We start from the raw sequence: 288,358 nt of genomic DNA on the forward strand, positions 1-288,358 counted from the left end.
TCTGCATCTCATTATGTTTCCTGTTTTATTTTGAAGAGTTCCTGTGTTCCTGTGTTCTGTGTTTAGTTTTAGTTTAGTTTTCAGTCATTCCTTGTCAGGTCGTCTGCTCGTCATGTCGCATCTTCAGGTATCCATGTCAGTTCACCATGTTTCAGGTTTTTTCATGTCTTAGTTTTAGTTCACCCAGTTTAGGTTATTATTTAGTTTCACCCATGCCCTTCGTTTGTATTTGTTTTGCCAGCCTTAATAAACTGCTTGTTTTCTGTTAATCCACGTCACGTTTCATAGTTTTGGTCTGCACTTGAGTCCTTTTTCGCAACACAGCCAGACTGTGACAATCTACTATAGAAATTTCTGTCTTTTTACAATATGCTCATGCTAAAATAATTAATAAAATAGGACCTTATTGTGAATTAACAATAACTTTGCCTTCTTTTTAGTTACAGTACAGTCTGTGGTGTGAGCTACTAAAACCTTTTCTGTAATTTGACAGGTATACCTTTAACAATTAAGCCCCAAAGAGTCATGCGGACAGATTTCCTTCATGAAATAGAGCCTCACGTCTTTATCATGAAGTAAAACGTGAGATGTGCTGTTGAAGTTCCTCCTTTTTCTTATATTGAGATTTTTGCAGGAAGTCAGTGTGGAGTTAAACCTCTGAAAAATGAGTTTGACATCCCTGTTTTACACAGCTAACTCAACTGAGTTTGTACTCTGTGTGTATGTGTGTGTGTGTGTGTGTGTGTTATTAGTACGAGATCCCAACGCACAATAAATCATTGTGACACATAGATGTATGTTGGTACCAAACTATCAGCTGCGAGGCGATATTTCCATTGGCTGCTTTTGGCCTTTGGACACATTTTGAAAGTCACACTCTGTTAAACGACCTCTTGGGGAAATCGTTACTGGAGTCTAATTTCCTGACTTCTCAGCTATTGTGACTGGAAGAAGATACCAAACCACAGGGGCTTTTCTTATTAACTGTCACAGCTGCATTAATGCAGCCATTAATTATCAACAATTCTATAATTGCTCGTTTGCAACTCGTGGAGAGGCCAGTACAATCTTGTGATTTCATTTGTTTATGAAACTGGTTTATGGTGCACCATATTTTCTAACTAAAGTTAAAGACAGGAAGGTCTACTGACCCAAATTCTATAAATGACTGAAAGCCTGCTGTTCTCAGCCGGTACCCAGTTGAATTACTGCTACAAGGTTGTTAAGAGTCAGCGGTGGAAAATCAAATGATGGCACATCTTTGCACAGCTGCACCACTGTCTTCCTTTATGCTAATAACACTTGTCCCTCGGAGGCCCTTCAGAAGGTCTCTCACTGCATCTGCTGTGTGAGTCTGGCAGCAGAATTAGTTTATAACACCGGACAGATTACGCCTCAAGCGCGGTGTGGTGTATGCGGTTATGTTACGGCTGACAAGGAAGCCCAATTTGCTGGGGCTTCAGATTAACTATAAATAACCTCTCAGTCCCTCAGCAGTGCATAAAGATACAGATGGTGCACCTCGAGTTCATCGTGGCAGACTGATTTCAGCGGCGAAACAGAGAAAGCTGCTAGAAATACAAGACTTCAAACATAGTTTTTGAAGGTCTCAACCCTGAAGATGGATTTTCAGAAAAGCTACAGTTAGTGTGCAACGGGGACTAACTCTCCCTGAACCTTTAGTTCCAGTGTCAAAATGACATTTATTCAATCACACGGGACAGCAGTCATAGCCCTGAACACACCAACACATAAACTGTCAGTACCAAAATAACACAAAGCATTGCCTACTGTATGCTATATCACATACAACACGACATACTTACAATACAACAGTGCTGTGCATTAGTGGACATCCAGTCCCTCTAGTTTGATCACAGATTCTCTTCAGTGCTATTCTTTGCTTTCCTTAGGGAGGAAGAGCTGGAGAGTGCATCACAACTATCTTCTGTGCCTTCTTGTGTTCTGTTGTCTTTCACATCCTCACTCCTCTTCTACAGGCAGGAAGAGGACAAGGCGTGCCCCCTAAACTGTTTATGAAAACTGTTACTTGTGTACGTGGAATAAAAAGAATCTTTCACTTCTCTCATTTTAGGACATTGTGATGGCCAAACCCGCGGCCACACTCTAAAGTCGGTAACTTTTGTATTTTCATTCTTCATTTGAACATAGTAATACATTTTAGTTACCAATAACTTTATTGATTGGTTTGGATACATTTGTTCTATTTGTAAGCGCGCACATTTAGTTTACTTATGTATTCATACTACTTCATTACTTTGATTTTTGACTAACCTTTGTCTTTTTATTTCTTACCTGCCATCATCCCTGGGAGTTGCTGGACAAAAGATGGCAGCCAGGGTTTGAAACCATTAAATGCAAAGGAAGATAATTGGACCACACCACCACTTCCTGCTGAAGGGGAGAATGTGTGTTTTCTTTACTTTAAAAACAAAGTATTTGTATTTAATTAAATATTTGAGTTTAGGGTTTAATGGGGTTTTTGATTTTCTTCTTTGGTGTTTAGTTTATTAACAAACTAGATTGTGCTGCATCGTTTGTGATTTATGATTGTGTTTTGTTTGTTACCCCTCATGTGTCACAATGGTCTGATCAGCCATTATATATACCCTTGTATGTCATTTCATGTTTTAGGTCAGTTATGGTTGTTTGTAGCAGTCATTTGGTTTGTTAAGGTTGCAGTCTTTGCCTGAGTTCAGTTGTTTCTTTGACCTCTTTTATGAGCTCAACATTTATTACTTTCGTAAATATAATTTTTGGGGGTTAAATAAATAAAAATTATATTTTTCTAATAATTCCTGGGGCTCCTCCTGTTTTTCAACTCGGTCCATCACAGACATTCTGGCACAAACTAAGTCTGGAAGGAATAAGTGGGTAATATTTCAATCTGCTGAATAGTTCTCCTCTCCAAAATATGTTGGCATTGTTCATTATTTAAGTGTGAGTGCAGAGTGGAGTCCATCTAGTCTTCAAAGTCTGTGAGTCACTTATGCGAGTCTCGTAAAACATATTCATACAGCGTTACTGCAACGGCACCTCAACAGCTGGTTTACAGCGAAACATTGCGAGGTCTGCTCAGGTGAACAGCAGCTACCCATCCAGGAGGAAGCCCAATTAGGTACACCTGTTGAACTCATTATTAATGATGCATTTATGCATGGAGACATGTCTGGTGAAGTTTAAATTGAGCATTAGAAAGGAGAAGAAAGGTCATTAAAGTGACTTTGAATGTATTATTGTTGCTGTTGCCAGATGAGCTGGTCTGAGGATTTCAGAAGCTGCTGATCTACTGGGATTTTCCCACACACCCATCTCGAGGGTTTATAGAGAATGGCCTTAAAAAGAGAAAAGCAGTTCTCTGAGTGAAAATGCCAGAGTTCAGAAGAGAATGGTCAGATGGGGAATACTCTCTTGACACACTTTAGGCCTCTTTGTACCAACTGAGCCTCATTTAAACATCGCAGCCTCTCTGAGTGTTGATGCTGACCATCTTTGGATGGCTGCTTCCAAATAATCATCTCAAACTGGTTTCCTGAACACAACAGTGAGTGCGCTGTACTCAAACAGCCTCCACAGTAGAGCATCTTTGGGTTGGGCTGGAGTGGAGGACTCAGATTGTGGATGTGCAGCTGTAAAATCTGCATTAAAACATGAAAAGGGGGTCCAGCCTAGTATTTGCAAGGTATACCTAATAAATTGGTCACTTAGTCAGTTTAGTAAGGAGAAGGAAAGAGAATAGAAGATACAGAAGAGGATGGATGTGTGTGTTGTGGGTGGAGGGGGCTGTTTATTATCATTTATTGAACTGTGACCGTTGGATGAAAGATCTTTTTCCTCGGGTGTCAGTTTGGCTCACTGGTCGAGGAGCTAACCTGCTGCCAGCTGCCGATGAGGCCGTCTGCTGTATGCCTCCGCCTGCCCTCCCTTTCTATCTGCTCATCACTGCTCAACTGTCAGTTAAAAGCAAAATTCGAACATAAATATTTAAAAAAGGCAAATATTTGTCCTCTCAGTTTATGCAAACATAAGTGCTCTTTTTTCTAAATATAGCAACATGCTGTGGAAATCAGCATCTTAAGAGCATTCCCTCTGATCCACGACAGAGGTTGGTTTTATTTAGAAATGTCCTCGTTTAAAGACAGCACACTCGGTGTCAGTGAAGGAGCACTCTTCCAGATTCCTCCTCAAACATTTTGATCACCCCGGGTTATATGTTGTCAAAATGTGCTGTCATTTTGGAGGAAACGGTTTATTCAGTGACTCAAAAACGTCACTTTGACACCATGGAGGAAAGATTCTGGGCGAGTTACAGCCTTTCCCAGGTTAATGCTGGTGTTTTGTTGAATCTCTTGCGTGCTGCTATTGTATTTTATACCACTGGCCCCTGCAGATTTCGACAGTTATACAGAGAAATGTCAGCACATATTGGAACGCTGTCTGTTTTCTTCAGATGTGCGACCGATATTGGTCCATCCAAATTGTAGACAACTCAGTAACCTGTCTACATTTCCTAAAACATTTGCACGCGCTAACAAAGCATTCTCCTTATGATGTGACAAAACACTAACTTTTGCACAGAAATGGCCACAAAAGGAGCTTCTCGCACATGCACGCTTTAATCTATCAGTGTGCAGAGTGTGCACGTGTGTGTGTCTTGCACAGTAATAGTCAACTGAAAGAAAGCTTTTGTTAGAGACATGACAGTCCAGTTAACCTCTCAGCCTTTTTCCATTTAGCAGCCATGATGCACTGACACACCTTCTGTTTCTGTGGCTGTGCCAGTCTCACCCACCCTCTTGTCTTTCTCTCCTTCCACGTAACTGTTACGGAGGAGCAGGAGACGGCCAATGAGAGGACACCGTTCTGCTGTTAGCTGGCCCTGACTGCAGCAGATCTGGGGAGCCCGGGTTCTGACGCAGAGGTTCGGTGGCACAGTTCAATAGGCGTGACGTAGAGGAAAGTCGGGGATGTGCGAACAAAAGGTGGGGGGGACAGACAGAGGGACGGAGACAGAGCCCCATCACTTCCCGCTTCCTTTCATTTCATTTCAGAGGTTGTCTCAGAGCACAGGAGTAATTACTGCTGCTGCTGACATTTCAGAGGGATATATTGCTATTTGGCAGGGGTTACTGTGGGAATGAAACAACCTGAAGGAAGGAGTCAGCCGTTCGGTGGGTCCGAGTTATTAAAAGGAGATCACCACCACAGAGCCGCGTTCTCATCTGTATAGTTTCCTCCCACCTCTTCACATCGTGTTTTATTAATGCCGAATGAAATGTGGCATATCGACCTGGTTTATGTCATTCAGAGCAGCGTCGGGTATTTGAAGTCCTCATCTGTGCGAGGCCGGATGCACAGCTTCAGCTGATGATGAGGGGTTTTCTTGCAGAAGCGTTGTACAGACTGATAACTCACCTGAGCAGCAAATGACTCATGAAATGCTAATTAGAAACGATACAGGCATCAGTTTAAATTCTAATCCGAACTGATTTAAAGTACTAACGAAATCAACTTTGGACTCACAATTAAAGGCCTTGAAAAGTGTTTTTCTCATTCAGTATCAATCCAAAAGCAGTTTGGTTCACGCTGAAAACAGGATTTTAGTGACAGTTGTAACCTTTAACTGACTGGTCACATATCTCTCCAGGCATAATGTCTTTATTGGTGTAGTTTCTTGTTCAAAGAAGAGACAAAAAGGTTATATGAGAAGAATTTTGCAAGAGATTTCAAGCTCTTTTTAAAAAATAAAAAATAAAATCATTAATAACAACCGCTTAATTTAAAAGCAAGTACCTCCTCTCTCAGTTAAGTTTGAAAGTTTTAGTCTCTCCCATTGTTGTGGAGGAATTTTGGCCTACTCTTCTTTACAGTGTTGCTTCACTTCAATGAGGTTTGCAAGCATTTGTTTATCCACAGCTCTCTAAAAGGTCCTGTTACATTAATGGGGTTAAAGTCTGGACTTTGACTGTGCCATTGCAACACCTTGATTCTTGTCTTTTCCAGCCATGCTGCTGTAGAACAGCTTCTCAGCCAAGTGTTAGCTTTAAGAGAGATGGCCTCACACATTTGACTCTAGAATACTTTGGTATACAAAGTGTCTGTGAAGGTTCTCAGTCATCCAGGTCATCATAGTCCAAGAAGCTTGGAAAGAAAAGCATCTGGACTTTAAGTTTCTTCCTTTCATCTGAGAACTTGAAGAAACTTAAAGAAGTCCAGACGCTTTTCTTTCCAATCTCCTTGGACTTTGGTATACAGAGGACATCATGGCCGACTCAGTGACGGCACAGTGTCCAGGTCCCGTGGCTGTGTTTGTGCTGATATGGCATGTTTGTTTCTTTGCAAAGACGACTCGCCAAGCATTGAGAAGATTCAGAAGTCTTAGGGTTTGTTCGGATGCAACTTTGCAAACCTAAGCTGCGCTGCCATGTTCTTTTTAGAGAAAAGAGGCTTTTTCCTGGAAACCTTTCAAATCAAACCATACATGTTCAGTCTTTTTCTAACTGTACTGTCATGAAATCTAACATTTAACATAACTGAGGCCTGTAGAGTCTTGGGTTTTTTGTAGTTTCTCTGAGCACTGGCTGGTCTGACCTTGGGGTGAATTCACCGAGACATCCACTGCTGGGAAGGTTGGCAACAAGCTTTAATGTTTACCACTCCTGAATAATCTCTTTCTGTTCAGAATGTTTGGAAAAGGTCTTCTGTAGATGAGCCAGACAGCTTCCTTAAGGTCATTGCTGATATTTTTCCACCTTGATCAGTTTATCAAATGCAGTTGATTAGCAGCACTTGGATGCCACTCACCCTCATTTTAAGGCCCGCTAAGAACCACATGATGTTTATTATATCCTGATATGTAAAACCTTACATACCCATGTGGAAGAAGACCAGTCAGTCACTAGTGTCAGCCTGCCCCCTTCTGGATGTTTCACAAGCAACACATGAGCACCTGCATAAGAAGGCAAAGTAGGTAATAAATGAGCTTCACTTGCTGATTTAAAATGCCAACATACTTTATTTAAATCAGCTGTTGGTGAGCGAAGAAGATCATTTATTTCTTATGATATCAGCACAGAGGTCTGTGGTCTTTGTCTTACTGGGTTTACAGGTAAGAGGCTGGGAATGACATCAGCTGTAGTGGATGCACATTAAGCCACTGACACTCGTCATCTGCTTTAAAGCACAGGTGTCAACCTAATTTCACTTTGATCTTAAGTGGGCTAGAGCCAATGATGTCATCAATGTCTGTACTAGATTGTGGAAAAACAGAAACTCCCTGTTAGTTAATTGTTTATGTATGTGATAGACCGAGCAGTGAAGGAAACTTAGGCACAGGTTAAAGTCCAAAAAAATGATTTTTTATTTAACCCAAAAATCATAATTGGTTAAATCATGCAAAAAGAATCAAAATCTTGGGCCCATAAAAGAGGTCAAAATAACAGAACTCTACTCAAAGTTGACAACATTACTGATAACTCAAACTGACCTAACTTAACGAGACAAAGGGGAAACTTAAATAGTGGCTGATCAGCCCACAAAAGCAGGAGAAGAGGTAAAACACACAAAACCTAACTAAACCAAACATAATGAACTCCAATTCCCCCCCATGGTCCCGAGTTATGGCATGAACCAATTTACAGTCTTCCTTTAAAGCTCGCTCTGCCCCTTTTCCACCTCTTGGCTCCTTAATCAAGGGACTGGAACAGCTGCAACTAAGGTAACTCAGAAAGCAAAAGATTAATCATACATAATAGTGTAAACTAAAATGTGCGCACTTATTTTAGAATACAGTGTTATGTGGATATGTGAATTAACTCTAAACCAAAACCAGTTATTTATTGTCCTGTAAATTAATTCCTATATTTAAAGAAAGACAAATGTGAATGTTACTTATAAGCGTCTACACTAACATGCTGGGTATTACCACTGTGTGGCTGTAAGTGCAGCCATCACAATGTATTACTTATTACCACTGGTGAAGTGTGAGTACCCGTGGAGGAAGTCTTTATCATTAATAAAAGCTTTAAAACCTAGAAAAATACAATCTCAAATGTCTGCCCTCCTGCATGTTTTCCCAAGTCGTCCAGCGGACCAGATTGGAGTCTCTGGTGGGCTATTTCTGTGACCCCAACACCTGATGTTTGACACACCTGTTTTAAAGTGAGACAAGGAACAAGAATAGTTCTCATTTCAGAGGGATTTATTTTTTTGACTTTTTGTTAATGAATGAATGGGCAGAAAAAAGAAACCCTGTCCAAAGTTGAATTCAACACGTAAAAGGCCGTAAACTGAGCACATGCATCATAGTTTGTTTTTGTTTTGTTTTTTTCTCAGTTTGCAAACACAGGTAAAAATGCATCTTTACTTGTAGATCTGCATTTGAAATCATGTTGTTAACAGCTGCTTCAGAGGAAAGACTGCAGAGCATCTCCAGTGCAGCGAATACATTACAGCTAAAGGTCACTTTCGTGCTGAACTCCAGTCAGTAGTACATTATAATGTCATCCCACTGATAAATCAATTTTTCTGTGGGACACTACACCTCCTCAGATGTCAATATAACTGTTTTCACTCGCTCAATTATTTGTTAGCATGCTGCGTATATGGGTGTAGGAGGTAAGTGTCTGTTTGTGTATTACTTTCACAGGTTACACAGAAATGTTCATGTTATAGAAAACAAACTGATCCTCCTTGTGTAAGCAAGCATAAAAACACAATAACAAAACTTCCTTGAGACAGGAAGAACCAGCCTCTGGGTCGACAGACGTCTGACTTAACCGGTTAGAGTGAAAGTAAAGAGATGAGCTTAGAAACCATACAAACAATGAACACCTAGGTTAGTGTGAGTCACAGGAGCCACACCCAGCTGCTGTTCAAGGCTTTGGCCTGTGAGAGGCCAATCAGAAGAAAGCGAGCTCAAAGGAAGGGCAAAGGGAGCAAAACCAGTCTACTTTAAACTGAAACAGCAGCTGTGTGATGCTGGAAGACCTCTGCTTGATGAGCTCACGCTATGTTCTCGGTCCCTGCTGTCCCTCGCAGAGTCAAGTGATGGCTATTAACTGGCTCAGTCTTATAAGACCTTACGTCATCCATTTGTTCATCTGCATGTATCTGAATGTTTTTACATTACTTCATCGATCTTCATTTCACAAAAATGCACATGAATTCTGCCTTTACTCCAGCTCAAATCTTCACTTGACACCAGTGCCCCTCACCACAGTTACAGCTCAGCTTTCATAGCTTCCTGCTATTTTGTTGCTTGTCATCAAAAAACAATGAGCCGTGACTCTTATTCACAAATATAGTGCAGACATGATTAAGTTATCCCTCCACATGACCCACTGTGGGATTATTAGAAAAACATGGATTTCTCCCAGCCAATCAGCAAAGATCCGGTTGTGCGACAGATAGTGACATATTTGCATCTGACCAATCAATAATGGCCTGGAGCATTTCAAACTTCAGTGTTTTTACGGAATTTGGGAAATTTGAGTTTTTTGCTCCTAACCTACTCCCACACTTGTGGTCGTCACATGAAAACTACCAGTGGTACGCTGATGAAAACCACGCATTACATAGTTTAAACGTTATTCTATGGGTGAGCCATACTTGTGTTATTTCTAAAAAACAAACAAACAACTTATTATAAACATAGAACAGCAGCAAGTGGTATGTTGGATGTGTCTTGGTTGTTTTATTTGTTTTATGAGCTTACTTAATAATTTAGTAATTCTATGTTTGTAATTAATTTTGTTTTGATTGAATTTCATATAAGAAAAATATTGAATACCATCAGTTATAATGCTACTTTTTAGTTCTTGTTATGTATTTATAATTTATCTGTCACTGTACATTGTTTTCTGCAGCTCTATACTTCACTGTTGTTGTTTTCCATCAAATTTGGCTGGATATTGACTCAAAAATGCACTTTTTTTCTTTTGCAGCTGTCTACTTTGCTCTTTTATGGAGGACAGCCCATCAAGTACCATCCGATAGAAAAGCACAACCTGTATTAGGACATATGCACATGCTCATTTCAGTGAATTAACTTAAATCTTTGAAGAAAAGTATAAATGTTGAGACACATTCTTAACATATTACAGCAGCTTTGCCACATACTGTGAAGCAGCTGCCTGTGACTAGACAGGGCTGAACTTTGATGTGTTTTATTGTCATGAAAACTGCCAGTGTAAATTTAAGAAAGATTATTATAAATGAATGTTCCTTTAAATCAATGTGGGTTTTTTTGTATAGGTTTTACATACATGTAAAATGTACACACTCAAGAACCAATATATGGTAACTTTACTGACTTTAATTTGCACTGTTAAAAATTGTAAATTTGGAATGTCGATGTATTTCAGTGGGCTTCTTTTGTGGAACCCCACCCAAAAATTTCTATTTTAGACAGAGAAAAAAAAAAGCACTTTTCTGTCACGTATGTGTTACTTTGGTGTAGTATGAAAGACTGGAGGAAGTGTTTATCAGTAAGACAAGCTGTAAAATTTATTAAAATATAGTCTAGCAGGCCAAGTGGGAGTCTTTTGAGGGGCCGATTCTGGCCCCGGGGTCTTATGTTTGACACCCCTGCTGTAGACGTTATAGTGGGGGGTAAATGTCTTGCTTTGTAAACATATCACTGATACAGCAGCACTTCCAGGATTGGCCGGCAGATGGCGTGAGTAGTCCAGGTCACAATCAGCGCTCCGGGAAAATATCACGAGATGGCCTGGATCAAAACAGAGGACCTTTCATGTATGGCTGTATCCGGGAGGTTATCTTATCTCTGCTCTTTGCTTTCAGTAGGCTAACGTAACGTTTATACGCTTTTTATGGTTGAGTCGCTGAAACAATCAGGAGTACTTGAACCATGTGGAACGGTTGTATTTTTTCTCCTTAAAAGTTGGTGCTTTCCCCGAAAGTGTGGGTTAGACAGCTTTTAAACGGGTCCTTTTTACGTATTACCACGACCGTCGGACTTTATTTTCTTTTCAGTGTTTGTGTGTCGGCTTTTTGTGACCTATATTTCGCCGTAAGTTGGTCGCACACGCGTTAACAGTGACCGCCGTCGTTCGTCGATGACCCAGCCTCTCATTTCCGAAAGCTTACGGAGATTCACCGAGCAGCGACCCAGCCCCTCCCGTCCCCCCCTCTCGTCACCGCTCCAGCGACTCTCCCCTCGGCTCCACTCCGAGGAGGAACCCGGTGCCCCCGGCTGATCGTTTCCAATTACGTTACCCCAAGATGGAGGTCTGCAGATGGCACTGCTAGCGTCAACGACTCCCCGCAATCGTCCGTGTGGCTTTAATGACGCTTTTGTCAGGACAGGAGTGATTGTGTGCCATCTTTTTGTCGATATTTTGGGGGGCTCTACTTGGGAGATACCGAGCTCCAGATTCGGGTTGTGGCAGCCATGAGCTCCGGGGAAGGAGCGGAGGAGACCACGAAGGACGCCAGCGACATAGAGGCGTTCTTCAAAACCGGTAAGCCCAGGAAAAGAGTGGGAGAGGTCGGACTGAGCTCCGCGGAGAGCTCTCCTCTGGTCCAGCTCTGTGAGGGACATTTTTCCTGTCCATGTTGAAAGGTTTGGGGCTCGCACAGTGAAGAATATGGGAGGTTTTAGCCATTGAATTTCATAACTGTCGACATAAATGAAACTCACAATAAATGCCAGTGACCCACACAGCTGCGGGCATCTCCGAAATATGTTCATTGACTTCCTTTTCTGAGCAGCTGCATCCTATAGCTCAACCAGACTATGGAAAGACAACGCTTGCCGGGTTGCTAATGACCAGAGTTCCATCTCCGGACACCTCGCCTAGATATTGCAGTATTTTAGGAAGTGCAGCACTCAGTGTTACCAACCTCCCGATTCAATAACTTAAAACCACTCGCATCGATGTAAACTGACAGCAAAAATAAGTGAAATGGCACAGGCTGGCGTTAGGAGAAATAAAAGAAGGGGTAAAACAGCAATTGTAAATATGCGTTTTCTATTCAAACGCAGCCTGACTGGTTTGGATTCTGCCGACTTTTGGTTATTGGGGTTAATTAAGCGTTAAAGTGGGACAACTGTAATGTATATTTAGGTTTAAGCTAGCGGAGTAGTTTTAGAGTTTATTAGAAAGAGACATGGAGCCGTACACAGCTGTCCGATAATAGACCCAGGAGCTTACTTATTCCAACAGCAGCTACCAGTGCTGCTAACCTCAGAGCTAGTGAATCCCGATCAGATTTGGTGAATCCTGTTCGCTAGCTGGTTTAGCTTAGTTAGCCTGGCAGTTAAAGCTGGTTTGTTGGTGGGTGGTTTTTTGTGTATTGGGAGGAAACGTATATGAGGAGTGTCCGCTTAGCTTTGGTATTCCGTCAAGTCGGTTTTGTTTGTAGTTTTCCATGCTGTCAAAAAAATAGCACAACGGCGCAAGCTATGTAAACAATACCCGGCGTGGCACGTATAGCCTGGGTGTGCACTGTGCAGGATAAGCTAGTTTTGTAACATGGCTAGCAGAAGCGAAAGCGTCTATTTTTCCTCGGTCAAACCTCAGAATGCCAGTGACACACATTTCTCCATGTAACACACACTTTATTATCTCAATATAAAGATGTTACCCCGTCGCATGTGCATAATCGCTAGCATTAGCTAAGCAGGCTAATTTGTCAGCGAGGACTGTGTTGAAGTCTTAACACGGGCCTACAGTCATTGCATCGGCTCCAACAATAGCTCATAAAACATGTTAATTCCTGGGGACACTACCGGACGTCTGAGCACAGTGGAACAGTACAGGCCGTACGATTTGATATCACTTTCACGATTTGACACTGTGAAAACACGACTTAAGGATGGCGTTTGTTATGCATTTGCATGGCTGTCAGTAAACGTGCAGCATGAAACACACAGTTTGTACAGATAATCACAATATAATCGAATGAAATGCTGATTCCTGGAAAAAGGTCTGCCTGCAGTGTTTGTGGGTCTTTCATGTGAAAATCCTGTTGAGCCTGTGGACTCTTGCATGTGCTGGATAACCCTTAGCTCATCTCAGAGGGGCTGCTGATTGAGATCCAGTGCTTGATGTCATGTCTGCAAGTGTCATCATCTAACTCCACTTAAATACACCCCAGTGGTTACTGTTGCACGCTGCAAGTTTGTAAGAGTAACCTGCTGAGAAGCGCTAAAACCATTTCTTAGTGAATCGGTTGTTGGTTGTGTATCATGTGTAATGGTATTTGCAGTTTGTTTGTTTGTTTTCAGGTGCTATGCATTTTAGTACCTGACACAGAAATATACAACAGTGAAGTGTATGAGGAATAAAATGCAGAGGGTGCTAATGTACTCTGCCAAAAATCACTGCATGTTCTACTACAGTATCACGTGTGGTAGATTTTGAAGTACACTTTAGAGGGGCTGTAAACAAGGATGCGAATGCAGCGTATTGACATTCAGCCTCCTCTGGCTCCTGTGGTTTTGTGTCTAGTGAGATAATAAGCCACAGAGGGAAGTTTGGTATCCGCATTGAGCTGATCTGATGGCTTCCTCTTAAGGAAAGAGAGGCAAGAAGAGGCATCCTGTAACTCGCTAACGACCGCAGTTTGTGTGTTTTTGTCGATGTTGCACAGCTGCAGCCATTCTGCCTCACTGTTAATCGGATCTGTCCCTAATTTATTTATTGTATAATTAAAATTTCTAGATATGGCCCCCCACTCCACCCCCTGTTCTTATTACCACAAACCCATCTGCTCCAGTTTTAATTTGTAGTTTAGAAATAGCTCTTTAGTTACCAAAAGAGCTCTTCAGCCTTATATTAACTTTTGTTTGTCTGCGAGAAGCAGTGAGAGCGATAATTAGCTTGTGTTGTGTGTGTGAGCTTAGGGGTTGAACGTAGCATGGTTTGAGCTGCCTCTGTCGAATTATTAGAACTGAAATTGTTGATACAGTGAGAAGAAATCACACACTCGACGGATCGCGAATGAACATTTCGTGCCATTATCTGCAGCTGGCTTTGTTTAATCGTATGAATATTTTAACACCAGTGTCATTTATATTTCAGGCCAGTCTGTACTTGATGCATTCAATCAACCTGTCAATGGGCAGAGATTCAAATCGTGACTGTGTTCAAGCACTAACCTTAAACTTTAGGCGACTATTGCTGATTTTTAACACTATGTGAAGCTAAGAGTGACAAGAGTGTGTATCTGTTTGTGTTAAGGGAAAGTATATCCCTGTTTTTCCTTAGAAATGAGCTGATGTGTCGGCCGATACTAGGCCTGCTGATATTTGTTTATGTCAGTTCAGTTTTCAGAGTTTACTGTAGTTAAGAGCTGAAAGACTTCATGCCCAACAACTGGTCTGTTGTTGGGCATGAAGTTGTTGGGCATGAATAATTAAGTTCCCAATTATTGGGAACTTAATTATTACACAGAAAAATTAAGCAGGTATAAAAACAATATCAAACATCTGTATCCATCCAGATTTTCTTAGTCGGTACATTCTCAGTTTTCCTTACTAAAGCCCACTTTGATCAGGAGTCGGCCGCACCAGAAGTTTAGCTACACTTTTAATCCCTCAAGTATATTTATTTTCGTGAAATGAAGGGCAATTTCAACAATACATCTCGTATATGAATATGAGTGGAAGATCCTAAAAACTAAGGTGAGCCAAGTCGAGTAGGTACTAGTGGAAAGGTTTCAGTGCCCGTGTGTCCGGCACTTACAGGGTTGCTTTCAGCAGGACTGTGATTGACAAGACCACCTACTTTATGAGATAATTCTAGTTATGGATGGAGATTTAATGTAAATGTAACTGGACTGGGTAACAACCTGCGAGCCACGTCCAGTGTGGCTCTTTAGGGTATAAGGAAATGCTTATTTGTCTGATATGCTGGTTCACACTGTGCAGTCTCCACTTCCTTGAGCTTTCTCCGTTCTGTCTGATAATAAATGAGCTTTTTCTTATTGTTTCAAACCATTTTTAAATGGAGCATCCCTGTGTTGTTGTGAGTCAGCCATGTCTGTAGTGAAACCAGTATTGAAACTAATACAGGCCTCAGCCTACCACTGTCTTTATACAGCCAGCTCGGTGGGAGCTTAAGTGTCACGTTCGGGCTCTCCACCTTTTTGTTTTTCAGCTGAACTTGTGGGAATCTTGTTCTGACAGGTTTGAGTGTCTCGCCACAGGGCAGGCTATGCTTTTTTTTTTTTTTTCTTTCCGTCCCCAGCTCCATCCTCGTCTCTTTTTTTCCCATCCTTTAGCGTTTGGTTTCTTTGTCTTTCCCATGTCTTCTCTCTTTCCTTTCTTGCCTTCCATCCGTCCGTCTGTGTCTCTGCCTGCTGGCTGAGCGTTCATTTGCCGATGTCTGTTTCATGTTTTCCCTCCCTGTTCGTTCATGCTGCGTCGTGTTGGTCCTCTCCGTCCTGATGCAAAATGACAACTAATATTAAAAAAGAAAAATGTTTCCCTGCGTCTCTGTCTCTCTTTCCTCTCTGTCTCCCAGACTGGAATTAATACCAAGGCCTCAGAGCTGTGATACAGGGAGCTTTGTTGTGGCATGTTGTCAATCCTCAAATTATTCCACTCCGAATGTATCTTTAGCTACACCGACGATGACTCAGAGATTGATTTGGTGTCAGTTTCATACATTTATTACTTGTTGGTAGTGCTGGGGCACCATTCGCAGCGGGAAAATTTACAGTCCTCACTACTGGCCCCTCGTGAATGAACATTTAGAGGCTACAAAGTACCGTTCATAACATCGGCCTGTGTTTGAATGGACACCAGTGTGTACGTGTGTTTGTGTGCATCTGTGTGTGCAAGAAATTGAGTGAAACAGACAAGCAGGGAAAGAGGGAGGGAGAAATGTGATCCAGAGTTTGCATTTATGACTCAGGCCCATTCACCCAGGTTGAGGTCTGTGCACACGCTCAATGCGAACACACACACACATGCACTCTCTCTGAGACTAATGGATATTGATCCAGGAGATGGAGACTGATTGAGGTCCCTCAGTGAAGGTTTCCTCCAGGCTTAAAGCTGCCAAGTCAGACGCAGAGCAGAGGCTAAAGCCTAATGCTGCACAAAGCAGATTTCTTTTATCATCCCGTGTTTGTTGGATGGAGGCAAACGAAGGGATTGGTGCATCGCAGATCAATGCAGACTAAGTCAAGGCTACGGTTGTTGTCACTTTGTTTTGCTCTTTTAGCCTAGAAGGGCCAAAATCCTAAATAAATGACTAAATGAATTAAACAAAGAAGTGGTATTAATTCTGTTCTTTAATTGATCAAGTTATTAAAATTTAAGTTGTATCAGTTTTATTTACTGCATTCATTTGCACAAACCGGTTTATTTTTCTACATTTCTATTTGCAATTTGAATTTTTATCAATGCAAATCAGCAAATCAATAGTTTGATTTGTAATTGAGGCATCTATTTACTTTCTCTGAGAAATGTTGGAGAATTAAATAAAAATGTTGAACTAGCTACAAAAATCTCCTCTGCATAAATCAACCTAGCATGTAGACTCATTGGCCACTTTATTAGGCGCATCATTTGCCTTTTGAAAAGCCCTCATTCTTTGAGACAGAGTCAACAAGGTGCTGTAGATATTCCTCAGAATTTGGTTTATGTTGACATTACAGCGTCACACAGTTGCTGCACGTCCATGTTGGGAATCTCTCATTCCATCAGATCTCTATGATTGAGATCTGGTGGCTGTGGAGCCCATTTGAGTACAGTGAACTCCCTTTCATTTTCATGAAACCAGTGTGAGGTGATTTGAGCTTTGTGACTGTGGGTACACAGTGGGCATAAAGGGATGGACATGTTCAGCAAGGTGTGACGTTAGAATGATGCACAACTGGTATCAAAGTGTGCCTAGAAAATATCTCATCATCACCACGCCGAACCACTAATACAGGATGGTCCATGGGTTCACATTGTTCTGACCCTACCATCCAAATGTTCCAGCAGAAATTTTAGCTCTTGAAACCAGACAACATTTTTCCAGTCTGTTGGGGAACTTGTGCCGGCTAGAGCTTCCTGCTCTTAGATGACAGGAGAACGGGCCAGTGTGGTCTTCTGCTGCTGTAAATGGTAAATGGTCTGTATTTATATAGCGCTTTACTAGTCCCTAAGGACCCCAAAGCACTTTACACATCCAGTCATCCACCCATTCACACACTGGCGATGGCAGCTACATTGTAACCCTGGGGCGCACTGACAGAGGCGAGGCTGCCGGACACTGGCGCCACCGGGCCCTCTGACCACCACCAGTAGGCAACGGGTGGAGTGTCTTGCCCAAGGACACAACGACTGAGACTATCCATGCCGGGGCTTGAACCAGCAACCTTCCGATTACAAGGCAAACTCCCAACTCTTGAGCCACGATCGCCCATGGGCTGTAGCCCATCTGCTTCAAGGTTCATGTTGTTGGTGCATAGAAGCTCTTCTGCACACCTTGCTTGTAACAAGTTGCTATTTGACTTACTGTTCGCTTCCTATCATCTCCAAGGAGTCCTCCATTCGCCTCTGACCTCTGGCATCGACAAGGCATTTTCATTCAGAACTGCTGCTCACTGGATATTTTCTCTTTTCCGGAACATTCTCTGTAAACCCTAGAGATGGTTGTGTGGGAAAATCCCAGCAGATCAGCAGTTCCTGAAATACTCAGACCAACCCATCTGGCACCAACAACCGTGCCACGTTCAAAGTCACTTAAAAGTCACTGCTGAAGTCCCTCATTCTGGTTTGAACTACAGCAGGTCCTCCTGACTTTGTCTACAAGCCAACGCATAGAGTTGCTACCACATGATTGGCTGATGAGATATTTGCATTAACGAGCAGTTAAACAGGCATATACTTTAACCTGGTTTTTTTTCTTATTCTTTGTTTTAATAATAAGTGTTTGCATTAAACAGCTATAACCTGCCAAATATCAGGTAATAGGACAGTAAGGGGCAAATGCAGAAATGACAAGCTTGCATCCTGAAGATGGCAAAGGTGTGTTGTGTATGGCTGTACTGTTTAATTCAGTCAGAATTCATTAAATGTTTCAGAATATAGAAATCAGTGCGTTTGAAACCCAAATGTTGAGATGCTCCGTCTGAGTAATCAAGTGGAACTCGTCTCTGCACTCGGGCATCACGTGGTTCGCAGTACTCTTTGTGAAACCAGTAGTCACTGTTCTCTGTCAATGGCGTTTCACGCTCACTCACACGAGCACTTTCTCCCAATTTGTTGTTCCCACTGACCCCCGTCATTTGTGTCGGTATTGTCACAGCGTGCTACATTCTGCCTTGCTTCACTACACAGGGTGGCTGTTTTTTGTTTTACTCAGGCACACATGAAAATCAGGTCGTCGACACATCTCAGAGTAACCACGCAGAAGAGAGTAAAAAGGGCAGAGTAAATGGGAGCCAGCTGGAGGGAAAGATGATGGTTATGAGAGTTAAAGCTTTTATTTGCCGAAGCAGCTTCAATCAAAAGCAAATGGATGGTTGAGTAAAAAGCCTTTTTTTTTAAAAAAGGGCCGGAGATTAGGCTAAAATACAAGGATAAAAAAAAAAAGCCTCTTTCTGCTTGAACTGTTCTCTTTATTGTGGCATTAAAAATGTAATGTTTCACTTAGAAAGACATTCATCCCTTAAAATGAAGCACTAATATAACGCGGAGCACATGGCAACAAGACCAGCAGCTCAGGCACTTGGAAACCATTAGTGCTGCAGAGAGGGGCGCAAACGTCTTTACACGTGGATAAGGAGGGAAATTTCAAGGGATTTCATCAACATATAAATTTTTTATATCTGGTGCTAAAACTATACAAATAATATCACTGAGAGCCATATGTGATCGCTTTTGTGCCAGCATTTGCTTCATGTCCCAAATAAGAAATAACCCCTGTGATATACTCGTGTTTTTGCTCAGAAAATGCTGAGAATCAGCCAGCTAGCAAAATTTGGCTTAAATAATTTAAAGTGCTTACATTTCCCATGAGTAGCTAAGTAAACACATAATCTTTTTCACCCCTTGTAACAGGTGCAGGCGCATTAAATTTTAAAGGCATTTTGCAGAACAAGCCAGACCCCCTAAATCTGCTCTGAGGTCAGTTTGAGAGGAAGGCTTTTTTTGTTCGTTTGTTTTTTGTGGGAGGGTTTTGTTTTGTTTAAACTGTAATCTGTTGAAAGCTGAGGTTAGGGCTGCACGATTATCGCGATCTCGATTCATACTTATGTGCGATCTCATTTCCAAATGACAACGATTTAAAAAAAAAAAAAGAAAAAAAAAGACGACGATTGTACCGCATTTTGATCCGGGACGTAATCTGCATGAAAACAAGCGCTCACTCTTCCTGCCAACAAATGACAAGGGCGGAGCCTTATACCACGTGATACAGAAGCTGTGCCGTGTGATGCTAAAGTTAGCAGGGAAAAAACAACGGAGAACACGTCAGGGATGACGAGAAAGTGACAGGAGAAAATCCGTCCCGGTCAACCACCCAAACATCAATAACGGGAACCTTATACAGCGCTTCCCTATACCCGAAGAACTTCCGCAGGCACAAAGAAATTATGGAGGCTGTTACTTATCACCTAACCAAAGATATGGCTCCATCAACACTGTGCAAAACGAGGGATTTAGGAAAATGATCAACACCCTAGACAAACGCTACACAGTGCCGTCCCGCAACTATTTTTCTATTGTTGCACTACCTGCTCTATACACTAGTGATGGGTCGTTCGCGAACGAAATGGCTCTTAGAGCCGACTCTTTGAAGTGAACGATGCGAGCCGGCTCCTTATTGGGAGCCGTGAGGTTTTTTTTTTTTTTTTTCTCTCACCCTCTCTCTCGCCCTTTTTCCCGCTAAACTCCGCATGCGCGGCCTGTACTTTGCGCTGGGCAGAGGGGGGAGGGGCGTTAGTTACACTGGCAGTAGCACAGGAACAGAGCCAGAGAGAAAGAGAGCGAGGGACAACAATGTCACATTAGAAAGGTATAGTAACCATCCACTATTTTCAGTTGCAGATGATAAAGGATTCAGAAATCATGCAGGCCCATATGACAGAGAATGTGCATCTTCTTTTTGTTTTAATATTTTAATTTATATTTAATTGTGTTGTGGTTTGCAGTGTTTTGTGTTGTTTCACGTTAAATTTGTTTAAAAGGAAAAAGCTGAAAATTTAAATAGTTAAAAGTTTAAAATGTAAATTGTTGTTTTTTGTATTATATGATTTATTTATTAAATTTTATGTGGAGTGAATAAATAAAGTATATTTATGGTGGACCTTAGAGATAAAGCACGTACAAACTCCAAAACACGTACAAACTCCTAAGCGTGTACAAACTCCAAAATGCGTAAAAACTCCAAAATGCGTAAAAACTCCAAAACACGTAAAAACTCAGAAGCACGTACAAACTCAGAAGCACGTACAAACTCCAAAACACGTACAAAAGACATCAGAAGTGCTCCAGGTTTCTAGGGCGCAGTGTTGAGCTTTTGTTACCTAGTGGCTACACAAGCCAGGAAGTATCAACAACCGGATTTGGTGTGTGGTAGTAACAGGTAAATGAACTTTTTTTAAAAATTATTTGAATAAATATGAGTGCTTGTCTATAAATACACAAACAATACACACATGCTTTCAATTGTGTAATTTAAGTGATCTGGGTAGCTCTGTTTTGGAAGTTCAGTAAACGCTAGAAATGTGTTTTGGAGTTTGTACGTGCTTTTTGGAGTTTTTATATGCTTTAGAGTTTGTACGTGCTTTGTCTCTAGGGGCCATATATAAACACATATAAATAAAACCACTTTTTTTACATTAGTAATTCCTTTAATGCATAATTTTATATTATTGTTAATGATTAAATAATTAAAGCAACAAACAACCTGAAGAGCCGGTTCGGAGCCGAAAGAGCCGGGTCTTTTTAGTGAGTCGAGCCGAAAGAGCCGGATCTCTAAAAAGAGCCGGAAATCCCATCACTACTATACACGCAGTGTCGAGCAACGGTGGAGACGGAATTTCAAGCAGTACAACATTTTGCGGCAACGACAAAATGTGAGACATTTGTTGTTTTATGTTTATTTATTTTTTTATGTTCAGTCTCAACTGTTACGAAGTTTATGTGCAGTTAATAAGCGCAATAAATATTTATATTGGAAAATAAAATCGTGAGAGAATCGTGATCTCAATTCTAAGCCAAAAAATCGTGATTCTCATTTTATGCAAAATAGTGCAGCCCTAGCTGAGGCGTTATCGTCAAACTTTTGGTAAATGATTAACAGGTTGCGAAAGCCATCCTAACATCAAACAGTCGTCTTAACAATCACAACGCAGACACATAAAAGAAGCTAATCTCACACCAGCAAGGATGGCAAAGAGAAAGTAAATTAACGCTGAGAAGAAGAAGAAGAAAGTGCACTTTAGGGTTGGATTGTTAAGTATTTTCAACCAGCCTTCATCAGTCCAGCAATCCACCCCTAAAAATTGGCTGGATTAGTTGCTTTTAGCCATCTGGAAGAAGCAGAAGAAGAATCTAGCTGCGAATCAAGAGCGTGAACAGAGCCTGTGAGCTCTAAGAGTTGTTTAAATGGACACTTTGGGAGGCGCTTTATTTCCAAAATATAAAAAAATCAAATCGTTTTGGCCAACTGGTCACTATAGGTTCATGCCTCTGGTTTTAGCATGAGGTTGCTAAACACACAGCTGTGGTTGTCAGCTTGGCTCTTAACATCTGTGGGTAAACTTTCTGCCCAACTGGCACATTGCATCATCTCGCTCAAGGCATTTGCCGCTCATCTGTGTATCGTATCACAGGCTCGTAAAGACCGGTCATCTGGTTCAGTGTCGGACTGACGCGTTCTAGTGTGCCAACTCAAGATTTGCTCCCCCCACCATCTTTTTAGCATTTTTTATTCTGGTCGAATTTGAATTAATGTCATGAGATGAACCAAGAGGCGACTTTCTAATGGTCGTCTTGTCTTAACTGTACCTAGTTTATCAATTACGAGCAATTAGATTGAAGGGGAAAAAAAGGGAGAACTTTATGAGATCATAACCAACTGATCAGCAATTCTAAAATGCAGTCCAGAAAGGAGATTAGACGCACAATTCTCCTGTGCCAAATGGATAAATGGATATTGGGAAATATCATAGTAGCAGACAAAGAGGGAAAGATTATTGTTTGACCTGAAAGACTTGGGGTCCACTGCAGAAACGATCGGAAAACCCGACTCACAGATGACTGGCTGGACTATAAAGGCTGTAATTTTTCAATCAGAAGGCAGTGAGTGAAGCCATCAACAGCCACGAAGTAGAACAAACAGCGTCACTTGATTTGTTTGTAGCCTAAAGGAGAAATGATGTCAGTGTGAACTTTTAGTTGTACACAGTAATATAATACCTAAACTCGAACAAAAAGCCTTAGATTTCTTTTCAGAGGGAACAACGCTCACTTCCTCGACAGTCAAATGCCAATAAACTAGTTTTGTATGTCTTCAGATGTGCCATACATGCCAATGCAAAATGGTCTGCAGGAGCTTACCAATCAGGGAGGACTAGTTCTGGGGGTGTTTCTGTATATGTGCAGTGAAGTCTGTTTTTGAAAAATGTTCCAGATGTGTGCAGTGCTTTATGCTGAACGATTAAACTGTACAGATGTATTTCTATGTGATGTGTCAGGCAGCCAAGCAGTGCGACAGTGTGATGATGTGAGCTCTAACAGCATTAGGCATTTTAGAGGTGAGAGTTCATTGGATTACACACGCTGACCTAATCCAATCTGGCGTTTTATTCTCTGGGATTACTCTTTGTGTGTGTGTGTGTGGGTGTGGGTGTGGGTGTGGCGCACATAGAGGTGGAGCAAAGGGTGGATTTGGTGTGTGTCTGTGTGTGTGGGGGGGTTTGGTGCACATAGGGGTGGAGCAAATTGGTGTGAGTCACCACCCACAGTTGCACACGCACAGAGGGGGTGTGTGGAGTTAAACACACATAATGTGGTGATTTGTAAATGTTAGCAGTGCCAAGCTAGCTGTAGCCCTTTGCTTCCAGGTGCTTGTTTGTGGGTTTTCAGTGGTATGAGAGTAGTTATCATCATCTGCTTAAGAAAATGAATAAAGGTTTGCACATATATACATAAAAATTGGCAAAACTTTAAAGCGGTCCTACCAAGCTCATTTTCAGCTTTTTTTTCTCTTGAAGTGTTAGAGTAGCTTTGCATGATTCACAGTTCAAAATAACCTCTATTTATTTTATACTGGGGCCTGGTTTATCCTGGACTGGAGGTTGCTTGTTCTCACTAGGTAAAATTGGTTGCAAAGAGGTGCACAACCCTTGACTGAAAGCCTGCTTGCAATTGCTTTGGTCAGTAGCGGATTGTTGCAGTTGTTGGTACGGATCTATTTATCTGCAAACTCTCGCCACCTGCTCCCCAAGTGGTAGTGAAACTGAGAACAGTTTGATAAAAACCAAGAACAGAGACGGTTGCCTTAAAAGTAAAAGTTGCACAACTTTTACTTCTAAGAAAAATGTCTCCGTTTCTGGATGAATGAATGCTGATTGGTCAGCTGGTTATGGATTTACAGCAGGATATACTCCACACTGATGGCACCGTTTTCTAACTATACTGTAGAAACACTGTTGCATCACAACATTTTTTATATGTGTAAAACAAGCAGCTGCTTGTTTTGCTCAGAGGTGCCCGCTATCAGGTGGCTACTAGTGGAGATCATGTCCGGGTACTGGCTTTGTGCAGAAAATCAAAAGAGCAGATGTCATAAAGCGGCTTGTAGTGCTGTGATGTTGTTAATCATTTACAGTCAAAGCTGTAAAAAGTCTAAAAATTAAAATACATCCATTGTCTCCGCCCCATCTATTGATAACATACGGATATTTGTTCAAAAGTGTTTCCTGCAGCTGCATAGCCCTGTCATTCTGGGCTGTCTTTTGAGTAAACTCTGTGAAACAAGAAGTTCAGTGAGTCCGTGTTCACGAGTATTTAGAAGTTCTTTGATTAAAAATCGTGTGGTTGAATAACTTCTTTATTTACAGCCAGACAAAAAAACAAAAACAAAAAAAAGAGTCTTAAAAGGAGCATTTAGAGTTTAAAGCCTGAGATTTTGGCTCACAGGGATTAATTACACAGATGCTGACTTCATTATTTGGAACTGTTTTGGGGTTTTTGTTTTTTCCATATAATGAGTATCCAGAATTGTCACAGTGTCTTTATAAAACAGAGAATCCTAAATGGTATGCTTTACACAGATTATTTTATGCGAATTAATCTGTTCATGAGTGAAAAATACTTTGTGCACACAGCAGCTACAGTTGAAACTACACTGAGTGTGCCAGAGATACTTTGTTTTCATATTTAAATCAGCATTGAGGTTTTATGCATCGCTGTATCCAGGTATGAACGTTTAACACTTATGTGCTATAGGGGCATATTTTATCTTCCCTTTTTTTTTAATGTCCAGACTGAGTTTTCAGTCTGTCACCATGGCAACAGCAGCTATCCATGTCACCCTGTCTGACCACGTGTTATTTTTTTTTACAAACAGGTCTATGTAAACCAGGTCGGCAAACGCCTGCACTCTCACTGAGCCTTTACTGCTCGCACAGGCGCGTAAGTCACCGCCCAGATCAGAGCAAAGGCCAGCTGATAAGAGCTAATAACCACAGTGAGCTTCTGCAATCTGCAGTTCAAGGGCGGATCACGCTCTGCACTCGGTTGCATTACAAACAGATTTTGCTGTGTGGCGTGAACATGAGGCAGAGCTGCTCGTGAAGCAGCGTGGCTGTCCACGAGAATCCGTGTTAATCACAACCTGCAAAACGAGGTATTTTCGTCTTTAAAACTTTTACAACGCGGGCGGGAGCGAGGAGGGGTGTCGAGCAGCAGTTGGCCTTTACAAGCACCGTTTTCCCCCTGTTGAATTAAAGTTGCTTAAAATTAAATATAATAATGCCAAATATAGGCCATTAGTGTGGTAAAGTGTTTGTCAGATGTGCAAATGGAAATAATTTGGGCTTTTTAAAAATCCCCCTCAGGAGCAAGTGAACTGCACACGCACGCACCTCCACACACGCACACATATATGCAAACCTCTCGCCGCTCGCTCCGTGTTTATAAAAAGGAGCTTGTCCCACTTTTTCCCTCTCATCTACCGCGCTCTCGTTCTGTAATTTCTCCGGCGCGATATCTAATTGGCGCAAGCTCGGGAAAGATTTGCCGCCCCGCCGCCGTCTTCCTTAAAAAAACAACAACCCCAAAACCCAAACTGGAACAAGAGAGGCGAGCGAGTCGAGGGAGCAAAGAGAAAAATGGAGAGAGGATGGAGAAGAAGGAGACAGGAGGTACGTTTTGAGGGGAGAGGAGTCGGGGGGGGCGGGCGCAGGTTGCGAGTTGCTGTGAAATCTTGTTTGCTGATAGCTGCTGTCTTCATGCAACCTCCTAAGAGGAGCATAAACAGCCAGCTTTTGGAGCGAGGGAGTGATTATTGGGTCGTGCTTGAGCGAGATAAGTGAGTCTGCTCAGTGCAGGTGAAAGAGAAAGAAGAAAGAGCTGGAAAATTCAAAGAGAGCGAGAGAGGCAGACGTTGGAAAAACAACGACGAGAGAAGCGCACCTTTGAGTGGCAAACTGTTAATGAAAGCGGTCACTAAAAAGACTGAATTACCTCACAATTGATTTGGATCGGTTTGAAATATTTGCCAGGATCTGTGGGCTTTTTCTGAGAGCAGAAAGACTGAGAGTGAACCGAACTAGGACAGGTCCTGAAAGACCATTGTACTCCTTTTTCTTTGGGTCTCCAGTGCATTCAAAACTGCTATCTCACTGTTGCCCTCCCCATCTCGCTCACTTTTATCGCTTCCTTTGACTACTTTTCACCTCCTTTTTTTCTCTCCTAGCATCGAGTAATAAAAAGAAAGAAAGAAAAGAAACCAATTCACTGCAAACATCACAATTTGTAGCTTTTTAGGTCTTAAAGCAAAAGGCTGTTGACTGCTGAGCTCCTTGAGATGGTCCCAGAGGTACCAGCCGAAATGAAGAATAGTTTAAAGCGGTGGCCTTTAGCTCTGATCTTCGGGGGCAGAGCCAGGCTTTTTTCATTGTTTTGGCATTCAGCATGGATACACCTGGGATCCATTCTGAGAGCAGATACCAGTGTGGCTAGAAACACGTCTGTAAACGTATAAATGAATATAAAGTACATTCCCAACATTTAGTTTCCTTTTTTCTGCCACAGTTGAGGTTTTGAGTAAAGATTGAGTCAGCTTTCTCTGGCGTGTTTCCTGGTGAGCAGCGTTGGAGTGTGGTTGATGTTTGAGTTATGGTGAATGATGTTTGGGGTTAGATAAGAGCTCGGTTTTACCTGAGTGTTTGCTGTGCGTGAACGCCAAGCTCTCCGGACTGTTGGTCATGTATATTTCACTGCTTTCTCTCAGTAGTGTGCAAGTAAGCACGTGTATAGTGAGGTTCGTATGCCAAGAACAAACGTGGGAATGTCACATTCCTTGAACCTCAGATCAGTCGGAGTGATGAAAGTCATGTATATTTATGTTTCTTATAGAGAATGAATCATTCTGAAAGAAGAAATTGTGGCGTTTCTGTCCTGATCACTACTCAATCCTGCAAGCACACCGGCGGTGCAGGCAAATATGTTTTATTATCTCAGACATATGACATATTTTTACTGATTCTAATCTCCATATTTGGGTGTAAAATAAAGTTATTAACAGTTATTCGTTGCTTTTGACAAATTAGCAAGCGTACATGTGATGTTTTTCATCTCAGCTTCATAAAGCTGGTATGAAGGTGTTATCCTGAGATCTGAGGGCTACTGCTAAAAATATCAGGAGCCATGAGCAACACAAAATTACTTGACTGTAGTTGTCAGGACAGGCAGTGTTTCCCACGCTTAGACTTTACTTGGGTGGAATGCCAAAGTTCAGCGTAAGCATTTGGCAACTTAGCAAAACAGTTGGCTTTGGCAAAAAAGGTCTTTATGTATTGTCATCCGCAGTTAGTACACTGGTGCATGTTTTGCTCCCTTTTATTTTGAAAGTCCAGTCACTGTTGTCGTGGACTTTAGATTATTTGGTTAAGTCTCTCATCTCCCAGTTAGAGACCGCACAGCTGCTGATGGTAGTCCTCGTTCCTCTTTGGAGAAGTTGGCGACAAACTGCAGCTCTAACCTGAATCTGCAGGGAGTATTCGACTGCTTCCTGCACCGCCGTGCACAGAACAATTACTCTATCTGTGGGACTAGAGGATTATTGCTCTGTTCTTTTTATATTTTCTTTTAACAGTCAAAGTTTTCTAAAAACACAGCAATATTGTTAAGCTTGCCTCTTCCTCCTTTAAAGTGTTCAGCACTCCCAACACTGCTTTTGCCAGTAGTGGAGTCCAAATCTGTTGGAAGGATTTAACACTTATACTTCAGCAATGAATTTAAGGCTACGTTCACACTGCAGGCAAAAGCGCATCAAATCTGATTCTTTTTTGACCCTCTGCGACCCATATCCGATCATGGTATGACAGTGTGAACGGAACAAATCCGATATTTTCAAATCCGATCTGGTTCACTTTCGTATGTGGTACTGAATCCGATACATATCCGATGTTTTAGAAAGCGACTGCTGTTTGATGGTCACGTCGTATTAAATCCGTCTTTTACGTCACTGACACAAGACAGACGCCAATTATCAGCGCCGGAGAAGACATCGCGAACGCTTCCTGGCCATCCGGTGAAACTGTTGGGAAGACAACGTTGGAGAAACGTGAACATTTTATTTGTACTGTATAATCTGCAGATTCTGACAGAAATCTGCAACTATCCTTTGAAGCAGCGCTCCTCTAAAACAGCAATAAGGATCATTATTAGGTTATTTACATTATTATGTAAATAACAAAATGACTTAAAGCAAAAATTGGCAAACGTAAAGTCCGAAGTCTTTATATTAAGGGCCATCAGTCAAACAATACTGTTTGCTCTGGGTCTAAACAGAGCGCGTTGTGTGTGACATCTTCTTTTGCGCATGCGGGCCGCTTTGAGCGTTCACACTAGAGCACGTTTGCTGTCACATTTTATTTGTAGTGTGAACGAGCAGACAAAAAAATCGGATATGATCAAAAAATCGGAATTGAGCATTAAGACCTGCAGAGTGAACGTAGCCCAAGTTGTAGCCCTTCTGAAAGCCTACAGTGTAACTTGTAACTTGATGTGCACCTCCCTAGAAATGTAGCTACAGTTTGCATTAACATACCCCGCGACCACTGTGATTGGTGTGTTGTCCTGCTCATTTCCTGGTACTTATTCTGCCGCCATTATTTTGAGTCCACAGGAAGGGAACGGATAAATTTGAAGAGAGTAACTATCAGTTAGCGTTTAGGCAGTGCAGCTGCAGTGGAAGTAACACCAGGATAAATGCTGTCAGTGGGATGGGTACGTCACAGGACCTATAAAGATGTGGGAACAGACACCCCTTTTTATTCTTTCCCCCAACTGCAAATAATGTCCTTAAAGTTAAAGTTGGTCAATACCTGAGTCAGTCTGATATCAGTCTGTGGCTGAATGGGGTCAAGTTAGCAACTATATCCAGTCTGATTCTGATAAAACTGATATTAACTGTAACAAAAACATCGCATCTGTTTGATCCTTCGTTCTGTGGGAATATAAGCAGAATACAATCAGCTGGAGTTGAGTCCCCTTGTGTTGTGCTTATTGACACACTCATTCAAAGTGATGGCAACATGTTGATAATTTGTCTGCATTTGTAAATTAAACCGGAATTATTTTCAAAGCTTTGACAATTTCTCTGAGAGCGACTGCAGTCCGTCCAAGTCAGGCTGCGACTGTTTACAGAAAGGTGGCCTTCTATCATGACACTTGAGCCCTCTTGTAGTATTTGGTATTCCTCTATGGATGCAAAATCACCACGCAAAACACTGTTATACTATACTGCATCAAGTTTCCACCCCTTCAGTCAGTCAGTAGTGTTACTCTCTGTTTCCCAAATATCTGTGTATTGTGTAATGATTCATGGCAAGCAACAAAAACCCCTCTCACACAGATGATCCCTTAGGTAATATGTTGTTAAGTGCTCTCTCTGTGGCCTCTGACATTTAAACAATTTCTCCACCCTGCAGCTATATCTGCCTCTAAACTCTCCAAGTCAGCCTTGACAGCTGGGTATTGCTCATTGTTTTTAAGACACTCACCTCAGTTCAGTCAGTGTGAGCCAGACAGTCGGTATTTTTAAATGAAAGGGACTCTTTCCTATTTGTGTGTGAGTCAAACGATGAGTGTGCCTGCCGAGAAGGGGAAGGCAGGGGCCCACAGAAAGGGTGGTCCCGTGTTAATGCGGGCTAAGAGTCAGAAACGGTGTGTGTCGGGACAAGAGAGAGCTGTCTGTTTTTTAAGGGGCTCCATAAGGATACAGTGCAGCCAGTGTTCAGCAGGGCTCGGTGAGTTCGCTCTATCTCCGTTTTTGGGAGAGGAAAGTTTGGATTTGTTCAATGGGAATCGGGCCGTTGGAGTTTTCGCCGTGTCATTTCCTCAAAAGCCGTTCGGTGTGTATGTGTGCGAGCTCTGTTTAAGTTCATCCAAAGAGCTTGGCTGACGGTTCAGCAGTGGGCTTATCCTACTATGGTCTTAACAAAGTTGGCTCAGAGCGTATGCGTGTCTGTTTGTGTGCGGTTGGATTAACCCACTGCTGTAACGGCCACATCGCAGAGCAAAAGCCTGTTTTCGTGCACACGTGTTGTGTTTTTACCCCCCCTTCATGCATGTTTGACTACTGGCTCAGCTACAAGTGTTGTTGTTTAGATTGGGATAAGCTGTGGGCTGCCACTACTGTAAGTCTGGTATTACATTGTTGCACACTGTGGCTTAAGCGGACATCTTTGGCATGGCAAATATGTGAAGTATGTAGGTGTTTGGTCTTTCTCTTGCCTTTTCCCTTCATCTCTTTCAGTCTTTGTGAAGATTTTGTTTTTCCAGGTACACGGCTTTAGAGAACATTTCCTTGATATCTTTGGCCTTCTCTCGACAGCTCGGCTCTACTTTCCCATGCACTGTTTTGTGCGTGAGGCTGCTGTTGCCTGCAAGTTAGGTCTTGTGTAGTTTTATGTGTACTCTGCTGCTAAATGTTCATTACTGAGAACTGCCACCAGCAAAATGTTGCTTACCTACTACCTAAGCTCACAGCAGAAGATGTTTGATTTTTGCATGAATGGAGCCAGGCTGGACCTCCTTAAAGAAGACTTTTGCAAAACAAAGCAGGGACACTAGTTTCAATCTTGGCTAAAAGTTTGAAACTAGTGCAGCTTTTGCTTTTTACTGTTCAGTCACACACCTGCAGGTGCAGATTCCCGATGGATCATGTTTAATGAAAAATAATTGCAATCCTGTCAAAGAGTGCTATAAATCTTTGTCCAGAGCATTATTCTGCTGTTGGACTTCCTGGTTTGGATTTCATTTTCTTACCTTAAACCACCTGATTATGAACGTGGTATATGTTGGATAGATGTCTCATAAGTTTGCAAGTTCAGTGAAGAGCAGGTTTTGCTGCTGCTTTAATTAAAAGCTGACTCTTCTGGGTGTGATTTAAGGAATTTATTTAATGTGGCTTAAACTATTACTTCAGAAAAATCTTTTTTCAGCTGTAAGGGAGGAACTGTAATGCAGTGTAGAAATTTACAGGGATGCCTTAGTGCCATCCGGGCTGAAAGGGTTTCCTGGTAAACAAAAGTCTGTCGCAACACAAATGATTTGCATGCTTTCCTCAGAGGGATCCAGGTAGCCTCTTATGTCTCAAACGAGCGTCTACACTGAGGGTGTTTTCACACCTGTTTGTTTACTCTGGTCCGAATCATTTGATGAGTTTGTAAACGTGTAGCTTTTCCCTGTGATTTGGTTTCTTTTTACACAGAGAAAAATCCAAGTGAACGCTGAGCAAACCACAACGTGTCATTACAGACCACGTGAGGATGTCCTGTCCGCTTATTGGCCAGATGTGTCTGGGAGCAACAAATGTAAATACAGGAACAAGGTGCTGCGTTCTGGACAACTGGAAAATACTGAGTTTACGTTCATTTCACATCTAGTAGCCGACTCATACTGACATTTGAACATCTACAGCTCCTCAACACATCCCAGTACAGAAGTATTTTTACCCAAACTTGTAATGTCACACAGTACTCAGACTAACTGCACCAAGTGAGGAAATGAACTGCAGTTTGCTTTAAAAGGACTAAACAGGCAGGTGTGGAAACGCCCTAAGATAGACCTGCCATGCTGATTTCCAGCTCCATATTTTTAGTGATGGACTCTGCAGGATCGACAGCTCGAAGCATGTTTCCACAACACTGCTTTGCATGTAAATTTGTTATGAAGTTCTTTAAACTCAGATACGCACAGAATCAACTGTAGGCGTTGGTCACAGCACATCATGCGTGAGTACTCCTCACCAATGAGCTTATGCTGCGCTTTGCTCAGTAATAGGATAGATAGGTTTCAGAGTGTAGTAGGTGCTGCTTCCTATGTGAAAAGGCCTTTATGCACTCAGTCTAACTTGTTTGAAGCTAGCTGTTTTAGCTCCCTTGCCCTTCCTTTAAAGATACTTTCTTTTGATTGGTTGTAGGGCTGCCACAAACGATTATTTTGATAGTCGACTAGTCACCGATTATTTTTGCGATTAGTCGACTAATCAGATCATCATCCATTGGACAGAAAACGCACAGCTTATTGCACCAGCAGCATCTGCTCTTATATAACTATCATTAGCTTACAGCTTTAAGTGTTTAAGGTATGTGCTAACTAAAAATAAAGACAAGATGGTTGTTTATTAATTTTCATGACATTTGCAGATTGTTTCTGTGAAGTTTAATAAACTCCTTGCTGTCTAAAATATAACAGGACACCGGAGTATATTCTCGAGCATCTCACACTTCTGATAATCAGCTGTCTGCTTGACGTTTATTCAGCTGTGTAAAAACTATAACTTTAATCTCAGCCAAACCGATTTACTCAGGAACAAATAAAATACTAAAAAAAAGCCAAACAATAACATTTTAAGTTATCTAAGTGACTTATATATATTTAACCTGAGTAGCGAAAGACGGCGGTGGGTTTGAAAACGATTTGCCGGGAGTCCGGTGTTCTCATGGCTCTAGTTAGCCTAGCCCCCGGCTAGCTATCGAGCTAGTGGCTAACAGACGTCTCTGAAAACGTTGGAGCGCTTTTGAAAATATGTGGTGTCTTGATAAACTGAGCAGATATTTGAGGTTTACACAGCTACATTCTCGCCTGAAAATATGTTAAACGTTTATTTTGTGACCCAGAAAGAATAATAAGAGTAATATTAAAACTAACTAGCTGCCGCCATTGCTGGAAACTGAGCTGGGCTGCGCTATGAATTCTGGGACAGAGCTACTTCTTCTTCTTCGGGGTTTAACGGCAGCTGGCATCCTTCTACATGCAGTGCTGCCATCTTCTGTTTCAGTCCGTTATTACACTCTTAAATCCTACTACTTATTCCTGCGTCTTTTGTGATCTTACAAAGCTTCAAACGACGCGTCGACTATTAAATCAGTCGTCGACGATTTTAATAGTCAACGTAATCGTGACTAGTCGACTAATCGTGGCAGCCCTAATTGGTTGTCTCTTGCAAAGAGAGGGTCAGTAGGTAGAGATTGTGCTCACAGCTGGAGATCTATGCCTCGGATGGCCATATTAGGGATATCCGCTGTCTGTGATATCATAAAGGGGGGAAAAACGTTCTTCTGCTCATTTATACACCGACCCTATTATTTGAAACGTTGGCCATGTTTCATACGAGCACCTACCTTAACAGTGGAAATCAAACTGCACGTACCTCAGTGCATATTGTTAGATACTTGGTATAGATCATGTACTCAGTACCGCAGTCAGCTTCTCTCTGCCTCAGAGCAGCGGTCTGTACCATTAAACAGGAAGCAGCAATCCTGAGTCAGTATAGATCGAGCATGTGTCAGTGAGTCAGCCAGTCGAGCGTCCACCCTGTTTACATGTTGACAGCACATGACGCTGACGGTATCTTCCCCTCCGTCACAGCAGCGGCCTCACTCACTCACAGGCTATAGGCTGCATCAATGGACTGATTGTTGAATTTGCAGAGAAACCACCGGGCTTCGGTCATGAGTTATAGGCTGATGAGAAGATGACTCCGGCATGCTCGGGTCCGGTGTACGCAGTACATGGTGTTTAGGGGTCGTGGGAATCATCACATTCCTGGTACCTTGCTATAATGTTTTACTAGTTAAGGGAGGAGAGCATGATGAAGGGAGTTTCTTCCCCCCATAGTAAGGTGTTTCCTGCGACTAAGGCAATATCACTTCTCTTATTAATGTTGGGGATTTTTCCATCCTAAGTAATGCGGAAGACCTTTGAAGACAGCCAGTTCTTGTTTATCTTATTTATCTGAGGCTTCGCTGGTAATAAACAATATTCTTAATTATTGAGATTTTTTTCTGGCAGTTGATTAGTCTTCTGTTTTTAGCCACATTGATGGCATGTTAACCTGACAAGTTTGTGTTTGTTGTGCTTTGGAGATTTAAAGCCTCAACAAATATGCGATGGATTTTCATGGAATTGATCGCTAACATTCTGATCCTGCTCAGATCAACTTTAATCACTTTGTAGCATAGAGCGTAATTGTTATTATTCCAGTACTTTACCAGAAACTGTTAAAACAAACTTTCCTTCAGCCGTACTTACCATTTATTCTATTTAATAGCAAATGTAGGAGCATTTTAATCGGAAGTGTTTATGATACACTGATATTGATAGTAACTCTGATATTGAAAAAACATTCATGATGTTTATCATTAATGCTGTTAATAAAAGATACAATGTTCTTTTAATATGTTTTCATGAAGTCATGCTTACAGGACTTCTTTCCACTTCGTTTTGAGTGAATTAATTTGCCAAATTTGTTTTGGCTGCGATGTGTATTTTTATTTCTGTGTCATGCATTTTAATTGGGGATAAAAACAGTTGCTCTTTTTTTTATCTGTGTTTCTACAGATGGATCCCTCCCTAAAGAGCCAAAAGGAGATGTATCGAGCCAGATAGCAGGTAAAACATAAGTTTTTTTTTTCTTGCAAAGCCCGTTTATATCCATGTGTGTGCTGGTGGTGCAAGAGGGGAGTGTATTTTACTGAGGGTGGAGGGTCGGGGAGGTCGGTATATTTCAAAAGAAATATGGTGTGTATGGTTTATTTTTACATGCACACGAGCAGACCTAAGCCCCTTTACAGATGTAATGTAGACCTTTTTTAAATTGAAAAAGTATTATCCTGCTAAGGGTTTTAGTATACATTAAGTGGGTAAAGAGATGTTCAGTCCGATTCAAGTCTGGCTGGGTCACTCGAGGACATTTACAGAGTAGTTCTGAAGCATCTGCTTTGGTATCATGGCTCTTTGCTTAGGGTTGTTGTCCCGTTGATGAACCTTTGCCTCAGTCTGAGGACCAGCGCGTTTTGGACCAGGTCGTCATCAAGGGTGTCTCTGAACATTGCTGCATTCACCTTCCCTACTAGTGTCCCACTGCTGAAAACCATCCCCCAGCTTGATGCTGCCACCACCATGCTTCAGTTTAGGGATGGTATTGGCCAGGTGGTGAGCGGTGTCTGGTTTCCTCCAGATGTGATACTTTGTTCAGACCAAAGTGCTCAAGCTGGGTTTTATCAGACCAGAAAATTATATCTCATCCTCTGAGAGTCCTTCAGGTGTCTTTTAGCAAACTCCAGGTCATGTCATGAGCCTTTTATTGAGGAATGGCTTCAGCTTGGCCACTCTACTATACACCCCTGATTGTTGGAGAGGTGCAGAAGTGGTTGTCCTGCTGGGAGGTTTTCTTCTCTCCACAGTAGAGCTGGGCGATATAGGATGTTTTCATATCACGATATGTTTTTTTCATTTCAGGCGATAACGATATCACGATATAAGCCAAATAACTATATTTGTAAGATTTAAATGGGCTGTTGCTCACAAGTAAAATGTGAAATAATCAGCAGCTTGTTTTGATTTAAATATTTATTTCCCATAATAAGTTCAACAGGGTAGAAACATGAGACTTTTTCAGATAAATAAAGGCAAATATTGCAAACTACACAAAAGGCAGCCGCTAAAGCATTTAAGTTTCAAAACAGAACAAACAAAACAGACTAAATTGTCAATTCCACTTAGAAACAAAATATTAATTCTAAAAATAAATCTTAGTTTGTTTTACAGAAGAACAGACAAAATTGACTAACTTTTGTCAATATCAAAGAAACTGAGAACTAAAGGGAAATTCTCAATCTCTCCTTGTTGTATAGCTGAGCTTTTCAAACAGTTTAACAGTTACTTTAGTCTGACAAAAGCCGAATGACGAATTAGCGCTTCCAGTCAGAGACTGAGCATGCACCGCTTTATTGTATTTCCAGACTTGCTTTCGGCACAATTTACAGTGCGCGCTACTCTGTTTTTGTCAGACTTGAAATAGCTGAAATACCTTCACACTACGGAACTTCTGTGGCTCTTCCGTTCAACAATCTCTCCGGCATTGGAACCATCATCTGTTTTCTCTTCGGTAACCTTCGGTCACGCTCTCGGTTGATTTTTCTAGTCGGCACACTCATTTCCTCCATTACCCGGGCGGCACGGTGGCTGGCTGCTTTCCAAACAAATACACATGTGCGGCTTGGCACTTGTGCTGCGGCTGTGATTGGTTCGGCTCTGCGCTACTTAATTTGGATTGGCTGTTCTTCTGTTAGGACAAGAGAGATGAGGCCTATCGCAATAGTTTAACTTTTCTATCGAGAAAAAGTTATTTCGCAATACATATGTTATCGTTTATCGCCCAGCTCTACTCCACAGTAATGCTGGAGCTCTGTCAGAGTAAGCATCAGGTTATTGGTCACCTGCCTGACCGAGGCCCTTTTACTTCGATTGCCCAGACTGGCCAGCCAGCTGTGGGAAGAGTTCTGGCGGCTCCACAGTTCTTCCGTTTTCAGATGATGGAGGCCACTGTGCTCATTACTATCCTCAATGATAAAGACAGGTGTGTGTGTTTCCAAATCATAGCCAGTCGACTGAATTTACCACAGGTGGGCCCCAATCAAGTGCAGAAACATCTGAAAGATGATCACTGGAAACAGGAGGTAGCTGAGCTCGATTTGTATGTGTCATGGAAAAGGCTGTGAATACATGCACTGTTGTTTTTACCATGTTGTTTTTCATTTTTGATAAATTTGCAAGAATTTTAAGCAGAGTTTATTCACTTTGTCATTATGGGGTGAATACTTTTTGGATGCTCTGTTAAATTTCACCCCTGTTCCTGTCCATTCTCTTGTCCGCTGGTGTTGGACATTGTAAGGTTCTCGTCTAATAGCACTGATGAAGGGCGGTTCAATGCTCCGCCCCTCCCATCTATTCCCAAAACATACAGGATGTGGACAGCTACCCATGTCTGGCACCTCTCCCCATAGCTATAACAGGCTATTAGCAATGAGTTGAGATGGACACTTACGCTGCCTGCTCCATGATTTATTCACACAAACTGCCCTTCACTCAGAATCACTCACCCTAAATGACCTTTTCCTTGTGTCCTTTCTCCAATCAGTTGTACTAAATCTTCCTTTTTATTATCCTCATGGTGCAGCTGACACTTAAAAAGTAGGCTATGTTCCTCGTGTGAGGGTTAATATGTGCTGCTGAAACGACACATTTAATGACCAATTTGACGTATAAAGTTATTTCTGCTCTGTTCTTCAGTGAGAAATTTTACTATTTCATAGGAAATTAGAATAGAGCCATTTGTGCAAACCTCTTAATTAGAAACTCTAAGACTATCAGCAGTATTGGCTTTGTAAAGAGAAACAAAAACAGCCCTCAAATTCTACACACAAAGGAGGACAGTGAGTTGGCAGGTTGCTCCAAAGCCTCAGGGTCTTTATAGAGAAAGTGCCCGTAGGAAAAAGGCGATGAAAGCAACACAAACGCGGTTATATCTGAGAAACACTTGGTTTAGTGTGACTGTTTAGCCTTTCTGATCGGTGCTTTTCTTAAGCATCCTGCTGCTTAACAGTTATCACTTCGTGGTTTAGAAGAGAGGGGGGGGGGGATTATGTCTGTCCATCTGTTGGGCCTCCTCATCCACTGGTCTGACTGGGTGACTGGAAAGTGGGTTGCGAGGGATGGGAGGGTGAGGCGAGTGCACTTATGTAATGACGTTAAAGCTTTCGAACCCTGACAGATGTGCTTTCTATCACCATCTCTCTCTCTCTCTCTCAACCCTTTTCGTCTGTGTCTGTCCAGAAGTACCCGGTGTAATCTGCCTCAGTGCTTGTTGAAATGATTTGGCATAAATCTTCAGCAATCAGCTGCAATCTGCAATCTGAAAGCATCGCCTCAAGATGGCGTGTTCGAGCAGATTGGAAGAGCTGAAGCACAAAAATGCTGCAGGAGTGTCTGATCTGCAGCAGTCGTCTGTAGAAGAGCCACTCCTCTGTCACTTACTGTGTAATCTCAGTAAGTGACAGGAGCAACGTGTGGAAGGAAAATGAGTTTTTATTCTCACTATTACAGCAGTAGAAGAGTTTTTTGGGGTGGAGGGTTAAAAAAAACAAACAAAAAACCAAAACTTGTTGTTGTAACGGTCGTTTTCTCTCTGTCTCGTCACGGTTAGTCAGAATAGGATCAGGTGGCATTAAAAGACCCGGCCGACTGAACTCTTGGCACCAATAACAAGCTGCCTTTTCTTTCTCTCCGTCTCTCTCGCTGTCTTTCTTTTATTCCTGCTTCCTCTACTCTCCCTTTTCCCTTCTCCCCTGCTGTGTTTGGGTCGCTGGGGTAACCCTGGCCTGTTTCTCGCTCGGTTAGCCTACCCTGCTATTAGAGGTCTGGATGGATGGGGAGAACAGGAAGAGGCGGGGGTAAGGGAAAGATGGTGTGCGCTCTGTCTCGGTCTCCCAAGCCAAAACTCCGATTTGGGGACAGAAAGGGGAAAATTGGGAAGGACACAGAGAATCTGAACGGACTGGAAACAAACACCCAGGCTGTGCTGTTCAGTCTTGAATGCTGTCAATTCGGTGTTTTAGATCGCCGCTCGTTTTCATCAACGGCAAATGATTTTCACTGCAATGAAAGTGCTACACAGATACCTTATCAGTGTAAGGGTGGTAAAGGGAAAGTAGTGACACTGAAAGAGTGCATTTCATAGACTGATGCAGAATTTACTTAGATGGCACCTAAACGTGACTAATTGACCAGATGAACACGTTCTTACTTGTAAACTGGTTTCTAACTTTGTGTGTATGTACAGTCAGTGCCAATTGTGGCCACAGTGAGGTCATTGTTATATTGGCACAGCAGCCAGTCAAAGGTGAGCTGTGCAACAGCTAATCAGAGCTGCTTCAGTAGGACTGATAGATGGGACACGAGCCATTTGTCCAGAATTCAAACCACATATAGACAAAAGAAGATTGTTCTTTTCATCTGCACTGATCTGGTGTTGTGGCTGTTCTGAGATCTCACAGAACAGGAGTCTGTGACAACAGATATGACTGTGATCAAATCATAAACGGCACTAAAGGCAGAGCTAGGGCACAGGTGAGCTATTAAGCTGCTTGCAGGTTGTGCAAAAGTAGCAGCTCGAGTAGTCCATTAGGCCCTGGTCACGCAGACGCAGAGACCTGTAGGCGACTGCATGGCAACCACCAGTTGGTAGGGAAAAATTAGCATTAACTGACTGGTTTTGAGTGATTGCTGGAGGTTGCTGGCAGTCTTGAAGAGGAAACCTCACTGGGAATGCTTAGCATGCTAGCAGATTGCCACAGTCACTTTTACTTTGTAGGGAAGACTTTTGTGCAAACACTCACTGACCAATCACCAAGCGGTTGTGAAACTGTCTTTGTCATTCTTTAAAGCAGAAGCTGCACATTTTTTTTTTTTTTTTTTAATTTGTTTTAAATGGGTTGATTTCAGGTTAAAAATCAGCTTTTACTTTAAAGATGGACCTTCTCCATTTCCAAATGGGGTTGCACCCTTTAGTGGTTAGTGAGCATTTGCAGACGGCTTGCAACTAAGGCAATCACAAGGAGGTTTTTGGTACAGCACTCTCTTTGTGGCAGTTTTCCTCCTAGCAACCAGAAGTTCACCAACCAGTCTCTAGGTGTGGCGGAGGCATCTTATTTGATGTGTATCTGCTGATGCGCCCGCCTAAAACTAAGCAAAATGGCATCATTGCATTATAAAAACATTGCAGAAGAACATTAAAAGTAACAGAGGAGTTTAACCAACTGCTGACAAAAAGACAAATACAGTCTGTTCAGTAGAGCTGGAACTGCAGTCACACCTGCGAACACTTGTGTGTCATGTTTGTTATTAAGTGCGATACAGCCAGGTTAGCTGTAATAGAGTTGCAAAGGGGGAGGAGAGCTGCTGTTGTTCCCCATTGCGTCTCCCTTTCTGTTTGTTCTTAAAACAATATACTTAATGTGTTTTAACACAGAAAAGCAGCACTCTGTGGAACAATGCTAGGGGCACTGTAAACTTCATATGCAAATTGATGGTGGGGAGGGGAGCTTGAGAAGCTTAATATTTACTAAGGAGGTAAGGCTTAGCAGTTTAGGATTTATCTGAGATGAATCTGTCTGGAAGATTATAGTCTTAAATATATTTCATTTAGATTTTTTTAGTACAGCCTTTTCTTCATAGGAAAGGAAATGCCTTCAAATTAACATTTAGACCACAGGAAACATAAAATAGCTTAATGCACGCTTCGCTTAAATCAATTTAAAGTGTAGAAATTAAATTAAATCCATTGAGCGTGTAGTATCTATGAGTAAAATGGGCATGCAATCAAATAAAATTGCTCTGTCTGGTATCTTTTTTTTGTCATGGAGACACTGCTGTCCACTCCTTTATCCCAGAGGAATTCCTGCCAGTCCCACACATCCCTCAGCAGGGAATTTATGGCATGCTGTGAATGTGGGAAGTCCACAGCTATGCACTGATTCACACTCTTGCGCGCGAATCTGGTTTCTGTTGACCCGTAACAGCTGGTTTAGGAGCGATGGCTCCCAGTCAGCTGCTGGATAGCCATTATGAGATACAACTGCTCTTTAATCTCACAGGAAGATGCTGCGAGTGTTTCCTCCTCCTCTCAGCTGACTGTACCACCCGTCCCATCTGTTGGTGTGCACACAGCTGTCGCATTCTGTCTTCATATTGAACTCAGAAACGCACACACACACCGACCCCTGAGGTATTTGTTGCAGTGCCTCTGGGGAAGACTTGTTGTTGTTGTTTTGGTGTTTAGCAAACTGAGTAATGCCCACTCAGAGGCCACTACAAATCTCAGGCCTCTGAGGTGTGTGCCAAGTATGTACATATTGTAACACAAGCACAGCCCAGTTCCAGTCGTGGCCTGCAACGAAGACGAACTGGCCGTGATCCGGGAGTTTCAGCAAAGGATGATGGACATTCCTGGCATCACCCCCATGGGTGTAGTCATATCAGTGATAACTTTGTCTCGCCCACTTCATACAGCACAGGCGACACGGGAAATGTTGGGACTTTCTGTTGCCTTGGAAAAATTCACCCAGGTGTGCTTTTTTTTGTCTTATGGGATACAGTTTTCCTCTGTCTCGACTTCTCAGATAATTCTTCATTTAGTGATTGGCATTGGACGCCAGTTTCCCTGAATTCCTGAATGTAGACATCATCAGCAAGGTAATGACCTCCTCATTGGTACCTAATGGCTTATTGATCATAAAGAAAAGAGGAGTGTAATTTGTTTTTCACAGTTTGTCATTGAATTGGAAAGGTTCAAATGAACACTGGCTGTACTTCATTGCGCTGTGAATGGATCGTAAATTTTCTTGGTAGGCTGTTTGATGACTCTCGTAGCAAGCACTTCCTCGAATCCAGCATTCCTACGTGACTCAGTTAAATCATTGGTTGTAACATAAACCCTGTGACATCATACGTCCTTATAGAGTCATGGTTGTATTTAATACACTATCCTCTTTAAGTTTTAAGAATTCTTAGACTTGGTGAACTAAAAACCAATTTGCATGAATTTCTCTGCACTTACTGAACATTTTATGTAGTGCTGAAATGTAGTTACTATACTAATACTTAGTTTTGTAGGTCCCTAGAATTATATCACATCTGTTTAATGTATTAAAGATGTAGCAATAACGTGCCATTAAGCACCAAATTGCAAAAGTTACCTCAAAGTGCTTTAGATTGTTAGCTAAAGAGTGAAGACAGTGGGAAGGAAAACCTCTTCTAACAGGAAGAAACCTCCAGCAGAAGCAGGCTCAGGGAGGGGGCAGCTTCTGCTGTGACCAGTGAGGGGTGAGGGGACGAAGGAAAAGATGCACAGTGAAAGCGAGGTGAGATTAGATTAATAATAACTAATGTTTAATGCAGTACTTCGTGCTGTTTTTGATTCTTCACTTTAGCCCAACAGAGAAGACAGAAATCCTGATATATAAAGAACTTCTTTGCAGTAAAGAGATGAACATAACAACGGTCCATCATCGCGTCATACTTCGTTCCTTTTCGTTTTTCTGCTTCTTTCTTGTCGAGTGAACACAGCTATGATCGCTCTTTTTGGTGTGCAAGTCCCACTTTCAACCAGTCATCTATCTTGGCATACCATCACCATCGACTTAGGTGCTGTTGGCTCTTGGGAGGAGGTGCCGTAAAGTCGATACAGTCAACGTTTACATATACAATCCCAGCCTCTACTAGCATAGGTTAATATTGAGCGGCTGCAGAGCAACAACATGGGCGATTTGAGCCGATTGAAGCAAGTACGAGTGAAGGAAAAGCACTCGGATGACATATGGCAATCTGCTAAGTACGTTAGAGGTTTAGCTACAGTAGCTGCAAAGCAGTGAACTATGAGAAGATCACGTACGTGGGCGGAGCTGAAGCGTTTTGCCTACAACCTCACGACTCACTTCCTGTGCTAAGCGGCTTCTCCTCGTTCATAAATGCAGCGCAGGCATATTATAATTGCTGCCCCTCCTGCACGCTGAGGATTACCTCCATTTACCTGTCTCTCCAAAAGACAGACAGATTAGCAGCTCACCTAATGCCACACGAGGTTCTCAGTGATACTGTTTGTCCACAGAGCCCAAGTGTCTGCACCGGTAACCCAATTTCTCCTTGGAAATGTTTGCTCCAGCTTTCCATATGGATGTGTAGACATCACCAAAAATGGGTGGTTTTGGTTGTCTGCAGGGTTGGAATATCTCCCCTCAGGAATCTCAGGATTAGCTTCAGCTGCGGCAGCTCTGCCCGCAGCGGACTGGGATCCCGTCGGCACATCGGCCAGTCACTCTATGATTAGATGATGCTGCGAGCAGGCTGCATTTCTTCAGCAGCAGCCGAAGCCAAATCCACAGCAATTTATGGAGGTTTTACAATTTAGGGAAGAATTTTCAAGCATGGCTTGCTGGACAGCCAATCACAAGTGGCAGTATGCTTATACTGGTTCCTCCCTCGTCCCGCTGACAGGTACAGTGTTGCCTGTCTGGTGATGCACAGGAGAGGGGGACGTAGAATCTACCACGCAGTCAGCACCATCCTTTCCTTTGTGCTCTTCCTCGTCATCCCTCAATCAACCCAATGGAAACTGAACTTAGTCGTCCCTCCATCGTTCCCTGACGTCTACTTTATTCCTCCTTCGCTGTCATACACCGCTTCTCTTTTCCCCCCCTCTCTTTCCTCAGCCTAGTTATGACACAATGATGTTTCATTAGCTTACTAATTTTCCTGGTTCCTCCTAGTCGGTTTTGTTCATCATTTACCCAGAAACCCTTGTTCTCCAGTCTGCTTCTGTGCGGGTGTGGGTGTGACCTGGCCACTCTATATTTAGCTGCTGTGCCACTTTCTCTGTTCCCAGAGCACTGCAGAGTGCTGGGAGGTGATGGAGGGTGGAGTGGCTGTGTCTTTAAACTTACCTTTTACTTTTGATGATTAAAGAAGAAATCCACCCAAAATACTGCTCAGATAAACTCTGGAAATAAGGATGGGGTGTGTATGTGTGTTTTGGTCAGTCTGCGTGAAACCTTAATCTGACAAAAGTCGCCGTACAGTAGCAAATTCAAACAACTACAAGGCCTCACTGTGCGCTCTTTTTACACACTCTCTTCCAAACACAGCGGTTTTCTGCTCGTCTCTTGTCAACATTAGGTTTTTCATTGACCTTTGATTATCCTCCTGCTCAGTGGCAGCTGGCCAATCAGACAGCAGGTCTGCAAGCAACATCAAAGATTGTCTTTGCTTCAGAAGATGAATCACTCTGTGGTGAAAACATGCCGACTTATCCGTTTGTGCGCATATGCTGCAGTTCACCTCGATAAGCGCGATTCTTGAGCGTTTAGCTTGGCACCGCTGCTGTAAATAAGCGGCGCCGATAAACATCACGCTCGAGCTAAGCTGCGAGGTAATGTTCAGGCAGCAGCGTGTAGGCAGCTGCTACAAAAGCAGCTTTCTTGTAATTTAATGGCCGTATTGTCACATGATGACCACAGCATTAGACGATCTGTTCCAAAGCAGTTGTATGTGTCGCGTAAGGTTGTAATTCATAGAAAGTATGATCATTTTCATAGCTGGTCTAGATCAGTGATGTCAAACTCATCTTCAATCAAAGGGGACGTACGGCTCATATAGATCATAGGATAGACTCTGCCTTCTGCCAATATAAAGACAATTAGACACTTTTAGTTCCTGAGTTATCCTTATATAAGAAAAAAAAATAGATTTTTTTTTTTTTTAACAGCACAGCTCAGTTTTTCTGAAGTCTCTACTGGGCCAATTCTGGCTCCCAGGTCACATGTTTTACACCTCTTTGTCTAGAAAATGAAAAGCATTTATCCCAGTTTTCTAAAATCCAACCAAGCCTTGTCATGTAAGTCAAAACAAGTAAATTCTCACGGTGTTTACAATAAATAAACCTTGAATAGGTGTTTCATTTCTTGCTAATGTATTAATCACTCAATGTAACATTAAAAACACCTAAAAGAAGTATAAACATTTTTAAGTGACTTTTTTCAGTTCTAACTCCACTACACTCTCTTTACATGAGTTAACAAACAAAACAATCCCTGTTTATCTTTTACTTGGGCCCTCTGCAGCTTCTCAGTTCCTCTGCCTGAAACAAGCTGCCTTAGCTCCCTTCCCCATGGCTTTAAGACATCTTTCTTCTGATTGGCTGTTCGTTGTAAACAGAAGCTGTGATCAGCAGGTCGGTAGGCCAAAGCTTTGTGCCTGAGAGGACCATGTTGGAGTGAGCCACTCTCACTCACATTACAGAGAGTTAAAGGTAGAAAACATCACTGTTTGTTATGACGGTCTGTTGTTAGAGCTAGGGCTGCCACAATTAGTCGACTAGTCACGATTACGTCGACTATCAAAATCGTTGACGACTGATTAAATAGTCGACGCGTCGTTTGAAGCTTTGTAAGATCACAAAAGACGCAGGAATAAGTAGTAGGATTTAAGAGTGTAATGACGGACTGAAACAGAAGATGGCAGCACTGCATGTAGAAGGATGCCAGCTGCCGTTAAACCCCGAAGAAGAAGAAGCTGTGTCCCAGAATTCATAGCGCGGCCCAGCTCAGTTTCCAACAATGGCAGCAGCTAGTTAGTTTTAATATTACTCTTATTATTCTTTCTGTGTCACAAAATAAACGTTTAACATAGTTTCAGGCGAGAATGTAGCTGTGTAAACCTCAAATATCTGCTCAGTTTATCAAGACACCACATATTTTCAAAAGCGCTCTGACGTTTGCGGAGACGTCTGTTAGCCACTAGCTCGATAGCTAGCCGGGGGCTAGGCTCACTAGAGCCCGTGAGAATCGTTTTCAAACCCACCGCCGTCTTTTACTACTCAGGTTAAATATATATAAGTCACGTAGATAACTTAATGTTATTGTTTGGCTTTTTTGTAGTATTTATTTTGTTCCTGAGTAAATAGGTTTGGCTGAAATTAAAGTTATAGTTTTTACACAGCTGAATAAACGTCAAGCAGACAGCTGATTATCAGAAGTGTGAGATGCTCGAGAATATACTCCGGTGTCCTGTTATATTTTAGATAGCAAGGAGTTTATTAAACTTCACCGAAACAATCTGCAAATTTCATTAAAATTTAATAAACTATCATCTTGTCTTTATTTTTAGTTAGCACATACCTTAAACACTTAAAGCTGTAAGCTAATGATCGTTATATAAGAGCAGATGCTGCTGGTGCAATAATCTATATGTTTTACGTCCAATGGATGATGATCTGATTAGTCGACTAATCGCAAAAATAATCGGTGACTAGTCGACTATCAAAATAATCGTTTGTGGCAGCCCTAGTTGGAACATACCGTCTGTGACAGATGAGAAAAATAAGCTAACTTTTACCCATATTGATAGCACATTTCGCGATTCCTAATACCTTGTGTCCTAATTTTTCATAAAGAGACTTAAAGGTAAACATGGTCTCCAGTCTGCCACAGAATAACTGTGAATGTCTCACTGGCTGCAGCTTCTCAAACGTGACAGATGAATGCCTCTTTCACATTTTGGAATCATCCCTTTTTGGCTTTAAGTGTTGCTCGGACAACCCAAGCTTATGTCTTTTTAAGTTTGATGAAGTCGAATTTGAAACGCAGCGATCAATAAATAATCCTGAGATTCAACCCAGTTTGACTCCCCCAGCGCTCTCCGTCTCCTCAGAGAGCCGATCTGGACCATGTGCAGCTCCCAGAAATAGAGCCAGAGCAGAGCTCTCTGTCTGCACTCCCCTCCTCTCATGCTTCATCTATAAAGAGCTACAAGCTCATTCTCTACAGGAGCGCAGTGGGAAATGTAGTTGATCATGCTAATTTGTTTTTTGTGGCACCCTGAGGGAGGGAAGGAGACAAATGAGAAGAGAGAAGAATAGTAAAAATAGAGACAAGTCCTGATTCTCATCCATCTCCTCCGGTGGCAGGAATGAATTAGCATCTCATTAGCATACAGTTGTAAATACGACGCCATGCAGAGACCAGAGACTGGAGTGCAATTTCAAAAACACTTCAGTGCCCGAGAGGGGTGTGTTTCTGAGCGTTTGTTTATTATTTAATTGTATTAGTCCTTTATTTATCCAGGTAAAAATCTCATTTTCAACAGAGACCTGGCAATTGTATGATAATAATATTAAAGGGATGACAGAGACGGTACTCCTCCCCTTTACAGTACTTCTTATGTAATATGCGGTAACAAATTGTGCGTAAATGTGCGCCTGTGTGTGTCTTACCAGTTTACCACTACACCATAAGACTAAAATGGAGTCAGATGAATTACATTGTTTTCTCTCTCTCTCTGCTGATCTCTTAACAGCTTTAATTGCATGTTAGACAGCGTGTCACATATACTGCAGGATTGCACCTCAGGTGAAGAGCACGTATTGAAGGTGCTTGAGAGGACGCAGCGTAGGGCTCTTGAGTTTAATTTGTAGTACTGCAGCAGGTAGTGTTATTATTTACATTAGCTCTGTCGTCACGAAGCTGAGCTGGATTTGGAGCTGATACATCTTGGAAAATGATTAATGTAACTGAACTCTCAGAAGGAGAGAAGACTTAAAATTGCCAGAACTATGAAAATAATACCAATGGTGTGTGTCTACACACTTACTGCACAATAATGAGCTAAATGCAGTAATCGCTTGTTACATTTTCTGTCATGGAGGTAGTGTACGTGAAAAAATCCATTATTTCTTTATATTTTCCTTCCAAGAAGCCAGTCTTTGTTTTGCTTTATTTAAAGTGGGTTTGAACAAGGCTGCTTTCTCACTTTAGTCTGTCGATATCTGGAGTTCGTATCTTTAGGCAGTTTTTTATTAGCAGCCTATTTTTTTTGTTTTTGTTTTTAACTGAATCTATGATAAATAATTAAATCACATTTTTGCACCAACGTTGTGATTCCCAAAGAGTTCCTAAAACTTGGCAAATCTCGGCATGGTTTGGAATGTGTCCTGCAGGGCCTGGAAAAATGGAGGGTAAAGGAAGTGGGAATATCCAGGTCCTGGGAAAACCATGTGGCCCTTCAGTTGACCCATCTTTTATTCACTGAAACTTCATCAGAAATGATCACAGCGGAAGGGTGGCTGTCAATTCAGATCAGTTTTATTTATACAGCATCAAATCACAACAACGGTCGCCTCAAGGTTCTTTATATTGTAAGGTAGACCCTTCAATAATACATGCAGAGCAAAACCCAACAATCACATGACCCCCTATGTGCAAGCAGTTTGGCAACAGTGGGAAGGAAAAACTCCCTTTTAACAGGAAGAAACCTCTGGCAGAACCAGGCTATGGGAGGGGCGGCTGGTTAGACAGGATAAAAGACACGCTGTGGAAGAGAGCCAGTGATTGATAAGAAGTAAAGATTCAATGCAGAGGTCTGTTAACACAGAGTGAGTGAGAAATGTGACTGAAAAAGAAATGCTCAATACAATAGGTATAGGCCCAGCAGCCTATACCTATTGCAGCATAACTAAGGGAGGATTCAAGGTCACCTGATCTAAACCTAACTATATACTTTAGCAAAAAGGAAAGTTTTAAGCCTGATTTTAAAAGTAGAGATAGTGTCTGTCTCCCAAACCCAAGCTGGAAGCTGGTTCCACAGAAGAGGCTGAAGGCTCTGCCTCCAGCTTTCTTCTTTTAAATGCTCTAGGAACAACGAGTAAGCCCGCAGTCCGAGACTGAAGTAGTGTAATGGGGTGATACGGTATTATAAGGTCATTAAGATAAGATGGGGGCTGATTGTTCAAGACCTTGTATGCGAGGAGGAGTATGTTGAATACAATTCTGGATTAGGAAGCTATTCAAGAAGCTTTAATTAAGGAAGGGAAACAGGGCGAAGGTATACAGAATTGGAAAAGAACTTGGCTGAACAGTGGTTTTCAGCCAGTGGTGTTGGAGATCTTGTCAAAATTGATGGAATTATGGATGCAGAAAAGTACCATCAGATTTTAATCCACCTTGCGATAATATCTGGTTGCATCTGATTGGCAGCAGCTTCATTCTTTACCCTGATAATGATCCCAAACACACTGCCAGGGCAGTAGAAGCTTACCTGACAGATAACACGCAAAGGAGCATCAGTCATGTTACAATAACTCTGTGTGCCTATTTCCCATTTTCCTAGCAAAATGTAAGAGTGGAGAGTGGCTCAAGATTTTTGCACAGCACTGTATTATCTTTGTGCTAATCTATACACTGTGTTTACACTGCATATTACTGCCAAACACCTACCTGCTGTCATGCTGTGGAGTTATATTTCTGGAATCGCCCATAAGGGGATAGATGTACACCATTACACACACTGAAGGTTTAACTCGGTAAAATAAATCAGGCATTACTCTAACACCCAGGTTGACAATAAAAAGCAGGCAAACGTCAGTGGGACACAGAATGTCAAGGAGAGAAGAAGAGAAAAAGATTCACATGGGAAATATAACTCGTCCGGGCCATCAGTCATATAAACTAGACCGCTGCTCTGTCTGAAGGACAAAATTGGGGCTTATTCTGCCTGTGTGTGTGTGTGTGTGTGTGTGTGAGTGTGTTTGTGTGTGTGAGTGTGTTTTAAGGCCGTGGGTTTAATCACTTCAGGGATCTCTGTGTTTACAGGAGTTGCTTGAAAAGGTTTGCTCTTATTGACTATCCCCGTCCAGCTGTTCACCCTCTTCCGGCAAAGTCTCTCTTGTTTGACACCGTCACACCCATGAGGTTCAGCTTGACATTTCCATGGCGACAGTTTACAGCCCACATTATCACTGTGGGGTTTTTCTCCAGTTTATTCTCATTATCTATTCTAGACAAACCAGTATGTAGAACACATCAGTCGTTATGGTCTACACCAGAGGAGTTTTTCCGGCAGTATCGGAGAAGCCGCGATGAAGAGAAAGTTTATGCTTTCATGAGGAAACCAAAGGGTCAGCCACCATTGTGTGATTCATCAGTGAATACAAGCAAGTACTATTTATAGGAAAATGTCACTCATTGGGAGACTGAGAGAGGAAGCGGGCAAGGTAACTTTATTTATATTCATGTTTTGTGGCTGACAGCTCGACGGCCTTCAATAACCGTGCCATTTAGAAAATCATCATGGTTTCCTCAGATAGAGGAAGGGGAATTAGGAAAGTCGAGATGCTTTCTACATTCGTTGCTGACAGTCAGTTGGAGTTGCCCGGGATTTATGGGTTGCAGTCGCAGAGACAGAAGTGCTTGTGGTATTAAAACACACAGCTGTGTTGGGCTAATAAGGAGGCAGGCTTTGTTACTTATGTAGCAGAATCATTTGCTTTGTGGCTTTATGGTTAACAGTGTTTGTCTCTTGCCTGCTGTTTCAACATGTAGTCAGCCACCTTTTCTAGAAGGTCAGTCGTAATGATATGGCATCCCTGACGACCCCTAAAACCACAATGAGGTTGACATTTATAGATATTTGATAGACTGCTGAGCACTTTGGTGCCGACTTTTATAGTCCTGCAAGGTGAATAAAATGCAGTCAATTTGGCAATCCGTAGACTTCATGTGTTATAGTCATCTGTTGATATATATAGTACAGTGTAGACTGTGACGACTATGATTGGTCCGCTTGGTGCCATTATGACTGTCCAATAAAAACACAGCACACTACTTTATAATTCTTAAGTTAGACAGGAATCTTGAGCTATAACTAGGGATGGGTATCGTTTAGCTTTTATCCGATACCGGTGCCTAACCGGTACTTTTGAAACTGTGCTCAAACCGGTGCTTAAAGAATGGAGAACACAAACTTTGTCCAAAACCTCTCATGTTCCGCTGTTTTTTTGTAAAAAGATAACAATGTTAGCCTTTTCTGCAGCTATGGGGCATATATGGCATCACTCTTGGCTGGAAGCAGCTTAAACAATGGAAAAAACACAAACTTTGTCCAAAAACCTCTCATGTTTAACTGTTTTCCACTTTTTCTTTGGTCATTTTAGCCTTTTTGGCCAGGGTGAAGGGAGTATCTGCCATCAAACAAGAAGACAGCCGCATGTAACTATGACGGTGTTTGCTAGTTCACCTTACATGCATTAATGTAAGAACGTGGTTAGCTTACTCAGCGTAAATTACACACGAACAACATTAAGCTACTCACGCAGAGAAGAACGGCTGCTGCTGCCATCGTCATCCGTCATCCTTTCTGCTACACTGGCAGGGCTAGGGGCCAGGACTCTCCTCTTCGGGTTTTTGGGGGATGTTGCTAACTCCGGGTCCGATAACAGGCACCACACCCGCAGTAGATGTGCTCGGTGTGAGGTTTCGCAGCAAGCTATCAAATACGGCGCATTTCTCAGCTTTTAAAAAAAACGCTATGCGTCGCCAGGTGTTTCATCGGATTTGAGGTGTTACCTCTGACAGTATCACAGTATCAGCTTAAAGCACTTGTTGCAGGCTGCTGAGTTTGCATCTTTTGCTGTGAAGTACAGCCAGACTTTTGACCGCTTCGCCTTGGGCATTTTTAATCTGTAGCTCTGCTCTAAAAGAACGTACGTACCTGGATCCGCCTACTATCCTCGGAAACGTAAAATGATTGGCTAGAATCTAAAGTCATCACAGCTCAGGGAAAAAAAAAGCACCGAAATGTGCGCTGCTTTTCGGTCTGGTTACTACCGTTCATGTCAGAACCGATACCGGTACCCATCCCTAGCTATAACAGCTTTAAACAGTTGCAACATCACCCTCTGTATAGCTGTGTGTCTGAGCTTCTGTGCTGGACTATCTTACCTGTACATTAACAAAGGACAAAGAAAGCAAAACGAATATGTAAAAATTCCAACACTAATCCCTTAAAAGTAAATGCTGCCCAGCTGCCTCGCGCTTTCAGAGTGCCGCTTGTTCATTTTCGTTACCTCCAACACAATCTGCTTGCAATCAAAGTTGCAGTGATTACAGAGTGACGTGGATGTCGAAGATATTTTTATTGAATTGAATAATTAGAGTTGTTATAAAAGAACAAAAATAGGATCAAAGTCCGTGTCACCACGTGGTAACCATCATAGTAATAGCTCTGCCCTGGTATGTGAGCCGTTATTTGCAAAGCCTGTATATAAATGAGTAAAACATTCAAAACATTTATGCGAACCGTATTCGCCACTCTCATTGGTCGTTGCATCAGTCACTCACCTGGAAGTTGAGAAAAGTTTGTCTCTGGTCGCCTGTGGATACTCCGCTGTGGTCGCCACGTTGCTTTCACTGTGAACACAGTACATATGCTTTCAGTGACTCTCTGACGCAGGGGTGGGACGAACTGTGTATGTGTGTCTGCTGTGCTCTCTAACTGGGAAGCTCTTAGTTTTACATGTCAGGTGAAAATGTTAATTGCTGCACTGCAGAGCAAAGTTTAGTTAAAGGTTCCTTTATGCTTAATCTTCATAGTCCAAGCGTTTCCACCACTCAATGTTTGGTAGATGTGAAAATTCACCAGCTACTCAGAGTCTTTTTCAATAAATGCGGCATTTTATTATTACTCTAGCTGATGGGAGCTAAAGTGGCCTGTGACATTTAATGTTTCTTTACCCCGTTTCACCTCTGTTACACTAAGAGCTTTAGCAGCTCTGCGTCTGGCCTCACAGTCTCACCATTACTGTTTCTGACCGCTGTCTCATTGTGTGTATGTGTGAGCGTGAGAGCGGGAATCTTACAGACTTTTTCCTCTTGATGCAAGCAATCCAAAATTGGGACTGAACTGAATACGCCGCGTTTTAAAAGCCGCAGATCACCAGATTACAACTAGAGAAAATCTGCTCTGTCCCAAATAATCTGGGCTCTTCAGCTGCACAAGAAGAGGGAAAAAGGGAAAAGCTTTTTTTTTTTTTTTTAATTTCGTTCTTGTATTAAAACCGCATGTTTTCTTTCCTCATCTCTTCACAGGTTTCAGGAGAAATGAGGAGATGAGAGCGATGGAGGTGCTTCCCATCCTCAAAGAGAAGGTTGCCTTTCTGTCAGGTAAGGTTATGTGTGTTTGTCTGGTCTCAAAAATGCACCATCCCCTGCTGTCTGATCATGGCAAATAAAGCTAATAGAGCCTGATGTATACTTTGTACTAGAGATGGCACGATACCACTTTTTTATGTCCGATACCGATACCGATATCATAAATTTGGATATCTGCCGATACCGATATGAATCCGATATAGTGTGCTTTTTAATCAATAAAACTGTTTTTTTAATATCTTGCTGCTTTTTGTATAAGTTCATACTCAAGTTAAAAAACAACAACAACACTAAAGCTATTCTGTTATACATGTATGTAAAAAAAAAAACCACACTGCACCCAAAATATTTCATAGTTCAGCAACACTGATCAATCTAATAAAGTTAAACCTACTCCATCCTCCCTATTCTGGTATTTTAAAGAGCACTTAGCAGAAATATTAAGCAACCTAACTAATAGGGTTGCAAACTCCCAGCAAAAGAAAATAGGGAACCACCCTCTTCCTCATGATGCTTAATCAATGTAATCAACTTTAATTTGATGCAGGGTGAAAAAAATTCACAGAAATAAATTATTTTTCAGGAATAATTAAATAGATTCAACATCTTTCTTCAACAGAATTGCAGACTGCACAGATGGTTCCCAAAGGAAAAAGTACTACAGCTTACTAGGGTATATTAGACTTACAGTTACTATATACAGTAATGGACTTCTATACATTTTACATCAGATTAAAACTTTGGGTGTAAGATTCAGATAATTATTAAATAATTAAAAGCTAGATATTTTAAATGAGAATAAGAAAGAAAAGTATGTCTTTGTGCCCCCTTTTCCCTGTTCATGCCCTATCGGCCCCCCTGGCTAAACTTTGCTAGATCCGCCCCTGCACAGTTACCAGTCGTCAGCTACGTAGAAAAAGATCCTGGTGTAGAAAGTAATATTAAATAAATTCTAACAACAGCTTATCAAGCTTAATAGTGCTGCTGTTGTTCAGCCGCTGGTTTCCTCTTTCTGGTGTAAAGTGGGCCAAAAACTAAGACGAGAGACGGACTCGCAACGGAAAAGCCGATCAGCTGATCATTGATCAGTTTCACGATTGAAGTAGCAGCAGGAGAAAGAGGGAGAGAGAGAAGAGGCAGTCGCTCCATATATTGGTTGTTAAGCTTAACGTGGGAATGCTTTACAAACATTCAGAGATGAACTTACACACTTGCTTTACTTCTCTCTGAGATAACTTCCTCGGAGATGAAATGTTTGCTAGCAGGCTACAAATACACACAGCCGCTCTATCACGTGACCACACTGCTCCGACGTGCTACGGTTATGAGCCGAGTTACGCCGTGTCGCAAGTTTTGTGAGGTGCTTTTTTGATATTTAATGGATCGGATTACATTTTTTATTTCTCTCCGATATCCGATCCAGTAATTTGGGTCAGTATCGGACCGATACCGATACGTAATATCGGATCGGTCCATCTCTACTTTGTACTGCTTAGTTTGTATACACACACACAGACAGTTGCTAGGTATTAAGCTGTACTTGCGCACAGTCACGCACACAGTAACAAGCTGTGCAGGGGTCAGACTGAGGCGCAGACACTTGGCTCTTGACCTGTCTTTAAGCACACGCATATACACCCAGTTGACACACAGCACACACGCTGACATGCACACAGATATCTGTTGTTTGACCGTCATCAGCAGGACAGTTGGCGTAGAGAGCTACATCAGCCTCCCCCCCCCCTCAAAGAACACAACCACGTCCGACACACACTCGCACTCACACACTCGAGTGGTGCCAGAGAAAACTCACAGGAGGCTGAGCTGGAGATGCCGATTGCCACGAACATCCAGCAGGATTATTTGCACAACACACAAAAGCATTTTTTTTCAAGTGCGTGTGTATTACTGTCACGTTTTTGCGTATTCGTGCAAATGCAAGCACTCAGATCTCCAAAGAGCCAAATGGAATAACAAAGTGAAATCGGTGTGTGCGTCGTGCGCTGGCAGAGAAGGTCACAGTTAGAAACACAATGACGAGGAAAAGGACTCAGACAAACAGCGAAATTGAGAGAAGGAGAGTCAGGGCAGCGTTGCCATGGAGATGACTTACTGCCAGCTTCCCATAGTGGACACTGGTGGAATAATTGGCTTTGAAATGAAGGTAGAGGAGGGGCCGCTAGTGAAAAGGAGGGTAAATAAGCTAAGCCTATTATCCCCAATTTGGCCCCTTAATAAATCGGCCATGTTCGCCCTCTCTCATGTTTGCCTGTTGCCACGTGAGCGTTTGATTTTCTCCTCTGAGCGGCAGGGTCAAGCCTACAGGCGCACAGCAACCCGACTGAACTCACTAATTTGCGGGCTGAGCAGAGAGGGCCTGTGTTTATGAGTTCCCACGTGAGCGAAGCAGCCTTCTTCTTCTGCAAGTGGCCAGAAACTAGGAGCAAAAATATTATTACAGCACAAAATATGACTGCAGAGAAGATAAAAGGTCTGAAAAATCCTTTAAAAGATCACAAACAAACACTGCAGAATTCAAACACCATGTACAAAAAACAGTGCACAGTTTCTGCATAACAAAATGTATGCATTTGGCTTGCTTGCTGTTTGGAGAGAGCCAATCATATATACATGTTTGATTTATTTATTTATCTTTTCTGTTCTTTTAAAGGAACAGACTCTGCTTCTCCTTATTGTGTCATATTCTGTTATAGTGCAGTGTTAATATTAGATATGGCTTTAATAATATTCAGAAAATGCTCAGTCTAAACAAAACCCTTTCAGACTGCTCTACATGCTTCAATTCAGACAGTAGTTGTTTTGTTTTTTTAACATCGGGCTCTGTGACATCAGGTGAGGTCAGGCACGTAGCTATGGCTATGCGAATAGACTGTACATAGAAGATGGATGTAGCCACCAGCGTTACCATCTTGATGTTTAGAAGATGTGACTCAGAAGGGGCGACTAACAGAGAACCTGAACACTGCACATTTAAATGCTACCATGTAGCCATTTACAAGCAATGTTGGGCCGTGCACAAAAACAGTGTGTCACAAATGACTCGCTACTTTGTTTCTAAAGCAGTGCCTTACTTAAACGTTGCCAGGAAAAAGTCATTTGATATAATAGACATTACATTGTTTTCACATTACTCTGCAGCATGGCCTGAAATGCTTTGTCACATAATTACCAAGCTTAGGCTACAGTCTCACACCCTAAAATAAATCATTATACTAACACGTGCGCACACAAGATCTTTCTTCTAGCGATTAATTACGAACACAAAGCCAATAAAACAAAGCAGCGTTGAGAACCAGCCCAGAGAGGCTTTAGAGCAGTTGTCACGGTGATCGCGCTGTAGAAAAAGGTGCAGGTAGAAATGTAAGCTACAAGCCCGACTGCTCATCGCTGCCTCTGTGTTGAGCTGGGCTCATCTTTAACTTCACTGAGTTCTTCTCGGCTCTGCACAGATGTTGTGTTAGCAGTGTAAATCAGTCGTTTCTGCCCTGGATGGTGTTTGCACTTGGCCATCGCACTCTCATCCTTTCTGTTTCCTGAAAATCAAAGGAATCTTCATATTTGAAGAAACAGTTTCCTCCTGCCTGCACAGGACTGAAATCAGTCTGTTCAGCCATCGTGCAGATAATTGAAGAAACTTTGTAGTTACGCAGTGTCATGATTCACTTAACACAAAGTAAAGCTTTCTCCTCCTTTCTGGCCCTAATGGTGACATCATAGCTCATCAGGAGTAATGGAGGTCATAGAGCAGGGCGTCAGGGGCTATTTCTGTATGTTTTGTTTCAGACAGTGGATGAACTGAGGGTCTGCACAGGACTTCTCGTCTGTGACCTTCATCCTGTTAAGATAGTTTTTCCCTTTTTTGCTCATAAATGAAAGCTTAACTTCATTATCATCACCAGCTGTGTTTTGTGTTTATTCTTAATTAGTGAATGTAAGCACACCACGACTACAGTGAAGAACTGCTGCACGCGCTGCTCATCAGCTAACGTGAGCAATGCCGTGCCGCGGTGCAGTCACAAACAGCCTGTGGCGTGGCCACGAGCCCATTGCAAGCAGGTCCACTTCATTTTTCACAGCTCGACTGCACAGAGAGACAACAATAAAACACTTTCAGTCTAAATTATCTCCTGTCCTTTTAAAAAAAACAAAAACTTTTCGCTCATTTTTGGGTTAGCTAACTGCCTACGATCATGTGTGTTATGCTCCAGTGGTGCAAATGATACCACTAAACCTGCAAAACTCTGTGCCACATACACACTTGTCCTTACTCCACTTTTTATCTGTGTGTGTGTGTCTGCGTGTGCATCACCTCAGGTGGCAGAGACAGACGTGGTGGTCCTGTGTTAACGTTCCCATCACGCAGCAACCACGACAGAATACGAACAGACGACCTGAGGAGACTGATTGCTTACCTCGCCGGCATCCCCAGGTTACTTATTTCATTGCATGTGATTTTGTGTGGGTGGGTGTGTGTGGCAGTGCCTCAGAATGACATGAACTCCCACAGCGAGTGCTCAAAGCTCTATAAGCGAACACGTGAGAGGGCTGAGATGAGCATGTGATAGGAACGGAGAGCGTAATAATTCAGGAGCAGTTATCTTGCTGCAGCTTCTCGGCTGCCAGAAATCGCTTCTAGAGATGGTGAGATGCCGAGACAGAGAAGAGAAGCCTGGAGCTAACAGAGGCGACATGCAACAGAAAAAGGAGAGGGGAAAACAGGAAAGGTTTAAACAGAGAGAGAGGAGGATGCTGAGATGGGCAGAGGGTGGAAGGATTAAAACTGACAGAGATGGAGAGCGCATGTGTGAGGAGGTGTGTGTGTGAGGGAGGGAGCGAGCGAGCGAGCAAGCGTGTGTATGAAAGCAAAACAAAGTGTCGCAGTAGCCGAGGCAGTGCAGCAGCAGTTCCTGTAGGCGAGCAGCTCCTCACCTCCCAGGTAAAGCGTCGCTCATCCGCCTCCTTCTCCTTCCTTTTTTGACCCGGCATGCTTCTTCTTCTCCTCCTTGCATATCTCTCAAAAGCATCCACCCTCTTCACCTCCATCACATTATGCATGTTTGCTTTTTTTTTTTTTGTTGCTTTTTTTAAATTAGACTCCAAGTTGAATTATGGGCTTTGAAAACCTCATGTCATCGTGTCACATCTTGCACATCTTTCTTAACTTTGGGGTTTTTGGCATCTGTGTGTTTGTGAAAGGGAACATCTGCACATCGCTGCACACTGTGTGTGTAGTGACAAGCTGTTCCACCGAGAGAGGGAGGGAGAGAGGTTTGGGAAAGGATGGAGGTATTTAGGGATGCAGTGATGGAAAGATTTTAAAGTGATGTATTTTTTATTATTATTATTTTAAACAACACGATGACATACTAGAAGGGAACGCAGCGATCTGAGTTTGTGGATTGAATAAAGTAGTTGTGGTTGGAATGACATGGAAACGGACAGATGGCAGATGAGCTGCAAAATATTCTGAATCCTAAAGACATTCTGTTTGTTGTGGCATGTCAGATAACTGACAGGTTTCAGCTTCAGTGTGCGTATGCAAGCTTGTGCAGCGAGAATAAAGATGATGATGGTCAGAGCAGAGCACCACAGGGGGAAGAGGCTGCTGATGCACAAACGGGCTCAACTGTATTTTTATATATATACATATATACGTATGCATATATGCGTTTGTGACTCATTCGTCGCAGGTTTCTGCGTACGTGTGGGTGTGTGTGTGTGGCTGTGTGTGCATAGGGGTGCGTGGGTGTGTGTGTGTGTGTGGGATTTGCTGCGTAGGCTTCTCACAGTATAGAAAATGCGTCATCTCACTGTTTGTTTTGGTTCTCTTTCCTCTTCTTCTCTATTCTTCCTTCTTCCATCTGTCCTTTCCTCTCCATCATCCCTCTTTCATCCTTTCCCACGACTGTCATCTCTTTCTCTCTCTCTCTCTCCGGATTAAACTCTCACCAATCTCTCTTGGCCCCCTTCCCCCCACCCACCCCATGCCCACTCTCCATCTCTTCTCTTTAATTCCTCCCACTCCCGCCGACCTCCATCCTCTGTCCATCCCAGCGAGGAGGTGTGTAAACATGGCTTCACGGTCATTGTTGACATGCGTGGCTCCAAGTGGGACAGCATCAAGCCGCTGCTGAAGATCCTGCAGGAGTCGTTCCCGTCCTGCATCCACGTCGCGCTCATCATCAAACCGGACAACTTCTGGCAGAAGCAGAGGACCAACTTCGGCAGCTCCAAGTTTGAATTCGAGGTAGGATGTTGAGCCAGTGTTCGAGGCAGTGATAGAATATTTCGATGTCTTACTCAAAAATAGCTTTTGAAGCTGTTGAGTGAATAGAAGCAACAGACGGTGATTTTCATTGAAATAACAGGTTCTGGTTTGTTTCGCACTGCCAGATTAATCAGTCATCTTAACACTGTTATATTTAAAGACTTGGACGCTGTTTGTGGAGGGGTTGTACTATTCACACTGGTGATGCGGCGCTTTATCATCCAAATATGCACATATATTCAGCCATGTTGACTGAAATCACCAAATAAGATGGTAGTTATCAAGTGTGTTGCATCAGTTGTGCTCTAGTTTATCAATCAAGAGCTTAAAGACTTTAAAACAGGTTAGTTTGTTTTTTCTTTTTGTTTTTTAAATGAAGATTTATTTTATTTCCCTGGTGCAAAGGGGAATGATAAATAACAAGCGGAAACAATATTGCCGTGAACTAAATTCTTACTCAGAATTTGTCCAGAATTTCATTACATTTTTTTCCTCCCTCTAATAAACGTTATGCGATAAGCAATAACATTCGGAATAATCAGCTGCCTCTCCAGGGAGTCTCGCCTTCTTGGACTGCAGCTGCTAATGCTCGTTCTGCTGTGCAGCCTCGGTCGGTGAGCTTGGCGTAGCGCCGCACGGAGCAGAGCTCCACCTGCTGCAGGTTCTGGTTAAAGTGGCCCCAAAAGAACAAGGACTGGCGTCACCAGCTGCAGTCCAAGCTGGTGGAGTTTGAGTCTGTTTGACTGTCGGCAGGTGTTGGATGTTTAGCAGAGACTGAGCTTTCAAAATAAGAGCGAGAGGGTTTAGTAGGTGACAGGGCTGGATGACCAAAATCTCATACCCTGATTATGCTAAAAGTAACAGTAAAGTATATTTTCTGTCAAATAATATGATGACTACATACAAAGGACTTGTTCTACATTTAAATATTTGCATTTTAAAGCGGAAAAAAATCCATCCAAATGATGAAATAAAAACAGTTTTGCAACACCGTGAAATAAACAATAATAAAGATGTTTCTATGTCGTCATCGACATCGTCGTGTCCACAGCGTAGTGGTTAAACGTTTACCTTACATCCAAAAGATCCACGGTTGGAGACACAGACCTTGCCCGTTGAACTCTTACTGCCGATTCCGAGCTCGGATAAATGAAAGTATCCATCTACATGCCGAAAGTGCCTTTTTCATCCAGTGTACATCACCTTAATCCTCAGAAGGATTAAAAATTATTATCTAACGATTTATATCGGTCTTTAAAGTAGAGGTGGGAATCACCATACATCCCACGATACGATATTATCACAATACTTAACGCACGATACGATATTATTGCAATTTTTAAAAATATTTTGCGATATTCAGATTCTGTACATAAAGGTAAACTTTATCAATATTCATTTTATCTAATATCAAAGTCTCACACTCAGTCTTTCTCTCATTTCAGTTTTATTGTTGACAAACTGAACGGTTTGTATTACAGTCTAGTCCAACTTAACTGAATCAACCATCTGGTACAATTATAGCTATTCTGAACTATGCAGTTTATGAAAACTATGCAGCCCCTTCAGCAACTGAAGAATTTGAAAGTAAATTAAAACAAAATATAATTTTACATTAAATAAAAGTTTTAAACTTAATTAAAATAAAACATGTCTTAAATTAAAATAAGTAAACTGTCACATTTGGACAGTGAAGGAATGTCAGGATTCTTGCTCAGAAAAAGGATCAACATGCTCTGAAGTCAGAGCACAAAAAGCTTTTTTGTAACAAAATATCCATTTCTGCTGTCCCTGTATCGATACATTATTAGCAAACAAAATATCACCATACTACACAGTATCGATTTTTTCCCCCCACCCATACTTTAAAGCAAGGAAGATTTAGGACGAGGGCGTTAAACATAAAGCTCAGGGGAGCGGGACCAGCATCGGACCGCCAAAGACTCCAGTCCGGCTCACTGGTTGACTTTGGGAAGTGTGAAGGAGGGCATCAATTTTGGACTTTTAACTGTATTTTCTTGCCACCATTCATACTAGACCAAAGTTAATAAGTTGTAAACAATTAAAAGTAAGAAAGTTCCTGTTTTCTGCCATAGAGATGTGTTATTGCACTTCTTTTTATGTTAAAATAACTTCTTTACAGCAGCCCGGCCCACTGAAGCTCAGAGCGGGCGGTACGTTTCCCACAATGTAAAATGAGTTTGACATCCCTGATTTAGGGGAACTGTTGCAGTTGATTTGTGAGCACATATATCTCACAGCTGCCTGTTTTCAAGCGGATCAGTTTTACATTTGGCATTTTAAAGGAACTCGTCACAAAAGCCTTTTAAAAAGCCCCCCCCACCCTCACCTCCCTCCAATTTGCTGTCAGCTGAGCTGTGATAACAACCGCTCTGCCGCCTCCCCTCCCTCCACACCCCCGAGCTGCTCATTGTCAGCACATTTCATTATTTTCCTCTCCCCGCTGCTTTGGGTGCGTACACCACCAGCCAGCTGTCTGCCATAGGGAAAAAAATTTCATCACATCCAACCCAAAAACGGCTCGCTGCAGATCACGAGGACGAGTATTCGTTATGCTGTCAGTCAAGCGATAGAAGGCATTTTCACAGCTAATTAAGTGATGCGTTCACACGAACAGGCTTATTTTTTTACCCTCTGACCATTTCGTCGTCATAAACTCGACTCTGAAATGTGCACCAGCGGAGCGCTCTGTGTAGTAAATGTCTTCCGATGAGAGCGGAATAATAATTCCCCTCCCCCTGTTTGATCTGTCATTAGCCAGCCTTGCTTACTACGACGATCATCAGCATTTGTTGTGGTGAAACTTGGGTTGGCATAAGCTGCTGTGTTGTCTTTATTGTTTTTTTATGCAGTGCGTTTTTCTGATACGGAGTGGAAATTTTCCCCTCTAGCTTCTGATTATAGCTACGTAGGAGAACGCACGAGTGTGGAAATTTACTGTGATTGCTCACATGTGTATGAACACGACCTCACTGTAGTCTCATTATGTCATATTGATCTTTTGATAGGAAGAATAGCCACAGGGAGCGTTATAGTTATCCATGCACCGCTCTGTCATGCCGCACAGGCATTGATTGGATAGCGTGCATGTGCGTTCATGTGCAGGCTTCATCGCCCCCTGTCCATGCTTTATGTTTTATTAAGATTTCAGAAGTTTTCATCTTGCACTCTTCATGCAAAATTGATACAGGGCTGTTGCTAGGACTACAGTTGCGTGTGTGTGTGTGAGCGTCCAGCATTCAGTGTGTGCATCAAGGATTTTTCTCTCGCTTCGTGTAATAGAAACCAGAAGTAGGACATGTTTCTCCCTTTTTGTCATCAGTTCATACACAAAGAAAGCAAAGCTCAGAGAGCCGGTCGCAATCTCTCTCTTTTTTCGTTCGATTGTTGATAAATGGCACAGTTCAGCACAAGCATAAAATGCTACCCGAACGTCCCTGGCCGACTATCGCTCCATTCAGCGGAGTACAAATCGGTACAATAGCGAACGCGGCAGCATCAGTATTTTTTCCCTGGCAAGAGCCGCTGTGCTTTTTTACCCAAGGACAACAGTGCATCTCTGCATTGTTTGGCCTACACAAAGCCTATCCGAGCGATCGCTCCGACTCCATCCATCTCTGGCCATGTGTGTGGGGGTGTTTTGTGTGGAGGTGGAAACGCAGGCAACACAGGGAGACTTTTCCTCGGCGTATCACTGAAATTGATATCATGCTGGGGATTTGAAATTCACTTAAGTCTAACATCAAGGAGGCGAAGAAAAGTTGCGGCGGGCTGTTAAAGGTTTAGTTCTGAGTTTTGAAGTCTCGAAGACAACATTTTGGGTTGTGGAGGATCTCTTTGGTAGACGGGAGGAGTGTGCTTAAATTAGCAGCATCTCAAGGCATGTTATTAATCACGGAGCTTCTGCTGAAGGTCACATCTCTACAACTCTGCTGTAATTGGGGGGTAAAAAAGAGGACTAGACGTTAGTGATGTCTTTTCTGTGAGTAAATAAAAATCGTACTTTTCAGCAACGAAACACGGCAGAAGGTGAAAGATTAGAAGCATTTACCACTCAAGTGTCCACCTGAACTCCCTCCTTTAACCCCTCGTTCTTTGCTTCTCGCTCCACTAGACCACCATGGTGTCACTCGAAGGCTTGACGAAAGTGGTGGACCCCTCTCAGCTGACAGCAGACTTTGACGGCAGCCTGGACTACAACCACGAAGAGTGGATAGAGGTACGATCAGCTCAGCCGTCCTGTCACTTCAGACCGTCTGTGCCAAGATCCCCCAAATCCCCAGTGATGTCCAAATCGGATGATTAAGACACAAGCGGACACAGGATTATTCTTCTTTCTGATCTGATTGTTTCCTTCTTAAGACAGCCAACCAAACCGCCCATAAGTGGGTCACCATAACTCAGTGTTTTTTTTGTTTGCTGGTGTTTCTGTCCAGGTGCGTGTAGCGTTTGAGGATTTCTCCGGCCATGCCACCCAGATGCTAGCTCGACTAGAAGAGATGCAGGAAACCGTGTCAAGGAAAGACTTTCCCCAAGACCTGGAAGGAGCCAGACGGATGATAGAAGAGCACGCCACACTGAAGAAGAAAGTCATTAAAGCTCCTATAGAGGAACTGGACACTGAAGGGCAAAGGTAAAAAAACAAAACAGTGGTTCTGCATCTTTCTATATATCATATATAATGTATCAGAAATGCCTGTTTTTAAGTCTTTGTTCTGGTTGTGTGTGTGAATCCAGGTCATTTGTATGAAAGATGGACAGGGCAACAGGTTGGAGTGTGATCAAGAGTTTGGGCAGTGCTCTCTTCCCCCTTTTTTTCTCCTTTTTGGGGTTATCAGTTAACAACAGAGGCTAGCTTGACTGAAACAGTAGCAAAAACCTTAAGTCTTTGATGTTAATGCAAACATCAAATCTCTTTCCAGATTGCTGCAGCGCATTCAGAGCAGCGAGTCTTTCTCCAACCGCAATGGCAGCAGCGGCGGCAGCAGCAGTAGCGGCAGCGGAGTGTGCAACGCGGACACCCAAGGCCTGGTGCCGCGCATCACCCAGCTGCTGGACAAGCTGCACTCCACCCGGCAGCACCTCCACCAGGCGTGGCACGTCCGCAAGCTCCAACTGGATCAGTGTTTCCAGCTGCGCCTGTTCGAGCAGGATGCAGAGAAGGTCTGTGGCTGGTTCTCTGTGATGTAGTGATAATCTATAACCAGAGCTGGTGATCACTGCAGGGCACACAAATGCCAATATACATATTTAAAAAAATGCAATTACACACACTGAGAAGCATCGACTGATGCTGTTTGCGAAGATCTCGTGTACTGTAATCGAGCCCTCGGGATCTTAAGCACTAAACAGGTTTGCCCTCCTCCACCGTGAGAGGCGGGAAGATGGAGGCTAGCTCACGCAGGTGCACCGCCACCTACTCTGGCTGCCACCCAGACGGCTCGGGCGATGACAGCTGCGTCACAAAATAAGAAGAGACAGGGAGAGAAATGCACAGATCCGTGTTGGAGTGAGTAGAATAAAATAGCAGGTTGCAGCAACACAGAGCGAGCTGCAGTCTTGGATACACTGCAGTAGTAGGAGCTTGTTGCTAGGACACCATAGGCCACAAGTTGTTCTCTAAGAGAGCCAGAGAGGATGCTCTTAATAGAGGCAGTCCATTTCTCTGTATGCTGGCCTGGATAGATGTTCGAACACTGCAGCAGTGAGCAAACACGCTCAGGTTTGCCCACACGGCTCAGTCCCAGCTGTTTGTGCCTGTTCTTGCAACAATCTGCAGGAGTTAGTAATGAACGCAGCCCTTGTGTGTCTGTGCTTTTATTTTTTTATTGATATTTTTTCTCTTTATGTGTATTTGTTGTCATGCCTCAGATGTTCGACTGGATCATGCACAACAAGGGTTTGTTCCTGGCAGGCTACACAGAGATCGGCAACAACCACCCCCATGCTGTGGAGCTGCAAACCCAGCACAGCCACTTCGCCATGAACTGCATGGTGAGACACACACTGATTCGCAGCAGGAGATAATGCTTTTCTTCCCACTTGGACTCAAGTCGGTGCCCTACACTGTTTAATAATATAGTTATTGCACTTAGTGTCAAGCTCTACTGCTGGGTTTGAGCGTTTGTTTAGAGCAGCCTGCGCTTCCGTGCACTTGCACATTTTCTCCATGTTAGGAGCAACACAACCAGGTATTAAGTAATCCTATTCTCTATCCACAGTCCGCCTTACATAACCATTATGAAACTGCTGAGACGAGGAATCAATCCAGCCGCTGAGGGTTTCTGCTCACAGATGAGAAAAAAACAGTAGCAGACCAATAGTGTCCTTTACTTTGGCCTATTCACTTATTAAACGATGGTGTATTAACCGTGTATCCAGGTCTAAGTCACTTTTTTTTGTCTTTTTTTGCATATGGAAAAAATACTTTTTTTAAACAAAAAAACAATATTTATTGGTATTTCAGAAATAAAAACACAACAATATGTGCATTATTTTCTGGGTAATGTGCAGCCGTGTGACCTAATACTGATGTTATGATGTAAATTGAGTAATCGTGGAAGCTTTACCTTAAAAATATACCTGAGTACCTGAAGTAAACGTGCTCAATGTGCAACATGACCCATTCTCACAATAATATACCGCTTTAAACCTTCTTTTGGTTCCTCCTCTCAGTTCCTCTCTCGTCTGCACGCACCTGTGGCCTCGGATGTTAGACCAAGTCTTTGCTTCTTTATGAATTAGTGATTGAAAATATTCATTTCACGCCTTTCTTCCTCATCGTCCTGTACAGAACGTGTACGTCAACATCAACCGGATCATGTCCGTGGGGAACCGGCTGCTGGAGTCGGGTCACTACGCTTCCCAACAGATCAAGCAGATCTCAAGTCAGTTGGAGCAGGAGTGGAAGGCATTCGCCGCCGCATTGGACGAACGTAGCACGCTGTTAGAGATGTCGGCCGGTTTCCATCAGAAATGTGACCAGGTGAGTGTGACGGTTTGGTAAATGGCAAGAAATGTTCAGGGACTGAATCTGTTAGAATTGATTGTTTGAGCCTTTAATGTTGTGATATGAAAAATGCTGGACTCATGCTTTAATTGTTTTCTTTATAAATGAATGGAAATGTCAAAAAAGAATAGATCCTGTACCCTCACTTTAGTAATTAAGCTCAACCCTATCAATTTTTAGCTCTTATGATAAGTAGCTTGTTTCTCAAAAGTCTTAACTAGTCCTTGAACACTGGTTCAGTGGGAACCAATCGGTAAACCTCGTGCTGATGTGCTGTTTGGGTAGCTGAGGTGTTGACCTTTTGTAATGAATGCAAATGAATACACACGTGCACACTTTTTGGATTGTAAAGTAACCATTTGGCTTAATTGAATAAACTCTAGCACATACATTTCATTTACATTTATTTGCATGAATAAATTCTGTGTGTGTGTGTGTGTGTGTGTGTGTGTGTGTGTGTGTGTGTGTGTGTGTGTGTTATCTGCTGGTATTTTTGCCCGTGCTCATTAGTCAGGCCACTATGGAATGATTCATGGCCTTAAAAAGTACACAAGCAGCATAACAGCCAGGGAACATGGGCGAACTTTTCCGACCTGGAATGCTGCCGTCATCAGACCAGCCTTTCATGTTTGTAAGATGAAAAAGAAACGGGCATTTTGTTCCCAGAGGTTTTTCCACTCCACACATACATGAAGAGAACAAAGACTTAAAACAAGCTTCTCTTCTGTATGTGATTCCAATTATGATGTGAGAGGTGTTTAAAAGGCAAATCATTAAGATGGAGAAATTTCTCAGAGGTCAATCTTAATGATTGTTATGTTTTCCCCCATCACTCCTACAGGGGGGTGCAGGAAGCTTCTAGGAAGTCACCACAGGCCAATGAACAGCAGGTTCAGCTATAGATAATTCTTCTAATAGATCTCATGGGCAAAAGAGGATTTCTGCAGGTTTACACCCAGGCGATGTCTTTCTATGCTCTGCTGTTTCTGACCCCTGGGAAGAGCGCACAGATGTATAAACCACCAGTGTGTCATGTGAACTATGCTTCTCCTCTCGCTGCAGTACATGAGTAATGTGGACTCCTGGTGTAAGGCATGTGGCGAGGTGGACTTGCCTTCTGAGTTACAAGACCTCGAGGATGCCATCCACCATCACCAAGGCCTGTATGAGCACATCACAGCTGCTTACTCGGAGGCAAGTTCACACACACGGTGGAGTTAGTCTGCTGTCCAGAGGGCAGGATTAGCTTTAGTGGCATTTATCTTTCCAATTCACGTTGAGCTTTCAAAACATTTTCTAACCTCAGGTGAGTCAAGATGGCAAAGCTCTGCTGGACAAGCTGCAGCGACCTTTGACCCCAGGCAGTGCCGATTCACTGACGGCAACGGCAAACTACTCTAAGGCGGTGCACCACGTCCTGGACATCATCCACGAGGTGCTGCATCACCAGAGACAGCTGGAAAACATCTGGCAGCACCGTAAAGTGCGTCTGCATCAGCGCCTGCAGCTCTGCGTGTTTCAGCAGGACGTCCAGCAGGTACGCACACGTTTCCAGTTTACTGCGTGTATTTTTGTTTATATCTTCATGCATGCGCGCATTTGTTCGAGCACACTGCAATTCTAAGGACCGAGCTTAATTGCCAGGGTTACACATTAATTTGAAAATAGCAGGCTAGGCTTATGGCTAGATGAATACTACACTTAATAGAGGGTTTGATTGCAACCGCATGCATGTTTCCTATCGACATGTCCTTGAGTTATTTGCTGGAACGATGCACGTTCAGTCCTCACATGTCGCTGTGGATAGGAGCACTGGATGAAGGCCTGAAATAAAAAGGCTTTCTGCAGAATAAAAGCTTGCATACTGTAATCAAATGGTCCCAACATGACAATACCGCTGCACACTGTCCAGAAATCATAGGCATTCCTCAGTGTGTTGACATGGCAACTATTGCTATGGCAACTGAATTGGGTCATATGGCCATGCAGATGCTGTTCATCCTACGGAGGACAAAGTGCACAGAGGGGAGTGTGCAAAGCAAGACTCCGTGGCTCCTGTTAACCGCGCTCATGGTTATTTCTGCCATTCCTTTGCTCTCATGTACAGTTTTCATCATTAACACTTGTGGCAGTAATACCGCGTCAGAGCGCCCCCTTGTGGTGTTATACGTTTCACAGTGGGTAATGTGGTCTTTGCACAGGTTTTGGACTGGATAGAAAACCATGGCGAGGCCTTCCTCAGCAAACACACAGGGGTGGGAAAGTCTCTCCACCGAGCCAGAGCTCTCCAGAAACGCCATGAAGACTTTGAGGAAGTGGCACAGGTAGCTTGATTCCTGCCCTTTTGTCAGGTTTAAACCAGTGCACCAGTCACTGCATTGTTGGTGTTTGTATTGTTTCTGTGTACTGTAATGTCTTCTTTTGCTACTGTAATGTCTTCTACTGTGTTGTGTCTCCATGTTATTATATTAATTTACAGTCTTTGGGCATTTCACTATTAGTGAAAGACACTCTGACTCATTATTGGGGGGAAAAGATGAAAAAAAGGTGCGGTGAGGGTTAGCAAATCTCGGCTATGCTAATGCTTATTAGCTTTAATTTGTTAATGTAAAATATTAGCTATTCAAGCTAGCAGAGATACTTTAGGTTTTGTTTATAAAGACTTAGTTTCTAGGTTTTATTGTTTGACATTGTTGGTTTTATTAGCTTAACTCTATTTTTTAAATAGTTTTTTATGAACAATATTTGTCCGAGTAAAAGTTAACGCATTCTCAGCATTTTGTGAACGTATTTGGCCGAGGTCAGGTTCTTGCCTTGATTTTAGCTGATTAAAATAATTTTACAAACTAGATAAGCTCTCAGTAGTTTTTTAACAATTTCACCCAAAGTAATGTGTAGACCCCTGCTGCACACACAGACCTGCATCTGCATGTGCAGCTGTTTGCAGTAAAAATGTCTTTTAATGCCAGCTCACCCCGTGACTCTTCAGTTTGGGTTATACTGCCATATATGGTTGAGATGTTGTATTAACTGTACTGTTTTTTTTATTTTTATTTTTTTATCTGTTCATATAAACACTAAGAAGTGGCGTGCACCTGCTACATCTGTGTGTTCCTACTCTTTGCTTGCATATATTTATCTAACACCATCAGTTACTGCATACTATGTTTATACAGCAAGCATGTAAAATATTACTTGCATATACTTAAAAATACTATGTTTTGCATTTGTTACAGCTGTAATCATTTTATATTTCCACACTAGTGTAGAATACTCCGACAACCTCGTTAACTTTAACCAAAAAATATCAACAACTTGTTGACGTCCCACCGTAACACAGCCATTTGTTTCCGTTTGTTTCTGCGCCTTTCTTTGTATGTCCCCTTCACCCGCTGCTTGTATCTGTTTCCTTTCATTACCTATTTCTGTGAAGCTCTGCTGTCACTGATTTAATCAGTATACACGTCTTCATATCCTGTTTTTCATTTTTGTCTCTGCCTGTACGATTTCTCTCTCTCTCTCTCTGCTCATCTTCGAACTGCATTGCGCTCGTTTTACACTGCCTTCTTCAGCTAATCCGTCTCCCCCTTTACCTCCGGCCTCGGTGTAGAATACGTACACCAATGCAGACAAGCTGCTGGAGGCGGCCGAGCAGCTGGCCCAGACAGGAGAGTGTGACCCAGAGGAGATCTACCAGGCCGCCCACCAGCTCGAAGACAGGATCCAAGACTTTGTTCGCCGCGTGGAGCAGCGCAAAGTCCTGCTGGACATGTCTGTCGCCTTCCACACGCACGTCAAAGAGGTGGGCAGGAGGGATGACATAATGTTGAAGTGGATGGTGGGCTGCGTGTGTGTGTGTGGTTGAGAGCTTTCACAGGGCTCTCTGAGCAAGAGGGAAATAATTACCAGGTGAAATGTTTATATTTTGTGTTTAATGGACTTAGAGAGCAATTAACGTTGTTCAAACTGGTGAGAGGACTTGGTCAGTAACTATACTGTCCTCCCTTTAGGTTCTGATAATCGCCGTTTGTAATACAGAAAAAGGTGATAAATGTATGCCGGATCCTGTCCTGTGGTCAGGGTGAGAACATGAGTTAACCAAAAATAGGTGTCACACAGGCTCGTGTATATGCAGTGAGACTTACCAGAAACTCAGTGGATAAACCATCAGACTAGTTTACCTGCAATCAAACTGAATAAGATTTCTAAAAAATCTGACATCCCTTCTTCTAGTTGTGGACATGGCTGGAGGAGCTCCAGAAGGAGCTGCTGGACGACGTTTACGCCGAGTCTGTGGAGGCCGTCCAGGATCTGATCAAGCGTTTCGGCCAGCAGCAGCAGACCACGCTGCAGGTCACCGTCAACGTCATCAAGGAGGGAGAGGACCTCATCCAGCAGCTCAGGTAGCGCAAATGAGATTGTATTTCGAGTATGGACTCTCTCAAAACAAAGATGTTCTGATGCAAAAGTAATGCAATCCAACCGATCCTTCAGATCCGTTCAGCTACTAGTAACAGATAATGGTGCACATGTTCTGCCCACGTATATGCACGGATATTAAAACGTGTCAAGACAAGGAGGGAAGAAAAAACTCATGTCTCCTTATGTAATAGTACTCTTCCCGTGTTTCTCTCAGTTGTAGTTTTGGCAGGTTAATTTAACCGGGGATGAGTTTGGAATTCAAATTTGTGGCGAAAGCGCAAAATATTCAATATGTGTCATTTTGAAGACGTTAATGGCGGTGCGTGAAAAAGAAAGCTGAGAGGCAAGGAGGAGGTGTTGGAGAAGAGGATTCAGTTGACCCTCATTATCCAGCTTTATTTTTATGCAGAGGACGTTCCAGTCCCCCCCCCCCCCCAGTTTTTTCCTCTGTCTTTCTCTCATTGCTCGCTCTCCACGGTGTATTGGCTCCACGGTGAAGTCTTACATAACACTGCTTTTAAAAATGCGTGTCCAATGGTGTGACACTCTCCCCAAGAGGCAACTGTAACTCCACACAGCTTCTGCTAACGAGTGTGCGCAGGACTAGGAGTGCGCCCGCTGCACAGATTAACCAATGCGATCGGCCAATCAGAACACACCTGACCTCCGATTCTTTGCTTGCTCATATTTAGCCTCCCCAAAACTGTCGTTTGCATGTTTGTGCATCATACGTGTATCTGTGAGACTGATGAGTCAGAATCTGTATGAGCTGCTTCATTTCCTCTCTCTTCTTAAACAAAAATATATGCATCTTTGCAGACCCCGTTGCCCACGCGACATGTGAGCTTCGGAGCGATTTAGGCCGTTTTAATTTTTTTATAAATTTGAATAATTGGCATCTGGTTGAGAGTGAGAGCTGTGAAAGGCTGGGACTGGGTCCACAGTTGCCACTAATTTGTATTTATTAATTCATTCATTCACCTCTTGTAATAAATACTTATTCATTATTATTTTTTTCTAGCTCTAAAATCCCTGAAAATATGCAATAGTCCTTCTCTTTAAAAAGAGATTAGGAGGTTCTGTAATTTTGTGGAACCAGCTCCCAGTTTGGGATCGGGACACAGATGCTGTCTGTGCTTGATGTGTGACACTGACACCCCCCCCCCCCCCCCCCCCCCCCCCAAGTTACAGTGTAATAGTTCTAGGCTGCTGGGGGCTTCCCATGATCCAGTTTCACTCTCAATGTGTTCAGACACCTCTCATCTCTCTTTTGTCCCGTCTCCCTCCCTCCCCTCACCCTCAACCAGTCTCGGCTCTGATTGTGGTCATGGTTCTGCCGGATTTTTCTTCCTGTTAAACGGGAGTTTTTCCTTTCCACTGTTGCCAAGTGCTTGCTCACAGAGGGTCGTCTGATTTGTTTATTCAATTTAACATTCACATTAATTAACACTTCTGTGCAGGTTTAATGGTTTGTCTTACTTTATGAAGATCCCGGCTTGATGGCTTAAATGCACGACTTCAGTTTTCCTTTGTGGTGAAACAGTAAAATCTATGTTGCTATTTTGGCTCCAGTGCTGTGTTATGGACTAGAAATCTTTCTCATTAAGTAATGAAATCCATTTAAGACTGCTGACAGGCTGCAGGATTTCAAACACTCAATATATTGTCACAAAAATGAAGGACAGAGGGAGTCTGTCACGATGCTGAGTGCTCCTATTAAACATGCCCACAGTTTTAATGTGTGCATTAGGGCTGCACGATTAATCGTTAGAAAATCGCGATCTCGATTCATACTTATGTGCGATCTCATTTCCAAAGGACAACGATTTAAAAAAAAAAAAAAAAAAAAAAAGACGATTGTACCGCATTTTGATCTGGGACATGATCTGCATGAAAACAAGCGCTCACTCTTCCTGCTCAACAAATGACAAGGGCGGAGCCTTATACCACGTGATACAGAAACCATCTGGCAGGGAAAAAAACAACGGAGAGCACGTGAAACTGCCCGAGGGGAGAAAACACAACGAGCGCAGAGGAAAAGCTCGCTGGTGGCGGTGAGAATGACAACCCCACTGTAAAATTACTTCCAAGAAAAGGTTCTCATTCCTCCGTGTGGAAGTTTTTTGGCTTCAAAGAAGACGATGAGAGTCAAAAAAATATAATTTGCAAGCTGTGTTTTGCCAGAGTAGCAGCACCGTAACACTACAAATCTGTATAACCACCTCAAACGTCACCATAAAGTGCAATATGACGAAGCTGTGACTGGAGAAAATCCGTCCCGGTCAACCACCCAAACATCAATAACGGGAACCTTATACAGCGCTTCCCTATACCCAAAGAACTTCCGCAGGCACAAAGAAATTACGGAGGCTGTTACTTATCACCTGACCAAAGATATGGCTCCATCAACACTGTGCAAAACGAGGGATTTAGGAAAATGATCAACACCCTAGACAAACGCTACACAGTGCCGTCCTGCAACTAGTTTTCTATTGTTGCACTACCTGCTCTATACACGCAGCGTCGAGCAGCGGTGGAGACGGAATTACAAGCAGTACAACATTTTGCGGCAACAACAGACTTATGGTCCTGCCATGGTCAGCTATCATATTGTCATGTCAAGCGTTATATTTTGTTAATATTTGTGGTTTACATTTTAAGAAACATACCTATTACTTACCTCTGTCATCACCTTACACACGCAAAGCATACTGTACGTAAGAGTAGACAAGTGACAAGTAGACATTGTTTTTATGTTCAGTCTCAACTGTTGCGAAGTTGATGTGCAGTTAATAAGTGCAATAAATATTTATATTGGGAAAAAATCATGAGAGAATCGTGATCTCAATTCTAAGCCAAAAAATCGTGATTCTCATTTTATGCGAAATCGTGCAGCCCTAATGTGCATTGAATATGTAATTCCTCAAATACAGCGTCTCAGTTTCTTCTGCTCTGTGTGGTGTAAGTGAGCGGACATCCCAAATATTGTCCCCTTACAAACAGAACTGGCACAGAAGTCTCACTCGGGAGTCATTCAACCCTCCTGTTTAAGAGGGACAGCCAATCAGAAGAAGGCAAACATAACGGGGCAGCTGCTTGTGATTTGGCTGAACCAAATCTTGATATGAGACAGTAAATCGGCACAGTGGCTCTCCCTGTTGTGCTGCGGTGTCCCTTTAAAGCTGCTCTGCGTCCCTTGTTTTTATGGTCAGCACTTCATCACATGGTTTAATAGCCGTTTGTGCATTTGTGTTGCAGGGACTCCGCCATCTCCAGCAACAAGACGCCCCACAACAGCTCCATCAACCACATCGAGAGCGTCCTCCAGCAGCTGGATGAAGCCCAGGCACAGATGGAGGAGCTCTTCCAGGAGAGGAAGATCAAACTGGAGCTCTTCCTGCAGCTCCGCATCTTTGAGAGGGATGCCATCGATGTGAGTCCTCATAGGTGGATTTGTTTCCACAGGAAGCTGTTTATACGAAAGAAACTCTCAGTTCAGCCTCACTCACTGCACTTTTAGCTGTAAATGGTTCAGCTACAACTGATCAGCGTCACTTCTCTCTCATCAGACATTTGAATACCTCCCCTGTACCCTTAATTACGAATTATTGACTATTCTAATTAGAGGTGGGAATCACCATACATCCCACGATACGATATTATCACGATATTTAACGCACGATACGATATTATTGCAATTTTTTAAAATATTTTGCGATATTCAGATTCTGTACATAAAGGTAAACTTTATCAATATTCATTTTATCTAATATCAAAGTCTCACACTCAGTCTTTCTCTCATTTCAGTTTTATTGTTGACAAACTGAACGGTCTGTATTACAGTCTAGTCCAACTTAACTGAATCAACCATCTGGTACAATTATAGCTATTCTGAACTATGCAGTTTATGAAAACTATGCAGCCCCTTCAGCAACTGAAGAATTTGAAAGTAAATTAAAACAAAATATAATTTTACATTAAATAAAAAAGTTTTAAATTCAATTAAAATAAAACATGTCTTAAATTAAAATAAGTAAACTGTCATGTTTATTGCTGCCATAAAAAAAGTTCTTTCTTTCAAAGGTCTTTTTATTAGACAAAGGTTCCAGGGGTGGCTGTAGCTCAGGAGGTAGAGCAGGTCACCTACTGATCGGAAGGTTGGTGGTTCGATCCTTGGCTCCTCCAGTCTGCATGTCAAGTATCCTTGGGCAAGATACTAACCCCAAGTTGCTCTCCGATGCGTCCATCGGAGTATGAATGTGTGTGAATGTAATTAGACAGCACTAAGTATAGATAAAGTGCTTGTGAGAATGTGTGTGATTGGGTGAATGTGGCATGTTGTATAGAGCGCTTTGAGTGCTCCGAGAGAGTAGAAAAGCGCTATATAAGAATCAGTCCATTTACCATTTACCATTTACCAATACAATAACACAAAATGCTTCAGAATATTCCAAAATTTCAATCTTGTTCCCACCCTAACCCTTAAAACAACAAATAATTGGCAGCCTGCTGCCCAAATAAACCAAAAAACAAACAGAAAAAAACCAAACAAAAGCAAAAAACAACAACCGAACAAAAAAAAAAAACAAGACAACTACTCAGTAACAGTAGTTGTGGGCCTTTCAAAGAAGTCCAGAAAGGGGGACCACAGTTTATATAAAAAAAGTTAAACACATTTGGACAGTGAAGGAATGTCAGGATTCTTGCTCAGAAAAAGGATCAACATGCTCTGAAGTCAGAGCACAAAAACCTTTTTTGTAACAAAATATCGATTTCTGCTGTCCCTGTATCGATACATTATTAGCAAACAAAATATCACGATACTACACAGTATCGATTTTTTCCCCCACCCCTAATTCTAATGATCGTTAGAATAGTTTGTGTATTTTTTCCAAGGTTAGACTACCTTTGCTAACTGCCGATGCAAACCCAGTCATTTTATTTGATGAGCAAGGTCTGAAATGTGACACAAACTGCTCCGTTCATAAAAGAGCTTCAGTGCTTACTCCTAGTAGGCTTTCAAGAGGTAAACATTCAAAGAAAGGGGAGGAAATTAGGACATCAAACACTGTCAAGACGGGTGGAGGAGAATTGAACTGTTCTCAGTGACAGCCCAGTTATCTGCCATTATAAGAATGTTTAAACGGTCTTAAGCAAACTGTAGAGACCTGATGTCCACAAAGAAGGAATGCAGAAGCGCTAGAAACCGTTTTTTTGTAGCTAAGCAACAATAATCCCTCGATAGCTCTGAAAATGAGGTCACGGGTGCTTCAAGTACAAAGACGGTTGCGTGTGGACACAGAATTGAACAGCCTGTGCTTCTGTATAATGTATAAGTGAAAATGTGCTGTTCACACGTTTAAATGCAAAAGTATTATAGTAAAAGTATTTCATTTAGAATTAATGATATTGGAAGAATAATGCGTGTAATTTGTATGAAAAACATCTTCCCACGCAGCATTGTGCCTCTCAGACTCGTGACTCACTAAAGCTACTCTATACTACGCTTCCTTTAAATTCAATCTCGTCCCTCCTCAGATCATCTCTGACCTGGAGTCGTGGAACGAGGAGCTGACGGGTCAGATGAATGACTTTGACACGGAGGACCTGACGCTGGCCGAGCAGAGGCTCCAGCACCACGCTGACAAGGCCTTGACCATGAACAACCTCACCTTCGATGTGATCCACCAGGGCCAGGAGCTGCTGCAGTATGTCAACGAAGTCCAGGCCTCCGGTGAGTCCGCTCCTCAGACTCCATTATTTTTTAGACATTTTCTTATTACCAGTTCTTCATCTGCCCTTAAGTGCTGTAAAGTAAAACTGTGGAGGTGTTTGACTGTCGCCTGGTGGCCTCCCTCAGACCTCGGTCATCTTCCATCTGAGGGTGTAGTCAGGATGCAGCTCATGTTGGCTGCCGCACAGATTTCTGTGTTGGCTACGTTAGTTTTAATATTGATGCTGTGTAGGTGTCGCGGGTCAGATTCAGTCAGCGTTTGTGATGAGAGGCACCCACTCGCTAACCATAATAACTCACCTGTGATCTCACATGCTAATAGGTGCTCTGTAAAACGGCACAAGGAACGGTTGCGCCATGCCACGTGTATTAAACATGAGTTTGAATTGATGCACACATGACTGATAATTAAGACTGTCGGGGAAGTTATTCGACTTGCTCCTCCACACCACGTCTTATACGGTTACGCGTCTTCCATCCAGGTGTGGAGCTGCTGTGCGATCGGGATGTGGACATGGCCACGCGGGTTCAGGACTTGCTGGAGTTTCTTCACGAAAAGCAGCAAGAGCTCGATTTAGCAGCTGAGCAGCACCGCAGACACCTGGAGCAGTGTGTCCAGCTGAGACACCTGCAGGCAGAAGTCAAGCAGGTAAAATGCCTGGTCACATACCTGCAGCAAGGCACCATCTGCAGGTTAAACAGGTTCAAACGGCAGAGTTCTGTGAGGAAAAAGCTCTCTCTGTCTCTCTTACAGGTTCTGGGTTGGATTCGTAATGGCGAGTCGATGCTAAACGCTGGTCTGATAACAGCCAGCTCCCTGCAGGAAGCTGAGCAGCTGCAGAGGGAACACGAACAATTTCAGCATGCTATTGAGGTAACAGAGTTTGTGTTATCCCATCAGCCCATTTGAAGCTGGATTTCTCCTCTTCTTTGACTAACTGTAATCCTGATCTTTCCCCTTTCTGCAGAAAACACACCAGAGTGCCCTGCAGGTACAGCAGAAAGCCGAGGCTCTGCTTCAGGCCAACCACTACGACATGGACCTGATCAGAGACTGTGCCGAGAGCGTGGCTTCACACTGGCAACAGCTCATGCTGAAGATGGAGGACCGACTCAAGCTCGTCAATGCCTCCGTCGCCTTCTACAAGACCTCTGAACAGGTATGAGAGAAGAGTTAGCTTTACCGTCTCCTCGACAGTCCACGCAAACACAACTGACTGCACGTTTCTCTCAACAGGTGTGCAGCGTGTTGGAGAGCTTGGAGCAAGAGTACAAGAGAGAGGAGGACTGGTGTGGAGGAGCTGACAAACTGGGACCCAACTGTGAAACAGACCACGTCACCCCCATGATCAGCAAGCACCTGGAGCAGAAGGAGGCCTTCCTAAAAGTAACACACACACTCTCCCACACACACAGAGAATGAGTCAGAGCGGAGCAAAGCTTTAACTCACACTTCTGATCTTACTGTGCGTGTTTTACGTTTTAATTAGGCGTGCACGCTGGCGAGGAGAAATGCGGATGTCTTCCTCAAGTACATGCACAGGAACAGTGTTAACATGCCCGGGATGCTGAGCCACGTCAAAGCACCAGAACAGCAGGTCAAAAGTGAGTATAAGAAGACGCATTAAACATCATCCAGACTTTCTCGTTAGCCCTCATTTTGATCAAGTCCAGCAAAAGTTTGTTTTGCCTTTCATTTGAATCCACATTGACACATTTAATAGCGCTGCGTAAGACATGAGATGCACACTTGACACTAAAAGAAAATGAATGTTTGTTTTTTTTCCCCTGCAGTTGAAGTGGAGGCACTAAAACACCATAAACAGACAAATTTGAACTAACCGAGATTTATACTGTGTGCTCGTTTGAGCCGTTGATGCATCGTGGGAGGTTGCTGCAGAGTCGTTGTACTTATTTGATTTGATTCCAGAGGCTGAACCTCACCTCTGCTTCTACACTGAGCACTGAGATCACTGGAGCCAGTTCACAGTTGAGCAGCTGTACTAGATTCACTTTAGGGGTAAAAGTACTAAATAAAAGCAACTAAATACAAGAACAAGTGATGTTGTAGTGGGATGGCACTGTTGCAACAAGTCACAGAGCGATGTCGCCGAGCGCATAATTGTCACGAGCTCTCTGCTGACAAAAACAGTGCTGCGCAGCTCGTGTAGATGTGACGCTGTAACAGGATGGCACCGTGGTGGAAGATTCTACAGTTTATGTTTAATGTTCGGTCCTGAAAGAGATCGACCGACGGTGCTGCCTGCACCTTTGTTGATATTGTTACATGTGAATTATTTAATGTTACAGTAACTGTAAATTAATTCAATTCAATTCAATTTTATTTATATAGCGCCAAATCACAACAAATGTCGCCTCAAGGCGCTTAATGTCGCCTCAAGGCGCTTAAATTAGTCAGTCATCTGTCTGACGACGGACCTCCTTCAGATTTTTCCACCATTGTTTAAAATAATTCTGTCAGTGGCAGAAAATAATCTGTTACATGGCTGCTGGTTCAGTCTGTGTTTGTTCCTCCATATTAGAATTAAGAAAAATTCAGGATTAAGAACATTAACCTCCTAGGACCTGGCTTCCTCATATGTGGACGTCACACTTTGGGTTATTTAGACCAAAATACTCAATTTTGCTCTACAAGGGCCTGTTATCCACTTACAAGGACATTATACTGCTACTGTTCTATCAAAACTTTAAACGAATATCCTCATATGTGGCTCTGAGTTTTCTTAAAAACAAATTAAAAATGCATGTCGTGGAAGAGTCCGGGTCTTAGGAGGTTAAACAAACAGAAACAGTTTAATTCACTCTAGAAACGAACTGAAACTAAACCGAATTGAAAAAAAAAATTAAAAAGTATTCAAATGAAAAAATATCTAAGAAAATATAGGAACTCAAACATGATGGAGTCCAAACACTCTGAACGATAAATGATCAAAACCTCTGGCTCCTAACGTTTGAAGTAGGAGCACAGTGTAAGTAAAAAGCTTACTTCCAAACATGTTTGGAACACCGCCGGTGGTGCTGGGAAAACCTGACCCAGCCAACTCAGAGCAGTGAAATGTTGCCCTGCAGCAGAGCTGTGGTGACGAACACTGAGCCAAATCATAGCGAGGGGAGTTTGAGCAAAACGGTTCTTACTACATCAAGTGAACACTTTGCACTGTGGCTGCAGGAAGCTTCTTACCTTTTGGCTTAAATCTCTTTCTCCCTGTTTTGCGTGCAGACATCCTTAATGAGCTCCTGCAAAGAGAGAACCGCGTCCTCCACTTCTGGACGATGAAGAAACGCAGGCTGGATCAGTGCCAGCAGTACGTGGTGTTTGAACGGAGCGCCAAACAGGTACGCAAAGCGCACGCTGCAATTTTACAGCGACACATCTACACACTCTACTTATGACAAACATCCTCTGTGTGTTTTTAAGGCTCTGGAGTGGATTCACGACACCGGGGAGTTTTACCTGTCCACACACACATCCACAGGCTCGAGTATCCACCACACGCAGGAGCTGCTGAAAGAACATGAGGAATTCCACATCACAGCCAAGGTTGGGCTCGCGAACGTGCGCGCAGAAACCTCGTGTTGATCTTTGCATGCGTGTGCGTCAGGACCACATTGGCTCTGTTTCTCTCCTTCTTAGCAAACTAAGGAGCGTGTTAAGCTGCTGATCCAGCTGGCCGACGGTTTCTGCGAGAAAGGCCACAGTCATGCAGGGGAGATCAAAAAATGGGTGACAGCTGTGGACAAGCGCTATCGAGACTTTTCGCTGCGCATGGACAAGTACCGCTGCAGTCTTGAGAAAGCTCTGGGCATCTCCTCCGACTCCAACAAGGCGGTGAGTGCTCAGGTTTTTTGCTAGGCAGCTGCTCGCTCTGTACCCTGAAACTTAAACTTTCACTTTGCTTCTCTCCGTGTCAGAGCAAGGATCTCCAGTTGGACATCATCCCAGCCACGGCTCCAGGGTCAGAGGTCAAGCTGAGGGATGCTGCCGCACATGAGCTGAATGAGGAGAAACGTAAATCTGCACGCAGAAAGGAGTACGTTACCACCTCCTGCTTTATAGTATCAGAAAAACAGAAAAATTAATAGATGAAGAATAATTCTTGTTTAGCAAATTGGCAAATGCTCCAGGTTATGCCTGAAGAATTGTTTAGCTAGTAGTTAAAAGCTCCTCGTGTGAACCGTCTTTGTTGTACGTCAGCAACATTTTTTCCCACTTGTTGAAAAATGTTTTATTACCGCAAAGCACTCAGAGTTAACAGACTATGAGCAGGTTACCCGCCAGTGTCCCTGTCCACAGCAGTGTCAGCACTGAACCTGGTCAATAGCTGGAAGAGGAGCTCAGTGTAAATGTATATACATAATGAACCTGCTTGATTTACACTCCTCCGTCCGGCCTCTTCTCTGCTGTGCCAGCACAAAAACTGCAGACTGAACCATCGAGCTGTGGCTCAGAACAAATGAGTGGACGGACACAGTCCAGGAAAAAGCGCCTGCATCATTTTTATATGAGCGGCACAAATCACAAGCATGATTTCCGTCATTCATGGCTTGCTTTATGACCACGTCTTATGGCCCATAAGTCATCGTTCATTAATGTAAATGGTTGAAGTCGACAGGCTGAAAGGGAGCTGCCGATTTATCGCCGCGTGAACAAGGATGATATGAAAATTGCTCATTTGTGTCGCTGTGTGTTTTGTGTGTGTTCAGGTTCATCATGGCAGAGCTGATTCAGACAGAGAAAGCCTACGTGCGAGACCTGCGGGAGTGCATGGATGTAAGTTCAACTTGTCAACCCACCACTGTTAACCTGCTTAGTGCAGAGTTGTGCAACAACTTTTCAACTAAATTTAAAAGTCTTTCAGAATCCTACTATGAAAAATCAAACCATTATTATTCTCATAGTTATGATCTCCTCTTTCCTCCATTGCAGACCTACCTGTGGGAGATGACCAGTGGAGTGGAGGAGATTCCTCCAGGGATCCTCAACAAGGAGCACATCATCTTTGGAAACATGCAAGACCTTTATGAATTCCACCATAAGTAAGAAACGTGTCCTCCTTCCACTATTTTTCATTTTTAGAGAAAGCTCTAATCTTTTCTTCTGGTATCTCATGCTTCTGTCTCTTTTTTTTTTTTCAATCAGCATCTTCCTCAAAGAGTTGGAGAAATATGAGCAGCTACCAGAGGATGTTGGGCATTGCTTCGTCACATGGGTATGTATTATTGTGTCCTACAGAGAAATGTATTTTGATTTTGTACTGTGTACGTGTGCATTTAGATTTCTAAGTAATGCACATGAGCTTTTTTCTACTCCTGGCTCAGTAGGATGTCATGTCAGGAACATAGCTCTGGCTGTTAGCACAGAAGCCCCACCCACCTGCTCTTCTAACCTTCTGTTTACAAGGAGTAGCCAATCAAAAGAAGGCTGGCTTAAAGCAAAAAGCAAAAGGCTTGTTTCAGAAAGAGAAACATAAATTAACCCTTTAAGACCTACCATAGAACCCAGTCCGCCAGAGCTTATATTATATTTTTACATGCTGTGGAGCCATTTTTGGGAGCATTTCAAGTTGCTATACATCAATACAACCATTATAGCCTAGATTTTAATAATATGTATGCATTAAGTGCATAGTAATTACATTAATTGCAAAAAAGTGCAATAAACTACAAAAAAATAGAAAATCATTTTTGTTTTTTTAACATATATTTCTAGTTGGAGAAATTTAAGAGGCTTATCCCTCAAAACTGTAAATACAAAAAAGTTGCACAAAATAGTTTCCCACCACAGGAAATTTATTTTGAGTGTTTTCATAGTTTTATTTTTGAAATACACCAATTTTTATATACTGCAGGAAAAACGAAAATAAATATTATAATGCAAATTTGCAAAAAAAAGCAGCATATGCATCAAAATAAACTATTTCCAGCAGTGCAATTTGAGTCCTAAGCATCCCAGAAACGACACAGAAAGTCATAAAGTCAAACATAACTTTTAAAAACACCAGTATAGGCTCATAAGTCCCTGATAGTAAAAAACCACATTTCCGCGAAAACGTCACTTCCGGTTTCGGGCAGGTCATGGCGGACATGCGATAGTTCACGCTGACGTCTATTCCAACGTAGGAAGTGTTACAAACAGCTGATCGGATCGGCAAAGCATGTTTCTGGAATATTATGTTTTTGTTGCTGCAAGCGCTTTTTATGCAGTTTTTGCAAAGCTATATGTGGAAGGAAACTGTGACCGAGGACAAGCTGATGGCATAAGATGTAAGTACAACTCCTCAGGTTTCATGTGCAAAAAAAAAATATTGCGCTAGCTTACGTGGTTGCAGAGCTACCGGGATTTAAAAGTAGTTGCGCAAAACGGAGCGTGCCCGCTCCGACCGGTTTTAAAGGGTTAAGGTTATTTTAAACAGTGGTTCTGCAGACATATTCCCAGCAGTGTCCACAAATTTAAAAAATGGAGCTGGAAATGAGCATCAATGGTCCCTTTAATATTTCTGAAAGTAAGAAAAATGGTTCATAAGCTGAGATCTGATGGGTATTAATTTTTCATTGTCATCTGTTCCTTTCTTGTTCAAGGCTGATAAGTTCCAGATGTACGTGAACTACTGTAAGAACAAGCCGGACTCCACCCAGCTCATACTGGAGCATGCTGGCAACTACTTTGATGTGAGTACCACCTTTGATCACTGAGATGAGACTGAATGTCAGTCACGTACAGTCACCTCACTGTTCTCCTCTGTTAATGGCAGGAAATTCAACAGAGGCACCGACTGGCCAACTCCATCTCATCCTATCTGATCAAGCCAGTGCAGAGAATCACCAAGTATCAGCTCCTGCTGAAGGTAAGCCACCACAGCAAAAAAAACAACAAGATGCTTGTTTTGAGCATCTCCATGGTTCCTGTTGTCATGGTTTCTGTGCCCGCGTCCTGTTTAGGAGTTGTTGACGTGCTGCGAAGAAGGAAAAGGAGAGATCAAGGACGGCCTGGAGGTGATGCTCAGTGTTCCCAAGAAAGCCAACGATGCCATGCACCTCTCAATGCTGGAAGGTCAGACATTGATTATGTATTTGTACGATTAGCTTTAATTTCACAGCAAACCTCTGTGTGTTTATTCTTTAATGTTGATTTTTCATCAAGTCATCCTCTGGCCTTTTTCTCCAGGTTTTGATGAAAACATCGAGTCGCAGGGCGAGCTCATTCTCCAGGATTCATTCCAGGTCTGGGATCCAAAGACTCTGATCCGAAAGGGACGAGAGCGCCACCTCTTCCTCTTTGAGATGTCTCTCGTTTTCAGCAAGGAGGTCAAAGACTCAAATGGCCGGAGCAAATACATCTATAAGAGCAAACTCTTTGTAAGTACACGATGATAAAATCAGGAGCATTTTTGTGATTATGGAAACCTCAGAACTTTACACAGTTACAAAAATAAAATCATTTGACAGTTGACGTCTTCTCATATTACTTTTCCTCGCAGACATCAGAGTTGGGGGTGACTGAACACGTTGAAGGAGACCCCTGTAAGTTTGCTCTATGGGTGGGACGCACCCCGACCTCTGACAACAAGATTGTACTCAAGGTAAAACACTCCTCCTCCTCCTTGCTTCGCAGACTCCTCCTCCTTTTGGGTTGGACCAATATAGCTTCCTGAAGCAAATCTGATGAGTAATTTGGTCCAAATACTAGCATTGAAAATACGTGAATCTTCCATGTGAGTGTGCTGAAAGCATAAATATTGGTCTAACCCAGTTTCCTCTCCACATTCAGGCCTTTTCTATTCTTCTTCTTATCTCTACTGTCCTCTCTTCTGTCCCGTTTAAATGCATGAGCAGCTTCAGGGTGGCTGAGAAGCTTTCTGTAGTCACTCTTCTGTCTCCTTCCTTCTCGTCTTCCAGCCTGGTTAGATTTCTGCTTTTGTTCCATCTGTTAACAAAACACGGCACACATGTGTATATCTGGGGCTGTGTTTTCTGTGGATGTTTGTATCTCTAATTCTCTATGTGGGCCGACATGCTTCCACCAACGCTGGTGATGCTGATTCAGCCCCTGAACGCCCACAATCGCCCAGCCTGGCTCGCTGCTGCTTCATCAAAGCAGCGACTTAGCGATCCTTCTCTACCACAAAATATAGATTTTAATAATGACTTACAGCCACTGTTGAAGTTTTTAATTAATTTTTCTAAGTATCGTGTCACTCATGTTAAGACTTCTTCCTGCTGAGTAGTGTCACAGATGGATTAAAACTTGTCAGCTGTTGGACCAGCATGAAGCCAGAGCACGTTCAGTACTGAGCATTTCAACATAAATACACACCGACTACCAGACTAACCACTGAGAAGCAGTCATGTGTTATGTGTATTGTAAATTAGGTGTGTCTTGTTACTAACCACACACACACACACACACACACACACACACACACACACACACACACACACACACACACACACTATCCATTACTATTCACTAGGCATTTTACTGGCCTTCATTATACTGTCAAACCAAAATGTCAGTGTTGTGCACTTCTATCATTTCAAATCATTCTGTCAGCTTGTAAAATGTCCTGTACACCTTCTAAAAGCAAACCAGTGAAATTCCCTTTTTTATATTTTAAATTCAAAGCTAAGTCAGGGATCCAAACATGGAGCCATGGTGAGTACAAACAATCCCACAACACAGCCCTCAACCATTTTTCAACAGTCTTAAAGTTAGCTTAGTGTCATGGGTAAAAGCAGCATATTTGAGCTTTAGCATCGAGCCGCTGTAACCTTAGCAATATGACATCTTCAGACCTGAAAGGTACAAAATAATCAATAACGGTGATTCCCAAATGAGGGTATAAACACTGACTGTTCACTGTTCATGTTTGTATGACTAATACATTAAGTAACATCCACTTTAACTCAGATTATTCAGATGGTGGGTGGTGTTGAGGAAGTGGTTCTTCATCTCTGAGAGCTGTTGCAGAGGCTGTACAAAATAAATGCAGGGAAGCCGCTGTGTTAGGCATTTACAGGCAGAGAGAACCTGAGTGAAATGTATATGTGAAATAAAGGCTTTGTAACGTATTAAGAGATCAGATGTGTGTGAATCAAGAATTCAAATTGAGGATTTTTTGACAAGCTTTGCCTTCTTGACAATGATTGACTGCTGATAACAGGCATCCAGCATTGAGAACAAGCAAGACTGGATCAAACACATCAGAGAGGTGATCCAAGAGCGCACCATTCACCTGAGAGGAGCACTTAAAGAACCCATTCATATTCCCAAAACAGCCACCACCAAGCACCACAAGGGACGAAGGTAAACAGCTCTAAATGGGGATTAATCTATGAACAGGAAGTTTATCTTACCGTTTTTATACAGGAAGGGAAGAAAAATTGCACCTTTTATTGATCGTGTGTGCTCCCGTTAGGGATGGAGAGGACCTGGACAGTCAGGGTGAAGGCAGCAGCCAACCAGACACCATCTCTCTGGCGTCACGCACCTCTCAGAACACACTGGACAGCGACAAGGTGAGAACACACACACAGAGCTCAGAAATGATGGCCAGTCTTCAGACCTTCTGCATTTATGAGCTTTAAAAACAATATGGAGCAAAGGTCTCAGTGATGGTCTCGTCTTCCACAGCTCTCCGGCGGCTGTGAGCTGACTGTGGTCATACACGACTTTATGGCCAGCAACAGCAACGAGCTGACGGTGCGGCGGGGTCAGACTGTGGAGGTTCTGGAGCGCTGTCACGACAAACCAGACTGGTGCCTGGTCCGGACCACAGACCGCTCTCCTGCTCAGGAGGGCCTGGTGCCCTGCTCTATGCTCTGCATCGCCCATTCCAGGTCCTCCATGGAGATGGAAGGCATCTTCAATCACAAAGGTACAAAAATGTAACCTAATTCGCTTCACTGGCAAAAAGTCACTGATATGATGAAGTGTAGAAAATGCAAGCTTGCATCCATGTTGCCATGGAAACACTCATATTTCTGAAGGCACCGTTAATGCTGAATAACTATATACTGTTTAGGGGACAGATGCTGCTATCTAGCTTGTGCTGATGATTATGATGATGATTTCAGAGAAGAACTTTCTTATTAACCATGCACTGCACATATTACACACATTGGCTCTGCAGTAAAGTAATGCAGGCTGGTTAGCAGCTGAGATCCTGGGCTTTTCTAAGCATTTCACTTAGAAAGCTGCAACATTTGGTCTCCTCAGTGTCCAGATGTTTTTTGGAACATATTGCTGGCATCGTATTCAAAATCAGATGATGTTCTTCCACTAAAATGAATTTTCTCGGCCTTCACATTCTGATTTGCCATCTACAAAAATTAATAATATTTTAAAAATATTAAATATTTACAGATAACTGTATTGTTTCTTGTCTTTTTTGAGTACAGCTGTTGTTTTTGGTCTCATTTCTGGAATTGGCATCACAGGGCTTGTTTTCACTTACAGCTCTGTATTTCACAGACACACTGTCAGTGTGCAGCAATGACTCCATCATGCCAGGTTCCTCTGCTACGCTGCAGCCCGGTCACGGCATCGGCTCCCACACCTCCCCGGGTCCTAAACGACCAGGTGAGATCGCCAACCTTTATTTGAAAGGCTTTGAAAAAAACTCTGTTTAAAAAAAAGAGTTAAATTTCAAACTGAGGAAGCTGTCAATTGTAGTTGTAGATAAAATCCAGAGTTTTTAACTGTTCGCTGCAGTTTCGGTGAATTCACTTTAACCTGTGCTTTGTGCGTGTGTTTTGGTTTCTTAGGTAACACGCTACGGAAGTGGCTGACCAGCCCGGTGCGACGGCTAAGCAGCGGTAAGGCAGATGGCCACGTGAAGAAGCTGGCCCACAAGCACAAGAAGAGCCGTGAGGTGAGGAAGAGCGGAGAGATGACGATAGGCTCTCAGAAAGACTCGGACGACAGTGCTGCTACGCCTCAGGATGAAACTTTGGAGGAGGTGGGTGGATGCAGAACGCTTGACACTCTGTGCCATCCTCAAACCTGTTACAAGAGAGTTAAATGGTGCTCTGTCGTCCTCGTGCTTTGCAGAGGGTTCGTAACGAGGGCCTATCGAGCGGTACGCTGTCCAAGTCCAGTTCTTCGGGAATGCAGAGCTGCGGAGAGGAGGAGGGCGAGGAGGGTGCAGACTCAGTACCTCTGCCTCCACCTATGGCCATCCAGCAGCATAGCTTGCTGCAGCCAGACTCACAGGATGACAAGGTGAGGAGAGTTAGGGCGTTACAGCGGGGGACCGGGGACCAGATGTAATCAGCTCACATCATTCTTTAAGATTGTAGGTCAAGAAAGGGCATAAAGAATCGTGTTGTGAGGCTTTTTAGGATTGTGTTGATCTGGAAATTGCCAGCGTGCTTTGTGTTCTGAACTTCTGGTAGACAAACTGAGTCACACAGATTTTGTCTTCAGTATTTATGATTGTTAGAAAGTGTTAAATTTACTATCCACAAAAATCTACCCCATTCAAAATTGGCTTATTTTGCTCAAAATGATGAGATGCATATCTGAAATCATCTCTAGCTGCCTGCAGTTTTTTTCAATAGAAGTGTGTCCTAAAGGTTTTTTTAATACATTTATTTTTGATCTAGTAAGTATTCATTTTAAATCTGCAACCGAATCAAACCCATATTTGGTCGCTTGCCGAGGCCGGGGGTTGGTGTAAGAGGTGGTGTAACATCTGCAGTCATTGGTTTCTGGGAAACACTTTCACTCATTTAAGTTTCTCCCACCTTTTCCCAAATAGGACCATTTCCTGACACGGTTTAAGTGACCCTTAGTTTCAGTTGTGCGTAGCATTTTATCTTGGCGTGTTGCATCATATTCTCCCCTCTCTTCTAAAACAGAAAGCAATGCAAAGTCTCACGCAGCCCACGTTTCCTCCTCGACTCAAGTGGAGACTCCTCTGACACTAATTTCTGTTTCTCTTTTTTTGTTTTGTTTCCTGGTTGTATTGTTTGCTGTTTTCCATGCTGTAGCATTACCTTGATTTATGTCCTGTCTTTGCTTTGTCTCAGTTTCCATACCTCTCCATCTGAAGTGTCCCGCGCTTCCCCTTCTGTCTCTTCCCTCGGTCACTTCTTCAGTTCTCTATCGTTTTCCCCCTTACTCTTCAACTCAAAATTGTATTTTCTAAAACCTGAAACATGAAGATAGAAGCTTTTTTCTTTTTCCTTCTTTTTTTGAAATCCACCTTTCTCTGTCCCTCTGCCTAACTTTTGTATTTTTTGCAAACTCTTAAACATTCCTGGATTTCTCTACTTAAGATTTCCCCCTTTTTCTTCTTCTTCGTCTATGTTTTTTAAGCTTTACATGTTTTGACTTCTGCCTCGTTTCTTTGATCACACCTCTGGAGCAGAGAGGTGTCTGGCGGATGAGTAAGGGCTTTAAAGCAAAATGTACATAAGGAGAGGATGCATGTAGCTCCTAACTCTTTTTTTGTTAGTCTGTAAGCATAGCGCAAGACTGCAGCTTTTTTCTGCATGTTTGTCAGTTATAGGCTGGGATTGACCATAAAATTAGTGGATCTAAATCTGAAAATAAAGCGGTAAGATCCCCCAGCAGCCCCGCTGGATATTCGAACTAAGAGGCCACAATGAGGTGAAAATTCATAAGCACCCCTTCTTCCTCTCCCCCAACTCCTCACCACCCACTCCGTCCCCCGCCTGCTCGTCCTCATCTCCTTTTACCCTCTGTGCGTTAACCTCATTAACCATGCGAGTAATTGGCATCTCTAAATGCTGGCGAGGCCAGAAGGGCACACAGCATCACCCAGAAAACCTAATTGGGGAATGTCTTGAAGCACAGCACAGCAAGGGTGAGAGTCTCCTGAACTATATATATATATATATATCTCTATATATGCATACTTACATATTACCTCTTTCATTCTAGCTCTGTTAGCATTCTTTTTTTATTCCAAAGGCCGCTCATCACCATCTGAGAAAGCAACACAAACATCTTTCACTCACACATCACCATTTTTTTGACCTTCTGCCCATCACTATTTCAAAGATTTCTATTTTTCTTCTCTTATCTTCATTTCAGTCACCCTACTTTCAGCCTCATGTTTTGTTTTTTTTACCTACCTATCATTGGCCGCTTTATGAAGTTCATATACGTTTTGACTTTCTTTAACCTTGAGTTATAAAAACTCCGCCCCCTGTCCTGGGGGTTTCACTAATGGGAGCATATCGTGGATGAATCTCTTCAGATTACAACATTTAACAAACATTTTCACTAAGTCATTGGTCGCATCAACAACTAAAATCCACTTAAATGCCACCACCAAAAGATAATTGAATCTTGTCTTCAAGTTATTCTCAATGAAAACTCCAGCATGGCTTTTAACTGTAAGCTCTTACAACTTACTTTAGGATTACGTTAGAAACAGACTTATTTCTGTTTCAGAAAGGATGGAAATTACTCCTAAAGTGTGATGAGGCTTGATTCAGTTCTGAAAAGTTTAGTGGTTCCTTTTTTCCCTAAAGAGAGCTATTACTTCAAAATTTAGACTGTCGACTTGCATGGCTTTTCTCACGCTTGTTGGTTTTCCTTCCTCTCATCTCTCTGCTTTTTGCCTAGACCTCTTCTCGTCTGTCGGTCCGCCCGTCCAGTTCAGAAACGCCCAGTGCCGCTGAGCTGGTGAGCGCCATCGAGGAGCTAGTCAAAAGCAAGATGGTAGGAAATACCAAATACTCACGCCAACCAGGCCCAGTTTATCAGAAGATACCACAGACTGTATATAAAAGATGGACGTAGCAACCATGCTGTTGCCAAATCCTTATTTTGACTGCCATCATGTGAATTTTTGGAGCCTGGAGTGAACATATTTAGATGAGAGGGTGGAGTGCTAAGTTATTGCTAAGCTAATGCTAGCAAGCTTAAATTGGCAAGTTGCTGAGTTTCACTCAGTGAAGCTGAAGTATAAACTTCTCGAACAGAGGTTGCATTGTTTGTCCAAAATTTGATTAAAATGTTAAAAGAAACACCAACATTAAGAAAACAAAAGAAAGGAAACACGGTTTTGAGGTCCAGTTGAGTGACTTTGAGTAAAAGTGTAGCTAGCAGCTATAGCTAAAGCCCACGTTAGCATAGCTGTCACTGAAAGTGTCCTCATGCCCTGAACTTTAAAGAAGAACAAAATCTAATTAGGTGAGTTTAAAACAACAGTCCAGTGTTTACGAAGAGCGGAAGTAGCTTTAGAAACCATTTAGCAATCAAGTAAGTATGATGAAAATGAGTCTGCCTCAAGTGGCCATCAGAGGAACTGCAGGTTTTGGCATTAGACTTTTCCTTTGTTTTCCAGCTCCAGAAGTTTCTGCTTGATTCAATCGCATTAACTGTTTGTTACCTTCATATCAGCCAATTTAAGTATATTTTTCTGCATTTTCTGTTTATTAAGCTTAGTTGTGTCCAGAGTCATTAGGATTAAGAGACTTTATATAAAGGAAAGAAGGATTTCTTCTTGTGAACAAACTGCTTTTGTTGTGCAGGCTCTGGAGGACAGACCCAGCTCTCTGTCTGTAGAACAAGGAGACAGCAGCTCTCCCTCTTTCAACCCCTCTGACAACTCCCTCCTCTCCTCTTCCTCCCCCATTGAAGAAATGGACGAACGCAGGGCCAGCATCCTCAAAAAAAGACAGTACGTCTACTGCGATCTCACGCAACAGTAGACTAATGTTTAGGGAGCTCTAACGCTGCTTTTATAGCTCTCATTTTAAGTCTGCCATCTGTGTTTCTCTCTTGCTCTAGTTTCATTCTGCTGGAGTTGGTGGAGACGGAGAGAGATTACGTCAGAGACCTCGGCCTGGTGGTGGAGGTAAGTTTACTGAAACATGATGGATCTTAAAATGAGTTCTGGCGACTTCCTGTTGTGAATTCTTCGTGTGTTTCCATCACAAGGGCTACATGAGCAGAATGAAGGAGGAGGGTGTCCCTGATGATATGAAGGGAAAAGACAAAATTGTGTTTGGCAACATCCATCAGATCTACGACTGGCACAAAGAGTATGTAGGGGAATGCACACACAGACGTGTGGAGACTGTAGAGTTTTCCCTGTCCAGAATCGGCGCTTCAGTAACTTCTGTTTCTGTGTCGCTCAGTTTCTTCCTCAGGGAGTTGGAGAAGTGTTTGGAGGACCCTGACAGACTGGGACCACTCTTTCTCAAACAGGTTGGTCTGCAGGGAATTTCCAGCTCCTGCCTTCTTTGTAATTGCTTCCACACATCTGATCAGAGTGTAATTGTGTGTGTGCTTTATCTATCCAGGAACGGAGACTAAACATGTACGTAGTGTACTGTCAGAACAAGCCCAAGTCAGAGCACATCGTGTCCGAGTATATCGACACCTACTTTGAGGTTAGACTCTGGTATTTTGGCAGCTTTAGGTTCAAGTGTAACTCATTATGCAGCTGTTAAAGAGACACATTTGATTTTGTAGGACCTGAAGCAGCGGCTGGGACACAGACTGCAGATCACAGACCTGCTCATCAAGCCAGTCCAGAGGATCATGAAGTACCAGCTGCTGCTCAAGGTTAGGCTGTTTCTATGCAGTAGAGGGCGCCAGAGCCCCAGCTGCTGCTTACTTACCCTTTATATTTGCACTGTATCCAAATGTCGCTGTTACACGTAATGTACAAAGCTATTATTTTACTTGTGTTTGTTTGTGCATTTTAGGATTTCCTGAAACACTCTAAAAAGGCTGGGCTCGAGTCTCCGGATTTGGAAGTGAGATCCTAAAAACCCCCCACAAAGAAAACACAAAACATAAATTTGAAAAAGAAATTATGCAAAACAGTTTGAGCGATTATACCAATCTTGTTTATTTCTGACTCTTCCAGAAAGCAGTGGAGGTCATGTGCATTGTTCCAAAAAGGTGTAACGATATGATGAATGTCGGCCGGCTTCAAGGGTTTGATGTAAGAAGCCATTTTTCTCAGTGATCGGTCAAGCAATACAACATCTTCCTTAAAGCGTGCGTTAACATTTCTCTGTCTTTGCCTCCAGGGGAAGATTGTGGCTCAGGGCCGCCTTTTGCTGCAGGACACATTCATGGTGTCCGACCCCGACGGCGGTCTGCTCGGCCGGATGAAGGAGAGGAGGGTTTTCCTGTTTGAGCAGCTGGTCATCTTCAGTGAGCCTCTGGACAAAAAGAAAGGGTTCTCTCTGCCAGGCTTCCTCTATAAGAACAGCATCAAGGTAATGATTTAAGGAGGGAGGCTGTACACTTGTTACTTTCCCCACTTGAAGAATGTCTGTTAATATGCTAACGATGAGGAACATTTCTCCTTGTTGTTTGCAGGTTAACTTGATTTAATTATTCCTAGTTGTGTAATCTTGTTTTAGTGAGAATATCTTTCTCAGAAAAATAAACCATGTTTTCTATAAAAATAGTCCGCAGGCTTAGTTTGGCTCAGCTTCAAAAGCAAAAGACATTTCCCTGAAGCAGAGCTTAGTTTGTCAGTCTGTCTGGCTCCTCATCGAGTTCATGTAACAAAAGCTCAGACGGTGCTCTTTTCAAGTTACTGCATTGCACTGATTTTAGCAATGGACTCTTGACACACAATAGTAGTGCAGTCCCAAGCTGCCTTTGTTAAACATCTCTTATTATGAGTAGTTTAAATCTGTAAGGCAGGTGAGAGGACGGCGTGTCCGCGCTCTCAATAACAGTGCTGGTTAAGCCTCAAAATGCATCCTGAACTTCGCTGTACTCTGCAAGAGCACTTTTCACATGTGTGAGAGAGGGAGGGGTCGAGATGTTGGGACAAAATACTGTATACCATTCTTGATGGAGCATGTAGTTGCATTAATGTAAAAGCCCTGTGCTCAGTTGGCGTTAACCCTTCATTCAGGGCTGCTTTTAATAACATTTGATTTTATTTCTCAAACATTTCCTTCTGCCTGTAGTGAACCTTTAAGCCAGGGGTCTCGAACTCCAGTCCTCGAGGGCCGCTGTCCTGAAGCTTTTCCATGTGTCCCTGTTGCAACACGGCTGAGTAAAATTAGCAAGAGTATAGAACTTGACTGCATGCTGAAGTGGCAACCCCTAACCCTACTCAAGTAAATTTAAGTTAATGTAAGTGTTTGGGGAAAATATACTTTTATTGCACCATGTTCATTCACTCGTGAGCTGCTGTAACATGAGTCCAAAGGCTGAATCACCACCACAGCATGCAGTTAAGGTCTATAGAGTCTTGCTAATGACCTACTGATTGTATTCAGGCGTGTTGCAACAGGGACACATGGAAAAGCTTCAGGACAGCGGCTCTCGAGGACTGGAGTTCGAGACCCCTGCTTTAAACCTTTGCGTATAACAGAGGAAAGTAAGGAAATTGAGCCCATGGGAAATAAAAAAAATACAAATTTAGGAAAGGTCGACATGATTAAATCTCAGTATTTCTGTGCCGCTGACTCTGTTTGATGTGTTTTCCCTGTTTTCTTTTTTTTTACACCAGATAAGCTGTTTGGGTTTGGAGGAGAATGTGGAAGGTGATCCCTGTAAGTTCATTCTCACTTCTCGGTCAGCCAACGGCGCCGTGGAGTCCTTCGTGCTTCACTCCTCCCATCCAGGGGTGCGTGAGGTCTGGACCCTTCAGATCAGCCAAATACTCGAGAGCCAACGCAACTTCCTCAATGGTAGGCTGCTACACACACACAGACACAGACACACACTTATAGGTGATGTAAAAGAACTGCTGTGTACATGGCCACCCTTGTCTCTTGCACCTTATCACAGCTCTGACCTCACCAATAGAGTATCAGAGGAACCATGTAGGGGCAAGCAGTGCGCCCAGCATCGGAGCTCCAGGTGGGGGCAACAGTGGTTCTAGTGCAGCCCCCGGAGGTGGAGGTGGAAGCTCCCAGAGTTGCTCCATCCCTTCGGGACCCCAGGGTGGCTCTCGTCGGCCGTCCAGGATCCCACAACCCTCCCGCCTGCCCCAACCCCTACGTCACCACCCCGGGGCCGACCCGGATGGCTCCAATAAGATGTCAGGTATGAAACGTCTGTCTGTCCTTGTGAAATTTGACTTGTTTGACCCGATGAAAGATGTGACTGAAGTCTGAGTTTTACTCGCTTGTGATCCAGGTTTGTCCCCTCGTCCTGTCCCTCCTCCTCTGCTCCCCGTGGGGGGCAGCCCGCAGGGCAAGCGCCCTATCCACACCACAGAGGACCAAGCTTATACCCCCATCCCACGTGCTACCGTTGGGCCTCTGCCCTCCACACCCACTTCTAAACCGCGGCCAGGAGCCGTGTCTCCCATGGCCTCCCCCATGGCCACTCCCGCCTTTGGCAAGGACACTCTCCCCCCTCCCCCTCCCAGCCCAGGCCAAAACCAAAAGTCTGGATCTGGATTCTGGAGCTCAATGCCGGGCTCTCCAGCCAGCCGGCCTGGCTCATTTACCTTTCCGGGAGAAGCGGGAGAGACTCCGGTGCGACAAAGCTCAAATCAGAGCCAAACCCACAGACACTCCACGCACAGCAAGGAGGCCGACCGTATGAGTACGTGCTCATCGGCCAGCGAGCAGTCCATCCAGTCCACCCAGAGTAACGGGGTAAGACCACTACCTGCTGCCCAGTGCTGATCCGACTAACCCAGAGGCAGAGGGGGGGCCGGTCTGTCCTGTCTGCCTTGTTGTCTCCTGTCCTGCTGCCAGCGCTACTAATCTGTCCCTTACTGCGCATCTCTGACAACCTCCACTGCTCTTCAGCATCATCCTCTGTAGCTTTAGACACTTTCTGAGGACAATCTCTAGACAAGGCTTCAACTGTCAACATGTTTTCAGGCTCAAAATCTTTCTAGCGGACCTCGCTCACCTCTTCACTGATTATCTTTTAAGGCTGTCTCTAGATTCTTAACTCTAACAAAGCTTATACTAACACTTGACTTCTTCTGGGCCGTCTTCATGGTGTGTTACTTAAATGTACTTTTCCTGCAACTAACTTCTGACGTTTGCGGTTCACCTGCAAACGTACTCAGAGATCCTTTCATTCAGCCTAACGTTTCTCCTCTCGTCTTTGCGTCGAGCTGCAGAGCAAAGACGAGTGAAATGGAAAACTTCATCTTATTCCTGCCTTTCTTCATCCAGTTAGCCTTTTCCGAGAAGAAATTAATAAATCCCCGTTTTGTCTTTCTTCCACTCGAATGTCTTTTTACAAAGCCTCCACTTCTTTTTCCCTTTATGTCATCAAAAGTGGCACTCGCTAGAGACGTCACCCCACGTGTTTAGATTTGAAAAAGTTACCGTGTTTAATGCATAATCGCTGCGTGTCCGTCTGAGTTTGCCCTTACCGTTTTCCATCCCTGTGGTGCAGAGTGAAAGTAGCAGCAGCAGTAGCGTATCCACCATGTTGGTGACCCAGGACTACACAGCTGTGAAGGAGGATGAGATCAGCGTCATTCAGGGCGAGGTGGTCCAGATCTTGGCCAGCAACCAGCAAAACATGTTTCTGGTGTTCAGAGCATCCACCGAGCAAGGCCCCGCCGCCGAGGGCTGGATCCCCGGATTTGTGCTGGGACACACGTCGACCATTGTCCCCGACTGTCCCGAGGGATCCATCAAGTAAGAGCAAGATGATTTTGGGGGGGGATTATTTTCAAATTCATAATACGTGCACTTGAGATTCTCATCTGCCGTTTTTATCAAGACACTGAGCTCACTGCCGTCATTTTCGTTCTCCTAGCAGGAAGTCTTCATCCTGGCACACGTCCCTGCGTATTCGCAAGAAGTCTGAGAAAAAGGAGAAGGAGGCAAAGAAGGAGACAAAGCTGGAAAATGGTTACAGGAAGTCCAGAGATGGCCTGGCCAATAAAGTTTCTGTAAAGGTGAGTTTCACTTCACCTCAAAACTACAGCGATGCCTCGAAGTTACAGACGGTTGACATTTGTTTGTCTTTCTTTCCAGCTTCTAAACCCAAACTACATCTATGATGGTGAGTTTGAGCTCCAGACCCGATCCCTCAACATTGTTCCAGGTGTCTCTTTGTCACTGCAGCTCACTGCAGGAGCTTGTCTGTATCAGATGCATTCTCACTGCTCTGCAAATATCAGTTGGCTCCTGACGGCGGGACATGTGATGCTCACTTGCTCCCTGCAAATTTTCCATAACCTGCATTCTCATTGGCTCAGTGAGGCATTACACAGATTTGGAGCCTGTCTGTCAAACAATGACAACAACAAATCTCTTTCCTTTCAGTTCCCCCAGAGTTCCTTGTACCTCTGAGTGATGTGACATGTGACAACGGAGAGAGCGTCACCCTAAGGTGTAAGGTTTGTGGGCGACCCCGGGCTACAGTCAGCTGGAAAGGGCCCAACCAGAGCAACCTCACTAACAACGGACACTTCAGCATCGCCTACAGGTAAACAGCCGAGCAGGTTTTACTCCTCGGCTGTAAAAGGCTGATTGAGTGTCACCACACCAGGCGGCAGGCATCAGCTTTGTTGAACACATTAACTCGAGAGTGAACCTGCCGCCCCGCTAAGCTACACTCACCCTGTTATGATGGAATAGATGAATAAAGGCGTGTGTTTGTTTCAGCGATACGGGTGAAGCGACTCTGCGGATAATCGGCGTAGCCTCTGAGGATGATGGCGTTTACACGTGTGTTGCCACCAACGAGCTGGGCAGTGTGACATCATCAGCTAGCCTCAGAGTGTTGGGTGAGCATAGAGACAGACGTGAAACGTATGCGATGAGTGTCACTACAGATTGTATTGAACCGCCCTCCTGCTTTCATGTGTCTCAGCCGTGTCCACCGACGGGGTCCGAGTGAGCTGGAAGGAGAACTTTGAGTCTCACTACACTGAGGTGGTTGAACTGGGAAGGTAACAGACACGCTGTGAGAATTCAGGATATAAAAGCTACGGCAACAAAAAACGATAACGTAAACGACTGTGTCGTCTTCTCGTCAGGGGTCGTTTCTCTGTCGTCAAGCGCTGCGACCACCGGGGCACCAAACGCACGGTGGCTGTGAAACACGTCAACAAGAAGCTGATGAGGAGAGACAGAGTGACCCAGGAGCTCAATCTGCTCCAGAGACTCCAGCACCCGCACATAGTCACCCTGATTGACACCTACGAAACTCCCAGCAGCTACGCGTTAGTCCTGGAGATGTGAGTAAACAGCAAAAGCGTACAGACGGAGTTAAACCCTACATATATACACACAGCTCTGTCACGCCATACCTGATGTTTTGCTTTGGGTTTCAGGGCCGACCAAGGCCGTCTGCTGGACTACATCGTGAGCTGGGGGAATCTGACTGAGGAGAAGGTGGCCTGCTACTTGAGGAACGTTTTAGAAGCTTTACACTACTTACACAACTGCAGAATAGCACACTTGGACATAAAAGTGAGTCCTCACATTTTCATTTTCCTCCAAACATTGAAGCCATAAAAAGGTTGACTGATGTGTGGATGCAGTGCGGTCGTGTACAAACCGTGATGATGAATGAATGAGAATCCATGAGGCTAATCTTTGCTCTCGTTGCAGCCTGAGAACCTGCTGGTGTCCCACACTGCCAGCGGCCAGCCAATAGTCAAGCTCACAGACTTCGGTGATGCCGTGCAGCTCAACAGCGCCCACTATGTTCACCCTCTGCTGGGCAGCCCTGAGTTCGCCTCCCCAGAGCTGGTCCTCGGAGAGCCCGTGTCGCTGACCTCTGACCTGTGGAGTCTGGGCGTGGTCACTTACGTGCTGCTGAGCGGCGCCTCCCCCTTTCTCGACGAGAGCGCAGAGGAGACCTGCCTGAACATCTGCAGGCTGGACTTCAGCTTCCCCAGGGATTACTTCCAGGGCGTCAGCCAGGCGGCCCGGGACTTCGTCTGCCTGCTTCTGAAGACCGACCCGGGCAGAAGGCCCCCGGCCGGCCTCTGCCTCCAGGAGCCGTGGCTGCAGGCTGGCCAAGGCGACGGCCGGGCAGAGGGCTGCTTGGACACCTCCCGCCTCATTTCTTTCATTGACAGGAGAAAACATCAGACCGATGCCCGGCCCATCGGAGGGGTCAGGAGCTTCATTCACGGTCGCCTTCAGCCTCGGGTTTGAGCAGCTCTCAGCCTCAGCGCTCCGACCACAGCAGGAGACGCTGCTCAGTTTGGGGTCCAGCACTGAGGTGGAAGAGACTCTTTATGGTCTCGATGTAAAAAGGAGGAGAAAAATGAAAGCTGATCTCATCCTCTTTCACAGATTTTTCACTAAATAAAATCCTTAGGTTGTTTATTTGAAACCTGCTGAGGTCTTCAGCCAATCAGAGCCCAAGAGAACGGAGTTCTCACCAATCATAAATGAATGGATGCCCTCGTCTACTGCTGCTTGCTGGTTTCGTCTTTTTGTAGTTAAGTGAACAAAAACAGTTTTAAAAAAACTATTATGAAGTAAGTTATTTTCATCTGCGCGAGTTGAAGCTGATCAGAAGAGCCAATCGATCGAGCCTCAACGCCACCGCACGGGCGCAGCTCCTTCAGGAGAAACCGATGCCAACGGAGCTCGCCACAGAGAGCAAATCGCCCTCCAGGAACAGACGGTGTGTTTTTGTCTTTTACCCTTAAACAGTAACTTGGATACTTTTGAGAAGCAACCCTTTCTTATAGAAACAGTGTATAGAAAGGCACAGTAGTGTCTCTGCGATTCCAAGGAGGAAAAAAACAAACACATCATTGTAGAAAACGCTCATAAGTTGAAGATTCGTGTGCTACTCTGGACTCTGCAGACACGCGGAAACCGCGACAGAGCTCATCAGCTGAGACATTTATACATCAGAGCTTCTCGATGGCTGCGCTTACATTAACGTACCCTAATCTAATCTAAGAACACCATGATGACCATGTCGTGAGTAACAAATGCTGCACTGTCCAACCCGAGAAGAACCGATAGACGTTCGTCTTTTTTTTCTTTTTTCTTTTCCTGTGTTGCGCAGATATGACATGTTTAAGCCTTACCTTGTATAGAGACTTCGGCCTTCTTCCCCCTCACGTTCGCAGTGGACTCGAGACTGTTGGAGCCCTTGGTGGCAGCGCTGAATGTGGAGGCGGCGGAAGATGAATTTACTGTAAATGCACTCATTGTATGTTATGTTTGATTATCATGTGCAATGTTGCGGCTTTAACATTTTATGCAACTATTTATGAAAACATCTGTTGTATCTGTAATAAATCTAGAGAAAAGCATGTACTTGGTACTGCAAGCACTGCTGGTAGTTTGTGTTCATTCGATCGCCGAGTGTTAACGACCGCTCCGGGGCCAGGCCGCGTCAGAGGTCACGACCTACAATCATCACGTTTTGATCAAAACTAATTTAACACTTTTTTTTTTGTACTGTATGCCTCTGTAGTATTGGTACACCAAAGTTGCTCTAGCTTTATAGTACTTAATAAAGAAATGGTTTTATTGTGATTACGTTTCACTTGCGTTAGGCCATCCATGACCATGTTAAAAGATTGTTTACACGGTAAATGTCAGAGGAACCCTTTTAGTTTACTCTCTTTATACCTTTATTAAAAAGGTGGGAGATTAAAGGACTGAAATGTACTCTTGGATGGGAGCTGAATGCAAGATTTTACTTACAAAGTGTTGTTTTCACTTTATGTACAGATTCATGTTGCCAAAATATTTCTTCCATTTAAAAAAAACAACAACAAAAACCACCTTTAAACGGTAACTAACCAGTAACCACACACGATTACTATGGTAACAATAGCACAGATAAGTCCAGTAAGGGGTTATGATTAAATCAGCCCCCTCTTAACCTTTTTTAATTTATTTCAAAAGGTGTACACACAGGCCATTTAAAAACCAGAAGACTGGACTGGATACCTCAGTTTGGGGTTTTTTTGTTGATTTTTCTGTTTTTGTCACTTTGTTGTGTTTTTGTTTTCCCGTTTTTGTTTCATAAATAGTTTTTTTTTTTATTATTATTATTTTTGCATGTATATTTCTTTGTACAAATCATACATATTCTCTCCTGTAAATAGTGTCATTTTGCCATCACTTATTTGAAAATTAAACTTCATGAACACACAGGCCCCGTCTGACATTAACGTTCTTTTGTTTGTTTTTTATTGTTTGTTTGTTTAGTTATTTATTTTCTTGTGGGGGGAGTGGGGCGGAGGTTCTTTAAACGCTGAAATAAACATTAAAGCAAGTTTTGTTTGATCAGGTAGCAACATTTTCAAGACTTTGTTCATTTTTCCATCATCTGCTCACCACTTTCTCTTTTTTTTTCTTTGTACAGGTCAGATGGTTTGATTTTGTACAATTCCGTGTTCGAGTTTAGTGACGTAGGCTTACAGGACTGGTAACAAACTGACGCTCACACTCGCCTAAAATACCTACAAATACTTAACACTTTCAAAACTCTTCATTGTGACTTTTTCTTGATTTGTTCTGCATTGGAAAATCAGACCGTTTGAGCTCTTTATGAAAGATAAACAGAACTTTCAGGATTTCAAAGCCAAGTGCACGTGTGCTTTAAAGTGGCATTAATCCTAGTGACCAGCAGGGGGAGACTGATGCATTTGCAAAGAAAATTAAAAGGGAACGCAATTAAAAATGCACATGATACAATTATGGTCTCAGTCCATGGTTTCATATTTTAACTGTTCCTACACGGTGTTATTATGAAATGCCTACGCTTAAACCCAAAGTTTCCTCCACAGGGCGTCTGGGCTTAGCTTTAGCGAGAGGGTGAGGAGCTCAGTGTAGAGCTGTTACTCCTCCACATCGATGGGAGGCAGTTGAAGTGTTTCAGGCATCCCAGACTAGGAGAAAGAAGATGTCCCTCAGCTGGCTTGGGAATGCCTCACGCTTCATTCACAGCAGGACAGTGATGTTCGTTTGTGCATGTATTTGCCTGCAGAAGACAGGTTTTCAACCAGTGCAATCCTCAGAAACCCCTGCTGCACGCTGCTCGACGTGGACGACGCTGTGTGTCGCTCACATGCTGAGTTGTTGACGAGTGAGGTGAAACAGAGTTCACCAGCAATGGGAGAAAAGCAAGAACAAATTAAAATAAATATTAAAAACTACAGCATGAAAGGTAAAGACAGTGGTTTCAGTGAACATTCTTATTTTGCACTTCAGCTCGTTGTCTGTTAAACTGTACGTACTTCATCAATATTTTATAAATAAATATATATGAATAATATATATTAGATGAAAAACACGGGGAAAGCAAAGGTTTTTCTGTGTGTCCATTGTTTATATATCTGGCCACAAGATGAAGAAACCAACGGGCAATGGTACAGACACTATCTGCACACTGCATATCTGGTGTTTCTTCACCATAACACTCATAATTTGTCAGCTGTTATGTCTCCTAATACTTGAATAACAATTTTAAAGACTCCCACAACTAGTAGTGCTGTGGAGCCACTGGTTGTTGCTTACAGGTGGGGACATGTATCTGAACGGCATGTTATGGTAAGTAAACTGAATGAAGAAAACTCCACAGGATTCTTTTAATATTGTCCGATACGCCGACATGCGTAATCAGTCGATTACATCATTTTACATCAACATTTTATATTGTGTGTGTTTAGTTAGATCAGCAGCTATTTAGCGTCTGAGTTACCACGAAACATTTACAAAGCTCAGTGTCGGCCTGGCTGTGATCTCTGCCACAGGTAGTAAAGCAAGCTAAGCTTGTTTGACTATCCGCTACAAAGTAGTGAAGTTTCTTTAAAGAACAACTGAAAAATGTTACCTTTTAACAGCTATGGAAGCGGCCTTTGCAGAGTTCTAGTCAAATATCTGGTCTGTACCGCCCCCAAGTGGCTCTTCTCTTATATTGACGAGCGGCTGCTTTACTGACGACTTAAAAGTTGTTTTGGGTGGGAAGAAGATATTCTGTGTACACATATCTACATTTCACCTTATGAACAGAGCAATAGGTCAAATATCCTATAACATTTGCCCAAATTTATTCATTTAAACCATCCAGAATGTCCAAAAAACTTCTGTAGAAAATGTCTTCTAAAGATAATTTTTTAGGTGTAGCAGAGCACGTTATTATCTTTTTTTTAAATATTTTATTGTATTTATTTATTTAATCTTTTTGTCAAATGTGGCTTTCTGGTGTTGTGGTTAAAACATCTGTATTATACGTGAAAGATTCCTGGTTTGATACTGTGAGGATACACAAAACCCACCCGCAGAGGGTCATTAGCTAGTTCACAAGCCCTGATAGTTGGGAAGTCTGTCTCATGAAGAGTATCCGGTGTAAAATCTGTGCCAAATCAGACATTTGGATCATTTTGCTGTGGTGACCTCTTGGGAAATAAGGGAGCAGCTGAATGTAGCTCTGGTTAATTAGTATATAATAAAACCTGTTACTGCAGGGTTGAAGCGAGTAGCATTTATAATTTTCTAATCCTGGGTTAGTGAATATTTTTTGCTGCTGTAATACCGTGAAATTATCATTTCTTCTCCAGATGTGCACAAATGTGGGTTTAAAAACCCGATACGGTGTTTCCGTTTCGTGCTCACAGTTTCCACTCTTTATAAGACATTAAAGACCAGTTAGAAACACTTATGTGTGAACAGATCTTTGCACCATCTGGTGCCTTATTTGAACTTGTATGACTCAAAGTCAGCAGGTTTCTGACACTGGGGGCGTTCACGTGCAGTGGGATGTTCCAGTACTTTTTAACTGAAATAAAACTGACCTCAGCATGGGCACACCTCTCCACATGCCTTGAACTGGCTTTGACAGCTTTTGCACAGGACAGGCAAGATTAAAGATTAAAGTGTGCAAACAGGAATATAACATGTTACACAAGCAAGATCAAATTGCATCGATTTACTTTACTCGTGCTTTTGTCTGTAGGTAAGTCAAACTAATAAAAGAAATTATTTGATTCAGGTAAACAAAAGTAATTCCAGTAACATACAACATGTTGCTCCAATGATGCAGTGGTGCAGGTTGAGGTGTTATCCTTTTCTGCTTCAGTAACATTTGATAACACTGATAATAGCAACTTGTGAGGTGATAGATGCACCACTGTGTTGCCCAGCTAGTTGTATTATTACACATTTATTAGCCTAACTACATGTGAGGTTAGTTAGTGTTCTACCCTGTCCTAGTTTAGTGGTAATTGGTCTAAAAAAAAAAAGCATTGGACTGGCTTTTTGCACTGCAAGCTGCATCTACACACCTAGATGGGCAGATCGGGGGGTAGTGAGGGTTCACTGTTTTACCTGAAGACCTTATGAGTGTTGGACAATGTGCTCTAAATCTCGAGCCACCATAAAAAACAGAATATTTGGGGACCTTAGTGGAGAGCCAGGTAACCAGTGAAGTGGTCCATCTGGGAGATGTGACTAAAAACAAAAAGTATCATTTGTACTACACTCCACACAAATTATTAGTTCAATTGAAATCAGTTGTAATTATATAGCGCTAACTAACAACAACAGTCACCTCAAGGATCTTTATATTGTGAGGTGAAGACCCTACAGCAACACAGAAAACAACCCAACAATCAGATAACTCTGTATGAGTGAGTGGGAAGGAAAAACTCCCTTTTAACAGGAAGAAATCTCCAGTAGAACCAGGCTCAGGTAGGGGAAGCCATCTGCCGTGACTGGTTGGGGGTCTAAGGCTCATCTATTTTTACTCAAATGGCTAGTGGGTTTTATCAAATAAGTAAATAAAAGAATAAAATAAATAAACAAAAGCAATTTCCTTTTAATGTTACTTTATCTTCTGCACAAGAAGGGAAATGCAGAGGTATGCAAAGTATGCAAGACCTGGATTGAAAACCAGTAGGGAACAGGTCTGATGAATCCAAATTTGAAGGTTCTGGTGCAACAAAAACTTGCAGAAACTCTACAGTGACTTGCAGTATCTACAGTCACGTGTAAAACACGGTGGAGGCTCCATCACGGTTTGTGCTAGAAACCGGCAAAAGGTGTCAGGTGTTTTTTTTCCCCCCAGAAATCTCTGCAGCTGTTTCCCATTTCCTGGAAAAATATAAAGAAATAAGGGGTGGCACAATACTCAAAAGTAACAGTTTTTTGGATGTAATGGACAATCTTGGAAGCTAACTAGCTATCTCTGTAGCCTTTAAATTACATTATTCATTACAGTTAAATACATTTGCTTCAAATTTCAAATGAAAGATTAATTGATGATAAAAAGGCAAAATTAGAAAGACTGCTTCCTGTACCTTATTAGACTGGAATACTCTAAGGAGTATCTGAATCCTGAAAATCTTCCATGAATGATGAAAATGTCCAAAATTGGAATCTGGTTACAAGAATAAAAGCAGTTAGGAAGACCTTTTGTAAATGTTCCAGCATACGAGTGAGAGTACATAGCGTATCTAATCCAAACTTCAAACAGCAGAGAACAGAGCAGGAGTCAGGCATGTTTGGTTTATAGCAATGTTGTCTTTTATTCTAATTTCCAATAAACAGAGAATATATCAGTCCCTTATTTGTACAAAAAATACCTGAAAAGGATACAATGTAGATCCAGGAGCCGCACAGACAGAATGAAGCAAAGCACAGTGGAGGAGCGTACGTGAGAAAAAATGATTACAGTTCATTTGATCCTTTGTTTTTGTTTTTTCCTCCCTGAAATTTTATATTTGACTTCAACTTATGATGACTTTGACCCAGCAATAAAAACACTGAGTTAGCTTCACTTGCACCTATAGTGTAAGTCACCGAAGTTCAGTGGGACTGACGTGTGACGTCCACATTAGCATTTAGTTCCGGTAAGGCTGCATTTCACAGTCACAGCTAATTTGAAACGCAGTGTGAGAGTGGACGGACGGCAACTAGGGAGCTGTGACCATTTCAGAAAGAGGCACGTGCTGCGAGACAATACAAAAAAATGTTACGCACCTTTATGAAAAATAATCAGACAACATAGACATTATAATGAGATGCACAATCCTCTGGAGCTACAGCTTATAATTGCACTACTTGTGATGAAAAGCTTAAGAATTAGCATGTGCGCTCTCCATCAAAAAACAATGCTGTGTGTGTGTGTGTGTGTGTGGGCTTAATATCCAAACATGGAGTATAAATGACAGAGAGGGAATACTGAAAGAGTTGAAACCTGGCAGAGATGAAGACTCCGACAGCCTGTCAGCTTATAAACACAACTGAAGTTCAGAAATTTGACACGTGCCAAAAATCCAGTTTGATTTCTTAAAATAAAAAAAAAATATGTTTAATTTAATTAATACTGTATATGCTGTGGTATACGTCATTTTGTGGCAAACCAAAGACAATACACAATAAAGTCATACACACAATCATATAATAAAAAAAAGGAAAAAACAAATCATTCTTCATTTTACATGGAGTTATGAGCAAAAGCATAACAGCCCATACATAGTGATCTGTGACCTAGGTACAGTGTTAGATCTACATCTTCTCCATAGCTTCACATACTTTGAAAACAAGACTTTATACTGGTATATATTCATATGATTGGACTTCTGTGAACGATTGCATTGTAGCACAGTGACTTAAAAAAAAATGGAGGGAGGACGGTGATTTTGTCCCCGCTGACCCATAGTGACGTGGCTTTCATCCTCTGTCAGACAGGGAAGAACCTGTATTGATGACTGGGAATGCTGGGAAACTTCCAGTCAAACTCCCGTCTCCTCTAAATCTGCAGCTTACCCCCCGACTTTACCAGACTGTCTTTTTACCGCCTCTAAAAGGGCAAGCGCGTTAGCCAGCAGACTTCCTGAAGAGTGAATATAACAGTCTGGTCATCCGCACACCAACACATACATTTACCACAGGGTCATATAGCTTACAGGCTGGACACAGGTGGGAGAGGGGGGCGGGGAATTCAAGCATTATCCAATCCCTGGAGAGAGTCTGACCTGACTGACCAAAAAGGCCTGATTGGTGGAGTGCAGAGCTGGTGAGTCGTTTAAGTCACGCGATTAGTTGGCTGGTGGTGGCAGTGGATTGTGTGTGTGTCTGCGTGTGTGTCAGTGTCGGTGCTTAGAGTCTGTCGATCTCATTCTAACCCTGTGAATCTGGGGTAGGATGGATGGAAACTGCAGGTGAGGGCGGGACAGGTGCTGCACAAAAGCAGGTGTTATGTCACACGGGTTCAGTTGGTCATGTGACAGTCGGAATGACAAAAGGGTTCCTCGTCTCCTTTCTTGGGCATCTTTTTCCTGTTACTATAAATAAGGTTAAAAATAAACTAACTCGTGATCTGTTTAAGCTACTTCAAGAGGAATTTCTATGTGAATCTAATTCTTTGGAACTGATCTCTATGCTGACTATTACAGATTCATTTTTAGAGACCTGGCAACAGCATCAACAATTGGCATTTTCTCCTACATGTCATGAATTGGTTGATGACAGCTCGTTTTTTTTCAGTAGACCAACTTTTTCTGCTTTACCTGCTATGTGTAGTTTTCAGTTCATTTTCCAGACTGCTTAAGGAGCGCCTGTGGGATGATCGTATGTAGGTGAATCCAAAAGTTAGCGTTACCCTGGTTCCCTCAACAAAAAGCCAGTAATGGGACCAAATGACAAAAAAAAATGGAGGGAAGGGTAGAGGGGGAAAAAAGCTTATGATACCGACTGATTCACAAACTGATGCCACTTTAATGAGTTTTGAACCATGAATGCTAAGATTGGGCATAAGGTTAAGGTTCTGTATTTAGCATTTAGCCACCGATTAGCAAACTCGTTCTCTGTAACGTACATGTGGTATGTTCTAGTATAAAGCTAGCGTTCAACCAAAAATTCAAGGAAACCGAAACAGTAAAATGGTAACACATTTTGGACACATTCACGTGACAAATGTTTTCCATGAGATCTACTATCACAGCAGCTAGACTTACAGACTAACCATCGCTAATATCCAATTTAGTCAATTTAGAAGATTTTGGTCAAATTTTGGTGTACTGAGATTTCTCACGTGGCATCATGTTAGAAACGATACAACCACTGGTTGTCAGGGAAACGTATTTACGGACTGGTTGGTAGTACTTCCAGGAGGTTGGTGGCTCTCGCTGGGTGAAATCAGTTGCAAAGTAGGTGCTATAATGGAAACCTCCCAATGACTCCTTTGGTTGCTAGCATATTTGCATCGCTGCGTGTCATGTATGTCTGAAAGATCTTTGTAATTACTCTCTGAGCAGTAGTAAATCTCTATCTCACAAACCAGAGATGGAGAGGATTCCTTTTTCAAAGTAAAAGTTGTGCTTGAGATTTACAACCAGCATGTTTCAAAAAAGGACAACTTTTACATAAAAGCAAATACTCCTTGTTTCCTTTTGTTGCTGCACTTTTTACAGTTTCCAAAATGTTTTCCATACTGACAGGTGGGTCATTGGGGAAAAATAGGGGTCACTGACCACTCGGAAGGCATGTGTGACTGAGACTTTATTTTTCGAGTGAAAACCATCAACCTCCATTAACTACTTGCAAGCATTCAAGTAATACTTATTTCCCCATCATGACCAGTGGTTTCCAGCTGGTTGCAGACCAGTCTGTAGGCTTGTGTGATTGGGGCCTTGTTCACTTTATCCTACATTGTCACATGTCCAAAATGGCCGACAAGTTAATGTCACATGGTTAGGGGTCACGTGTCTACAAAAAATAAAGAATGAAAAAAAATCTCAAGAACCAAAGGTGACAGCTAGTACAACAATCTGAAACTGGAGGTTCAGTTCACTAAACCTGTTATTTGAGAAGCTTGAATAATTGAATACTTTTACTTTTTCAAAATGAAAGAACAAAAACAAATACTTGCTGGCCCTTAATTTACTCAAACAATGACCTGGTACTACTAAACTAAGTGAAACCCCTCTGTAATGTTAGCTTCCTATGTCTCTGTAGCGGTGGATTTGTTGTTTGATGGATTGGTTGTGAAATCAAGAAAGAAGCCATTTCTGCTTGATTGTAATTTAGCGACCCTGTTGATGTTTAGCAATGGTGCTCACTTTATGCAGCTAATGGAAATATCTAAATATAGAGCTGACTGACATTTTATCCAGATCTGAGATTGCATCACCAGCACATGTTTTCAAAGTTTTGTTCCAATGGATTTTTACTTTACAGGAATCTTTTAGACCTTTTGGAAAATATATTTTTTGCTTTCCTGTTAGAAAAGAAGGCAGAGATGAGAAGCTAGCTAGTTACGTGTGATGCTAGCTAGCAGTCTACAGCCAGCTAGCCAAGCTCAGTAAAAACATCAGATAACTTTCACAAACTGTTGTTTCCAGGATGATAAAACATGTTGATTACTGAGCTTTAGAGGTGGCTTTAGGCAGATTTTCTAACTGCACAGAGTCAAGACTGCTAGTCACGCTAGCATTAGCCTCATATTTAACGTACAGATCCTGTAAGTGTGTTACATTTCTTGACAAGAAAGCAAAAAAGGACTGTTTCCCAAATCTCCCACCATTTCTCCCCACTCATGATGTTCTTCCACCACCCCTGAAAAAAAAAAATCCCAAACGTGTTACTCTATGTGCATTACTTTTTAAAACATAGCTTCAATTTTATACACAAGGCTCACAATTTTCACTTAAGGCGAGTGAAGCTCATTTGACTGCTTGTTGACACACAGACAACTGAGTTCACATTTCAAGTAATTTGTTCAAATTTCATATTTAAAATGTTTTTAATAAAAGTTTCGAGAGTGCTTTTGTTGCTTTCAACGAGGGAACAGTGGTCAGAATCCGAACACGACAGCTCCAACCCATCGACAACAAATCAGGCTGATTTTTAAAAAATGTGCAAGCAGAGAGCTCAGAAATTATTTAGTAAAAGGAAAACATTCAAAGACAATTCACCAACAGATAAAATAACCATTTTGATTGGAAAAAAAAGACCGAAATAGTAGAAAGCTTGGGCTCGACACACTTTTAAGTGAGTCTATTTGAAAATCTTCCTCTTCTTCCTTAAAGTCTTGAGACACCTACAGCTGGTTCAAGAGCACATTCATGTTTTTTAATTGTTGTGGTCTTGTTGGTACGACACTATGGAACGCCAGGACTGCCATAATGAATTAATTAAATACACCATTAAATAATTAATTAAATGTGGCAATAATTAATTAAAATGGGAAATAATTAATTAATTAAATAGTTATGACACATGTAATTAATTAATTATTGGCACATTTAATTAATTATTTATGTATTTCACATTTTAATTAATTATTGACACATTTAATTAATTATTGACACATTTAATTAATTATTTATTGACACATTTAATTAATTATTTATGTATTTCACATTTTAATTAATTATTGACACATTTAATTAATTATTTAATGATATATTTATTTATTTCATTTTGGCAGTCCTGGCGCCTGGCTCTCATCATGAAATAATTTTATCTGTCAACCTCACCCATCAAACTCAGGGGGCGGGGTTAACGCTGCCCATGCTGCTTCTCTAACATTTGATTGGTTGCCGTGCAAAGTAAGTCAAAACAGGTCGATCCTAGATAATCGATTGCTTGTGTAGACTTGGGGCAGCCAGGTATCCCAGAATACATTTCAAATCACAGGCAGCAATGTTGGTGGTGTAGTTTTAAAATACCCCGTTTTTCTGTCATCAACTACACTTTTAACAGTGTTTTAGCCACGAATGTCGCGCTGTAATCTTCACGTCTGGTCAGGTTGTCAACATAGAACATGTTTGCAAAGGTGCTCAGATGTTTTCAGAGATTTCAGTAGCTCTGCTAACAGTCAGCATGCAGAGTGCACCGAGGGGGTTACGTTAACCGGTTTGTTTACATATTCCACTCTCCGTGTTCCACGTGTTGCATTCGCAAATTCTCATTTTCACCGAACGATCGTCTCTTTCCACCTGGTCTTGTGTCTCTGTGCTTCTGTAACATAAAGAACGAGCTGACAATTTTCTCACGAAACCAGCGATCAGCTCAACAGGCCCTCAGTTTACCTGCATGCATCCTCCTCCTCACCTGTCAGCTGTTTAACACCTGCTGCTAATTCAAGAAACACGCCCGCGTTACTTGGTGATAGTCACAGTTTAACTGGGCAGCCGGTGCTCGATATTACGCAACGTCAGCACATTTTTCTGCACAAGATAAGTAAATATAGTTTTTCCCGAGCGCAGAGCTGCTGGAGCTTGTTTCCCAACAGAGCACTTTATCAGCGGCTGATGTCCAATCACCGGCACACAGCTTTGAAACCTCACCTGAGTTTTAGCTCTCAGTGGTTAAACGCTGGACTTAATTCACTCAGGTTTTGTCTGTCGGGTCACGTTTACTTCGCTGTTTATTTACAACTGAGCAAATCTAAAAAATAAATTCTTTATCTGGTGTGTTTTGGATTTAACAGTAAATTTTGAGATTAAACTGACTTTTAAAATGTTTTTATACAAAGAGGAAGGAGAAGGCGCATTTCCACCGAGAGGAGCAGAGTTTCCAACTACATGTTCATAATGCAGACTGCAACCTGGACAGAAATATTATATCATCTGTTTTTTAATAGGTTTTCTAAGCACAGGTTCACCTGTTCAACCAATCGCTTTCATTCCGCTTTGACAAACTGATGGTTCATCTCTGTTACAGTGTTGCGTTAGACTGCTATATTTTTGTGTTCTTTATGCTGTAGATTTTCACGTCTCTGGAATAGTCAGTATTAAGGATGCTTTTCTGTAAAATCATATTGATATGACCCGTGAATTATTCGTAGATGACAGTTAGATTAGTCAGCTGGGAAACGCTGTGTTACCTCAGAGAGCTGAAGATATCGTGGACATGCTGATCTTGCTCCGTGGTGTGCAGGTCCGTTTACCCTCATGATTAATATTCACAATAAAAATATTAGCCGAACATCATGACGTCTGTATGTGTGTCATAGTTTCGAACAACCTTTGTACAGTTAAAGCCAGCAGTTACTACATGACGGAAACACCAATCTCTTTTATCTCTTTTATGCGTTTATACACAGGTCACGCTGATGACTGAACAAAAACCCAAAGATCAGCTGTTAATCAAGTTTATTTGCTCTCTCTCCTCCTTAAACATGTTTTTAATGTTAGTTATAATTCAGAATTGGCGACTGAAACACGTAGGACACATAAGAACATCAGGAAATAAAACCCTGATAAATATAACCTCAGTAAAAGAAGTCCGTGTCAGCGGGGATTATTAGCTGTGTACCGGGGCCTGCACTTTGTCGGTGGTAATAACAGCTCGATTGCTTGCGAGGCGAGCGGGTCTATCCACGCTTTGCCGTGAGACTGGGCAGACATCTCCGAAATCATCGAAGCACTTTTGCAAAGAGGCTGTATCTTGAGAAACCGACCAGACACATGAAGATTAAACCACTACATTCTCGGCTAAAAAAATATTAAAACTGTATTTGGTGACACACACAAACAGGGTTTTTCAAAGTTCAGTTCTGTTAGTTTCCACATGCTGGTTGTTGTGTGCTAAAAACAATGGCCACCAGGCCAAAGCAATGGTTTTGAGTCGATCAGCGTTAACCCCGCCCCCTGAGTTTGATGGGTGAGGTTGACAGATAAAATTATTTCATGATGAGAGCCAGGCGCCAGGACTGCCAAAATGAAATAAATAAATATATCATTAAATAATTAATTAAATGTGTCAATAATTAATTAAAATGTGAAATACATAAATAATTAATTAAATGTGTCAATAAATAATTAATTAAATGTGTCAATAATTAATTAAATGTGTCAATAATTAATTAAATGTGTCAATAATTAATTAAAATGTGAAATACATAAATAATTAATTAAATGTGTCAATAATTAATTAATTACATGTGTCATAACTATTTATTTAATTAATTATTTCCCATTTTAATTAATTATTGCCACATTTAATTAATTATTTAATGGTGTATTTAATTAATTCATTATGGCAGTCCTGGCGTTCCATACGACACACGGCTGGGGAGGTTAGTTAGATGTTCTTAAACCTTACTGGAAAGCACTGCATGATGTGACTGTGCTCCCACACCACCGTAATCCAGTCAGAGCTGATGGAAATTCACATGCGTGCTTTTCAGAAGGGGAGTGAAGGAGGAAGAGGAGGCAGCTTCTCTTAGCTAAAGAGCTGTCGTCTGTCCGCTCGGGAGTGCAAAACAAGTTCTTCATTGAATCAACAGTAATAAAACAGCATTAAAATGACATCAAGTAATCAACTCTACAAGAGAGGCTTGTACAGCCTTCCTGATAAACATTCCTCTGTCCTTTCAGCAAACCCTCGCCCCTGCTCTGCTCGTCTTGCCTTTCAGCGACTTCTCGTTTCTCTCCCGACTTTTTTCTGAGCTCATGTGGAGGCGGGATTGGGGTTGCATCAGGGGTCTGTGGGTCGGGACACGGCAGCGATGCCACGTCATGCCCCGCTAAGGTGTTTCCGGGGGGTGGAGGGCAGGGTGTCAGCTTATCCAGACTGGACTGCACAGGTTGAGAAAACTCCTGGATCAAGTTTGATGGGACCCAGGGAGGTTCCCGTCCATCCCTGATGATCATTGAGGAAGTCAGAAGGTGGCGCTCCCCGCCCACCTCGGTATCGAGGACAGGGCGGGCACCACAGCTTATCAGGCCTGGAATGGGGAAGGTGGGTGGGTTTGAAAGGTTTGGGACTCTAAAGGAAGGGATCCATCCAAGAGACCCACTGGAAACATACTGTAGCCATCTTGAGGTTTCACATCACGCTGGTCTTTTTCTGGGGTCTGAACACCAATAACAAAACAACCGCAGGAGTCCACAGTCTTCGACACTTGGCCTGTCCCAACAGCTCTCATTCAAACAACCAAGCAGCAGTAAGGTGGAGACGAACGTTACCCACTGGGGGACATCGACTTCCAGTCCCGGCTCCTACAGAGTTGTTCACATCCGCAAAACAGGACGTAACTTTTCTCCATCTCCTCAACCCCCACTGCGTTGGTAAGGGAAGGGGTAAAGGGGACAGAAGGGGAGGGAGGGGTATCTCAGGGAGAGAGGTGTGCAAAGAAAGGTTTGGGGGGAGGAGTGTCACAAGGCCACAGCGGTGCATGGGTGTTTGAGCTTGCAGGGCAGCACTCCTCTGTTAAGCTGGTAAAACTCCACCAGGTGAATCAGATCGGTGAACTTGGTGGCGCCGTCGTCGAGGCTGAAGAATACCTGACCGTCCTCCTCACACTTCAGAGCAGAATCGGACGGAGGAGAGGAGATAGTTTAGACACCACATGACAGAGACTGATCTTTATGAGGTAACGATAAAACATGGAACATCTGACAGGAGTGCAAACCGATGATAACATCCAGGTGTACATCGCCAGGCCACTGTATTGCATTTATAAGATAAACAAATGATTTCATATCAAACACACTAATGAAGCCAGTTAGGTTTAGGACATTATCCCTTCTCAGACCTGGAGATGACATTAATATTTTCAGTACAGTCTGTGGAGTGATCCGACTGGCTACTTTTTGCATTTCTTTGACGATATAAACTACAAACCAACACATTTTATACTCCTACAGATTAGTTTGTCTATCAGTCACTAGAATATCAGGGATGGATGAACATGAATGATTTTTATCAACTGGGCATTTTTAACATTTACACTTTTGACTGAACGGACAGAAACTCCATTGGAGGAGAATGGCCATCTATTATCAGTAATCAGTCTAAAATACATATATACCTTTTTCCAAATAAAGTTAAAACACTTTCTCCATGCAACTGCATCTTTGTCAATAACTGATTGATCTGTTCCCTCTGAGCTGTTTCGAGCTGATTTCTGTCCTGCAACAAAATAAATCTAAGTGCACGGCTGCCTGGGAGGAAGCAAAAAACACATTTTAAAATCTTAAAAAAGCACAGCGTACTTTGGAAACGGGTTGGTGGTGATGCTAAATGAGTGTAGCAGGCTCGCTGGGCAGAGTCTGCCGTAGGGTTTTTTTACACTATAGAATTAAACTGCATCGCAGACTATTTTTAAAGATGGACCTGCTTCTGGGGACAAATATACTCCTTTGCCGGTGATGCCAACAAGCCACAGCAGCTGGTTTTTGAGACTGTGACTGCAGTTTAGCAGTCAGACTATATCACGAAGTCAAATTTGTGTCATTTTCACACCGTTTCTCATTTCAGTGCATCTTAACAGAGGCGCTGAGATTTTTCTTTGTAATCACACTGACCGGTAGGATCTGGAAGTGCTTGATCTTCTGGTGGTGGCACAAGGTGAGCACGAATGCCTTGGGATTACTCTGACTGTCCCGCAACAAGAATAACCTGAAAGAAAAAGATTACATCATGAGAACTAGTTCAACCACCTTATAAAAAGGACTGACATATCTACCATGAATTTCCATATGCTTGATACACACCGTGAATATACTGCTCAGAAAAATTAATGGACCACTTTGAAAAATCACGTTGGATATTACTCCACTGGGTAATGTGTTAGGATGAAAAGATGCCACATCGTTTGATGAAAACTAAATGATCAACCTACAGAAAGCTGAATTCAAAGACATCCTGAAAATTTAAAATGATGCAGCAGATTATGGATGGTGTACCGGGGCATCTTCTCCCAGATCTGGACCAGGGCATGACTGAGCTCCTGGGCTGTGTGAGGTGCAACCTGGTTGCTCAGATGGACTGAAACATAGAACATAATGTGGGGTGTTCTGTTGCATTTAGGTCAGGCCAGCAGGGCCAGTCAATGGTATCGATTTCTTCATCCTCCAGGAATTGAGTGGATACTCTCACCACATGAGATCAGAGATTCCCATTCAACAGGAGGAAACCAGGATCCACCCAGCACCAGAGTAGGGTCTGAGAATGGCTCCAAAGACTCCATCCTGATACCTAATGGGAGTCAGAGTGCTGTCACCTAACCTGTAGAGGTCTGTGTGTTTTCCCAGACCATCATTGACCCACCACTCAATCGGTCATGCTATGTTACAGGCAGCATAATGTTCTCCACGGCTTCTCCACATCCTTTAATGTCTCTAATACATGCTCAGGGTGAACCTAAACTCATCTGTGAAAAGTACAGAGCTGGTATTCTATGGCAAAAGCAAATCTGGCTCCAATGTCCTGGGCAGTGAGCACAGGGTCCACTAGGGGATGTCGGGCCCTCAGGCATCATGAAGTCAGTTTCTGATTGTTTGGTCAGAGACATTCGCACCAGTGTCCTATTCGAGGTCATTTTGTATCTCTGGCAGCGCTCACCCTTTCCTCCTTGCACAATGGAGCAGATACTGATCCTGCTGATGGGTTAAAGACCTTCTACAGCCCTGTCCAGCTCTCCCAGATTAACTGCCTGTCTTCTGGAATCTCCTCCATGCTCTTGAGACTGTGCTGGGAGACACAGCAAATCTTCTAGTAATGGCTCACATTGATCTTGACTGGTTTGTACTGTCCAAGCTGTCCAGCCTTGGTAGGGTCCAGGTATCGCCTCATGCTACCAGTAGTGACACAGACCCAAGCTAAGTGCAAAACTAGTGAAAGAAACAGCCAGAAAAGATGAGGAGGGGAAAATGTCAGTGGCCTCCACCTGTTTGGGGTTGTCTCATCGTCGCCCCTCTAGTTCACCTGTTGTTTATTTCATCAACACCAAAGCAGCTGAAGCTGATTAAAACCTCCTCTGCTACTAACCTGACCACATCAATCCCCAGACGTTTAACTGACTTGATGCAATATTCTGATTAAAAAGTGCTCCAGTGATTTTTTGAGCAGTGTTCTTTTGCAGTTTCTGGAAAGCATTCAAACTTGCTGTGTGTGTGTTGCTGCTTTGACGAACCAAAGCACAATCATCCTGACAGCACTTGGACTACTTTGACAAAATTATCTTCCTCCCGGAGCCTTCACGTGAGGAGCGCTCTCCGTTCGACAATGTCGTAACTCACCCATCGACTTGGCCTTGTTGTATCATCATTTTGTGGGCTTCCTCTCTCATGATACGACCATGAAACCACACCTGTGTCCTGTGAATCACTGAAAAACACGGGAAGTTTTTCACACACACACAGACACAACCATATTATATATATTTGTAAATGTATTTATACTGCTCATGGTGTTATTGCTAGGCTCAGTACCTGTGCTCAGAGAAGATGGATGCAGGGGACTGGGACTGCCCAAGACATTCATACGCTGGCTCCTTTTCTATAAACACCACATTTATCGTTAGATATCATCATGTAAAACTAAACTCCCTGCATTAGTCAAAGTCCCTAAGCCATGCCCATCACGTGTGTAACCCTCATGGCAAACTAAACTATGTTTAAACATCACTTTGGACCAAAACAAACACAGGAATGTTTTACTGTGAATCACTCTCTTCAATTCTTTTTAGTCCAATAACAAACACTCTACTGAAGGATGCACAGCTTTGGTAAAGTGCAACTACTACACACTTTAATTCACAAAGAAAACGCAGCCTTGTAGGGTACGAAAGGCTTCAGTGCATACCATCCATAAAAGCAGTCAATTTTTAAATGTACTGGGAAACTCCTGCATATTCTGTGGTAATCGCACAAAGCAGCTGCGGCTTGAATACGTTTGCACTTCTACTCAGATATCCTCTATTTCCTATCTAACCCCACCCTGCAGAACAGAATCCTTGCTCCCTCTGCTTACCCTCCAGGTATGCCCTTCTTCCAGGGCGGCGCTCTGGGCCTCGATGGGGTTGTCGATGACGCGACCGGTCCGCCCGGAGAAGTCCATGGCAACCAGGGAATTCTCAGATACGCTTCGCTGTTTGGAGAGCGGCAGGGTGGGTGGAGGGTGATGGTGGTTGGGTAGGGGTTAGAGGGAGGGGGCATACAAGAAAAAGGGTGGAGGGGTGGTAGACAAGGGTCAAGGGTTAAACAAGCCAGACACACTCACTGGAGCATGACAAATCCTGTCTGCACACAGACCCACTTTAGTCAATCCACAAATGCCCCTTTTGAGGAAAAGCACAAGCCTCTGCTGGCTGTGGGACTCAAATTAGTCAAGACTTTCTTATAATATAATATAATATAATATAATATAATATAATATAATATAATATAATATTACTCTTCACAAAATAATCCAACATTAATTTTTCCCATTTTTAGGAGTCGTTGTTATATTATATCCTAACACCTTTCAGAAGAAGTTACATTAAATAAACATAATGCTCGAAGATCTGCTGTGTTAATTTTTTCTCACGGTCTTTCTGACCGTTTCCTAAAAGCTTTGATAATCATACACCATCACTCTATTGAACAAGCGCAGTGGCAATCCCAGCTTCAGCTTCTAAACTGAACGCTGAGTTCAGGAAACATCAGGAAAACTGAGTGGCCAGTGAGCAGCCACTGATCGCCTAACACTTTCAGATAGCGGGGTTTGTGAGTATGCGTGTGAAGTTTTAAACACAGGCTAACTCGCTGTAGAAGTGTCTAATCTTAAGGTTAGGGCACAGACTTCAATTGCGATTAATTCTATTCACAATCTTTCCAAAGGAGCTTATGACACCTTTTTCAACACCTCATGGTGCGAGGGGATTACACATCACACCTGCAAAAAACAATTCTCCTGTTAACTGTGCATGTGTTGGAACAGTATGTAAATATTCACTTATTAAAAAAATAGGATAAGATGTTTTTTAATGGATGTCATTTTGCTGTAAACTGTCTGCTTACATTAGCAGCAAACGTCAGCAGTAGCCTGGTCATCCGAATATAAAAATCTATTTCAGAATTTCAATAAAACAAGTTTTTTCCTCTTAAGAAGCTTTGAGCTTCGTCCCAAGATTACTATCGGCTAATTCATGCGTCAATCTGGATTCGTCCCTGCTGTTAGAGCAGAGTTGCAGTAAGGCGATGTCACAGAGAGCAGATCCTCACCACAGGTGCAGTAAAAGGCGAGAGGTTAGACTTCCTCTGCTGGGGCACGTTGTAGCTCTGATACAGCACTATTCCGTACTACGGGGGCAGGAGAGAGGAGAAGGCATCAGCTTAACATCCAAGCACCAACTAACTCATTAATGTTTAACTGCGACGCAAGAGAAGTGCAGGGTTTTTACTTTGAACAGCCTGAAGGCAGTCATCCAGCAAGTCCTGCTCTGCTCGTCCTCCGCACACAGCATTTTCAGTTCCTTGCAGTCGCTCCTCACTTTGCTGGGCTGTCGACCAAACAGAGGACGCAGCGGGGAATTAGATTAACGAGATGCACATCGCAAACATGAACAGTAATAAGGCTTCATGTGACCGTGCCAGAGCACAGTCACAGTGCAGCCACTGTTGTGCTCGGCAGCACAGGTCTGCGCTCTAATCACAGCAAAGATCTGACTGCTTTGGGGGTTAGAGTGGCAATCAGAAGTCGATTGAAAAGAATTTAGCATTTTCCACGTGACCCAATCTTTATTAAATATTTATACACTGCATGCAGTCAAATAACATGAAAGTAAGTGATACAGTAAGGTTAGGAAAATCTATTTTTTTATGATTTATTTATGGACAGAGTTGCGACTTTCCAGGCAACTCTGTCCAAAATCACAGCTTAGACTTTTTCCTTTTTCCTTTCCTCCTTCCACCACCAACAAGGGCATAAGGCACACTGCTCCCTAAATACAACCCCATAGATAAATTCATTCATGTCGCCATGGCAACAAACCCTACCACCCCCTCACCCCACCAAGAAAAATCCCTCACCCAATCCTGCACTGTCACCCCCGCTGACAGCATCTGACACGCCAATCGTCTAGCACTTGTGTGTGTGTGTGTGTGTGTGTGTAAAAGAGAGGTGAAGAGGTCAGGTGGGCCAGATTCCCTGTGCCATCCCTGCTTATCCCCCTGAGCTTATCCCAGATCAGCAGGTACGCCCACCGCAGATACCACCCGGAGCGGGGCACAGTACTGAGAGTGTGTTTAAACCCCTGCTGTGCTGTTTTAAACCCATGTGTCCTCACAGACACGCCCACTACATACAACGCATGCAGAGAAGTACTGACTTTAAATAAAGATTTCAAAACTGTTTTTTTATATTGGAAAAAATCAAATGAGACATTTGTTAGCTATTAAAGAACAATAATATTCATCTGTAGTGGGAGCCCTGAAGTTAAAAACTGCACTTCCTGTAATGACCACTAGAGGCTGACTCTAAGACTGAACCAATCCCCACAGACTCCCATGTTAAAAAGCACAACTTCCCAGCATAAATAAGCATGTTTACAGTCTGTTCAGCCAATTCTTTCCTCTATAACCACAGAATGAGAGCTGAGATGTGTTGTTACTGACGCACTGAAACTTTATTAAAGTTGAAGTTATGCAGTATTAGCGGATTAGCAGCTGTAGCCGCTAGCTGCCCGCTGAGCTACATTTCAGCTAATCTAAATCACTGCACTTTAACTGTGTTTGTGCTGTTGGTACCTTTTGGAGCATTTTGTGTGTAATTATGTGGCTAATAATAAGGCCTGAAGTGTGACTACTTCGACTTACAAATATTCGAGAACTCTTAGCTTCAGTGTTGCTGAGTCAAGTTCTACTTCCATGTTATTTAGCAAAAATTAGGATGAAATCATGGCTAAATATAGCACATATCTGTTTATGGATGCAGCTTTCTGACCACCCAAACGCAGTCACCTCTGGCTCCACAAAAATAACAACCAGGTGGCCAAAATCCTAAAAATCAGAAGCCTCAAAACATGATTTCACACACCAGTGGGTGATGTCACTGTGGCTGCATCTTTATTTACAGTCTGTGGTTTGTCTGTGTGTTACCTTGATGCAGAACTGGTAGTCTGTGGGGGCGTTGTGAAGTTTTCGGCCCGTGATGACGGTGAAGACGTTACTGTCCTCCAGGTCTGACAGTACCTGCAGGTGCCGGGGCTCCTGTGGGGGTTGTGAGGGTGGCGATATATGATTTAAGCTAATGCACAACAAGCGCAAACACACACACACAAATTGTGGGATTAGGCAGCTGACAAGCCCTAGATCTAGTTTACTTCACACCACTTCCACAATCAATAAAGCAATACTTTCTCACCTTGGATGTTCCTTTAGTGGAGTAATAAAGGCCGGAGCGGCGCAGGAACATGTAGAGCTTTTTCCAGGACTTGCGTCCCGGCTCTTTCACATGCAGATAGCCCTGAATCTCTGGACAGCTGCTCGAGTTCAGAAAGTTCTGGAAAACGAACGCACAAAAACATCTATCGTTAATACTGCTGCAGGGCAAGGATATTATAATTAACCAAAACTAAATATGGTTTGTTAACTAAAATATAAATAAATAAAATTAACTGAAATGATTTGGTGGAACTTGGAAAACAAACTAAAATAAATATCCTTAGTTTGAGTTTTATTACAGCTTGCCTGATGAGGCATTGGTGGACGTGTTTGCTGAAAGTCTGGACGAGTCTCTATGAGTCAACCGTGTTCAACACGTTCTGTGTTTTTATTGCAATAACTGTGATGATTTTCCCCAAATCTGACCTGTGACCTTAAAACTCAAACTGAAGCTAAGAGAAAACAAAACTAAACAAACATTTTCAAATATCCATCCATCCATTCGCTTCCGCTTATCCTTTTCAGGGTTGCGGGGGGCGCTGGAGCCTATCCTAGCTGTCATAGGGCGAGAGGCGGGGTACACCCTGGACAGGTGGCCAGTCTGTCGCAGGGCCAACACACAGGGACAGACAACCATTCGCACTTTCACACCTAGTGACAATTTGGATTTTCCAATTAACCTATCCCCACAAGCTGCATGTCTTTGGACGGTGGGAGGAAGCCGGAGTACCCGGAGGGAACAAACATAGGGAGAACATGCAAACTCCACACAGAAAGACCCCGGCCTGATGTTGGAATTGAACTCAGGACCTTCTTGCTGTGCGGCAACAGTGCTAACCACCGTGCTGCCCATTTTCAAATATTAAAAACTAAACTGAATTAAAAAGAACAAGCCAAAATAAAATAAAAATAACTATAATAGCACTGCTGCAGAGGAAGTGAATGCAGCACTGTTTGGGTATCTGCTTTTAAAATAGATCATAATGATATCGCAGCAAAATAATGAGGCAGCTTATTTTATATTTCTAAAAATCGGGAAGCAAATTGAGCGCAGCACCATAATCTGTGCATGCATATTTTTGGATGAACAGATGGTAACGCTCTTGAGATATCAGGGCTCGTATAATTCATAGTATTGCTTCACTGAGTCATCAACTCACCTGTAAGAGCTGTGACGGAGGAATTGAGCCATCAGACTCCTGACAAAAAGCCACCATCTGCTCCGGAAAAAAGTTCTGGATGGAAAAGACACACGGAGATCGCCAGTGAGCGAGAGACAAAGAGACAAAGAAAGAGAGAGAGGCACTACAGACCACTTAGGATAGTGCTTCTCTATCCAGAATGTGTGTGTGTGTGTGTGTGTGTGTGTGTGTGTGTGTGTGTGTGTGTGTGTGTGTGTGTGAGTGTTCAATCAACACAAGGACTAAGAGCCAAAGTGGTGCGGAGACAGAGAGAGAGGGCACTCCAGCCCTCGGAGTAGATGCAGTATGATCTCACCCGCTGATGTAATCCCCTTTAACCAGCAGCGCTACTCTTAGCGTGATTGACAAGCCGTGGCCAGCACTCCTGTGTTTTACTGTGCTCATTACCACAGAGCTGAGGTCACCTGCTGGCTCTGACACACACCTAAATCACCCACAGCAATAATGTCACCGTATACCCGGCCAGCACACAACAGCAACAGCCCCACGCTGCGTCCACATCGCCAGAAAAGATGCCACGCAGGCCGCTCGGCGCCGAGTCGCTGGCTGCCAAAAGTAGGGACGTGTACGTCTTTAAAAAACGACGATCAGCTTTGCATTTTGAGATTTTAGCACCTGTCTGAAGGTAGGATAAAAGGATAATGATGAGTTTTAACTGAAACCGTTAGCTTCTTCCAGGAGGAAGAATGAAACGGGAAACGCAGAGAGTGTAGCTAAAATACTTTAGCATTGCCATTTAGCCGTCATGTAATGAGGGCTTAAAACCCCAGCTGCGACTCTTTGTCTTATACTAATTGACGATTCCTGAATAGAAAAATGACTAAAAGGTGATTTAAAAACCCAGAAAACACAACAATCCTCTAATTTTTGGCTAAAACGATTAAACACAGAGGTGCTGGCTGCTAGCAACAAATTTGTCGCTGCATTTCAAAAACATCAAAAGATGAAAAACCTTTTGAACCCCAATTTCTCTCCCCCTCTCTCACTCTTTGTGTGTGTGCGTGCTGCTGTGTCTACGTGGCTCTGTGGGGGATGCGTGCTAAACCGAGGCAGTCACAGAAAGGTCACTTTAGGGATGCAGGAGACTCACCAGGGGGTTCCTGAAGAATTCATATTTGGCATAATTCTTCCTGAAGAGGAATTTACTGTCACCGCTCATGGAGGCTTGAACCTGAACCACCAGCTCGTGGTCCTCCACACATCTCTCTGAATGAGGGCACAGACACAGACAATGTTAAAAAAAGACATTGCCCTCTGGGGACGGCGTCGGACAGAAACCGTCCGGTTTTAAATCTGCGAGCGCGGCTTTTAGGGCTCATTTGTATACTAAAAAGATTTTCATGTCAAAAACACCGTTCATTGTTCTTATTTAGATTCATTTTAGGGATTCACCCACAGCATAACAAGCAGCTCTTTTGCATACATTTCCACTTTTTTTCCTCCCTCCTGTGTTGACAGCATATTTAGAAGTGTCCTTGTCACTAAAGGACTTACTGTGAGCTGTAACTGCATCCCCTAGCAGGCTGAACAAAACAGCTTTTGAGACGCTGAACCTGAATGTAATTCCAGTGAAATGTGCCTTAGACTGGAACCGTGGAAGGATATTGTTATTTTAAAGTCTCTCGCAGAGTCACAGAGTATTAATAAGCTGTTCACATATATGAATAAATACAAGAACCTTTTGTTTGCTTGCTGCCAATCAGAAGAATGCTGGCTTGTTTCAGATAGAGGATGAACAAAGGTAATAATAAGGATTATTATTGGAAAGCTGCTATGCCAGAGTCCATGAATTAAAAAGAGATCCATATAAGATGTCTCCAGCAGAAATGTAGCCACATTAACCCCCACATCAGCATTGTGTACAATGACGCAGCAAGAAATAAATACTTTTTATTTTTAAAAAAAACATCGCCTGTTACTAAGAGACGGGCGAGGAACTAAGAGGTTAAATAAGGAGGGGCGGTGAAGAGGAAGAAGCGCTGTGAGGCAGAGGAGGGAGGAGGTGAAGGTGGTGGTGTTGGAGGAGGGGGGGGGGAGTTTGCAGGAAGATGATGTCATTTATTTAGGCTGATTGCTGAGAGCAGCAAAGCCATAAGCAAAGTACAAACCACAGACAAACACACAACCACACATTACAGGCTCACACAGACCTAACCTGCTCACTGTGCACCACGGAGGCCCAGTTACTTTCTTTGTGTGTGTGCGTGCTTGTGTGTGCGTGTCCCCGTCTATCTTAAGTTGAGGGCATATGATCTCAGAGTGATGCAGGTGAGATTTGATAGTGATGGGATGTTCCAGTCAGACGTGGACGTGCAGGCAGGGCTCTCCTGTTTCACTGAGGCGCAAACGCACATTTCTAAACTGAAGCTGTACTCACTTCTTTTTTTCTTGCTTAGCTCTGGCTGTAGTTAAGGGGTGGAAATGTCTGGACTCTGCGCGCGTCCGCTCGTGCACGCCCTCGCTGGCTACAAGCGGGGGAATTTCCTGTGGACAGTCAGGAAAGGGCCGATTGGCTAGAAAGGCTAGGGGCTCGTCCAATAGAGACCGGCGATTGGTTCCTCGCAGCTCTGGTATGACACTTCAGTCCCAGGCCTCTCCGCCCTCCACCCCCACCTTCTGTCTGTCTCTCTCTTTCTTTCTCCCTTCATCTCTCCTTCCCTTCTTCCCTCTCGTCTCCTCTCCTCACCTCACATTCCATCGCTCCGGTGCACTTTTTTTCCCCCCCCCCAGAAACGCAGATCAAGCAGGAAAGCACAAAGCAATCCTTTGACTCTAAAAATACGACTCGAGAGGAGGAAAGCCTCATTGAGGACAAAGGCAGACCCAGAGAAGAAGAAGAAAAAAAAGTAAAGCTTCAAAAGGGACACACGGCAAAAGTGAAGAAACGAAGCACGAGTCCTATGTTTTCCTTTTTTTTCCCGCCCCCTCTACCTCTTTTTTCTCGCTCCCCCCACCCTCTCTCTGAGCAAACTATTTGGGAGGGAAAAGCATGTGAGTAGAACATGGAAAATGCTTAATCCTACAAGTACCACACCTCCCTCTCAAGTGGTAAAGCCATGCAAACACTGGTGCTGTGATCAAGTGAATACACAGGGCACACACACCTGCAGAAAAGCACACGCAAGGCAAATATGCAGAGATTTAGCAGGAAGCTTTTATTCTCTTATTAGAAGCTACAAGAAAAAAATTTCCTTTTTTCATGGATCGCATTATGTGGCCTTCATGCTTTTTTTCTTTTAATCTACAGGAAAGTAAAATCAAAGCTCCCAGATTTTTTTTTAGAAAATGTTATAATGTAACAAATTTGTAACAATCTGACGACCTCACTGAAACTTCTAATGGTGTTTAATCACCTTTTCATCACAGCATAAACACAATACAAGACTGAAAAACTGCACCAAAGTAGCTTTAATCCCTTTTCTTGCAAAAAAGGAGGAAAAAAAAGGCGAGGATCGAGCATCGCTGTCCGCACTGGGATCCACACAGAACACTGAGATTCTTACCAATGCCGAGGATGGGGTGGTGCTCCACCAGCGACCAGGCGCTGTCGTCCAGGCAGTGGCTCTTGTAGACCAGCAGCTGGCACACATCTCGAGCAGTCATGTCGGCCGGGATCTCCACGACTTTGCCGGCCCCATCCTCGCTCCACACCTTCACTATCTGAAAGCACATACACACACATAAGAGGGATGGTGAGGATATGTGTACATGACAGCAGCAAAGGTCACGTTTTCAAAAACAGGTATGAAGCATGGAGTTGCTGTCAGGAAATTGCATTTGCAGAGAGAGGAAAAACAAAAGCTGAGACTACAACAGATCACCAGCTACAGTTACCTCCATAACCAGGTGCTCTGGTTGGTCCCGTTCACAATATTCTGTCACTCGAACACGAGAAGGTCTTAAAATAAGAAGAAGGATGACGTCCAGGAAAGGCTGGCTGGTGCCTAAGTGTTTAGTTCAGCCCTTTTTGTCCGCAGCAAACGGACGTCAGCGAAACGGACGTTTCCCCTCACATACGAGAATATCTGCACTTGGAAAAGCTTAAAAATCTGCCCCCCCACCCCGACATTTGAACTTTGATGGCGAAACCGTGTGGTGGATTTATACGTGTTGTATATTGTCATTAAAAATGTCACCGCTGGGAGCAGCAAGCGGGCAGAGTTCAAAGTACCTCCCAGTGTTGCGCCATTTTGAACCATTTCAGCCAAAGTGCCCAGACCGACATTTAAGCCGGGTGTATTTTTTTTTTGGCTTCTTCAAGTGTGTTGCTGCACAGATAACCACAGGCCAGCTGCTTCACACCACTCTACGAGCAGATTCACACACGCATAGGGACAGATTGCCCTCGCAAATATGAGCAAACCACAGAGGCAAAATTATCTTCTAAATCTCAGAAATGGTAGGTGGCTCTTGTGTGTGTTCTCACACGCCCACGTCCCAACATCCTCTGGTCACAGCCGGGGATTCGGCTGCCCTGCACTTCACAGACGGCCAACCAGGGAGCAACTGTTGAAAATTACATGAAACAAGAGAAAAACCTAGTGATGGGCGAAGGGCTGGAAGGTGGCGGGCGGCTGGCGGGCGGCTGGGGGGTTCACGGAAAATTAATTCAGACCAAGGCCCCGGTAGAGCGGGAATACGTTAAAAACGCCAAGTAAACGGCAGCCGCGGTGGTCTGGAAACGACACAGAGCGTAAGGAGCTACAGCATGCAGACATGGAGAAAAACTCCCAGCGCAACCAGAAACAACGTCACGGCACTCTTTGCCCCTGCAGAGCCCGAAGACCGCCTCCTCTCTTCCCAGATGCCACAAAGGAGGGGGGGGGGGGGGGGGGGGGGGGGGGGACAAAAACTGCATTTATGACGCATTAGTTTGTTTGAGAAAAGTTTTAAACACACTGACCTAAGGGGGGGGGGGGGGATGCAAATATCCCCATCGCTGCAAACTGGCAACCAGACACGCACACACAAAGCTGATGACAGAGACCCATAAAAGAAACAAACACACACACACATGCAGAAGTCTCTTACCTCCACAGCCTGTAAGAGGCAACAGTCTGGAGAGCAGGATGGCATTTTCACACTGAGACGCTCTCCAGTGACACACAGGGACAGAGAGAGAGAGAGAGAGAGAGAAGGGAGGGGAGGGGAGGGGAAACAGGAGGCGAGAGGAGAGGAAGTCAGGAAGAGAGAGAGAGAGAGAGAGGGAGAGGGAGGGACGGATTGGCAAGGAGAGCGCTAGAGAGGTAAGAGGAAAGAAGGGGGAGGAAGTGACAGAGGAAGGACGAGAGAGGAAGAGAGAGAGAGACAGCCCCCGACTTCTTCAGTCTTCTCGTGCTGGGCAGCATAAAGACTGAGCTGCGAGGAGTGGTATGAACAGTAGCTCCTCTCCTCCTCCTCCTCTTCCACCACTCCCCTCCCTCCCTTCGTCTCCTCACACGGGATTAACCCAGTGTGGGATTTTTAAAACGGTGAGCTGCTACCTGTCACGTACGCTACCACTCTTATCTCCAGGGTTGCTTTTCAATCCTCTCCTCCAAACCCGACTTCCCAAAAATGAAACACTGTCAGCTCCTTTTACTGATGGCGACGCACCAAAAGTAGCAGTCCCTCTCCCTGAAACACACCCACACCTCCTCACATGCATGAGGACAGAAAGAACAAGCTCAAACTACTAAGCCAATCACTGAGCAAGCACACACACACACACACTGACATTTTCTTTGAGCTGCCTAATGGTTTCAATTTCTAACCCCTCCCTCCCGCTTGTCCTCCCTCCTCTTCCTCTCCTCCTCCTCAGCTGTATGTGAAATACTGGGAGACGGTGTTAGGACCAGAGCAACATGTGTAACGCACAATGACGGCTTCAAGGGTCGCTGAGAAGGGAGCAGGAAGTCTTAAAGGCAAAAAAAGGAAGAAAAGTTGGGGTGATTCAATCTGAAGCTGCACGGATCACGTGCCGGCTGGGCCAACAGTCTTTGGGGTGGGAATGGAGGGGAGGGCTAGAAATGGAGGGATGGATAGATGGATGGATAGGCGGGCAGGTTGGTCAGCAAATCTGGCCGGCCTCGGCAGAGGTGGAAGGAGGAGAAAGAAACATGCCAATAAAGAAAAAGAAGTGGGGGGGGGGGGGGGGGGGGATAGAAAGAGAAAAGAGCGAGAGCTATGGAGGAATGTCAGTAATGCAATACTGAGTCATAATCAGGCTCATGTGTAGAGCACAGGCCGGCCCAGCTGGCCCCTAATACAGTGTGCACGCCAACTCTGAGGTGCATGCGCTCCAGCACACACACGGGTACAAAGGAGGAAGACAAAATGCAAACTATGAAGACGAGCTCCAGGAGCTTTTTTCCCTACACGTTACTGCTCGACATTTGCTCCAGCCTCATGCTGCAGTTTGGCACTCAGAGCTCTTTCTGAGTTTACGTTGATTACAGATTTTAGAGAATCCCAAATACGATGAGAGAAAAGATTGGAAGAGATAATGAGCTCACTTTTGGAGTCTTCAATTTGTGTTTTTTCGACTTTTTTTAGTCGATGTTTTTACTGCCAGGGTCCTTGGAAAGTTTAAAATCCCTTTACCTAGTTTCATGTTTCCATCGTGAAACTTAGCTCACCTTGCCGCCGCCCCTCCACTTCCCTCTCATCTCTCTCCAGGCTGAGGCTGAGGTTACACGCCTCCTGCTGCTTATAGCAACGCACACAACACACGTAAAGAGGGCCGTGAGCAACAATATACCGGACTGGAAGGTCATGGACAGACACCCGCGTGCACACACACTGCACACATCGGGTCAGAGGTCAAACAAAATAACTTACACCAGGGTCAAACCCACTTGACCAGGAAGTTTATGGGACCTTAAACCACAAGCTAAAAGTGACACACACACACACTTTGAGTTTACTGTGTAAATCCATGCCAGTGCCACTGTGAGAAGATCCACAGGGAGCCTAGTTGAAACTTCTTAACATGTTTGTTTCCGTCATGTAAAAACTAAGTGGCACAACTGATAAACTCTGGAAGGCTTTACTGTTTCTTGGCCGTTGTGAGAAATGGAAAATTGCATAAATACTGTATATAAATGTGATTCTTGTTGCTCATAAACCATGAAATGTTCAGAGTAAAGATTCATTCTCTTGTTTTCTGGCACGCAGGACATTTAGTGCAGCCAGCAGTACAATCCATATAAACAGACAAAAGCTGCAAATGCTCACCAGCAGGCACACTTTCCTAAATATTTTAAATAATATCGACAAATGAAAAATGATGTATGTGACACTTTTAAAAAGAACCCCCAACCCCCCCAACTGCTGTGCTGACAGCAACACTGTCGGAGCTCCACCACCACCCCATTCTTGTCCTTGATGTTTCAAATCTTGCTAGATGTAGTCCAATGGCTGACAGGTGTAGGGTCTTTGACTATGGAGCCAAGCTGCTGTAATATATATACAATGCAATGTAGTGTCTTGGTATCATCAATGAGGCCGTACCATCAAACAGGCTGTTTTTTTAGGGTTTTTTTTAAACTGTGTGCTGATAAGAAGCCAGGTGGCCCCTCTCCTCCGTGACCCAGATGATGCAAGGCCTATAAATTAACATAAAGAAGTCCAAATTTTGGATTGGTCAGACCATAGGACAGTTTTTCACTTTGGTTCAGTGCATTCTTAAGGAGACATTTGGACCATGGAAGGCAGCAGTGTTTCTGGACTTTGTTCAAAGTTTTTTGGTGAGGGGGTTTGATTCTCCTTTAGGCATTACATGCAGAGGATGAAGTACAACAAATACCTACAATTTTCTATTTTCCTTAACTTTAACTGAATACTCTCTTAATTTTACTTGTTACAAACATTTTATAAGCACATGTTTATCTTTAAAATAAATAAATAAATAACTTCATTACTCCACCTGAATTGTTCCACCAGGAGTTTATCATCCAATGCAAAATGAAAAATCTGACTGTCGCACTTGAGAAATGTCTCTATGGACATCTGTTTCTTCCATCTTAACAACTGTTCATCTAGGCCCCTTCAAACTCTACAGGTTTATTGCTACTCCTCTCTGAGCCTGGTTCTGTCGGAGGTTTCTTCCTGTTAAAAGGGAGTTTTTCCTTCCCACTGTCGCCAAGTTCTTGCTGAAAGGGGTTCATCTGATTGTTTAGGTCCTCTCTGCGTTACTGTAGTTTCTGTACCACACAATCTGAAGAGCCTTAAGGTGAACGTTGTTGTGATTTGGTGCTTTATAAATAAAACTGAATTTAATTGAATATTTTCAAACACTGAAAATTTATTACCGGCAGAAACCAACGCCTCCACTGATAGCTGACTATGCAGCCACAGTCAGCTAACACACCCATCACTAATGCCAATTTTTGCATGCTGGCTGCTGGTGACTCCCACCCTGCTCTGTTACAGCATCATCTGCCTTTCATGTCTGAGTGGTCGGGTTTCAGGCCAGACAGAGCTGATTAGCTCTGCAGACAGGCCAAACTCAATTTTACCTCACTGGAGAGCCGTCGCAGAACTTCGTCTAGTGGCTCGTTTTCCCTGCGACCCACCACGGACAGGGCACACCGTCTGTCCCACACACACTTGCGCGCGCACACACACACGCACAAACATATATGAGCCAAAAGTTTGATGGACTGTTCAGTTCGAGGAACTTATCGGGTTTAAAGATCGCTCATGTGGGCACGGTGAAATCAATCCAGTAAGACAGAACGTACATCAAGTTTCTAGCTCCACCACACAGCAAAAATTATTTTTTTTTAAAAGAGCTAAAAGAGCACATTAAGTTTCTATGCAAAGGTCCACATCCCTCCACACATCTTCTTTCATCTAGTTTGTCTGAGCTCACCATTCCCCAGTTCCACAGCAAAATCAATACCTGCTGCATAGTTTGGTTATGTAGAGGTTACAGTCTCACTGATCTTGTTTGATTAAAAAAAAAAGTCCAAAGAATGTGGGTAAACTCCCTCTTCAGGAATTTGGATTGAGCACATGTTAATATCAGAGCTGCAATCAGATGCCGACAAAGAATTTCTGTCTTCCAAACTGGGAGAAAAGGACCTGAAACAAGCACTGATCTGTACAGCACCCCCAAATGGTCAGAGCAGGAGGATGCAGCTGAGGATGCAGCTGTGGATACAGCTGTTGCTCTGCTTTACGATGAAATCTACGGAGGCTTTGCTGTGACTGCTTTTTTAGCAGAGAACATGCAAAAAGTTCCTGCACCAGAACACCAAGGTCATTTCTGGGAAATATTTCCACAATATTACAACTCTAGCAACTACATTTTGAATCCCTTAGAAGACTTTTCATTGTTTCCGTTCATTATTATGATTTCAATGGGAAAACTGAATCTACAGTCTATTATGACAGAAATGACCCATGTAATCCTCAGAATTACATTCAAGCTTGAGTGAGTATGTGTGTCAGAGTCCTTTAAATCATCATGACACACACACGCACACACACACTCACACAGAGACACAACTGTACTGAATCCTATTCAGGTGAGTAACTAAATTAAAATTGATCACAAAGCACGATGATTTATGCGAGACTATGCAGCGACCTCGTGACTATGTAACGAGGAGCTTGTGCATCCTGTCATTACAGGCTGACTTGGGTGAGCAAGCTTTCACTGCCATCTTTACATGCACAGAGACACACACACACACACACACACACATGTACCTTATCTGATTGCAGTGGGTCAGCAGACCATTGCGTGCAGAAGTACATCAGCTGACCTCAGACAAAGAGGGAGGTAGGAGTACTAAATAGAGACTGAATGACTCAGGGCTTTAGTCTTAAATTAGTTTTTAATAACACAGCTACAGATCACCACATGAATCTGCTTTTAACACATGTATAAGAATAACGACTGCATACAGAACATCTATTAAATAGCTGCTCACAACAATATTTTGCATTATTTATTTAATACATGTTTTCAAAACTTGTGTGTACCAGTGAATACTTACATGTTGTACTCACAGTCCTGTGAAAAATGATTCAGCAAGACCTTTTCTCTTATCTTTATCTTCACATTGCTGTGGAGGAGTTTTGGTCCACGCTTCTTTACAGGCGCAGTCTACAGTGTTATGGAGAGTGACGGTAAAGAGCGAAGTGCATCCAGGACAGACACAAACGCATTATGTTGCTAGCACAACTTCAGCTTTTTTGCTAACGCTAAGCTAGCCAAGAACCAAGAGTGACGTTAACACGCCGAGTCAACGCCGACCCCGGCCCAGCAGCCACAGCCTGAGCAGTCAGGCTGCAGCCTCTGTTTCTACCTGTTCAAAGTGAAGTCACTGGGAGATCACTTTTGAACTCTATTGTGTTGTTGGCTTTGTGTCATATGTAATACTAAGAGAAAGATCACGTGTGTTCTCATTAGAATAGGGATTTGTGTTGGTGTGTAGGACTCTAGCCTCAGGTTTAAACTGTTAAATGGTAGTTCTCAGACATTGTGTTTCAGCTATTTTACAAAGTAACATGAAAGTAATGTAACAAGTATTATAGCAAGTAATGTAATGCATTACTTCTAAGAAAAGTGTTCGAGGTAATAATTACTTTTTTTGAGTAACGACCACAAAATGATCACAACGAAGAGGGGAAATGCCTCCAACATGCACAAAGATTTGACCACAATGTAATCAATAAATCTGCATGAATGTAATGTCTTTGATATGCTGTTTATCAATGGTGGTGACTCTCAAAGCCAATGAGAACCCAGTGAGAATCAATAAGGAATCAATAAGTGATATCAGTAACAGAATCTGAATCCTTAAATTCTTATTTAATGTTTCAATTAAAGCTCCTCCGTGAATCGCAACCTTATCGTGGTGGAGGGGTTTGTGTGTCCCAGGGATCCCAGGGGCTATGTTGTCTGGGGGCTTTTGCCCCCTGGTAGAGTCTCCCATGGCAAATTGGTCCTGGGTGAGGGACCAGACAAAGAGCGATTCAGAAGACCCTTATGAAAAGAACACCGAGGGAACAGTTTACCCTGCCCGGGATAGGGTTACCGGGGCCCCGCCCTGGAGCCAGGCCCGGGGAGGGTGCCCGAGGGCGAGCGTCTGGTGGCCGGGCCTTAGTCCATGGGGCCCGGCCGGGCACAGCCCGAAGAGGAGACATGGGCCCATCCTCCCGCAGGCCCACCACCCGCAGGAGGCGCCATAGGGGTCGGGTGCATTGTGTGCCGGGTGGCGGCCAGGAGCGGAGGCCCTGGCGGACTGACTCCCGGCTGCCAAGACTGGCAATAGGGACATGGAATGTCACCTCTACGCATGGCTTGGGCTCTGGAACCAGTCTCCTGGAGAGGGGCTGGACTCTGTCTCAGTCTGGAGTTGCCCCTGGTGAGAGGCGGCGGGCTGGGGTGGGTATTCTAATATCCCCTCGGCTTGCTGCCGGTACGTTGGGGTTTTTCCCGGTGGACGAGAGGGTTTGTTACCTGCGCCTTAGGGTCGGGGAACGGGTCCTGACTGTCATCTGCGCTTATGCGCCGAGTGGCAGTTCGGAGTACCCAGCCTTCTTAGAGTCCCTGGGGTGGGTGCTGGAAGGTGCTCCACCTGGAGACTCTGTTGTCCTGCTGGGAGACTTCAATGCTCACGTGGGTAACGACAGCGAGACCTGGAGGGGCGTGATTGGGAGGAACGGCCTCCCTGATCTAAACCCGAGCGGTGCTTTGTTATTGGACTTCTGTGCTAATCACAGTTTGGCCATAACGAACACCTTGTTCGAACATAAGAGTGTCCATAAGTGCACGTGGCACCAGGACGCCGTAGGTCGATGATCGATTTTGTAATCGTATCACCAGACCTGCGACCATATGTTCTGGACACTCGGGTAAAGAGAGGGGCTGAGCTGTCAACTGATCACCACCTGGTGGTGAGTTGGATCAGGTGGCGGGGGAGGACGCTGGACAGACCTGGTGCACCTAAATGCGTAGTGAGGGTGTGCTGGGAACGACTAGCAGAGGCCCCAGTCCGCGAGATCTTCAACGCACACCTCCGGCAGAGCTTCAACAGCATTCCGAGGGAGGCAGGGGACATTGAGTCCGAATGGACCATGTTCAGCGTCGCCATTGTCGAAGCTGCTGCATTGAGCTGCGGCCGCAAGGTGGTTGGTGCCTGCCGTGGTGGTAATCCCCGAACCAAATGGTTGGAACCAGAGGTTGAAGGGAGCCACCAGGCTGAAGAAGGAGTCCTATCGGTCTTGGTTAGCCTGTGGGACTCCTGGAGGCAGCCGACAGGTATCGGACAGGCCAAGCGGAAATGCGGCTCGGGCAGTGGCTGAAGCAAAACTCGGGTGTTGGGAGGAGTTCGGAGAGGCCATGGAAAAGACTTTCGGACTGCCTCGAAGAGATTCTGGCAAACCGTCAGGGTCTTCAGGAGGGGAAAGCGGTGCTCTACCTGCACTGTGTACAGTGCTGGCGGAGCGCTGCTGACATCGACTGGGAAAATTGTCAGGCGGTTGGAAGGAATACTTCGAGGACCTCCTCTAATCCCACTGACGCAGTCTTTCCGAGGAGGAAGCAGAGTCTGGGGATGAGGGGAATGACCCGCCAATTTCTGGGGGCCGAGGTCACTGAGGCAGTTAAACAACTCCTTAGGTGGCAGAGCCCCTGGTGTTGATGAGGTCCGCCCCGAGTGTTCCTGAAGGCTCTGGACGTTGTAGGGCTGTCTTGGTTGACACGCCTCTGCAATGTTGCGTGGAGATCAGGGGCAGTACCCCTGGACTGGCAGACCGGGGTGGTGGTCCCCATCTTTAAGAGTGGGGACCGGAGGGTCGTGTTCCAACTACAGGGGGATCACACTCCTCAGCCTCCCCGGGAAAGTCTATGCCAGGGGCTGGAAAGGAGAGTTTCGTCCGCTAGATCGAACCTCGGATACAGGAGGAACAATGCGGTTTTCGTCCTGGTCGCGGAACACTGGACCAGCTCTTCATCCTCTCGAGGATACTTGAGGGTGCATGGGAGTTTGCCCAACCAGTTCTACATGTGTTTTGTGGACTTGGAGAAGGCATTCGACCGTTGTCCCTCGGGGTGTCCTGTGGGAGGTGTTGCGGGAGTATGGGGTGTCTGGCCCATTGCTACGGGCCGGGCCATTCGATCCCTATACAACCGTTGCAAGAGCTTGGTTCGCATTGCCGGCAATAAGTCGGACTCGTTCCCGGTGGGTGATGGGCTCCGCCAGGGCTGCCCTTTGTCACCGGTTCTGTTCATAATTTTTATGGACAGGATTTCTAGGCGCAGCCAAGTGGCGGAGGGCTTTCGCTTTGGTGGCCTCAGAATCTCATCTCTGATTTTGCAGATGATGTGGTTCTGTGGCTTCATCAGGTGAGGGCCTCCAGCTCGCACTGGAACGGTTCGCAGCCGAGTGTGAAGCAGCAGGAATGAGGATCAGCACCTCCAAATCTGAGGCCAATGGTTCTCAGCCGGAAAAGGGTGGAGTGCCCAACTCCGGGTCGGGGATGAGTTCCTGCCCCAAGTGGAGGAGTTCAAGTATCTCGGGGTCTTGTTCGCGAGTGATGGGAGAAGGGAGCCGGAGATCGACAGACGGATTGGGGCTGCAGCTGCAGTAATGCAGACGCTGCACCGGTCCGTCGTGGTGAAGAGGGAGCTGAGTGTAAAAAGCGAAGCTCTCAATTTACCGGTCGATCTACGTCCCTACCCCTCACCTATGGCCACGAGCTGTGGGTAGTGGCCGAAAGAACGAGATCGCGGATACAAGCGGCGGAAATGAGCTTCCTCTGAAGGGTGGCTGGCCTCTCCCTTAGAGATAGGGTGAGAAGTTCGGCCATCCGGGAGGGGCTCAGAGTAGAGCCGCTGCTGCTCCACATCGAAAGGAGCCAGCTGAGGTGGTTTGGGCATCTGACAAGGATGCCCCCTGGGCGCCTCCTGGGTGAGGTGTTCCGGGGCAGACCCAGGACACGCTGGAGAGATTATATCTCTCGGCTGGCCTGGGAACGCCTTGGTGTTCCCCCGGATAAGCTGGAGGAGGTGGCTGGGGAGAGGGAGGTCTGGGCCTCTTTGCTTAGGCTGCTGCCCCCGCGACCCGGCCTCGGATAAAGCGGATGAAGATGGATGGATGGATGGATGTTTCAATTAAGGACTCGCCAAAACTAGCCATTACAGTGTGTTTCATTTGCTATGCCCCAATAAGTAACTCTTATTTTAGGATGGTCTAATGTTAAATGACTAATTAAACTAACGCAGAGATACAAAGCCATCAGATTTCACCCTCTGAGAAGTTGTTTTGATTTCTGAGTCTGGACTGAAGTGCTGGCAACACTGCTGAAAAATCATCCCTAGAGTCCTGCCACTGGCACAGCTAAAGACCGTAGACCGCAGCCAAGTATGATTCCTCTTTGTACATAATCAGCTTTAACCTTTGAAATATTTTGCAAGCATCAAACATTTCAATAATGAAACCATGTGCTGAACAACAAACCATGAGAAAAAGGGTTTTTTCACATCCTTTTTTTTAATTAAAACCCTCTTTTCTCTTAAATCTTTCCAGAAGAGGTCAGAGGTCAAGGTCACTGAAAAGGGTTCGGTGTCTTGCTCACTAACTACTTCAAAAGAATGGAGGTTAGCCAACACATGGGGCTTCGGTGCTTTGGTTGAGGCTGAGAGATTGGTCTCTATAACTACCGGGGCTCCCTGCTGCCACTGATGTTCGTAATGCCCTCTCTGGCCACAAATAAAAGCACAAGTTGCATTGCAGCCACGGTCGCGGTGCCAAAGCAAACTCATTTGCCCAGCAATGACAGACAAAACCTGACCAAATCCTTGTGAAAGCCAGGGGAACATGACTGAACTCTATGGTGTAACACTGCAACAACATGCGTGGGAAATGGCCATTATCCAGTCCACTATTGAGCAGAATCAGACCACTGAAAGAAAGCTTCACAAATCTGATGGAGATGCAGCATCGTGTTAGTTTTTTATATTTCCAGCCTGCTTATGATTCTACGAGGACACTGCTCTACTGGCTCACAATGTGAGCAGCATATCGCTTTGAGAAAGACCGAAGCTCAGTGAAGAATGTCCAGATTCCAACTCTACAGCTGGAGGGAGCGAGATCCTCCGATAAACCTTTGCCAATGCAAATACAATGCAAGTATGTCTGCAGACCAACGCACGCATGTGTGACGGTCCCATCTGCATTGTTGTGTAAGTCATACTCAGCACTCCTCAGGCTTAAATATACTCACCTGATCTGCACATATCAATGCACATTATTTACTCCAGCGCCAGTAAAATTTAAACTCGCTGACTTTCTGTTAGCTTAGATACAGTGAAAGCCTGAAAGGCCATGCTGCAGACAGTCTAACCCTAAATTTGCTGAATTTAAGGAATTTGATCAGTGGACGTTTTACTTAATTTGATTTAGAAAGAGCTCATTTTAGAGCATTAGAATCTATTAAATTGTACAATGTTTCAAAAGGCATGCCCCAAAGCAGCCCAATCAATAGGAGGCTGGTTTAGGAAGATCTTACACAGTCAACAAATTAGTAAATAAGCAGCCCACAGACATGCCTGCAGCTCTGTGAGAGTGTACTCAGGAGTGGCAGTGCTTGGAGCTAAATGCTAACATCAGCTTTGCCCTCTCTACTGTGCTCAGCAACAAAGCTAACGCAGACATTTAGAAAAATAAGGATTAACCCATTCACCAGTTTGTTTATCGGCATTATAATCAGTATGAAGCACGCATGACTTTTGCAGGTATTTAGTAATGAGCCAAAGTCATATTTATCTGTACTTAATCAAGTACTGACAAATTTAAACTAAACTGCTTAAATGATTACTTAAGCCCTAGTTAAGTTTACACAAAGATTATTATTAATTATATGTTCCAGAAGGTCAACACCCAAAACAAAAAAGGATCTACAGGCTACACAAAAGCCGCTATAACTTGTTAGTCAGTTTCAAATAAAGTTTTGGAATCCTGACTCGTCCTCATGTGTTTACCTACACGCTAGACGCACAACTGAGCTTCAGCAAAATGTAGAGTTTATGGTGTCAGATGACACACGCAAGCTATGACACAGATATTAGAACTATATTAAAATTAGTATTTTTTCTTTAACAACTGATTGATTATTTTGAAGAATCATGAATAAAAATAAGTTTTTTTCCCCATTTTTATATTCATCACATTTGTAATACTCTTTTTCTCTAAGCCAGCTAGCATGGAGGTGAGCAAACGAGCCACATGTGGCTGTGGAGTTGCTTGACTGAGACCTGTGATATAGTCAGACTGGGACTGGACTTGATATAATATCAGTATTACTTCATTTCTCTTTCAGGGATTTCAATTTCCATCCATCCAATCGCTTCCGCTTCTCCTTTTTCAGGGTCGCGGGGGGCGCTGGAGCCTATCCCAGCAGTCATAGGGCGAGAGGCGGGGTACACCCTGGACAGGTCGCCAGTCTGTCGCAGGGCTAACACACAGAGACAGACAACCATTCACGCTCACATTCACACCTAATGGCAATTTGGATTTTCCAATTAACCTATCCCCACAAGCTGCATGTCTTTGGACGGTGGGAGGAAGCCGGAGTACCCGGAGGGAACCCACGCAAACACGGGGAGAACATGCAAACTCCACACAGAAAGACCCCGGCCTGATGTTGGAATTGAACTCAGGACCTTCTTGCTGTGCGGCAACAGTGCTAACCACCGTGCTGCCGGATTTCAATTTTGTCCATAAAACTTTAGCACTTTGATGATTGGTTGATTAGGACCTCAGTCGATTATAGTTTGGAAACTAACCTGACAATATGCAGTAATTAGAAATAAATGTGTATTTCCTGACCAGCTGGTGTGTGGTTGCTGGTTATTAGTCACACCCAAAACTTCCTTGAGATTAATTGTGTTTGCTAGCAGAAGGATGGTTTCTGTGTAGGACACCTCTCTGCAACAGTTTCACACTGACAACAGCAGCAAACACCCATTCAGGCAGGTCTCTAAGCCTGCATGAATAGGGCTTTAGCAGTTTAGCAAGGAATAGTCCTTCGATGGCGCCAGTTTCCAAAAAGTATTTACAACAAGTGTTAAGAGTGGAGTTAAACCAAATAGCTGGTTGGGAGGATTGAACATGTTGTCAGAAGGCTGCTGCTGTAAACCTCTTGAAAACTGAACTATATCTATTGCTTAGACTCCTACGATTGAAAACATGATTAAAATTGCTTAAAAAATAATTCTGGACTTTTTTGCAAGCACCAGCTATGAGACCCTAAACCAAAGAGGTAAAAGCCAAAGTCAAGAAGTTGGCTGGCTGAAGTCCACGGCCATCCATCCGCCTGACGCAGCCATCCCAGTTATTTATTAATGAATCATTGCTGACAATCAGTGGAGATGTTTCTTTACATGGGTGGTGTCCAGTTCCCATGATCCCCATCACCCTCAGCCACACATTTATCAGTTTCACAGCCACCTCCTCTTCTCCTTTGGACAAAATGCTTTTGCTGACTATGATAAACATGCTTTTTACTCCTTTCACAAGCTCTATCACCTAAAAAGAATACTACCGCCATCCTGTTTTTGTGCATTTAAGCACTGTTAAAGAATGTCCTGCCTGCTCTAAAGTGGTCACGAGCCTCAGCCATTATCTGTATGAATAACTGGACAGAAAGCACAAGTTAAAGCCGCGTGAGATAAGAGAGAAATAGAAACGTAACTGCTACTGGCTGGTTATTTGGCTCGCTGAACGAACAAGAACTGCAGACGAAATGAAGATGATCTGGGAAAGAGAAATGAAGCAATGTTTAGTCAGCTCTCACAGACTCGACCGCGCACACAAAAGATCCTTTGTACAAACTGCAAACTTGCTCTCTGACTCCAGACCTTGTGAGTTGATGTCAACGAAATGCAAAAATAATGCTTTGGCTTATCACATGTCTCTGTGCGTGTGTGAACTGAATAATGCCACCTGTGTGTGTATAACTGCGTTAACAACACACACAAAAAAGTGTGCGTGTGTATGTAAAGAAAGCGAGCGAGTGAATAAGCATCTAAAATAACTTTTATTGTTCAGGGTGGGCATCCTGAAAACATCTTTGAGGAGGATGGAACATTCCTGGGACAGGAGGCTCAGCAGGGGAAGGAAGGGCAAGGCTGTGACACACACACACACGCACACAAACGCACACACACACTCTCTCGAAGTGACGCTAGGAGCCGAGGTGAAGCGGTGTGAACCGGAAAAGGGCGCCTGTCTTGCCGGAGCCAGCAGACGGATTCAGAAGGTTCAGAGAGATCCGACCTGCAGATGTTCCCAGCCGTATTCCTGGCTCTGCCACGGGAAGTCTGCACTCTGTCCACAGCATCCTGGAGACGCGGCTCACCTCGTTCTTCCACAGCAAAACATGTCCGTCATATGTCTGCATGCGTGTGTAAATGTGATTGATGATGATTCCACAATAACACACATGTACTGCCAGATAACCGATAACTGAGTTGTTGTGTAACGGATAAAGGATGTGCGCAGCCAAAGTCAACACATGCTGCTCTGACCCGCACATAACAGGCCAGTCAGCTGGTTTGAAAACACACACTAACACAAATACAAGATCTAATTAACATGAGCAACAGAAATGTAGCCAATCCCTTGACCGCATGTGCCTCTACCAAATCAGCTGTACCATTTTCAGTGATTGCGTGCTGGTGCACGTGGCGTGCGTGTAGGTGAACTTACATGGTTGTCAGAGGTCTGTATGGGGCTCAGAATAGGGGATCCAGTTAGGCTGCAGAGCTCAGGGAAAGGGTTGGGGATGGCTGGCAGCGAGGCTGGGCGCAGCTGGTGCTCTTCCTGCAGGTTCCTGCAGAGGGAGACACACATTCATGACACTGCCTCAGGTTACCAGTGAGAGACTAACACTGGAGGATATATACACACATGATTGTGGGTGTCATTTGGGTATAATAAGGAATACAAATCAACATGGTTTCAGCTTAAAAGTTAATCTGAACTCTGACCGGACCACTAAACTTTTTAAAAAGTTTAAATTCTAGCTGTTGTAATTTGTTCACACAGATTAGCAGAAGCTGTCCCAGGCTCACTCTGTTCAGTGTCACTCTGAACTTTAACAGAATATCCAGATCAGTGTGCCCTGTTTGAAATGGTCATTATTCAGAGTGAACAGTGGAGGAAAAGGGCAAGAAGACAGTCGGTGCTCACTGACCACTGGACGGCCTCTGGCCTAGATATTAATCCACGTCTGTCTAAATAAACAACAAGCATTTCTCTTTAAAATAACTTTATCATGCTCAAATGCTCACACTTGCTGCCAATTATTGCACGTTTCTTTTAAATCGTTATGTTTCCAAGCTTGCTTTACACTCATTGCGCAAGTATGTCCAACACATTATAACCTTTATTCTGCATGAAGATGGTTAAAATATTAAATTGCATAGACTCATAGCTCTGTCGGGCCTCTTTATTAGATCTGCAGTCATTTATATACAGTAGAGTTTCCATTGCATCGGCCTGACCTACCCCGCTGTCCACTTGCCTCGAAAGCCCGAGGAAGAGAGAGCAGTAGCAAGAACTGCAAGAGCTGCTGACAATAACAATGGAGATGGTCAGAAAAAGCAAAATTAGCTTGAACTGAAGGACCTGGGATGGGGGTGGGTTGCAAAGCACCTTGGACAGGCAGGGATTAATGTAAGCAAGTGACTACCTTTAGCTAATGCTAGTCCTTTAATCTCTTTCAATAGACACATTTGTTATGTTTACTCATTTATTACCTTGTTTACTCTGACTCTGCTTGGATCAGCTGGTTTTTGTTTGTGCCATGTGGCCAAAAAGGAAACTGCAGTGCCCTCTGGTGAGTAAAATATGCAACATCAACACTCGTAACATGGTTGAAGGGTGTGGTCTCTTCTTTACGTGTGTAATTTTAACTTATCGGCTGTTATTAACGTCAACGTCGGTCAATTACATTAAACCTCTCATCATCTGTCGGCTTCTAACTATTACATTTGTAATATTTCTAGGTTTGTACATATTTATGTCCCACTCTTTGGAAATTGTGGAAACAAATACCCTGATGACCCCAAAATACAGTTACAGTAACATTAAAACGCTGGAGAACGCAATAAATATGATTTTTACAGAGTATTGCACTCTCTTGTTTAACACAGTGGTGTAGTGGTCAGCACGGTCTCCTCACAGCAAGCAGGTTCTGGGTATGAATGTCCTGGTCAGCCGGGATGTTTCTCCCATATTCCAAAGACAAGAATCTTAGGTTAACTGTAGGGATGCAACGATACCAATTTTTTCAAACCGATACATGGATCTGAGTACTTGCCGATACAGAGTACAAAAAACGATACTTCTACCACACACACAAATGCAATTAATTGGAAGACAGGTTTTATTATATTCCCTGCCAATAAAAAATAAAATCTTAATAAAAATGACCACAAAAAATTTTCAAGTGAAAAATAAGCACTTCTGTTAAATTATTGCAGAGTCTCCACATTGTAATTTTACAAAATATCACTGAACTATTGGCACTGTCTCGAGCTTTCAGAATAATAAATAAACACTTCTGTTTGGAATAAAATAAATACAAATTAGGTTTGAAAATAAAATAAACTTTTAAATTATTGCAGAGTGTCCATATTGTAAACAAACAAACAAAATAATTATTATTAAATAAATAATAAAATATAAAAAATTATAAAATAAATAATAAATAAAATAATAATTGCCCCCCTAGTGGTCAATCTAAAAAACTACAACAGAAATGACAAGCCAACCTCTGATTAATGAAATAAGTTGGTATCGGTTCATGGTATCGGTTAACTTTTACGAGTATGAGTACACACACATTTTACAGTATCGGCCCCGATACCCGATACCAGTATCGGTATCGGTGCATCCCTAGTTAACTGGCAATGTGAAGGTGCCAAAGGGCTTAAAGTGAATGAAATAACACGCTGTATGAGTGCAGTTAATCTGTGTAAGTGTTTATTGAGTCTACTCTATCAGAAGGTCTGGTGAGCAGGAACTCAAATAGAGTGAGGGAACACTGGAGGCAGATCGGTTGCCTGATGACCTGGTACACCTGCCAGATTTGTAAAACATGAGATAACTGTGTGGGACAAGCAGTCAGACTGCAGTTTAGATCCATAAAATGAGAAATGCTCATCATCTCAGTTGAGGGTGTAAGGACGGTGGATGATGTTTGCGCTTCAGACCTTTGATGTCTATGTTGTTGATGTTTTGTTTTTTAAATTTATGACTTATTTTGTTGAACTTCTATTTCATTAGTGCGTAAGTTCACTGACAGTGATTAGAAGCAGTCAGTTTTCTTGTATGTACACACATACTGTGGCCAGGAAAGCTGATTCTGATTAAACCCACAGAGAAGTTCAACACACATCTTAAATGTGGCAACACAAAAAAGCAAATATAATATCTCTGCAACTACAGAGTTACCAGAAGTTAATTCATGGTCACACTCTCCCCTTCTGTTCCTGATCATGGCCTTTAATAGTGGCCAGAAAAAAAAGGGTTTCTGCAGAAAACTGTGATTTCACAGTGAAGCTGACCTTTGACCTTTCGGATATGAAACGTCATCACTCGTCCAAGGTGTTCCTGAGATAGCATGTTTACAAGAATAGCACAGACAGACAGATATATAATAGAGTGTTCTTTCGCTGGCAGTGCTGCGTTGTCTTTTATTCATATCTTTATTTCTGCAGGTGTAGCAGCGCTATCAGCCGTCTTTATCTTGAACATAAACCAGTGCGATCAATGTAGAGGCCCAGGTTACGAGCATTTACCTGACAGCTTTGATGTGCATGGGTTGAGAGTGTCTCAGCTTTTCCCTGGAGGGGGAAGAAGAGGGCAGGGCTGGGTTGTGGCGACGGCTGTGTCCCAGGTAGGAAGAGTGCACCTGATGGTGGTGGTGAGGGGCGTGGCCGTTGTTTAGAAGAACCGCCGTGTCTGTCTGTGTGGAGTACACACTCTCCATAGAGGAGTTCATGTCATTCACCAGCTGCTCCAGATCCACGTCATCATCTGTGGATGCAGGTGGACAGCGGGGTGAGCGAAGGGAGAATGAAATGAGTGACAGTGATGCATTGCATCTACAAGCAGCTGACGGTCATCAAAATCAGCCCAGTGTAGTTTAACACTACAGCAAGTTAGTGATGAAGAAAACACAGCTGTGGAATCACAAGCAGGACAGTAAAGACAAGAAAGGGTGACAATGCTGCAGCGCCCCCTGCTGGATGGCAGGACTACAACCTAAAATATAAATTAAAAAAAGTTATTTTTCACATTGTATTACACAACATTTTTATTTTAAGCAGGTTGTGTTATAGGCTCCATTATGAAAACGACACAGCATGCTCACCACACTGTGGAAGACAGCCTGGGTATCAGGGGCGCTACCAAAGGGGGGCAGGGGCGGGGCACTGGCCACACCCCAAAATGGAAATTAACTAGGCATATAAATATTTTCTTTCTCTCTTTTTTGGCATATTTTTTTTTATTTTTAACCTATATTTGACAACAGCATAATAAAATTGGAAATTCTGCCATCCTGATATTTTTAGTGGCCCCTCTTATGGCCACCACTATGAAAAAATTCTGGAGGCATCCCTGCCGAGTATCTCAGCTAAACTTTTACCAGCAAGAGAAAAGGTAGCCAAGAAGTTAGAAGTTTCATCAAACACAATCCCGATGCAAGAATGCTTCCGGAGGACGAGAATTGCCAACTTATTTCAACTCACATGCCCAACTAACCCTATTAAAACATGTTCCCACGCCTATCTGCACAGTTTTCCCGCCTCGGCAGGCTAAGCATAAGATGTAAAAAAAAGAAAAAGAAAAAAAAGTGGAACCAATAAAGTCTGATTAGAGAGACAATTGTGTCAGTGAACCTTTTCTTTATCTATGTCTGCAATTAAACACAGACTGGGCACTAGTTTTACTTTGAGCAAACAGCTCATAACCTTTGCATCATGTCTACAGTACATACTGAGACAATGACACTGAAATCTCAATGGCACTTTGATAGAGCAGCAATTTAAGCAATAAAAATATTGCCATAAAAACATTACGGCCCTGAATTATCAAGCATCACAGCAGACAGAGAGAGCGAGAGAAAGCACAGCCCTGATGTGAAGTATCATTCTTCCTTGTGTTAGATTCCTCTTCGGCTTGGATTTCATTCAATTCCTGTGTAGTACACCACCTCCCTGGCTTGCCTTTGGCCTAACTGTGTGTAAACTGTCATTCGAGGGGCTGACAAGTCTTCCTGGCAGCCGGCAGCAGTTTCGAACCAGCACTCGCCCACAGACCAAACAACTAACCAAAGCAAACTAGAGCGAATGGGCCCCTGGTCGTGCAGGTCAGATGTTGACGCCGATCTTTTACCGTAAACTGTTATTAATTAGCTAAAGCCAGGCCCGGATTTGCAAGCCCCACTTTGGGCTTCCCTCAAGGCTTTGATGCTGTTCATGTGCTACTTTCTGATGATGAATTGGTTCACTTCTTGCAGCACTCTATAATGCAAAATGAAATGCCCTCTGGGGACAGATGGAGATAATCCTGTGTATGGCAGTCATTACTAACCATTTTCCAACCTCGCAGCAAACAGATTTTTCTACTCTAAACTTCTAAAAAAGTAAATGTGCACTGTCAGCTTGTGGGGGAAAAGCCTGCAAGCGGGAGAGAAATCTCTCTAGTGAATCAACTTTTACATAAGCTCTGTTAAACGTCCTCACAACTGTGGTCTCAATGTGTTTCGCTATGTGTGTGTATGTGTGTCTAAAGGCCTTTGGTCCTCTGTAAGTCCCACCCCAACACCACACACAGAATTCCTGACATTCCTCTCAGACGAAATTACAGCACTCTGGGAACGTTAACCAGGCCTGTTCATGGCACATGGTGGCCAAATGACTGGGACAAAGTAGGACATCAAAACAGACACACAGGAATGAGGACAGGACACTATGTGCACTCTGCAGCGCTGATGTACATGTGCGTCTAATTAAAGAGGAGAAATTTAAAAAGAAACGCAGCAGTGCACCGAATGTACACAAACACTGTGAAACATACACAGTGAGAGCAGGGGGGAAAGCTGCTGCACCAAAAACAACAGGAGTCACTCATCTTAGGTTATAAAGAGTTTATGCATGTCACGCGCACACACAAACATAGAGCACAGTCGGGACATTGGGTCATGTGATGCTGGGGGTTCATGAGTGGGACATGGTTGCTTGGGTGGGGGGGCTGTGTGTGCAAAGATGTTCTAGGAAAAAGAACAAGACCAAGCATGAGGAGAGACAGTCATGGCTATTATATAAAGATGTAACATAATGTGGACTCGTGATCCTTCCATAGTATAATAAAAGTTACGCTACTCGGATTTTTAGTAAAAGCTGCGTCCTTAAGAAGCAGGACAAGTCCAGCCAAGACCTGACAGATACATCTGGCCCTTCCAGTTAATCCATTTATTATTCTCTCGAGCCTCATCAGAAAATGGTCTCAGTGGACGGATGGCTTAAAGAACCATTGCTAAGGAAGCAAAATGGGGAGAAAGTCTGAGGTATAACAAATTACACAGGGAAGTGTAGTGAAATCAGTAGCAACAGGTTGTTGTCAATGTGGGTGGAGGTATAACAGTGAGTGGCTATATCCATCTATGAAACAGAGTGGAGGCTCTGTCATGGTTGGGGTGACATTTTACATGAATGCAACACGATGATGAAACGATGGACACAGAAAAGTACCATCAGATCTCGACACAGATTTTCTTTTACTGATTAGCAAAGCCTTCACTGCCAGTGCAGTAAACGCACACTTGGATAGAAAACACACAATACCAATGTATCAACCCATAGGTTGGCCTCACAAGAGCCTGAACCACAACATTACTGAAGCAGTGTGGGTTCATCTAGACAGAAAACAGAACAAAAGGCAGCCAACATCCAAAAAAGAGCTTTGGAAGACTACTTAAGAAATTACAAGAGAGTTCGGCCTTGTTGAAGAATAAACGTGGTAATAACAAATATTGACTTTAAAGCTAAGAAATGTACAAACTCTGTTTTCATCTTATATGCTGTATATTTCCATCTATGTTTACATGCGTTTCTCTAAATGGCTGCAGCTACTTCCCATTTTACTAGCAAAATACAAAGAAATGAGGATGGCTCAGACTTCTGCACAGTGTTGTACGTTGGTAGGATGCTAAAACTTAACATTTAGTCTATTTTTCTCTCAACTGCTAATGTGCATCAATGCAATGGCAAACAACACTTGCAATAATATTTACAGTTGCTCACAGGAAGATTCTTCATCATCCTAATTATTGTGAGTTTGAAAGGTTTTGTTCTTGCTGCTAAAAGAGAACTTTTACATTAAAAAAAAAAGGATCCCAGTGCCACTTTAAGAGGATAATGATGGTATCATTGGCATTCCTCCCCCTCCCCCTGTGGCTTGGCCCACACGGCGCTGCTGGCTATGGACAGGGAACCCAGAGGACATATAGAATGAAAATGTCTTCCCCGCTAACTATAACTTGGAATGTAGATGCCTCGCTGCAGCCGTCTGGCTAGCATCTGATGACAAAACCTACCATACAAACGTGGCCAGTTCAGTCCTGTAAGATCCCAAAATATACTGAATGAGGGCTCTCTGTCCCTGGCCACGACAACCTGCAATCATCGATCTCTGACAGCAGTCTAGAGGTCAGCGAAGAGAGCTGAATGTCAGATTTTCAAGGGCAAAGCGCAACGGAGTTCTTTTTATGCAACAAAAACACAGGGGTTATATTTAGCATCCTTTTTGCGTTGGTACTTTCTCGGTATGTTTTTCTTGCTGCTGCTGTTTTTTATTTGAAAAGCATTTATGTTGTCAGTGCATTTACATTTTGCATTGTTGGAGGCACAAACACTCTCAAAGTTACTTTAGTGTGTAACTACAGGTGCATAAAATGAATGATTTTCTATCGTGACAATGACTGTTACTGCTGTGAAAGCCTCAAGCTATCAGCAGAAATCTGCTTTATTACTCAGCTGCAGGACCGGAGGACAGCACAGAAATCAGATAAAAGAAAATTATGAACAAAAATATTAAATCTACTGTAATTGGTGGTCTTACATGCAGAGGACAACATTGTCATCAGATTGTAAGAAGAAAAAAAACACACCTAGCATAAATGAAGGGCATGTAATCTGAGCCAGTCATGATCTAAAAATACAGCACATCCATCAGTGAGGCTGAGGTAAGGTTCAGCTACCAACCAAAGCCAGAATGAAACTGGAGATGGGTGACTTTGACTCTTGCCTTTTCAGTGGAAGTGAAGTGTTGTCTGCACAACATTTTATCAGATAAACTATATACAGTCCTGTAATAAACTAAGTACATCCCTACTGCCTCCATAGGAAAAGAGGGTAAGTAGCAGCCAAGTGTTGCTAACCTGATTACTGAACATCATTCCCCTTTAATCACTATCTCTACTTTTAAGATTAGGCTTAAAACTTTCCTTTTTGCTAAAGCATATAGTTAGGGCTGGATCAGGTGACCATGAATCCTCCCTTAGTTATGCTGCAATAGGCGTAGGCTACTGGGGGACTCCCATGATGCACTGAGTTTTTCCTTTTCAGTCACCATTTTTACTCACTATGTGTTAACAGACCTCTCTGCATTAAATCGTACTTGTTATTAATTTCTGTCTCTCTTCCACAGCATGTCTTTATCCTGTCTTCCTTCTCTTGCCTCAGCTGGTCACAGCAGATGGCCCCGCCCCTCCCTGAACCTGGTTCTGCCAGAGGTTTCTTCCTGTTAAAAGGGAGTTTTTCCTTCCCACTGTCGCCAAAGTGCTTGCTCATAGGGGGTCATTTGATTGTTGGGTTTTTCTCTGTATGTATTATTGTAGTCTCTACCTTACAGTATAAAACGCCTTGAGGCGACTGTTGTTGTGATTTGGCGCTAGACTTCATTTGGCATGTTAAATGTTAAATTTCATGATTAGAGGAAGACTAAACAAGTATAATTTAGTTGGAAGGGATTCCAGGAGAAAACCTCTTCTCTCTAAAGAGAAACATGGCAGCACAGCTTGCGTTTGCATGCTTTCATCTGAACAAACCACGACTTCTAGAACCATATTTGGAATAACACAGGATAGAGAGCATACAGCACAAATACCTCATACCGAACTGTCAAGCACGGTAGTGGAAGTGTGATGATTTGGGTTTGTTTGGCACCTACAGACCTGGACACATCCTCTTTATACCAAAGTATTCTAGTGACAATGTGAGGCTATTTGACTGTCAGCTAAAGCTGGCTGGAAACTGGAACCTACAGCAGAATAGTGGTGGGACCTCAAGAGAACTGTGCACAAACGAATGCCTGCAAACCTCAGTGAATTGATGCTAAGTTGGAATGATAATGTAAGAGACTGATAGTCTCTAGCAAGTCTTACGGAAAATGATTACTTCAAGTTATTACTACTAAAGGTGGTTCTGCAAGCTCCTAAATCATGTACTTAGTTTTTCTAGTACTACATAGAGCCCTGTGAATTATATAGACAGATTTTAAGAGAGATAAGTACACTGCTGAAAATACAAAGAAACATTTTTTAATCAGAGTATAGCATCAAATTAGTTAAACTTCTGGGACACAGATTCTGTCAGTCAAGTGGCAGAGGGAGTCGTTTCAATCCGGTTTCAGTGGTTTTAAATCAGGAATAGTTTTTACAGGTGGAGGCCACTGACATTTTTTCCCTCCACATCTTTCTGGCTGGTTTCAGTAGTTTTGTATTTAGCTACGGTGAGCGTCATTAACTAGGGGTGTGGGTTTTTATAATCGATTTACGATTAAAATCGATTCTGGCTTGGATTACGTAAAATCGATTCATTAAAATCCTGAATCGATTTTTTAATATAAATTTTATTTTGCCCGAAATGCCAGAATCTCAGGTGAAATCTCACAAAATTTCAACAACCCCCAAACAGCTAAACAGTAAAAGAGAGCAGGAACACGGATTCTGCACAAAGACGTAAACACACAGCGCAGCCCGCGGTATCAGAAATCAGTTAGATGTCGAATTTCCTCACAGTCGGGGCGGAAAGCCGACAGCTCGCTGATTCTGATCTGTCGGCGGGTCCGCGCTTTGTGTTCACCTCCTTTATGCGCTGATTCTAAAGCTGTTAGTTTGATGTCTCTCCAAACAATATTGACCGAAACCAGCAGCAAAAGAGGATCCAAACTACGCTTCACATAAACATCGTCATGTATTCACTCTTACTTTTACTGTTTGCTTCTACCACGATGCACAGCTCTCTCTCTCTCTCCCCCTCTCTCTCTCTGTTACGTTTTTCTGCATTATTCGCTTGCTTGTTACGCACAAGTCTACCGTTGTTTACAGCGCTATCGGCCGACTTTTTTTTTTTTCTGTTTTATATACTTCCGAAAAGAAAACCTAATTTCTGCCGTTCAATGCTGAACAAATTTAAAATTTTTAAAATTATGCAAAATGCAAAATGCTTAGCCGTGTCTCTAATAAAACCGCTGTAACTTCAGAGGTAATGTTCATATGTTGATAAATGGTTTTCTTTCGTTTTTGATGTACTGCAGAATATTTTTATAAAATCCCAGGCCAGGAAAAATCACCTTCATGTGTTTCTGTGTTTTATCTTCAGCTACTTTGACACAAAGGCATCTGCTGTGATGCTCACACCTTTGATAAAGTCTTGCGTGTGTCAGCTTCCTTTTTATAGATACAAAAATATGTAAATGTACTGATCTGAATTATAATATTTCTGACTGTCAAAATTTCCCATATTCAAATCGAAGTGAATCGAATCGAATCGAATTAAATCGAATCGTGGATCGAATCGATTCTGGACCTTGTGAATCGGAATTAAATCGATTCTAAAAATCAGTGACGATACCCAGCCCTAGTCATTACTGGTAGCATGAGAAGACACGTGGAGCGTGGATGCACAGGTAGTCCAGCTTATCCAAAATGGCACATCAACACGTACCATTGCCAGAGGTTTGCTGTGTCTCCGAGTACAGTCTCAAGAGCATGGAGGAGATTCCAGGAGATAAGCAGTTACTCTGGGAGAAGTGGACAGGGCCGTCAAAGGCCCTTAAACTATCAGGAGGACCGCTATCTGTTTCTTTTTGGAAGGAGGAACAGGATAAGCACTGCAAGAGCTACAGAATGACCTCCAGCAGGTCACTGGTGTGACTGTCTCTGACCAAACAATCAGAAACTGACTTCATGAGGGTGACCTGAGAATCTGTTTAGAACAGGTTCACCCTGTGTAAACAAACCAAAGTGATTCATTAATTTGTTTGGACAGTCTATTATTTTGTGTACAAAGTATATGATCATATATTACATAACTGAGGGGCTGACTATTTATCTGCATGTTATCAGCTGGGTTTGGGAAATGGATGCATATACTGGTTATTGGCCATGTCCATAAATTTTTGCAGGCCAGTTTTGCTTTATTTTTATTGTTGTACTTGAGAATTCAACTTGGTAAATGTATAACTTAAAAAACAAAACAGAGAAAAGCTCCAGAAACTAGAAGCATAATTTCAATGGTTCCTTGTGGAGACTTGTTCCTTGTTGGTTTGTTGAGCTATAAAAAGTTGTGCACAGACTGAGGGATTCTTGCGTCTATTGTGCCAATGCATTTACATTTGCACGATCTTGACCCCATATTTAATTGCAGCAGTTACACTTTACAAGCTATCACTAACAACAAGAAAAGATTCTGGAAGTGCTGTTTTACTGTCTAGTGTGTGATAGTGGCAAACGGCTGATCACTCCAGTGGCGTCACTGCCTGAATAGAGTATGAACCTGCTGACCTCCTACTATCTACAACCCTGACCTACAGACCTATGGCTTACTTTCTATGAACTCCCTTCTGCCCTGAACTGTTTGACCTATAGACCTATGTAAGCACCCATTCACTTGTGAAACCATGTTTACAATGCACTTACACGAGTATGACCAACAAGCAGCAGAAGTGAAGCCAGTCCAATAAATCACCAAACCAAAAGAAAAAAAAAGCTAATCCACAGGATAACCACTAGCCAAGAAGAATTCCCAAGATTTTCCTGGAAGTGTGAATGAATTTCTGGAAATATAATGGGGGCAGATTTAATACTGAGGCACTGTGGGGAAGGGAAGGGTTCAAAATAGTGCCGAGCAGCGGTAGAGGGAGGGGAGAGTTTAAAATTTGTCAATAACCTCTCCATCTGGAGAGCATAGCATGTAGTGATGGAGGGAGACAGTGTCCTAGATGGAGATGGAGATAGAGCAGGAGGGGGGGATTTCTAGGAAGACAGGAAGAATGTTAAGAGGCCGAAAAATTGGTTTTGATCCCATAAAGAAAGGTATGAAGAAAGGAAATGACAAAAGAAATATAGATGGAAGGACATACCAGAAAAGACCAACGGTAATAACCAGTTATTATAATCCAACCTAAATGTTCCAATTTTCTTTAATAAATCCAACATAGGTTCAAGAAGGAGAAGAGAGAAGAGTTACCATGGTGATGTGGCAAATTCTGACTGGCTGAGCGCTGAAAGCCAGGAACAATAAGCTCGTCAGGCCTGCGAGTGGAAGTGCGGTCCATCCTTTCCTGTCCCAAAAAAAAAAGTAAAGGACATAAAAAAAACATATAAAAAAAGAACAATTTTGACCACGTGGTTAAAAAAAAAGCCTCATGCAATGTGTTTAAGATGTCAGATATTTTAGTAAAACGGGAAGACAGCGTGTCATCTTCACAGAGTTCAAATGGTCGGGCAAAGGGTGGGTTCAGGCCTCTGCTGTCGAGGAATGCCAAGTCAGACATTCAGAGCCCGGTGACACTGTGGCTTTCTGACCCCTCTGACCTTTCCTTTATGCACACTCTCTCCCTGTATCAGGTATACTGAGCTTTATTTTAAACTTGTGAAACTCACTAATTAACTAAACCTCAATGTATTTCATGAAAAAAAAGATTATCAATCAATTCAATAATTTTTAGAACAAAAAACCCACCAGTCCCAGCCCACTTATACAATCTCACACGTCTGGAGATACACGCACACATCCTGCCAAGTTCTTCACACATTGTCTAATTTGAAGCAGCCTCAAGGCAAGAAAGCTGCAGAGGAGAAAGAGAGGGAAAAAAGCCAATGAAATTTTCAATCTTCTCTTTTCCAGGAAAAAGAAGAACGCGGAAGCGTTGCTTCCAGGAACTGCTCGTGGCCAGAGGTCTCAGTCCGCATGCATGCACGTACACACACACTCGCAGCTCCCCTCGGTGCTTCGAAAACATCCATAAATGCCCAGAGTAAGATTTATAACTCTGAGAAGCAGCAGCAGCCAAAAGCTTTCCAAGGAAGGCAACTTGGCTGCAGGGCCTGTGGGCTGAAAGAGAAAGTCTGCAGGCCAGGCTATAGCTAAGACTGAGGCACAATAACTTACAAGCTTAAACACCCATAAATATACACACATATATATCGAATACATACATACTGCACAACACCAGGTATTACTCCAAATCTACAGAAAGTGAGACTTTTACCAAATTAGCTGAGATGACCTTTTATTTGCATCTTAACTACTAGCAGATCTACTTGTGGCTCTTTCTTTAAAACCTTCCAAAACAAATAGTCTAGTGGTAAGCTAGGCTATGTTAGCACAACGAGAGTAAAACCTTCCATGAGTATGTGGATATCCACTTCAATTTGTATATATATCTTAAGAAAACATTATGAAAATATTATTTAATATCCTTTATATACACCGGTAGGTAAGTTTTCAGCCAGACCACCTCTTTAATCCAGTGCTCAGTGTTTGTGCTAAGCTAAGTGCTAGCTGTAACCCCTTTTAATGGACCTAATCTTAATTTTCACACCAAACCCTGAACACAAATCAAATCAGGGATGCTACTCCTTTAAGACAGATGGAAAAACTTCATCACCACACCTATAAAGACAGAATATCTCCATAAACAGCAAAACCTGATACCTAAAGCTAAAATGAAAAGCTGGAAAAAGTACGCAGAGTACGCATAAGTGAATGTTTTTAATCTGATGATATCAAGTGATCAAGTGATTTACTCACTGCAATCATACTAATCAATCTTCTCTCGGCACTGTTCAGAGTCTGGGCTTTCCCAGGCACAAGGGTATACACTGTTTGAATTGGAGGCAGGACGATGTTCCAGGTCTTTAAAGAGCTATCAGTAGCAGCAGTGTTAACATATAACAAGCAAACGTAGGGAAAATTACCCTTTCCTTTGCAGCGCTCTTGCAGTAAAAGGGTCAGCTTTAATGGCCACATTCCCCATAAAAAACTCACCATGAACTCTAAATCGAGTAGTGATGCTACATCAGCCGTCACCTGGGTGGTTATATAGGTAGAAAAAGCCAATTTTGAAAGACATGAACCCGTTTCTTAGAAAGAGGCACTGATTTCCCGCTAAAATCATTTACCAGATGTGGACTGTTTTGCACAATAGTTATAGCAAACAAAACAGCATTCTTCATATAACTAGTCTTGAGGGCATACTGAGTGGCACAGTACATGAAGGGAGGCTTTCTTCTTGTAGTTTTACGGCTTGTGAGTCATTCCTGCAGTCGTGTGTTTTCTGTTTCACAACACACAGCATCGTTTAACAAATCTCATTTACACTGAATTACTTTGAATGTTCATCTTAGTATTTTTCCATAGAAGTTTATTACAGTTATGGAGCCTTTTTAGCATTGTGGCTTTGCATTTATGGGCAAGCATAAGTCTGATCAGGGGGCACGGAGGACCAAAGGTTATTAATACAGTACTGTGCAAAAGCCTTGAGTCAGTATTTGGAGTAACTGCTTTCCTTCTTCAACACCGTCTGAACCCTCTTAGGAAAGCTTTCTTGTCATTTCTTTAACTAGTCTTCAGGAATAGTTCTTCATGAAGGACATCTAAATCTTTCCTTTAGATCTTGACTGCCTTTTGTTCTGTTTTCTGTCCAGATGAGCTGACACTGCTTCAGTAATGCTGAGATTTGGGCTAGTCCATGACTGATACTGGTCCTCTGTGTGTGTGTTTTTTCTATCCCGGTATGCTTTTACTAGATTAGCAGTGTGTTTGGGATCATTGTCTTTTTGAAAAATAAAGCTGCTGACAGATGGTTTTGCATATTACCTTTCTGCGTTTACAATTGCACTAATTTGGCTAACATCCTCAACACAGCTGACTGAAATGCAGCCCCCAATTCATTACTGTGCCTCCACCGTGTTTAACACATAGCTTTTCTCCCCACTGATAGCCACCAAGATCATTTCTGATGAGATTTTGGTGAAGAGCTGCTACGTTGTCTGAGTGAGATACCTCTTTATGTTTGAATGACACATATAAAATAATCTGAAATGGAATGAAAATTAATGAAAAAGCAGCCAATGTCCAAAGAAAACTTTGAAAGCCTAGAGAACTGCTCAAAACCTTTTTAACATATTAAAAGAAAATCTGTCTCATTGGAAGCAAAATATAAAGAAATGAATGGCGTCAGATGCTTATTCACAGCACTGTAACTCTCATCATGACCCTAAAATGACTGGCTTGCCCAAAGCAACCACAACAACACAGCACTGTGTAATATGGAAGTAAACACTGAAGCCACTGTGGACAATGTTCATCTTTGTTTTATGTGCAGTAGAAGCACATCTTTTTGTTTTTTTTGTGGGGCAATACCTGCAATTTCTGTGTGTGGATCCAGAACCTAAGACTAGAAGTTGACTTTAGTTCTTAACAGAAAATTATAATTTCTTAATGGTGCCACTATAAATACTTCCGGTCTACTGATGGGAAGCTTTTGTATCTTTGACAAATCATACGATCTCATCCAATTTAGCCAAAATACTTCTAGATGCATTAACAAAAATCTGTGCTAAACCCATCTTTGAAAGATTTGCTATGTTGGAGGTAGCGGTGTTGGCTGCACGTTCTTTTTCTCAAAACGATGCTTTGATTCTCCGTCTCGCTGTCGCGTTACGCTGATTTCCAGAATGTCTCTGGGCGAGAAACTAGCATTAAATATTGAAGAGCAGTTTTCCAAGATTTGAGTGATTTCTTGTCCTGGGTTTTGGAGCATTAAAGCTATATCTCACTGAACGAATGCTGTGGCTCTACAGTTTCCATCAGCTTGACATACCGGGGTTGCTTTTGGACAGACATCCTGTAACTTCTCTTGACATCGCCTTCATAAATAGCGAGCTCCCCTTTCACTCCATTGCCCAAAGCACTGACATCAAGGCACTTCAACAAAGTGCTTTAAAGGCCGCGCTTCCTCGAAAGCACAAACACAACTGAGCGTGCCCGTCACCATGCTCGCACAAGACCACTTACCTGACCTCTGAGAATATAGAGACACAAACTGTCAGGCAGAACAGACATGTTTAGGAACAAATGGCATCAATGCTGACGCTGAAGGAGAGGAGCAGAGGTTAAACGCTTCATTCTTTCCGCTCTTAGCGGTTAAAGTCATAACTCAGCAGAGCTTTGAGACTGTGGACAGTGGTCTCTTGGTCAGTGGAGAGCATGTGCGTGCACATTTACAAATACATCCATAAGAAAAAAGGGAAAGCAAGGGTCGCTGCCCGTTTAATCTGAGACCTCCCTGGCACAGGTCCAATGCTCTCAGTAAGAGTGCGAGACACAGGAACACACACAAGACTTTGCTGCCCAAATTCCCAAACATGACCACCATTATGTATAGCGTTATGTAAGTACAAAGAAAAGGGGCTTATTTGCTCCTTATCTCTAAACACTGAGCATAAAGTCATTGCCGCGCAGAGACTCCATGTGTGCCATGCTGTTTCATGACAACTGGCAAGCTTTACATGAGCAACATACACACAGACCAACACAAACAGAGCAATGTTGTAACCCACTTCTCTCCATCAAACTATCAAACTTCGGTTTTTCTCTGCTACATGCAGGGTGGAGGAATGTTGTTTTTCGATGGGGATTCAATTCACTATTCACTGCAGCCTTACTGGGGCAAAACTCTTTCCTGGAAGCTAACGTGAACCAGTCCAACTTAATGTCAGCTCAGCAGGGGCTCAGCAGTCCCACAGTTTGGGTGAGCAGGATTTTTGTCCCTCCACTAAGAGAAAAAAAAAGGACAGCTGAGACTACATCACCTCCATCATTCCATGGGTCCCAGCAAGACATCATACCATCAATCCAGTGCTTTTAGGCCTGTCACACAACAAAGCCCAAACTTGTTATTGTTGTTTGCTTAGCACTCTATTTATAGACCTCCACGAAGCTCTTTAGCCAAATTCTTTAGGTTACTGGAGGGTTGGAAAGGAGAAAATCCAAGCTGAGAAACAAAGGGCTCATTCTGCAGGAGTTGGACAGTGGAACCAGGTCTGTCGTGTTGCACCAATGCCATATTTCACCAAACTAAGCTGGGATTTGTTCACTTTGAGGCAAGCAAACTTTAGCCCACAGCTAAACTTAAACCTTGGTCTTGCCTCATAATCAATATTTCGGTGGTTTCATCTGTTAATGTTTATCTTGGTTATCCAGTTGACATATTCAGAACAGCAGCTGGTTTCCACAAAAAAAGCTCTGTTCATCGTTACTGCTAAGCACATTCAAAGGTGGCTAGCTTACTAGGAAGTCGGAGAACTGAACAACTGCAATTATTCTTGGAGCACCAACACAAATTTCAAACAAATGATAATTTAACTATCTGTTATATATATTTAGGCAACTGTTTGCTAGTCTCTTGACAATGTTATAAAATAATAATGTCATATTTTTTTATTTACTACTCAGGGAATATCAATCTTTTCTATTATTTGCATCCGTTTTGATAACATTTTAGTCTCCAACTTATTTCTAGCACAGCAGTTAGCCAACTGCAAACTTTGTGCTGCTGCAGCTGGGCTGAAGACACCCGTGCATGATCATATTGGTTTTTACGGCCATTTTAATAGTCAGAGATTATACAGAGGGCGCTATTACAACAATTTGAAAACATGAGATGTGGGAAACACTTGGTAAAAAAAAACCCCACTTGGCAATGGGTTTTTTTTTCCAGCTTTGACTTCTCCTCCAATAACAGCGCTGATGTGGCAGTGTTGTCTTAGTGGCGACACTTATTGTATCGCAGCAGCGATCAAGGCCTTAAAAACAGGAATAAATATAAGTGACTGTTAGGTGATGTTGCCTAGTGCACAAAGCGACCAACCAACGTTAGCTACCAACCAACATTAGCTACCAACCAACGATAAGCTACCCACCAACGCTAGCTACCCACCAACGCTAGCTACCAACCAACGCTAGCTACCAACCAACGTTAGCTACCAACCAATGCTAGCTACCAACCAGTGCGCTAGGTAAGCAATGTCCCCTAGTGCACACTGCATGAAACAACCAACGTAACTGGTATACCGAGGCCTTTAGTGTTAGCATGCACACAGGAAAGCACCATCTTCTAAAAGCATGGCTGTAAATGTGCACCATGTCAAACAGGCAAACTCATAAAAGTAAAATAAAATAATTTTTGTTCAGTCCAAGATTATACCAAAATTTGTCTAAAATTACACAAAAATTAAGAATTCTTCATCAACCAGCAAGTGTCACTTAGTCCTAAAGTTGATTCTCTGTTACGTGAAAACTAACTCCAGTTTAACATTACTTTGATTCACGTTCTACCAACAAACCCACATACAGCTGGCACATTAAATGTTTACCTGGTAGTTCGAATGACGTAAGAAGTAGTCAGGGCATCCCGCTAATGCCATGATGTTTCTTCAGCGTTCCCTCTGCAGGGAATAACCCTCTGGTCTCACCAGCACTCTGCACAAAAAAGAAACAGACTGAATGAAGAACAGCACTAAAATCACAGAGAAAATTAAAGAGTCATTAAGAAAAAAAACACAGGGTTAAAATGGTAAATGGTAAATGGACTGGTTCTTATATAGCGCTTTTCTACTCTGTCCGAGCACTCAAAGCGCTTTATACAGCTAATTCATTCACCCAATCACACCCATTCACACAAGCACTTCTAAACTTAAGTGCTAAGTAGCTAACATTCATACACATTCACACTCCGATGGATGCATCGGAGAGCAACATGGGGTTAGTATCTTGCCCAAGGATATTTGGCATGCAGACTGGAGCAGCCTGGGATTGAACCACCGACCTTCTGGTTAGTGGCTGATCCGCTCTGCCACCTGAGCTACAGCCACCCAAAATGAAGTTTTAATTAACAAACCTCACTAACTACTAAAGGTGGATTTGGGATTTTGTGCTATACATTACACAAGAACTTTGCACAACTGGTATCAATTTTCTAAAGACAAAAGTCCTGCACCTCCTTCTCACCTAAACACCAAACAAAGCTCGTCTGTGCGACTTAGTGTGCATGCACGGTTGAACATGTGCACACACAGTGTAAACACAGTCATTGTATACAATACACACACACACACACACACACACACACAGTTCCTTCACAAAGCCAGTGGCTTAGAACTAAATAAGAATTTCTCCTCTCCGAGTGAGCAACACATGACCACTCTCCACCACCTGTGTGTGTGTGTGTGTGTGTGTGTGTGGGGGGGGGGGGGGGGTGCACAAGTTGAAATAGGAGTCGTCTATTTCCACTGCATTATCTGCTGTGAGTAAGCAGCAGGAAGTTGCGCGCATGTGTGTGTTTGGAAAGAGGACTCGCGAGCACAGACACACACGCACAAAAATCCATCTCAAGCTGTTCAGCACTTAGTCTTCTGTTTATTTTTCTGCAGCATTTAGAAAGAAAAAAACTCTTACTTGCATTTACATACCAAAAACTCCTTGCAGTCACATTCATATGAAGATAAACGGGCTCATTATAAGCCCCGTGTAATGACACTTTGGAATCAGATTTCTGTCTTAAACTTGTTTCATCGTCTTAGCTCGCGATTCCCATCCTCGCCTGCTGGTGGAAGTCCCAGATCACTGTTGAAATCTAATCGCTGATCCTCTTTAACTCCTATCTGCCTGTCCAATTTCACGGAGAGCTGCAATAACATATTAGAGATGCCCAGCTCACAGACTGGATTCATCTGTGAGCTCGAGGAAAAATAATAAGCTTCCTCAAAGAGAGAAATGATGTTATGCAGCCCACATACACATTTTTTAGGGAACTGCTGCAACTGATACTGCTTCCAACAAAGGTTCAGCAAACCCAATCTGCTAAAAACACACACACACACAGAGCTGCCTCTCTCTCTCTCACTAAATAGCTCCTCTCACTCTTTGACGATTCCTCTTCACTTTCTCTCCCAGCATGTCTCCATTGTACAGGTCATTATATAACAGATATCAGATGGTTCAAACAATATCCTCCTCCTCCTCTCTCCTCTCCTCCCTCTCTCTTCACCCCACTAATTACTGTTTCCACTGGGGCTCTGCTATCTTTAGGTTTGCTCTTCTGTCAGAGGCATACGTTGCAGTGCAGCCTCTGCGTTCCTGATAACTGCACACTTTTTTTTTCTTAATATATTACATGTTATTGCACAAGCTGTTCGCAGCAACCAAAGTCCTGACCAAAAGGGCAAGAGCCGCCGTCGTACGTGCAAATTAATAAGCCTGAAAGTGCCAAAGACAGAGCTCTGTGTGCTTGACATTTCCTGACATTTGTGATTCCTCCTGTGGAGAGAGGGAACAATTCAGCTTTGCTGGTCATATGGGAGATCTGGAGAAATTAAACGGGGCAGGGAGCAACTTAATAATGCCACACGTGTGTGAGTGTGTTTAACACGCCCACTACTACTACCACATCTTTCCAAGTGCATAAGGATTCAGATTTTTAGCTACAGTCACGGTCTGTTGTCTTATGAAGAGCACACACTCACAAAACTCCTTAATATTACCTGAGCCCCAAACAGACATGAAGTCTACTTTGTGCATAAGATAAGAAGGAAGGAAGTTTAACAGCATACAAAGATTAAACCCACATTAAGGCACAGCTTGGAGCTTTATGACAGCCCATTAACACACACACACACACACACACCTAGCTTATGCTCTCTGGGGAAGCAGTTCCCTACCACGTTGATGCTTCAGATAACTCTTGTCCCAGTTCAAAATCGGAATTAGTGGAAGACGGAGGAGATACAATAGCTTTAGGCACTGATGGAGCATCTGAGTCTGACTGTGTTATGAGGTGATATGACAGCTGTGAGCTGAAAGATTGAATCCCCTGCTTCACTATCACCACTACAGCCAACGCGTGTTTCTAATATTACAAAATAAATATATGACAACTTTACAGTCATCTCCATAAAAGCGAAGAATCAGATCACTTAGAGTAGCGTGACAAATGTAAAGAGTTACATAATGACTTTGCATCTCACAGCACAGCAATAACTGTCATTAAATACCTTTTTTCTACCAATAAGGTAGCTCATAAATCGAGTTTACATCATCTTCAGCTGCTTTGCGTCCCAGCGCATGACCAGTAAGCATGTATAGACCGGCTGATACTGAGTTTAACAATATGCAGTCCTGATGAGAGATATTAGTTCCCAAACAAGTATGTAAAGCGCTTACGGTAATGACGGAGAAGCAGGACGGAGAAGCACCCGGTGCGCTCCGGCTATCCTCGTCTGGATGTCCGCACAAACTGCTTCCCGCCCCCCCTTACCTCCACCCCCCCAGGCTCCACTCTGTTGTCTTCACCTTGTTCCCCCCTCCCCACCCCACCCCGAGGTGCTTTCCTTGCACACGTACAACGCTCACACACGTAACGCACACTCACCCGCGCTCGCACACATGCAAACACGCGCATGCATGCACCGCTCACTCCGCACTTTTCGACCAGCTGACTCCTCTCGCTCTCTCTCACATGCACGCAGACACACGCCAGCGAAGGACAGCCTCCTCCTTCTCTCTCCCCGCCCTGTTCACTAGAACACACTGCAAAAAATACCCCTTTTTTTCTTCATTGGCACTTCGGAAAACTCGACATGTCTGTAAAAGTGGACTATTTTTGCAGTGTGTTCAAGACCTGACTGTAACCCTCCGAGCAGAAGGAGGACTTCAATGTATGAGCCAGTGGCAGCCCCAGAAAAAAATTACATATGGTGGAAACTGCATATGAAAAATGGAGTCACCATGAAGTTTTTTTGTTGTTTGTTTGTTTGTTTTTTTAGCAACATACAGTGTTGTGCAAAAGCCTGGAGCCTCCTCCTATCTCTCTATATTTTGTTTGGAAAATAGGAAATAAGTGAAGTGTTTATTGAAACTTGCAAACATGCATGAAATAAAGTATATGAAGGCAAAAATAGAGCTTGTGCAGTTCTAACGAGCTTGAAAGTTCATATTTGACCACCTGTGAAATAGGGAAGGGTCTCTAGCAAAGTAGAAGCTCTGTTAAACAGCATGCAAGAGTTAGCATGGCAAATATTACCTTAAACCTTATTGACAGGTAAGCACGGAATAAGGGGACAGATAAGCATCTAAATCAAATCACACTGAGCTGTTTCCAAGGCTGTGCACTGTTAGTGTTGCTTGGGGTCGTATCTTACATGGGAAATGGCGCAAATTTGACAGCCTGGGCTCCCCTCTTGGCAACGGCAATGGACACGCTGATGGACGAGCTCAGACTCTCTGTGGACTATATCTGTGGAGCACATGGTCTGTACTGACAGAGCAGGTTGAGGGGAACCTGGAGAGGCAGAGGTACGCTTTGGAAAGAAGAGCAGAGCAATGAAATTCAGCAGATCCGAGGTAGAATACGTTTGTGAATGAGAAAGAGAGGACGGTGGAAGGGTTAGGATGCAAGGAGCAGAGGTGGCGAAGGAAAGAGTTTAAGTGCTTGTCTTTCACTGTGCAGTGAAATGGACAAAGCCTAAAAGATGTGAAGAAGAGAGTGAGGGCAGGGTGGTGTGGTGGAAGAAGCATGTCATGGACTGATTTGGGTCAGAACGGTAGCGTCAAAAGTGGAAAATAAGGATTACAGTATGAGACTAGCAACACTAGATTGCCAAAAGTACTCACTTGTCTGCCTTCACACGCATATGAACTTGAGTGACATTCCACTCTTAATCCATAGTGTTCAATATAACATTGGTCCACCTTTTGCAGCTATAACAGCTTTAACTCTTCTGGGAAGGCTTTCCACAACGTTTAGGCGTTTATGGGAATTTTTTACCATTCTTCAGAAGCACATCTATGAGGTCAGACACTGACATTGGGTGGGAAGGCCTGGCCCAGAGTCTGCAGACTAATTCCTCCCAAAGGGGTTTTGTCTGGTACAGAATAGTCAAGTTCCTCCTATCTCGCTTGTTAATGTCTTTATGGACCTTGCTTTGTGCACTGGTCCACAATCATGTTGGAACAGGAAGGGGCCATCCACAAATTGTGCGCACAAAGTTGGAAGCATGAAATTGTCCAAAATGTCTTGGTGTGCTGAAGTTCCTTCTTGTACTTGGCGAGGTAAGGCTTGGATGCAGCTGCTCGGCCTGGTTGACAGATCCTTCACTGGGACACCACCTTTCTGGAAACTCTGTACATAAAGCTAAACAGGGAGGTCAGTAATAATAAGACATCTATCCACTCATTCTCTTCCGCTTATCCTCATCAAGGTCATGGTGGGGCTGGAGTATGCTGTGTTAAGTTGCCGTGGTCATTCTTCTTTGAGTACATCCCAGCAGTGCAGTGGTGCATTTACTCTGTGAGGAGGCTGAATTCACTTGAGATTTGCACGATCATGAGAGACTCTGTTTTGCCAGCCTTCAGATGATGTGCTTGAGAAGACAGCTACTGATGAGGAACTACTGGCTAATAAGGTTGTAGGTATAGGTCTATTTTATACTTAACAATACATTAATGATTAAATGAGTCACCTATCACCTGTTTTAATTTTCTATACAAAGACAGCTGTCTGCCTGCTAGCTTTCACATCTCAATCTGCAGCTTGTTTATCTTCTCCAGTGCTTTTCCCGTTCAATCTCAAGGCTTAACCATCATCAATATTTGGCTTAAGTGAGTGAGTAATAACCCATATCCCAAACCAACAGAGCTTGAAATAAGTCACAGCAGTGGTAACTGCAATTACACAGCTCTCAGCAATACTTGCAACAACTTCTTTTACAGGCATTAGATTGTCTGTGCTGTGCTAGATTATCTTCAACACCTCCTTTTATTTGCATCTATCAGCCAGTGGCCATTTGCAAGCTCAGGTTTCACCCACTTATAGGTTAACTAAGCCTTTATCTACTGTCAGACTGAGGACACATGTTGGGGGTTGACAGCAGATAACAAGGAGGCTTGGAGAAGTAGGTTCGGCAAGGAGAAGGACACTTTATTTGGATACCGATAACCCTTATTCCATTACAGCATTCATTTGTTTCAAGGTCAGACATTTCTGGACGCTTAAGGTGACGCTGCCTCTGCCAGTATGACAGCTGAACTTCTGACAGTAGAAATAAGCTTTTCTGTAGCTCCAAGCAGACATCCCTCTGTGTAAGCCTGCAAAATCTCAAACATGAGCCTGTATGTGCATGAGCCCGATGCCACGTGTATTTTGGACGTCCATGAACTTTTCAGAGGAAACTGGGCTCTGTAAATAGGTCAAAGGTAAAAGCTAGTTACAGATTGTGGCCTCCATGTAGGGCTTTGTTTACAAAACCCACATTAGAAGATAGAGTGGAAAAACATATGGAGTATCAAACCACCTCATCATCACATGGGAGTGCTTATACCCAGAACTTGGCAGAACTGGTCTGACATCTGAGGCAGTTCTGTAGCAGTTGTAGTCATTAACATAAAGACTCCAGTTCTTATTCAATTCAATTTTCAATTCAATTTTATTTATATAGCGCCAAATCACAACAAATGTCGCCTCAAGGCGCTTCATAGATACAGAGAAAAGCCCAACAATCATATGACCCCCTATGAGCAAGCACTTTGGCGACAGTGGGAAGGAAAAACTCCCTTTTAACAGGAAGAAACCTCCGGCAGAACCAGGCTCAGGGAGGGGCGGCCATCTGCTGCGACCGGTTGGGGTGAGAGAAGGAAGACAGGATAAAGACATGCTGTGGAAGAGAGACAGAGATTAATAACAGATACGATTCAATACAGAGAGGTCTGTTAATACATAGTGAGTGAGAAAGGTGACTGGAAAGGAAAAACTCAATGCATCATGGGAATCCCCCGGCAGCCTACATCTATTGCAGCATAACTAAGGGAAGATTCAGGGTCACCTGGTCCAGCCCTAACTATATGCTTTAGCAAAAAGGAAGGTTTTAAGCCTAATCTTAAAAGTAGAGATAGTGTCTGTCTCCTGAATCCAAACTGGAAGCTGGTTCCACAGAAGAGGGGCCTGAAAACTGAAGGCTCTCCCTCCCATTCTACTTTTAAATACTCTAGGAACAACAAGTAGGCCTGCAGAGCGGGAGCGAAGTGCTCTAATAGGGTGATATGGTACTACAAGGTCATTAAGATAAGATGGGGCCTGATTATTTAAGACCTTGTATGTGAGGAGCAGGATTTTGAATTCAATTCTGGATTTAACAGGAAGCCAATGAAGGGAAGCCAAAACAGGAGAAATATGCTCTCTCCTTCTAGTCCCTGTCAGTACTCTTGCTGCAGCATTTTGGATTAACTGAAGGCTTTTCAGTGAGTTTTTTGGACATCCTGATAATAATGAATTGCAGTAGTCCAGCCTGGAAGTAATAAATGCATGAACTAGTTTTTCAGCGTCACTCTGAGACAGGATATTTCTAATTTTAGAGATGTTGCGCAAATGGAAGAACGCAGTCTTACATATTTGTTTAATATGTGCGTTGAAGGACATATCCTGGTCAAAAATGACTCCAAGGTTCCTCACAGTGTTACTGGAGGCCAAGGTAATGCCATCCAGAGTAAGAATCTGGTTAGATACCATATTTCTAAGCTTTTCAGCGCCGAGTACAATGACCTCAGTTTTATCTGAGTTAAGAAGCAGAAAGTTAGTGGCCATCCAAGTCTTTATGTCTTTAAGACATTCCTGCAGTTTAACTAATTGGTGTGTGTTATCTGGCTTCATGGACAGATAGAGCTGGGTGTCATCTGCATAGCAGTGAAAATGTATGCTATGTCTTCTAATGATGCTGCCTAGGGGAAGCATGTATAATGTAAACAGAATTGGTCCTAGCACCGAACCCTGTGGAACTCCATAATTAACCTCAGTGTGTGAAGAGGACTCTCCATTTACATGCACAAATTGGAGTCTATTAGATAGATATGATACAAACCACTGCAGTGCAATACCTGTAATACCTACAGCATGTTCTAATCGCTCTAATAGAATATTATGGTCAACAGTATCGAATGCTGCACTAAGGTCAAGAAGGACAAGCACAGAGATGAGTCCACTGTCAGAGGCCATAAGAAGATCATTTGTAACCTTCAATAAAGCTGTTTCTGTGCTGTGATGAACTCTGAAACCTGACTGAAACTCTTCAAATAAACCATTCCTCTGCAGATGATCTGTTAGCTGTTTGACAACTACTCTTTCAAGGATTTTTGATATGAAAGGAAGGTTGGAGATTGGCCTATAATTAGCTAAGACTGCTGGGTCTAGAGATGGCTTTTTGAGTAAAGGTTTAACTGCAGCCACCTTGAAGGCCTGTGGTACATAGCCGATTATTAGAGATAGGTTGATCATATATAAGATCGAAGAATTAATCAATGGCAGGACTTCTTTGAGCAGTTTTGTAGGAATGGGGTCTAAAAGACACGTTGATGGTTTGGAGGAAGTAATTATTGAAGTTAACTCAGAAAGATCGATTGGAAAAAAAGAGTCTAACTTAACATCAATGGAACTAAGAGTAGCTGTAGATAATATTACATCTGTGGGATGATTATTGGTAATTTTTTCTCTAATGATAAAAATTTTATTTGTGAAGAAGTTCATGAAGTCATCACTAGTTAACGTTAAAGGGATGGTTGGCTCAACAGAGCTCTGACTTTTTGTCAGCCTGGCTACAGTGCTGAAGAGAAACCTGGGGTTGTTCTTATTTTCTTCAATCAGTGATGAGTAGTAAGCTGTTCTGGCTTCGCGGAGGGCTTTCTTATAAAGCAACAAACTATTTCTCCAGGCTAAATGATGATCCTCTAAATTTGTGACACGCCATTTCCTCTCCAGATTACGAGTCATCTGCTTTAGGGTACGTGTTTGAGAATTATACCACGGGGTCAGGTACTTCTGATTAGAGACCTTAGTTTTCACTGGAGCTACAGTATCCAGAGTCGTACGTAGTGAGGAGGTGAAATTATTAACAAGATAATCGACCTCTGTTGGGGTAGCGTTCAGATAGCTGCTCTGCTCTGTGTTGGTACAGGGCATTGACGATGATAACAGTGGCTGGATTATATTCTTAAACTTAGTTACAGCGCTTTCAGAAAGACATCTACTTTGATAAAGTCCACTCTCCACTGCTGCGTAATCAATTATTGTAAATGTAAATGTTATCAAGAAATGATCAGACAGGAGAGGGTTTTCAGGAAACACTGTTAAATGTTCAGTTTCTATGCCATATGTTAAAACAAGATCTAGAGTGTGATTAAAGTGGTGGGTGGGTTCTTTTACATTTTGAGAGAAACCAATTGAGTCTAACAACAGATTAAATGCCATGTTGAGGCTGTCATTTTTAGCATCTACATGGATGTTAAAATCACCCACAATAATTATTTTATCTGAGCTCAGAACTAAATTAGATATAAAGTCTGAGAAATCAGACAGAAACTCTGTGTAAGGCCCAGGTGGACGATAGATGATAACAAGTAAGACTGGTTTCTGAGTTTCACAGCTGGGGTGGACAATGCTAAGCATCAGGCTTTCAAATGAATTAAAAGTCTGTCTTGGTCTATCATTAATTAATAGACTGGTGTGAAAAATTGCTGCCACACCGCCCCCTCGACCTGTGCTTCGAGATTTCTGGTAGTTAGAATGACTCGGGGGTGTTGATTCATTTAAACTAACATAATCATCCTGCTGCAACCAGGTTTCTGTAAGGCAGAGTAAATCAATTTGTTGATCAATTATTAAGTCATGTACTAACAGAGACTTGGAGGAGAGAGACCTAATATTTAATAATCCACATTTCACTGTTTTACTCTTTGGTTCAGATGTGGATACTGTATTATTCTTTCTTTGTGATTGTTTAAGTTGTTTGTTTTTTGTCTTTTTGGAAGCAGACACAGTCTCTATGGAGATGGGTTTTTGGGGGGGTAGCAGGAGGAGAGAAGCTGCAGAGAGGCGTGTAAGACTGCAACTCTGCTTCCTGGTCCCAACTCTGGATAGTCATGTTTTGAGGGGTTTAATAAATTTGTCGATATTTCTAGAAATGAGAGCTGCTCCATCCAAAGTGGGATGGATGCCATCTCTCCTAACAAGACCAGGTTTCCTCCAGAAGGTTTGCCAATTATCTATGAAGCCCACATCGTTTCTGGGACACCACTCAGACAGCCAGCAATTTAAGGAGAACATGCGGCTAAACATGTCACTCCTGGTCTGATTGGGGAGGGGACCAGAGAAAACTACAGAGTCCGACATTGTTTTGGCAAAGTTACACACCGATTCAATATTGATTTTAGTGACCTCCGATTGGCGTAACCGGGTGTCATTACTGCCGACGTGAATTATGATTTTATTGAATTTACGTTTACCCTTAGCCAGCAGTTTTAAATTTCCTTCAATGTCGCCTGCTCTGGCCCCTGGAAGACAATTGACTATGGTTGCCGGTGTCTCTAGCTTCACATGTCTGAGAACAGAGTCACCAATTACCAGAGTTTGACCCCCGGCGGGTGTGTCACCGAGTGGGGAAAAACGGTTAGACACATGAACGGGTTGGTGGTGTACCTGGGGCTTCTGTTTAGGACTACGCTTCCTTCTCACCGTTACCCAGCCTTTCCCCAGCTGCTTGGGGTCTGCCGGGGAACAGCTAGCGGGGCCTACGCTATCTTCGGCTGCACCAGCTACAGGGGCCTGGCTAGCTAAGGGTGAGAGCAGGGTGCAAAGCCGAGTCTCCAATTCAGTAATCCTGGCCTCCAGAGCTGCAAATATGCTACATTTGTTACAGATATCATTACTGCTAAAGGAGGCCGAGGAGTAACTAAACATCTGACACAATGAGCAAGAAAGTGCAGAAGGGACAGGTGAAGTAGCCATGGTGCTAACGGGTCGGCTACGAGCTAAGCTAGCGAAACAGTACAGAGACAGTGAGTGAATACTATAAATTAGGTAGTGAGTACACAGAAAGTGTGCTTCGGATGAAGCACGTGAAGATTATACTGTGAAAAAAGAATGTATTTAAAAGTTGTTAATTAAACTGCTAAGCAAATAAGCTACTCAGAAACACCACTGTGTTTGAGCAGGAACAGGAAGCGATACTATACCACAGAGCGAGCGAGCGAACACCAAGTGACAGCGCCACCGACAGGCTTATCAGCCTGTCGGTGGCGCTGTCACAAATCACTTATCAGATTGAAGATTTCAAGCAGTGTGTTGTCGTCTTTGGGCTGGTGTTTACAGCACCCAGAGCAGAGTATTAAAAATAGTACACAATCAGAGCTCAAAATAGTACACAGCACAATAAGAAACCTCAGCCCAGTGAGTCTAAAAGCGACAATTTTGACACAAACTGTAAGATGCAAAAATAAATAAATAAAAGACAAAAAGAAGTCTCACCCACCTGCTGTGAGGGGCGTCTGTTTGCAAGAGGAAGCCAATCAGGAAAGAGTTGGTTTAAAAGGATGGGAAAGAAGATAAAATGGTATGTTTCAGACAGAGGATCAACTTATTAACTGGGAATCATGCAAGGCTGCTCTAGCAGAGTCCAGGAAAAGAAATATGGGGCAGGAAATCACTGCTGAGACTACAAAATATTAGCTTAATGGATGCACCAAGCCTCCAGTTGTGCACATCCCCTGATGTCGAATAACTACATCCCCAGTAGTTATTCGACAGCAGAACTGTGGAAGAGGTGATTGGCTAGGGGGGGAAAAAGCCCAGACAGTTGCAGCTCTGGTTAATTCTGCTCTTCAAAGGTTACTAAAGTCAATCCTCAAACACTCCCAACCATTTGTTGAATGCCAAAGGGTAAAGACTTGAGCCATCGAACATTCAACATAACAGTATAGTTGTCATTTATTCATAATCTGCATACAATTTTAGTGAATTCTGAATGTTTCAAGTTTCTTTAAATTAATGGCAGCGTTTGTTTTCCCTGCAACATCTCCTGTTTCTAACGGGCTATATAGGAAAGCATCTGGAAACTGCAAAAAGACAAAACACAAAGAACAAGGATTTGTTCAGTTTTTAATCATTTCCTTCTTTCTTTACTAATAGGTACAGTGCGACTGTAGAAATCAGAGCCCAATTGAAACCAGAGACCCAGAACCACTTCAAAGTAGGAACTTCTAGGAACACTTTAAAGGTCTGGCTTGGTCCAATGACCAGTTGGTCCCTCCGCTCTGTTTGTTTGCATTCATTGGCTAAATGCAGCAGCGTTACGCAACGGACAATGGCAGCAGAAGCAGCTTGACGCTTTCCACTGAAATGGGTCAGCCGCACAAACACATGGACGTGCGCAGTGTTTTCGAAACACAGGAGAAGCGTGGCTGTTACATAAAAATTCCTCTGACCCTTGTTGGGAAACAGCCTTCCCAGATGTGGTGGAACCTAAGTCTCTCAGGGACACGGGAGGTCAGTTCAGAAAACACACACACCACTGTGGGCTTAATTGTCTCCAGTTGTAAGTTCAGTGTGCAGCATGTTAACACGTGACGTCTGACAGCCTAAAGTAACTTCAAAGCACTACCCTGGTCTGGGTGTGAACGGGAGACTTACATGTAAAGCGGGTGGGATGCCATCAATGGTTACGTCACAGACTCGACCTATCGTGCCACGAGAGTCTTGAAACCTGTGAAAGCTCCACAAAGTTCACAAAACTGAATCCGATCACATGGATTTAGGTCAGAGCATGCCGGTGTTAGTGTGTGTCCTTTCTTGCAGGGTACAGCGTGTGCACTCACAGCATGTTTTGCAGGTGATTCATTGTGTAAGTTTGTGTTTGTGGGTGTGTCCGTGTGGACAACTTGACTGTGGTTGGGTGGTCTAGGAGCTGTTGTTGACAGCCTGCTGGTTTTTTAATTGATATTCACCTCTGAGCTGGAATGCCACTGCTTCTCCAAACATAATAGAGCACAGAAGTTTCGGTTTGGTGCAGAGAGGTGGAAATGGTGGCCAAGAAAGCAAAGACCTACATGAAATAATGCACAAGAGATGATTCGTTCTTTCTAGGAATAGCAGTGCGATCCACCCCTCCAACACTTTGGACCAGATGGAAAAAGCTCAGCAGTACTGGATGATTTGGCCTGTGCTACGCCAATGTTCACAGTGATCTTATTGTAAATTGTAAAAATTTGCTGGATTTTCCCAACTTCTGCTTCAGAGATTTTTATACTGCTATAATTTCTATTAGACATCAAGAAAGGGAGATTTGCTTTTCACAAATTTGAATAGTTCTCCTGGGCCATCAATAAAGGTTATATAAGAAAACAGATATGTGACACAAGCAATAAACCGAGATTTTTCCAGTCGGTGTGTCGGTGGTGGTCTTTTAACCCATTTCACAAAACTCAACAAATTATAGTTAGAGAGAAGACAATGAAAGAGTCACTCACTATGCCAGGAAGCTGGAATTAGCTCTCTGATAGCAACTGTAAGCTTTTTCTAAACTTGAATTAGCAAAATGGGGGCTAAATACATAAGGAGCAATCAAAATTTATGGAACTCTACTGCTGAAAATCAAGCACCACCCCTTATTTGCATTTGGCCCCTATCACCTTCAAGCCTGGCTATTTGGCTGAGACAGAGAGCAAATATGTCAAAGTCTCTGGCTATGGCCCTGACACCAAACAGTAGTCTTCAGTGTAAAAATTCCCCCCTTGGTGTAAGACTGCCTTTACAGCATTCTACCATAATGTCCTGATACGTTCCGAGACCATTTCATCCAACTGACCTACACCAGCCTCATTCATTAGAACTGGCACCCTGTGACTTCATCCTCTTCCCAAACTGAAATTCAAGCTGAAAAGTTGCCATCTTTAAATTTTTGAAGCGATCAGTGGTGCACTGAAAAGTGCAAGTTGCCTGAACAGAACACCCAAAAAAGTGAAATTTGAACAAACACATTCGTTAAATTTATTCTTGTTGCGATGACGTGATACATTCTAGCAAAAGTGTGGTCAGTTGCCTGGACTCACAAGATTACAATGTAACAAAAATTCTGTATTAGGCTTCGTAATCATAGCTTTCCTTGTTGTTTGAAGTATGCAGTAACAGCTCGGTGGTGCGGCGGTTAGTAGTGTTGCCTCAAAGTAAGAAGGTGGACTCAAATCTCTCTGGGTATTCCTGCTTCCACCCACAGTTCAAACACATGCAAGTGTGGTTAGATTAACTGATGATTCTAAATTGCCTATGAATGTGTTAATTAGACTCTAGACTTTGTTGAATGCACCAAAGAACAACTCTTTAAATGAACTTAAAACAATCATGGATAGGATTTCCACATAATAAATGAGGTTCTATTTGCCTTAAGTACTTTTGTTGGACTAACGTAATTTGCACGAGTTGAATTAACTCAATTAAATTAAGTTGGACTCACCTGCAGTAAATAAGTTGATTCATATGATGAAACTGAACTAAACTGAAAATATGATGGCATCACACACCACAGCCACAGCACTTATATGTTTCAAACACTATTAGAGTTTTATTGGCGATGTTGGCGAATCATTGTGAGGGAATACTTTTTTGGCACACTTTAGGCCCCTTTGTACCAACTGAGCATGTTGCTGACAATTTCCATTAAATGTTCAGAAGAATGTTTCGAGCACCTTGTTGAATTAAGGCTTAAAGTAGCACTTAAAGCAGTTCTGCAGCTATTTCACTGTTTAGTGTGTGAATATTTAGTTTCAGCAGGTTTCTGATTAAGTTGAATAATTCCTGACCGTGTTATGGTTAAAAGCCTTCAACAAAACTCTCCCTGTAGCCATGTTAGCATGAAAACATTACCACATATTAATTTCCACTCAAATAAAACTTTAGACATTTTCCATAAAATGTATTCCATAAAATTTCCCAAACATGAGATGCAGAATCTCACTGCTTTCCAACGCATATCTGGCACATTTCTCTGGGCTTCACTGTTGTTTTAAAACTAACCCTGGTTGTTGATATCATTTCAAGCCTCATTAATCCCCCAAAACCTTTGTAATCATTAAATCTATTAGTTACAAAATAATTTTTTTTCAGTCCTTTCTCCTCCTTGTGGGATTGGGATATAATCAGGCATCTACATTACAAACTTAAATCTTATTAAGAGCTTGGAACACCGTGCTTGGTTTCAGAGATTTGGAGTTCGTCTTGATGTCGATAAGCCCACAACACGCACACACAGACATTCACAGACAAGTACATTTTAATTGTTTTATTAACAGTAAATCTATATCCAACACAAAACCTCCTTTGATCCCCACTTCAGGATTTAACATGGGAACATTGGTGCTAATTGGGTGAGGAATTGTACAAGCTCCATTTGTTTGGGTCAGTTTAAAGCAAAGTGTCACCATTAGGAAACTTCAATAGAGTATTATTGTACTTTTTTTGTTAATTAACACAGAAATTTGACTGTTTTGACTCGCTGTGAAAGAATTAACCGTGTTTTCAACCTAGATTATGTGACACATGATGGACATTATTCACAGCATGTACTGTATTCTCTGAGCGTGTTGATGTGTGTGCGCTCTGAATTGTACGCTGCCCCCACTCCCCTCCAAAGTCGCTTAGAGTGACTCAGAGATCAAAGTCAAAGCTGTAGATTAATCCACATAACAGGAGCTTTTCCACTAATAACAGAACATTCTTTTCATTCTGGCTGCCTGGTACGTCAGTGCCAGCGAGCCTCGGCAGCAGCACCAGCACACAGATATCATATCTGAGCTCTAATTTTAAAAACAACTACTAAATACCGTAGATCTTAACAATGGAGATTCGTCTGTTATGATTGGGAGATTTATAAGGGTAAACTGTCGGTCAAAGTGTGAGGGAAGCCGCTCGATGTCCAAAGTTGAAGACAAATTGAAGTGTTTTTGGATTTTGTCTTGGTTGTATTTCTAACGGACACGCACTGCTAGCAAGTGTTGAACTCAAGTTTCAAAATGTCTCTTTAGCATTTGACGTGAAAGCAACAGAAGCTTCCACTTCTCTGTATGACAGTTGATTGAGTGCCTGGATTAAAATCAGCATTAACTGCATGAATTTCCAGTACTACCAAATTTATTTCAAATGCTCATCTCCCTGAAGCAGCTAGTCTCCACCAAAAAAGGAAAAATGGTATTGCATGGGGCCTTGGCTATTGCCAGGCAGGTGTTTGGGTTGCACTGCTGTTTGCTTGATTGCCATTCAATAACAAAAAAGTGAGCATTTTTTCACAATAAATTAAAAAAAAATTAAAACTAATGTTAGAAATCTTTCACATTGTTGATAATGTTTCTATCATTAGCTAGATATAATTTCCAGTTTTTCTTCCTGGGCTTTTCTCTGTATTAATGCAGGATCTTTACCTTACAATATGAAGTGCCCTGAGGCAATCATTGTTGTGATTTGGTGTTCTATTAATAGTTCACAATTAAACTGAACTGAAGTGAATTTATGATGGACACTAAAAAATGTTTTGTTATGATATGCTACTTCCTTTCAGCCAGACTGAACAGAAGGACTCAATCAGAAGGCATTTAGTCTTTTTAGGCCTAGGGGATCGTGGTAAAAAAGTATATTTTCAAGGCAAGCTGTAGATCTTTAGCTTCAGAGTTTTAAGCATCAAGAGGTTGTTGCGATCAGAGAAGCCCAGACTTCCCTGATCCCAACCAACTCCCCCAGTTCATCCAGTGGGACAGTGAACCATTTCCAAGGCATCTGAGAGATATAACGAGGAGGTATCCCAGTCAGATGCCTGAACCATCTCAGCTGGATCACCTTATCTTATTGCTAAGGGACAGCTCAGCCACCATTCGGAAAAAGCAAACATCTGCTGCTTGTATAGAGCATTTTACCCATAAGTTTAAACATCACAGCTAAGTGCAAGACACTGTGCTTTATGTTTAAGCAATGAACTGTTAGTTCTTATTATTATTATGATTTGTGATCTTCTGTTTGTTATATTCTTAGTCTTTGGATTAGGGTTTTCTGTGTTGCTTTCCCATGCCTCATCATGCCTGCATTGCCCCCAGCTGTGTCTCCGTCCTGTTTCACATTTCCTAATCACCTCACTAGGTGATTAAGCCCTGTGTTTTTCCCTGCCTGTTGTTGTATCCTCCGCATTAGTTGTGTGTTCCCCGTGCGTCATGTTTGGTCAGGTTATGTCATGCAAGGTCATCAACTCCTAGTTCAGGTCATCCTTCCTAGTTTGAATTTTGGTTTTGTTTCTAGCATTCATGTTTTGCGTGTCTTAGTCATTTTTTGTGAGTGAATAAAAACTGCCACCTTTAAATTTAATACTCCATCTCAGAGTCCTGCATTTGGGTCCAATCCCTACCCACCACACAGCTCACTGTGACAGACACTAAATGTAGCACAAACCAAATTTCAACTTTGAACCTAAAATCTAATTTTGTCCCTGACACTGGCTTCTGTAAAAAAGAACCAAAAGTTCCTACTCAATCAAAATGTGGTCCCTAAAACTTAACCGGGTTCTCACTCTTGGAGTTTGAATAAGCAGTTCACAAGAAAGCTATAACATGCAATCTGGCCATTTTGAACGGGCTCAATCAGAGACACATTCATTGTGTGCATCATAACAGCTGCCCTCTTTTCAAAACTAACTTAATCACTGCCTTTGTTTGACGTCTTTAGCAGAAAGCTTAAAAAATGACCTTTGTTACACTCTCTGCAGACGGATACTGCATTAGCACTTTGAATCCATCCATCAATCTATTGTCCAATGCCATCCCCATCCTTACAGAAGTCTGCTGAGAGGTGCAATTGCGGCATATGCTTACTAAATTCTCTAATTTCAGGTTTCAGTGGAATTTCAGAAACAAGAATGGATGCAGCATAATAATCTAGTTAATGGTGTTCATTGTGGAGTGCCCTCCTTTCTTCTGCTTCAGCCTCTGTAGGCCACAGCAATTAAGTAAGCGGGGAACAGAAGTCCCGTTCTAAAAGAGGAATGTTCTTCCTGCATCGCTAAGTGTTCACTTTTATGAGCACACCAGAACAAAACAGCACTTGAGCAATAATCATTTGAGGAATTTAATTTTGCCTCAGCTAAATCACTTGGAATGTTTGCATTGCACCTCCAAAACGGGGGTCTGTCCCGGCACCACAGATTTTCATTATGAGAAAGTGGAGGCTGGCAGGAAAAATTAGAGCTGTCAAGTGAAAGATAAACACAGCAACAAACACTCAGTGAGGACTGTAAACTAGTTTCTGAAGTAACAAACAAAAAGGTGTTTCACATTAATCTTTTCGCATTTGTCATCAAGTTCTCAGAGTGAGGATTTATCTGGATTACAACCTAAACTGCGATCAGATCTGAAATGTCCAGAGCACACTGTGAATTGCTGGGTAACTGCTGACATTGGATAAAAAAATCAACACGTTGCCACAGTTTAGATGGAACTTCTCATTTATACAACCCCTCAAACGGAGTCATACAAATAAAGCAACTGCACTCCAATCGGTGCTTATCAGCTCTACTCCAACTCAACAAAAAAAACAAAAAACATACCATTGAAAATACTGCTGTGTTACTGCAGACTCTTTGATATATTAAACTACTGACTGTAAAACAGATTACAACAACTTTTCTTAGGTTATGCAAAGATTTTCCTCTGTGCAACAAGCAGGCAGGCAGTTCCCTCCCATCATGCCCCGTCTCCCTCTTTAAGTATCAGCTATCTGCTGCCAAAAGCCTGACTGGATATTAATAGCAACACTCCCAGAATCTAAACCACATTTGTTTAGGTCAAGGCTGAGCTCAGTGTCCATTAAACAGAGAAATTCAAATGACTCTGGCAGTGCAACCAGATAAACTAAACACATCTACGATGAGCTAACTGACTGAGAGGGAAAAATCGATTGAGGACATTAATCATTTTGAAACTGGTGGCAGTGAGTGCGAGCTAAGCATTCAGCAACTTGGAGCTGGACTAGCCCAGCTGGAGTGAGGGGGATCTGTGAGTCCTGCTGCACAGCAATCAACTGAGCTTTCTGAGCAGTTTATTTTTAGCATTTATAAATATGCATTTGAATTCAAATGGCAGTGTTAGGTTTCATTACATTTGTCTTTTCTTTAGTGTTCACTTTAACAGACTTTTCTGCAAGTGTCAGAACTCAAATAAGTGGAGGCGTCTACTTAAAACAGCGACATCTAGCGCACAACGCTGATTTTGGTGGAAGTTATCAGAGCTGTAAAGAATCGAAGGACCCATTGCTTGTCCACTCGGGTGACTCAGGATCAAACTGTTAGCTAGGGAGGAGGGTATTTTTCAGAGCATCTCTCCAGGTGCAGCACACACTGTGACACCCAGAATCTAAAGTGTAGTACAGCACAGATTCCTGCTTTCACTGCAGCCCAGCAGCTCAGTTCGGAGCAAAAGATTATTGCTTTGTCTGTGCCCAGCAGGACTTTCCGTTAAAAGTGGCGAGGAAAGGTCAAGTAGGAGCAAATCTGAGGAGCATGATGTAACAAGTAAGACTGCGAGTGCGGCCGGGTGACCGGTACCAAACCCTGCTGACATAGTCCAGAACATTCTCTTTTAAAAGTCAAGCTTCATTTTTCTCAGAACAGCAGGAACAAAATCCAACAGGAAGAGGGGGGGGGGAAGGAGTGTGTGTGTGTGTGTGTGTGTGTGTGTGTGTGTGTGTGTGTGTGTGTGTGTGCGTGCATGACAGAGCCTGTTCTACAGGGCTGTGTCTGAACTTCTTATATCTTTGGAACTGGCATTCCCCAAGCCCTGACACATCTGTCCAGAGTCTAACGACCAAATGAGAGGGAGGAGGGGGAACAGGAGGGCTGTTTAGTGTGTGTGTGTGTGTGTGTGTGTGTGTGTGTGTGTGTGTGTGTGTGTGTAAGCTCGGGATATTCTATAGGTTAATTCCAATCACACCCGTGACCGCTCATTTCAAATCGTAACAAGGACTGTAAAGGCCTGCAAAACACTCCGGAGCTGTGAACACACGTCCACACGTGCTGAGTATCTGTGGTGAACATGGTTAGGTAAATAGTAGCTATGATAACCCTGAGGTTAACCTGGCCGCTCTGATTGGCTTATCTCTTCACGATGGCTTCAGAAAACCTGGTTGCCAGCCAATAAAAACATTGGAGGGAACATTCTGCCCCAGTCAATGTCGAGAAAACCCGTTGTGCTGAGACACAGACGAGGAGTGAACCTGTGAGGAGTGTACACTAGATATAACCTTTCATTACATGCAAGGCCTTGTCATTCCCCTTGTAGGTTGTGTTTTTAAAAGAATTTAATTTATTTTAGCTGGTTTATGAAGGCATACAAACTTAGCTTTACAAAGTGATAATGTTTGCTACAGCATGCAACACTACCATGAGTATGCAAAAAGAAAAACAAAGCAAAATATGAATTTAGGTATAACCACAGTAGCTACATTAGCAAGCTTGCTACTTAAGCAAACGATACACCTCTGTACATTAGACATCTGCTCGGTTTTAAGGTAGGCCAACCTATGCCGCTCCATAATAAAGCCACACATTATTCAGCTTCCAGACATATAGTACATTTAAAAGCTCAGGTCCAGAGTAGCTGCAGATGGTCTTGATCCTGCTCTCCATGCCAGACATGACAGCATGATTTTTTTTTTTTTCACACCCTATGCAGAGCTAATGTAGCAGGAAACACTGCATCATAGTGAGGTGTGGCCACAACAAGTACAAGATGTGATGTTGAGTGTGGATCAAGAATGTCAGTAGCCAGCACAGCTACTTTTTCATGGTTAAATCAGGTTGAGAATAATCAACAAGAAAGTTCCAAAAGCTGCAGTTCCCCATGTGGCCACTTGGGGCTGGCTACAAAAGTCTGACTTGCATTTTAAAATGCTTGTTGCAAAAAAAGAAGACTACATAAAATTTCTAGTTGTAGGTGTAGCCACATTGACTGACAGATGGATGTTAGGCTTCACCTCTTTTTGTGGTATAGGTGCGTTTCAGATATAATTCATTACTGCACTTGAGTAGTTTTCTTTTTTCTGGAGGGGGGTGTTTTGCTTTTGCCACAACACTGGAATGACTGCAGGTGTCTGTAAGTTGCGGTTGAAGTACTTTGGGATCTTGCTAGTCCTACTGAAGAGGAGCGAGCATGAGAGGGAGTTACTTTTGTGTTAGCTAATTTCAAATGCAGAGTTTCTATCAGCTCAGCAAACACACAAACTTTTTGTGTGCAGTTTGTCGCACAGTGTGTTGCTAACTACAGGTCCAGCTGCTGTATTTCACAGGGAGAGAAATGAAAGGGCAAACTTAACTCAAAGATGGAGAAAGATGAGAAAGACAGAACAGGAGAGGAAGAGAGAGGTTAGATTTAAAGGTAAGGACTGCTCAGTGGGATTTGATGAACTGCAAATTTAAAGCTTACATCTAAGTCCTCATGTTATTGGGTCTGTACATGTAACTTTTTTTTTTTTCCATATTGTGTAGCATGCTGCAAAACAAACTGAAGTAGACTGTGTTATTTAAAGACTGCATGAAAATCCTCTGCAGGATAAACAGTTCAGTTTGGTGTCCTGTGATGGATTTAAAGTAAAGAACAGTGTGTGACCTGTACACAGTGGCTGTGGTGTCACAGTCAGGTTACATCAAGTGTAGCAGAGATTCATATCACTTTTAGCTGATGATGCTTAGATTCACTGAATTCCACCTTCATACCAACCGTATAGAAAATAAACAGCGTAAACCGTGTACTATCAGTGTAAAGGATGGAAAACAGGCCATGACAAGATGAAACATCTGGTAGAATTAACTTGTGTACATCCAAGAACATCCCCACACTGAGCCACTACAACTGATTTGACTTTTGCACAATACTTTAAATTGTGCTCCAAAAAAGATTGGGGGGGAAAAATACAGGAAGTATAATAAAAGCAGAAGACCAGCTAAGAACACAGCAGAAGCCTGAAAGAGAGGGATTGCTCTTCTCTTATTGCCACCTGGTTATATTAGGTGACCTTTGCATGTCATTTTTAATTAGTCGTAGCAGAAAATCAGGTATAACTAATGTCATTGTGAGCCAGCATGAACAGCACCAGGGCACATTTCTGATTTATTATACACCTTTGCTGTCCTTGGGATAAATGTTGTGTACAGTTCACATTAAAATGGATTATCGGTCTATTTTTCTTTGCCAGGTTTTATTTAACTTAACTTAAATGGGGCGAGGAACTATTTTTTTTCAGTCGTTTTTGGAGTCAAGGAAGAGACAGCAAATCAGCGAAGCCTTATTTCCCATCATCCATACGCATCAGCTGGCCTCAAACCCTGAGTAAAAAATCTAGTGAAAAGTTATCCCTCTGCTGTTCAGGCTGGAGCTGTTTTTATTGGAGAAAAGCTCTTGTTGCAGGCTCTGGTGCTGGTTTAATGAGCAGTCTGCTTCGGCCTGAGAATCTAGGTGAAAGGTCAGCATGTCCCTTTAAGAAAAGGTCAAATTTAAAACTGTGAGAAGAGTGTGTGCCTGCGTTTGTGGGCCTCATAGCGAACAGACCATACCTCCAATCACTAGCTATATGACACAAGCTGTTACTAGGAGAACTGAAAGTTTATATCGTATTATAGAGTTTTAAAGGGGACAGGCATCCCGATTAAGCCCTTGTTGTAAAATAAAACTGTCTACCGATCTTTTTATTTGACACCACGTATCTCTGTTGCAGAGGGAGGGGTGCTGAATACATTAGTGCACTGGAAAGTGATTTTACTGGCAAGGTTAAATTATGAGCTGTTGTGGCGCTGCATAGCTCGGAGCTCCGGGCACCCCAGTGTACCAGTGTGGCAACAAGCAGTTTTGTCAAAAGAGAGCCCTAAATATAGCCATCGCACAGTGTTATTATCACAGCAGGGGAAGGGCTCTGTTATCTCTCACCCTTCACTCCGATTGTTTTACTACTCGAGCAGATGACAGCTTCACGGAGGCTGGGGCCCATTTGCTCGGTATATGACCTGTTATATAAGACCTCCAATGATGCGGGTGCGTTTGCTGTATTTTCCAACAGCAACACTTTATAAAGGATTTCATGTGCCAAAGAGGAGCACCTATTCCCAATTTGTGCTACAGTCACACTCGTACTCTTCTTTTTACTCATGTTTATCTCTGTGACAAGTATGCCATTGGCCCTAATGGCTCAACAACCATGACGCCAAAATGTTGGCAAAAATACATCAGTGGAGGAAAACATACAGCACACACACAGTCTTATTAGGGACTGTATAAGCAACACCTGGGCTCTGATAGGCAGACTTAATCTATGCACACAACAACGCGGGGCATTGTGTTGCTTTCCTGTCTTTGTTACAGAGCGGTGACATGAGAATGGCCATCGTGGGCTCGCTGAGTCACTCATTCAGAACTAGCTGTACTGAATGGCATGATCGGAAGTGGTGGTCCGGTGGTCCCCCAAACCCCCTGCTGCGCTGCCTGACCTGGATCAGTGGTTGTAGACAGATTCAACAACACGACAGACACTCAAAAAAAATTCATTCACAAAAGCTATTGTTAGTGCAGTCGATGTGTGTGGCAAGGACTGGCCCGTTTCAGCATTCCCTAACAAGCAACAAGTAGCTGAGTATGTCAGGCCACTATTCTTCTCATCACACACACACACACACACACACACACACACACTATTGTCAGTTTCTCTTCTGCACTGTTTACACCCAAACAAATGATACTGCTTGCTGCTTTGCTAATAAGGTCCATGCTAAGAAGAGCTTAGCAGTAGCTACAGAAAGTAGTGTTCACCATAAACTATATGGCCAATGCCATATTGTTCATGTTTTGTTTGTCTGGACTGGAGACCAGTCTGCAACCATCTCTGCGATTGCTTTGGTCACTGGCAGGTTGCTGCTATCGCCTGTAGTTTGCATGGATGACATCAACTTGTTCCAAAGCTATTGGGTAAGTGGCAGTGAAACCAAAAAGTACAGCACAAACCGCAAATAGGGACTGTTTATGTTTAGTGTAAGTTGTGGATTTTGAAACGTGCTGGTTGCAGCACTGAGACGCACTTTTACTTTGAAGGTGACCATTCTCTATTTGCCATTTGTGCACTTCACTATCGCTTAGCTAGTAGCTAGCCAGCGTTTGCTAACAAACTGACATCTTCAGCAATTTCTTACCATCTAGTTGGAGAATAAATATTTTTACTTCGAAAATGGTGTTAGAAGTATAACATCCAAGCAAAAATAATAATAAATGTAAACTTTATTATAACTTATTACATTTATTATTTACTATATTTGGATTAGAAGGTGGGATGCTAAGCTATTAGCTAAGACTAGCAAGCTTGATTAGCAAGCTACATCCATAAACTGCATGGCTGTAACACACTGTCATACAATTATAGACATAATTTCACTCACCCAAACTGGAGTTCTTGGGATCCCTTACATCAAACCACAGTATTTGTCAGAAAATTTCATTAGAAAAGCTTCAAGTGCGGCTAACACTAGCAACAGTAGTCCAGTTTAGTTCCTAGACTTAGCTAAGAGGAGGACAAGTATGCAGCTAGCAACAGCCCTCAGTATCAGCATACCTTGTGTATTTAGTGCCAGGCTGTAAGTATGTTTTCTGCATTTCAGTATGGAAGTATATGACTATAATATCCCTTTTAGAGCCAGCATCAAGTGGCCACAGTTTTTGGCACATGCTCATTTGCTTAGTTTTTCAGGCCCAGAACAAGCTGGCACTAGGTGCACACAGCTTAAACACACCACTAAGTCTCCATTGAACCATAAATGTACATTGCTCTGGGAATGGGAGCTAATGTGATGGCTTCCTATTTCAGGAGGTCTAACTGGAGCTGAGGTCATTAAATCATGTCCAGAGGTAGTGGGTTGGTTTTTGTGTACTGGTTTGCCACTCACTTAAAAGACATTGACAAATATAGCCTTTATGAAGCTGGGCTTTATTGCAGGACTCTCGGGCTAGACTGCGTTAATTGAAGCTAAGGGTAGTAAACTGGAAATGGAGTGTAATTTCATGATTCTAGATATACCCTGCACGCATTTGGAATTAAATGATTAAACAGACGTAAAATAAACTGCGCCGCTATTAATCATACTGTAAATTAGTACAGCAACGATGCTTGTCAATTATCTGTGTTTGTTTTGCCCACAAAAAGGCTTTAATGCATTATAGGGTGATTAAACAAAGCCTACATTAGATCAGAGATTATTTGACAGAGAAGCATGACTCAGATTTTCCAGACATGAAACACCAAGGGCAACTTCAGCAAAAATATTACAGTCTAAGTGCAACCATCTGTGTGTGTTTGCGTGTGTGCACGCAAGCGTGATGCAGCACTCATCATCTGTGTGTACTCCTATAGTAAACAGTGTTTGAGGGTCCTGCCATGGCAGCCACTTCCACATCTTTGTGCTCCTGTAAAGCTCCCAGGATTGTCTGTTCAGACACAGTTCTATATTACATAAGGTGTAAAGAAAAATTTAGTGTCTCTGACGTCACAGAGTGCCAGTGTTTTCACCAGAAACAAGCTGAAAAGGTCAGACAGGATTTCCCTCACCGGTAGCAGTTGGCTACACAAATATCAACCTGAAAACAAACATGTTATTGGAGAGAGGGCCACAGGAAAGCTGGACAAAGAGTCTGTGACGTGGCAGCTGAAAATAAATCCCATTTCCCATCACTCACTAGACGTTAAAGCCTTCCTGATGAATGGCATTTTGTTTGGTTCTCAAGACTCAGAAATGACCACCTTGGCAACGCATAGAAACACACAAAAGCACAGACAGGCTCTGTGATTAATGATTAATCAGTCTGTCTTGATTGAGCTACTTCCCTGATCACTGTTAGAGAAACAATCCAAATAACCTGCAGCCTAATTTTTAGTTTGTTTGCATGGTTTTTAATCAGTGTTTTGTGTAAATTAATTAGATTCAACGCTGGATTTCCTCTCCTCTGAGTACCCCTAAAATAATTCCTGATGACAGGTGAATTATTTGCTCTTCCTGTTGCACAATGAGTTTTTTGTCCCCCATAAAAGAAGTAAAGACTCTTTATGTTTCCTCACATTGTTTGCAGTTAAAGGGATAGGCCTTAGCTCAAGGAGCAGGATCTGTAAGATTGCAATACAAGCGTGAGGACATTTTATTAGGATTACACGTTATTTCCAAAGTCCAATCAAATCCAGGGTGGGATGTGAAAATGTGTTTCTCCTGTGGCTGCCAGGAGCAAAATAGTTTTACATAAGCTGGAAAAATGACTTTGATTTGCCTCTTACAGCAAATTTTAACTGAAATGATTGTGCTGCCATCTAGTGGTGCACATGGCCAGTGGCAATCCCCGCTAGAGTGGGGGTGAACTCCATGTGTCCATGATCCAACACAGCTGATTTAATGGCTAAATTACCTCCTCAACAGACAGAGTGGAGAAGTCACTTGGATGAGTGACAACACGTTTCTCCCACTGAAAACGCTACGTCCACATGAACAGAATCAACCTTTTTGGGCTCCTCAACATGTCTTCAAGTTCTCCAGAGGCCTGGTAATGAACTAATGATTCAGGTGTGTTGGCCCAGGGTGAAATATATAAAATCTGCAGGACACCAGCCCTTGAGGCCTGGAGTTTCTCACCTCTGCGCTAAAGGAAAGCATAAAACTGGTGAGACTTTTTGGGGACAATGTGACAATACAGATTTTTCGCTTGAAAGAAAAAACACACAAAAGGGGGATAAAGACTGCATCCACTTGCTGCTTCTGTCGTTTTTAGATGCATGAAAGTGGAAAAATATAAGATTTGGAGCTGTTTTCATTCTTTGTAATGTCTTCTTTCAGACTAGTGGAGGGAAAATGTCATTAGATGTTTATTTTAAACACTTGATGTGTCTTTGCCAATATATACAAATTATGAATGCACAGTTATTAAGATAATACCTCAGCTGTACTATTTTTAAGCATGAAACTTAAAAAAAAAAAGATTACTTAAAATATAAGTCATGACCTGGGGAAGTCTCATTGTGACTTCTGATTTTAAAAGTTACATAAAGGCCTAGATTTTATTATAAATGTATAAATTTTGACTAAATAGCTCTAAGACGAAGCGAGCAGTCTCCTCTTCAGCAGCTCTTAAATCGAAGAAACATTCCAGCTTTATTCCTGCCTTTTTATCAGTCAGTACCTTAATAGTAGAATATCTTTCCTGCAGTTGTGGTGGTAAAAGTAGTAAACGGTGTATTCCCAAATCCTTTCTGTCAAAACCTTTGACTCTAATGTGAAACACCTGGCTTCATTGAATTTTTAGATTTCTGTTGTGATAAAACAAAAGAATTGACACATTTAGTCAGATAATGCCTCATTTGCACAAACAAACCCAGACTCATCCTTCTGAATGTCAGACCAAGAACTGTAATGCCTCATCCAGAGAACACGTGGCGACATACTTTGCACTACTGCATACGACACTTGCATTGTTCTTGGTGATGTAAAGCTTGGATGCAGCTGCTTGGCCATGGAAACCCGTTCCATGAAGCTCCTGAGAGCAGTTTAGACTGGCCTATACAAGTGTGATACTAATGCTGTCTCGTGATGCTTCATATTTTCTCATGATTCTAAATGTTGCAATACAAAAATGATGAAGAACTTGGGTTAATATCACAGTCTGCTTTTCTAATTAACAGGACGATCAACACACCTTTTTCCGATTTTGCACACTTCCGCATAACATTTATTATCATTTAATTGAAAGGATTCAGGATTATGAGGAGCTGCAGAGTAAAGAGTTTGAGGTAATAAAGTGTGCTGTGTTTGAATCTGTGATTACAGCAAATCCACACTTATAACAGCAGAGTTTGATTTATTTATCAAACTAAGTTCATCTGCAAGGGTTCATTTTTTTCATCATTACTGAGACTAAATGCCTCACACCTGATGTTTAAAGGTACTTCAGTGGTTCCATCAAAGTCATTTTTCTTGACCTTGTTTAGATAATAGGTCATCACTGCACCAGATACATATTCATCCCATTTGCTAAGACAGGAGGAAATCACAAATTTTCCCGGGTTAGGACCGTTGGTGTGCATGCAGACTCCGTAGTACCTCTTTGAACAGGATTTCTGAGAAATGCAGATGGTGGAGGAGACCAGAAAATGTGGAGCTTGGTCTCTGATGAGTTCTTGCCGACTCTGCTTAATTTGCTCTTCATTCTCTGGATTATTCAGCAGGACAATCTGGAAACGGTTACAGATACAGTCAACTGCCAACTAAGATCTGCTAGGAAATAAATTCCACAGTCATTAAAATGAAAGTAAGTGCTTTAAAAAAAAAATTCATATTTACTAATTTTCTTTTTTAACAGTTGCTTATTTTCAGTGAATTAAGACTAGATGGATTTATGCCTAATTAGAACTGTGTCAACGAGTGTAGCTTTAATGTTATTTAGAAATATAAGGATATTATAAGCTTGTTAGGTTCATAATAGTATTTTAATTGGTTAGCTGTTGTGTTACTGTGTTAAATTAAGGGTGATGTAATTCATTTAAAAATGAAATGTTGCGATTGTGTCAATGAAATAAAAAAAGAAAAGAAACCTGTGTATCTGCACAGGTTGAACATTTTTATACTAAATTTAATTGCATAACAACACCACATGCAATAATAAAATTATAGAAAATGTGGGAAAAGAACAGCAGTAATGCTATCAGTTAAATAAATCTATCGCTATTGCTATGACTCATGCTGCCACATCGCTGGTGTTAAATCATGGTGTGCGTACAAGTTTAAACTTTAAGCTGTGATGTTTTGTACTGGCTAGAGACCCACAAGGTTTATGTTTCTTGAGGACATAAATGAGGCCACAAAAACAATTTTAATTGTTATCTCAGACTTGAAATCAAAAACGTAATCTGTCAAAGCATCTGCTGAATGCAATCCTTGTTTAAGAAGATGTGTCAACATTGTGGATATTTGCACATCCATCAACTCCACAGTAATAAAGAGTTTCACCTCCCTGGAGTTGTGTTGATATCCTCAAGGATCTAAGTCCAATATTGACATTCAGTCTTTTAGCTTTGTGTTTGCAATCTACAGATCCTTTAAAAAGTGCCCGACTCTTCACTGTTTGTCGCTGTTTGGTGCTGAAACATAATGTACACGAGGTTTTTCAGCTTTTGAATTCATCAGTATGAAAGTACTCTGCACTATACTTGACATAAAACTAGAGGTGAAACTGGAGACTCTGCTGGGGAAGCTGAGTCAGATAAAAGTCGAAAGGCCTGGGATATTTTTTCTTTAAGCCTGACAAAATATCCCTGATGATTTCTTCTTGGGGAAAAAGGAGGTTTGTTGATTTTTCCCAGAAAGAAGATGCTGTGAAGAGTCTGCTAAGTGAAAGCACATGAATTCATTGTTAAATTACAGATTGCACAATGGTCCTGTTTCCAAAGCTTGCAGTTTAACCCGCCTCGTCCATTAAGCGTTCCTTCCACCTCTTACTTCCTTGAGGCATGTTACACCACTCCTGCATCTGTTTCAGATTCTTTTTTTATCTTATTGATTTCTCAGAAATTCTGCTCTCCTAAAATGATTGAGCAGTTATGGATTTAAAAACACGTCACAGCTCTGATAAATTCATCAGTAGAATCTGCAGACACACAATGTTAAAAACAATAAATCGCACAAAAATGCTGGATGTGGAAAAAAAACAACAACTCACATATGCAGTTTATTTATTTTATTTGTTAGAAGGTTCAATAAGCACTCCAGCTGAGTTTTCTGTCAATTATTTCATGGTTGAGACTTTACAGGATTAAACTGAAACAAGTTAGATTTTACAGTGCAGAAATATAATTAGTGCTATAACTGCTACAACTATTATAACTACACGTGTAGTGCTTTTGCTTATGAAAGAGGTTATAGATGGGATCATAAAAGGAAAAAATGGTTTTGTTGTTTTTACTTCATGTGCATCCTGGGTATAGACCAGTATAAAGATGTGTTTCTTCCCAATAATTGCTGTCTCGCATGCTTCATATTGCATTAAAACGTAGAAGCCTGATTTTATTATTACATATAATTTCTAACAAGCACATTATACGGAGCTGGAGAGTAAACAGTTTGAGCATATCCACACTGATTCTGTCAGAGCATCATTTATTCATCAGAATCAGACCAAAGCAGATGTATCAGGTCACCTTATGATTCTGGGTTGTAAAATTCACCTGTCCCTGTCTTAAACTGAATTGTTCGTAACACACTCATAAGATCCTTACGAACCTCTTCCTCAGCTCTCTGCCTGTTTTCAGCTGAGTGTTCGTGCACATGTGTTTTATTTTTAACTTCTTCCTCATTTGTAAGCAAGTTGCTCAGGCTCTCGGGTTCAGCACAGTTACCATAATCCCACTCTTTTGTTTCGTTTGTGTTCAAGCCAAACAAATTGTGACATGATCTGCAAGGGTTAATTTTTTCATCATTACTGAGATTAAATGCCTCACACCTGATGTTTCCAGGTACTTCAATGGTTCCATCAAAGTAATTTTTCTTGACCTTTTTTGGATAATAGGTCATCACTGCACCAGATACATATTCATCCCATTTGCTAAGTAAGGCGGCAGCAATCACAATTTTCCCCGGGTTAGGACCGTTGGTGGACATGGAGACTCCGTAGTACCTCTTTGAATTTTGGTCGGTTTTGGATTTCTGGGAAATGCAGATGGTGGAGGAGACCAGAAAAAGTGGAACAAGGTCTTTGATGAGTTCTTGCAGACTCTCTTTTATTTGCTCTTCGTTCTCTGAATTCTTCAGCAGGACAATCTGGAAATGGTTACAAATACAGCCTAAATGTTACACCAGCATCTGTGGGGATTAGAGAAATATTTTGCTGCTATTGTTAATAATCATCATCATTACCATTGCATTAATAATTGCGGATCAGTGCAGGCCAACGTTCATCCTCAGAGTGTTTCTCTTTCTCTGTTTCCTCCACATCAAATCCTTCAGCTGATGATCCTGCAGCTTTGAGTCCTGAGCTGCTCTCTGACAGCCTCTGCACCAGATCAGTTCTCTGCATGTCTGTTAAAACCTCCCTGATCACCTCCACAGACTGATGACCACATTTATCAATCATATTATTCACTGTTTCTCTTCTGTCATCACTCAGTTTGATTTGTGGAAGACTCTTCTGAAACCGAGTGAACTGCAGGAACAACTTGAATTTGTTGAGATCCTGATCACTCAAATCCTCCAGTGTTTCTAGAAGCAGATCTGTAACAGCTGCCATTGTTGCAACTTTATGGATCAGTGCAGACAGATGTTCATCCAGATGTTTGTTTTGAGCTTCTGAGCTGCTGTCTGTCAGCCTCTGAGCCAGATCAGTCCTCTCCATCTCCTTTAAAACCTCCACGATCTTCTCCACTGACTGTTGGCCAAAAGTCCTCACCACCAAAAACACCACGTCCTGCACGTCGTGCAGGTGTGAGATGAACAACAGACTCCTTGGGACCAGTGAGCCACATTTTCTTCTCAGGATCTCGATGAAGTTCTCGAGCTCGCTGCCTCTCAGATCAGCCAGTGTCTCCAAAAGCAGCTCAATAAGAGACTCCATCGTTTCCACTCTCTGGCTCAGTGGAGGAAACTGTTTGTCTTCAGGTGCTCCTACAGTCTCATGCAGGGGGTGGGTGTCAAGGAGCGGCTGTGTGCTGGCAGGAGAGGACCCAGATGCAGACTCACAGAAACAAGACGTAACTCAAAAAATGGCTTTGTTTACAGAAAGGGGAAATAAACAATACAAAACTAACCTGGGAAAAACACAACCATGAGTGACGACAGCGCTTCCTCCTCCTGTCGGTGGCGCTGTCACTTGGTGTTCGCTTGCTCTGTGGTATAGTATCACTTCCTGTTCCTGCTCAAACACAGTGGTGTTTCTGAGTAGCTTATTTGCTTAGCAGTTTAATTAACAACTTTTAAATACATTCTTTTTTCATAGTATAATCTTCACGTGCTTCATCCGAAGCACACTTTCTGTGTACTCACTACCTAATTTATAGCCAAAGTATTCACTCACTGTCTCTGTACTGTTTCGCTAGCTTAGCTCGTAGCCGACTCGTTAGCACCATGGCTACTTCACCTGTCCCTCCTGCACTTTCTTGCTCATTGTGTCAGATGTTTAGTTACTCCTCGGCCTCCTTTAGCAGTAATGATATCTGTAACAAATGTAGCATATTTGCAGCTCTGGAGGCCAGGATTACTGAATTGGAGACTCGGCTTCGCACCCTTCTCTCACCCTTAGCTAGCCAGGCCCCTGTAGCTGGTGCAGCCGAAGATAGCGTAGGCCCCGCTAGCTGTTCCCCGGCAGATCCCAAGCAGCTGTGGAAAGAGGGCGCCTGGGTAACGGTGAGGAGGAAGCATAGTCCTAAACAGAAGCCCCAGGTACACCACCAGCCCGTTCATTTGTCTAACCGTTTTTCCCCACTCTGTGACACACCCGCTGGGGGTCAAACTCTGGTAATTGGTGATTCTGTTCTCAGACATGTGAAGCTAGAGACACCGGCAACCATAGTCAATTGTCTTCCAGGGGCCAGAGCAGGCGACATTGAAGGAAATTTAAAACTGCTGGCTAAGGGTAAACGTAAATTCAGTAAAATCATAATTCACGTCGGCAGTATTGACACCCGGTTACGCCAATCGGAGGTCACTAAAATCAATATTGAATCGGTGTGCAACTTTGCCAAAACAATGTCGGACTCTGTAGTTTTCTCTGGTCCCCTCCCCAATCAGACCAGGAGTGACATGTTTAGCCGCATGTTCTCCTTAAATTGCTGGCTGTCTGAGTGGTGTCCCAGAAATGATGTGGGCTTCATAGATAATTGGCAAACCTTCTGGAGGAAACCTGGTCTTGTTAGGAGAGATGGCATCCATCCCACTTTGGATGGAGCAGCTCTCATTTCTAGAAATATGGACAAATTTATTAAACCCCTCAAAATATGACTATCCAGAGTTGGGACCAGGAAGCAGAGTTGCAGTCTTACACGCCTCTCTGCAGCTTCCCTCCTCCTGCTACCCCCCCAAAAACCCATCTCCATAGAGACTGTGTCAGCTTCCAAAAAGACAAAAAACAAACTAAAAACCAGCAACAAACAACTTAAACATTTACAAAGAAAGAACAATACAGTATCCACATCTGAACCAAAGAGTAAAACAGTGAAATGTGGATTATTAAATATTAGGTCTCTCTCCTCCAAGTCTCTGTTAGTACATGACTTAATAATTGATCAACAAATTGATTTACTCTGCCTTACAGAAACCTGGTTGCAGCAGGATGATTATGTTAGTTTAAATGAATCAACACCCCCGAGTCATTCTAACTACCAGAAATCTCGAAGCACAGGTCGAGGGGGCGGTGTGGCAGCAATTTTTCACACCACTCTATTAATTAATGAAAGACCAAGACAGACTTTTAATTCATTTGAAAGCCTGATGCTTAACATTGTCCACCCCAGCTGTGAAACTCAGAAACCAGTCTTACTTGTTATCATCTATCGTCCACCTGGGCCTTACACAGAGTTTCTGTCTGATTTCTCAGACTTTATATCTAATTTAGTTCTGAGCTCAGATAAAATAATTATTGTGGGCGATTTTAACATCCATGTTGATGCTAAAAATGACAGCCTCAACATGGCATTTAATCTGTTGTTAGACTCAATTGGTTTCTCTCAAAATGTAAAAGAACCCACCCACCACTTTAATCACACTCTAGATCTTGTTTTAACATATGGCATAGAAACTGAACATTTAACAGTGTTTCCTGAAAACCCTCTCCTGTCTGATCATTTCTTGATAACATTTACATTTACAATAATTGATTACGCAGCAGTGGAGAGTAGACTTTATCAAAGTAGATGTCTTTCTGAAAGCGCTGTAACTAAGTTTAAGAATATAATCCAGCCACTGTTATCATCGTCAATGCCCTGTACCAACATAGAGCAGAGCAGCTATCTGAACGCTACCCCAACAGAGGTCGATTATCTTGTTAATAATTTCACCTCCTCACTACGTACGACTCTGGATACTGTAGCTCCAGTGAAAACTAAGGTCTCTAATCAGAAGTAACTGACCCCGTGGTATAATTCTCAAACACGTACCCTAAAGCAGATGACTCGTAATCTGGAGAGGAAATGGCGTGTCACAAATTTAAAGGATCATCATTTAGCCTGGAGAAATAGTTTGTTGCTTTATAAGAAAGCCCGCCGCAAAGCCAGAACAGCTTACTACTCATCACTGATTGAAGAAAATAAGAACAACCCCAGGTTTCTCTTCAGCACTGTAGCCAGGCTGAAAAAAAGTCAGAGCTCTTTTGAGCCAACCATCCCTTTAACGTTAACTAGTGATGACTTCATGAACTTCTTCACAAATAAAATTTTTATCATTAGAGAAAAAATTACCAATAATCATCCCACAGATGTAATATTATCTACAGCTACTCTTAGTACCATTGATGTTAAGTTAGACTCTTTTTCTCCAATCGATCTTTCTGAGTTATCTTCAATAATTACTTCCTCCAAACCATCAACGTGTCTTTTAGACCCCATTCCTACAAAACTGCTCAAAGAAGTCCTGCCATTGATTAATTCTTCGATCTTATATATGATCAACCTATCTCTAATAATCGGCTATGTACCACAGGCCTTCAAGGTGGCTGCAGTTAAACCTTTACTCAAAAAGCCATCTCTAGACCCAGCAGTCTTAGCTAATTATAGGCCAATCTCCAACCTTCCTTTCATATCAAAAATCCTTGAAAGAGTAGTTGTCAAACAGCTAACAGATCATCTGCAGAGGAATGGTTTATTTGAAGAGTTTCAGTCAGGTTTCAGAGTTCATCACAGCACAGAAACAGCTTTAGTGAAGGTTACAAATGATCTTCTTATGGCCTCTGACAGTGGACTCATCTCTGTGCTTGTCCTTCTTGACCTTAGTGCAGCATTCGATACTGTTGACCATAATATCCTATTAGAGCGATTAGAACATGCTGTAGGTATTACAGGCACTGCACTGCAGTGGTTTGTATCATATCTATCTAATAGACTCCAATTTGTGCATGTAAATGGAGAGTCCTCTTCACACACTGAGGTTAATTATGGAGTTCCACAGGGTTCAGTGCTAGGACCAATTCTGTTTACATTATACATGCTTCCCTTAGGCAGCATCATTAGAAGACATAGCATACATTTTCACTGCTATGCAGATGACACCCAGCTCTATCTGTCCATGAAGCCAGATAACACACACCAATTAGTTAAACTGCAGGAATGTCTTAAAGACATAAAGACCTGGATGGCCGCTAACTTTCTGCTTCTTAATTCAGATAAAACTGAGGTTATTGTACTCGGCGCTGAAAAGCTTAGAAATATGGTATCTAACCAGATTCTTACTCTGGATGGCATTACCTTGGCCTCCAGTAACACTGTGAGGAACCTTGGAGTCATTTTTGACCAGGATATGTCCTTCAACGCACATATTAAACAAATATGTAAGACTGCGTTCTTCCATTTGCGCAACATCTCTAAAATTAGAAATATCCTGTCTCAGAGTGACGCTGAAAAACTAGTTCATGCATTTATTACTTCCAGGCTGGACTACTGCAATTCATTATTATCAGGATGTCCAAAAAACTCACTGAAAAGCCTTCAGCTAATCCAAAATGCTGCAGCAAGAGTACTGACAGGGACTAGAAAGAGAGAGCATATTTCTCCTGTTTTGGCTTCCCTTCATTGGCTTCCTGTTAAATCCAGAATTGAATTCAAAATCAACAAAAATAATTAATATTGCATTCAGATGTTTAAACATATTGGTACCCAATTAGCCTTTATTACAGGTGCAGTTATAACCACTTTAAACTGTTGAGTTAAATCAATAATCTTAAATGCTTTTGAATGCTTGTTATAATCTTAAATGTGTATGTGCTGATTCTGATGGGTTATAAAAGAAGGGCCTAACTCTGAGTACACTCTGTGCAAAGTGACAGGAAACTGCAGGCTTTTGAGCGTGTTTGTGAAAGTGAAACTAAAGCAGAGTCTAAGTGCAAGTTACTTTGAGGAGCTGTTTGAATGAATAACCAGGTTATTCATTATTATCTTTTATACTTTTATATTCTTTGATTAAGCTTTTAGTAGAGGTTCTTGATTAAAACATTTATTCAACATATTATAGATATAGTTTCAGTTAGGTTATTATGCACATGAGAATTGGCCTCTCTTCTCATAAGACAAAGTTCGTGTGAGGTCGAGCCACACACACACACACACACACACACACACACACACCTGCATAGACTGTAGGTGGGCTTTGTTCTAGGTGAGAGTTCAGATATTTGCTTGTAACTGCATTTTGTGCGTGCAGAATTGTTAAGTTTGTTGCAGAGCATGGTTTGAGGTTTTGGAGAAGCGAGGGCGAGACGAGCCACCGGAAGCACCTGGCGCGGAGGTGAAGAAGATGCTCTTTTATGTAATGTATTTTTTTGACGCTGAAGGGGCGTCATTAAATTTAAGCCCTACTGGTATAAAACATCTGCTTGTGCATTGTTAGAGATCAATGCTGTCTGCGTACAGTGGTCGTCTCTCCACGCGTGTTCATTAAAATCATCGTTTGACCTAACCCTCCTGGATCAGTGTTGTTTCTGTATCCCTCCTCAATATTTGAACCCTTAACACATCCTAGAAATGATCAACTTCCATTTGTTTATATTGTAACTGTAATATTTTTATAAATATCTGACTCTAATTCATGAGATTTTGTGATTTTTTTTTTAAAATATATAGTTGATCAAGATGTTTAGTCTATTGAGTTATTTAGCTATGCAGGACAATTGGATGCTTTTTATTTAGATAAGAGAGGGAGAGGAATAGTTCAAAATATATCTCATTTCAAATCAACAAGCAAAAATCCATCTTTGTTATTACTGATTCAAAACCTAATTTGCAAACAACCTTTTTTCCTGGGCTGTTAAGACAAATACTGAATTTAATCTTTGAGTTGACTTAACAGATCCAGCAGCTACACAGCAACAGCATCATATATGCACTGAAGACTGTAAGTATGTCCAATACTGAGTCTTTTAGATATGATTTAGCCTTAACTAACAAATTCTGAAGCAAGTCTCTAGCTCTCCAGCAGTCTCTGAGCACTGTTGGGTGAAGTATAAGGCACACTTTTCAGCCATTTTTTAGACTTACCAGACGAAAAACACTTTGCATCATACTTTCTTTAAAACGGGAAGTTTGACAGATTAACTGAAAATGTGAGAACAGTTATCTTACCATGTCGAGCACACAGGAGAATGGACTCCGTCTGGGAAGCTGAGTCAGATAGAATTGAAAAGGTCTGGGAAATTTTTTCTTTAAGACTTTCAAAATATCACCATCAGGGATTATTTCTTCTGAAGAAAAGGGGATTTTGTTGATTTTGCCCAAAAAGAAGATGCTGTGAAGAATCTGAGTGAAAACAGATTTACTTATTGTTACAAGTGACACAACAGGACAGTGTTAAAGGTGCCAAAATGAACCCACCTCATCCACTAAGTATTTACTTCCTGGAGCCATGTTAGACCAGTCATCCATCTTCATGATAATCTTGTAGGCATTTTCTCTGAAACCTTGTTGAGTTTTCAGAAATTCTTCTTTTCTAAAATGATAATGAGTGAGCTGTTAGGGATTTAAAAACACAAGAGGTCTGATAACTTTGGCTTCAGCAGAATCTGCAGACATACCTGTTTTGCTCTTGGTCAGCCTATTTTGAACATGAGAGAAAACATATTTAATTTAATATTGACAGAATAAAATAACTATCATTGGTGGCAGAGAAGACGACAGTGAAGAAGTGAAAAGCTGCTACTCACCATTGCTGCAGTCTAAGAATGAAACAGAAAGCACAGAGCGAGCAGCCTCCGCCTTAAAATGGTTCCTCGTGTGATTTAGAGAAGACCAGCCCTGCACTGGACTCTTACTCTACTGTAGAAAACAGCTCCAGGAGAGAGCATGTGAGCAACTCTCCTAGTAATAGCTAGTGGAGGTTAATATGCACCCGCTGATCACTTTGTTTATCATTTGCTCTCCTGGGCCCTGTTTCAGAAAGCTGGTTTAGTGCAAACTCTGAGTAAGTATACCCTGAGTTAACGAAAACTCTGGGTTTTCGGTTTCACAAAGCGAGTTTAGATTATTCTGAGTGAGTTACTATGACGACACACTCCGTGAAGCTAACCTGCCACCTAGCAGGTTTACTTCAACTAACCCTGACTTTCTCCGCCTCTTTGTCGGAAACCTGACTGTAGGAAGTGTCAGACATGGCGTGCCCCTTCCTTGAAGAGCCAGTAGATGTTGAAGCCCAAATTCTCCGCAGAGCTCTCCGCCGGGAGAGAGTGATTAGAGCGCGTTTGGACATTTTATCATTTCCTGATGATTTTCTGTGTGAACGTTACCGTTTTTCAGCACAATCTATAATTTATTTGAATAACATCCTCAGGCCTAATATTGCTCATGTGACACATCGCGGACATTCTCTCAGTTCTGTACATATTATTTGTATTGCACTTCGTTTTTTTGCAAACAGGAGCTTTCTGTATAATATTGGTGACACTGAGCACGTTTCCAAGGCTACCGTCTGTCGGGCAGTCAGGAATGTTACAGTTGCACTGAAACGTCTCCTGTACTCGTTTGTGGTGTTCTCCGGTCATAGACCCACAAGATTTATCAAAGAGGGATTCCACAAAATTGCAGGTATCAGGATGAACAAAACTTAATTCATGATGTGGTGATACTTGAACTACTACTTAAATTTTACATTTATTTTCAGGGTTCCCAGGCGTGATTGGCTGTATAGATGGCACTCACATTCCAATCATTGCTCCTTCAGTAAATGAAGGAGACTATGTGAACAGGAAGTCTTTCCACAGCATTAATGTACAGGTACATAGTTCCCTGTAGCATTTCAAACTAACAAATTATTTCATTATAGTAATGGATGCTAATTTGTGTTCTCTGCACTGTGAAGATCATATGTGATGCTGCCAACATTATCACAAATGTGGAAGCCAAGTGGCCAGGCTCTGTTCATGACTCACGAATTTTTCGTGAATGTACACTGAGCACAAAATTTGGACATGGTGAGTTGAAAATACTTATGATAATATAAAGATATATAAAGACCAAGTGCTACAGGGACATTTGAACTGAAGTGTATCCTTCTGTCTTAGGAGAGTTCACTGGCTACTTGCTTGGTGATAGGGGGTATCCATGTTTACCCTATTTGCTTACCCCTTACCCTGACCCTGAACCGGGCCCACAGCAGCGATATAATCTGGCTCATTGCAGGACAAGAGCCAGAGTTGAAATGACTATCGGAATGCTTAAGGCCCGGTTCCAGTGCCTTCAAAGACTCAGGGTCACCCCAGAAAGGGCATGTGACATTATTGTGGCATGTGTGATTCTTCACAACATTGCCACAATTAGAGGAGAACACTGTCCTTCTGAACCAAACATCAGCAGTGATCCAAACCATGAACATCCTGACCCTCCCACAGACATACAAGATGGAAGAGCAGTCAGAGACACCATATGTCACAATCATTTCCTTTGACCCATCACCTCAACATGTTGAAAGAAGAATAAACAGATTTTTTGTTCAACTGGCTTTATTGGTCGCCTGTATTTCCTGTACACAAAGTATTAATAAGTATATTATTATGTTGTTCAAACACTGAAATAATTCGTCCATCTCTGACCACTTCACCCACCCTTAACCGATGTTCCAGCAGTAAAATCTCAGTCTTGGTCTTTTGGATCTGCTGCTTGAAGTGTTCCATTTCCAAGTCGCATTTTTTTATTTTCTTGATCAAATAGGTCTTGTACAGCTGCTTTACAGGGAGCTATTGAAACACAGAAAATAGCATTGACATTCATAGTACATGCCTACTTAGGTTGGTTGTAAATCAGTGCTGAACATCTTACTGAGGAAAGGTTTGTTGGAGAAGTGGCTGGACCCTCTTCCTCTTCATTTCCATCATCACTCTGTTAGAGACATAGAAAGTCCATGGTTTTATTATAGTACTACATTTTATTCAATTGTTATATTTTCCATTGTAAGATGTAAACCTCATGAAGTGTCTCTGTTGCTTCCTCCTCTGTAACAGCTGTCAATGTTTCTTCATTATTTTCCTGTAGTAAAGAAATTAACAACATTGCTGTTCTACTGTAAACTCATATAATCTGTGGAGTATTAAGAGTACTCACAACTGCATGTTGGTCTGGCTCAACAGGAGGCTGCACCAGATGCAGTACACCATCACCATCAACTGATAGAATATGAGGTTTATACAGGTCACTTATAACTTACAAGGGACCAAATGGCAATTAACAAACATATACCAATCACCTTACACTTCATTGTCATTATGCTCTCAAAGACAACCAAGACTGAGGGACGGCAAAATCAGTAGGAAAATAACTTCACTACAAAATAATTCATTATGGTAAAGAGTTTATCAAATGAATGAGAAGCACTGCAAAGGTGACTGTGAAGAAAGGATGTATGCACATCATGTATTATTTTGAATTTACCTCTTATGTAGGCACTTGTGTCTTGCGGGGTTATTGACTCAGAGGATGTCCCCGCAGAGATGCCTTCAGCCACAGGGCGCCCACTGTTTTGGCTGAGGGCCAACTGCTCAGCCTCTGTGAGTGGTGGTGGTGGAGGACCCCCACCTGTTTTTCGGGCCTCTGCTTTTTTTCTGTTGGCTATAACGGGTCACATTTGAGCATACAGAGTAAGCAAATATGTACTTGTAATGTGCTCAGATAATTTCAATAAGTGCTTACAGAAAGAAAATGAATGTAGCCTCTAACTGCAATTGATTTACATAGGACGAACAGACCAAGCACTATGGCTCATAATACAATTACACCTTACCTGTTTGGACTATATTTTTATATTTCATTTTTACTTGCTGCCAGGAACGTTTGGGGCCTGTTGGGTTGCACCTGCGCTCACATCACATCACAAAATGAAATGTATAAAATAAAAAATAAAATAAATAAAATAAAATAACGTGTTAAATGGGTGGAAATCCCTAGATCAATGTTTAAATTAACACTCACGCATTGACTCTGTCGGCTATGTTTTGCCATGCATGCTCCCTTTCTTTTGCAGCTGAGGCTGTGTTACTTTTTTTCCGCAAAATTTGCATGTTATCGGCTTATGCTGCCATCAGAATTTCGGCCTCAAGCGCTGTAAAATACATTGACCGTGCCTTCTTTCCCTCCGTCTCCATGGTGACTCGCTTAATCTGTGCTCCACTAATTAGGGCTTTATGTATCCTCGTGCGCATGCTTAACTTGGGGTTAAAGCAACTCCGCGTTGATTGAACTAATTGTTATCAGCCTTTCTGAAACCGAATATTCCGAGTTGGACAGTTCGGGGTTACTCAACCCTGAGTATCGTTTTTAACTCTGAGTTTTCTAAACCCGCTTTCTGAAACAGACCCCTGGACTTAATCTAAAACCTGGAAGGACTTTGTTCCCATGTTATTCATATACTGCTATGCAGATGGTTTTTTCTTGTCCAATCCAAATAAAGATAGAATTTAAAAAAAGAAAACAGATCCATTTACCCTGCACACCCATGATCTTTAATGTTGTTTGTATTGTTCTAATGCATTATATTTAAAGTACTGTTAAAACTACTCTATGGTACTGTAACTGTCAGGTACATTTATGAATGAAACAGTGAGATGAATACAAGTACCTTTATAATATGTACTATTATGCTCACTCTTGTTTAGTTTATAAAAACACATTTTCAGATGCACTCACTGAATTTGAAACAGGAAGGAACAAACGCATTGCAGCATTGTGCAATACTGTTAAACAGCATACAACACTGCAGGTGTTCTGTAGATAATGTCAGAAAATAATCCACACACAACACAAACAAGTGTTAACTTTGATCCCTTTAATTATTCAGTATTCATATTTATTAATGGTAGTGTAAGTAAGGAGGGTGAAATGAGCAGTGGAGCAAGAAGTGAAGGTCACACAGAGAGCAGCTGACATCAAGAAGTGAAACATTTACTTAAGAATAAACTGGCCCTGTTATCAGACATGCTGTGATTGGGTGGAGTTTTCCTGTTGTCATTATCACGTGTAACTGATACTTTATTCGTTTTCAATCTGGGTGGAGAAATAAAACAGATCAGAATTCCATGGAGAATAATCCGTATAATTTTACACATTCAGCTCTGCTTTAGCGTTAGTGTGTCGTCAGAGGGGCTCATGCAGTAATACTTCATGCCACTGATCATGATGTTTGCTTTCAAGCTGTTGAAGCCAAAAACCTGAAGCTCTTTTGGCCAAATACCAGAATCTGTAAGAAAAAAAAAGTATTATTAAGAGAACAACAACCTCAATGATTATCCACATCAACCACTCTGAGACACAACATGTCATGTTTCTCCATCCCAGCAAACACCAGCTGTGTTTTACTGAAGTGATGAATAACAAGGAAAGAGCTTCAACCACTGCAGTCAAACAAAGGCTTCAATCCTGGATCTAATTCTAAGCTGGGATGGATACCCACCTATGATTTTAGGCTTTGTAAGAACGCTGACTTGGTTTCCTTCACCAGCTTTTGATGCTCTCCCTCCAGTTTCCTCCCCATGCCTCCCATCTTCACTGCTTCCCAGTCCTTTTCAGTCTAAACAGAAGATAACACAATACAAAGAACCTGTCAGGTGATCGATCTCTACCAGCAGGTCTTATTCTTAACACTCGAACTTCTCACCATATCTTTGAAGGCCTCTCCATTGTAGTAGCTCTTGGATGTTGGATACTCTATTCCTTTGTCACGTAGTTGCTGGAAACTGGAAGCCACCAGATGCAGTTCCTCTCCATCATAGGCGTACAGCTTTTTGTCCTCACAGGTCATCAACACGAGCTCGTCACATGGACATGAGGTGCCCTCCACCACACCGATGACCTGCATGTTTACAATCTTGGGAAGGTAGAATTTTCCCCAGCCATTCACTTCATCATGTTTCCCTCTGTACATGGTGTCCTCCAGCCCTGCTATCCTCAGCATGGCACCAGCTGGATTCTTCAAGCTGAAATGCTTGTTTTTGTATTTGGAAACAAAATCTGACACCCATTCCAGGTATTTTATACCTGGAAATAAGCAGAGAAGATGATCTCACTGATCTCATATGCTCAGACTACTGTCCACGTGCACAAAGGGAAGTCTTCAGTAAAAAGACAACAAAGGCTGATGTGAATCATTTTGCTGAACTCACTAAAGACCACAGTTTGAGACCCTCCCGGAACAGATTTTTACACTTAAACTAAAAAGTTACTGCGATAAAGGAAAAAAGATACAGATTGTTTTTTTGTAACTATTATGCCATCAGACCGACGTCTATGGTATGTAGAGGAAAAGCATGCAGTTACCTTCTGCCCTCTCACCTGCTGCAGATCTGGCATAACAAGAGAATGATGTGCACTGAGAGAAATAAAAAGGTTACAGTAAAATGAATCAGCGTGACAGTGATCATTGGAAACTGCAAAGTATCACAACACTATCTATGAAATCCCAAAATGCAGTGCGGTGTCTGTAAGCACCAAACATGACATCTCTGCACATTTGTCTTCTGATATATAGATACCTTGCACATACAGCCATTTCAGCCCTTGGTCACCTAGAAAAACAGGTGATTGTCAAAACAGTCATGGAAAATCCAACTTCACATTAATTCTACTTAAACATGGGACTTAAAAGAAAACTGCTCCATAAAAAGTATTGTAAAAAATAAAATAAAAAATCCTTTTCAAATATAATTTACATTGTCTGTAGTAAATAACATTAAATAAAATGTCTTTTTTCTGTTATTTGCTTCTCAATATTTATTCTTAGCCTCAACACTGTATGATTACGTTTAAAAACAGAACTAAGGTGAATGTGACAAACAAAGCGCTTTCTTGTTCTGTGATAATGTAAAGTTATTTATGTAAACACAAGCCGAAACACAAGCGAGTAACAAACGGACTGAAAACATTTCTTCATTAAAAACTCGCACAAACAAGCAGCAGCAGCCTCACTTCACTGCGACAGCGCTTTAAAAATGAAGCTAGTCGTTACGTACCGGAGCTTTCTACACAGCCCTTTATCAAGCCGAGAGAAAGTCACGTGAAAAAAAACAACTCATTACTAATAACGAGTATCAGAGAGTTTCAGCTGAGAGTAGTTACCAGGTTTACGGATGCACACTGACGTTTTCTGTCCTCTCGGGAGCAGCTGTGTAATCAGTAACAACAGACTCGGTACCACTGACTGTGCTGCCTTCCAAAAAAAAAAAAATCAACGCACTGCTTCAGAAACACTGAGCTGAAGCTTGGTTTGTCTGAACAGAGTCATGTGATCAACGCTGTCCGAAGCTTCATTTGACACGTCACTGCTTCAGTACCCAATTCAATGGTTTATAAGGAATTAAATCATTGGCAGGGCTTGTGTTGTGTTTTGGTGATTTTGTATGTTATTTTTGAGGTAGTGAACCAGTGTGTGACATATTTAGAGTATTTGTAATCCATTTATTTCAACAAAGTAACTGTATTCTAAATTCCACCTTTTTAAATGGTAACTGTAACGGAATACAGTTACTCATATTTTGTATTTTAAATAGGTAACAGCGGTACATGTATTCCGTTACTCCCCAACACTGAATATACTGCAACAACAAGGGAATAGTGCAGCCAGTGTTGCCAACTCCTCGGTAAGGAAAACGCTATTGGCTGCCCTAAAAGTTGCTAGAAGTTGCTAAATGACGCCATTGCCTAGTTTGCATAATTGGTCATGCTTATGTAATTGTAACCTACATTGTAGGAGAGAGAATAGAATAGTGGTAGAGACAAAGTGATTAAAAAACACCCTATATGCATTTAGAATACATTTAGAACTACAGGGTGGGCCATTTATATGGATACACCATAATAAAATGGGAATGGTTGGTGATATTAAAGTCCTGTTTGTGGCACATATGTGAGGGGGCAAACTCCTGAAGACGGGTGGTGACCATGGTGGCCATTTAGAAGTCGGCCATCTTGGATACAACTTTTGTTTTTTCAATAGGAAGAGGGCCATGTGACACAAACTTATTGGTAAAGTCACAAGAAAAACAATGGTGTGCTTGGTTTCAACGTAACTTTATTCTTTCATGAGTTATTTACAAGTTTCTGACCACTTATAAAATGTGTTCAATGTGCTGCCCATTGTGTTAGATTGTCAATGCAACCCTCTTCTCCCACTCTTCACACACTGATAGCAACACCGCAGGAGAAATGCCAGCACAGGCATCCAGTATCCGTAGTTTCAGGTGCTGCACATCTCGTATCTTCACACCATAGACAATTGCCTTCAGATGACCCCAAAGATAAAAGTCTAAGGGGGTCAGATCGGGAGACCTTAGGGGCCATTCAACTGGCCCACGACAACCAATCCACTTTCCAGGAAACTGTTCATCTAGGAATTCTCGGACCTGGTACCCATAATGTGGTGGTGCACCATCTTGCTGCAAAAACTCAGGGAACGTGCCAGCTTCAGTGCATAAAGAGGGAAAAACATCATCATGTAGCAATTTCAAATATCCAGTGGCCTTGAGGTTTCCATTGATGAAGAATGGACCCACTATCGTTGTACCCCATATACCACACCAAACCATCACTTTTGTTGTTCCAACAGTTTTGGAGGGATCCATCCAATGTGGTTTAGTGTCAGACCAATAACGGTGGTTTTGTTTGTTAACTTCACCATGCACATAAAAGTTTGCCTCATCACTGAACAAAATCTTCTGTGTGAACTGAGGGTCCTGTTCCAATTTTTGTTTTGCCCATTCTGCAAATTCTGTGCACCGATCTGGGTCATCCTCGTTGAGATGCTGCAGTAGCTGGAGTTTGTAAGGGTGCCATTTGTGAGTAGCTAATATCCGCCGAAGGGATGGTCGACTAATGCCACTCTCCAGTGACATGCGGCGAGTGCTACGCTGTGGGCTCTTGCTGAATGAAGCTAGGACAGCCACTGATGTTTCTTCATTAGTGACAGTTTTCTTGCATCCACATTTTGGCAAATCCAACACTGAACCAGTTTCACGAAACTTAGCAAGCAGTTTGCTAACTGTAGCATGGGAGATGGGTGGTCTCGTAGGGTGTCTTGCATTGAAATCTGCTGCAATGACCCGGTTACTGCGTTCACCAGATATCAACACAATTCCAATCCGCTCCTCACGTGTTAACCTCTTCAACATGTCAATGGCTGTGAACAAAGAGAAACTTGTAAATAACTCATGAAAGAATAAAGTTACCTTGAAACCAAGCACACCATTGTTTTTCTTGTGACATTACCAATAAGTTTGATGTGTCACATGGTCCTCTTCCTATTGAAAAAACAAAAGTTGTATCCAAGATGGCCGACTTCTAAATGGCCACCATGGTCACCACCCATCTTGAGGAGTTTGCCCCCTCACATATACTAATGTGCCACAAACAGGACTTTAATATCACCAACCATTCCCATTTTAATACGGTGTATCCATATAAATGGCCCACCCTGTACATATGAAATTTTTTTAAAAATTATTGTTTTTTCTAATGTCACAATTCCAATCCACCTCCTTTATCCAGGCTTGGTACCAGTGAAAATGACCCAAAATAGGCACTCTGGTGGAGTTACTTTTTGTGTGTGTCTGTGTGTTTAAGTAGTTTTAAACCTTCTGATCAACAAAAAGTAAGCATAAAAACAAGAACTGACTGTGTTACAGTCAGGGTGGGAGCAGCGGCTTCACTCATGCGCAATTCATTTGCAGTTTGAATGCGTAGGGGTCAGCATCTCCTGCTCTGACAGCAGCTGGGGGCAACAGCTGCGTGAGGACTATCTGCCACCTGTGAGGCTTTGGCACAGGCAAGGTGCCCATGGAAGCACCCGCTGCTTGTTGAGAATAAGAGTGATACGCACTTTCACATCAAAAAGTGGTCATAAGTCTTCCTAATAACACCAGCAAAAGTCGCTAGTCGCTTTTTAGAAAAAAAGTCGCTAAGGTGGTCCAAAAACTCGCTAAATATAGCAACAAAGTCGCTAAGTTGGCAACACTGAATGGAGCAGCTGCGAGAGAATTCAACATTAATGGATCAATGGTACGGAAGTGGAGGAAGCAAGAAGAATGAGTTGAGTAAAGGTTGACTTATCTGAGTGTTTTGTTTGCGTAATGCGCCTTATAATCCGGTGCGCCTCATGATGCAAAACATGCCGTAATCTTCTGTACTTCTACCTGACTTTTATTGCTTCACAATGCTACACTGTGCCGTCCTCTACACTTGCAGGTTTTTGTGTTTGTGTGTGGAATGAAACTGTGGAACAATTTGATAGTGGAACTGAAGCAAAGTCCAAATATAAAGCAGTTCAAAAATTGTTTATTCATTTTCCACAACCAGTGTTCCAGGACTAGAGACACTTGTCTTTCATGAGTGGATATAGAAGTGTAAAAACAACACTACTCTGCTTTAAAGGGTTCCTTTAATTTTTTTAGAGTATAGCATCAAATCAGTTAAACTTAACCCATCAGTATTGATAGCCAGATTAAGCCTTGAAGTTGTCCATCTAGTTGCTTCATGAAAAGGTTCATTTCTTGAGGCTTCGCATGCACATAAGCCCCCTCTACGTTCAGGTCCTGAAAGCAGACAGAAAAACCAGGCACCTGGTACCAACTTGGCAGGACATTGACGTGTTGGAATCTGTGAACAAGACACTTCTCCCCTGATGGAGTTCACAGATGCTCTGTCGGGAGAAGAGTATGTGAGTGTGTCGTATGTCAAACCTGTGCACCACCTTTTAAATAATGCAGTTCTTCCTCTAGCTGATGAAGACACAGACCTGACGAAGGACATGAAGAGAGCCATCCTCAAGTATTTAAATGAGAAGTACACAGACCCTGCAACTGATGACCTCCTGGATATGGCCTCCTTTGTCGACCCACGCTTCAGAGAGAGAGTTCATCTTGACAAAAGTAACAGCAGGAATTCAGTCACAACCTCTGATGTGCAAGAAAGTTTAATCACTGCACGCAAGGACTATAAACAGTGATGTTGTGTTTGTATTTGCACTACATATCGCAAGTTTGAAATTTCTTGTTCTATATTTGACAGAAAAGGAACCTGTTAAACTTGAAGGGTTTTCAATTCAAATATGTGCAGCTTTATTTTTGTGCAATATAAATAAGTAATCAGGACAGCAGGGAGAATTGTAATGTTTATTTATTTACATTTATTTTAAACAATTTAGAATTTTGTGTTTTACTGATATTTTACTTGCAAGTAGTAATAAGGGGGCATTAGTCCAATATGGCGGCCAACCAAACCGGTTTGACCGGATTCGTGTGTGTGCGCATGCGCGTTCAGGTGTGCTCGGGGCATGCGCGTTCAGGTGTGGAAAACACACCCTCTGGGCGGTAACGACTCCTCCTAGTGGGATGGCTTAGGTTATATAGGTATAAAAGTGATCCTTTCACATTCTAAGAGCATCACCGCCACGGCCTAAGGAGCACAGACACATCGCGCTAAGGACCCCCGACTCATCGACCTAAGGAGCACAGAATGCCATCTGTATCAACCAAGACACCCAGCCAGGACATCGCCCATGCCACAGCTGCTCTAGGTATGTCTACAGGAGTATGCAGCCGGGGTCCTCAACGTAAAAAGCAACGCTGTGAAAACGCCATAGATGGGACTGTATTTAAGTTAGAATATCGAGGCGCTGAAGGGTATGTGTATACCATTAAATATACCGAAGGGACAGTTGTGCTTAGTGTAGATTGTGGAAAGGGATTGTTTTGGGGGGAACCCCAAATCATGTCTACTAAAAACTGGAAGCTCTTCTGCACCGTAGTGTGTGCGGACCTGGACAATGTGGGCTTCCCAGAGGTGCTGTATGTTTCCCAGTGGAACAGTGCATCAGGCCCTGAGCTTTACAGGGTTGAGGCTGATCGTTTCAATCGCAACCCTGACAACTTTATTTTTCTCAGTGTATGTGATGACAGGGATAGTCGTATTGCTTCCAGAGGGCTTGAAAACTGGAGGTTAAATCCTTACCCTCTAAACCTCGAAGAGCGCACAAGATGGTTTAAGGACTTGTTTTTTATACAGTGGTGCGACTGGAGAGGTTTGTCGCGTCTGTTTAGCCAGATTGACGACGCGATCAAGAGGGACAGACTCAACACTGCGTACGAGAGTATTAGAAAACGCCTTGTTTTTGACGATCTGGCGAGTTGTCCGAAGACTGGTTTGCCTGCTACCCTGTGCAAACCTAAAATCATAAGACCTTCCGACAACTAAACAATAAACTGGTAGGTTTAATGTGCGGGTGTGTGGGGTTGCGTGTGTATCTATGTGACAAATTAAGAGCTTGTGGTTTTCATTTTACAGAGCATGACACGCAGTCGTGGGACCTGTCAGAGTCACCATCAACAGGGCTGCTAATCCCGACCCCCCAGACTCCACCACCCTCACCATCATGCTCGCAGGACCCCCTCATATCAGACCTGTGGGAGGAAACTGTAATCGACATCAAACTCGCAACTCTCCACCTGTTGATGTTGGCGTTGAATGAGTTTCTACAAGAGACATGTTACGGATGCCAAACAGGCCACCCCAGTCAGGTGCAACACAGCTGCTTGCAGGAATTGTCTGAGTATTTCTTCGACACCTACTACGATGATGTGATGATAAGGCTCCAGACTGACCGATTCATCCCAGCCATCCGGCTGTTTGTACGCTCATACACCGCAGATGGGACTGGAACACAAATCCGCAGAGTTGCAGAACACATCATGTGTGAACTGAGATCAGAGCGAAATATAGTATGCGCCATTAATGACAACATTGCGCACCTGCTAGAAGCAAGTACTTGCACCCGCCGTGTTAAACCAGCCATGCTCCGCATGATTGGAAACTACTGGGCTGGGAGACACCTGGTTTAATGTGTGCTGTTCAAGTATCCATTGTCTGTGATTGTGTCTGTGTGAAAATTAAATAAAAAGACGTGTTAACACCAACTTCTTAGTCATTTGTGGTTTGTAAATCATGGAAAGCACATTGCATAAAATATATCATGATCCAGCCCATCCTGCGGGGTTGGCCAGTTTAAATAAGCTACGTATAGCGGCAGGGGAGGCATCAGGTGTAACACCTCCAATATCTCAGGTCAAACATTATTTAGAACAAGACGACACTTACACACTCCATAAACCTGTGAGGATCCATTTCCACAGAAATAGAGTATTGGTGATGTCATCCAGGGGAAGACGGATGTTATTTTACTTTGCTGTGTTTTAATGTGAACTGTGTTTATTTATTTTTTATATTGCATGTTTTGGTTGTATCGTGTGGAGTGTTTTTATTTATGCTGCATGTTTTGGTTGCATCCGTCAATTCGTCCTGGAGAGACTCCGCCCTTTTCCCCCTTTTTATTAATTTGACACACCTGAGAGGAATGGCAGTAGTAATTTACAGAGTGCGCAGGGACACATAAGGCTGGAGGAGCTTGGCGTCAAGCAGAGAGAGGAGGATACAGCGCCGGCAACGAGAGACGCAGAGCGAGCGGCCGATTGCTGCAGCAACACGAGGCCAGAGTACGCGTCTGCAGAGAATTGGAGTCGACGAGACGGGCCGGTGCCGAGTGACAGTTACAAAGAAGCGGCGGGCGGAGTTGAGAGCTCTGCCCACCCGGGGTAAGTCTCTTGACTTTCCCCTTTTAACGATTGAAAGCTGCCTAAAAGAGTAGTAACTGCTGCTGCCTCCCTCCTTTAGCGCACCGGGGCGCAGAACGTGGGAAGGAAGGCGAGGACGCCGCCGGGTTCCCCTCCTGCACCGCTCTGCTGGATTTTTAACTTTTTAGTGACTCTTATATCGTGGCTCACGCCACCGGACTTTTAATGTTGTGTTTTATTGATTTTTATAGTTTTAAATTTGTGTGCTTTCCCTTGGCGGCTCCACTGCTCTGTCCGTTTTGGAGGAAGGTTTCCCCTCCTTTAAATGAACACTGAAAAACATCACCTTCCCTCCGTTACAGTGACAGGGGTCGACAAACAGTTTCAAGCCGATCTGGTTGACATGTGTGAATATGTGGCAGATAATGATAATGTGAGATATCTGCTAACATGTATAGATGTATTCTCAAAATATGCATGGGTTAGATGCCTAACAAACAAGACAGCGACTGTTGTATCAGCTGCTTTTGAGGATATACTTAGTGAGGGTAGGATCCCTGTGAAACTACAAACAGATGAAGGCAAAGAGTTTTATAATACAACCTTTAAACAGCTAATGAAGCGATATAATATCAAGCATTTCTCAACAGCTAGCGAGGTTAAATGCAGTATTGTCGAGAGATTCAATCGTAGCTTCAAGGGTAGAATGTGGAAGTACTTAACATCAGCCAACTCCCGGAGATATGTAGATGTCATACCAGATCTCACACAAGCATATAACAATGCTTATCACAGATCTATCCAAATGGCTCCGGCAGAGGTGAATAAGGATAATGAGAAGTCGGTCTTTAACGCACTGTACAAAACGAGGCCTCAGAGGGAACTGTGCTTTAAATTTAATATTGGTGACACTGTACGAATATCAAAACTGAGAGGAAAGTTTCGAAAAGGATACGAGCAGACCTACACCGATGAGATTTTCACAGTCAAGGAACGTATAGGGAGACAGCCCCCAGTGTACAGACTAGCGGATCTAGCAGGAGAGGTATTGAAAGGGTCATTTTATGAGCCTGAGATACAACGTGTGGTTGTTGATGAAAACAAAACATTTAAAATTGAAAACATATCGGCTAGAAAAAAAGTGGTTCGGAAAAAGCAGGTGCTAGTGAAATGCCTAGGATGGCCCGACAGCTTTAATTCGTGGATTCCAGAAAAAGACATCGTTGAGGCGTAATTAACTCAGATGACGCAGCTCTACACACATTCATTCAACACTGAGCATAGACTGAGAAAGCATGAATAAAAAGAACAACAACAATGCAGGCTTCTATGTAAGCCTCTTCTCGAATGCTTCGGCGCATGTTTACCCGGGTAATAAGATATCTAATTTTAGAACAAAGCTAGCAAAACCTATTGTTTTGGATCAGCCGTATGAGGTCGCTGTTATAGAGATACAGTACCCACGCATATGGATGTCTTTTCCACAATCAGATTCGCAAGTGGAAATTCATGACCCAGTCAAAGATGGAACCATCGCCGTAACCATGATCGAACTGTCTGTGGGTCATTATGCATCTGTGGAACAGATAATAAAAGAATTTAATTTTAAATGTCAGCAGCACCAAACCACTGGAGACATTAAAATGCAATACAACACAATTACTAACCATGCCTGTGTTATGGGGCCTAGGGGGACTATTCTCACATTTAGAGGGAGACTGGCGGAAATCCTAGGATTCGAAACAGGAGAGCCGTTTGTACTTCATTATAAAAACACATATGCCCCGCACCCCGCAGACATATACGGGGGAAAATATAACATCTTTATTTATGCAGATATCGTTGATTACCAGCTTGTGGGTGATGCCCACGCGAGGCTAATAAGAGCTATATATATCACGGACGATGACCGCCGCTTGCCTATTCTACAATTTGACAGCCCACACTACACACCTGTGTCAAAGACATTAATCGACGACATAGAAATTGATTTGAAAGACGATCGAAATCAACACATACCCTTTTTATACGGCAAGGTGTTTGTCAAGTTACACTTCCGACCGATAACCCAGCATTTTTGAAAAAAAAGGATGGCCGTCTACAACACTGATGACTCAAAATATGTAAAATACTACTTATCACAGGCTGGTGGAGAGCTCAGAGGGTATGTTGGGACCAGTACGCAATATGGGTCAGGGCTGGGTGGGTTGTTCCGCAGCTTGTTTAGATTTGCTGTACCACTGTTTAAAAAAGGAGTTAGCATAGTCAAACCACACCTAAAAACAGCCACATCGGGCATAGTGTCTGATGTCATAACCAACATAACCAGACCCTCAACCACTAAGCAGGACGGTAGCGGATTGTATGTGTATACGCCCAGACCATCTAAGACCCCACCCCCAGGGCAGCAGTTGTCTAAAAAGCGTAAAACCACAAAACCTAGTAGGAGAGCTAGCAAACGGACACCGCCACGCAGAGTGAAAAGACCCAGAACCAGTTGTTCAAAAACTGCAGCGTTTGACATCTTCTAAATGGCACTGTTACACAGTCATTCTGGAGAATGTGTAAAAACAGAGCTGGACCTGTTTACTGTTCCCTACACACAGACTAGCATTGAGAAAAGTACATTTATCGAAATCCCACCTGTATCTGCAATCACTGATGGAGGGCCGATCGAGTTTTACATCTCATCGTCTGGTGAAGATTACCTGGATCTAAATGACTCATATATCTACACACGTGTGAGAATCACAAACGCTGATGGCTCAAACCTGGCTAGGGGCGCTAATGTAGGGTTTATTAATTATCCTGGATGCAGCATATTTAGTCAAGTTGATGTTAATTTGGGAGACCGGCTCATTAGTCAATCATCCAACACATATCCATACAGAGGTGTGATAGAATGTCTTATCAATTATAATAAGGACACTTTAGACACACAGTTCAGCACCGGGTTATTCTGTAAGGATACATCATCACACATGAATGACACATCTATAGAAGGAGAGAACCAGGGCCTGGTGACCAGAGGTGGCTACACAGCAAATAGCAGTATTGTTGAATTGATTGCACCAGTACATGCAGACCTGTTTTTTCAAGAAAAACTGTTACTTAATGGAATCGACCTGTCACTGAAATTTGTGCGCTCTAAAAACGAATTTGCTCTCATGACAGCGGATGCCAATGCATACAGAGTTAAAATTGTCTCAGCCAGTCTCTTTGTCAAGAAAGTTAGTGTATCACGACCGTCAGACTTGCACACAGCAAGGCATTGCACCATGCAAACGCAAAATACACGGTAGACAGAGTGTCTTTAAAGACCTTCTCCATACCTGCAGGGGCTAGAATATCAACAAATGACAATTTATTTATGGGTAGGATACCTAAATTTGTGATCATTGCATTTATCGACAATGAAGCATACACTGGCTCCTACCAGCGTAATCCATTTCATTTTGAAAACTGCGATATAGAATTTATGTCTTTATATGCTGATAGTCAGGCTTATCCTGCTAAACCATTCCAGCCAAATTTCCAGAGAAAACACTATACCAGAGAATTTAACCAGCTGGTACAAACCACAGGAAGACATTTAAAGGACAGATCCTTAGCTATTACGCGTGCTGACTTTGGTAACGGCTACACTTTATTCTGTTTCAATCTGGAAGCTGACGAAGGACATTCAGGGAATGTGTCGTTAATTAAAACTGGGAACGTGAGATTGGAAACCCGTTTCAGAAATCCACTACCCCGTACAGTGAACCTCTTGTGTTATTCTGTATTTGATTCAGTCATTGAAATATCTAACATGAGACAGGTGCTCTTGGACTACTATTGAGACAAAAACGGTCATGAACACTATAGAACTATCAGCCGTGATCGGCAGCATTATCAATAAAAACACATTTCCTAGGCGTGTTAGCCTATGATCAGCTAACCACTGAACGGCTTCAAAGACTCCCTGCTATGGGTATTGTAAACACCCACCCTTCTACGATGCCCGGGGAACATTGGCTTGCTGTTTATATTTCGAGAGACAGACGCGGTTATTTTTTTGATAGTTTTGGTCACTCGTTAGACAGTTTTCCCCCAGCAATAAAGATGTTTCTTCTAAAAAACTGTTCCACTGTTTAATATTCAGAAAAACAAGTGCAGAACGACTTCTCCATCACATGCGGTCAACATTGTGTATTTTTTTTTATATCATGTGCAAAATGGTGTATCTTATGAGCGTCTGCTTAACATGTATGGGTCTGATTTAATTTGTAATGATGCTATGGTGTGTCGATTTGTCAACAACATACAACCTGTTGCTGTATGCAGTGATTACGTGTGTGTGCAATGTGGATACTGACATGTACTAATGAGAATAATAAAAACAACATGAGAGCATGATTTAATCAAGTCAATGGTATTTATTATCAAATCTTGTATATATGTATAGATTCACAACATACTTTGTTTAAAAATAAATAAAAGAAATCAAACATTAACCAGTAATAAAAGACATAAAATATTTAACAGTAATAAAAAAGAAAAACATATATTTAACAGTAATAAAATAAAACAAAACAAAACAATTTAGCAGCAATAAGTGAAAAAAAAACCATCACAGTAGAAAAACACCAAACAGCAAATATTTTTAGCAGAAAAACAATTTCAGGTGCAATAAGAAAAAACCTGAATTCAAAAATCCAACCACTCTACAGGACCCCCCTTTAATTTGTTTTTTTTATTCTTTATTCTTTTTAGTGTACTATGTCGCAGCGGTCCGCCAGGGGTGATCTTTTTTGGTGTGTGTTTTAAAAAACCAGGGTCTTCAGACAGTGTGTGATCGGTTTTATACATGGCGACGGTCTTACGTATGCCTGTGTTAGATATGGCTGATAACGGTACGTTTAAATCTGAGACAGCTTTTAAAAACTCTGTCCAGCCGATAGGTCTCAAACCCTCAGAGGGTGTGTGTGTGGTTGTGACGCTTTTAATTAGATCATAAATGTGTGAACCAGGGATGGTGTGTTTATCAACAACAATTTCGCCTTTGTCGTTGTAAGAGATCAAGTGTGGCGAACGGCTCACCGCTGATAGAATAAGTTCTGCATTCCTCCTACTCCTTTTAGGTATGTGTGTTAAAACATTCTCCGCAACAAGATCCCTCACCCCTGCATCACCATGAACAGGCGATGTGTCCGCCGACTGGGGTTGCACATCCCTGTTAAATTGTTCAGGTAATGATAAAGACAATACATTCTTTTCACGGGCACCTTGTCTCACAAGGGTAAGGTATCTTTGGAGAATATCGCTGTATTTTTTAGCCTTCTCATACACATCTATGTCAGAATCTTGTAACATCTCTTTGTCCAACTCGTTCTGAGACTGTTGTCTGATGCTGCCTGTTTGCTGCTGCTGCTGCTGTTGCTTTATTAAGTCCAACTGGTGTTGGGGTACCAAAAACATCTTTTGCACATGTTCCATTTTCACCTGTTTGCTATCAGACTGGTTATGAAAGGGATTGCAGCCCCTAATAGCGGCAGTAAAAACCCTCCAGATTGGTTGATTGTCTTTCTCTTTTTCAAAGTTTTTATTTTTTTGTCTGCAATCAGTCTGATTATTGCTTTTTTCTTTTTCAGCTGTTTGTACTGCTGATTGGTCAGTGGAATGTTACCATGCAATACATTAAAGGCTATCTCACACAGCGCATTGATAAAATCTAAGTTTGAATTACTAATAATAACTCTGCGTAGAGTAGGAGGAGCCCTGTATATCATCTCCAACAGAGACAGATTCCTCCGCATGCGTGATGACATCCTTTCACCTCTTTGCTGATTTTTGTTTTGGAATGTAAACAACCGGACGCTCTGATAGTAAATTTGTTCTGAGTCTTAAATAGTCCGGGGTCTTAGCTTTATAGTCTATTAAAAGATACCCGTATGTTGTGTATGTGGCATCATTAAACGCTTCTATAAAATATTTAGTATTACCCGGAAACATTTGCCTACCTAAAAGCATAACCTGATATTTATCTCTCGGATTTTTAAACAATATTAGGTAGTTAGTGTTCAAGGAAATGGTTCTACTGGATTTTTCTTGAATAAACAAATTCTGAACTAGATATATACACAACTCAAATTCCTATGATGCACATACTTTGTGAACACATTTTGTACTTCTAAATTGTTAGCTGCATCGTTCATTACATCGTCTATAATTAACAAATTGTTCTTTTCTGCAGGAAGAAGGGTGTCATCAGCAAGAGATTCAGGTATATCGTTAACAAAGTTTATGTCTCTTATCTTAAGAAGCTGGTCATATAATGGCTGCCAGCATGAGTATATATATACAATATTATCAATGCTGCATGATATAATCCTGGAAGAGTTTTCAATTATGCTTTTAACAAAAAAAGTCTTGCCGCAGTTACTGGGACCGCTGACCACCATACTGAACGGGTGCTGCAACCGGGCGTCAAACCCCTGTTCTAATTTAAAATCCATAAGGTACGGTTGTATAGTCTGGGAGCACACGGCGCTTATTGTAAACAACTTTAACTTTTTTCACAATGGTTTTATTCTTCAAATGAAGCTTCTTTTTATCGCGTCTGATGCTATCAGACACGGCAACTAGGTGTGCGTCTGATGTCTGATTGGTTACAAACTTGTGGACTAAACCTTTCAAGGAGTCGTGGGTGACAACTTTCGAGTTTAATGCATTCAGTGTCACGCCTTTACATTTGACCTGGGTCTTGCCCAGCGATGTGTGATACGCGTAGCATTTTGGCTCACCGGAAACAAATTCCGCTATGTAATCCTCCACACCACCCTCTCCACAGTCTAATTCACTTGTGAGATCCCCCAGAAACGGACCTAGAGGAGGCATCCACTCGCCAGGGCGTGCCGTGAAAATGACACTGTCCGTGTCACAATACAGCACGCGCTGCTGCAAGTTGTCTAGCAAATCATACAGCATGAGTCTGGCGTGTGCAGTGGTCATGGCCCCAACAAAGACATTCACGTCCTTCACACGGGAAGCTCTACCATCAGCATGCCGCCACTGCACCATTGCGACGTCGTCAGAGATGAAACAAAACTGACGCACGTCGTACTGGTCGCTAAACATTAGCTGGCTAAATCTGGAAGGGTCTGTAATGAGCTCAGATGACGCCATATTTGACCTCATGCTGAAACGACCCCATAACGGAGTTTAGCAACAGGTTGTTACAGTTACGAACAGCTTTATTTACACAAATCTTGGATGGGTCTAGCATTATTCCCTCCTTCTCATAATACTCGTCTATGTACTTCTTCTGTTCGTCAGGTGTCTTCACGTGTTCAGGATACCCCGAGGCCTCCTGTTTGAGTTTTAGGAAGGCTTTCACATAGTCTTTAAACAATGTGTCGGTCTTATTGGGGAAATGCCACACCTCATCAATAGCAAGAACCCTGTATCCCTTCTCAACAGCTTTTTCAAGCTCAAATGAGACCCACGTGCCTTTCAACACCCGTTCACTGTCACTGTGCCCACATGCAGTATGCTGGTTTTGGTCTTCAGCACACATGCTGCAGAGTGGAAACATCAGTTTTCCGTGGCACCTGTAGGGAAGGACGGGGTGAAAAAGACCCTTAGGGGGGAGCACTGTGCATTTAACAAAGCCGAAATAATTTTCTAGCTTGTCAAAGTTGGTGTAAATGACTTGAGGGTGTGTGTCCTACAGGATAGTCTTTTTTAGACTGCACTGTGGGATAGAGACTGGTGAAGTCGTAGTAAAATATTTTTTCATCACAACCAGTCTTGTGGTACAGCTTTAGAGCATTTGTGCGACCGCCAAAAAGGGCGTCTCTGGGATTCAGGCGGTCTGGCTTTCTGTATGTGTGCATGAAAGCCACAACTGCAGGGTCTGTCTGCTTCAAGGCAGCCCATTCACATTCCCACATCACTATTACGCTCACACTGTGTTGTGATCTCAGTGCATCAACTTTGTCACAAAACATGCGATGCAGCAGTCCATAGGATGCTTTGCTGACAGGATTAACTTCACTCTCGGGGTAACATTTAACACAGCCGTGGTGAAAACATCCTGCAAATTTATAAGCTGTATTACTTGTGGGGTCAAAACCGTCCACAAAATACGGTCCAACCCTCTGTTCGCCTCCTCTGAGAGCATGTTTTACCACTTTGTTGGTGGTGTGGGACACGTATTGAAGCCATTCGATAGAGACGTTAGAAAACGTCTTATTCTGCTCAACGTATGCCCCGTCATACGTGAGAGCGAGCGTGTCTCTAGGCAGAAACAGCGTTTTATACACACCCATACTAAATGCAGCCAAGGTGGTATACGTGAATGGATCAACTTGTGTACAACCCAGTAACGTGTCACGATAAATGCTGCATGCTTTACGCAGGACATCAACATCGTTAACACAGTAACGCCTGAGTTCAGCCTGAAAATCAAAGGGATTCTGTGAGGCAACCTGGTACCATTCCATGAATCGCACCTTATCGCTTTCAGACATGTGCTCATAGACGTAGAAGGAGGGGTCTGGGTACGGGCCCACATAATGCTCATTATCCCTCGTATTAAACCTGTGTGGGAAATGGCCCTTCTGCAGGTCTTGAAAACCTAAAGCAGAGGGTATTTTGGCAAGGCCCATGGGCAAAAAGCTGAACGAATCAATCCATCGCTGGTCATAGTCCCTGTCATACATCAAAATCACACGGCTGCCGCTCATTATGACACTAGGTGTTATGCACTGTCTGACAAAGTACTCGAGGAGTATGTAGTTGTCAAAGCCAGATGCATTATGTGCTATGAAAGTGTACCCACGAAACCTTGGGCGTCTGTAATGTTGCACAAACGCCTCCACACACTTTAATGTGTTAAATGTGAACTTATTGCCCTTCAGATCAGACGCACACACAAAGTTAGCCTCGTGTTTACCGTTGTGGTACCTAGTCTCAAAATCATATAAAATGTATTTATCGCTAGGCTTCTGTTTTTCAACAGGCTGTATGAAACACTGATGGTCGGAGTCTCCGGGTAATTTAGGCTCGCGGCAGTGCTCGCATCTAGGCTGGGCACATCTGTGTGGCGATTTCTTGGATTCTCTATATGTGGTGCCACAGTGCATGCAATGTTTCATATTATCACAGGGGATCATGTTGTGTTTTAATTCTGGTAATTTGTGTTGCTGGTAACAGTGTTGTGATTTGCAGATGCGGTTACAGTCGCTGCATTTCACTGTGGGACCCCTGTGGTGTTGACAGAGTGTATAACATGTGTTACATCTATGTTTACAGCTATGGTGTAATGCTGTATTATATGTACTGTAACAGAAATTACACACATAGGATGCCCCAAGAAAAGCGGTCGGGTTTAAAATCATGTGGTAATGTTGATTATGGAGATACATCATCAACGTGTTTGTGTTTGGCTCTTCATGTGTGAAAAAACATTCCAGGCGTTTACGCCCTTCTGTGTGGTAATAGATTACAATCTTAATGTTGAAGTGCTTCTCAAATTTACCGACATCAGTGAATGATACTTGCTGTGTGTCGCATAGACTTACTTCAGCATGCATCTGTTTAGCTGTAGCGAGTTTTTCTAGCTCAGAGGCTGATGAGTTTAATGAATGTGCTATACATAGGGAGAAGCACAAATTGTGCTTCTCCCTGTACTGTTCTGAGCTACCGTGACAATAAACTCTAATTCATCATCACCGATAGATTCATCATTACTCTGCATAACTTGTGCAATTTGATCGAGAAACAGATCTGGATCATACCGATCATCAGCGTTTAAAAAAGCCTGAACATCTGAAGCCAGCGAGGGGCCATGCAGGACCACGTTTAGAACGCTGCTCTGTTGAGATCCAGCCACAGCTCGGCCTACCACATTGGCTAAGCACTCGCGCAGGTACTTGTTCTGGATGATCGAGACTTGTACCCCTAAAATCAAGGCGCTCACGCAATTCGCGAGCATTAAAATTAGGCATCTCTCTAATGTGTGGCTGAGAGCGACTGCCAGATCCAGATTGCACAACGGGCTCAATTACGATAGTATCTCTTTGTGAGAAATTTACAATGACTGAGGGGGTGTGTGGTGTTGCAGCATCACCAGCGGTGCCCGGACACGCATGTGTGGCTGAAGTACTAGTAGAAGCGGTAACAGGCTCAATAGCAGCAGCAGCAATACGGTTAGCATCAGTAACAACAGTGGCCCGAGCAACACCTGATGTACTATCACTATTATTAACAACAATAGCCCCATCAGCAATAGCAGGCGTAGGAACAGTCTGACGAGGATGTGTATCATATGAGGCTGATGCAGGCACACTATTAAGTCTAGCTATAATATCGTCTAATTTGTTATTTGTTTCTTCAGCCCACTGCATAAAAGTCTCTAAGTCAAAACATCTAACAGGAGTGGAGGTTCAGTTATTATGCTTAAATAATTTATTTGGAGGGTCCATGGTCTGGATTTTAAAAGTCAGGGACTTGAAATTTTGCTGCAGATGATGTCTAATGTACTACACACTTTGTTTATGAATTTGGTAAACTGTTGCCTTTGTACCTGTGCTTCTTGGTGGTATTGATTGAGTCTAGCTTCAATCAAACATAATTTATCAGCTAATGAAGCTATGAAGTCTGAAACCTTCATGTAAGCATCATACGCCGCTGATATTTGAGAGTCTGTTATACCGTCGTCTTCAAAATCTACGTGTGAATCAACGCTATTTCTGACACATTCTGGTGTGGTGGGTATATGAACTAGATCGAAATCTGATATACTGTACTCAAAAACATCAGAGAAATCACGAGGCAAGCACTCACTCGGGGGTGTTGCATGTCCGCTGTGTAAGATCGCTTCTGACTCTCCACTGTTGCACAAAGCTCCAGGTTTTTGTTGTTCTGGGAGGTCGATACTGCTTAAACATTCCAAAAACGTCTGGAATAGTACGGTGTCCTGATCATTATGAGGAGGGGTACTGTGCTGCAGTCTGTGAAGATAGATATGTGTTAAAACATTTATACATGTACCCATTTCAAACAGAATAAGCGTGTCTCCCTCTCTCTCTCTTTTTATCTAATTTATATATGCCTATGCTTACCTTGTAGTGTGCGTTATTCCGGACGGCCCTGGTTCTCCACACATAAGGTTCTCTGGCGTGGCTCTGTATGTGTAAAACGGTCGGTTTTAGAACATTTGGAATTGTTTAAACCCATTTGTTGTTTTTTTTTTTTTTTTTTTTTTTTTTTTAAAATACACAACTATACATCCCGTTGTATACACACCTTTTGTAAGGATGGGCTCTGTGGTCACGGTGTCTGAATGTTTTCCTGCTCAGTTTGTTAACCCTGGAACAAATCTGTTATTATATAATTTAAAACAATCGCAAGCTTAAAACATACATACGTTTAAAAATCGCATAATTCTGTACACACCTTGTGCCTGTTAGAGAACTTGTTCCAACTGTAATAGCGCCCGTTTCTAAAGAAAAGGGTCCTGTGCCGTTCTCCCGAACTCCTAAAAATTAAGCTTTTGTTTTAGGAAAAAAATAGTTTGAATATCCTATAATATGTTAACATAACACTTTTAAAAATACAATAATAGGTTTTGTTTTACTTACCGTTTAAGATGTCCATGTTATAAAGAACGATGTTAGTTTTGATGATGTCAAAGAAAATGGTGTGGTCCGCGACGAATCTTGAGGCGTAAATGGCTAAGGATTTCGGGCTCTGAGCATGTTTTATACAGGATGGGTGTTTCCAAAAAGAAAGGTATGTCTCCAACCAATTTAAATGAGACCCTTCAGGGCGTTTGTCTTCCCAAGGAATTACAAATGACCCAATACTTCAGACAATAGTCGGGGCTCCCGCCCGACTGGTGCCCCTGACCCATTTACCTTTCCTAAAGAATTACAAAAAGAGCAGATACCGATCACTTTAAACAATAGGTTGGGTCGCGGCTCGACTGGTACACCTGCCAGCTTTTACCTTTTCCTAAGGAATCCCAACAATTAAATGATACCCGTGGCGGGCTTTTGCAATCCTGAACAAATTCAAACAATTAGCCACCTGTTGAAAACCAGAGCGGGTCTGGGCGACTGGTTTTAGAAGTATCACTGCAGCGTTTATTTTCTAAAGAGCTGAATATTATTTGCGACCATCTGTTGTATTAAAAAGGGCTCCCACCCGACTGGTGACCCTGCCCCATTTACCTTTCCTAAGGAATTACAAAAAGAGCCGATACTGGTTGCTTTGGGGGAAAAGGTGCAGCGTGCAGCGTGTTTTAGAAGTAGCCCAATAGCATTTATTTTCTAAAGGACTGAATGTTATTTGTGACCATTTACTGTGTTAAAAACTTTGTCTCACTCTTAGTTCAACATTCCGAAATCCCGATTTTTAAATAAAATGATCGCATCAACCCTGGAAAGAAACCCCAGTAGATGTGTGAAAAAACTAGTTAAATTAAAACTAGGGGATTGATTAAAGAAAACGCTTGTGAACATGCTGACATTACCCATTCAGAAGAAATTCTCACAATTGTGCCGTTTTTAAAATAAATTGCATGCATCGCTGCAAGCTGTGATATTGTGAGATTTAGAAAATTAGTGTGACTAAAACACTATTACCAACACTTTTGACTAGATGTAAATAAAAAGCATCCCCTCTTTGTTAAGGTGCACTGTGAACCAAAACAGCTTTCACTCCACTCAGCTTCAAAACAAAGAATTGCTTTTAAGAACACATATGTCTGCATAACTGAATGTTGCGATACACCTAAGTGATAAAAATAGTTTAATCAAAAAACCCTATAGTTTGGTTTTTAAATTAAAACCCAGTTAAAAACACAAACTCATATAACCCCTCTGACGCCCTGTGTGTTTCCACACATGAACTAGCATGCCCCTGACCACACCTGCTGACACCCCCTTATTACTACTCTTGCATCTTTTATTCAAAAATGTTCGTGCATTTAACTTTATTTTTATTTGTTATTTAAGAATTTTCTGTTACATTGTTTGGAAAAAGTTGAGTTTTGTCATTTAAATTTGTTTTAAGTTTTGCACAATGTTCTTAAAATGGCATTCTGTACTTTTTTGAAGTGTGTTTATTCATCTGCAATATATCTGGCGTGTGTGTATGTTCAGTCATTTTGAGATCATATACATATATATGACACACAAGAAAAGAATATATCACGATATATATATTGTTACCACACATGCTTCAAATTATACCGCAAAATAGATTTTAGACACGTTAAATTCCACAGTTGATTCATCAGAAACATTTTTTGGTGGTCTGTGTTAAATATCAACACTGCCACGTGCTTTATCTGGTAATTGTGCTTTTTCAAAACTGTATATATTGAAAGGTAGCTTTTAACAAGTTTTACTGTTTGTTTATTGGGACTTTGTCTTTCTTGGAGTATATTAATATTTGATTCATTTTGTTTTAGTTTATTCTTGCCTCCTCTTTACCGCTTTGTATGTTTTTGTAAAATTGCTGTCTCCATGTTTAGGATTATAATCCACTGTCTCTTGTGCCTTGCTGTTGGTCCTGCTTCCTTTGTCATAATTAGTTTCAGCTGTGACTTGTTACCTTATGTTTCCACTCTCCCTGATTATCTCCTGCATGTATTTAAAGCCTCCGTTTGTCTTGCTTCTTTGTCTTGTCACACTGTGTACACTGTCTGGTTGTGTTGCTTTAGTTTATATCAGTTTAATGGCTGAGATTCTGTTCTTACTTGTCCCCTGCTAAGTTGATGCTTTTTGTCTTCTTTTTGGCCTCTCTGCGTCCTTGCATTTCAGTCCCAACTACACTTCACATCTTATGATACATGAAGGAGTGTTTTACTGATATTTTACTTGCATTTTATTCAGAAATGTTCGTGCATTTATCTTCATTTGTTATTTAAGAATTTTGTGTTACATTGTTTGGGAAAAGTACGGAGCCCCTCAGGGGACATGGGAGAAAAAAAAATAAGACTGATTAATTGAAACTTTTGCGAGATCTCGCAAAACAAACTCTGATCTCGCAAATCTCCTTCTCCTCCTTTTTTGAGGAGAAGGAGGGTAATAGGTTACACACGAGTTTATTTTAAGCCCACCGATACGCATGCGCTCCTCCATAAAACAAGTTACCATCCGCCGCACACGTTTCGAGGGATAGTGAAGTCTCAAATATTAAGATTCCACAGGATATGTAGCCAGAAGGAAGATTTCCATAATGCAACCTGTATATTGTTCAGGAGCTTGAGGAAGAGGGGCTACTCATGCTCTTTCCTGAGGAGAATCTATAAGGAGACACTTTCCAACCTTCGTACTCCGAACACGAGGATGATCCTTGGGGGGGGGGGGATGCGGGAAAGCGAAGGGATGCTCGGCGGAGGGATATTGAACAGGGGACACTTTTAATCCAAGCACCACCGAGGATGAAACCGGAGGGGAGAGTCTCTTACCCTTTGTTAGTACGTTTCACGATAAATATACACTTTTTTTTTGGCAGCTTTCAGCAGAACCTGTGTGAAATGTGAACTTGGGGACGTGCATTTGAGGCGCGCATGATTAGGGCCTTTAGGAAAAATCCAAGTTTGGGTGACCTTCTGGTTAGGGCCAAACTGGAGGGGAGGGAAAATGAACCACCTGATGCACTTCAGCACTTTATGGTACATAGACACATGATTGACAATCGACATAGTGGGGTCTCTTGGGCAGTCCGAGGAAGATTCTCCTTAGAGATCAAAAAGGTGGTTTATGCCATCCAGTGTACATGTTGTGGGTTGATTTATGTGGGGGAAACTGGGGCCCGTCTGAGAGCGCGTTTACAGCAACACCTGTATGCCGTACGGGCAGTGGAGCCACACTCAGCAGTGGCTATCCACTTTAGGGAACGGCTTTGAGCATTATGGGCCTGCAGGCGAATCTGGGTTGGACAGTCGGTCAGTGGAGGAAGATGGAGAGGATCTAAATGTTTAACTCATTTTATTCGTAAAGTTTTACTTCTTAAGTTCTTGCTCCCCCTCCTGGTTGTTCATCATCATTTCAACAGTTTGAGCCGGTGTCACTCCATACTCTCAAGCAAAGAACACCTCTCCTGCTTATGATATCCTTCCATCTCGTTTAGTTAAGGATTGCTTCAGCGTAATTGGACCCAGCATCCTATCTCTAATGAATATATCTCTACTTGCTGGCTCTGTTCCTTTAGCCTTCAAACATGCTGTTGTCCAGCTGTTCTTAAAAAAAGGAACCTCGATCACAACGATCTTGGGAACTATAGGCCGATTTCTAAGCTTCCATTCCTGTCCAAAATACTGGAGAGGATCGTTCTTTCACAACTCCAGCCATATTTGGATGCGAATGCCATTTATGATAAATTTCAGTCTGCCTACAAACCCTCCTATAGTACTGAAACGGCCTTGCTCAGAGTCCTCAATGATCTCCTTCTGATTGCTGACTCCGGATGCTCTTCAGTCTTGGTCCTACTAGATCTATCCTCGGCCTTTGACATGGTAGATCATAACATCCTATTAGCGAGGCTTTAACACACAGTTGGCATTGGAGGTGCCGCCCTAGATTGGTTTAAGTCATACCTCTCTAATAGGTCCTTCTCGATCGATTTTGGCCCTTATTTCTCCTCTGCTGCACCTCAAGGATCTGTCCTTGGCCCCCTGCTCTTCTCACTGTATATGCTCCCCTTAGGCGCAATCTTTGAGAAGTATAACATCGCACATCATTGTTATGCTGACGACATACAGATGTATTTCAAGCTAACTGATGATCCCTCTATGTATGGCTTTCGCGAGTGCATGCGTGAGGTCAAAAATCGGCTCGCAGGTAACTCTCTTATTCTAAACGACAGGAAAACTGAAATTATCGTGTTTGACAGAGTCCCCCGTAGCCAACTCCGTGACGCCCTCAGTTCCTTTAACAGTTTCCTCACTGACACTGTTAGTGACCTGGGTGTATTTTTGGATTGCTCTTTTAAGTTCGATAAACAAGTGTCCTCTGTTGTTAAATCTTGTTTCCATCAATTGCATCTTATTAGCAAGGCCAGACATTATGTTCCACGTAGGGACCTTGGAAAGCTTATCCACGCCTTTGTGACATCTAGGTTGGATTATTGCAACTCACTTTACTTCCGTCTTAACTCTACTCTTCTCCATAGACTCCAAATTGTTCAGAACGCAGCTGCTCGTCTCCTTACTGGTAGTGGGCGGCGTGTCTCTATTACCCCTGTCCTTGCTGATCTGCATTGGCTTCCCGTTAAGTATCGCATTCAATTCAAAATCCTGCTGCTTACCTTTCGAATTATTAACAATATAGCACCAAGCTACCTCATTGAGCTACTTAGATCATACACCCCTACTAGAGCATTAAGATCATCTTCCCAGTCACTCTTGGTACTGCCGAGATCTCGGCTGAAGACTAGAGGTGACCGCGCGTTTGCCTTGGCTGCACCGATTTATGGAATAACCTCCCCATCGCTATACGCGAGTCTGATTCCATCCATTCCTTTAAATCACGGTTAAAAACCCACTTATTTAGCCTCGCCTTTTCTACCAGTTAACGCTTATTCTTATCAGGTTTTAATTCATTTTTTTGACCGTTTTATCCTCTACACTTAGCCTTCTTTTATGCTTTTATATGCAATTCTTTTGCCTTCGTGTGTTTTAATGCCACTCAACCTGCTAGCACGTTTTGGTACCTTGCCATAGCCCTCATCCTTCCCTGTTACTTCATCTTCCCTCTTGCATGTTAAGCACTTTGGTACACCACTGGTTTTTAAATGTGCTATATAAATAAAGTTTGTTGTTGTTGTTGTTGTTGTTGTTGTTGTTGTTGTTGTTGGATAGACAGATTAAATACTTATGTGCCACTGGGTTTGAATGCACCTACATGAGATGGTTTTGAAAATGTTTTTCTCTTGTGTCTTTTACCTCTAGATATACGGTTTGGGTGGGTTAGTTTTAACAATTTCTTATACTCCGGAGGTGTTGTTAATATGAAGTATAAGGAGTATATGGTTTAAATGAATCCGTCAGGACCCCAATGGGTCAGTTAAGTAGCAGAGGGGGTTGTTAATTAGTTAATTAATGAAATTAATTGGGAGGGTGGGGAAAAAAGGTTTTGGATGTCCTGTTGTGAACTTCCAGGAGCCAAGGTCGGAGAACTTGCCCGTACACCGTGATCTCCACTTTTTCTATGAGGAAAACTGAATAAAGTGTTAGATGACATCTATAGAGGCATGGTTAAGGTGGAAAGTGTGGAATAAAGAAAGCTTTAATAAAGAAAATGGACTGACGATCTGTTTTATGTTAGAGCATAGAAATGATGGAAATAGCTGTGTAAATGTTCTTGTGTCTAGATAGATCACATGCTTCAAATTATACCGTGATATAGATTTTAAGCCATATCGCCCAGCTCTAATATGAACTGTATATTCTTAACCCCTGTATTTATTTTAATGCTTTGTGGCAGCTTTTGAACATCGGTGCCATCTATTAATGTCAAAACTATGTCACTAAACTATGTGTGGAGAGTGTGTTTGGTGGACCCAGGTGCGGACACAGACGCTGGAGGCAAAACTTGTGCTAAGCTCAAAGCGAGCCTTTAATCAGGGCTGATACAGAAGGCAAAATAACAAACAAACTATGGGAATGACAAAACTAAAAACCTAAACTGGGAGTAACTAAGGCTATGAACGAAGACCAGGACTGAACTATGACGAAGTACTGTGGACAGACTATGAACACGACATGAAAAACTGAACGAGATCTCGGTACTGGCACATGAAGGTGCGGGGAAACATGACTGGAGAAAGTGACTATGAACATGTCCAATACCGAATCTTGCAGACTAGAATCATGACGTGCAACTAGAAATAACAGGGTGCATGAACAGACGACGCGACACTGACACGAAGACGCACTGGGCTAAAATACACTGAGGAAGTCATCAAGGAATTAGAGACAGAAGGGGAACACAGCTGGGAGGAATAAGACCTAATGAAACAGGGGGAACAAAGCTAGAAACACTGACATAAGACAGGAACATGAACCTTCAGAGTAAAACAGGAAACAAGACACCACTAAACAAAAACGCAGACATGACACAGAGACAGACTAGATACTGAACTAAACCTGCAATAAACATGAGAACAAAACCTACGAACTAATCCCTAAACAAGAATAACTGAAACATAGATTCATAATCATCAGCATCATAATAAGGAAAGAATCCAAAATGCAAAAACACTTTGACACTTTTTTCCCCATTTAACACTTTAAATGATAATAGTAATAATAATAAAGTAAAAAATAGTAATAATATTTGTTTTGTTAAAAATGGTTGTGAAAGTCCAAAGCCATAAACCAGTTTAGTGGCCTTTTAAAAGGTTAAAGTCTAGGTTGGCTTTGTAGTTGAAAATAAAGTGATTGTCCTTCTGAACCAATACGTTAAATTCCACAGTTGGTTCATCAGAAATATTTTTTGGTGGTCTGTGTTAAATATCAACACTGCCACATGCTTTATCTGGTCATTGTGCTTTTTCAAAACTGTATATATTGAAAGGTAGCTTTTAACAAGTTTTACTGTTTGTTTATTGGGACTTTGTCTTTCTTGGAGTATATTAATATTTAATTCATTTTGTTAGTTTATTCTTGCCTCCTCTTTACCACTTTGTAAATTGTTGTCCCCATGTTTAGGATTATAATCCACTGTCTCTTGTGCCTTGCTGTTGGTCCTGCTTCCTTTGTCATAATTAGTTTCAGCTGTGACTTGTTACCTGATGTTTCCACTCTCCCTGATTATCTCCTGCATGTATTTAAAGCCTCCGTTTGTCTTGCTGCTTTGTCTTGTCACACTGTGTACGCTGTCTGCTCGTGTTGCTTTACTTTATATCAGTTTAATGGCTGAGATTCTGTTCTTACTTGTCCCCTGCTAAGTTTATGCTTTTTGTCTTCTTTTTGGCCTCTCTGCATTCTTGCATTTCGGTCCCAACTACACTTCACATCTTATGATACATGAAGGAGACTGTGTGCGTATGTGGCAAATAAGCATGTAACTTAATTCAGACAGAATATACACATTATATATTATATAATATAATATAATCAAATGCTACATTAAACCACCATCCTGATCTGGGATCCCTTAACAACAGCAGACAAATCTTTTGTGTCCTCCTTCTCCTCAAGTCACATCGTATTATACTCACTCTTGCATCTCATTCGCAAGCACTTTGCTCAGATTTTCAACTTTGGCACATTTGCTGTAGTGATGACGATATTCCTCAACAGACATGGGCACAAGAATTGCAAGGAAACATTTGTACACCATCAGTGAGGCTAAATGTTTCACAACCTCGACTAGTTTAATGGTTCCATCAGTTTTTAAATCATTTTTCTTTATTTTTTTGTAGTCTGGAAGATAAGTCATCACTGCGCCAGCTACATATTTGTGCCAGCCACTAAGGCAGGAGGCAGCAATCATGATTCTTTTAGATGTATTATCAGAACTGGACATGGAGTGCAGAGATATAGATGTGGAGGACAATAAAAGTGTCTTGTTTGTTTTTTGCTACATATCTTGAGCTGTCTCAGTCCACCTTGGATGTCCATTTCATGATGTCCAATCATGGAAGCAATCTGCTGAGAGTGACATAAACTATGCTGTTGTAATCCACAAATCCAAATACTTAATGACATTTTGTCTGGTGTTGGCCAGAGGGGCTGATGGCGTGATATGGCAGCCTCGCTTCTGTCAGTCTGCCCCAGGGCAGCTGTGGCTACAACTGTAGCTGCCTTCACCAGTGTATGAATGTGAGAGTGAATGAATAGTGGTATTGTAAAGCGCTTTGAGGGGTCCCGAAAAGCACTATATAAATGCAATTTATTATTATTATTATTATTATTAATTTTTTTTTTTTTTTTATTATTTTAAGTGTGTTTAGGGAATGTAACAAGTCTATACAATCCTACGAGGAAAAATAATCTTTAACAAGCTAAAATCTTACCTCGTCTAGCACGCATGGAATGGGTTTTTTCTTTTAACGTTTAAAAGGTTGAGGTTTTTAACGGATACAATCTGTCCTCTTATCCAAAATTATTTCTGGGGTACAAAGCAGATTTTGCATTATTCCCAAAAGAAGATGCTGTTTACACACAAGAAACATTAATTGTTTTTAGGCACAGTGACTGTAGCATGCATACAATACCTGATTAACCCCATTTCCTCTGCTAGCTTCTCATGTTCAGCCTCCACACTTCATGCCCACTTGAAAATTTGGAATAGGTCTGCCCTTTTGTTTTTTTTATGATACTTTGTGGGTTTTTTTTTTTTTTTTGCTATTTGAGATAGCAGTCTGAAGCAATTCATCACGTTTCAGAATTTCCTCTGTTGCCTCTTCAACAGACAAAATTTCCTCCAAACTGCTGTCCACCTGTAAAATGTAGAAAAGGATGGTTGGTCAGTCACTGCACTGAAGCGCTCCTTTGCAGTCTACTGCCAACTACTGTCTTTGCTTATCAGAATCAGAATACTTTATTAATCCCGAAGGAAATTATATGAATTCACTGCTCCCAACCTACTACAACAAGAAATGAAGATACAGAGTTTATGTAAAGAAGGAGAAATAAACAGTGCACCATCTCCTTCAAGTTTAATTCAGTTCAACTCAATTTTATTTATATAGCACCAAATCACAACAACAGTAGTCTCAGAGTGCTTAACATTTCAGGTTAAAGACCCTACAAGATTAGTTAAATGTATAATATGTCTTACTTTTAATATCTGATCTCAGTCTACCCAAATGGGAAAGCACACAAACTCAGTTGTCAAAGTTAAAATTAAATGTGGAAATAGAAATATTAAATATCTACTGGTCTAAACTGCTTCAGTTCCTGAAAAATTAAGACTGGAGTGTCAATTCAAACTAAAAAGTGTGCTAGTTCAAATGGGTTTCATCGCTTAATATCAGACAGGTTTTGACATTATGAACGTAGTTCATCATTTCTGCCTTCTGCTTCTCATTTTAGGCTTTTTTTTTTTTTTTTTTTTTAAACAAACTCTTCTATAGAAATGGCATGGTAACTTTTGTAGACCATTCAGTTCAAAACACCATTTAAGGTCTTGAGGGCTGCTTTCCATGTAGTGTTACCAGCGTATTTTCCAAAAATATCTTCACAAATAGGAGACTGAATCTGAAAAACCATCTGGACCAGGCTTTAGTAGGGAGCTACAAAGTGTGTCTCTGTAAGACTGTATAGACAATTTGTAAGCAACTATATTTTTGTTTCAAGTATTTTTTTTAAAGAACTATTATTAATCACACTGGTAAATTTTGTTGGAATACTCTGCAGAAAAGCCCATGCTTTTATATAAAGGATATATTGCCATGTTCTCTTTTTTTTTTTATATTAAAAGCTGGTTCCTCTACAGTAAGCTTCTATTGGTGGAAATATATCATTAATATATAATCTGTAATGTAATATAATATTCAATTGTGTGTTATTTAATACTTTTTAAAAAGTAAATATGTGTGCCCATCTCATAATGGCTGCTTCCAGGAGGATAATACACCATGTGACAAAGCTCAAATAATCTCAAATTGCATTCTTAAACACAACAATGAGTTCACTGTACTCAAATGGCGTCTACATTCTAGATAGATAATTTGAGCCAGGTTATTTTAATTGGAGCTCAGTGACTTCTTATCCTCTACTATAAAGCTGTCTAGCCTTACCTATTAAGCCCCACACCCCCGGTACCAGGGAGAAAAGGGAATTAGATCACGTTTAATCGGTTATAACACTGGGTCAGAAATAATATATAAAAGTCCCGACATGTGTGGTATCCTCAAATCTCAAAATCTCAGCTAAAATCTCATAACCCATTTCTGCAACCACAAAACACAACAAAAACAAGCCGTGATTAAATACACAAAAGTCAGCTAAACAAACAACCGGTGTTCTGGCAAACTGTCCTACTGTACGTAATTTATGCACATTTCTGCTGCCACACAATAATTCCAGCATAAATTTAAATGGGTAGGACGGTGTTAGGAAAAAACATCCTTCCTAAGTAGTTCTGATGTCACATAGTAATTCCAGCACAAATTTAAGTCGGAATGACGGTTTGCCACTTAACTTTGCCCATCAGAGTATGCTTGTAGCTCATAGTCATAAAGCCAGGACGGTATGCCACTTCTTTTTACCCGTTAAAGTGTGCTTGTAGGTCACATTCACAAAGGTAGCATGGTTTGGCACGTAATTCTCCCTGTCAGAGTATGCTTCTAGCTCGTAATAACAAAGATAGCATGGTTTGGCACTTGTTTGTAGAAGCAGTCTGCATGCCAAGGTGCTTAAGTTATACACCTGTCACCATTGAAGTGATTGGAACACCTGACTATATAAACTTTGACAATGAACTCACTCCATTAGAGTTACAGTATATATTTACTGAATATATTTACAGATCCAAAAGAACACAGGGAGAAAGAACTGAAAAAGAAACAGTATTCATAACAAATTATGCACATTTTTCACACAAGTACTTGACCAGGCTGCTCTCATATTGAGCACGTCCAAAATGTGCCCATCTGAGACACAACTCACACTGCACCTGAAGAAAGAGAAGGGGGTGGGTGGGTGGGGGTGGGGTGTGTGTGTGTGTGTGTGTGTGTGTGTGTGTGTGTGTGTGTGTGTGTGTGTGTGTGTTAACCAACATTACGAATTTGATGAGGAAATAATTACTACAGTGGCTTGCAATAGTATTCGGCCCCCTTGAACTTTTCCACATTTAGTCACAGTACAGCCACAAACATGGATCAATTTTATTGTAATTCCACGTGAAAGACCAACACAAAGTGGTGTACATGTGAGAAGTGGAATGAAGATCAAACATGATTCCAAACAGTGTTTACAAATAAATAACTGAAAAGTGGGGTGTGCGTAATTAATCCCCTGACTCAATACTCAGCTGCCAGTCTTTTAGGGTATGTCTCTACCAGTCTCTAGATGTGCAAAGCTGGTAGAGACATACAAAGTATGTGAAAGTATTCACTTTGTGAACATAACGTATCACATTTATATACAAATGAAAGATAAAAGTCACACAGAAAAAGAACATTCTGTACTTTTTCATAAATCACAGACACATATAATACATATCACTGTTTTTAATGGTGTGTCAGAAAGCCCTGTGCTCTAGATTATGTTACATGAAGTATCAAAATAAATAACATGTTTTTTTTTTTTTTAAATCTACAAATGTTAACTGTCTCAAATGTCTCACTGCTTAAACACTGTCAGGGTTTTTTTTTAAATTATTTAAAATTACATATGTGTGTAATTTTGAAGTATTTTTTTTTTAATTCTTTAAAGAACTGATAACCACGGATTTTATTAAACTTTCATCTACAACCATATGTTCACCTTCAGAAAAAGACCTAAGTCCTCCTGTCACTTTTCTAATATTTTATGTTATTATATACATGTAATAACGCATAATTACCGGAATCTTTTGGCTGCACGGTCAGACTCTTCCTGCTCCAAAGAGTTTCTTGAAGGATCGACCAAATACAGACAGCTGTCATCTGCATTTATGTACTGCGATAGATAAATAAATTTTAAAAGTACATAAATTATGAAAATGTGTTATTGAAACAAACTTTTTTCACAGAAATGCTGCTTGTACTAACCAGAAACTTCCAGTGTACATTTCCAATGTTCACAAAGGATAAAATGGCTCTGTAGTTGTCAAAGTTCACCTGTGACATATTAGAAATTAATTACAAATTTGCAACAATACTTTTTCCATTTATCTCGAGACATTAATAAAATTAGAAAAAATTAATTGTAGAATATATTAATTTTTTTTTTTACCTTGGACAAGCTTTGTCTTCTGATTAGTTCTCTCTCTATAGAGGATCACACCGCTCGTGTAGTGGTTTATAATGTAGGTATTATTCCCCAGATTTAGCCGAATGGCCCAGTGGTGCAGGAGAGTTTCAGTGACCCTAGGAGTATAATAAATAAGCTTTTATTACTTTGTAAACATGATAAACAACAGGTTCTCTGAGCAGAAACATTGACAAACTTAACATATCTCCTGAAAACGGCAGCTCTCCGCGGATACGTAACTTTGAGATCGTGTGTGGGGAAACCATCCAGAAGTGGTGGCTCGTCATTTGCGACCTCTCGAAAACTCAGAAGCTGATGTTTTTGAACTGTAGTGGTGAGAGAGAGGAAGGACGCTAGCATCAACTAGCTAGCCGGTCGTCACGGCAACGCTACAAGCATGGGCCCGAAAAAAGTTCTGTCAGCCGAGGAAGGTGACGATATTAAGAAGTCGCTGGAGTTTATGACAGAGGAGATTTCTGCTGTCAAACTGCAGCAGAAAGCCATCCTGGACCTGGTCAAGGAAGTTAAGGCTCTCCGCATCCAGAACGCCGAGAAAGATCGGCGGCTGGCGTACCTGGAGAACAGAGTGGCGGATTTGGAGCAGTACACCCGGATGAACGATGTCATCATCACGGGGCTTCGCATCAAACCCATAGGGCTTTGGAGCGTGATGTCACGGGGGTGGGCGTGGAAAGGATTTTGGCCTGATCCGCCATGTTCGGGGTCTAAGCGCAAGCGACGAAGGAGCAAAAGCACAGCCATGGTTCGTACTTGCTGTGTGGTCGGCTGCAATGTTCGATCTTACGATCGGCACGGGAATAAGCTTGGGTTGTCTTTTTATGCTTTCCCAAGCTGGAAGCAACATCAAGGAGCTCAGGTATCGGATGTTACCAAACGAAGGCGTCGAGCCTGGATAGCAGCCGTGAGACGAGCTGATATCAAGTTCGTACAGAATGACCATCTAATTTAAAGGCTCTTGCTCAAACGTACTCGCACTACAAGGGTACACACACCATGAAATACCTGATCGGGATTACTCCACAAGGTGCAATTTCGTTCATTTCTAAGGGGTGGGGGGCCGTGCATTAGCTAAACACATCACAGAGCAATGTGGCATACTTAACAAGCTGTTACCAGGGGATGTAGTTTTGGCTGACAGAGGCTTTGACATCAGAAATGCGGTGGGAATGATGTGTGCGGAGGTTAAGATCCCAGCATTTTGTGTTTTGGTTAACATGTGCCCCAGTGTGGTAGTGAAACCAGACACACATGAGACTTGTTCTTGTTAATTAATGATTGTGAAAACTTTGAGTATGTCTCTGAAGAAATAGTACTAGGAAAACCTTTTTTTGTTATGTGTAATTGTATGAACACACTGACATTACATTGTGTAACCATTTCGGTATCTGTATACTATAATTGACAGTTTATCATCGCTTTGAACTCTGTTTCACTAAAATTACATTATAATAAAAGCCAGGTAACAACAAATCTGCATTTGACGCTTTATTTTACACTTTGACAATTGTTACAAAATAGCCAAATCTTGCACCCAGCCGTTTGTAAATTGTATGTGCGCCTCCAGTGACTTGTAATTACGAAACTGGTTCGCTGTGTAGGCGCTTACTCCACAAACAAGATACGTGAAGATATCGGGTTAGGACAGTGGCGGTAAGTCGTCTGGGTCTTTACTCCACTGCCGTATTTCATATGGGTCCAGATTTGCGATGCACTCTATTTTTTTTCTTCTTCAAGTACCGCTGCTTCGCCTCTGGACGCAATCGGTCTCTATATCGTCCGTTTTCTTTGGAGCTGCTTTTAAGCATGATTCTTGTCGTCGTCGTTCCAACACAGTGTCTGTTTTGATTCGTAGACCCCGAACATGGCGCCGTGCTCCCACGATGCATTGCGGCGTGACGTCAACTCCAAAGCCCTATTGACTGTAGAAAAGATGGACGACGCGACCCCGCCTCCTACCATTGTGCAAAATTGAAGCCAAAATATCCCGTTGTGGAGGCTGCCATCTTGCAAATTTGGAATCAGAGTCTGCGCAGTAGTGACTTGAGGTGGAGCGACTGTGTAACGCTCCCGCCCACACACCCGCTGGACGTGACCGCAAACACGCCCCCCTACACTTTTTACGTAGCCCGACTGCTAGAGTTTTTTTGCTGGTTTACCGCGACTGACGACTCGTTTATTTAAGGTAAATACAACCATGTCACTGTTATTAAAAAAGACACACAGCTTATCATCTTATAGTTCTAAAGTCATTCTGTTGTTAATTCGTTTGCTAGATTAGCCGCTAGCATACACACTGTGTTAGAGGCTTGTTGCTAGCTAGTTAGCGATGCTACACACCTGCTACTCTAATAGTCTGTGTTATTGAAGGATTCAGCAGTTCTTGTGTTTTTTTTTTTTTGTTTTTTTTTTAATCCATTTTTAGACAGCGATGAGATCAGCTGCACACTCTACAGAGGCCCAGAGTTACTGTTAATATCAAAAATATAATTCTGTCCTTTGAGATTTTAACATAAGACTGAGTGTAATGGATCTAAAACTGTTTAAATCTCTACAGCCTGGTAACATGGAGACTTTAAAAACATCAGCAGAACGTTTCAGTAGTGTAGTCTAATTTGTTCTTTTCATTTAATAATAGAGTCCATATTATATCAACAGCTACATTCACCCTGGAGAGAAACTAGTGAGGGAGACCATCAGGACCAAGCTGGGTTTCCTGGGTCCAGAGGTTTGGAGAAACTTCTTCCCTTTCTTTCATCACAGCTGTCCTGTGCCATAAGTTCTGTTAACCTGCTGTAAGAGGCATCATTTAAGAAACAACAGGAAGACTGAAGCTCATGGCATTGATCAAGCAGGACTCATGATCTTCACCAGCAGCTCCCTGCTGCGGTTGTGTGGCAATAATTGCCACATTTAATTAATTATTTAATGGTGTATTTAATTCATTATGGCAGTCCTGGCGTTCCATAGGGATCAGGGGGGTTGTACTGCAATGGGTGAAAAATTATTTAAGTGACAGGAAACAATTTGTGAAGCTGGGTGTCCATTCCTCATCATGCTTGGACATTGCTTGTGGTGTTCCACAAGGCTCTGTACTGGGTCCAAAATTATTTATTATTTATATAAATGATATTTGTAAGGCATCTGATATATTAAAATTAGTATTCTTTGCAGATGACACAAATAGTTTTTGTTCTGGGGGGAACCTAAAGGAGCTGCTGGATACAATTACTTCAGAAATGTGCAAAATTAAAAAATGGTTTAACAGGAACAAACTATCGCTAAATCTAAGTAAAACTAAAATAATCTTATTTGGGAATTCCCTTAGAAATGCACAAGTGCAGATTCATATAGATGGTGTGGAAATTGAAAGAGTACTTGAACATAAGTTTCTTGGTGTGATTATAGATAAATTAAACTGGAAGTCTCATATAAATCATATACATAACAAAATTTCAAGAAGTGTCTCAATCTTGAGTAAAGTAAAACACATTCTGGACCACAAATCACTCCACATTCTCTATTGTTCCCTGATTGCACCGTATTTGAATTACTGTGCAGAGGTGTGGGGCAATACTTACAAATGTTCACTATTATCAATCTTTATATTACAAAAAAGGGCCATAAGGATAATCCATAAAACTGGTTACAGAGATCATACAAATTCACTATTCTTAAAATCAAAAATTCTAAAATTCACAGATCTGGTTCATTTTCTCACTGCACAAATTATATATAAAGCAATAAATAACCTGCTTCCTGACAATATTCTAAAAATGTTTTCTAAAAGGGAACGGGGATACAATTTGAGGGGGGAATTAAATTTAAAACATCCTCGTATCTGTACAACATTAAAAAGTTTTTGCATCTCTGTGTGTGGAGTGAAGCTGTGGAACAGACTAAGTAAAGATATAAAGCAAAGTCCGAGCATGGCGCAGTTTAAAAAGCGGTTTAAGGAGATGGTTTTTACAGGGTACAGGGAAGAGGTAGAGATTTGATAGGGTGTTCTTGTCTAATATTTTCATGTGTGTGCGGGTGCACGGGTATGTTGGTATGGGTATATATATTTGTAGGTTGTGTATCCTTTGAGGTGTTAATGGGGTTATTGAAAATGTGTATATGTGCGTATGTGTATATATATGGATGGATGGAGAGAGGGAGAGAGAGATCCACCTGCTACACTAGAGTCCTCCTCAAACCTTTTCCATTAGCACTTAACTCCTCGTCAAATGCTCAACAGACTTAAACTAGAAGGAAATTCAGCTGTGTGTGTGTGTGTGTGTGTGTGTGTGTGTGTGTGTGTGTGTGTGTGTGTGTGTGTGTATATGTATAAAAAAATACACATGACATAATGTAATTGCAAGGAGGTATTTCTGTAGTCTATAGATAGTGGAAAAGGGGTGGGATTAAATAAACTTATGCTTCTTCCTGCTCCTTTTTGAACATGAAAGGTATTTGTAGTTGTGGTTGCTCGTTTTCTTTTTGTTTTGCTTTGTTTATTTATCTCTTTTAATTCTATGTTGTTGTACTTTTTTAACATGTTCAAAATAAAGATTCAATCAATCAATCAAGTTTTGGAATACAAAGGTTAATAAAGATTTTTTTTACTTACGTATACTCAGTATTCAGTCATGAGGATATGCCTGGAATGTAGATCTAAAGTAGTACTTACTGAAAGTGTAGGGAACAACTAATGTTCTGCCCCAGCTTTAACGTTAACCTTATGCAGTACTTTTTTTAATTTTTTTTTTAAATAACTGGATTACATACCTCTCCAACAAGCCAGCTGTGTGGTCTAAGGGTCAGGAACTCACTGTGACGTATGACAAAGTTGTTACATCTAATCTGAGATGGGACCACAGAAACAACAACTTCCGTTTCCTGTTGTTTCCACAAATATGCGACCTGTGTTTCAACAAGACAATAGCCAAGGGCGTGAACCCATGATGAGTTCAGCCCTGGCGAGAGGGAGGGAGAAAGAGGGAGAGACAGCTGACCAGCGACCAGCTGAACCTCCAGGCCGTGACAGTTATTGAATTGATTGTGAATGAGTTGGTTTGTGAAACATCACCTGTGATGCAGTGTCCTTTGTCAGACCGGTTGTTTTTCTCACAAGGTGCTCTGTCCTCTCCAGTGTAGATGGAGAATCCTCTGGCCCCTTGATTTGTGGGTTGAATTTAAACGAAAATATTTGTTACTGCTGTGATCATTTTAAGTAATTTTTTTATTAAGGAAAAAAATTGCATTACCTTTTGCAAGAATTACACATTAATGCTGATATATTTCACATAATACTCACTAAGTGTGGTGATTACAAAATTATAACAAATGAAGAACAACATAGCCTGAATGTATTTAATAATAGTATTTAACAGATAATCATATCTGTTATTAATCTCTGTCTCTCTTCCACAGCATGTCTTCTATCCTGTCTTCACCACTTTTTGATTGTGGTGACCACAACATCAGCACAAATTGAGACTGGAAAGTTGAATATTCCAGAGCTCACTGCTGGAATGGCAACAGAGGAAAATTTGTGCTCTTTTGCACATGTCATGACGTTCAAAATACCTTTAGTTAAGTTTCTTTGCATGGGATATCATGTGCACTGTGGGGTCATTCTGCAGACACGGGCCTACCAAATGAATCAGCTTCATGCAAGCTAGTTTGCTTGCTGTGGTAACTGCAACTTGTCCAGCCTTTTAATTTGCCATTTTTGGCAATGAAGAGATCACTCTCTGCTTGGATAGTATGTCCTCCAGTAGCAGACAGTGCCTTTGCAAGTCCACCCATGTGAGAGAGACTTTCATTAGCTGCATTAACAATTGCATCCATTTTGAAGGCACATAAATCTCCTTTCTGTACTGTGACCGATGCTTTATTAGCCATGTATGTTGTTATTTTTTGGCAAACGGCTATTTGTTCCTGGCTCTCATCCTACAAAGATAGACACATGTCAGTTTTCAGAGTCATTTATGACAATAACACACAAAACATAAATGTAGACATTAATAAATACCTGGTTTTGACGAGCATCATATTGTTTGTGCTGTTCCTGTTTAAAGGTTTGAACAGTGGTCTTCCCTTTTACCTGTTAACAGATAACATTTTTGAATGACTTTATATAATAGAATATAATATACAAAAGAAAATGGTCATGAATGAGACAAACGTGTTCTGATTTGAGATGTATGTAACGAGTGAACATCTGTCCTGCTGTTGGTGTATCACACACGAACTGATATGACTGTGTATGAGTGCCTAGTCCCCTTAAAGGACTCTGTCCAACATTACGTCCCAAGTAAACAGAGGAACTAGGAGATAAAAACATGGGCAGTATGTGATGCCCGGTCCAGCTGTACAGAGAACATGCTAGTGTACTATTGCTTAATACAGTAGGTCTCCAAAAGACAATAATCACCCTTGAAAGCTTGTTTAATTCATATGCCCTTGGCCTACAACTGCTGAAAACAAAGCTGTACATGGTGTGACCAGCAAAAAGCAAAAAACCTGAGCTTCCTCCTGCACTTATGTCACCTATGGACATGCATTTTTTGGCATTAAAGTGGGGGTTCACCAAGGCCCATGCCTAGGTGTAATACAATGTTAAAACACATAAAGATTTCAGGTAATCAGTTGGAATACAGTTTGATAAAACATTGAAACGTGGAGACGGATGATAATTTATAATTCATGCTTTATAAATAGTCAAAGCAGACGCTTTACCCCAGAGGACAAAAGGAGTATGGCAATCAGGAGGACATCACAAGGCTTAATTATTGAAAATAATGGGAACATGATGACTTACCTCAGTTTTCTTTTTCTTCAGTGGCAGTTCTGTCAGTAACGGTGACACGTACACACCTTTTCGTTTAATGCGTTTGTCTTTCCATTTCTCCATTTCCACGCGAAAAGACTGATTACACATACATACCTTTTAATGCTTACTTATTTTATCATCTCTTAATTCTATAGTCATAGCCAAATGTTTTCACTTTTTCTTAGTTTTTTGTTCTAGTTGTATAAAACACAATTTTCATTATTAGGAAGTTATTCATACCTTTTTGTCTTGATTTTTTTCATGTCTGCATATTCAAGCAGGAGGGCATCGTTCATTTTTTTTTTGACAAATTTCCACAAAGTCATCAAGCCTTGTCAGTCTCCTTCTCTGGATACAGATTTTTTTCAAATCCCACTGGCTTTTCTCCATGATTCCTTGGGTTCTGTTGTCTTGTGTACAATTCTTAAATGCAATAGTACATTGTTTAAGTCACTATCTATGTATTGTAAATTTATATACAATTTATGTTTCTTTTTCACTTATTCTTCTCGCTATGATACCTGGTTCTTGGATTGCTGAATGTCACCATAGACTTTACTGAGCTGCTGGTAAGCAGGACCCGTACCATGACGTCCAAGATCCCCTAAGGAGAATACAAGTAATTCAAAAACATAATTAAAATAGATAATTCAACATTTAGCACATTTACATTAATGAATAACTGACAATTTAAGATAGTAATACAACAAATAAAAAAAATGTACCGAGCATCATTGATGACCACAAAGATGCATGTGGTAGAAGGTGATTTACCAGACCGGCAATAAATTTGGGTGCATGAAAGATGTTTCTTTCGCCCTCACAGTCCAGTGTTGCATTGTCAACAATTGCCTGGAAATGGGTCTTCAAGGGGGCATTCTGAACATCAGTCTGTAAAACAGATATATATCTGTATTCAGCAAGTTATCAAACCAAAGAAAAATTAATTATATAAAATGTTATTGTGGTTTAAAATATATATTTTTTAAAATAATGTGAATTCATTAATTCATTTGGGACAGACACAAGTAAAAAAGTTATTAATATGGTTACTTAAAAAATAAATCTTAGCTAACCTTGTAATCTTCAGCAATCAGTCTTTTCATCCAAATCCAGGGTCGCCCGTTTTTGCATAAGGATGTTCAAGCTGTTGTAGTGTTTTGTTACGTTCCTTCCACTACAAAGACTGCAAAACACTATTGCTGCACTATGGACAACATCATCCATGTCTGTTAAGTTATCACAGCATGCAAGGAGCCCAAACACATACACTCCAAGCCTGTAGTTCTCTGGAATGCTGGGAAAATGAACGAATGAAATCACTGTTAGTAGGACCTTTACATTACAAATCTTGTATTCTTTTTTTAATTATTGATATAAATGTACTCACTGTTTTTTACAAAGGTCCTTGGCATTTTTCATGACATGGCTCAAACATCGATGAAGAATGGGAATGTTGAATTGCTGTGCTGAATGCTGGCCACTCAGTAAGACGGTACTGCTGCAGCAGATCCTCTAGACTTGTTCTGCAGAATGTCATGGAAATGGATCGGAGGAGTACCAGGGATCCATCACACATGAACACACGACAGGCCTGTTGTAGGCCCGATTACCAAATGCTCTTACCAGATCAGTCTGAAAGGTCTGGAAGACATATGTCACAGAGGCTGTAGTGTGGTCACATGTGACATATGTAGCAACTGGAAGAGAAGCACCTTTGGATGGGTTTCTGACAACCAACTCATACACATAGTATGGTGGCGTTCCAGCACTTTCTTTTCTTATTATACTTCCAGTGGCATCAAAGTACACAAGGTTTTCTTAGACCACAGCATTATGCCCTTTGGATGCATCAGAATCTTCTGCAGTACGTCGTTTTCAGTGTCCTGATACTGTTGAATTATCTTTTGTAAGCTAATCAACTCATTGGGATCTGCTCTACTGGCTTTTCTTTCAGACCATGCAATGTTTTTCAAGACTTCTTTTGTTGGAGCATCTTGCCAGATTGGATCACCTTTTGTGGCACTTTCTGTAAAGACTCCAAGTACAAGCTCCTTGATAATTTGTTTTTGAGGAGTTCTCCAGCACTTTGACGTGATTGCGCACGCACAGGCCGCCTTTTCAGCTCTTTGTTATTATGGCAGACCTCACCTCCTTTGAAAACGACTTCTGCTTTCAGTGTCTCTTCGTCATAAACCACCACAGCCACAGTGACAGGGCAGTCCTGAAATCTGCAGTACCCCATACACCTGAAAACTGGTGCCTTTTGATCTTGAAGAGTTTTTTTCACACTGTGTCTCCGAAATCCAAAACTGCAGTACGGATTAAGGGTTCTGATTCCACTGGCAATTATATTTGTCCACTGCAGTCCTTTAAATAGTCTTCCTGACTGATGTTGCTGTAACTCCTTCCATTTATTCTCATTTATGAAGAAGAAACTTTTCTGCTGTGGCAAACCAGATGTGAAATTTTTTTCTTCTGAACTGCTACTGTCTGTGTTGACCTTAGCGGATTCATCTGATTCATTCCTCTGCAACATTCAGATATACATTTAAAAAATATATAAACACGTCCAATGTTTGTCACTACAGTGTCTCTATGAAAATCCAACAGCATCATTATGTTACAATTTCACTAACGAACCCATAGGACAAGTTTCACATTATCTTAGGAAATTTGTCTTAGTAACTGAATATGACTAAGAAATATTTATTTTACCTCGAAAGATCATCCCAAAAAGATTTTAACTTTAAACTTTGGATTACAGTTCAAAACACTTGAAATGTTTAATATAATAATTACATGCTGATAGTGTTTAACAAACATATAAACTCTGTGTTTTCTTTCTCTGTGTATTAAAAACTGCAAAAGTTATGAAATTACCTTAGCATTTGCATTTGAAGACGAAGATTTAGAGTCACTCTCGAGGGATTGTGTGTCTGGGGTATGGATGCCGCTCTCTGCAGTTTTTTGAAGTGCATCCTGGGAAGAGAAAGCATTTTTGTTTCTTTACAAATTACAGTTTTTTACAGACGCTAGGACACATTTCTCAATACTTAAGTCACTTTTGCAAAACTCCTCACACAGTGAGCACAACAAAAGTCTATGTGGGCTAAACTGAGGATCAGTTATCATTGTTTTGGCACAAAATGCATTCAATGACTACATCTCTCAAATTTCATGAATTATTTTCTCACTCAGACACAACAACTGCCAAAAATCTTTGTACGTACAGGACATTTTGCATGTACTTACATACTGTTTTCAAAACTGTTAAACTTATGGTCAAAACAATAACATAATGCAAAACTGAATAAGACAGCAAAATTCAACAGCAATATTTTATTGAAACATATTTTAAATCTAAAAATGCAGTTTAACCAGCCACAGCTGATTCTGATTGTAGATGAACATCTACACAGGTGTTATTCCTTCAATTTCATTACAAAAGGAGACAACTGCTGAATAGGTTTGTTTTGTGATGTAAACATGGACCCAGCCAGAAATGGAGAAGTGGCTGAAAGATGAAGAAGAGTGGCTGGGAGGGGGCGAGGAATACGTATGCGTGGTGGAAGAAGAATAAGAGGAAGATCAAGAGCTGTAGTCTCAGATGAGATCAGAGCTACTGGAATTGATCATGTAGTAAATCATGGTCACTCAATATGAGAGGCTGGTCAGAGAGTGCAGCCAAAGCACATTTCAATTCAATTCAATTCAATTTTATTTATATAGCGCCAAATCACAACAAAAGTCGCCTCAAGGCGCTTCATAGATACAGAGAAAAGCCCAACAATCATATGACCTCCTATGAGCAAGCACTTTGGCGACAGTGGGAAGGAAAAACTCCCTTTTAACAGGAAGAAACCTCCGGCAGAACCAGGCTCAGGGAGGGGCGGGGCCATCTGCTGCGACCGGTTGGGGTGAGAGAAGGAAGACAGGATAAAAGACATGCTGTGGAAGAGAGACAGAGATTAATAACAGATACGATTCAATACAGAGAGGTCTATTAACACATAGTGAGTGAGAAAGGTGACTGGAAAGGAAAAACTCAATGCATCATGGGAATCCCCCGGCAGCCTACATCTATTGCAGCATAACTAAGGGAGGATTCAGGGTCACCTGGTCCAGCCCTAACTATATGCTTTAGCAAAAAGGAAAGTTTTAAGCCTAATCTTAAAAGTAGAGATAGTGTCTGTCTCCCGAATCCAAACTGGAATGGACTGGTTCTTATATGGCGCTTTTCTACTCTGTCTGAGCACTCAAAGCGCTTTATACAACTAATTCATTCACCCAATCACACCCATTCACACAAGCACTTTTTTCTGACCTAGTGCTAAGTAATCTACCATTCATACACATTCACACTCCGATGGATGCATCGGAGAGCAACGCGGGGTTAGTATCTTGCCCAAGGATATTTGGCATGCAGACTGGAGCAGCCTGGGATCGAACCACTGACCTTCTGGTTAGTGGCTGACCTGCTCTGCCACCTGAGCTACAGCCACCCCACTTCTGTGGAAGCTGGTTCCACAGAAGAGGGGCCTGAAAACTGAAGGCTCTCCCTCCCATTCTACTTTTAAATACTCTAGGAACAACAAGTAGGCCTGCAGAGCGAGAGCGAAGTGCTCTAATAGGGTAATATGGTACTACAAGGTCATTAAGATAAGATGGGGCCTGATTATTTAAGACCTTGTATGTGAGGAGCAGGATTTTGAATTCAATTCTGGATTTAACAGGAAGCCAATAAAGGGAAGCCAAAACAGGAGAAATCTGCTCTCTCTTTCTAGTCCCTGTCAGTACTCTTGCTGCAGCATTTTGGATTAGCTGAAGGCTTTTCAGTGAGTTTTTTGGACATCCTGATAATAATGAATTGCAGTAGTCCAGCCTGGAAGTAATAAATGCATGAACTAGTTTTTCAGCGTCACTCTGAGACAGGATATTTCTAATTTTAGAGATGTTGCGCAAATGGAAGAACGCAGTCTTACATATTTGTTTAATATGTGCGTTGAAGGACATATCCTGGTCAAAAATGACTCCAAGGTTCCTCACAGTGTTACTGGAGGCCAAGGTAATGCCATCCAGAGTAAGAATCTGGTTAGATACCATATTTCTAAGCTTTTCAGCGCCAAGTACAATGACCTCAGTTTTATCTGAGTTAAGAAGCAGAAAGTTAGTGGCCATCCAAGTCTTTGTCTTTAAGACATTCCTGCAGTTTAACTAATTGGTGTGTGTTATCTGGCTTCATGGACAGATAGAGCTGGGTGTCATCTGCATAGCAGTGAAAATGTATGCTATGTCTTCTAATGATGCTGCCTAGGGGAAGCATGTATAATGTAAACAGAATTGGTCCTAGCACTGAACCCTGTGGAACTCCATAATTAACCTCAGTGTGTGAAGAGGACTCTCCATTTACATGCACAAATTGGAGTCTATTAGAGAGATATGATACAAACCACTGCAGTGCAATACCTGTAATACCTACAGCATGTTCTAATCGCTCTAATAGGATATTATGGTCAACAGTATCGAACGCTGCACTAAGGTCAAGAAGGACAAGCACATAGATGAGTCCACTGTCAGAGGCCATAAGAAGATCATTTGTAACCTTCAAGATCATTTGTAACCTTCAAATGATCCTTTATTTCAGAAGTAAATAAGCTTTTGTGTAATTGTTGTTGCATTTCTGCTTAGGACTCAACGGTTACCTCACACAGGAGGGAGAGGACGGATTTTCACTGATGTGCAGGAAACTGCCATTGTTGATATGGTCATCAGAAACAATGGGATAAAACTCACTGAAATTAGACACAGAGTCTTGGCAGACAACGTTACTTTCGCAAATATTCACAGTGTAAGCATAACAATTTCTAGAGTCCTGAAAAAACATCAGGTCAGGATGAAACCGTTGTACACTGTGCCTTTTGAGAGGAACTCTGAACATGTCAAGCAACTCAGGAACCAGTATGTCCAGGTAAGATCACAATAAAATACAGATCTGTTTTTGAACAAAACCAAACACACACAAAGACAATTTTTACAAATTTACTACTGTAACAGCTTATGTTGCCTTGTGGATTTATGTTAGAGAGTCATGGAGATTGAAGGCAGGCAAACACACCACATTTTCATCTTTTGTGGATGAGGCAGGTTTCAACTTGGCCAAAACACGGCGACGAGGGAGGAATGTGATTGGGAAGAGAGCCACAGTGAATGTCCCAGGCAAGAGGGGTGCCAACATTACAATGTGCGCAGCAATATCCACTGATGGACTGCTGTTACACAGACCACTAATTGGGCCATACAACACTGAACGGCTCCTTGCGTTCCTGCATGATCTCTATGGAAGGGTTGTGCTAGGTGAGGAAAGGGATGCGGAGAGAAGGAATCGGCCAACATTTATAATTGTATGGGACAATGTGGCATTTCATCACTCCCGTGCAGTCACAGAGTGGTTTGCAGCCCATCCCAGAATGGAGTTTCTTTTCCTCCCACCTTACTCTCCATTCCTCAACCCCATAGAGGAATTCTTTTCCTCATGGCGGTGGAAGGTTTACGACCATCATCCACATGATCAAATGCCCCTCCTGGATGCAATGAATGCTGGATGCCTGGAGATATCAGCAGAAGATTGCCAGGGATGGATCAGGCATGCCAGAAGATTCTTTCCTAGGTGTATTGCCCTAGATGACATAAGATGTGATGTGGATGAGAACCTGTGGCCAAATGGAGAAGACAGAGTAGATTAGCATTACTATTGTATGTGTATCAGTGGATGGTGTGTATACAAATTCTTGTATTTTGGGATTACTTAGTGCAAAAAAATAAAAAAACATAAACAAATATTAACGAATTCTGCATGATGTCTGATTAATTCCAGTAACATATATTGAAATTATAAACAGAGATGTGTCCTTGTTTTACACAAGAAAACACTGTGTAATGCTACATGTTGTTAGTGTTTTTTAGGTGACAAAGTGTGTTTGTCGGCTGTCAACCTTTGCTAGTGTTCTGGAAGAATGAGTTTATTTGAGACCTGAATAAAGTGTTTTGGTAGTTGTAGTGCATTTTGAATGTGAAATTAACTGCTTTGCCAAGCTGAAGGTCAGTTAGGAGAATTGTGAGAAATGTATTGAGAAATGTGTCCTAGCGGCTGTAAAAAAACTGTAATATTTTTCCAAAGCATCACAATGTAATACTGAATAAAATACAAATAATTACCTCTTTTCTTGAAGGTAAAGGTACATTTCCTACAGATTGTGGAGACTTTGGCGCAACAACAACGTCTTCCTCATTCTAACGAATCACAAATTAATTAAAACAATTAGACTGAAATTTCTGTGTGTCTTTGTTAACACACATTATTACAAAATATTTTGAAAAGAATCCCTATGTAATGACGGTTTTATAAGGGAAAAATATTCAGCAAAGGATTATAGTACTATGATTATTGTAAATGAAAAAGTAATATTCTGATTAAGATTTTGGAACTTGATTGGGCAATAACAAGATCAAATGGAGAAATTAGAGTGGAAGTTAGTCAGCAGCAGGAGGATGAGTTGGTTACTCATTTAAATTGGGGGTCAGATGTGACACTCAGGTCTTTGTGTGGCTCTCCTGCGGGTGCTTAAGGCTCTACACCTCATGGTTTGGTGATTTGCTTTCATATGTGTTTACCTGCTGTGAAGTCTATTGTAATCTACTTTCTTGCTCTCCATATGACTCATTATTACTCTGTTTCAAGATTTAAAATATTTTCAAGATGACATTTTGGAGTGAATTTGTTTCTAAAAAGCAGGATCTCTACAATGGCTGGATAAGGTTGTCATGATGGCTTCAAAATTTTAAATCTGACAGTAAGTGTATGACACATTTCTTACAATGGAAGGAACATCATCTCCAAGTGTTGTCTCTGCAGTAGGAAAATCTGTCTGTAGCAAGGGACCCTCTACCCCTGATGTGGTCTGTAAAAATATTTGATTTTTGCATAATAATTTTTATTACAGGAAGTTCTACCAAAGAAAGATCTGTTCTTTTTTTTTTTTTTTTTTTTTAAATGGACTAAATATAAATACTAAAAAACATTGCTTACCTTTTCATACTGCAGGACTGCCTTGGGAATTTTTTTCCTATTAAGACATGTATTACGCACTCCCAAATCTCTTGAGATATTTTCCCAAAAGCCATGCACTTTGTGAACACTGTAGGTCTTTAGACTGGTCCCGGGTTCAGCATACTTGTGAATGACCTCTAATATATTTGGCAGGGATTTTGAAATTGTCCATGCCTTTTATGTTAAAGAGAACAGTGACATTAACACATCATACCTTTATTGTGCTGTAAGTGATACAGATTGAACAATGTATATTATTATCACATTGTTTGTTACATTACTTGCCTTTTCAAAAACTGAGAAAGTGCAGGTCCTGAAATTTTGAGACAAATTAAAATTAATACAAAGAAAAACAAACCATATGAACATATCTGTTATCCTGAGATCAACCTTGCAATACTGATCAATAATAACATATCAAACAGCATAAATGTGAACTCTTCATTTAAGTTTAATAGACTTCAGAAAACATTTTGGGGCACTCAAAGTACCCACACTCTAGTGATGTCCAAAATGCATGATGCGAAAAAAATCTTTTTGGTGACTTTTTCTATGCCAACAACATAACAGGTAGCATATAGATTTTTGGACATACAAGCGCTAACTAACACAGTCGTTGTTAACGTTTATTTGCTAAGAAACTATCTCTAAGTTCTAAATTTTAAAATTCACAGTGCAAATTACTGTAATTAACACTATAGTTAAAAAACACAAGCACTAATTCACTGTGTGTAATACACATTCCCTAATTGATTTATTAATATTAATAATGTTATACTATGTTACATATACATTTTGAGTGGCTCCTAAACCACAAAAACAAGCTGTTAAAGACCGTTGCTCCGAACGGACTTTACAATCATTATCACAATCACCATGACTTGAAAGAGTCATTGTGTCAAGCCAATGAAAAATTACATTCTGGTAATACCCAGTGCAAATCGTTGCTTAAAAGAGAATTTATGACCTTATGTGACAAAAACACTTTTGTAAGATGAGTCATTTATCATGGTGAACAGTGTTACTTATTATGGTTGTTTTACAAGTAATGCAACCAAACATTGATTTTGTTTTAACGTATTTGGTCGTACTAGAAAATGTTACGTATTTTTCAATTATCTCAATGTGTTATCACTTATTTTTCTTAATAACTATATATATATTTAAGAAAAGCTACAGCATCAAAAGTCAAACGACTGAACAGTTTTCACTACGCTTAAATGGAGGGTGTTACTTTTAAATGTACGCCTAAGAGTACAAAATCTATATATATGCTCTCCATTGGTTAGTATATCAATATTATTGAAGTTTTCAAATTCTAAAAATTATGATTTTAGACACATTTCTGGACGAAGACTATATATAAAGCGCAAACAATCTAAAACAATTTTCTCTAATTAGACTGAGGAAAATAACTGGCATTAAAAGGCTAGAATGTTCTCGTTTATTGTTAATAGTCCCATTTTAGTGTTAATTACTCACCTTTCCATTTTATTGTTGGTGGGTAAACCGAAAAGTTTTGTCCACGTAGGCCTCGAAGAAAAGTTCAGTGTACTAATAATAATTATATGTAATGACAGCGTAACCACATATAACCGTTTCCTATTGCAATGAAAGCTACGTTATCTGTCCGTGCTACGCAACGACTCAATAAATACCGAAAGATCAAAAGTGGGTTGGCTATATGTCATGTGACTCTTGTCCCACACATCAGTTTGCATTGAATTAACAAATAATACTAATTTAATTCTAATAATGAAGCAAAAATGTTAAGGCAATGTGCGACCTTGTTATTTCATGTATAAAATATAATCAAAATAGTATTGGCAGAAATATTTACAGTATATTTACAGAGTTACAGTATGAAAAAAAAAAAAAACGAACAAATGATGAAACCTGTAATCAAAAGGCAAGATATTATATAGGTAATTCAGAATATTAATGTTAAAGACAATGCGTGTTAGAGAAAAAGACAAAAGCATATTGCTTAAAATATATTGTAAAAGATGTGATTAAAGACTTTCATATAAATTCTGAGAATTTAAAATTGTTTTTATACTTCTATGGCTACTATTACTTAGAGTAACTTAAAAATTAACGAACAAAAAGGAAAATATTATTTTCTATTGAACCACCGAGTTGAATTAGATTTTCAATGTTTTTGCAGTTAACATATTTACTGAGACAATCAAAAATGAGCATGGAAAAACATCTGTTACATGCCATGTTATCCAGCTCTGTGTTTTCTCTTACTCTTGTCTTTCAGGTGTCAAGCCTCATTCTATTGTCCAATACAAAGGTAATTTGCACGTCTCTATTGGCTGATCTGGGGAACAGTAGACCAATCACTTGCCCGGGATAATTTCAAAAGACCAGCTCTCAGGCCAGGTTGGCTTCTGACTGTCTTTGAACTTTTGTTAGTAGGTGTCTGTGTGTCCCTATTGCCAGTCTTGGCAGCCGGGGATCAGTCCGCCAGGGCCTCCGCTCCTGGCCGCCACCCGGCACACAATGCACCCGACCCCTATGGCGCCTCCTGCAGGTGGTGGGCCTGCGGGAGGATGGGCCCATGTCTCCTCTTCGGGCTGTGCCCGGCCGGGCCCCATGGACTAAGGCCCGGCCACCAGATGCTCGCCCTCGGGCACCCTCCCCGGGCCTGGCTCCGGGGCAGGGCCCCAGTAACCCTATCCCGGGCAGGGTAAACTGTTCCCTCGATGTTCTCTTCATAAGGGTCTTCTGAATCGCTCTTTGTCTGGTCCCTCACCCAGGACCAATTTGCCATGGGAGACCCTACCAGGGGGCAAAAGCCCCCAGACAACATAGCCCCTGGGATCCCAGGGACACACAAACCCCTCCACCACGATAAGGTAGCGATTCCCTTAGAGATAGGGTGAGAAGTTTGGCCATCCGGGAGGGGCTCAGAGTAGAGCCGCTGCTGCTCCACATCGAAAGGAGCCAGCTGAGGTGGTTCGGGCATCTGGCAAGGATGCCTCCTGGGTGAGGTGTTCCAGGCATGTTCCACCGGAAGGAGGTCCCGGGGCAGACCCAGGACACGCTGGAGAGATTATATCTCTCGGCTGGCCTGGGAACGCCTTGGTGTTCCCCCGGATAAGCTGGAGGAGGTGGCTGGGGAGAGGGAGGTCTGGGCCTCTCTGCTTAGGCTGCTGCCCCCGCGACCCGGCCTCGGATAAAGCGGATGAAGATGGATGGATGGGTGTCTGTGTGTGCGAATAGTGTTTGGGTGTGAGGCTGGACAGATAAGATCGGGGTACACCAAACACATTCAACTGTGTTAAAAACCCTAGGTTACGCAGATGATGACACTTTTGTATCCTGTGACCTTATGTGTCAAGCAGGTACACAGGCCTTTTGTTTTGCATATTATTTTATTTCCACTTTAGGGAAGCTGTTGGCATCTTTTTGTTTTAGTAATGACTTTGATTTGGCTCAGCCGCCCGGTTCTCGTCCCCAACATTTTTCTTTTGTTTAGCTTACTGTTATCAAGGCATGGTAAATGAACAGTAAACCTGGCCTGATGACTAATCTTCCCGTTTCCCTCTCATTGATTTATTTGGGTTGTCATGGAAGAAGTATTAAACAATGCCTTTTATTAAAACATAAGCATTTAAATGCAGTAATCATATTTGAATTAGTTAAATGAGTGGGCAACTCTGGCCATGACAAGACTGCATTTGCTCTAAGAAATTAAAAAATTTAGGCATATTGTTGTCATTATTTTTACTCTTCGATTTTATGTGTTTTTTCTTTAAGATAGTATCAGAAGTTGCTCCTCCACCATGAAAAAAAACCATCTGCATGTATTATTTTATTACATCCATGATTCTCCTCTGTGGTCTTCCTCGTTTATCCTGTTTGGAGCTTAATGTTCAACATCCTTTATCTATTAAAATTACAGAAGTAGAAGAAAGTAATCATCAGAGCAGGAATCATGATAAAAAATAAAAACATAACATTTGCATAATTTCTCTGATAACCCTGCATTGGATGGGTTTATTAACGGTGGGCTGAAATTGTACTACAGTCTGCTGATGAGGAACTTCTTTGAGTGTTGAAGTAAATGTGCTCCACAATCTGTATATGAACTGTCATTAAAACCATAGAGATTCTTACTTATAAAGGAAAGAAAAGTGGGACAATGCCCATCAACATGTAGTGTATATTTTTTGAAACATTACAAAGATACAGGTAATTCTGGGTTCACCTGAATTACAGATTAGACTGGTGGACCAACAGAGATGTTGTGTACAACTGGTGACAGCATCAGTGACAACAAATTAATCAGCAAGGCTGGAAGCAGAATTAGGAGGCGTCAGAGTCAGCGAGGGTCAGAGATCAATGAACAAATTGCCCACCTTCATGGGTAACGCATCATCCTCAAAAGGATTCAAAAATGGGCCATGAAGAACAGTTCAGGAAACCTATTTTATTGTTTCGTCTGTGAAACTGTATAAATGAAATGTAAATTATGTTAAAGGCAAACACATTTGTAAGCCATAAGAAACAAACATGCTTTGCATCATACCTTCAAACATCTGTATAGATTTGATACATTATTTATTAACTGAACTTGCTAACATGTCTTACATAGTGAGAGTATTTCTTTTACTGATGATATTTCAATAACATGTATTTTCTATGACTAAATAATGCTCTATCGAACACATGGCAATAACAGCAGATGTGGCAATTTTGTAATTTGTTGTTTAAATTTGATATTATTTCAGGCAGTTTATTTTCTTAGCCTTTGTCATACTCTGTTAACACAGCAATCTCAGAAACTGTACAGTAAATTTGGCTGTGGATCACAGGGTGCAAAGTGGGGGTCACCCAGAGTCAGAATCCAGAGAAATATCTGTGTCACCTCTTACAGTTTTCCTGTAATCTGAGGTCAAAGATGAAGATATTAAAAGTACAGTAGAGTATATTGGGTAAATTTTATTGTTAATTTTATCTGAATCATACAGTAATTTGGGCATGAGGTGAAAAGTGGAGATGAACTAAAACTGGGAGTGGATTGTGAAGTAAAATGGTGTCAGGACACAAGACTGCATTTCTAAGCCGAGCCGGTCTTCATCCGTACCGTAATATGCGTAAGAGTAGTGCAACCACATTATAGGTGCGGCTAGCTTGACTGTGACTTTGTAAGTGAGGGCTCACTTGACCGCGGTCTACTAGGTGATTGGACAGAGGCCACATGCAGTAAATTTGGACCCACGTGGGGTTTGGCCTTGCAACTTCTTACTGGTTGAAGTGACGTGAACGTGGCATCATTACTGTGATCCTATTTGCTCAAACGATTAAAAAGATGTGTCAATCATGCAAATTGGCCAAAAAAACCCAAAGTTACAGCCCCTCAGGGTTTAAAGGGCCAATTAAACGCTCCATGCGCACGACAGAAAAGGGCCATTCCCATGTAAATGTGTGGTTAATTCTTCACAATTTTTAAAAAAAAAAGCATTTTTAGGCCTGTTAATAAAATTAAATAATTTCTGCTCTTTCATACCTAAAAAATTCAACTGACATGGTGTCCAATGTGTGCCAGAATTGGACATTTCTGTACGTCTGGGTATTTATGTATTGACAGAGCTGTAATTTTTCACTGTTTCACTTTAGAAACAAATCTTTGCACAGATGATGTTTATATGTTGGTTAATAAATTTCTGAAATGAAATTGGAACTGAAGCATATTTTTAAAAGGGTTATATGCTAAAAAAGAAATAACAAAATTAGGCGCGGATGAAATCTACTTTTTCTGTGTTCCAGTCTCATTAATTTTGACACAGTAATATCTTTTGCAATATTTATGCCTCTGATGAAATTTCACAAGTGTTAGCTTTATTTTGATTGTATACACAGAGTTTGTAATTGCATAGAAGTACTCCATTCATTTTGGGCATTTCATTTTTGAGCAGGAAGCTCAGAAAACACTTTGGGGCTCATGAGATTAATATACAAATTGATAATGACTCTGACCCCTTCGCCAGAGACTTTATCAACATTATGGATTCTTTTCATTTTGCTCAGCATTTGTCCGTTCCTACACATAGCAAAGGTCACACACTGGACCTTGTTTTTACTTTGGTTTTAAATATTGATTTTATTTGCTCTGAGGACATTTTTATTTCTGATCACCATTTTAACCTTTTTAAACATGTCTTTAAAGCTTTTGTCCCCTGTTCAATGGATGGTTAGCTCTGGGATCTTTGGCTCTGTTCACACTGCAGGCGAAAGCGCATCAAGTCCGATTTTTTTGACCCTATGTGACCCATATCCGATCATGGTATGACAGTGTGAACGGCACAAATCCGATATTTTCAAATCCGATCTGGGTCACTTTCGTATGTGGTACTGAATCCGATACATATCCGATGTTTTAGAAAGCGACTGCTGTTTGAACGGTCAGATCGCATTAAATCCGTCTTTTACGTCACCGACACAAGACAGACTCCAATTATCAGCTCCAGAGAAGACATCGTGAACGCTTCCTGGCCATCCAGTGTAGATGTCAGTGAAACTGTTGGGAAGACAGCGTCGGAGAAACGTGAACATTTTATTTGTACTGAATAATCTGTAGATTCTGACAGAAATCTGCAACTATCCTTTGAAGCACCGCTCCTCTAAAACAGCAATAAGGATCATTATTAGGTTATCTGCATTATTATGTAAATAACAAAATAACTTAAAGCAAAAATTGGGAAATGTAAAGTCCGAAGTCTTTATATTAAGGGCCATCGGTCAAACAATACTGTTTGCTCTGGGTCTAAATAGAACGCGTTGTGTGTGACATCTTCTGTTGCGCATGCGGGCCGCTTTGAGCGTTCACACTAGAGCGCGTTTGCTGTTGCATTTTATTTGTAGTGTGAACGAGCAGACAAATCAGATTTGATCAAAAAAATCGGAATTGAGCATTAAGACCTGCAGTGTGAACGTAGCCTTAGACTCCTCCACAGCGGAGAAATTTGCGGATGCTTTTAACCTACAGCTATCTCCTCATAATGGTGTTGATTTCTCAACCAGTCTTTTTAATAATTATTGTCTTTCTATTTTAGATGAAATTTGTTCGTTTAAAACGAGGAGAGTTTCTTCATGGAAATCTCCTCCTTGGCTAAATGACAGTATTCATTGTCTAAAATGTGATTGTCATAAAGCAGGGCGCAGGTGGAGGAAAACTCACCCAAATGTTCATCTCCTCTATCTAAAGGACCTTTTAGCTTCTTTTAATAATGAGTCCAAGAGCTTACCGATAGCCCATCTAGCTCAAAGTCGTCCTCACAATGGAAAGTGGATTGTGCTTTGTTTGCTGTCCTCTCAGTATGTCGCACCCGGGTCAAATGACTGCTGCATGCATTTTAAGGTCTACTAGGCACGCCAGCCCTTGATTGCTCTAATTCAGCTCACCTGGCGGAGCGGCGCGCACCAGGCCACGTTTAGTTGTAGATTGCACACAAGGTCTAATCAGCAGCCATGCACAAGCAGCAGCACAGAGCAGGTAGTGGGCAGGAGGAGGAAGAGAAGAGTAACAGCCACACCTACTAGGTCAGCGTGACAATGCGATTAGAGATATGAGGGCTGCCCATTTCTCACACTTGGCTAAAAAGAGCAGAGGTAATCCTAAGGTGCTATTCAACACAATTAGTGACATTGTTACTCCTGCTCTACCTGTGGCCCGTATTTCATTTAATGAGGACTGTGACAATTTTCTCTCTTTTCTGCTTGTAAAGATTAATAACGTAAGAATGACTTTTTTACATTCAGCACCTGCTATGTCCATCTCAGCCCATCATCTTGGATACTTTCTCTCCTGTTTCAATACCTGAGCTGGTAAAACTAGTGAATTCAGTGAAAGCATCCTCTTGTTCACTTGACATTTTACCTGCATCATTTTCCAAAAGTGTCCTCCAGTCTATTGGTCCATGTTTTAAAAACACTGCTATTCTCCCACCTTAAAAAAACTCAGCTAGATCGCTAGACCACTCTCTTTGGAGCAGTCACAGACCAATCTCCAAATTACCATTAATTGCTAGCTTTCCTAGCGGCCTCTTCATGGTTCCCATTTGCCTGTGGGATCCCCAGGTATTTGGAGCTGTCCTTTATGTCTGCAATGTTACTGTGGTGGGGCGTGGTCAGCGGTGGTGTGCAGGGAGGGCGGGCGCACCTGCACGGCATCCTTAATCACGCCCGCCGAGTTATAAACACGGGGACTCAGGGGTTGGGGTGTGTTGTGGTGTGATTTGAATAAAATGGCTCTAAATGATGATCTGTGGTCCCGCCGTGCCTTATTCACACCACAGTTACCTTCTGGCAGTTCAATCCTCTCAGTTCTGACTACCTTACCTCTCTTTTAGGGCTGTTCGATATAACGATATATATCGGATGACACTATAAAAACATCTATCGTTTCATTTTACGCTATCATTTGTTTCATGGTGTCGCAAAATAAACTGCTTACGGCAATATTTTTTTCATTGTTTTGATGGCCACCACGTGGATGCAGACACACTAGCATGGCTGATGAAGATGAGGCAACACCAGGTAGCTCCACACAGAAGGACCTTGTTCCTAAACGAGGGGCTACCTCTGTAATATGGAGATGGTTTGGATTTGAAGAGTCTGACACGGACTAAAAAACGATACTGTGCAAATTATGCTGCAAACCGATCGCTACCACAGACTCCAACACAACAAACCTCTTCTACCACCTCCGCAAAAAGCACGTAAGCGAGCATGCAGAGAGTTTACAACTGAGAGGCAAAAAAGAGCCGTCAGGTGCTCAAAATACACCACGGACTCAAACCTTTTGCCCGTGGGACGGCTTATAAGAAAGACTCGCGAAGATGGAAGGACATAACAGCGGCCATTATAACTTACATGTGCAAAGATATGGTCCCCTTTTACACCGTTGAGAAAGAGGGGTTTTGCGCATTAATAAAACTGCTCGACTCCAGGTACATACCCAGATAGCAAGGAAACATTGAAACAATGTTGAGTCAATATCAGGCGATGTCATTGAATCAACATTGAAGTGTGACGTTGACCTAACGTCACTCTTGCACCCTTTTTTTTAATGTTGAAACAACGTCAGGTTTTGATGTTGAATCAATGTTGAAACCTGACATTGATTCAACGTTATATTTTCTAATACTGTTGACATTGAAACAATGTCAGATTCTGATATTGAAACACTGTTGAGCTATGGTGTTGTTTTTCCACCTCTTTCGCACAGTTGCTTTTTATTAAAACAACAGTTAAATCATGACTGGAAATCTACCTTTCTTTATAGGTATTTTAACCAATACTAAACTTACTGCATGTTTCCATCAATACTTAAACCACCTAAACACACAATTGTACTTATTCCTCAAATTGGACACCCTTTATAAAAAAAAACCCAAATGTCTCACAATGTATCATGTCAATATTAATATCCTAAAATAAGAAAGCATTGCATGTTATGTAACAGAGGAAAAAAATAAACAAAAAAAAAAAGGTCAATAGGCATGTTTTGTTTGCTAAATACTTTATTACAAGACAGTTTCCTATTTACATTTATGTTTCACAGAAGTTTGTAATTTTTTACTCCGGGATGGGGATGCATGATGTGCGTCCTGCACCACCCAAACAATCTGGGGCGTATAAGAGCCATTTCTGCACTGCTTGTGCAAAGACAAGACTCGCACCTCCAGTGTGGTCACTCCAATCAAGGCAAAGCGTCTCACCTATAGACACATTTTAAGAGATGGAATTAGCGTGTCTCATGTCTTAAATATGTATGCAAGTGCTTGTGTGTTTAATCAACAGGCCGTTGTTATGTATTTAAATCACATTTGACAGCTAGTACACTTTATAGTTACAAAGTGTACATAACCTTTATATACTTACCATTGCCTTATTTGCCTCTGCATTGTTTAGCTCCTCAATGTTGTGCAAGGGCAAATCCAGAGGCAGAACCCCAGCATCTACCGATTCATTGCAGCCGGTATTGCGGATGGCTCTGACCTCCTCACAGAGTTCGTTAACAGCTCTCGTCAGGTCTGACAGCATAGTTAATATCTTTTGTGAGGTCGCATCTGTTTTAAAAAACAATTCCAGAAAGATTAATGGCTTAAGCAGTGAGAGGCGAAAAACTAATATATCCATAAGTGATAGTGTAACATTCTGCATTCAAGTATAAGTTGTTCTAACTGCTAAGAGTTTTTGCTAGTTTTTGCCTGTCACATATATTTGATATTTGTATATGTAGCTTGCCATCACCAGTGCGTGAATTATGTGTGAATGGGTGGATGACTGAATGTGTAAAGCGCTTTGGGGTCCTTAGGGACTAGTTAAAGCGCTGTACAAATATAGGCCATTTACCATTCATACCATGTAAAATCTGAAATTCCAAGATTTTCGAACTTTCCTTGTAATAGTGGCCTCACAGAGTCTCTGGAATCTACAGGAAAAAAATCACAACAAGATGACATTCAGGAGTATAAATTGGTGTTTTGAAGATAAGAGTACAATGACATTGTGATTCAGCTTTAAAACAATTTTAAAAGCATACCATCTTTGGGAAGGCGTCGACATCATACTCTGCATGCTGGGGAGATCGCAAAGCTGTGTCGGTTTGCGTGTTGTGCTGGAGTGGCAAAAGGTGCCGGAAGCTGGGCGGGGCATTATGATGCATGCTGTCAGTGGGCTGGGGGGAAGACTGCGGAGTGGTGAGGGCTGTTTAGAAAAAGATATATTTTTTAAGTATTTAAGAATACAGACAACTTGTCAAAAAAGTTTCCTTGTGTCACACACAGATATGTACAAAGACACTAGACAGTATTTTATTACCTGGTATTTTCACTCGAGGGGCCTGGGGAAACCGTATTTTTGTGGGCTGCTCATCCTCTGAGTCACTATATGTGTACAGGGGATTTGGTCTAAAGAAAAAAAGTTGAAAACGGTCATAAGTAATTATAAATGTGCTTTTGGAATATTTTTTTCTAAAGTTACAACACACACAGGAAACGGAGATGTGCAAGAAGGTACAGTATACAAGGAATCTTTGCATTTTTAAAAAGTTTACAAGCTTCCACTTTTTGGACTATATTATGTGGTGATATTGCAGTATGCAAGCACCACAGATATGTATAAAAGACGAGATCATAAATTCTTAGCAATCAAAGATATGTTTGTGAAATAAAAAAAGTTTTACTTGTGCTTTCTTTTATGACTGGTTTCAGCTTCGGACTGAAGGTCAGACGTATCACATTGTTCACTTAGATATTTCTGAAGACTGCGTTCTGCTTCGTGAAATGTGTCTGGAAGTACAAACACAATGTATGGCCAGACATAAATTAGGACACCTCCAGAGGCCTCAGGGAAGCTCTTGAGTCGTGGGGACTGCATGAGGATCGTCTAGTGTGTGTCACTACAGATAATGCTGCAAACAACATCCTTGCACTTCAGCCGAATGAGTGGACACGCTTACAGTGTTTTGGTCACCGTCTCCACCTAGCCATTGGTGAGTGTCTAAATGCAAAATTATATTTCAGTAATAATAAACAATAGCAGGCCACGTAGGATATTACAGTTCTAAAGGTACTATTTAAGCGAGCATGTTAAAAGCTTGGAAGATTAATTGCTACCAAAACAATTTGCTTAAGGCATAATTTTCCCTGCAGCGTTTGCTGTCAGCGTCAATCTTGTTAAAATTACGTTTACGCCACAACTGCATTAACACGGAAAATCTCCGTTAACGAGTTACCGCGGATCGCCCCGTGCTTGGGGCTAGACGGCATCAACACGTTAGCGCCGTCCAGCCCCACGCATGGGGCGATCAGCTGTAACTCATTAACGGAGATTTGCCACACTACGATGTGCAAATTAACATTTTACTAGAATGTAGCTGTAACGTTGGACCCAAGAAACATACGCTGGAGCGAATATGATGACAGCAGAACTTTTATTTATACTGTGGTTCGTTTACTGGGACACAGACACTGCTCTCTCTCTGCTGTCACGTCCGCTCTCCCCCTCCGACTGTCACTGCCAACATATAAAGAGACACAATCACTGTCAGATCCCAGCACACCTGTTCACCCCGCCCCTGCGAACTGAATGACCTCCCTCTGCTCATCACTGAACTTCTCAGGTCTGTCCTTTTGGCTGCTGTACTGACAATATAATTCACACATCTCTTGAAAGGTGTGATCTTCAAACCCTTTCTGACCATAGATGCACCTGTCAATGTTGGCCCGAAGGACTACGGAGACTTGAGGGAAGCTTTCTGCATATCCTGTGAGGTAATCCTTCACCCACTGGTTCCCTATCTCTCCCTTTCTTTGTGGATTTGTCACCTCTGTTCTGTGCCTGTCAAGTATGCTGGAATCACGCATACAGTTTGAAAGTTTACAATGAACAAGATATACTGATAATAGACTTACACGGGGAAATGTGCAGTAAATGGAAGTTCAGTAAACCTGCCTATTGTATGGTATTAAATATATGATACACTCACTACTTCATATATCCCACGTCGTTAGCAACGAGCCACCGAAACGGTGCATTTTCATATTGTCCAAATGGCACCACAAGCTTTCCCAGTCACTGCTGACATAAAGGCACGTGGATACCCTCGGCTTGAAGAAGCTTCTCTGCATGAGTCAAGGCAGTGACTTGGCTGAGCAGCTCCTGTGGAGGTTTGGGGAAGACCGTACTTCTCACCCGATAGAAACGTGCCTCTTTGGTTGCCATAAGTAGCGCCTGCTGACGATGTGCAGGGGAATCTGGATTAACTACCCGAATCGGTGTCGCCATACCAAGACTAGAAAATTGAGTTAAAAAAGGTAAAAAAAAAAAAAAGGTTGTTTATATATGAATGCTTGTGTATAAATACACAAACAATACACATATGCTTTCATGCTTTCAATTGTGTAATTTAAGTGATCTAGGTAGCTCTGTTTTGGAAGTTCAGTTCATGCTAGAAATGTGTTTTGGAGTTTGTACGTGTTTTGTCTCTAGGGGCCACCGCATATATTTATATATAAACATATATAAATAAAACCACTTTTTTTTTTTTTTTTACATTAGTAATTCCTTTTGTGCATAATTTTATATTATTGTTAATAATAAATTAATTAAAGCAACAAAACAACCTGAAGAGCCGGTTCGGAGCCGAAAGAGCTGGCTCTTTTTAGTGGGCCGAACCGAAAGAGCCGGATCTCTAAAAAGAGCCGGAAATCCCATCACTGGTTGAAGCAGCATGAGGCACATTTCCCACTATTGGCTAAGCTGGCTAAAAAATACCTGTGTATTCCTGAGTGCACCCTCAGAGCGGGCATTCAGTACAAGTGGAAACACTGTAACATGCCAAAGGTCTGCACTTTAACCAGAAAGAGTTGACCAACTTGTATTCCTGGCTCTCAACCTTTAAAGGCAATTCCCTGAGATTCAGCAAGATGGGGCAAACATTTTGAAGCACTGTTTTGCCAAGTTAGTTTTTGTATGCTGTAATTCCTTCTTGGAATGTATTGTTTGCTTGTTATAGGTTTTATATATTTGTTTTGTCAACCTCAGTTTGCTGCTATAGTTTAAGCGTGAAAAAAATCATGTTTACAATTTGGGTTTTATACACTAATGTATATGACAGGCCTGTGTTCATTTTTGTTTGAATTGTCTTCACTGTTATTTTCATATAATGCTAAAATTCAAACCTGGAAATTTCTTTTATTTATATATTTAATATATTTTTGTCGTAAGCCTTATTGCTGCTACAGTTTGAAGTAAAATGTTTACATTTGGTTTTGACAGTTAATGTTAGACTTGTATTTATTTTGTTTAAAGGGTTAATTGGCCTTATATAGTTTAGTTGTTAGTGCTTTGATTCTTTTATATTTAATATATGTTGTGAGAGTTATTGCTGCTACAGTTCACATTTTGTTTATGTCAGGCATTTTATATAGCAGTATTTTATATTGGGCCTTTAGTAATTTGTTTTATATGTTGCTCTATGACCTGTATTTTCTTTCGGCACTGACGATGCGTTTCCACATGTGCATGCTGCTAGCTCCATAGGCACTAATGCACCCCCATACACTGAGATGTGGGCTTTGAAAAACATTGCGTTCTATTTTAACTTGCATTTTACACAGCGTCTCAACTTTTGGAAGATAGTTTTACAGCTTTATTACATAACTCTATCCCTATAATTGACTTCTTCTCATGATGATTATTCTCTTTACCTATTCAGGAGGAGAGTGATTGCTCTGAGCTGGATTTCTCCATTTGTTCAGACTCTGAATACGTGCCAAGTCAAATTTCAGACTTAAGTGATGAGGACACCCACAGTCAACAAAGTAAGATACTGACGTTTCTAGCAATAGTGACAGTGATAATGAAGAACTGAGAAACATGACTCTTAAAAAGACACCCAGAACATATGGGAAAAGAAAGAGAAATGATCACAAGGGAGAAAAAAAGGCTAAACAGGCTAAACGGAAATCAGAGGTGACTGTAAAAACATGTACAAAAAGGTAGGACAACAAACGAGTATGGGACAAAAAACATTGTCTTTACTGTGGGAAGTCCCAAGCCAAAATATCAAGACACCTGCAGAGGAAGCACATGGAGATGAGTGATGTGGCATATGCCTTTAGCTTCCCTCTAGGTTCCAAAGAAAGGAAGGATCTTCTAGAACAACTTCGCAATAAAGGAGATTTTAAGCACAACAGCAAAATCATACAAAAAGGCAGAGGACAAGTTGTAACATGGAAGCAGACATCTAATTAAGCCATAGTAGGAACATATTTACCTTGCCTGTATTGCTTTGGAATGTATAGCAAAAAGACATTATGGAAACGTGAGTTGTCATGCAAAAGTAAAAAATCGTGTGCGTCAAAAAATAGACATCCTAGAGTCCAGAGTTATGCTGCACGCCTGCTTCCAATAAAACATTCATCTAAAGGATGTCAGACTATTATTAACAACATGCGACAAGATCAAGTGTCCTTTCACATCAGGAGTGATTCTCTGATTTGCAAATATGGAGAATATATGCACGACATGGCCGTGTGAAGTCTAAGCACCAATACATTGCGCAAAGGATGAGGAAGCTTGGCCGGTTCATGTTAGCTGCAAAAGATATGGACAAGACTGTCACGGACCCGGTTCCGGGGACTCGGGGTCCGTGAACAGTGTGGACCTTTATTATTATGATTATTATTGGGTGTATGTTTGCTGCACTGTGCTCTTGTGTTCCATGCTGGTGTGTGTACGTGTGTGTGTGTGGCTGGAGGATGAAGGACAGCCACCTGCAGGCCCGATGGGTGTGGCCCTGCCAGCTGCTGGTCACGCCCAGGTTCCCACACACCTGCTTCTGATCAGGCTCGTCGGGGGAGCTACTTAACAGAGCAATGGAGCTTCCTCCGGCGCAGGATCGTTGAGTTAGACTCCATGTCAGTGTCTCAAGGACTGTTAAGTGTATGCCTGCTGGAGTGGTGCCTTAACGGCTGCGTCTGTTGGTTTTTCCTCAGGAGAGCGGAACACGGGACTGCAGGACGCACGGGGTGTGCGTAGGCACAGGAGCAGAGAGCACGGAATACCAGCACTTGGGAGAAGGCACGACACAGGAGTTGAGGGAGCACTCGGGAGACTTATTGTGTGGTGTATATTTACCCCCACTGTAAATAAATGCACTGTTCATTGCCAGTCCAGCATTTGGGTCCTTTCTCCAACATTCCCCACGGCTTGCCCTGGCAAACTGTGACAAAGACAGTGAATGTTCTTGAAGATTTGTGCAAACCATCAAAATCTGAGTTTGTTGTGTTAAGAAATAAATAAATATTCTTAATGCTTATTTGCTGATTATATTGTTTATGTATTTTAGTAATGAAGGCTTGTAAACCAAGGCCACTTTTGACTCACAAACTAAGTGCTCAGCCAGACTGAAAAACAGGAAGTCTGTGTGCAGCTGTACACGCATATTAATAAATAGAGGAAGCTAGACAGAAAAAGAGGAAGCTACTGACATATAAGGAGTTGTTTGTACTGAAACTGTGTGACGTGTGAAGTACCAAAATAACATATGAGACACATTTTTAGATTCTAATGTTAGAGATTCGGCAACTGGCTTTGGGCTGTGCAGGGCTCTCTCTTCTGGAAGATGATTGAATAAAGAATTATAAATGTTTTGACCACTCCTGAGTCGGGTTTTCTCTGTTCTATCATGGGGATCAAAGAATTGGGTATAATAGTTGTCAGTGTTGCCAAGCATCTTACAAACTTTAGTCCAGGCAAAATGAATATGGCAAACCGTCAACAGCAGTCAAAATTGGATTTTTTCTTAAAGGAGCAGTTGAGGTCCTGATTGGACAGACTCTTATGAATGCCGATGACCATGCAGAGAAGGCGGCCAAAACATTCTTTGAACTTCTGGACAAAAACTGGAGGAAAAGAGTATCTGTCAGTGCTCACCAAACTATACAAGAAAAGAGGTGGAATAAACAGGATGACATTCCCCTCACCAAAAATGTGATTGCTCTGAGGGACCATCTCCGTACCGTGGAAGGTGAAGCAAGAGAGAGACTGATGCAGCACATGGATTTGGCAGCATACAGGCATTGAACGAGACTGTTTTGGCACAGGTTATTGTCTTTAACAAGCGACGTGAAGGGGTTAGACCTACAAGAATGTAAAAACAAGTCCCATTAATGAAGACAGTTACGAAACCTTGTCACCATTAGAAAAGGAGCTAAGCAAGCTATTAACCCGCAGGGGGAATCAGGGGAAAGAGAGGCAGGAACGTGCCAGTGTTTTTTGAGCAACAGAATGAAGGAGTCAATCGATTTGTTGGTGAAAAAGAGAGAAGCAGCTGGTGTACCTGCTGAAAATCCCTATCTCTTTGCTAGACCTGGTGGGATGACACACATACGTGGATGTGACTGCCTACAAAAGTATGCAGACCAAAGCAAAGCAGAACCCTGAGCTTCTGAGGTCAACTAAATTAAGAAAACAAGTTGCCACACTTTGTCAACTCCTGGATCTTAATGATCAAGAGCTCGAGCAAGTTGCAAGGTTCATGGGACATGACATCAGAGTTCACCAGGACTTTTACAGACAGACAGATAAAACCTTTCAAATTGCTAAGATAAGCAAGCTTCTGTTTGCAATGGAGGAAGGCACTGGCACCTTAAGGGGCAAGAACCTCAGCACCCTGGAGGTTTCTGTTGCTGGTATGTATGATAGAGTATTTATTGTCTTTTTTCCCTGTCCTGCTATATTGAATTGGAAATGATATTGTGTGGTCAAATAGTTTTACACTTGACTAATCCATAACATGAAGCTTATAACATCAAATCTGTCTCTCGCTCTCCCTCCCTCTGTCTTTCACTCACACAGACACACACCACCACCATCAACTTTGCTAAAATGTTAATGAAAAACATCCATCCAACTCTTTTCGTGGTTGTTGTGGTCGTGATAATTTTGTGAGGCCATGTTGAAAAGGCTCAGATGAGCTTGCTGGAGTTCTACAAGTTGTGCCTCCATCGCTTGTGTCCAGATCACACGCTGCACTGCTGTGCTGCTCTGCTGTGCTGCTCTGTCTCTGTGCTGTCAAAAGCACAAAACTCCGAAGCACATAAAAACTCAGAAGCACGTACAAAAGACAACAGAAGTGCTCCAGAATGCTAGGTGCAGTGTCGAGCTTTTGTTACCTAGTGGCTACGACCGGATTTGGTGTGTGGTAGTAACAGGTAAATTAACATTTTTTTAAAATTATTTGAATATATATGAGTGTTTGTGTGTAATTTAAGTGATCTAGGTAGCTCTGTTTTGGAAGTTCAGTTAACTCTAGAAATGTGTTTTGGAGTTTGTACGTGCTTTGTCTCAAGAGACCACCGTATATATTTACATATAAACATATATAAATAAAACCACTTTTTATTTTACATTAGTAATTCCTTTTGTGTATAATTTTATATTATTGTTAATAATAAATTAATTAAAGCAACAAAACAACCTGATGAGCCGGTTGGGAGCCCAAAGAGCCGGCTCTTTTTAGTGAGCCGAGCCGAAAGAGCCAGTTCTCTAAAAAGAGCCGGAAATCCCATCACTAGTCCTATGATTTACCACTTAAAGACAACTACTTTACATCAATTTTATTTTCTTACAATGAATATTTTAGTTTCCACCAATATGACACACAGATGTTGTGTTTTAAAATCAAAACCTTTAAAGTGAACTAGATTGACAGTCTGGACCATCATTTTCAGTGAGAGGTTTGTGAAAAGACAGCAAGAAACGGCAAGTACAAGCAACAAAGCTCATCAAGTAGACTACATGGTTGCTGACTGACTGCTCACTGGTTCTTTCACTTGGTGTTGTTGGTATCATATCACTTCCTGTTTTATGGCTTCATGGATAGATAAAATACAGGAATGTCTTAAAGACATAAAGACCTGGACAACCTCTAATTTTCTGCTTCTAAATTGAGATAAAACTGAGGTTATTGTACTTGGCCTTGAAAAAGTAGAATGGGAGGGAGAGCCTTCAGTTTTCAGGCCCCTCTTCTGTGGAACCAGCTTCTAGTTGGGATTCAGGAGACAGACACTATCTCTGCTTTTAAAATTAGGCTTCAAACTTTCCTTTTTGCTAAAGCATATATTTAGGGCTGATTATGATTACTACCAACAGCACAGTTTTTTTTTTTATTACTAGTACATCAGAAATATTTGCCTTATTTAAAACAATAGCAAAGTCTGACAGGTTTTTTGTTTTGTTGTGTTTACAACAATATTGTTATAGTGAATGATTTTTGTGGCTGCCGTCAGCAGCAGTTATGCAGTTTAAGATAATTTTATGGTTTAAGTTACAATAAATAAGTTAAAAATACTTTATTTTAATATATCAGATTTAATGTATACATTGTTGGTTTGAAAATAAGTATTTAAAGAGTTTACAGAATGTTTCCAGGGTGGAACCAATGTTCAGTCTGTTGTTTGGGGTTGACAATATTTTCAGTTACACGCCACACTCGGTAGAGGGCAGTGTCACTACCCGATCCGTACCGGAAACCCGATCGGTACCCCGCATGCGCAAATCTTACGTCACTTCCTCTCTTTGCGACGTTCAATATATTTGAATGATACGGTTAGCGCGCAGTTAGCTCCTAGCATTTCTCAACAGCTCTGCCTCCTTTTCGACTGCCCGGGACATTTAAACAATGGAGAATCCGTATACAAACAAATTCATGCTTTTCTCCTCAACAGAGAGTGTTCCCCGATTGAACAACAGCGCCGTAAAATAAGAAGAATGGCGCCTAATTACAGACTTAATAATATTGACTTAGCAATGTGTCACGTGAAGATTCAGCAGCCAGATTAAGTGTTTACTGACATTTGACAGTGATAGCGGACATCATCATCACTATTCCAGTCAATCCTCTCCACACAGACAAGCATAAACACACTTGATGATCACTAAATCAAATTTAACACACGTTTGTAATGACGCCAATTCAGTTTACAATAGGGTTCATTCGCTCAGTCAGCAGGTGGCAGTATCCTCGTCCACTGGGGAGTAAACTGCCATTAAACGAACAGAAGAAGAAGAAAACCCCTGCACATGCGCAGTACGGATCGGGTAGACCCGATTTGTACGGTCCGACTTTGCACATGCGCAGTAAGGATCGGGGAGTCCCGATCCGTAACTATCTTTTTATTTTTCGTTTTTGTCTACATTGTACTGAAATGCTTCATTATTGCAAACATTTTAAGATATACTTATTATTCTTAACATCTTAACCGATACTCTGACCCATAACTATCGTAAAACGCTACGACCGGAGGTAGACACCATTCGCGCATGCGGGGTACCGATCGGGTTTCCGGTACGGATCGGGTAGTGACAGGCAGCATGCTTTCCTCTCTCACTTGGTGGTAGAGCTATGTAGACGCTAGTGATATGCAATACCACTGATTTCCTTTCAGATCTGATACCAAGTAATATTCAGGGTGATGTCGACGATACTGATCTGATACCGATACTTTGTAGAAAAACTTATTTTATTTATTGTATCTCAAATTATAGCTTCATAATGATTACAGGACATCAGATTACTTGTTCTTATCACTTAATAATGCAGAGTTTATCATATAGAAATAAAAAACTGAAGTTGTGCCTATTTGAACTCCTTGCCTGCCTGCAGCATTAAAGGACTCCGAGACGTCTGTCTCGCCCTAGCAGCACCTGTCCCTCTCCTCCTCTTCAGTTAGTCTCAACATACGCTCGTCATATTCTGTGATATGATTTACTGTGAGGTGTTTGACAAGGTTAGTGATGTTGCCACAACCATACATGCCAACCCTCCCTATTTTTCCGGGAGAATCCCGAATTTCAGTGCCCTCCCGAAAATCTCACGGAGCCACCACCGGACAACAAAATTGAAAAACCATATCGCGGAATTCATAGCACGGCCCAGCCAATTCCAGTTTCCACCAATGGCAGCGGCTTAGTTTTAATAGTACTCTTATTTCTCTTTCTGGGTCGCAAAAAAACGTTTAACATATTTTCAGGTGAGAATGTAGCTGTGTAAACTTCAAATATCTGAGCCGACCGACACGTCGTCTTCAAACCCCCGCGGTCTTTCACTACTCGGGTTAAACATGATATATAAGTCACTTTGATAACTTAAAAATGTTATGTTTGGCTCTTTCAGTGTTTTATTTGTTCGTGAGTAAATCGGTTTGGCTGAGATTAAATTTATTAGATTAGATTAAATTTAATTTAACTTTATTAATCCCTCGGGAGGGTTCCTCTGGGGTTTTCACACAAAATGATTAAACAAAGTGTGAGACGGTCCAGAGTTTAAGTCAGCGCCCAGTTATATTTTAGATAACAAGGAGCAGTTGGCAGTTTCACTCCACCGAGGGAGCTCGTGACGTACTACGTGATGTACTACCCAGCTTTCTTTAGACCGCGAAGGCCGGGTCCTCAGGTGGAAGCAGCCTCTGAATTTGGACACCCCCGCTGTTTCCGGGCCGGCCAATAATAACGGTGACATTTAACGTATTTTATTCGATAAATAAACCCTGTAAAATGTATTTATCACCCCCCCCCCCCCCCCCCAACAGCCCTTTTGAATGTCTCCCTAATTCTGAGGTCTCAAGGTTGAGAAAGTATGGCCACAACACCTCACTTTTTGCCACATGTATCGCAAACCACGTCTCAGCTGTTTGTGGAGGTAAAATACGTTCACACATGACTCCAGTTACGCTCAGCCATTGTTGTGTGTGCGCACGCCAAGGGGCTGCAAGACATTTATACAGCCGTATTTTGCACATGACTGTGAAAGGCGGAAGAGGAAGTAGTTCCTTTGAATGTAGACAATCCGAATGTTATAGTTTCTTTCCACTGTGTTCCTGTTAATGATAAACTACAAATTTACCCTAAATTACTAAAATATCGATATTTTAATGTGAGAATCGATTCTAGAACATAAATGATTGGTATCGGATGAATCGATATTTCAGGATCGATCCGCACATCACTAGTAGACGCATGCAACGAAGTTTTCCAGCTGTGGGAAGGAGTGACACTGCAAGATGTGTTTTCATTAACCCCTGCAAGTTAATGCAGCCAACGAGGTATGCAATTTGTATTTTATATGTTGTGGTAGAAAAATAAGATGTTTGTTTGTGACACAACTGGCGAGTTTATGGTAGTCACGTGTAATTTGTTAACATTTTGTAAAGGTCAAATTGTGAGTGTTTTATGTTGTTTAATAATGTGTTTTATTGTTTATTCTCTATGAGAACAATTTAATGTGGAAATTGATTATTTTATGTTGTTTGTACAGTTCTCACGGCATGGTTCGTGGCACCTGTATGCAATAAATGCCAGTAAAAATCAAGAACGCCTTGTGTCCGTTTTTCAACTTGGAGGGAGTTACAATTTTAGCAGAAATAACTAGTTAGGATCTTATTTTAAAAGGCTAGATGCAACAAGTACCTGTGAAAACAAAAGGTATAGAAGTAAACTAGCTGCTGTTTCACTCTAAGTATATTACTCAATAATTGATCTCATGTTTCTGTAAACTCAAAATACTTAATTTTAAAGTGCTTACTACATATTTTGGATACAAAATGTTGAGTAAATTGTTGAACCTACTGTTTGGTTTGGCATTTTCTGTAAATATGCACAAGCAGAACCCCATTTAAAAAAAACAAGAAAAAACCTACGGTTACATACATGTTGTAAAGTTAACAGTCCACGTTGTCTTTTGTGTTATTTGTAGAGATCCCCTGTGCGAAGGTCAGGAGGCCATGGAGTGAAGCAGAGAAGACGGCAGTGCAAAGACGGCTGGGAAAATTTCCAAAGTTCCAAAAAAAGAACACTGCATGAAATGCTTGGAAGTGGAAAAAGACCTAGCTAATCGCTCATGGAAAGATGTTAAAAACTTTTTGTACAACACGATTGTCACTCTGAATCAAAGGTCTGCTTGTAAAAAACTTTTTTAAAGACCTCTTCTAAAATAAGTTTACCTTGATAATGTTAAGACGTAATTTAAGATTTTGTTTTGTCTTCTCATGTTTGGTTTGTGACTGACTCTGCAACAGTATATAAAATGACATGCAGAGGCTGGGGACCCTTAGTCAAAATTTGTGTGACTGGCAAAGCAAATGGGATGTGATTACCAAAGGTGCAGAAAGATGGCACATTTCCTTTTAATAATTTAAGCAATATTACTCTATTTTCATCTTTTATAACTTCAAAAAAAAGAAGAAGGTTTTGGCACACATGTTCAATACTTATTACGGTCCCCTTTGTTATTATCACAGCATTTGAAAGCTTTTGTAGCAACTGTGAGTCTGATTTTAATTTGATTGGTTTTATGTTTTGGAGTGGTGAACTGTGAGGGCGATGGAAATACCCTTACCTAGTGTCTTTTGAGGTAACCTGTTTTGGATTTTAATTTCTAGGTTTCTGCCCGGGATGTTTTTGGTTTGTTTATTTTATAATCTGTTAAGTACATTAGGTATCTAAATTGTTCACCTTCTTAATGGCTTAGTGGTTAGAACACATCCTAAAGTGTCCACCTTTGCTCAGTGCAGCGGAAAACTTGTTTTGGTCTTATGATGTTCATTGGCAAAAAGTAGAATTTTGGTTTTAATGATGTAGGAAGCAGGAAAGTCATACTGGTACAGTTGTAGCCATCCTAAGCTTTACTGATTTTTCTTTTTGGCAAAAGAAAACAAACTGATCAAAGTTCTTATTGATCACTATTTTAGTTGCAAGTGATTAGACTTAATAGTTGTCTCAATTGTTATAATAACAATCATTATGTCAGGGCTCTGTGTGCGGGCAGGCGGAGAGGAGGATCCAAACGCAGGACTCGAACACAGAATTGTAAATCAAAACCTCAGCTTTATTGCTGACATAAAAACCAAACGTGACGTGAATACAGAACCCAAAAACACACTGGCATAATCTGAGGGTACGACGCAACACCGAGCACGGGAAAACACAGGGCTTAAATACACAGGGTAGTAATGAGGGAATGGGCAACAGAAGGGAGACACAGCTGGGAGAGATCAGGGCTAACGAGAAGGGGGGGAACCAAGCTGCACACACTAACATAAGACAAAGACTTTCACAATAAAACAGGAAACATGAAATACTAAACAAGAAGGCAGACTTGACACTGAGAGACAAAATAACATGGAATACATACATGGAACTCAAACAATACATGAAACCACAAATCCTTAAGCACGGATAAACAGAAACAAGAAACTAATAATAATCATCATTATCACTACAAGAGAATAAGAAAACAATCTATGAAGCAGAATTAAACCAAAATGTAAAAAACTCACAATACTGGGTCCAACGGACCCACAACCGTGACACATTATTCCTCTGGAAGGATGTTACATTGCGAAATAAACTGAATTTGCTCTTGTTGCAGCATTGTGGGAAGTTACTTGGTAATCACTGCTAAAATCTAAAGCGGTATTTGAAATGTAATACTACCTTTTTGTTATGTAGGGTAGTCTTGATAGATTATCAGAACATTTTAGGTATTCTGTTTATGTATCAAGTTGAGACTGTTTAACTTTCACATCCCCCCCATCCCCACCACCAAATGTGCATTTTTTTTTGCGAGAATCTACAGCATTATCATAGTCAAACCTCAATTCATCTCATTTCCATACGGGGGTTTGATCCCCCCCCAAACCAACCCAAAGGTGTATTTTCTAAATGTCAGTGTTGACTAACATGCATGGCCTCAGACAACGTGTGAATTGGACAGACTGGTATCAAAAATCTGGATTGCTGGACATTCCATTAAAAAACGAAGTACTGAGGGGGAAATACCTCTTACGCTGCCAACATTACTGAATCATTTCATGGTGCGGCTTCTCTATTACTGTGTGTGAACTTGTCACCGAAAAGCAACAGATTAAATTAAAATTCAAAATATATAATGATAATAATATGAAGAAGGATAACTTTCTCATTATTATTTGTAGTGGTAGAAGCATTTTTATTATATATGCAATATATTACTACTATATAAAAAATCATTTAAAAAACCAAAACAAGCAATGACTTCTTATTGAATTATTAAACATAGAAGATTATGTCAGAGTTTATTTCCATGGTGTCAATACCAACCAATGTGATGGGAAGGGTAGAAACTCCACTCCTGTTTCAATTTTTCTCCTAGTTTCGGGCAGGCTCTATGGCGTTCACGAACGCGAGGCATCCGGGGAGGGAAACGTGGGTGTACGGGGCACGGGAGCCAACCCTGATGTGAAATGCGTGTGAAATGCGACCCAGGGGTGCTCTGGGACCCCCGGGGTCCGGAGCTGCCCTGAAGGGGAGCACAAGGGTTAAGCACAAGCAGTTTTTCAGTAACTTATCTTTCTTGTAGAACTGTGCTCCAAATAAAGAACTTTGTGTTGACAAGATTATTAGTTAATCATTTACAAATGAATATTGTCTGTATGGACAGCAATTTAAAAAAAAAAAGTGAACATGTAAAACAGTGGGGTTAAGCAATGAGGTTGAAAAGTTTGGTTGTGCCTAACTTTTGTGCTAGTGCACCTAAGAAAAAAAGTTAGGGGTACCAGTGCAACCGTGGCAAAAAGTTAGTCTAGAGCCCTGATTAAAGGACCTTCTGGTCCCAGCATGAAGCTCCTCAGCATATACCTCGAGCTTGGTTTAGCTTTATACATCTTAGTCTTAGACAAAGAACTACTTGACACAAGTAAGGCCATCTTGGATACAAATTTTGTTTTTTCAATAGGAAGAGGGCCATGTGACACATCAAACTTATTGGTAATGTCACAAGAAAAACAATGGTGTGCTTGGTTTCAATGTAACTTTATTCTTTCATGAGTTAGTTACAAGTTTCTCACCACTTATAAAATGTGCTCAATGTGCTGCCCATTGTATTGGATTGTCAATGCAACCCTCTTCTCCCACTCTTCACAGCCTGATAGCAACACCGCAGGAGAAATGCCAGCACAGACATCCAGTATCCGTAGTTTCAGGTGCTGCACATCTCGTATCTTCACACCATAGACAATTGCCTTCAGATGACCCCAAAGATAAAAGTCTAAGGGGGTCAGATCGGGAAACCTTGGGGGCCATTCAACTGGCCCACGACGACCAATCCACTTTCCAGGAAACTGTTCATCTAGGAATGCTCGGACCTGGTACCCATAATGTGGTGGTGCACCATCTTGCTGGAAAAACTCAGGGAACGTGCCAGCTTCAGTGCATAAAGAGGGAAAAACATCATCATGTAGCAATTTCAAATATCCAGTGGCCTTGAGGTTTCCATTGATGAAGAATGGACCCACTATCGTTGTACCCCATATACCACACCAAACCATCACTTTTGTTGTTCCAACAGTCTTGGAGGGATCCATCCAATGTGGGTTAGTGTGCGTAATGTCCACCTACTGTTACCCATCTATATTAAGATTTAAACATCTAGTTGGTATTGGTATGGCGAGAAACCTTCAGTAATAGTAATAAATCGCACAGCAATAGTACATTCATGTAGTTGTAAAAAAGCATGATAATATAGTAAGTAATCCAAAGTATTTGAAATACGTTACTCTCATTGAGTAATATAACAGAATACGTTACAAAATACATTTTGGGGCATGTATTCTGTAATCTGTAGTGAAATACATTTTAAAAGTAACCTTCCCACCACTTCTTCTTCAGCTCAGAATGGAATCTTCTGGAGTTTTCATATTAATTAACAATAAACTTAGTGTATATGTACTCCTAAATTTGAGGAAAGTGATAAAAAAGAGACAGCTCTCTCTCTCTTTATTCTGACATTTAACTAATTCAAAAGATATTTCAATATTTATTTATCTAAAACAAAACAAGTTTACTCTAAATTGGTGTTCAACGTTTTTATGTTTTCTCCCTCAAGTGTATGTAAATATCTGGTTTCAGTTGTGAATATACTGCTGTGTATTGAAATTCCTCTTGTTTTGCATAGAAATACACTGAACAATATACAAAGCATAATATATAAAATAACATCTACCTGAGTTTTTTCTTTGTAAGAAGCCTCTCATGTCCATTGTTGTGTTCATCAGTACATAACTGAAACTGGTTTAGAGAGCTTTATTTAGCCGTGGAGGGTAACAACTGAAAATATGAAATAAACACACATGTAAGCTATGACTCTGTAAAGAAACAGCATTGTTGTTGTTCGGCTTTTCATTTCGCCATTTGTTGATTTACTCGAAGAGCAAGTAACTTAACATGGGTCAAGTGATCAGTTTGATATCAATCTTTCGTGATACGCCGTCATGTTTACATTATTTGTACAGTACGAATGATTTGCTTTGGTACCTGGTCAAACTTAAGCTTTCCTCTGTCTGCCTGTCTGCACTTCTCCAACAGCAAACTCGCAGGCAGCAGCTTCTCCCCCCTCGCATACATGCGTAAGTGCTGTGCTCAGTGGCCTAGTGCCTGAGCTCGGATCATACCAAAATTAGTGGGAATTTTTGTTCTTCTGCACATCGTACAGAAAAAAATGAGAAAAAAAAAGCAAATTCCAGACTGTAACTGGCAGTGAAAAGCACATGTTCTGTGGATTGGAGGTGATCGACTACATGGACGTTCAGCCTGCAGCTGACCAGCCGTGATCTTATAGTGGTTAGTACTCTGCGTTGTGGCCGCAGCAACCCCGGTTCAAATCCGGGTCACGGCATTGAGGTGAAGCTTTTAAAGCAAATACAGCAGATAAAGTGGAGCACGAGTTCAGAATTTAATGACAAAAAAACTGCTTCCATAAAGTCTAAGGGATAAAGGCTTTGACTTCTTGATATGATTCATCAACGCTGGAACAAGGACATTTTTACATCATGTGTTCCTACACAATAGGTGGTACTTAAACAACTAAACATTTTCTTATATATTACACTACAATTTTTATTTGAATTAATACCTATTTTACTTTATTATTTTTATTTTATTTGAGAAAATGTGACATAACTTGATACAAATAGCTGTTTTTAAACATCATTTTGATTTTTTTAAAAATACTTTAACCCTTTTTTTTTGGCTGTATTATGTCTTTGTTGGAAATCTTCTGTTTAATTAAAATAATAATAATTCAGTGTCTTTTACTGTTGCATGTCATCCATACTCTGACGGATTTTTTCAACAACTTTGTGAATAAAAATGTACAGGCACAAAGTCTGGTCAAAGTGTTCGTCCTAAACACGGTGCTGATCTCAGCTACCAGAAAGTCTTATCTGAAGCTGCTGTTTCATCATTACGAAATCTCAGGGTCACCCTGTGTTTTTCACCAAGCTGGGAAGGTTTCATGTTAAATGCTTGTGATGCTCTTGCAGTATAACAACATATTTACTGGAGCACTTCATATTTCTGTAATTCTTGTGAATGTGATAACTCAAGAAAGAAGCAACTTGGATTTTTCTCAACCTCGAGGTAAAAGTCAGAGGCCAAGTTTTCTGCAAATGTTCTTATGCGATAACTCGAGAATGAGGCAAAGTATACCTTTTAAATGGAAAAAATGAAAACACACACAAACAACTATTTACCACTAAAAACATGAAGGTCCCCAACTACAAATCACAACCACTCTGCCGTGACCCGGATTCGAACCAGGATTGCTGCAGCCACAATGCAAAGTACTAAACTCTACACGATCACGGCTGCAGAGCAACTGGTCATCTGATCTTTATTGTGCTTTTTCCCTTATATCAATCTCAAAATCTGTGTCAACGATGCGCACATTTACGCACGTGGCACAGTAACAATATCTCCATTAACACAGGGACGTCTCATGGTCTGACGGTAAATACATTTTGGTGTTCTTCTGCACATCGTACAGGTCAGCTGTTACACGCAGATACCAGGCTTTTACGGTGGAATAAGAAAATGCAACATCCAGACTGTAACTGGCAGTGAAAAGCACAACATGTTTGTAGTTCCAATGTTGATACGACCTAAACGTGTCAAACTTAAAATGTACAGTCCTGCTTAGTGGGTTTAAAATGGACTCCTGTGGATTGGAGGTGATCGACTACATGGACGTTCAGCCTGCAGCTGACCAGCAGTGATTGTATAGTGGTTAGTACTCTGCGTTGTGGCTGCAGCAACCCCGGTTCGAATCCGGGTCACGGCATTGAAGCGAAGCTTTCAAAGCAAATACAGTGGAAACCTGACTTATGAAATTAATTCATTCCCGAGTGCTTTTCGTAAGTTGAAACACCCATCACGCCTTTTGAGCGAACGATAGGTTACAGGCTAATTGCTAACTGCAACAACAATACGTCGTTCAAGTGGAACAGCGAAGCGCAAGTACGAACGCCAAGGGGGTTGTCACATGATTCGGAAGGCATTGTGGGTTTCAATCATTATTCAATTACACATATGTTTCATAAGGAGTTAAGGAGCAGGTGGAAAATCAGTCAATCAGTGCAGCCTAAAGGCATTAACTGACAAGTAATTCAGCAAAGCAAATACATGATCACGTCTTACCACAAGAGGATGATAAAGGCATTAAAAGGTACAGTCTTATCAGTTCCCAGAAAATGAAATGTTTTGGGAAAGTCGTTGCCTCAAAAAACAAAACAAAATACAAAAAATACAGTACTGCATCCTGTCTCAGTACTCAGGACGCAGAGTGAGAAGGCACCAAAAGATAAGTGAAAACAATGAGTCACCACTTAAAATGAGATGCTCCCTTATTTGAAATCACAACCACTCTGAACCGGGGTTGCTGCGGCCACAACGCAGAGTACTAACCACTTTACGATCATGGCTGCACAGCACCCAATCATCTGCATAATACATCATCAGATCACATCCGGCTTTCGTTGCACAATGTATGGAGCTCTCTGAGTGGTTGGTCAGACACCAGCTGTCTCCCAGCCTGGATTTTTGTAGCTCATAGCTTTGCTCTGCTAAGAAGCGTGTGCGCTTGTACAAAGGCCGTTCAGCCTCGGGATTTACACTCGGCTCGACACGGATATTCTCGTTTGGCTCTCAGCGGAGGCGGTCGCACTTTTCTCCTCTCCTCCTTACCCTTATCTTCCCTGCTTAGCCTCTTGTGTCCTTGTCTGTCTCATGTGCATTACTTTTTCCCTGGAACAGTCTCTCACTGTCGTTCTCTAAAACCTAAAAGAGAATTATGGATTTGATCAACTGGTCTCTGAATGCTATTGACACCCTCTTCTCAACGAGAAGTCTGGGCTCGGGAGAGCCCGAGTGCCCTGGAGGGACTTTCCCTGCCGGATACACGATGGACGGGTGGCAGAACTGGAGAGTCATGTGCCTGGCGGGACTGTCGATCGAGGACGCTGAAGATATCTACCTATTCGGAACCATGATAACAGGGTTCTTGCTGATCGGAGCTGGCATGGCCCTGACTTATCGGAGAATTGAGAGAGCGGAACCGGCTGTTCAAAACCCCCCAAGGCTGCCCGCTGGAATCGAAGCGACGGGACGAGTCGCGACCTCTCACAACGAATGCAGCATGGTTAACACCTTGGAGACGCTTACAGCTGCTGTGAAGGCTCAAAACAACACCATTGAGCGTATGGTGGGATACATCAGAGAGGGCCCTGCTCAAAATGACAACCTTGAGCGAAAGTTGGATCACATCACAGAACGGATCACTGCAGTTGTGAGGTCTCAGAATCAAAAGAATGATAACACCACAGATCAGAAGTTTGATACCATCATGGGGAGGCTCGCGGCTCTCCAACGGGAGATCGAGAGACCAGCATCAGAGTGTTAAAAGATCAGCTTTGAAAATTCTCAACAAATCAACAAATTCGGGATCAAATGCAGACACCACCACGGCGCCAGCTGCACAGGCCGAAGGCTGAAGCCGGACAAACACTCCCTGATAACGACTGTGTGATGACTATTCTTCCCATCCCATGCAAGGCCACCTGGATTGGCTGGAGGACTGTTTACTTACCCTGATAGGGCGAAGGACACTGTCTCAGCTGAACTATGGACACGCACACACACACACTTACACTGATAAGCACTCACTCATCTCCCCTTCCCTTTCCAACGCCTTCGATGCTTGTTACCTCCTGGGAACACGAGGCGGGTCTGGGCCCGCGCTGGCGAGTCGGCGCAGTGGCAGGATGTCTGCTGTGTTGCCTGGGATTATTCCTCATCCCCCTACCCAACCCTGTGGCTTGTTATGTCTTCATAATGTTGTGCTGTGAACATTCATGTGCTTTTTTTGTGCAGAGGAGTTTTTTGTTTCCTGTTCTCGTGCTGTCCTACCATGGAAGCACAGCATGAGTAGAGGTCTCTTTTTTTCCTCTTGTACCTCCCCATTGTGTGTACATTTCAGTGTTTTTTTTTTTCCGTAACTGCCGATCTCCGACTTGTAACCCCCATGTAATGTCTGTGTTATGTGTGTAAGGTCGGGGGGGGTCTCATTTTACTGCGGGGCAACCTGTATGTGACAAATAAATTCTGATTCTGATTCTGATATGTGAAGAATGAAGGGACCCTGCAGCGAAACGGAGAGCGCAACCTCTGACTGTGTGCCTGTTTATTCAGTCTGACCACCTGTTGAAGGTAACGCGCTAACATGGCTAACGCTAGCATCACCGCACGTAACTCTGTTATTTTAAGGTCATCTTAGCTTATGAAAATTTTACGTCGCAGCTGTACGAGCTAGCTACGTGTTTTGTAAGCTGCTGTGCTCTTCACAAATAAAGCTTGAAGCAGCTCAGACTGTTAGAACCAGCACTGAGTCCTGTTACATTTATACAGTGTTAGAGCAACGGCTGCAGCCTACAGCCTTTAAACTAGCGATTAAAATGCTGACAGTAAACTCATCAGTCCAGATGTTACCACATTACTTTGTGATACTTGTGAGTTAAAACAACTGAGACAGGCTGATTAAAATAACAGCTGTCAGTTCTCACATTCCTTATATCAAGACTGGAGACCACACTACTGATTTCAGTTCATTTAATATGTCAGTGCACAGATTCATTCTCAACTGGACATAAACGATGATCAAAGGTTGTATATATGATGAATTCATCAAATCCCAGCCTCTAACACAGTGCGCTGAATCTTAGCTCTGAATGTCCAGTATATTCTAATCAGTACAATTTAAGCATTCACTGAACCTACAGTATCTACACCTGTGTGGCAAATGTGTGGTAAAGACACAGATAATGAAATTTAATTATTAATACAATATACATACATCATGAAAAATGAAAGCTGAAATTGATTCAGTTTAGTACTTTTCTCTGTGCTCTGTGATTATAAAGTTCTTAAATTCTGTGATATATACTGTAAATGATTTTCACAGAGGTCTTAAAGTACTTAAATCACTGCTGATAGTCTGGTTGTTTATTTTTTTCACGTTTTTGTGTCTGTAGGGCTGTTTGATGACGATTTGGACTCCTATGGGAGATGAGGACACACCCACATCTGTTCCATACTGCAGCCATGGATGGTGTTATGGCTCTGAGTGGGAGATAAACAAACAAGAGAAATACCGATCAGCTGATCATTGATCAGTTTCATGATTGAAGTAGCAACAGGAGAGGGAGGGGGAGAGAATGAGAGAAGAAGAGGCAGCTGTGCAGCAAAGACACAGAATAACTCCAGCTTTGTGTCTTTTTCCATTGTAGCTGAAGTACGGGAGAAACTGTGTTCCTTTTCAGCTTAATATGAAACGCGTAATATTTTCTCTGAATACAGGACGATTCCGTTTTTTACGGGACATTTGGCAACTCTACTAACTAACCTTATGAATAAAATAAAGTTCACTATCAGTAACATCATAGCACCCAGCTGTATAGAAACTCTATCATGCTAGCTAGTACACAGTACGAGTTATTGTAACTGACTGTAAAAAGTCAGCACAACGAAAGTAAACTCCACCTAAACTTGGTTCATATCTGACCCAGATAGACTGCAGGTCATAACTTCTTACTTGAAGTTCAGTTCACCTGACACTTGGACCGGCGGCCGCCTCGGGTCTCTCCTCCTCCCCTTTCTCTCATCCACCTGCTGGCCTCTGTGGAAGCTCCGCCATAGCCACCACCAAACAACTGAGTTATTTTTACACATCTGGCAACAGCTGGGCAATCCACCACCTTTCATTGTTTATACAGTTACAAAAAAACCCCCCCAAACAAGCAAAAAAAAAAACATCGGCCCATAGGAACAAAAAATCACCCTACGGTTGTGCCATTAGTTAAATCTTGGTGTGCCAGCTGTGGCATGCGTGCCCAGGGTTGCCGACCCGTGGTCTACAAGATGTTGTGTCCTATCCAAAAGTTCTTTGCAATTTTACATTGAGAAACATTATCCTTAACATATTTGGCCCGCGTAAAGTACTATGGCCATCACTCTGGAATTGATAATTGTTTAAATAACCCATGTCTTAAGTCATTCCATCATACAGAAAATAAAAAAGCAGCGTGGATCACTTTTACATCACAAAATGTTAGAAATATAAGCCGTTCATAACAACCTGAAAGGTTGGGAGTTTAAAATGCAAGCCAATCGAAGCAGAAGACTATAATTTCACAGAGTATACGGTGTCTATTGTTGTGTAGACATTTATAAATAAGAGCTTAATAAAGACGCTTCATTTCTTAAGAAATATGCAGGTGGAGTGATCTTTATCAAAAGTGGAAGTTACATCTGTGGCTAAACCATTATGCACCACAACTTTAAAAATCTATAGTGCGTGGCTGTGTAAGTAAGGGGTGGCTTGCCCTTCTCGTCCCGCGTGTAACAAACCATCTGTTGGCAGTAGTGGATTTGACACCTCAGCATTGTGAAAGTGGGGAAAGATGCTTCTGGCTGAGCATAAGATTTCTGCTTACAACTTAGAATCTCAGTTCTAAATGAAGTTCAAATTCAAAACGCAGTCATTAATCTTCCAACTGTATCTTTCTGTTCTGACTTTGGAGTCCTTGTTTGTTTACTCAGCCGTACTTTGGGAGTCATACTATTTTGATACTGGGGAGAAAAGGGTAAGGTGTGAGAGACTAAACCGTTACAAACAAAACTTCAAAAATCTAAAGAGTGTGAGACTGCTAGCTGTGTCGTTCAGCAATAAACTTATCTACAATGTGTTAGTAATAGTGATGTGTTGGTCACGAACAAAATGGCTCTTAGAGCCGGCTCTTTGACGTGAACGACGCGAGCCGGCTCCTTATCGCGAGCCGTGGGTTTGTTTTTTTTCTTTCTCTCACCCTCTCTCTTGCACTTTTTTTCCGCTTCACTCCGTACGCGAGCCTTGTGCTTTGCGCTGGGCAGAGGGGGGAGGGGCGGTAGTTACACTCACAGAAGCACAGGAACAGAGTGGGAGGGAGAGACAGAAAGAGAGCCAGGGACAACAACGTCACATTAGAAAGGTATAGTAATCATCCACATCTATTTTCAGTTGCGGATGATAAAGGATTCAGAAAGTTTATTCATGCAGGCCCATATGACAGAGAAAATCTCACATCAATAATCTCACCCGTTCTGCCTACTTCCATCTATGTAACATTAACAGATTGCTTCCTTCTCTTTCCACCCAGTCTACGTCCATTCTTGTCCATAGTCTTGTTACCTCCCGTATTGACTACTGCAATTCTCTTTTGTATGGTCTCCCCCAAAAATCCCTCCATAAGCTTCAACTGGTTCAGAACTCTGCTGCTCACATTATCACCAGAACCCCCTCCTACCAGCACATCACCCCTGTTCTTCAGGAACTTCACTGGCTCCCTGTGAAATTCCGGATAATTTTCAAACTTCTTCTGCTCACCTTCAAGGCCATTCATAACCTCGCTCCTCCTCTGACCTGTTAACCACCAGCTGTTCTGCCCGTTCACTTCGTTCTTCTTCTTCTATCCAGCTTGCTGTACCTTCCTTCCGCCTCACCACCATGGGAAGCAGAGCTTTCAGCTGCTCTGCTCCCAGGCTGTGGAACCTTTTGCCCCCAGAAATAAGAAACATTGGTTCTCTCCCACAGTTTAAATCCCAACTCAAAACTCTTCTGTTCAAATCTGCATATTCACTGTGAATCCACTGTTTGTTAATTTTATCTTGTGCTTTTATTTTATTGTTCTTATTCTGCCATTGTTTTACTAAGTGTTTTATCCTATTGTAAAGTGTCCTTGGGTGACTTGAAAGGCGCTCATAAATAAAATTTATTATTATTATTATCATCATTATTATTATTAGAATGTGCATCTTCTTTTTGTTTTCATATTTTAATTTATATTTAATTGTGTTGTGGTTTGCAGTTTTTTGTGTTGTTTCATTTTATTCATTTGTTTAAAAGGAAAAAGCTGAAAATTTAAATAGTTAAAAGTTGAACTGTGACTAGTTGGTTTTTGTATTATATGATTTATTTATTACGTTTTATGTGGCGTGAATAAATAACAAACTCCAAAACACGTAAAAACTCCAAAACACGTAAAAACTCAGAAGCACATAAAAACTCAAAACACAAACAAAAGACAACAGAATGGCTCCAGGATGCTAGGGCGCAGTGTTGAGTTTTTGTTACCTAGTGGCTACACAAGCCAGCAAGTACCAACGACTGGATTTGGTGTGTGGTAGTAACAGGTAAATGAACATTTTTTTAAATTATTTGAATAAATATATGAGTGCTTGTGTATAAATACACAAACCATCCACATATGCTTTCAATTGTGCAATTTAAGTGATCTAGGTAGCTCTGTTGTGTACGGAGCCCCGCAGGGGACATGGGAGAGAAAAAAAATTAAAGACAGACTTTTGCAAAAGTTTTGCGAGATCTCGCAAAAGTTGAATTTCAACAATACAGCTACTTAGTTGTAATATTACTCCGTAGTTTTGGAAGTTCAGTTAACGCTAGGAATGTATTTTGGAGTTTGTACGTGCTTTGGAATTTGTACATGCTTTTTGGAGTTTATACGTGCTTTATTTCTAGGGGCCACCACATATATTTATATATAAACATATATAAAAAAAATTTATATTAGTACATGTACATTAGTTTACATTAGTAATTACTGCTACTACAAAAAGGTAGTATTGCATTTCAAATACCACTTTAGATATTAGCAGTGATTACCAAGTAACTTCCCACAATGCTGCAACAAGAGCAAATTCAGTTTATTTCGCAATGTAACATCCTTCCAGAGGAATAATGTGTCACGGTTGTGGGTCCGTTGGACCCAGTATTTTGAGTTTATTACATTTTGGGTTAATTCTGCTTCATGGATTGTTTTCTTATTCTCTTGTAGTGATAATGATGATTATTATTAGTTTCTTGTTTCTGTTTATCCGTGCTTAAGGATTTGTGGTTTCATGTATTGTTTGAGTTCCATGTATGTATTCATGTTATTTTGTCTCTCAGTGTCAAGTCTGCATTCTTGTTTAGTATTTCATGTTTCCTGTTTTATTGTGAAAGTCTTTGTCTTATGTTAGTGTGTGCAGCTTGGTTCCCCCCGTCTCGTTAGCCCTGATCTCTCCCAGCTGTGTCTCCCTTCTGTTGCCAGTTCCCTCATTACTACCCTGTGTATTTAAGCCCTGTGTTTTCCCGTGCTCGGTGTCGTGTCGTACCTTCAGATTATGCCTGTGTGTTTTTGGTTTCTGTATTCACTTCACGTTTGGTTTTCATGTCAGCAATAAAGCTGAGGTTTTGATGTACAATTCTGTGTTCGAGTCCTGCGTTTGAATCCTCCTCTCCGCCTGCCCGCACACAGAGCCCTGACATAATGATAGTTGTTATAACAATTGAGACAACTATTAAGTCTAATGACTTAAATAAACTAAAATAGTGATCAAATGAAGCATAATGATAATAATAATAATAATAATAATAATAATACAACACACAGACACTTCTGAGTTTTATTTTATTTTCACGGTATTGACGAGTAAAGGAGACGCCCAACCGTCAAGCTCGGCGTCTTGCCGCTCGCACCAGGCAAAGGGTGGCCAAGTGGCCTGGTCTGGGTTTTTTTCTTTTTCTTTCACACGCCTGGTGGGTGGTGCCACCCGATCACAAGGGCTGGCAAGCCTTGCCAGGGAAAAAACTGGACCGGGCTGCCTGGCCACCCTTTGTGCGGGTGTACGCTCCCCAGGCTCTGAAAGCCTTGCCAGCCCTTGTGATCGGGTGGCACCGCCCACCAGGCGTGTGAAAGAAAGAAGAAAAGAAGAAAAAACCCGGACCGGGCCGCCTGGCCACCCTTTGTACAGGTGTCCACTCCCTAGGCTCTGAAAGCCTTGCCAGCCCTTGTGATCGGGTGGCACCGCCCACCAGGTGTGTGAAAGAAAGAGGAAAAAACCCGGACCGGGCCGCCTGGCCACCCTTTGTGCGGGTGTCCGCTCCCTAGGCTCCGAAAGCCTTGCCAACCCTTTTGATCGGGTGGCACTGCCCACCAGGCGTGTGAAAGAAAGAAGACAAGAAGAAAAAACCCGGACCAGGCCGCCTGGCCACCCTTTATGCGGGTGTCCGCTCCTCAGGCTCCGAAAGCCTTGCCAGCCCTTGTGATCGGGTGGCACCGCCCACCAGGCGTGTGAAAGAAAGGAAAAAACCCGGACCGGGCCGCCTGGCCACCCTTTGTGCGGGTGTCTGCTCCCCAGGCTCCGAAAGCCTTGCCAGCCCTTGTGATCGGGTGGCACCGCCCACCAGGCGTGTGAAAGAAAGAAGAAAAAACCCAGACCGGGCCGCCTGGCCACCCTTTGTGCGGGTGTCCGCTCCCCAAGCTCTGAAAGCCTTGCCAACCCTTGTGATCGGGTGGCACCGCCCACCAGACGTGTGAAAGAAAGAAGAAAAGAAGAAAAAACCCGGACCGGGATGCCTGGCCACCCTTTATGCGGGTGTCCACTCCTCAGGCTCCGAAAGCCTTGCCAGCCCTTGTGATCGGGTGGCACCGCCCACCAGGCATGTGAAAGAAAGAAGAAAAAACCCGGACCACGGCCGCCTGGCCACCCTTTGTGCGGGTGTCCGCTCCCTAGGCTCCGAAAGCCTTGCCAGCCCTTGTGATCGGGTGGCACCGCCCACCAGGCATGTGAAAGAAAGAAGAAAAAACCCGGACCCGGGCCGCCTGGCCACCCTTTGTGCGGGTGTCCGCTCCCTAGGCTCCGAAAGCCTTGCCAACCCTGTTGATCGGGTGGCACCGCCCACCAGGCGTGTGAAAGAAAGAAGAAAGAAGAAAAAACCCGGACCGGGCCGCCTGGCCACCCTTTATGCGGGTGTCCGCTCCTCAGGCTCCGAAAGCCTTGCCAGCCCTTGTGATCGGGTGGCACCGCCCACCAGGCATGTGAAAGAAAGAAGAAAAAAACCCGGACCGGGCCGCCTGGCCACCCTTTGTGCGGGTGTCCGCTCCCCAGGCTCCGTAAGCCTTGCCAGCCCTTGTGATCGGGTGGCACCGCCCACAAAGCTTGTGAAAGAAAGAAGAAAAAACCCGGAACGGGACGCCTGGCCGCCCTTTGTGCGGGTGTCCGCTCCCTAGGCTCCGAAAGCCTTACCAGCCCTTGTGATCGGGTGGCACCGCCCACCAGGCGTGTGAAAGAAAGAAGAAAAAACCCGGACCGGGCCACCTGGCCACCCTTTGTGCGGGTGTCCGCTCCCCAGGCTCCGAAAGCCTTGCCAACCCTTGTGATCGGGTGGCACCGCCCACCAGGCGTGTGAAAGAAAGAAGAAAAGAAGAAAAAAACCCGGACCGGGCCGCCTGGCCACCCTTTATGCGGGTGTCCGCTCCCCAGGCTCCGAAAGCCTTGCCAACCCTTTTGATCGGGTGGCACCGCCCACCAGGCGTGTGAAAGAAAGAAGAAAAGAAGAAAAAACCCGGACCGGGCCGCCTGGCCACCCTTTATGCGGGTGTCCGCTCCTCAGGCTCCGAAAGCCTTGCCAGCCCTTGTGATCGGGTGGCACCGCCCACCAGGCATGTGAAAGAAAGAAGAAAAAACCCGGACCGGGCCGCCTGGCCACCCTTTGTGCGGGTGTCCGCTCCCCAGGCTCCGTAAGCCTTGCCAGCCCTTGTGATCGGGTGGCACCGCCCACCAAGCTTGTGAAAGAAAGAAGAAAAAACCCGGACCGGGACGCCTGGCCACCCTTTGTGCGGGTGTCCGCTCCCTAGGCTCTGAAAGCCTTGCCAGCCCTTGTGATCGGGTGGCACCGCCCACCAGGCATGTGAAAGAAAGAAGAAAAAACCCAGACCGGGCCGCCTGGCCACCCTTTGTGCGGGTGTCCGCTCCCTAGGCTCCGAAAGCCTTGCCAGCCCTTGTGATCGGGTGGCACCGCCCACCAGGCATGTGAAAGAAAGAAGAAAAAACCCGGACTGGGCCGCCTGGCCACCCTTTATGCGCGTGTCCGCTCCTCAGGCTCCGAAAGCCTTGCCAACCCTTGTGATCGGGTGGCACCGCCCACCAGGCGTGTGAAAGAAAGAAGAAAAGAAGAAAAAACCCGGACCGGGCCGCCTGGCCACCGTTTGTGCGGGTGTCCGCTCCCTAGGCTCTGAAAGCCTTGCCAGCCCTTGTGATCGGGTGGCACCGCCCGCCAGGCATGTGAAAGAAAGAAGAAAAAACCCGGACCGGGCCGCCTGGCCACCCTTTGAGCGGGTGTCCGCTCCCCAGGCTCCCAAAGGCTTGCCAGCCCTTGTGATCGGGTGGCACCGCCCACCAGGCATGTGAAAGAAAGAAGAAAAAACCCGGTCCGGGTCGCCTGGCCACCCTTTGTGCGGGTGTCCGCTCCCTAGGCTCCCAAAGCCTTGCCAGCCCTTGTGATCGGGTGGCACAGCCCACCAGGTATGTGAAAGAAAGAAGAAAAAACCCGGTCCGGGTCGCCTGGCCACCCTTTGTGCGGGTGTCCGCTCCCTAGGCTCCGAAAGCCTTGCCAACCCTTGTGATCGGGTGGCACCACCCACCAGGCGTGTGAAAGAAAGAAGAAAAAACCCGGACCAGGACGCCTGGCCACCCTTTGTGCGGGTGTCCGCTCCCCAGGCTCTGAAAGCCTTGCCAACCCTTGTGATCGGGTGGCACCGCCCACCAGGCGTGTGAAAGAAAGAAGAAAGAAGAAAAAACCCGGACCGGGACGCCTGGCCACCCTTTGTGCGGGTGTCCGCTCCCCAGGCTCCCAAAGCCTTGCCAGCCCTTGTGATCGGGTGGCACAACCCACCAGGTATGTGAAAGAAAGAAGAAAAAACCCGGTCCGGGTCGCCTGGCCACCCTTTGTGCGGGTGTCTGCTCCCCAGGCTCTGAAAGCCTTGCCAACACTTTTGATCGGGTGGCACTGCCCACCAGGCGTGTGAAAGAAAGAAGACAAGAAGAAAAAACCCGGACCAGGCCGCCTGGCCACCCTTTATGCGGGTGTCCGCTCCTCAGGCTCCAAAAGCCTTGCCAGCCCTTGTTATCGGGTGGCACCGCCCACCAGGCGTGTGAAAGAAAGAGGAAAAAACCCGGACCGGGCTGCCTGGCCACCCTTTGTGCGGGTGTCCGCTCCCTAGGCTCCGAAAGCCTTGCCAACCCTTGTGATCGGGTGGCACCACCCACCAGGCGTGTGAAAGAAAGAAGAAAAAACCCGGACCGGGACGCCTGGCCACCCTTTGTGCGGGTGTCCGCTCCTCAGGCTCCGAAAGCCTTGCCAGCCCTTGTGATCGGGTGGCACCGCCCACCAGGTGTGTGAAAGAAAGAGGAAAAAACCCGGACCGGGCCGCCTGGCCACCCTTTGTGCGGGTGTCCGCTCCCTAGGCTCCGAAAGCCTTGCCAACCCTTTTGATCGGGTGGCACTGCCCACCAGGCGTGTGAAAGGAAGACGACAAGAAGAAAAAACCCGGACTAGGCCGCCTGGCCACCCTTTATGCGGGTGTCCGCTCCTCAGGCTTCGAAAGCCTTGCCAGCCCTTGTGATCGGGTGGCACCGCCCACCAGGCGCTTGAAAGAAAGGAAAAAACCCGGACCGGGCCGCCTGGCCACCCTTTGTGCGGGTGTCCGCTCCCCAGGCTCCGAAAGCCTTGCCAGCCCTTGTGATCGGGTGGCACCGCCCACCAGGCGTGTGAAAGAAAGAAGAAAAAACCCAGACCGGGCCGCCTGGCCACCCTTTGTGCGGGTGTCCGCTCCCCAAGCTCTGAAAGCCTTGCCAACCCTTGTGATCGGGTGGCACCGCCCACCAGGCGTGTGAAAGAAAGAAGAAAAGAAGAAAAAACCCGGACCGGGATGCCTGGCCACCCTTTATGCGGGTGTCCGCTCCTCAGGCTCCGAAAGCCTTGCCAGCCCTTGTGATCGGGTGGCACCGCCCACCAGGCATGTGAAAGAAAGAAGAAAAAACCCGGACCAGGCCGCCTGGCCACCCTTTGTGCGGGTGTCCGCTCCCTAGGCTCCGAAAGCCTTGCCAGCCCTTGTGATCGGGTGGCACCGCCCACCAGGCATGTGAAAGAAAGAAGAAAAAACCCGGACCCGGCCGCCTGGCCACCCTTTGTGCGGGTGTCCGCTCCCTAGGCTCCGAAAGCCTTGCCAACCCTTTTGATCGGGTGGCACCGCCCACCAGGCGTGTGAAAGAAAGAAGAAAAGAAGAAAAAACCCGGACCGGGCCGCCTGGCCACCCTTTATGCGGGTGTCCGCTCCTCAGGCTCCGAAAGCCTTGCCAGCCCTTGTGATCGGGTGGCACCGCCCACCAGGCATGTGAAAGAAAGAAGAAAAAAACCCGGACCAGGCCGCCTGGCCACCCTTTGTGCGGGTGTCCGCTCCCCAGGCTCCGTAAGCCTTGCCAGCCCTTGTGATCGGGTGGCACCGCCCACCAGGCGTGTGAAAGAAAGAAGAAAAAACCCGGACCGGGACGCCTGGCCACCCTTTGTGCAGGTGTCCGCTCCCCAGGCTCCGAAAGCCTTGCCAGCCCTTGTGATCGGGTGGCACCGCCCATCAGGCGTGTGAAAGAAAGAGGAAAAAACCCGGACCGGGCCGCCTGGCCACCCTTTGTGCGGGTGTCCGCTCCCCAGGCTCCGAAAGCCTTGCCAGCCCTTGTGATCGGGTGGCACCGCCCACCAGGCTTGTGAACGAAAGAAGAAAAAACCCGGACCGGGACGCCTGGCCACCCTTTGTGCGGGTGTCCGCTCCCCAGGCTCCGAAAGCCTTGCCAGCCCTTGTGATCGGGTGGCACCGCCCACCAGGCGTGTGAAAGAAAGAAGGAAAAAACCCGGACCGGGCCGCCTGGCCACCCTTTATGCGGGTGTCCGCTCCCCAGGCTCCGAA

General features: G+C 42.3%; 4 protein-coding genes, 9 long non-coding RNA genes and 2 pseudogenes across 22 annotated transcripts; 2 read left to right on the forward strand and 13 right to left on the reverse strand.

Moving 5' to 3' along the window:
- The first annotated feature begins 10,763 nt into the window (after positions 1 to 10,763).
- LOC146493755 (triple functional domain protein) lies at positions 10,764 to 99,198 on the forward strand. Of its 3 annotated transcripts, XM_085147652.1 has the most exons (63): positions 10,764 to 11,504; positions 34,076 to 34,126; positions 51,988 to 52,062; positions 56,386 to 56,500; positions 58,126 to 58,318; positions 62,475 to 62,579; positions 62,797 to 62,993; positions 63,283 to 63,523; positions 64,232 to 64,354; positions 65,154 to 65,345; positions 66,432 to 66,563; positions 66,676 to 66,906; positions 67,571 to 67,693; positions 68,980 to 69,171; positions 69,603 to 69,772; positions 73,050 to 73,224; positions 75,330 to 75,525; positions 76,008 to 76,174; positions 76,280 to 76,399; positions 76,494 to 76,685; positions 76,763 to 76,912; positions 77,016 to 77,130; positions 78,767 to 78,882; positions 78,965 to 79,087; positions 79,181 to 79,375; positions 79,459 to 79,577; positions 80,251 to 80,317; positions 80,474 to 80,583; positions 80,687 to 80,756; positions 82,126 to 82,215; positions 82,299 to 82,391; positions 82,486 to 82,597; positions 82,712 to 82,902; positions 83,025 to 83,126; positions 84,170 to 84,199; positions 84,708 to 84,850; positions 84,963 to 85,062; positions 85,178 to 85,421; positions 86,018 to 86,125; positions 86,311 to 86,504; positions 86,597 to 86,767; positions 89,144 to 89,239; positions 90,055 to 90,203; positions 90,314 to 90,380; positions 90,464 to 90,567; positions 90,664 to 90,733; positions 90,829 to 90,918; positions 91,001 to 91,093; positions 91,237 to 91,287; positions 91,401 to 91,478; positions 91,567 to 91,758; positions 93,015 to 93,195; positions 93,296 to 93,553; positions 93,647 to 94,113; positions 94,874 to 95,121; positions 95,243 to 95,384; positions 95,464 to 95,491; positions 95,755 to 95,917; positions 96,097 to 96,218; positions 96,305 to 96,383; positions 96,471 to 96,671; positions 96,768 to 96,906; positions 97,048 to 99,198. In XM_085147652.1, exons 1-63 carry the CDS (start codon positions 11,435 to 11,437, stop codon positions 97,597 to 97,599), a joined length of 9,273 nt encoding a protein of 3,090 aa, XP_085003778.1. In that variant the 5' UTR covers positions 10,764 to 11,434; the 3' UTR covers positions 97,600 to 99,198. The 3 variants fall into 3 exon arrangements, with proteins under 3 accessions (XP_085003778.1, XP_085003779.1, XP_085003777.1); XM_085147653.1 differs by lacking the exons at positions 10,764 to 11,504; positions 84,170 to 84,199 and adding an exon at positions 24,913 to 25,362 and having other exon boundaries at positions 95,246 to 95,384; XM_085147651.1 differs by lacking the exons at positions 10,764 to 11,504; positions 84,170 to 84,199 and adding an exon at positions 24,917 to 25,362.
- Positions 35,807 to 56,387, reverse strand: LOC146493756 (uncharacterized). Its single transcript, XR_014871807.1, has 2 exons — positions 50,011 to 56,387; positions 35,807 to 49,877 (listed from the first exon to the last, which is right to left on the reverse strand). It is a non-coding gene; the product is annotated as an uncharacterized LOC146493756 (long non-coding RNA).
- Positions 98,395 to 109,810, reverse strand: LOC146493757 (uncharacterized). Its single transcript, XR_014871808.1, has 2 exons — positions 103,719 to 109,810; positions 98,395 to 103,512 (listed from the first exon to the last, which is right to left on the reverse strand). It is a non-coding gene; the product is annotated as an uncharacterized LOC146493757 (long non-coding RNA).
- A 1,439-nt stretch (positions 109,811 to 111,249) lies between these two features.
- On the reverse strand, positions 111,250 to 163,551 carry LOC146493758 (growth factor receptor-bound protein 10-like). Of its 5 annotated transcripts, none has more exons than XM_085147678.1 (17): positions 161,288 to 163,551; positions 157,466 to 157,571; positions 151,272 to 151,365; positions 142,533 to 142,770; positions 139,435 to 139,558; positions 124,231 to 124,387; positions 121,818 to 121,933; positions 120,686 to 120,760; positions 119,506 to 119,643; positions 119,241 to 119,351; positions 117,545 to 117,643; positions 117,366 to 117,443; positions 116,131 to 116,247; positions 115,590 to 115,656; positions 115,398 to 115,485; positions 113,682 to 113,775; positions 111,251 to 112,676 (listed from the first exon to the last, which is right to left on the reverse strand). In XM_085147678.1, the coding sequence occupies exons 2-17, from the start codon at positions 157,514 to 157,516 to the stop codon at positions 112,530 to 112,532; spliced, it is 1,794 nt and encodes a 597-aa protein (XP_085003804.1). In that variant the 5' UTR covers positions 157,517 to 157,571; positions 161,288 to 163,551; the 3' UTR covers positions 111,251 to 112,529. The 5 variants fall into 5 exon arrangements, with proteins under 5 accessions (XP_085003808.1, XP_085003804.1, XP_085003807.1 ...); XM_085147681.1 differs by lacking the exon at positions 161,288 to 163,551 and adding an exon at positions 160,519 to 160,623; XM_085147680.1 differs by lacking the exon at positions 161,288 to 163,551 and adding an exon at positions 160,311 to 160,416.
- LOC146493759 (uncharacterized) lies at positions 145,091 to 151,265 on the reverse strand. The gene is made up of 2 exons (XR_014871798.1): positions 149,672 to 151,265; positions 145,091 to 148,544 (listed from the first exon to the last, which is right to left on the reverse strand). It is a non-coding gene; the product is annotated as an uncharacterized LOC146493759 (long non-coding RNA).
- A 19,913-nt stretch (positions 163,552 to 183,464) lies between the features above and the next one.
- Positions 183,465 to 186,506, reverse strand: LOC146493760 (uncharacterized; annotated as a pseudogene).
- A 210-nt stretch (positions 186,507 to 186,716) lies between these two features.
- On the reverse strand, positions 186,717 to 195,099 carry LOC146493761 (uncharacterized). Of its 2 annotated transcripts, none has more exons than XM_085147699.1 (5): positions 194,886 to 195,093; positions 194,757 to 194,776; positions 194,557 to 194,671; positions 194,308 to 194,481; positions 186,717 to 187,810 (listed from the first exon to the last, which is right to left on the reverse strand). In XM_085147699.1, the coding sequence occupies exons 1-5, from the start codon at positions 194,886 to 194,888 to the stop codon at positions 187,193 to 187,195; spliced, it is 930 nt and encodes a 309-aa protein (XP_085003825.1). In that variant the 5' UTR covers positions 194,889 to 195,093; the 3' UTR covers positions 186,717 to 187,192. The 2 variants fall into 2 exon arrangements, with proteins under 2 accessions (XP_085003825.1, XP_085003826.1); XM_085147700.1 differs by having other exon boundaries at positions 187,744 to 187,852; positions 194,886 to 195,099.
- A 3,872-nt stretch (positions 195,100 to 198,971) lies between these two features.
- Positions 198,972 to 201,371, reverse strand: LOC146493762 (uncharacterized). 2 transcript variants are annotated; one of them, XM_085147712.1, is made up of 6 exons: positions 201,277 to 201,371; positions 200,694 to 200,726; positions 200,479 to 200,530; positions 199,820 to 200,199; positions 199,616 to 199,732; positions 198,972 to 199,402 (listed from the first exon to the last, which is right to left on the reverse strand). In XM_085147712.1, the coding sequence occupies exons 2-5, from the start codon at positions 200,700 to 200,702 to the stop codon at positions 199,616 to 199,618; spliced, it is 558 nt and encodes a 185-aa protein (XP_085003838.1). In that variant the 5' UTR covers positions 200,703 to 200,726; positions 201,277 to 201,371; the 3' UTR covers positions 198,972 to 199,402. The 2 variants fall into 2 exon arrangements, with proteins under 2 accessions (XP_085003838.1, XP_085003839.1); XM_085147713.1 differs by having other exon boundaries at positions 201,171 to 201,365.
- Positions 201,372 to 218,640: 17,269 nt separating this feature from the next.
- Positions 218,641 to 219,705, reverse strand: LOC146493763 (uncharacterized). Its single transcript, XR_014872106.1, has 4 exons — positions 219,216 to 219,705; positions 219,066 to 219,128; positions 218,882 to 218,944; positions 218,641 to 218,770 (listed from the first exon to the last, which is right to left on the reverse strand). It is a non-coding gene; the product is annotated as an uncharacterized LOC146493763 (long non-coding RNA).
- A 10,719-nt stretch (positions 219,706 to 230,424) lies between these two features.
- Positions 230,425 to 233,563, reverse strand: LOC146493764 (uncharacterized). The gene is made up of 3 exons (XR_014871803.1): positions 231,661 to 233,563; positions 231,477 to 231,545; positions 230,425 to 231,384 (listed from the first exon to the last, which is right to left on the reverse strand). It is a non-coding gene; the product is annotated as an uncharacterized LOC146493764 (long non-coding RNA).
- Positions 233,564 to 236,460: 2,897 nt separating this feature from the next.
- LOC146493765 (uncharacterized) lies at positions 236,461 to 236,974 on the reverse strand. Its single transcript, XR_014871793.1, has 2 exons — positions 236,768 to 236,974; positions 236,461 to 236,601 (listed from the first exon to the last, which is right to left on the reverse strand). It is a non-coding gene; the product is annotated as an uncharacterized LOC146493765 (long non-coding RNA).
- A 167-nt stretch (positions 236,975 to 237,141) lies between these two features.
- On the reverse strand, positions 237,142 to 238,633 carry LOC146493766 (uncharacterized). Its single transcript, XR_014871789.1, has 3 exons — positions 238,505 to 238,633; positions 237,716 to 237,787; positions 237,142 to 237,633 (listed from the first exon to the last, which is right to left on the reverse strand). It is a non-coding gene; the product is annotated as an uncharacterized LOC146493766 (long non-coding RNA).
- Positions 238,634 to 239,282: 649 nt separating this feature from the next.
- LOC146493767 (uncharacterized) lies at positions 239,283 to 240,761 on the reverse strand (annotated as a pseudogene). The gene is made up of 4 exons (XR_014872077.1): positions 240,668 to 240,761; positions 239,907 to 240,545; positions 239,593 to 239,813; positions 239,283 to 239,407 (listed from the first exon to the last, which is right to left on the reverse strand). The product of XR_014872077.1 is annotated as an uncharacterized LOC146493767 (transcript).
- Positions 240,762 to 245,685: 4,924 nt separating this feature from the next.
- On the reverse strand, positions 245,686 to 247,720 carry LOC146493768 (uncharacterized). The gene is made up of 3 exons (XR_014871801.1): positions 246,606 to 247,720; positions 246,394 to 246,477; positions 245,686 to 245,809 (listed from the first exon to the last, which is right to left on the reverse strand). It is a non-coding gene; the product is annotated as an uncharacterized LOC146493768 (long non-coding RNA).
- Positions 247,721 to 257,988: 10,268 nt separating this feature from the next.
- LOC146493769 (uncharacterized) lies at positions 257,989 to 262,252 on the forward strand. Its single transcript, XR_014872139.1, has 2 exons — positions 257,989 to 262,069; positions 262,148 to 262,252. It is a non-coding gene; the product is annotated as an uncharacterized LOC146493769 (long non-coding RNA).
- Positions 262,253 to 288,358: the final 26,106 nt, after the last annotated feature.

The sequence above is a fragment of the Neolamprologus multifasciatus genome, chromosome 22 (genome assembly GCF_963576455.1).
Source record: "Neolamprologus multifasciatus chromosome 22, fNeoMul1.2, whole genome shotgun sequence".
Classification (NCBI taxonomy): Eukaryota; Metazoa; Chordata; class Actinopteri; order Cichliformes; family Cichlidae; genus Neolamprologus; species Neolamprologus multifasciatus.

What these genes read in the sequence shown, in the direction of transcription:
- LOC146493755 (XM_085147651.1), top strand. Translation starts at nt 25,104, where the DNA reads ATGCAAACCTCTCGCCGCTCGCTCCGTGTTTATAAAAAGGAGCTTGTC. An exon ending in GGCATTGCTTCGTCACATGG is followed by an intron (nt 80,757 to 82,125) that starts GTATGTATTATT and finishes TTCTTGTTCAAG; the next exon opens with GCTGATAAGTTCCAGATGTA. An exon ending in AGGCATCTTCAATCACAAAG is followed by an intron (nt 85,422 to 86,017) that starts GTACAAAAATGT and finishes TGTATTTCACAG; the next exon opens with ACACACTGTCAGTGTGCAGC.
- LOC146493758 (XM_085147678.1), bottom strand. Translation starts at nt 157,516, where the DNA reads ATGGCATTAGCGGGATGCCCTGACTACTTCTTACGTCATTCGAACTAC. An exon ending in ATGCACATCAAAGCTGTCAG is followed by an intron (nt 139,559 to 142,532) that starts GTAAATGCTCGT and finishes CTCCCTCTGCAG; the next exon opens with GAACCTGCAGGAAGAGCACC. An exon ending in AATTCTTCAGGAACCCCCTG is followed by an intron (nt 120,761 to 121,817) that starts GTGAGTCTCCTG and finishes TTTTCCATCCAG; the next exon opens with AACTTTTTTCCGGAGCAGAT.
- LOC146493761 (XM_085147699.1), bottom strand. An exon ending in GTAAATACTTAGTGGATGAG is followed by an intron (nt 194,482 to 194,556) that starts GTGGGTTCATTT and finishes GTTTTCACTCAG; the next exon opens with ATTCTTCACAGCATCTTCTT. An exon ending in TCTCCTGTGTGCTCGACATG is followed by an intron (nt 187,811 to 194,307) that starts GTAAGATAACTG and finishes AACCATTTCCAG; the next exon opens with ATTGTCCTGCTGAAGAATTC.
- LOC146493762 (XM_085147712.1), bottom strand. An exon ending in AGCAGGTGAGAGGGCAGAAG is followed by an intron (nt 200,200 to 200,478) that starts GTAACTGCATGC and finishes GCTTATTTCCAG; the next exon opens with GTATAAAATACCTGGAATGG. An exon ending in GAGAGGCCTTCAAAGATATG is followed by an intron (nt 199,733 to 199,819) that starts GTGAGAAGTTCG and finishes TCTTCTGTTTAG; the next exon opens with ACTGAAAAGGACTGGGAAGC.